The sequence below is a fragment of the Homo sapiens genome, chromosome 15 (assembly GCF_000001405.40).
Source record: "Homo sapiens chromosome 15, GRCh38.p14 Primary Assembly".
Classification (NCBI taxonomy): domain Eukaryota; kingdom Metazoa; phylum Chordata; class Mammalia; order Primates; family Hominidae; genus Homo; species Homo sapiens.
The window spans coordinates 25,666,043-25,886,753 of record NC_000015.10 but is presented as its reverse complement, the minus strand read 5'-3'; the positions used below and the strand labels follow the sequence as shown (position 1 = coordinate 25,886,753).

Sequence of the window (220,711 nt, the reverse complement as noted above, 5' to 3'; positions counted from 1 at the left end):
CTAACAAACACCCATGTGGTGAGATAACATGTTGATCTGAACCGACATGCTTATCATTCCGTCTTTCCCCATGGCCTCCTTCCATTTTGGCAGCAACTTGAGGTCTTGTCTTACCAGCTCTCGAATGTTGGCCGGGAGAGGAGAGGAGACCCAGTGTTGGAGCTCTCAGCCTTTGCATCCCAAAATAGACTTTTGAAACTTCATGTGGAGAAAGAGAGACCTCAGGGAAGCTCATGATGAAAAGGCATTTCTCTCACCCACTTCATCCCAGACTTGACAAAGACGTCAGAGTCCAGGGAAGGAGGAAAGGAGAAGACCAACACAGATAATTCTATATGGCAGGCGGCCTAGCGTCCTGTCCTGCACCCACAAGCCTGATTGAGGGAGAAGGGACAGAGGGAACCCCCTTTTCCTTTCCCTCTTACTTGGCCCAGTCCCTTCCTGGCTTCTGCCTACCCCTGTCTTTGTTGCCTTTGATTCAGTGTTTTGTTACATCCGCATTGGTTTCACTATCTTTCATCAGTCCTATAACCTCTCTTCCCAACTCCTCTGCCTCCCTTTTTCTCAAAATCTATGCCTTTTTTAGACTGACGGTTCCTGCCTTACGACGGTTTGACTTAGACTTTTCAAACTTACTGTGGTGTGAAAGCAATACACACTCAATAGAAACAGTACTTTGAGGCCAGGCATAGTGGCTCACATCTGTAATCCCACAAGTTTGGGAGGCTGAGATGGATGGATCCCTTCAGGCCAGGAGCTCGAGACCAGCCTGGGCAACGTGGTTAAACCTCGTTTCTACCAAAAATACAAAAATTAGCCAAGCATGGTGGCGGCGGGCACCTGTGGTCTCAGCTGCTGGGGAGGCTGAGGTAGGAAGACGGCTTGAGTCTGGGAGGTCAAGGCTGCCACAGAGCAAGAACCTTTCTCAAAAAAAAAAAAAAGAAAGAAAGAAAGAAAAGAAAAAAAAAGAAAAGAAATAGTAGCTGGAGAACCCACACAACTGTTCTGTTTTTCACTTTCAACCGTATTCAATAAACTATCTGAGATATTCAACACTTTATTATAAAATAAGCTTTGTGTGAGATGACTTTGCCCAACTGCAGGCAACTGCAGGCACTCTGAGCATGGGTGAGGTGGGTTAGGCTGAGCTAGGATATTCAGCAAGTCAGGTATATCACATGCACTTTCTACTTAAGATATTTTCCATTGACCACTGGTTCATTGTGACGTAATCCCGTCATAAGCCGAGGAGCATCTGTATTATTACTATTATTATTATTGTTATTATTATTATGGTGTGTGCACAACAAATGTTTATCAGCTTCTCATTCTCTTTTCCCAATTGTCTCATTTTTTCATTTTTCAAATATTTATGGACAATCTACTATGCGCCAGTCATTGTTGCAGGTACTGGAGCTACAGGAGAGGACAAAGTAAACACAATTTCTATCCTTTCCCTCTCATGGACTTTATATTCAAATAGGCTGGGGGCGATGTAGAAAATGATATCAACACATAGACTGTAACACCAGGTGGTGATGAGGGCTCTGAAGATAAGTAAGTCAGGAAGAAGGAAGCTGCCAAACACAACTGGAGTAGTGTCAAAAAGGTACATACCACTAATCTCAGCGCTTTGGGAGGCTGAGACAGGAGAATTGCTTGAGACCAGGAGTTTGAGACCAGCCTGGACAACATAATAAGACCCTGTCTCTACAAAAAAAAAAAAACTTAAAAATTAGTTCAGCATGGCGGTATGTGCTTGTAGTCCCAGCTACTCAGGAGGCGAGGCAGAAGTATTGCTTGAGCCCAGGAGTTTGAGGCTTCAGTGAGCTATGGTCATGCCACTGCACTCCAGCTGGGGTGAGAGAGAGACCCTGTCTCTAAAAAATAATAACAAAATGAAATAAAAAGGGACTGACTTGGATGTCAGTGCATTAGGAAAGGTCTTTGAGAAAGTTGACAGCCTAATGCAGTGACAGTGGCAGTTAGACAGGCATCGATTGCTCAGACTCACAGATCTGCAGATTATTATGAGGCGGAATCCAATATGCTGTGTACAGCAACCACATTAAAGTAAGGTTATGCATCACAGCCAAAGGGCGTCTCCCAATAAGGGGCCAAGAGAGGTCAGGGCAGGCTCCTCATGCTCCCTCTGAAAGCACTTGGCCAGATGCACCCTCTCTCAGATCAGGACCTAGGAGCTACAGAGGCATGCACTAAGCAGGCTGTTAAAGCTGAACCAAGAAGCAGAGCCAAACTGGGAAGGTGAGGTGCAAGGGACCACAGAGACTGAGTGCAGGGAGCAGAGGCAGGCAGCGGGTGTTTGCGTGCTTTTTGTAAGTATTTTGGTTCATCTTAGTGTGTCCACTTAATGGAGCTAGAATAAGTCAGCAATTTCCATGTGATAGTCCATAATTAAAAGAAATAATACCATGTTGTTATAAGGAAAAGAGAGTTGAATAAGAGGTTCTTGGCTTCATTAAGCCAATTAGATCAGTTTCCTTCTGGGAAAGGCACAATGATTCCTACCGCACCAGAGAATTCAAGTGAACCCTGACAGCTCTCAGGATTAGGAAGTATTTGCTCAAGCATGGAAGTCAAGCTTCAGGGGTGGCTAAAGAATGTCTGAGCCTGACTATGCAGATGCCACGCGTAACTAGACTGTGGGAGGATAGCATATATCGACAGTAAGTCATCCAAAGGGCTTCTAATTTTTGACTTATTATAAAAGCATACTGCACATTCCGGGAAGTGCACACATCATAATGTACAGTTAAAGGATTACCACAAAGTAAATACAGTCATGCCAAGAAGTAGAGCATTGCCAACACTCCAGAAGATCCCTTATGCTTTCCCCAGCCACTGACACCTTTCCTTCTTAAAGGTAACAACAAAAGTAAAAAGAAATGCAAAAACCCAGGCAACTGGCATTCTGTTCAGTTAATAGAATATTACAAAACCTCACAAAGTTCCCTTAAGACCCTTTCCAATCATTTTCCACCCCTCAATGCCAGAGGCAACCATTGTTTAGACTGTTTTCCAAGCTACATTAGTTTTGCCTATCCATGGACTTCATCTACATAGAATCAAACATTAGGGAGTCTTTCATCTCTGGCTTCTTTCACTCAGCATAATGTACTGTGATTCATCTATGTTCTTGAATGTATCCTTGATATTATTGAATAACAGTCCATCATATGGAAATAACACATTTTGTTTATCCATTCACTTGTCGATAGACATTGCAGTGGTTTCTAGTTTTTGGCTATTTTGAATAAAGCTGCAATGAACAACCATTTTATGTACATATATTTTCATTTATCTAGAGTACATGACTAGGACTAGAATTGCTGATCACAGATAAACATATTTCATTAAAACAGAAACTACCACACATAGTTCCATAGTGGTTGTGCTGATGCTGGACAGGCGAGCCCCCAAATTGGGGCTTAGCCTGGGAGGGCTCTTGGCTTCACCCAGGAAAGAATTCAAGGGTGAACCGGTGGTGTTAAACAGCAACTTTGATGGCAGCACAGTGCACAGCAGTAGCAGGGGGTACTGCTCCTTGTGAAGCGGGGCTAACCACAGGCAGTGTGCCCAGAGTAGCAGCTCAGGGGGGTTCCGCAGTCATTTCATACCCACTTTTAATCACAGGCAAATCAAGGGGTGGATTATACAGAAATTTCTAGAAAAAAGATGGTAACTTCTGGGTTGTCAGGTCATTGTCATGGAAAGGGGTGGTAACTTCTGGTGTTGCCATGGCAATGGTAAACTGACATGGCACTGGTGGGCATGTCTTATGGAGAGGTGCTTTTGCCTCTTCCCTGTTTCAGCTAGTCTTCAATCTGGTCTGGAGTCTGAGCCCCACCTCTGGAGTCAAGTCCCACCTCCCGCCTCAGTACCTGCTTTACACTTCCACCTGCAATGCCTGAGAGTTCCAGCTGCTTCACATTCTTTGCCAATATTTGGTGGTATTATTCCTTTTCACTTGAGCCATTCTAATCTGTGTGTAATTGTACCACCTGGGCCTGGAGTTTCCTTTATGGGAAGGACTTTGATTTTGTTTTTATTTCTATTTTTATTCATTTTAAATTTGAGATGGACATTTGGTCTGTTGCCCAGGCTGGAGTGCAGTGACACAATCATGATTCACTGCAACCTCGACCTCCCAGGCTCAAGCAGTCCTCCTGCCTCAGTCTCCCAGGAAGCTGGGACTAAAAGTGTTCACCACCATGCCTGGCTAATTTTTTAAATTTATTTTTAAGAGAGATGAGATCTCACTATGTTTCCCAGGCTAATCTTGAAATCCTGGGCTCAAGTGATCCTCCAGCCTAGGCCTCCCAGAGTGCTGGGATTACAGGCATGAGCTACTTACTGCACCTGGCCTAGGACTTAGATTTTGAATTTAATATCTTTAACTGATATAGAGCTATTCAAATTTTACCTTCATCTTGCACTGGTTTTGGTAAACTGTTTTTCAAAGAAATATCCTATAACATCTAATTTGTTGAATGTATTAGAAGTCCACTATGTTGACTTGTTGTTGTTTTAATAACTATATGTTGTAGTGTTGCAGTGAGAGTGCGATTTCATTTAACCTCCACTTTTTTGCTATCAGTGTCATATATTTTAAATTTGCATAAGTTAGAAACCTCACAATAGATTGGTATAATTTTTTGTTTAAACAATTGCTTGCTTTTCAAAGACATTCAGAAATTAAATATAATACAGTATCTTTTTTGGTTTATATTTACAATATCCAGTCTTCTCCACTTCTTTTCACCTGAAGAACTTTTAGCTTCTCCTCTAACTCAGGTCAGCTGGTAGTGAATTCTCTCAGCTTTTGTTTATCTTAAACTGTCCTTATTTCACACTGTCCTTATTTTTGACAGATATTTCTTCCTCGATATAGAATTATAGGTTGATGGGTTTTGATGAGAAGTAGCTGAATTTATATATAATTTCTCTCTATGTAACATGTCTGGTTTTATCTGGCTATTTTAAAGATTTTCTCCTCATCTTTGATTTTCAGCTGTTTGACTCTATTGGGCCTAGTTGTATTTTTGTTTTATTTATCCTGCCTGCAGTTTTCTGAGCTTCTTGGAGGCTTATGGAAGCTTATATTTTAAACAAATTTGGGAAATAATTGGCCATTATTTTCTCAAAACATTTTTCTGACTCATTCTCTTTCTGTTCTCCTCCTAAGACTCCATCTTTCCATATTGTAGACTATTGAATATTGTCCTACAGCTCAATGAATCTCTGCATACTTTTTCTCCCTAATATTAAGATTGGATAATTTGCATTTATCTATATGAATGTAAGCAGAGTATGCTTTGATCATCTTCAATCTACTGCTAGGGCCATCCAGTGAAATCTTCATTTCATACATTGTACTGTTCTAGAATATCCATTTAGTTCTTTTTACAGTTTCTATTTTTTCCACTGATGTCCCTTATATTAAAATTTATTATGACCATTGTGTATGCTAGGTTGCTGAGAGTCTTTTTCTTCTTGGTCTTCTTTTAGATCTGTGCGTTTTATTCTGGCAGCCAGTTAAGGTACTGGTGGTTCAGCTTGATCCAGCTAAGGCTTGCTTCTGGACTTTGATATTGACATTGTGGGTCTAAAGTAGCCCTTACTCTTTTTTTTTTTTTTTTTTTTTGAGGCAGAGTCTCACTCTGTCGCCCAGGTTGGATTGCAGTGGCGTAATCTTGACTCACTGCAACCTCTGCCTCCCAGGTTCAAGTGATTCTCCTGCCTCAGCCTTCCAAGTAGCTGGGATTACAGGCACGTGCCACTATGCCTGGCTAATTTTTGTATTTTCAGTAGAGACAGGGTTTCGTCGTGTTGGCCAGGCTGGTCTCAAACTCCTGACCTCAGGTGATCCATCCACTTTGGCCTCCCAAAGTGCTGGGATTACAGGCGTGAGCCATCGCCCCTGGCTGAATAGCCCTTACTCTGACTGATGTAGTCCTGTCCCTCAGACATGGCCTTGCTGTGGTCTCACTTGAATACTCAGAGTGTTCACCATTCTGTTTCTGGTGAGGCAGAACTCCTGTGTCTCCCAGCACTCCAAGCACTACACAGTCTCTGGAATTTCCATTCAATCTAGCAGCTGCTCACTGCCAGGCCTTGCAATTGACCAACGCAGAAGCATAGCTTAGTATCTAGCCAAAGACTTAAGCAGACACTGTGCAGACTTTTAAACTCCTTCTCTGCACAGTTCCCCATTCTTTCTGATACCCTGTCCTTCAAATTGCAGCTGCCTAAGCCACCCTGAGCTTCAAGCAAGGCCTCTATTACATGGTGAGACCATCAGTCATGCTCTGGGTGGATTCCACTTCCTCCCATCTCCAGCTGCAGTTTGGAAAATGCCCTCAGGTGGCAAACAGAGGCAATTTTGGTGCCCACCCTACACTCTCTTCCTCTTTCAGGGATCACAGTTCAATCTTGCTATTGCCTGGTGCTCAGAAACAATTACCTTGGCTGGACACCGTGGCTCATGCCTGTAATCCCAACACTTTGGGAGGCTGAGACAGGAGGATTGCTTGAGGCCAGGAGACCAGCCTGAGCAGCATAGTGAGGACTCCTCTCTATAAAGTAAATAACTAAATTAGGTGGGTATGCAGCACATACCTGTAGTCCCAGCTACTCTGGAAGCTGAGGTGGGAGGATTGCTTGAGCCCCAGAGGTCAAGGCTGCAGTGAGCTATGATCGTAACCACTGAACTCCAGCCCGAGCTACGGAGTGAAATCCTGTCTCAAAACAACAAAACTCCTCACCTATTTTGCCCATATTTATAGTTGTTGATGGTGGAAAGGTTAGTCTGGTATCAGTGACTCCATCATATGGCAAGAAATGAAAGTAAATTGCCAAGAGTTTCATTTTCTTTTTAAATTTGTACTTTAATGATTTATAAACATCATCATATACAGGTTATATTTTACAACATGTTGTCCAACCTTTAAAACAAACAAAGAAACTTCAACAAATGTAAAGTAAGGAAACAGATTTTTAAGTAGCTTGGTTTTCAAAAAATTCATTTTGAGGAAAGCGGAGCCATGGAAAGGTCTTCTGCTGACAATGCTGCTACGCTACCTTCCACCACGCCAGCAGAGTCCCTGGATGCTAGGATCTAAATGCATTTGGCAGACACAGCTGAGAAATAGATGTGTGACGTTAATAAAAGAAACAGTTTAAAAATGCATGCTTTACTCCAATCTGTACCTATATTTTTATATTTTTGTCTTCTGCAGCACTCTCATTTGCTTGGAGTTTATAAATTATTGCACTTGCCAGAGCCATCATTCTAATAATAAAAATGCTAAATTTAAACTTTCACTTTTTTGAACTAAAACTCTCAATTCTGCCTGTAATCTCAGCTACTTGGGAAGCTGAGGCAGGAGAATTGCTTGAACCCAGGAGGTGGAGATTGCAGTGAGCTGAGATCGTGCCATTGCACTCCAGCCTGGGTGAGTAAGACTCTGTCTCAAAAAACATACAAAAAAGAAAATAAACAAAAAATACCCTCTCAATTCTACTGGAAATATAACCTAAGGTTTTTTTTGTTTTTGTTTTTGTTTTGTTTGTTTGTTTGTTTTTTACTTTAAGTTCTGGGATACATGTGCAGAATGTGCAGGTTTGTTATGTAGGTATACATGTGCCATGGTGGTTTGCTGCACCTGTCAACCCATCATCTAGGTTTTAAGTCCCGCATGCATTAGGTATTCGTCCTTTTACTCTCCCTCCTCCTTCCCCCCACCCCACAACAGGCCCTGGTGTGTGACATTCCCCTCCCTGTGTCCATGTATTCTCATTGTTCAACTCCCATTCATGAGTGAGAACATGCTGTGTTTGGTTTTCTGTTCCTGTGTTAGTTTGCTGAGAATGATGGTTTCCAGCTTCATCCATGTCCCTGTGAAGGATATGAACTCATTTGTTTTTATTGCTGCATAGTATTCCATGGTGTATATGTGTCACATTTTCTTTATCCAGTCTATCATTAATGGGCATTTCAGTTGGTTCCAAGTCTTTGCTATTGTAAATAGTGCTGCAGTAAACATACGTGTGCATGTGTCTTTATGGCAGAATGATTTATGATCCTTTGTAACCCAAGTTTTATTTTAAAAAAAAGTTAAAGTTTCAACCAAGCCAGAAGATCATAACTACAGAGAAAGGAAAAGAACATGAAATATCCAGTTTTCTACATGGGTAGCTAAAGTATGTAATGTATGTGCATTACTTTTACTCAAAGTTGCTTTTTTCTTTTAGAGACAGACTCTTGCTCTGTTGCCCAGGCTGGAGTGGAGTGGAGTGGCATGATCATAGCTCACTGCAGCCTCCAACTCCTGGGCTCAAGCAATTCTCCTGCCTCAGCCTAAGTAGCTGGACTACAGATGTGTGCCACCATGCCTAGCTAATCTCTTTGCTTTTTAAAAATTTTTTTGTAGATACAGGTTCTCACTCTATTGCCCAGGCTGGTTTTGAATTCCTGGACTCAAGTGATCCTCCTGCCTCAGCCTCCCAAAATGTTGGGATTACAGGCATGAGCCACTGCACCCACGCTCAAAGTTGCCTTTGTGGTGTGGAAGCCATTTCTCTTTATTCTAACTGCCTCTAATGAGGCAAACATGTTTCATGTCTAGATTATCTGCAGCCAGATGGGGAAAGCGTTTAGGATCTAGAACTTGTCAGATAATATGTGTAAAATTATGTTTGGGTAGCTGAAGACCGAAGGAAGTTGGTAGAATCATGCAATGCCTCACCACATCTAGGATACAGAACTAACACACTGATATAACTCAAATAAGAGCCTCTTTTACCTGGCCCACTGCCTCCGTCTGTACTTATTCCTTACCACACCTAAATTCCAGACATACTGAAACTCTTGCGAAAATACTTGGTGATCTTATTCTTTGCTTCCACCACTCTCTCTGCTGCGCCTCCTTCTTGTTTCTGTGTGACAAGCTCCTACTCTCCTTTCACGACCCAGTCAAGGATGGCCTCTTGACTACCTCTCTCCAGGTAGATTTTTTTTTTTTTTTCTTTTTTGAGATGGAGTCTCGCTCTGTCGCCCAGGCCGGAGTGCAGTGGCGCCATCTTGGCTCACTGCAAGCTCCGCCTCCCAGGTTCACACCATTATCCTGTCTCAGCCTCCCTCGTAGCTGGGACTACAGGCGCCCGCCACCATGCCCGGCTAATTTTTTGTATTTTTAGTAGAGATGAGGTTTCACCATGTTAGCCAGGATGGTCTCGATCTCCTGACCTAGTGATCCACCCGCCTCGGCCTCCCAAAGTGCTGGCATTACAGGCGTGAGCCACTGCACCCAGCCCTCTCTGGGTAGTATTAACAGTTCTTTGACTTCCAGAGCCCTGCAGAGGTTTCTGTCATGGCACTTGGTGCCATGGTATCACATAGGGGCACTTGGTGTTTACAAGCGGAAGGAGGTAGGATTTAGAGAAGTTGATCTTGGTGACTGGAGCTTTCTATTAGTCATTTGGGAGAGAACGGATATAGGAGGCATAAAATGAGCAACAGCATGTTTTCAGGTTGCTTTATTTCCAAAATTTGCTCTTGGGAATCAAAAAGGAAGGGCTGAGGTGGTATATTACAGCAGAGATGGAAATGCAGTGGGAGGGAGAGTGAGACCACCGAAGACCACCCCGCGGCAGGGGGACTGGAGGAGGTGGCCTGGGCGGGGCCTCTGGCCTGTGAGCTGTTGGGGAAACCACAGCTGGCACTGAAAGCCTGCCTAGCTTCGCCCTACGTAGCTCCTGGGGGCGACACCTGACAGCCGTGGAGGCAGGCAGTGCCTGCAGACAGGCTGGAATTGGCTGGAGCCTCAAATGCTGCTCCACGTTCTGCCCTTTGCCTTGGCTTGCTACCCACAGTTGTCATCCTGAATTTTCCAACAGGGAATTCCTTTCCTGTGTTTAGATATGATGCTGAGCCTTCTCAGAACTGTCCTGGTAGACATTCTTTCCCGGGCAACGGCCCAGAACGCATCTCTGTCTTTCTAAAATGGAGATGGGCTCCTTGACACCTAGAGGAGCAACAGAGGGTGTGAAGGAAAAATTTCAGACTTAACACTTGAATGTGGCTGGGGAGGGTGATGTTTTGTCATAATACAAGTGTCTCCTCCGCTCAACATGTCTCCAGAGGGCAGAGACACAGCCCTGTTTAGCACGACTGAAGCAGCATATCCACCACTGTTTGTTGCTTGTCTGCAACAAGATAAGGAACTTCTCAGAACATAAAGCAAACACACTGCTTCCTTGCTTCCTTCCCTGAGAGTGTCTTTCCTAACAGGCAGTGCACGAGCCGTCTGCAGACCACACCTGAAGTAGCACTGACTCTGCATCCTTGCACTCCTGATTGTTACTACAGAGCATGGCACATAGTGGGTGCTTCGTGGTACTGTTTGTGAAATAGTTATTTTCATGAATGAGTTGAGCTTTAGAACAATCATTGGAGGACTCAGGCCTTTTTCGGGAGAGTGGACCTTCTCTCTCCTCAGCAGTAATCACTTTCCTCTCTTAATTCCTTCTTCAGTAAAATATAATAGCAAATTGCTCTCTCTTGCTATCGCCCTTTTTCTCTGTCTCCATCTGTCTTATACATCTAATAATATATTATTGGTCCAAATATGATTTGATTATTCTATAAGATAAAATTGAATGTCCCTTTTTTCTTCCTTGTCTTGCTATCCTCCTGTAGCTGGTCATAGCAACAGTGACTCAATGAATGACTTAATCAGTCTTGCTTCTTAGGGATTACTATGGATTCATCTATGTCCTTCTCAAATTTATATGTTGAAGTCCTAACCCCAAGTATCTTAGAATGTGACTTTATTTGGAAATAGGGCTGTTGCAGATGTAATTCATTAAGTTACAATGAGGTCATGCTGGAGCAGGTGGGCCCTAATCCAATGTGACTGGTGTCCTTACAAAAAGGGGGAACGTGGACACACACACGCACACACACACACACAGAGAGAGAATGTCATGTGACCATAGGAGAAGCTATTGCAGTGATGTCTCTGCAAGACAAGAAATGCCAAAGATGAGCAGCAAACCGCAGAAGCCAGGGGAGAGACCGAGAACAGAGTCTCCCTCCCGGTCCTCAGAACCGGCCAACTCTGCTGGCACCTGGATTTCAGACTTTCGGCCTCCAGACCTGTGAGACACCTCATTTCTGTTCATGCCATCTAGTTGGTGGTGCTTTGTACAGCAGCCCTAGTGAAAAATATAGGAGTGTATTCTACACACTTTGTTCATATCCCACAAATGGGGCCTAACACGTGACCACACCTATCCTTTTCAGTTGAACCCAGGAGGCTGAGGCTGCCGTGAGCTGAGATTATACCACCGCACCCTGGCCTGGGCAACAGAGCAGGATCCTGCCTCAAAAAAAAAAAAAAAAAAAAGAAATAAAAGCAAAAAGAATTTTAAAATGTTGTTTACCTTTAATATGATAATATGTTAGGCTTTCATGCTACAGAAATCGGAAGTTTTTATGTCGTTCATTTTGCTGTTTGTGGCTTCTGGGTTTTGTCCTTGTTTAGAAAATTCTTCCCCCTCTAACACAAATATAACACGTACTTCTCTGGTACTTCCCCTTGTTAAAATGTTTTAATAATAAACCCCCTAGGTTGTATTTTAGTTTATGATGTGAAATAAGGATTTGACTTTTCTGCCCAAATTGTCTATGTTTCCAATGCCATATACTACACAGTACTTTCCTCACTCCATTGATTTCAAACTCCACGTTTCATCACAGACTAAATTTCCACACACACAGAAATGTTGGTGAGTTCTTATTTTTGTCCCCAGTGTGCATTCCTGTGTGAAAGCCACCAGAAATAATATCTTTAATTGACAGAGTAGATCTCTCTCTCTCATGATTATATTTCAGTAGTGGAATTTACATTGTTTCTCTGTGTGTGTGTGTGTGTGTGTGTGTGTGTGTGTGTGCAGCCCACCTTTAAGATACATCATTTGGAATACAAACATTATATGTTAGACATATGCTAGTTATAAAGCATATGAATATACAAATATATTACAATGAGAAAATTAACATTAATAAAATTAATAAAATAATCTTGATTTTTTCAAGTAATATTTATACTATACTAAATGTTGATATATTTAAATAATTATAGTTAAATATATTTTATATCAAAATTTATTTAAAATATAAATATATAATTAAATAATAATTAATAATTAAAATTAATAAAATAATCAACTTTACTTAGATTTCACCATGTACTTTGTGTGTATTTATATTTGTTCTGTGCAATTTTTCCTGTGAACACCACTCTGATTCAACACAGAAAGAGTCCATCATAGGGATCTCTTCCACCACCCTTTTATAGCCACCGCCATCTCCCTCTCTCTCCCCTTTGTAAAAATTGGCACCACCAACTAATTTACCCTCCATCTCTGTTGTTTTGCTGTTTCAAGAATGCTACATTAGGCCAGGCACTGTGGCTCATGCTTGTAATCCCAGCACTTTGACAGGCCAAGGCAGGCAGATCACTTGAGCCCAGGAGTTTGAGAAAACCCTGGGCAACATGGCAAGACCCTGTCTCTACAAAAAATACAAAAATTAGCTGGGCATGGTGGTGTGTATCTGCAGTCCCAGACACTTGGGAGCCTGAGGTGGGAGGATCACTTGAGCCCAGGAAGTCCAGGCTGCAGTGAGCTGAGATCACTCCGCTGCACTCCAGCCTATACGACAGAGCGAAACCCTGTCTCAAAAAAAAAAAAACACAAAAAACAAAAAACAAAAAACAGAAAATAAAAAGAATGCTACATTAATGGAATTGTATGATATGTAGACTTTAGAGATTGGCTTTCTTCACTCAGCACAAGTCTCTCAAGATCCATCCAAGTTGTGTGCCTCAATAGACCATGTCTTTTTATTGCTGAGTAGTTAATACCACAGTGTGGATGCACTATAATTTGTTTATCCTTTCACCTTTTGGAGGCATTTAACTTGTTTCCGGTTTCTGACTATTATGAATAGAGCTGCTATAAACATTTACATACAAGTTTTGTGTGAATGAGTTTTAATTTCTCTAGGATGAATGCCTAAGAGTACAATTGCTGAGTTGTATGGTAAGCACATGTTTAGTTTCACAAGAAACTACTTTATCACATATATAAGTATGCTTAACAAGATTGTGCTTAATCTTGCTAGTAGTATTAGTGCTCTGCAAAAATAGTATTGTACTACACGTGGTCATCCGGGACTTACATCCAACATAGTGTTTCCAAGATTTCTCCATGTTGTTGTGTATAACACAACATAGTGAGACACAGTCTGTACTAAGCCCGGGAAGTCAAGACTGCAGTGAGCTGAGATCACACCACTGCACACCAGCCTGGGCGTCAGTGTGAGTCCTTGTGTCAAAAAAAAAAAAAAAAAAAGAACATGTTTGTGTGTATATATAAATATATCAAGCAAATGATATATCTGTTTTCTTTCCTCTCTCATTCCCTCATCATGTAACTATAAGATATATTGAGCCAGGTGCCTTGGCTCACGTCTGTAATCCTAACACTTTGGCAGATTGAGGCAGGAGAATAGCTTGAGGTCAGGAGTTTGAAACCAGCCTGGGCAACCTAGAGAGACCCCTATCTCTATTAAGAAAAAAAAATTTTGACTTTATATCAATATTTAAGTATTGCTAATTTTACATAATATCATTTAAATTATGGGATATTGGCTGGGCTCAATGGCTCATGCCTGTAATCCCAGCACTATAGGAGCCTGAGACAGGAAGATCTCTTGAGCCCAGGAGTTCAAGACCAGCACGGGCAACACAGTGAGTCTCTGTTTCTAGAAACATACGTACAAACATACATACATAAATGGATATAGGAGAAGAGTAAACATTACTCAAGGACTTTACCTCCTCTTCTGGAGAAGGGATGGTTTAAGGAAATGCATATGGGTGCTAAATTGACAAGGGGTAGATTTGTGAAGATTAATTTTAAATGTTAATTTGACTAGATTAAGGGATATCCACATAGCCGGAAAAGCATTATTTCTATTTTATTTTTATATGTTATGTTATGTTTTATGATTTTTGAGATAAGGTCTCACTCTGTCACTCAGGCTCGAGTGCAGTGGCGCAATCGTGGCTCACTGTGACCTCAAACTCCTGAGCTCAAGTGATCCTCCCGCCTCAGCCTCCTGATTAGTGTGGACCACAGGCGCATGCCACCACACCTGGTTAATTTTTTTACTTTTTGTGAAGATGGGTCTCGCTAAAATGTCCAGGCTGGTCTCAAACTCCTGGGCTCAAGTGATCCTCCTGCCTTGACCTCCCAAAGTGCTGGGATTACAGGCATGAACCATGACGCTCATGCAATTTCTGGGTCTGTTTAGTGAGAGTGTTTCCAGAAGAGACTAGCATTTGAATCAACGGACTGAGGAAGGAAGATCTGCCCTCATCTGATGTGGGTAGGCACCATCCAATCAACCGAGGGCCTGGATAGAACAAGAAGGCAGAGGAAAGGTGAACCACCTTCTTTTCTGGAGTGGACCATCCATCGTCTCCTGCCTTGGACATCAGCACTCCAGATTCTCTAGCCTTCACACACCAAGATTTACAGCTGTGGCCCACCGGGTTCTCAGGCCTTTGACCTTGGACTGAGAGTTAAACCTTTGGCTTCCCTGGCTCTCAGACCTCAGTATTTGGACTGAGCCACACCACCGGCTCCCTTCGTTCTCCAGCTTGCAGAGGGCACATCATGGGACTTCTCAGTCTCCATAATCCTTGTAGCCAATTCCCACAGTCAGTCCCCTCTCATCCATCCATCCATCTATCCGTCTATCTATCCATCTATCTATCATCTCTATCCATCATCATCTACCTATCTATCCCATCTATTTATCTATCATCTATCTGTCTACCTATCTATCCATCTATCTATCATCTATCTACCTATTATCTATCTAATCTATCCATCTATCATCTCTATCCATCCATCATCTATCATATCTATCTAATCTATCTATACATCTATCATCTCTATCCATCCATCTATCTACCATCTATCATATCTATCATTTCTCTATCTAATCTATCATCTATCATCTCTATCTATCCATCCATCTATCATCTATCATATCTATCTATCCATCCATCCATTTAAATATCTATCTATCTAATCTATCCCTCCATCTACCTGTCATCTCTGTCTATCCATCTATCATCTATCTATCTATCTATCTATCTATCTATCTATCTATCTATCTATCATCTATCTAGCTAGCTAGCTAATTATTTCTATCTTTCTATTAATATCTATCTTCTATTCTTGCTGTTTCTCTGGAGAATCCTGACTAATACAGCTATTTTATAGTTCATTTGTTGAGTTGAAAAAATAAATCCAGCTGGAATATTAGTTCGGAAAATGTATAAGATCAACTGGTTACTTTCAGAGTTCCAATCAGGGACATGGCATATTTTATATCTATTGAGATCTTCCTTTATCACATTCAGTAAAATTTTAAGTTGACTAGTCATGTGACAACATACTTCTCATCTATAATATTGGGATAAACATTCTCCTGTCTCAGTGAATGGCCAGGAGGGCGGAGAAAATGACTAGAAAATGAGAAGCACATGCCTGGCTGGTGTTACATGTGCTACACAGGCCAAATATTACTCCTGCTGTTGTTTGCTACAATTATTTGCAAACATCTTGAACTGGTTTTTGTTATTTTTCCTTAAATATTTTATTCTAAAAATGAGACCATTTTTGTTCATTTACTGCATTTTCTAATTGGCTATTGCTTGCATAGGAGTAACTTACTGATTTGTACATCTTTATTGTATAGTTAGCCTCATTACTAACTACTTCCCTGATAAAAACCACAGTTTATTACCTGGGCATAGTGGCATGCCTGTAGTCCCAGCTACTTGGAGGGCTGAGATGGGAGAACCACTTGAGCCCACGAGGTCGAGGCTGCAGTGAGCTGTAATTGCTCCACTGCACTCCAGCCTGGGTGACAAAGCTAGATCTTGTCTCAAAAAAAACCTCACAAAGTTGCAAATAGTGATAGATTTTGCCTTTACACCTATAAATATTACTATAGAATAAAAAAGAAAACTACAAATAAACTATTTTCCCTTGCAATTCTGCTATCCAGTTTTAATAGCAGGTTTTGCTAACCTTGCAGAATAAATTGAGAGGGTTTCAATATCTTTTTGTACTGCATTATAAATAAAATTGAGGAATAAACTATTTTGTAAACTTTGTCAAATATTCTCCATTGCGTGGTTTTGGAAGATGAGATTCTGAGGACCCGTTCAAGATCTTCCGGAGATTGTTAATCTATTCGAAATACGTGCTTATTCCTTATTAATTTATATTTTGTTTATTATATAAATACGTTAGCATGATATCAAGGTAAATACTTTTTCTTTCAGCACACAAGCACAAGTGTTGTCTCTCTGAGTCTTTGCTTGTCTGCAAATGCATTTAATTGTCAGGATCGTTGAATATCAATTTGACTAACAGAGAAGCTTATATTCAAAACCTACTTCTCAAAAAATTCTGTTGATGTTTTTCCATCACAGAATGAAGGTGAACATTCATCTACCGGATATTTAGTAAGAAGCCACCCTGCGCGGTGCTCTTCTAGGCACAGGGGCTACCTTGCAGCAGTGAAAGAGGCAGACACTGACTCCTGCCTTGTGGAGCTGAACGTCTTGCCACGAAGGAGAAGAGGCAGTCAGCTAACACGTGGGATGCCTATCGGTGCAAATTCAAATAGAGCTGGAAGGGGATGTGGAGCCCTGGGTGGGTTGTGTAGGAAGTGCCTGGAGAGTTGCAACCCAGCTGGGCTGAGCTCTCTGGTGTCTTCCTTCTGCCCGGTCTTGGTTTCATTATCTTAGTTGCCCTGTTAGTTCCCTGTGGCTTTAAAATACATTTTTTGTAAGCATTTTGTCCATCTTTCCTAGATGTCTCCTGAAGGGCTGTCCCAATTTTCTTGGTCTGCTACTGGCGCAGGCAAAAGTGAGAGGGATTTTTCTGGATCCACCCTCTCCCCAATATGACCATCTAGATTGTTAATGTTGCCACTTTGTGGGTTTTTTTTTAATGTGTTACCTGCTGTGCTTTCTACTTCCAAGAATTTTTGGCTGTTCCTCATTTACTTCCTTTCCATGGCAATTTTATAGATGGGCTGGTCTTCTGGATATCTAAGGACAATAACGGTGATTTCTAATGTTATTGTCTGTGTTCTGCATTGGCTCTTTTTCCTCAGAGAGGGGAAACTCACTTGGGTGAAGTTTGCTTTTTTTTTTTCATATTACCAGTTGTTCTAAAACAATCCAGTGACTCTTGACTGTAATATAGATTCATGCTTATCATTGCAGATATCGACCAGAGGTTCTTAAACCTGGCTGCAATTGGAATCACCCAAGAAGCTTTTAAAAAATCTGGGTGCTGGGGCCTGGTCCCCATGTGTACTGAGTCTGGAGCAAGGCTTGGGCATTGCTTGGGCATTAGTAGCTCATCAGGTAACCTTAAGGAGCAGCCGGTCTTAAGAGCAGCTACTTGAAATAACCAGCGTGGGACTTGCAGTGGCATCCTGGATGTAGCAACATGGCGGCCTCGTTATTTTCCCACCTGCGCCTCATCCTAGAATGGCCTGCTTTCTCTGATTTTGAGCCTTCTCAAGGGATCTACTGGAAAAACTCACTTTTTTAAAAAAAGTGTCCTTGCTTACTTAACTCTGTAATATGTTTTCTTTTTTCTTTTCTTTTTTTTTTGAGACTGAGTCTCGCACTGTCTCCCAGGCTGGAGTGCAGTGGCGGGATCTCAGCTCACTGCAACCTCCGCCTCCCAGGCTCAAGAGATTCTCCTGCCTCAGCCTCCCGAGTAGCTGGGATTACAGACGCGCGCCACCACGCCCTGCTAAGTTTTTGTATTTTTAGTAGAGACGGGGTTTCAACATGTTGGCCACGCTGGTCTGGAACTCCTGACCTTGTGATTCGCCCGCCTCGGCCTCCCAAAGTGCTGGGATTACAGGCATGAGCCACCGCGCGTGGACAATATGTTTTCTCATATGTGTTAGACTTTCCCGCTAATGTGTTCATCAGTTTTATGTATTCCTGACATCCCTCAATATCTTCTGAGATATCTTTTCGTCTTCTGAAGGTACTTTTTCCCAGCTCCCCAGCACAACTGTACATTTATCTTTTTGAAAAATATCATGTGTTTTGTAAAGGAAATTTAGTTTGGAAAAACGGAGAACAAATTATCTCAGGCAGGCATATCAAACTATGAATTCCTTAGAAATTATGGTATGTGGGATAAGGAAAAGCTTAAAAATAAAAAATATAAATTTTTGCTTCTCTCTCTAGAATATATTTTTTTTTTTTTGACGGAGTTCACTCTTGTTGCCCAGGCTGGAGTGCAATGGTACAACCTCGGCTCACTGCAACCTCCACCTCCCTGGTTCAAGCGATTCTCTTGCCTTAGCCTCCTGAGTAGCTGGGATTACAGGCATGTGCCACCACACCCGGCTAATTTTGTATTTTTAGTGGAGATTGGGTTTCTCTGTGTTGGTCAGGTGGGTCTCGAACTCCCGACCTCAGGTAATCCGCCTGTCTCGACCTCCCAAAGTGCTGGGATTACAGGCATGAGTCACTGTGCCCGGCCAGAATTTTGTATTTTTAGGATTATGTACATAATCATAGATTTAGCTTACTCAATCATTAGTCAATTACTTTTGTCCAAAATTTCACAGCTCTGTATTTTGGAAGTTTTTGGATGATGCTGAGGCCATATTAATTAATAGGTAGCATCTGTGCCTGGTTTTTCATATTACAAATTTCAGAATCTGGCTGGACCCAGGTGGGAGGATTGCTTGAGCCCAGGAGTTTGAGGCCACCCTGGGCAACATAGGGGGACCCTGTCTCTTTCTAAAAATTAAAAATAAAAATAGTTTATTTATTTTTGAGATGAAGTCTTGCTCTGTCACCCAGGAGTGCAGTGGCACAATCTCGGCTCACTGCAACCTCCACCTCCCAGGTTCAAGCAATTCTCCTTCCTTGACCTCCCAAGTGGCTGGAATTACAGGTGTGCATCACCATGCCCAGCTAATTTTTGCATTTTTAGTAGAGACGAGATTTCACCATGTTGTCTAGGCTGGTCTTGAACTCCTAACCTCAAGTGATCCTGCCCACCTCGTATCCTAAAGTGCTGGGATTACAGGAATGAACCACCACGCCCAGCCAAAAATTAAAAATATTTAAAATAAAAATTTTAAAAATGTCAGAATCTGTTATGCCTATTTGTAAGGGCAGTCACTAGAGTAAATATTAAACAATGCTGTCAGGTTAAAATGTTTTAGACTGTGATTCTTACTTATTCCATAATTATTTATTTCACCAGCCATTAGAGGTACTGATTCTTGGTATCTGAAAACTGGAAACAATCTTGATGATTGTCTCATTCAATTCTCTATACTTCTTAGTTGGAAAGTAACACCCAGAGTCTCTTTTTATGCCCTGTGTGCATCTCGCGCATCTAGGTGCGATCTCATCACATAGCTCTAACCCCCAGGTGTCTCCCAGCATCCCCCACAGCTGTGTCACCAGTGTGGACCTTTGCTGTCATGTCCGGTCTTCGATACGCCACTGCCCACTTGCCATCTCACACTTAACATGGCTTATGCTGAGCTTGCATTTTCTCCTTAAACCACTTCATTTATTTTTCTCACTGAAACATCCAACCTGTTGGCCAGTCACATTAGCTCTGCCTGGAAGACGTACTTCCAATTTGTCCATGTCTGTCTATCCAATGCCAGGTGTAAGCCACCTCTTAATTTACACCTCTCCTGCTCCAACTCTGCTCGGAATCAATTTTCTATCTATTAAAAGAGCATATAAGATCTTCTCATCTCACGCCTCTCTGCTTGGGGCAGCCCATGGCTCCCTATTGCAGTTGGAGCAAATCCAGAGACTTGTCCTTTCCAAAGGCTAGTGAAGCCCTAAATGCTGGCCACTCTGCTGCTCCTCATGGCTACCCTCTCCTGCATCCAGACCTGCTCTTGACCCCAGACTGACATCACCACTGCCAGCACGACTCCTGCTCCTGAGGGCTGGTGGGCACCTCCAGTTCTGCCTCATCTTCTGTCTTCCCAACTCACTAGATGAAACTTGGGTTTTTAGCTGTTGGGCCACCCTCACCTCCTCTCTTGCACATCCCACAACCATTCCAACAGCATGTCCCGCATGCTCTGAGGAGGCTATGTCCCACATCCACCATGGCCACCCAGCCTGAGCCACAGCACCTTTGCAGGATCACTGCAGTGGCCGCTCGCCACGACGTCTCCCTTCTTCTGCCCTGGCCCTCTACATTCTATTTACATTGCAGCAGGAGTGATCTCTGGAAACCTCGGTAAAGCCACTTGATGCCACTTCTCAAAATCCTCCCAAGCTTTCCCTCTCGCTCAAAAGCCAAAATCCTCACCGGGATCCACAAGGCCCCACATGACCTCACTCTCGGCCACGTCTCCAATCTCCCACTCAGCTCCAGCTACCCCGGCTTCCTTGCTGGGCCTGAAATCCCTGAACGCTCCCTATCCCGCCCCGTGCTTACCATTTCTTCCCTAGGTGCCTGCACAGCTTGTGTCCCTAGGCCTCCGCTCAGTGTTGCTTGAGAAGCCTCCTTGGACCGCCCAATTGACAGGAGCAAGAGCAGGATCCCACCCCTCCCAGCCCTGGTTTCAGGTGTCCCTTCATTTTCTGAGCCATCTTTGTTGGGATTCCCACGTGAGGACTTAGTGTTCCGGGGAGCAGAAACTTACTGTGTTTCCCAGGTGTCCCCATTGCCTAAAGCAGAAGCTGTGGGGTTGAAGGTTTTAGAATGAGTGTGAGGCAGAAGCCCCACCTGTTTCTTAAACACATTGAGATTTCTCCTTCTTTGGGACCTTTTGACAGAGCTGCCCCCTCTGTCTGGAAGCCTCTTCCACCTGATCTTGTCCCATTCAGGTTTCAACTCCAGTGCCTCTCTTCGAAAAGGCCATCCCTCATCCCTTCCAAAGCCCTCCGTGGGCTCTCATGGTTTTTCGTTCAGTTGCTGCAGCTCCATGACAACATCTTGTCCTCTCTAGCTCTCCGATGAATTCCTGTGCCTGGAACATTGCCGGGCATACAGCAGGGGATGAGTAAGTATTTGCCGAACAAGGACACTTACAGTGGTTCTCATGGCCTATAGCAGGCCCTTGTTAGAGCCCTGTGGTGCAGATGGCCAACCCAGAGTTGACCAGACCACATCAGAGCCTCATCCTCGCCCCAGCAGGCCAGGGTCTCAGAGTCCAGCTGGCAGAAGACACCTGAGCTCAAAACCCCTCCACGATTCCCCAGATCACACAGCTTGGAGACCTTTCCAGAGGTGAGCTGAGCTAGGCCTTCCTGGAAATCCTGACTTTGCACTGGGGAAGAGCAGGTGGAAAAAGATTCCAGACTTGAGGAGCATTGTGACTCACAGAATCTTGGAACCTTAGAGCGGAATGTGGATGGGATGAGTAAGGACTGTTCTGAGAAGGATAAGGAGACCTCTCACCTTGGGGCTGGGCCTGAACCAGGGAGGGGCTGAAGAAAATCAGCAAGCTGGTTCCCCTCAGGGCCTCAAGGGACCTCTGCCTGAGGAATCAGCATTTGGCTTTGTAAGCACCAGGAGTACTCCTGGAAGCTCCAGGGTAAGCAAATGGAATGAGGCGGTAATTACTTTGGCAACAGTGTGGACTGGCTGAAGCTGGGAGTCTGGTAGGCGCGGACACCCCTGGAGACTTTGGGCGAAGGGTCCACGGGGATGCCTGTGAAGACAGGAGGCCGAAGTGTAGGGAGGCCGAAGGCCTCGGGGGTCACCAGGTGGGCTGGTAGAGGAAAACACGGAGCCATGGGATGTGAGGCCTCAAGACTGCAGGCGCTGTGGGCCTTCATTTGCAGTTGATGCTCCGTTTGGGTTTCTGCTGGTTGACTGTGAGACCTGACTCCTTTCCCCAACAATGCAGACTTCAGCCAAACCTTTCCCTGATCTGGGCCTCTACATGTCAAAAGCCCACCCCTGTGACTGGGGGATGGGATTATTTTCTTCACACCTGTCACCACTCTACCTTCTAACACTGGGTTCTGGGCAACATTGTGGATGGTGGCAAAACTGGGCAGAGATGTAAGAATGTCATAACTGGAGCCGGGTAAGCCAGGGTGCTGGAGGGGAGGGCCTCCCCAAGCCAGGGTCCTGGCGAAGACGTGATTTGAGTCCATCCAGGGCAGTGCCTTGTTAGCAGGCACCCCCAGGAAGAGCCTGGGGCCACGGCCAACCGCCCAGCCACGGCCTCCTGGGCAAGAAATAACTGCTTCTCATCTCTGTACTTCTTGAGTGGGAGGCAAACAGTCACAGCCATGAAACATCTGTGGGGTCTCACTGCGGACGTGGGGGACTCCCAGCTCCTTTTTCCATGCCGTGCTTATTCTCCCACCCCTTCTCGGATGCCCCATGATGTGGAGGGGAGCCCTTCGCCCCACACTTCTGGGACACCCTCCTGACGCTCCCCTCTCCTCCCCACAACCATCCTCGCCTCCCCACAACCATCCTCGCCTCCCCCGCCGTCCGGGCCATGACAGCCACCTCAGAGCTACAGCGCACAAGGAGCGTTTCGGTCCTCATGATTTCCCAGGGAGGGAAACAGACACTCAAATACCTGCAAACCAAATTCTGTCTTTGCTATAGCGATATATTTCTCCTTTCCATGAAGAAAGAACAGAAAAAAGAAAAAGAATTTATTTAGGAGAGGAAGGAAAGGCAGTAATGATGATGGTGGAAAGGAAACGGTCTAGTTCGCCCAACAACGGAATCTGAAAGTGGTGGGGGCTGGGAAGTGGGGTAGGAAAGAAGTTCTTAGAGGCAACGCGGAATCGCCCTTCCCAGGGCTCCCCAGGAGCAGAGGTCCTGCGTAAAAAAGACTTAAAAATTGGAGCACTGGATGCCATGGATCCTTTGGATTTTGATTCCAGTTGATCCCTGGAGTAAGGTCCTAACCGGGGTCTCCCGAGGTCGTTTCGCCGTCCAGGATGGAGCAGGTCTGGCCCCTGGAAGGGCGCGCGGGCTGCTTGGGGACGGGGGCGCCTTTTCTCGCGCTTCGCGGTTTCCTCTCTCCTACTGCAGGCAGCGCGCGTTTGCAGCGTTTTGGGACCGAACTGATGCTTCTGGGAAACGAAACTAAACCTCTCTGAAGTTTCCAGCTCGGGCTTTTTTTGTTTCCCGCTATCCGGCGTGGCCCAGTCCGGGCGCGGAACGAGGGCGGGGCCGTGGCCACCGCGGCGGAAACGACCCGGGCCGGGGGCGGGCGGCGAGGACAAGGGGGCTCTGTGCGGCACCCGCCCAGCTTGCGCCCTGGGGACTGCGGCCGGGCGGCGGGGCTGGACGGGAGTGGACGGGGCTGGGCGCGGGCTGGGCGCGCTGGGCCGGCCAGGCGGCGCGCTGACCGCGGTCTCCGTGCGTCCCGCAGGCGGGGAGCTCGCACCGCCGCGCCCGGGCCGCGAGTGATGATAACCTAAGAGGCCGGCGCGGGCGGGCGTGAGCGGCGGAGGAGCCGGGCGCGGCGACACGCGGCCATGGAGCGGGAGCCGGCGGGGACCGAGGAGCCCGGGCCTCCGGGACGGCGGAGGCGCCGAGAGGGCAGGACGCGCACGGTGCGCTCCAACCTGCTGCCGCCCCCGGGCGCCGAGGACCCTGCGGCTGGCGCGGCCAAGGGCGAGCGGCGACGGCGGCGCGGGTGTGCCCAGCACCTGGCCGACAACCGGCTCAAGACTACCAAGTACACGCTGCTGTCCTTCCTGCCCAAGAACCTGTTCGAGCAGTTCCACCGCCCGGCCAACGTGTACTTTGTCTTCATCGCGCTGCTCAACTTCGTGCCGGCGGTGAACGCCTTCCAGCCCGGCCTGGCACTGGCGCCGGTGCTCTTCATCCTGGCCATCACGGCCTTCAGGGACCTGTGGGAGGACTACAGCCGCCACCGCTCCGACCACAAGATCAACCACCTGGGCTGCCTGGTCTTCAGCAGGTGAGTTGGGCGGGCGGGCGAGCGAGCGCGCGGTGGCGCAGGGCAGGGCGCCCCGGGAACTTGGTGTTGGGCACAGTGATTGGCAGGGGCTGGGTGCTTAGAAGGCAGCTCCACTCAGGGTGGAGGGCCCGGCTGCGCGGGACCCGGTGCCGACCGAAGCCACAGCGCCGCCAAGGCCTCTCTGTGCCTCCGCCGCAGCTAAAGGGGCGCCCTGGATGCGGGGACGCGTGGGGATCCCCTGTCACTCCGTGTCGGGGCCAGAATGATCCCAAGGCTAGAAACCGACGGCCGCTGGACATCCTCATCCACAGCCGCTCCCACCTGAAGTGAAAGGCAGGAAAAGCCAGCCTGGCCCCCTGGCCTGAAGTCCCTGCCTCAGTCTTCGGCCAGGCACAGTGGTCTCTGAACAGCCGGCACAGGACAGTAAAGCTCAGTCTGCTAACAGCTCGGCTCAGGACAGCAGCAAAGTGAAACTGCCGCCAAGTGCTGATATGTCTGGCACGGCCCAGGTACCAGGGCAGGGGAAATAACAGCAGTGTCCATCCTCCACTGTGAGCCATGAGCCGCGAGCCAGGCACCGCCCGGTAGCTGCCTGCCTAATTTTCTTCATCTTAACCTGCTTCCTGGGGGAAAGAGGCTGTGGGGTGTTTGTGAGCCCTGCCACGGGCAGTACCAGGGGTGACCCTGCGATGGACCACTCCTGCTCTTTTTCCCTCCCTGAGTTTTAGAGTCTCCGGCGGACCTGTCCAGAGGCCTGCGGCCTTTTCATCCTTTATGCTCTCCACCCCAGGAGAGCCCCTTGGTAGATCCATCTTGGAGCTGTGTCCAGCAGCCTGGACCACCTCAAGGCCCTGTCCCTGAGAAAGGTGGGTCGTCTTAGCTTTCCTCCAAAGCTCAGCCCATCGTTACCTCCTGCCTCACCTTGCTTGACCCCGGAACAGGGACTGAGATGGGCTTCTGAATAGAACATTAGCGGTATCTGGCTTCCATTATGCATGGGGAGACTCTAGGAAGCCCTATGCTCTCTTAGTGGCAGATTGTTCCCCTAAAAGAGGAGGGTCAGAGTGGCTCCTGCCTCTTAAACGTAGGCATTCACGAATGCCTTAGACACAGGCACTCATAGCTTGGATGAAGCCATGGATGCGTGCCTCTGTAGTTGAGTACCTTTCACCCTCCCAGCAACACTGCAGTGGTTATGCTCCATATTTTTGTAAACAGAGTAAACGGGTTCAGAGAGGTTAAGTAAACCTGCCCAGTGTCACACAGCAGCAAGGTCGTGGTACTGGGATTTGACCCAGGTCTTCCCGCCCGCACAGCTTTTTGAATATTTCTTTGCTCGTGCTTCTGAAACTTTTGTAAGAGTCACTGAAGGCGCTTGTTAAAATTACAGTTTTCCAAAGTGTCTCACTCAGCAGGCCTGGGATTGAGCCCAGGAATGTATTAGATTAGCGTGCACGTAACTCTTATATGATGGCCCACACTTTCAGAAACACCACTCTGCCTGCTCCCAAGCCTTGCTCTTTGGCCAGTCAGCAAGAGTGACTGTCATTAGACCGGGCTGTGGGATTTCCTGGCCCCTGTTCACCAGAAGCCTGAGCAGGGACAAGAGCGGCACCCCTTACACAAATGGCCTCCGTGTCCCCTGAGCGAGGCCTCCACCACATAGCCCTGGTGGGGCTCAACAGTTTTAAGCCTTTGCACAGATACCACTTCCTGTTATTACTGAGCCCGTAACTCCTGTAGCCTCCTTTTTAGAAATACTTATGCCTCAGGAGAAATACAGTTTATTTTCAGTTGGCAAAGTGCTTTGAATCCATTATGTCATTCGATCCTTATAGTAACTATCACACCCATCTTGCCGATGAGGAAACTGAGGTTGGGATCTAAAAGCTATTCTCTTGTCTCTGTGACCTTGTAAGGCTTCATGGGACTTTGAAACTTTAGCTTCCATTTGGACTACACCCATCTACGTTCCCCTCCCCTTCCACTCTGCCCTTGACTCCAGATATCTTAACTCTCCCTCAGACTCTGTCTTCTTCCTTACTGAAGGAACTGTCAGCATTTTTCATTCACTTCCCAGCTGCCTTGAGGACAGTGGGCGCAATGCCCTACTTCTGTTTATTGTTCCCTGGGAAGGCAGGTCAAATTCTTCCAGTCCCAGAAAGGCTGGAAGAGGTGGTGCCAGGCCCTGGGAATAGAAGGAGGAGGAGGCTGGTTTCACCCAGAGTTTACTGTAGGGACAGATGGCACCATAGGGCATGTCTACCAGGTGAAGTCCTGGGTGGGGCTCCCAGCCCCGGGATGCAGGCTCCATGTCTGGCGAGGCGTCCCAGTGCAGGACAAGAGTCTGGGACGGTGGTGTGAGGATCAGGAAAATGGTGCCAAGCAAGGTGGGGCAGAGAGTGGGTGCTGCAGTGAGAGATCGGGGGCGGGGGGTGGACAGGGTCATGGCACAGAGGTTGAGAACAGGTTCTAGGGTACACTGGGGTGAAGCATCGACATGAAGCCCTGGCTCTCAGGACCTGGCACCCAGACAGCACAGAGCAGCCAAGGAAATGACTTCTGTGTCAGGCCAAGGTCTGTGCAGTGCGTTTGGTTGACTGCAGAGAAGACCAGACGCACGACTGTGAACTGTCTAGGTCTGTTTTGTGTGGCGCTTCCTCCAAGTGTTGCTGCTCTAGCTGCTGTGCATAGGAGTGTCGGTCCAAGCGTGCAACACATTGTTCACGCAGAGTATGAGCAGACTTTAGCTGGAAGTCTTACCTGCTGCCACTGTCCCAGAAGTGACTTCTGGGACATTCCCTTGTATGTGGATGTGCAGCCTGTAGTGCGTCATCGTTTATGTTATTATTTATGTGCTGTTTTTCAGTGACACCATCCTTGGGCCCCTTTCTGTGAGAATCCCCTTAGAGCCTGTTAGAAATGTAGCTTCCTAGGCCAGGGTGTTTGAGAAGCAGTCCTGTTTCCTCCTTCTGAACCCATTTTCTCCTAATGGATTTCACACGCTATTTAGGAAAACCCTCTTGAGCCACGCTCAGCAGGTTGGGGGAGCACTGGGTGATTCTGGGGGGGTTAGGTCCTGCCTGTGGCGCCTGCAGGGGGGAAGGGCCACCCACCCAGCGTCACTAAGCTGTGGTCCACTGTGATGGGAGGGTGTGGGAAGCCCCTCTGATCATATGGACCTCGGTGCTGGCTAAGGCTGTTCAGAGAAGCCATCTTCCCACAGCCCCGGGTGGGAAGAAAGGGGCTGCCTGCGCTTGAGACCCTGCCACTCAGTGAGCCCTGGTGAGAGTCGAGGGGGATGTGGCCTCCGGCTTTCATTTGAGGCTTGGACTTCCCTTTAGCTGACATCGGTCTCCAACACTGAGTGTCCAGCTGGAACAGGGTGGGCATCCCTCGGGGCCGAGAGCTGAGGGGGCAGCAGAGCAACCTCAGGGGTCCTGCTGGGCAGGGCTGGAGGAGGAGAGGGGAAGAGAAGGGCAAAGGGACTCAGCCCAGGCTGGGAGAGTGGCGGGCAGTTCTGCAGGCAGGAAGCAGAGATCTCCTATCAGAAGAAGACTTTGTGCCTTGCAGAAAGCTTTCTCATCCACCTCTTCCACAGCAGGGGTGAGGGGGGAAACCTTAAATCAGCAGACCTGGAGCCCTGCTCCCAGAAATGGAGTGTGCCTTGCAAGGGTGCTGCTGGAGGAGGACCTGGGCCAGTGATTTCATCTGTCCCCCAAAGCCTGCCTAGGCTATTGTTATCTTTTTTTTTTCTCCCTTTTGCTTCTATGTACTTTGTGATGACTTGAATATAATCTTATTGACACCTTTCAGTGTCTGTCTCCAGGATGATGTAACCAGCAGTATTTCTGCAGGAAATAACCGGAGGCGACTTTTCCCTGAATCTTCTGGGCTCTGTGCTTGGGTCTGAGGGCAGCATCTCAGTGTCTTTCCGTCATCTTTTGGGAAACAGGTAGTCAGGAGGTGCTCTCTGCTTATTTTGGAATTGCCCTACTTTTGGTCTCTTCCCCTCACTTTGATTTTCGCTCCATTTTCCCAGCCCACCAGGGTTATTTCTCCAACCCGTGTCCCCTGCCCTTCATGCTTTGTTGTTTTGGAAGAGCTGAGCAGATGAGAAGGTGAGCTTCTCACTCAACAAAGTCCTCCTTTTGTTTTCTTTTCTGCCAGGGCTTTTGTTTCTCTTGTCTCCCCTCTCCTACTCCTTCTCCGTGCCTCTTTCCCTTCCCTTCCAGGTGAGCCTCATCTCTTCCTCTGTGGCACCCTTGGCTCTTTCATGGCATATTCCCTCCATCCCTCCCTCTTAATGCAACAAGACAGCAGTCAACACATCTTTCCCCTGGGAAGCACAGCATCTCTGTCATTTGGGTAAAAGGTTTGCAAAAGCAGAGACACCAGGACAAGACCCAGGAGTTAAGAATGCGCAGGGACCACGCCAGTTCTTCTTAAGCAGGGTTGACATCCCTGTAGGTAGGTTAGGGCACTGGACGCTTGCGGAATATTATTTCCACATTGCCATTCACATGTTTGTTGGAAATAATTTTTCGGTACCTGTTACATATCATATATTACTGGGCTCATGAGGTCAAGTTGCAGTGGAAAAAGAACGTTTCTTTTCCTAAAACCTTGGTTGTCATCCAAAGGCAGGCTTGTTCATGAGGCAGTTCCTTTTTTACTTGTTAATATGAGCCAAATGTTCTATATGCACAATTCCATTTTATCCTCCCAACGATCATATCATTTCCACATCCCCATTCCACAGATGAGGAAACTGAGGCTTCAAGACTCAATAGCTTGCCTAAGGTCACACTGTTAGGAGATGGCAGTACCGTGATTTGAGCCCAGATCTACCCTGCTCTGACCCCGTGTTCACAGTTATTACCTTACTTGGTATTCCCACCCCAAGAACAACAGGCCTCTTTAAAATAATTATTCTAGAAAATTTCACATACATAGAAATGTGCACATGTGACAAACTGCCATGTACCATTGTCCAGTTTCAACAATTAGCAACTCATGGCTAACATTATTTTATCTGTATTCCCACCTACTCCCTTCTCCTCTGTCATTCTGATGCAAACTCCAGACATCATGACGTTTCACCTGTAAATGTGTCAGTATTTGTCTTTAGAAAAGCATGACTCTTCTTAAAACTAAACTATAAATACCATTATCATACCTAAAAAAAATTATTATTTTTTAAGACAGAGTCTTGCCCTGTTGCCTAGGCTGGAGTACAGTGGCATGATCACGGTTCACTGCAGCTTCCATCTCTTGGCCTCAAGTGATCCTCCTGCCTCAGCCTCCTGAGTAGCTGGGACCACGGGTGCACGCCACCACACCTGGCTAATTTTTCTTAAAAATTTCATAGAGATAAGGTCTCACTATGTTGCCCAGGCTGGTCTCCAACTCCTGGGCTCCAGCTGTCTTCCTTCCTTGACCTCCCAAAGTGCTGGGATGACAAGCCTGAGCCAGTGTGCCCAGCCTAATTTCCTAATACTGTTAAATACCCAGTGTGTGTTCAGATTTCCACTTATCTCATAAATGGGATGTGTACTTTTCAATATGTATGCTTGAATTAGCTATAAATGAGGCCTACTCAGCAGGTGGCTGATAAATCTTTTAAGTCACTTTTAGTCTATAGATTTTCCCCCAGAAAACTCTATTCTCTTTCTTTTTTTCCCTTGCAATTTATTTTGAAGAAATTGGGTTATTTGTCCTATGGGGTTTTCCAGGGCCTGAATACTGCTGATTACTTCTGTGTGGTTTCAGGTAACATGTTTTTTTTCTATTGTAATTCCTGTGGATTGGTAGGAGGGTCTGCACACTTCCTCAGTGTTTCATCAGGCTCAGGTTTGAATTTTTGTTGTTGTTGTTGTTGTTGTCGTTGTTTTGGTCTCCACATTCCTAGGTGGTGTTCTGCACTTCCATTAGGAGACACGTGTGCTTACTTGTCTTTTTGTGATGTTGACAGCCATTGATGATCATTGCCTATATCCATTGATTTGTTAGAGGTTGCCAAATGGTGGTGTCCTAATTTATTATAGGAAATACTTTTATAAAGAGACACTTCCCCTCATCTACTCCCTGGTTTCCCAGTGGTCCAGCCTGTATAGTAAAAGAGAAATAAGTGCTTGATATTGGATCACTAACATCTAACGCTAACTCTATTAGTCCATTCTCAGGCTGCTATGAAGAAATACCCAAGACTGGGTAATTTATAAAGAAAACAGGTTTAATTGACTCACAGTTCTGCATGGCTGGGGAGGCCTCAGGAAACTTACAATAATGACAGAAGGCACCTCTTTACAAGGTAGCAGGAGAGAGAATGAGTGCAAGCAGGGGAAATGCCAGACGCTTGTAAAACCATCAGATCTCGTGAGACTCACTCATTAGCACGAGAACAGCATGGAGGAAACCGCCTCCATGATTCAGTTACCTCAACCTGGTCCTGCCCTTGACACGTGGGGATTATTACAATTCAAGGTGAGATTTGGGTGGGGACAGAGAGCCAACCCATATCAGTAACCAGTTAGCTTTCTAAAATTCTTAAGCTTTTTACTTTGAAATCATTTTAGACTTAACAGAGAAGTTGCAAAAATAGTACAGATGCATACCCCTTACCCACCTTCTTTTAATTTTAACATTTAACTGCACTATAATTTTCAAAAACCAAGAAAATAACATTAGTACAAAGCTATTCACTAAGTCACATTCTTTATTTAGATCTAAACAGTTTTCCATTAATGCATTAATAAGTTTTGGTCAGTATGTTTACATGTTGATCTTGTGTCCTGCCACCTGGCTGACTCACTTATTATATCTAATAATTGTTTTGTGGCTTCCTTAGTCTTTTCCATATAGAACCATTCATCAGTAAGCAGAGATAGTTTTACTTATTCCCTTTCAACTTGATACCTTACATTTCTTTTTCTTGCCTGATTGCCCTGGCTAGAAGCTCCAGTATAATGTTGAATAGAAATGGCAAAAATGGATGTCCTTCTCTTGCTCCTGATCTTAGGGGGAACGCATGCTTTTTTGCCATTAAGTATGATGCTAGCTGTTTGCATGTATGTGTGTGTGTGTGTGTGTGTGTGTGTGTGTGTTTTAACCAATACTGAGATTTCAAGCTGTGGGGTTTTATAGATGCTCTTTATCAGGTTGAGGAATTTCCCTTTTGTTCCTACTTTGTTGAGTGTTTTTGCATCAAGAAAGAATTTTGGATTTTGTCAAAGGCTTTTTCTACGTCTGTTGAAATGATCATGTAGCTTTTATGTGTAGTTCAATTAATATGACATATACTCATTAATTGATTTTCAAATGTTAAACCAATCTTGCATTCCTGGGATAAAACTTACTTGGTCATGGTGTACAATCCATTGTTATATTTTGCTGGATACCATTGACTAGAATGTGTTGGAGAATTTTGCATTTGAATTCATATGCAATATTTGGGATTGGGGGCCGTATGTGTGTCTTTGTCTGGTTTTGATATCAGAAAAGTACTATACTGGTCTCATAGAATGAGTTGGGGAGTGTTTCCATGTTTCCACTATTTTCTTTTTTTCTGTTTTTTTTTTTTTTTTGTGAGACGGAGTTTCACTCTTGTTGCCCAGGCTGGAGTGCAATGGGGCGATCTCAGCTCACTGCAACCTCCGCCTCCCAGGTTCAAGCGATTCTCCTGCCTCAGCCTCCGAATAGCTGGGATTACAGGCAGGCATCACAATGCCTGGCTAATTTTTGTATTTTTCTAGTAGAGACTGGGTTTCACCATGTTGATGAGGCTGGCCTCGAACTCCTGACTTCAGATGATCCATCCTCCTTGGCCTCCCAAAGTGCTGGGATTACAAGCGTGAGCCACTGCGCCCGGCCTGTTTTCTTTTTTGGAAGATTTTGTGAAGATTTGGTATTAATCCTTCATTAAATCCTTGGAAGAATTCAACATGGAAGACAACTTCAGTCTGAGCCTGGGCTTTTCTTTGTGCGGAGTTGTAAAGATTACTATTGCAACCCATTTACTTGTTATGACTCCTTTCAGATTTACTATTTCTTCTCAAGTCAGTTGTGATAGTTGTATCTTTCTAGGAAGTTGTCCATTTCTTTGAGTCACATAATTTGTTGTCATATGCACTTGGTATGCACTTGTAATCCTTTCTATTTCCATGAAGTCTGTAGTAATTATTGTAGTGTGGTCTAATAGGGATTTTCTTTCCCCCTATTCCTTCTCTATTGATGAACTAGAATTCTTAGAACAGCTGTTTTTCTTTCTTATTGATTTGTATACTCCATGACTGATGTCATTGTAGTCTACTGGAAATTTGTTTTATTCTGGGGATGATCAGTGGATATTAATGTAATTGATCCTTTTGCTCACACTGTTCCAGGCTGTGGCTTTTGGGAGCTCTTTCAAGCTGGCTGTCCTGTCCTTCACAGGCCCCAGGCTTTCTTCTTTCTGAACTCTCCCTTACTCTCTGACTACATGGGCTGTTCCAGGCTCATCTATTTTGGCTGGCCCAGCTCTAGAACCAACCACTTCTCCTGAGGGCTATATAACTTTTCTAAAAAATATATTATTATGAATTTGTGGATTTAAATATAATTTATTGATTTTAGTTCATTGCAGTTATTACTGTAATTGATTTCTTTGGTCAGTAGGAACCAATCAAGTTGTCTCCTGAGTCTTTTTTTTTTTTTCTTTTTTTTTCTGAGACAGGGTCTAACTCTGTTGCCCAGGCCGGAGCGCACTGGTGCAATCATAGCTCATTGGAACCACAAGTGGTCTTGTTTTTGGTTGTTTTGTTTTGTTTTGTTTTAGCTGATTCTTTTGGATTCCACCAGGTCTTGCCATTTTTAATGCAGTTCTTCTGTACCTTTCAGTGGCCTTTGAAGCCCCACCTGCCTGTTCCTGGGTGCTATGCCATGGCCTGCATGGTGCTCATTTAATGGTCATTCATTGTGGTGATTGTCAATTCTCAGGTTCCATCCTTCCTGCAAGTAAGGGGTCAGGGGTCTCATCTGGGGGGGAGTACTTCCTTCCCGACGTGTTGGTAGACATTTAACAATCACAGTGACTGGCAGTGTCCCTGGCACTGGTACTCACAACCGGGGTTACTGGCTGACATGTGATGGCCCCACCTGCCCAGGAAGGTCCTGCCCCATTGACTACCCTTTCCCAAAGGCCAGTCAGGCCTTCACTGAGAAGCATGTTTGGAAGAACCTTTTAAAGACAGGGCTTCCCCACGTTTTGGGAAGGTTGAAAAGGGGCTGGGTGACTGTTAGACTCCTGCTGGTCACAACATGGTGCTTCAGCTTCTTGTTGAACTCCTGCAGCAGGGGAGCCCACTGTGCACATTTGTACAAGACTCACCTTGCCATATTTAGCACACTGACAGAACTTACAGGAAGCATGAAGAGCTATTTTGATTTCTGCTTTTTTAGAAGACTCTTAGCCTGACTTTCTATGTTTACTTGTTTTGCATTTTCCCGGAGTGCAGTTTGTATGAATTACCCTGCACATACCTTGTGGTTATTTTTCCACTGGGGATACTGTATTTTGGAACATTTTGCCTACCAAACTATTTTTATTAGGCAATTAAGAATTTTTGTCCTCATTTTAAGTTAGAGACAATTAAAACGCCCTTGTAGGGGCTAGAGGAAAACTTCTCCTTTGCCCTCTGAAAGTTTGCTGGAAATCAACTGACAAAGGGCAGATTAACAGGAGAAAAGGCAAGCACATTTATTAACATGCATAGCACAGAAGAACTGTGGGAGAATGATTGCCCAATCTCAGTGGAGTACGCAGGGTTATATACCCTCCTTCTCAAGGGAAAGGGAGATGGGAAGTGGGGATGATTGTACAGGGGTAGTAAATGAGTTTTAGGGGAATTCACTGTGCTTGAAGAACACACCATAGTCTGGGCCACAGTCTTTGAGGCCTGCATAACAGACAGTGGTTTGTGACAAAAGCCTGTCCAGCTGTGTTGACAGACTTCAGTTTTTCTTCCCACAATATGAATTCAGTTAATAAAAACCTGTTTTCCTCTTTGGAGTGTCTGGATTTTAGGTTTAGGGAGAGAAGGGAACTTCGGAGGAGTTCATCTTGGGCTTTGGGTGAGACAGAGGATTGAGAGGTGAGGTTGGGGGGCGGTTAGAGAGACGCTGAGGGTTCTACAGTTCAGCGCATCAAAGTGCCATATTTTGCGATATTGGTTCCTGAGCCCCAACACCCTCAATGAGGTCAGACCCTTGCCAGCAGTTAGATGCTAGGCAGAATGCATTTCTCTTCATCCCAGTGTTCTTATTTAAATTGGAGGGAAGATGGCATTCAATAGGAGGGAGTATAACATTACTTTGGAGGGAGGATGGCATTTAACAGGAGGGAGGATGGCATTCAATAGGAGGGAGGATGGCACTTAACAGGAGGGAGGATAGAGGGAGGATGGCATCAAATTGGAGAGAGGATAACATTAAATTGGAAGGAGGGTGGCATTCAATAGGAGGGAGGATGGCATTAAATTGGAGGGAGGGGAAGAGAGAAGATAGCAGCTTCTGGTGTGCTGTGAGGAATACATGAAATAATGCAGAGAGGGTGGGCTACAGTGCCAGGCAGGCAGGCAGGTAAGAATTTGAAAAGTTTAGTTGCAACTCATTAGTATTCCTGTTACAACTGCTGTCATTATTGCTATTAAGATCTTTTGATCAAAATAAACTTCCTCAGTTTTTTTAAATTTCTAAAACAGTTTTATTTTTAGAGATGAGGTCTTGCAGTGTCGCCCATGCTGGTCTCGAACTCCTGGCCTCAAGCAATCATCCCACCTCAGCTCCCAAAATACTGAGACCGCACCTGGCCTGTCCACATTGCTAAGACACTGAATTGTGCCTCCAAGCCCAAAGAATTTTAGGTGTCATTTAGCTGTATACTTGTACCATGAGGAAATGGACAGCTTTTGGAAAGAATTTTGAAATATTGGGAATAGATCCGATCCCCACTGAGAATTTTGAGGACCACTAAGGATCCAGAGATACCCTCTGTTGGCTCAAATGTCTTCTGAAAAATGTACCTCACTAGAAGAAGCATTCTGGGGAAATGGTAACATGAAAGCATTCTTTGTTTAAATGGCAATGTGGCGTATATTGTAAATGAAATTGGATTTGGTAATAACCTTTTAGGGGGAAGGTTTGTTTTGAAAACATAAAATGAAGTAAATTCATTGGCCCATTTAACGATGTCTTTGATTGATTTTTGCTTATCAACAGTTATAACAATAATAATTAAAAAAAAAAACCTAAAGTAAGTCTTGGTTTTCAAAAGGAAACTCAACCTAGGCCACGAATGGAGAGCCTTGGAACAGAGCCCTCCATGCAAGTCTTCTCAGAAAGGTGCTTAGTAGGTGCTTTGGAGGCCCGTGAGCTCTTGCATAGTAGGGAACTTTAGATCCGCTCAGAGACCTGCCTTATTTCTGTTTCAGCATCAGATCTGCCTGTTGTATAGTAATCTAGGACTTTTCTAGAAAGGTCCTGGGGTGCGAACGGACCTCAGCGTGGGCCAGGCCAGACTTGACAAGGCTCCCTCCCCAAGTTCGGCGGAGTCCCCGAGATCCCCACTCACCCCTCCCCAGCCTCTGTTTGCTTTGCTTCCCCCAAGAAGTGATGTCTGGCATGGAAACCACTGCTTCTAAAAGAATCCAGTACACGAGGGGTTAACGAAATGGCAGGAAACCCAGGCTGTCACCGCACATTTGAACTGAGTCATTTGTAGAGTTTAAAGCATTTCACTACTTTTATGTCCTGCCTTTTGTTTTTGTATACTTCTAATAACAGTTTAAAAAGTCAGGGGCAGGAAAGGTAAATGTAAGTTCCAAGTTCCATCCTTTGTTCAGATGTGATCTTTGGGCCCTTAGGTGCTCTGTGCAGGAGGGGAGGTGAGCGCGGCCAGGTCTTGGGGGGTGGTGGGCGTGGTCTCGCCCTGCCCGGGCCGCGGAGTGAGTCACCGGGGCTGGGGGGGGAGGGAGGGAGGGAGAATGGAGCAGCGCTGGGTCCGCTGCCGCCGGACGCTCTACACAGTTCCAGTTCTCCAAAACTGGCCGCGTAGAATGGCGCCTGGGGACTCGCCTCGCCTGTGGGCTGGCCCCCAGGGTGTGGCCACATCCCTTTTTCTGGGCCTTTCCCTTCAGGGCTCGGCTGAGGCGGTACCAGACACAGCCGGGGCCTCTCCTGTTGCTTTTTGCCAAGTTGGAAATCAGTTTTGTTCCCCGTACAAAACGCATCCACGCTGTCTGTCTCGGTCATCTCCAGTGCTGCACCTTGGCCCAGGAGCATGGTTGACTCAGAAAACCGAGAGCATTGTGAGAGGAAAGACGAGGCAGGGAGAGAGCGAGCTGGGGAGGCCCCTGTTCCTGCTGGGTGCTCCCCACTGACTCTCTCTCTCTGAACAAGCCAACCATTTTTGAACATAAGTCAAAGCGATATTTTCCAGAATGTCTCATACACATAATGGGCTACAATTGTTCACCTCCACTGAACAGTTTCAAAATATACGTGGCATGTAATTATTTTCTCAAAAAGGGTAATCTTATCGACCTGCGTGATTTAATTATATTTAGTTATGTATGTCTTGTCCCTCATAATTAATTGGTAGAAACCTAGGTAATGGCATTTCATAGTGCCATCGTGTCATTGTCATTATTTTATTTATTCGTGTTGCCAGGACAGACTTTAGTCAAATCAGATGTGTGTGTCTTTTTTAACTCTCATTGTGACTTGCATTGTAATATTTTCCATGTACACATTTATTTTTTTTTTTGGAAAGAAAATCATTGCTTTTAAGCAGGATGGAAAGTTTGATTCATTCCATAGAAATCTGGCTGCTGCCTGTGGTCTTTCACATCCATGGGGAGCATGTCTGGGGGCCAGGAGGCCATGCTGACAGAGACCCTCAGGTTCTCTCTGGCATGGAGGTGAGAGCCAGAGTTGAGCTCAGTCCTGCAGCTGCGCCGTGCTCCTCCTTGATCACGGTTAAATTCCTCCGTTTCTGGTCTTTTCTCTTTTTCTCCTTTCAGTTTCCTATCCTGTGTTAATTCCTCTGTAAAGCGTCTGGCCAGACTTAATGGGAATTCCTTCATAATGCGCCCTTGGGACTTGGAGAAGGCGTAGAAGGAGGGAGGGTGGTGTCTGTAATTCTTGGCTCTGTTCCCAACTACTGCATGCAGTGACATCTAAACTCAGTTCCTGCTTATTCAGTCCTGTACTAAGGATGTCTTTTTATTTTCTCTTGTCTGGTGCTTTGACATCTGGAGCCTTGCTGCCTCCGGAGGGACAGGCCCTCCCAGGGCTAGATAATTCCTAGAGATAGCAAACAGCATTGCTGCAGCATGCCTTACGTGTGCAAGCCACCCAATCCAACGTCCACACCCTCGGCCCCCTCTGTGTTTCATCCACTGTGCACCTGCTCTCATCACCCCAGGTCCAGCCACCAAGCAGCTAGGGACAGCCCTTTGTCCCAGGGTCCACCGAGGTTATTCAAACTAATGGATTCTAAACCTGCTTACCCCGCCTCTCCTGTTCTTTCCCATGGAAGGCACAGAAAAGACTCTCCCTCCTCTCACCAAGGTCTCTGCCTCCTAGGACGCTGGTCTCCCCTATGTTCCCCCTCCCACAGCGGTAGGTGTGGCGAGCTCCTTCTCTGGAGGACTCTGAGTAACAAATCCTCTTTTCAATGGCAGTCCTCTCCTGACCTGTCAGCCCCATAGTGCTTGAATAATAATAGAACTTAAATTGTAAAACATCCCTGGAGCTACTGCCCTCCCTTAGGTCCCATGAGAAAGGGGAATGAAAGTTGGCTGCAGTTAAGGTGGCTAATCAGCTGATGGTGCCACCTTAACTGCAGCCAATTCTAATTCCCCTTTCTCTTGGAAAAAGATGGGGAGATTATTCTGGAGTGAATTGTGGGCCCAGTGTAATCACAAGTCTGTAAAAGTGGAAGAAAAGCGGGCAGAGAGATCCGATATGAATACTACTTAATTTGCCATTGTTGGCTTTGAAAGTGGAGGACCTAGAGTCAAGGAGTGTGGGCGGCCTCTAGGAGCTGGAAAAGGCAAGGAAACATTCTCTCCCGCCGCCCTGCCGAAACCATCGTTTTGACCCAGTAAGATCCATGTCAGATTGACCTCCAGAATTGTGAAATGACAGATTTGTTTAGCCGGTGCAGTGGCACAAGCCTGTAGTCCCAGGTCCTCAGGAGGCTGAGGCAGGAGGATCACTTGAGACCAGGAGACTGGGGTTGCACTGGGCTGTGATTATGCTACTGCACTCCAGCCTGGGCAAGACCCCATCTCTATAAAATGAAATAAATAAAATAAAACTCCCCAAATTTGTGTTACTTCAAGCCACCAAGTTGTCATAATTTGTTGCCGCAGCGGGAAGCTAATACATGTGTTCATTGCAGAGTTTAACAAACAGATACCATGTTTATTTTTTTGTTTGTTTTGCATCCTCATTTTACAGATGATTAAAAAAAAAAAACACTTTTTAGAGGCCAGGTCTTGCTGTGTTGCCAGGCTGGTCTTGAACTTCTGGGCCTCACACAGTCCTGCCTCAGCCTCCCAAGTAGCTGGAAATACAGGCTCTATCTGCCATGCCTGGCAGAAACCACCTTCTTAACTACAGCTTTTTGTGTGTTAATATTGATTAAGATGATTTCCGTTAAAAAATGGCTGTAGGCCAGGTGTGGTGGCTCACATCTGTAATCCCAGCACTTTGGGAGGCCAAGGTGGGTGGATTGCTTGAGCTCAGGAGTTGGATACCAGCCTGGAAAACATGGCAAAACCTCATCCCTACAAAAAATACGAAAAATTAGCTGGGCATGGTGGTGCATGCCTGTAGTCCCAGCTGCTTGCGGGGCTGAGATTGTTTGAGCACAGAAGGTTAAGAGTGCTGTGAGACGTGATTATGATTGCACTACTGCACTCCAGCCCAGGTGACAGAGTGAGACTCTATCTCAAAAAAAAAAAAAAAAAAAAAAAAAAAAAAAAAAAAAAAAAGGCTGTAGCTGTTTGAATTAGCTAGGAATATATGGAATAGCTCCAAATTGCTTAGTGGGATCATGAAGACCCCGTGACCCGCAAAGATCATGATACGGTGGAAAAAAGGTGCTTTTTAAAATTGTTGTTCAAATACTTAGTGATAAAACTTCACGTATTTCTCTAGCACCATATACTTGCCTGAATTTTTATGAATTTGTATGGTACCATTCTTAGCTAGCTCTGTGAAGAGCTTATAAATTCTTCATTGTTCCTGTGAGGAAATGGGAGCCCAGAGAGGGAGGTTTCAGTCCAAAAGGGGCAGAGCCTGGGAGCAGAACAGGTGGCCCTGGGGCTCTGGGGTCCCAAGAGATGTTACTCAGGGCCACTGGCTGAGTGCCTGCGCGTGCTGCTCAGTCAGAGCCTCCTGTGTCCCTTTGATCTTTGATGTGTGTGGATGAGATCAAGTTGTTTAAATATTTCTGGCTTTTGAGAAAGTGTCTAACACCAGATAGTTATCCTGATAAAAGCCAATACCCAGAATTTAACAAGGATAGCTGACAAAGATGCTCTATGGATGCTTTTTAGAAAAATGTATATGTTATTGATCCTTTTTAGTGTAGCTGGTTCATTACAGCCACAGTCTTCAGATGTTTTTGATCTCACACCTCTATCAGTAAAAAGTGGGCATGTGCACCCAAAGTGGGGGTGTGTGTATTTATTTATAAATTACCGGCATGTAATGCATAAATATCTTATATCTATTGAAACATACAAAATATAAATGAAAATAAAATAAACCACAATTACAAACAAAGGTGGTAGTGTTTTTCTGCACTCCTGTGATGGTGTATGTTTTTGTGTGTGGGCATCACTTTAGGCACCACTACCCAGAACATCTTCCAGGAGCTTTATGTTGTGATGTCATTTTAGATCACTGAAGGAACATTGCACGTGTCAGGCACGTGTCCGGCACATGTCAGGCTAGGTGATTCTCATGCTGTCTCTTTTATCCAGGGATGTTTAGGAAGGCTTGAAGAACGCTCAGCAGTGTGGGACCACCACCATGGTCTACCCTCATGCCCAGGGGTGGCCCTTCTGCGCTGAGCATGTCAGTTCTGAAGGTTGAGGCATGAGGGGTGGGGCGCTCTGACTCCTCCACTTCCTGGAAGTGGACCACGTGCTAACTTGGGGCTTGTCACTGTCACACTGAGCAGCTGAGCTGTGCTCCACTGGCACACACAGCCTTATAACCTTAAGCGTGTTCTATCTTGTGCTTTACTTTTAAAAAATTGTTTTATTATGGTGAAATATACATAACATAAAATTAGCCATTTAACCCTTTTAAGTGTGCAGTTCCGTGGAATTCAATACCTTCACATTGTTGTGAGCATCACCGCCGCCCTCCTCTCCAACACTTTTTATCCTCCCAAACGGAAACTTTGTGCCCGTGAAACACTAACTCCCCCTTCCCCCATGCCCAGCCCCTGGCAACAACCGTTCTGCATTCAGCCTCTACGAAGTGGACTGCCCTGGGTGTCTCACGTGAGCGGAATCACACAGTACTTGTCCTTTAGTGACCGGCTTATTTCACTCAGCATCGTGTCCTCAAGGCTCATCTGTGTTGGAGCATGTGCCAGAGCCTCCTTTCTGAGGCGGACACCATTCCATTGCATGAACCCACCACCACATCTTGTTTATCCATTCATCTGTTAAGGGACCCTTGGGCGCTTCCACCTTTTGGCTGTTGTAAACAGTGCTGCTGTGAACATGGGGGTACCAGTGTCTGTTTGAGTGTCTTGCCTTTTTCGTCCGTGGAGACATTCTGCATGGATTCCGGGACGGCTTTGTTGGGGTGGTGCCTAGGGCAGCATGCACCCTGGGGACCCTCCCACGGTAGCATTTGTGCTGCTCTCAGGACCTCTAGGGAGGTGGCCCCTTAACTCACTATGCTGCTGCTGCCAGTGGAGAGGTGTCGGGCCCTGGCTGGGTGTTTACTCCCCTCCCTGTAGTCCTTTGGCCAGGGAGCCCAGGAGAGTTGCTGTCAGCATGGGTGGGGTCGGGTGCCCTGTCTGTGGTCTTGTTGCCTAGATGTCATCCCACACTTTCTCTCAACCTTGACACTTCTTGTAAGGCCCTGCTCTCTGGTAACAGGGACATGACTGTGAGCTCGAGGCAGAGTATGCAAAACAGTTCCGGGGAGGCTCAGTGTGTATGTTGGTGGAGGTGGCCGGGCCTTATCACAGTTAACTTCGGCCATCACCCAGGTGGCCTGACACACACACACACACACACACACACACACACAAACACACAAACGGTCCGTGCTGATTTCCTGATTTTGAAGGCTTCACTTGGTCTTCTTGGCCTTTTGTTGAATATGTCACTGCCACCTTCGTTAATACATTCAGTCTGTGTCCCTTGTGCGTGCCCAGATTCCTGGCAGTCAGCAGTGAGAAGCTGCCTGCCAGCGCTCCCCGCAGTTCCCAAGAGGCACCAGCCAGAGGGGCTCTGTGAGAGGCGAGGTCTTGCTTGGTGAGTGTCCACCTCATCACACACTTTCTCCTGGTGTTTGGGGGGGATTTGTGGAGAACCACTTTCTCCGGGTATTTGGTAGGAGTTTATGGAAAACCTTTTCATTCATCCCTTTGCTATGGCCCTTGTTCAGGCCTGTGCCCCTTGGATAAAATCAGAAGCACACAGTGACTGGGGATGGGAGGGACAGGGAGAACAGCCATGCCTGAAACCTGTCATTTAAGACAAGCTGAAGCCACCTCATGTGCCGGTGCAGGCTGCCAGCCCCTCCTTGTCTCATTTTGCAGACAGGGGCTAAGCATGTCCCCAGACGGCAAGCCACAGGGTCCACAAGTGCTGGCTGTTTGGCAGCTCGTGCACAGCCAGGTCTGCCCTCCTCACTGCTCGCCCACCGCAGCCTCTCAGGGTGGTCCAGCCAGGAGGGGCAGGAGCCCTCTTCTTCCTTTGCCACTCAGGGTGCATGGGGCGGGCAGGAGGATCAGGTTGGGGGGCTGCACCCTGAGTAAGTGCTTGTTCTCCCTACATTTTAAAAGCTCACAGGAAAATGGAGAGTTTTTCCTGAAAGAAAACAATTTCAATTATTTGGTTTACTTTTGATTACCTGGACAATTAATATCCCTTTATTTTAAAATATGACATCATAAAATCAAATGGACTAGGAACATGGTGATAAAATAGAAAAATATCTCTTAAACTTCCTCAGTTTAGGAAGACCCATAAAATTCCCTTTTACTTGCCTCATAATTTAACTTGAGGTTGCAGTTTATGAGTCCTCCCTTTCGTAGAGGCTCCAGCTGGCAAAGACGTGCCGTGGAGAGAAACGCACCACCTGTTCCCTCAGGGTCCCTTCTACTGAATGGCAGATTCTCCCCTCGTCTTTATGAAAATGTTCAAATTGCAGTGTTGTGACACATACCCCTTGTAAATAACAAATATGCGAGCAAAGTGTATGACAGAGGTATGTTTTAATACCGTGTGCTTTGTGGCCTTGTATCATTAGTTTCTGAAATTTTGACTCCTTCATGTTCTTGGGGTGACAGTAAAATCAGGTGATCTCTCTATTCGATTTGTCTTGAACACAGGTATCCACTGTGGTGGGCGCTGTCTCAGTTTTGGCGGTGGGTGATAGTGTCATTTCAGACAAGCACTCTAAAACAGCTCCGCGAGACCATGGGAAGCAGGAAATCGGCTAAAAGGGAGACTCCAGCCCTTCCAGTGCCTGGTCCGTGTTCTTGAACTTAGTTTCTTGTGTTAACCGGAAAGTGCATCCAAAAATAGCTTCTAGAGTTAGTGGGGTCTGCGACGGGAGCTGTGGGCATGGCATGATTTTCCCAGATAGCTCAGATGGGAGTTTCCCTGTGGCAGCCGTGCGTCTGTCTTTCTACAGGGGACCAGTTTTCCTTGAATATCCCCAAAGGACCTTTTCTACTCTGGATGCCTGGATAAACTCTGAGTAGATGGAGTCTGGGAGGGATGTTTATAAGAAGCTGTATTCACTCATAGGTGTCTAAGAGGGCTCTAAGCCTCTGTGCCTGCTTTTGCTGTGATGCGGGATGCAAATGATGAATTCCTGCACAGAGAGGAGTAACTCTTTTCTGCACCAAGTCTGGGCTCTGGTTTGGGAAAATCTATCATCCTGTCTATACAGAGGCACAGTTCAGCCAGATTCTTGGTGAATTTATGATGCTCCCCACTCCCCGTTTAAATCACATCTGTCTCTCTCCACTTGCACTGAGGAGTTTCCTTCCATCTCTGAACTTTGACATATGTGGAGCTGTGCTCCTGGGAGCCTCTGCACACACTGATGTGGGTTTGGGTGGTGATAGGTGGAGTGCCGAGATCACACCCCGGGACGGTGGGGGTGGGGGGTGGGGGGTGGAGGGTGGGCCTGCGTCTCCTAGGGTTCATGGCAGCCCTCTGGTGCCAGGGAGGAGGCACATGGCGTGACTGCGCTGGACATGAGTTTAGCTTAATTTCGTGCCAACTGTTGGCACCTCCTGGCAGCCACTCAGAACAATAGGTTTTGAAATTCTGGATAATGGAGGGTGATCATTTTGATATTTAAGTAAGCCTGCTTGGCCAGGCACCATGGCTTGTGCCTGGAATCCTAGCACTTTGGGAGGCTGAGATAGGAGGATTGCTTGAGGCCAGAAGTTTGAGACCAGCTTGGGCAACATAGTGAGATTCCGTTTCTATAAAATGTATACATACATAAATAGCCAGTTGTGGTGATGTGCATCTGTAGTCCCAGCGACTTGGGAGGCTGAGGTGGGAGGACCGCTTGAGCCCAGGAGTTCAAGGTTGCAGTGAGCTATGATTGTGCCACTGAACTGTGAGTGACAGAGTGAAATTCTATCTCAAAAAAAAAAAGTCTGCTTGATTATGGAGTCAAAGACGTTTACCTATCTATACAATCAGAGATAATGTTTATGACTGAGACCTAAAAGACTGTTGACATATTCATTCTATTCATCCTAGTATGAAAATCATTTGGCTCCTATAGAAATATCCCCCAAAATACAAGGAAATGAAACCCAGTGTTTTATTTTCTAGGCAGTGCACTGAAACACGGTAGAAAACTTTAAAAACAGGGGCTTCTGGTTTTAGAACAAGATGGCGTAGATTCATTTTTCCCTGCTCCTCCCCGTGATTACAAGTAAATAATTTAACAAGAAACAGTAAAAGGACGCTGGAAACTAAAAGCAGGCAGACTGACTGGGGCCTCAGGACATGAGGGGGTAGCAACACCATGAGACCCTGGACTTCTGTTTTATCTCCTGTATCCTTCCAGTGTGGGCACAGGAAGGCCTGTAACCAGAACCGCCAACAGGTATAGAGAAAACAAAATAAAGCAAAACCAAAAGGCTCTGTCAGGCCAAAGGGGAAGCTCAGTGAGACCTAGTGGGAGCCCAAGGCCCGCTCCACACCCAAGCCACCAGTGGACAGCCTGATGCTGCTGTGTGGACCACTCCCTATCCGGTGGCTCCAGGAGACCCAGACCCAGGGGCTTTTGCCCATCCACCCACACAACAGCAACAGGTGGCCCAGGGAACTGCCTTCCACTCCTTTATACAGAGCATTTACAAAAAACCTACAACCAATTTCACAGTTGAGGATGAAAGACTGATTCTACAAAACCCAAAACAAAACCTCTTACAACTGAAAAATGAGCTCATTACAATGACAGGATACAAGATCCGTGGCTATGAATTGACTGCATTTCTGTATCCCCACAATGGACTAGTGAAAACTGAAATCACAAACATAATACCATTTACAGTTGCACCAAGAAAATAAAATACTTACATATAAGTTTCACAATGCTCATACAGGATGCAGGATGAACATTACAAAATGCTGATGAAAAATATCAAGGAACATCTGAATAAATGGAGAGACTTCCCATGTTCATGGATCGGAAAATGAACATAATAGTGAGTCAGTTTTCTCTATAATTATCTATAGATTTAACGTAACTCCTATCAAAACCTCAGCAATGTTTTTTTTTTTTGTAGACATACACAAGCTTATTCTACGTGGAAAAACACAGGTCCAAAAATGTCCACAAGATTTCTCAAAAAGAATAATAAAGTGGAAGCACTCACTTCTCCCAATATTAATGCTTACTGTGGAGCTGCAAAGTGTGGTATCAGCAAAGGGATGGCACATATGTAATGAACCAGAGTGAAGAACCCAGAAATAAGTCCCAACAGATATGCCCAATTAGTTTTTGACAATCAGTTCAGTGGAGGAAGTATATAGTTTTCCAATAAACGGTGTGGGAGCAATTAGACATCCATTAGAAAAAAAAAAAAACCCTAAACCTCACATACCTCATATAAAAATTAACTTGTTAAAGATTATAGATTTAAATGTAAAACGATAAAACTTCTAAAAGAAAACATAAAACATTTTTGGGATCTAAGACTAGACAAAGAATTCATAGACTTGACACCAAAAGCATTATCCTTTGCTGTGGGAAAGATCCAATGAAAAAGAGCAGAGAAATTCCAGACGAGAGAGAATATTTGCAAATCACATACCCAACAAAGCACTAATATCTAGAATACGTAAAGAACTCTCAAAATTGAACATTAACAAAACAATGAATCCTGTTTAAAAATGGGCAAGACATGAGACATTCACTGAAGAAGGTATGCAGATGGCAAGTAAGCACATGAAAAGATGTTCAACATCTTTACAAAACAGGGAAATGCAAATTAAAGCCACTCAGAGATACCACTGCGCATCTATCAGAATGGCACAAATAAAAAGAGTGATACCACCAAACGCTGCTGAGGGTGTGAGAAATGGGATCTCTCCTACGTTGCTGTGGGAATGTAAAACATACCCACTCTGGAAAATAGTCCCTTCACAAAACTAAAAATAGAATTGTCATATAATCCACCAGTTGCACTCCTGGGCATTTACCCCAGATAAATGAGAACTTACATTCACAGAGAAGCTTTGCAGAAATGTTCATCGCAGCATTTTTTTTTAAATAATAACCCAACACTGGAAATAACCTAGATGTTCCTCAAAAGGTAAGTGGTTAAAGAAACTGTGATCCCTCCATACGGTGGAATACTAGTCAGTAGTAAAAAGGAACAGACTGTTGATAAACACAGCAACTTGCATGGGCCTCAGGGAGATTTTGGTGAATGGAAAAAGCCTGGGAGCTAAATGATGAGAATTATGAACAGAAAGAAGGGAACAACAGACACTGGAGTCTACCTGAGGGTGGAGGGTGAGAGGAGAAAGAGAAGCAGAAAAGATAACTGTTGGGTACTAGGCTTAATACCTGGGTGATGAAATAATCTGTACACAAACCCCTATAACGTGAGTTTACCAATGTAACAAACCTTCACATGTGCATAGGTTTGTTACCTGTGTAACAAACCCCCAAACCTAAAATAAAAGTTAGGAAAACCTAATTTCAAAAGGATATATGCTGCGTGATCCCATTTATAGAACATTTGTGAAATAACATTCTTAGGGGGATGAGGGACAAGTTAGTGTTTGCCAGGGGTTAGGGATGCAGGAGGGGGTGAACGTGGCCCCAGAGAGGTAGCATGAGGGGTCTTGTCCCATTGGCGCCATCTTGATTGTGTGTGGGTACTATTTCGGTTGTGGTTGAGAAACTGCACAGATGCACATGCGCACACACACGCACACGAATGCACTTAAAGCTAGAGAAATCTGAATAAGCTTTGTCGGCTGTACCAATGCCAATTTCCCGGTTTTGATTTTGTCCTCTGGTTTTGGGGCATGGTGGCCTTAGGGGAGGCTGGGTGAAGGGTGCATGGGACCTCCCTGTACATTTCTTTGCAACTTCCTATGAATCTGTAATTATTCCGAAATAAAAAGCTTAAAATATGACCATTGAGTTATTAATGGTAAGGAGTCAGCATAAGAAGAAGACATGGAAATTTGGTGTGCCCAGTACACATGTTGCCCAGGTGGGGCTCCTGCCAACGGAGTGCCCAGTGGTGGGAATGTGAGGTTTTCAGGACCCAGCATGCTCTGCAGAGCGGGAGAGAGGACGAGCCTGCCGCCTTGCTAAGGAGGGCTAGTGTAGATTTACCCTCTTTCCAGCAGAGATGAAGATCTTGGTCAACGGCATCTCTCACGGGTACGGAGATAAGCATTAAGATTTATGAGTAACTTGAGGGAGAGTGGGAGAATGTTGCTTTTTTTCCCCCAGACCTGGCCTCTAAGGAGACTTGGCTGTCTAGTTATAAAGGGTACATAAAATGCTCTGGAAGATGAGATTACATTAACTCCTGGAAATACCAAAAGTACTTTATTTTAATGTACTTGTTCTTGTAGTTATGAGCAATTTGGATAATTACAGTTGGCAGGGATGCGCCGACGCACATACGCTGGAGTTACATATTATCCCAGCCTTGATCCTGGGAATATCACAGCCCTTCACCTGTGACACTGGAGTTTAAACTGGAGCTAAGGTGTAGCCAGTGTCTTCTAAACAGAATGGGTATTGGATACAAGCCCGCTGTTAAGTCATTGCTGTCACCTAGGTAAACACGCCTTTGTAACACAGTTATGAGAAATGGACACCAAAGAGAAATAAATACTATACTGCTATGGGATATTCCTGAATGACCCAGCTTGTGGTTAGACGCATTGCTCCACCAGACAAGTTTACAGTGAACTCGGGGCAGGTGTCTTGCAGTTATATGGGAAGACAAGGAAGCTCTCAATAGGAAATGCTTCTGCAAACACACTGCTCGCTCACCATAAAGAAAGGCTGCTTCTAACATTGCAGTAGTACCCTGGAGTAAAGCCCGTCCTTTCCCCATTTTCTCAGGGGAAATAAGTACTAAGGAAGTGCCACATGCGATATTATCATCAAGCGCCACAACTCTCAAAGGGCTGCTTCTCTTAAAAAGCCCCGAGGGACTCTGTTGCATAGTGAGTTTAAAGATGCAGAAAATCAAAACTTCATCTGCACTTGAGTAATAACACTCCGTTGCTGGATTACTAAAATATGATTCTAGGATGGAGATTAAAGGGCGACACCTCAGCTCCCAGCCAAGCCCTGAGGTTGTAATTCTATGGTGGGAGAGGCCCCTTAGGCTTTCATATTAACAGTGTGGTTAGGGAGGTTGCCAAGGGTGGCTTTGCTGGGGATGTGAAGGTGTCACTGTCACCTTGCTGGGCATAGACAAGGCACTTGGAATGGACAGCTCCAGGGCTTTCACTCCTATCTCCCTAAAGGAATCTAAGGGTTGGGCAGACACCTAGCGTGCCAGGTGCAGGCAAGTCACCTGGGTGAGATGGGCAGTATATTCCAAAGTGTTAGGCCTCTTAGGCTCTTATTTCTGAGTAATAAGCACTTTTTTGAGTGTGTTGGCTTCACATTTGATTGAAACATCAAAGCATCACAGTTTCTGTTATGTTCAAATTGGGTCAAACAAGTGCCATCCAGACAGGGTATGGACTTTCATACCTTTCATCATCATTGCTCTACACGTTGGATGCTGGTTCATGTTTAATGAAATGTATTAAAGTTGAAATCCCAGGATGCCCTAGTTTTACTAAAACAGTGAATCTTGTACATTAATCTGTGCAAACTAGCTCCATGGCCCGGAGCCCTGGCAGCTCAGCTGTCCCTCTTCCATCCTCCACACTGCCAAGGGGCAGTGAGAGGCTCCAGCATACCTTCCTTCCAAGAGCACTGTCACCAGTTCCCCCTCCCCACCCGTCTTCCCCACTGCCTGGCTCCCCTTCCACCTGAGCCTGCCACGTGCTCCTGAGCAGTTTCCCCTTCCGTTAGCCCAGAGCCTTCCCCATGCCCTCGAGCTGTTTCCCAGGACCCTGCCAGCCAGCGCAAAGCAGGAAGGTGCCTTTCGGGCAGTTTGCTGTTTGTGGACGTGCTTGCCTTCTGGTCCATTACCCAGTGGCGCTCGTTCATGTTAGATGGGAAATCCTCTGAGGGCTGAAAGACACTTTCGGCTTTGATCTTCAGGTCAGCAGGACCAGTCAGCATCAACATCTACTACATGGAAAGCCCTAGGTTTATGCGTCCTGCAGCCTTGAAACTTCCTGCCCTGTGACTACCGTCTCCGCATTTCTCCCACTCCCTGCGCCGGGAGCCTCCTTTCTACTCTGTCCGTGTGTTTGAGATTGTTTGTTAGCGTGAGATCACACAGCATCTCTGTGTCTGGCTTATTTCACTTCAGGTCCCTCAGGTTCATCCACATCGTTGCAAATGGCAGGATTTCCTTCTTTTAAAAGGCTGCATAGTATTGAATTGTGTGTATATACAATTTTCTTTATCCATTCATTCCTCAGTGGACACTTAGGTTGCTTCTGTATCCTGGTTCTTTTGAATAATGCTGTTGTGAACCCTGTTGAGGGGCAGGTAGGAAAAATAAGCCTCAAGGTCTAATGCACAGCATGAGGACTGAAGCTAATATGGTAGTTACTCTTGTATTATATACCGGAAATTGGCTAAAAGAGTAGATTTTGGGTGTTTTCACCGAAAAAAAATGAGGTAACTGTGTGAAATGATGGATATGTGAATTTGCTTGACTGTGGTGATCATTTCTCTATGTATTTCACTACGTTATATGTATATCAAAATATAATGTTTTGTACCTTATATGTATATAATAATTTTTTTTAAGAAAAGAGAGCCCCATGGCAGGTGGTGTGTGGACCTGAAGGTAAATACTGGGTCTTGCCTTCGAGAGACTTGCAGGCCAGGGAGAGGGACAGCACATGCATAGACGGTCTTGCTGGATCGGAGACTTTTGCAAGTGACTTCAGCCCTCATCTCCTACTGTGAACCGACAGTAACGATAGTGCCCACTTCCTAGGGTTGCTATGGGCACTGGTGCCCATGAGCCAATAGCTGCAAAGGATTCAGGATGGCTCCTGGCACATGGTTGGCACTGTGTGTGTGTTTGCTAGAGGTAGGGACAAAGCTGCCTGAGGGAACAGGGAGGCTGCTCAGCTCTGGCCGCGCTGCCTGGAAGACACCCTTCAGAAGGTGCTGGGCCTGTCCAGCCTTGATGTTCACTTGGGTAGACAGGAGTTTGATGAAATCGACGTGCGTGATTGCCTGGCTTTGGTGTTCAGCCTGCACCGTGAGCCTTAAATGCTTCTCATTTTGCAGCCAGTGTTGCCACTCTGTTGTTGGGTGTGTTTCTCTTGCCAAGCTGGACCTGTAGGATGGTTGGTTCAGACAACCCGCGGAAAGGAAGTTGGAAAGAGAAGAGAATTAGCAAAGAGGAAAGGTTAGAAAGAGAGAGTTGAAGTTATATAGCTGGGAAAAGAGGAGCAGGAATAGCATAGCAACTAAGAGGAAGAAAAAGTAGAATACTCCCAGGCTGGGGGCCCACACCTGTAATCCCAGTACTTTGGGAGGCCGAGGCAAGATGATCACTCGAGGTGAGGAGTTCAAGATCAGCCTGGCCAACATAGTGAGATCTTGTCTCTACTAAAAATTGAAAAATTAGGCCAGGCGCTTTGGCTCATGCCTGTAATCCCAGCACTTTGGGAGCCCGAGGTGGGCGGATCACGAGGTCAGGAGATCGAGACCATCCTGGCTAACACGGTGAAACCCCATCTCTACTAAAAATACACAAAATTAGCCGGCCGTGGTGGCAGGCACCTGTGGTCCCAGCTACTCGGGAGGCTGAGGCGGGAGAATGGCGTGAGCCCCGGAGGCAGAGCTGGCAGTGAGCCGAGATTGCACCACTGCACTCTAGCCTTGGCGACAGAGTGAGACTCCGTCTCAAAAATAAATAGATAAATAAATAAAATAAAAAATTAGCTGGGCGTGGTGGCACGAGCTTGTAATTCCAGCTACTTGGGAGGCTGAGGTGGGAGGACCGCTTGAGCCCGGGAGTTTGGGGTTCAGTGAGCAATGATAGTACCACTGCACTCCAGCCTGGGTGACAGAATATGACCCAGTCTCTTAAAGAAAATATAAAAGTGGAATACTGATTGGGAGGGAGGAGGCTGTGCCCAAGGATGAAGTTTCCTATGGCCGGCCTTGTTGTGTGCAAAGGGCCAGGCTTGGGACCCTGTTCAGGACAATTGGCAAAAACTGTGCTGACCCCATAGTCAGGAAAGCAGCTATGGTCCCTGCCCTCACTGCGACCAGGGAGGGAGCTGCTTCCGTGGGCTGCTGCTCCTGCGGGGGCTTTATTGAGACCCACTTCACGTACCATACAATTCACCCAGTTAAAGTATACAATTCAGTAGCTTTTTAATATATTTGAGTATCTGGGAGAGTTTTGCATCCATTGCCACAATCAACTTTAGAACATTTTAAATTAACTGATTAATTTTTAAGAGATAAGGTCTCACTCTATTGCTCAGGCTGGAGTGCAGGGGCATGATCATCACTTATTGGAACCTGGAACCCCTGGGTTCAAGTGATCCTCTCACCTCAGCCTCCCAGGTATAGCTGGAAGCACAAGCTCATGCCATCATGCCCAGCTAATTTTTGTTTTTAAAATTTTGGTAGAGACTGGGTCTCACTGTGTTGCCCAGGCTGGTCTCAAACTTCTGCCCTCAAGTGATCATCCTGCCTCGGCCTCCCAAAGTGCTGGGATTACAGGTGTGAGCAACTGCACCTGGCCTAGCACATTTTTAGCAGAAAAATGAGCCCCATATTCCTTAGCTGTCACCTCCTAATCCTCCACAGATTTACCTAGTCTGCGCATTTCACAAAAATGGATCATGTGTAATACATGGTCCTTTGTAACTGGTTTCGTTCACATAGCATGTTTGCAGGCTCATTCATATTGTAGCCTGTATCAGTACTTGATTTTTGTTCATTGTTAAATGGTATCCCATTGTATGGATGTACCACATCTTGTTTATCCATTTGTCATTGATGGACATTTGGGCTGTTTCTACTTTTGGCTACTATGAATAATGCTGCTGTGAACATTTGTGTACAAGTTAGTGTATAGACGTGTGTTTTCATTTCTCTTGTGTATGTCCCTAGGAGGAGACTTGCTGGAGCACACGATACCCCTGAGGTTTAACTGGAGAGCTGTTTGCATTCCCACCAGCAGTTCTCCGAGGGTTCCACTTTCTCCACATCCTCCAATGCTTACCTGTCTGTTTCAGACTCTAGCCATCTATCGGGTGTGAAGTCACATCTTATTGTGGTTTGGATTTGCATTTTCCAGATGGCTACTGATGTTAAGTACATGATGTTTGATGTGTTTATTGGCCACTTATGTATCATCTTTGGGGAATTGTCTAGTCAAATCTTTCACCCATTTTTAAATTCAGCCTTTTATTATTTAGTTGCAGTTTTTAGTAGATACAAGTTCCAGTCAGATAATAGGACTTGCAAAAACTTTTCCCCATTCTGCAGGTTGTCTCTTTGCTTCCTTGATTATGCCCTTTGAAGCACAGACTTTTTAAATTATTATTTTTAATTGACAAAAAATTGTGTATATTTATGGTGTAAAACATGATGTTTTGAAATATATATACATTGTGGAGTAATGAATAGTTAATAACACACATAGTTAGTAGTTAATAGCATATAATAGCATAATAATAAATAATGACAATGTATTGTATACTTGCTGAGAGAGTAGTTTGTTTTTTTTTTGTTTGTTCGTTTTTTTTGAGACACAGTCTCCCTCTGTTGCCCAGGCTGGAGTGCAGTGGCGCCATCTGGGCTCACTGCAAGCTCCGCCTCCCGGGTTCACTCCTTTCTCCTGCCTCAGCCTCCCAAGTAGCTGGGACCACAGGTGCCCACCACCACGCCCGGCTTATTTTTTGTATTTTTAGTAGAGATGGGGTTTCACCGTATTAGCCAGGATGGTCTCAATCTCGTGATCTGTCCGCCTCAGCCTCCCAAAGTGTTGGGATTACAGGCGTGAGCCACGGCACCCGGCTGAGAGTAGATTTTAAGTGTTCTTAGCACAAAAAAATTAAGTCCATGAAGTATGCAGGAGTAACATAGGAACTGAGAGGAAGAAAAAATGGAATACTGCCCGGCGCATGTTAATTAGCTTGATTTAGCCATTCCACTGTGATCCATTTTGTAATAATTTTTCACTCCAGAGTGAAGAGAAGTGTGGTAGGGGTACTCTACTGTCAAACTGCTCTTTAAATAAATAAAAGTGAGGGTTATCACAAGAAATTCATGGTGAGCAGGCCTCAGACCAGTCATCTTCGGCTCTGCGGGGCTGGACTTCTCTGGCTGTTTAGAGACCTCAGTGTTGCTTTTCAGTGAGGTCTTTTGGGGAGAATGGCCAGCAGGCATTCATGCTTTTTATTCTTTCAATTAAAGATAAAAATAAAAAAATATGGGCCCGGCGCAGTGGCTCACACCTGTAATCCCAGCACTTTGGGAGGTCAAGGTGGGTGGATTGCCTGAGGCCAGCAGTTCGAAACCAGCCCAGCCAACATGGTGAAAACCCGTCTTTACTAAAAATGCAAAAATCACCCACTTGTGGTAATGTCCGCCTCTAATCCCAGCTACTTGGGAGGCTGAGGCACAAGAATCACTTGAAGCCAGGAGGCGGAGGTTGCAGTGAGCCGAGATCACACCACTGCACTCCAACCTGGGCAACAGAGTGAGACTCTGTCTCAAAAAAAAAAAAAAAAAAAGAATAAAATAGATTAAAAAAATGTAATTGACACATAACAATTATACACATTTGTGGAGCACAGAGTGATATTGCCTATGTATACGGTTTGTAATGATCAAATTGTGATAATCAGCATGTCTATCACCTCAAATACTTATTTCTTTTTATTGGGAGCATTCAAAATCCTCTCTTCTAGCTATTGGAAAATACACACTAAATTACTGTTAACTATAGTCCCCCTGCAGTGCTGCGGAATGCCACAACTTATCCCTCCTCTCCAGCTGTAGTTTAGTATCCAGTAACATACTCTTTTCATTTCCTTTCTTTGGGCAGAAGGCTAGATGTTGCCTGTTTTTGTTTTATTTTTCTGCTTCACATATAGCGCACGAAAGCAGAGTGTATTCAAAAAAGGAAATGTGTTTGAAAAAAAAAAAAGGAAACGAATTTACATAGGACCTGTAAGCATAAGACAAAAAATGGAATCTGGTCATTGACAACCTTAAATATAAAGATGCCAATTTTAGACTGCGACAATGGTCCAGAACATGACAGATCTTTGTGATGACTTTGCCTTGCCCGGCACACTCACAGGCAGCTGCCTTTGCTGAAATGAGGCCTTGTGTCTGCTAGGAGAGTAGCACTCAGATTTTCCACCCATTGCTGAATGAGTTTCCTGAGGCTTCTATAACAGATTACCATACACCAGGTGGCTTAAACCAACAGAAGTGTATTCTCTTACAGTTCTGAGGCTTCAAGGCTGAGACCAGCGTGTGGGCAGGGCCGTGCTCCTGTGGAAAGCTCTAGAGAAAAATCCTTCTTTGCCTCTTCCTGCGTCTGTGGTGGCCGCCAGTCCTTACGTCCCCTGTCTTGCAGCCACGTTGATCTGATTTCTGTCTCTGTCTTCACATGGCTGTCTTCTCTGTCATGAGTCTCTGTGTCTCTGTTTTCTCTGCTTATAAGGATACCAGTCATTGGGTTAGGGCCCGCCATACTCCAGTATAACCTTATCTTAACTAACTATATCTGCAAGGATCGTATTTCCAAATAAAGTGACATTCAGAGGTTCCAGATGGACATGAATTTTGGGGGACACTATTCATTCAACACAGTGTAATCGCCAAAGTCACGTACTGGCACTGTCCTACTGGCACTGGAGGGTTTTTGTTTGCTTGTTTATTTTAAGCATTCCATTTTGCTCATGAATAATGAGTTATTAACAGCAGGAGGTTCAGAAGGTTGTGTGGCTCTTTGGAAATATATGACAATGCTATCTTCTAGATCCCCTCACCTGGGTCAGGCAGTGAGGTGTTGCCCATAGGAGCCTCTATAGGTGCAGGTTCCCCTTGGTACCATGCTTTGCACATCGTGTGAGCTCAGAGTTTGTGGACAGATAGAAACTCAGGAAACACAAAATATCGATCCATATGGTATTTAGCTGAATCTGTGAAGACTGTCATTGATTGCCAAGAATTATGAGGATATTGCTAAGTCAGTGGCAGTCATTTACACTCCACAAAAAGCCATTTTCACATCTCGACACACTGAACATGTATTTTTAGAGAATGACTAAATGCAGTTCCATCCCCTATTAGGAATTCCCTGCTCGCAGCATTCTCCAGGAAAATGTTGTCAAGGAGATTAACTGTCCACATGGGTGAGTCCAGCATTTTTCTGAGGTAGCACAAACACACAGAGCCCATTACAGTTCCAGGACTTGCCCAACAATGTGTAATTGCAGCGGGGAGAGAATCTCATACGGGGTGGAGCCCCCGAGGCCCCCGAGCCACACACAGCTTTGGAATGAGGTGGGAGAGGGTATGGGCAGCGGTCCTAGACATCCAGACACTGTGGAGGGTGCTGGGTATGCACGGGGTCCAGCCTGTCTGCTGAGGAGCGGGCAGGGCATGGTGGGGAAGGTGGGGTGAGTGGCTGGGACTTTTGTTTGCATTTCATTGCAGACTCATCATTTGCCCCAAATATAATTTTGGCTTTGAATCATGTAGCGAAGCAGCCAGATGAAGGGAGGCCCGGCACAGCCAAAGCTCTGAAGCCTGGGAAGTATTGCCGTCCCACTCTGAGAACATAGTTCAGTGAATCATTTTCCTGGCTTCCTTTCAAAGTCTGAGGAAATGAAGTCCTTAGGTTTGAAACAGTGATTCCCAGGAGCAGGTAAGTGCTGAAAGCCTCATCAGGTGGCACGTTTACTAAAGCCACTTGTTTCTTTTGAAACAGGTTTAATATAGACCATCTTAAAATGTCATGACCTCATGGGACAATGCAGGGGGACAGAAATAAGTTGTCACCTCTGAGTTTGGGACTGAAGATCCCAGAGCCACAGTGAGGGAAGACGGAAGGGGGCCGTGGCGAACTGGGCTGTTAAGAGATCATGTGGCCAGTGCAGGGACACAGGACCCCCCCGGAGAGAAAGGGTCTGGGTCTCCTCCTGAGAGCCTGTTCAGGAATCTCCAAATTCTTGAACTTGTGGCGTGGTTTTCTTTGGAAAGGAAGGAAGGTGTAAAGAAGCCCAAGTCAGTTTCTCACTTGAGAAATGCTGTTGCAAAGGGGCAGTGTGGTGGGAATTTTAACCTTTGCCACTCCCTCTAGCAGAACTGTGTGGTTTTGGACAGGCTGGCCGCTAGTTTCAGGGCACAATAGAGGGACACTTCCACCCCTTTCAGTGACTTCCCAAGGTGGCTCTGCAGAGCACCCCTTAGGAGAGTGGAGCCTGGCCTCTGAGGCCATTCTGAATGAGGGGAAGGTGGGGATGACCCAGGAAGGCCAGCGCTGCATGGCTGCACCCCCTCTCCTGCATTTACCCCCAGGTGCCTGTGCTGGCAGCGGCACATCACCAGGCCTCCTCCTCTCCGTGGCTCCATTCACAGCTCCTGCTGGCTGAGGCCTTGGACCTGGCTGCCCACCGCACTTCTCCCCGCCTGAACCACCTCCATCTCCCTCCAGATGGTGACCGAGGCCTCCTAGCTTACCCTAACCACCTCCTGCCTCCACCCCGGCCCCTAGCACACACCTGAGCATCCTCCACCCAATGGCCAAAGTGATTCCTTACAATAGAAAGCAGACTGGGGCCCTCCTCTTCTTGGAAGCCTCACTGTCTTCCCTTCCCTGGGAGTGAGATCCAAAGTCTTTGCTTGACCCACAGGGTCCTGTACCTGGTGGCCCACTGTGTCCCTCCCCCGTACCCTCACTCTCCGCCTCCCATCCCACTACGCCTTGGCCTCTTGGGACTCCAGAGCGAGCCGTGCCTTAGAGCCCTGGGCTGCTGCCCCTTCCCCCAGCTCTCTCCTGGCTCCTGCCTAGTTCAGGCACCTTTCCCAGTGTCACACTCCCAGGGAGATCCTCCCTAAATGCCTCATCTCTGTCCCTACTCTGTTTATCTTACTACAGTCTGACCCACGTATGGATTTGGGCATTTAGATGTTTCTCTACCCACCCTCCTCCGCATTAGAATGTTAACTCTTGGGAGCAAGAGCTTTGTTTTCTGTGTGGCGGCATGCTTGGTTCCTGCTCAAGAAAAAAAAATTTTTTTGAAAGAACAAATAACATCAACACTCAATACTCATTTATTCACATATTTAAGACATTTTTCCTGGGTATCCCATTTTAATTCATCCTTAAAATGGAACTGATCTTGCCTCCTTAGCCTAAGTTCAGGGGAAATGGATGCAAAGCTCTGAAAGTCACTGATCTGGGTGCTGTGAGGTGACATCATCACAGGTGACATCACCAGCCAGCCATGGAGAGGTTTGAACGAACCTTCCCCCTTTCTCCCAGACAGATGTGACCAGGCTTTATGAAAATTTGTCTGTAAAGAGGCACTTTTCACCACATTATTTTAATACACTTGTGTTATTACCAGAAAAATGGGAAAGAAGGAAATAAAATTTGCATCGACTTTCCGCCTCCTTACTCCACGTTGGTTCTTGCAAACAGACTGGAGTTGTGTGTCTGTTACCCCCTCCTTTCTCGCACATGTTCCAGCGTTATGCATGATGTGGAGCAAAGCTTTATTAATAAGGTTGCCAGGAATCACCAGCCATAGAAATGCCTACCTTTTTGAGTGAACAATTCCATTTCTATAAATCTATCCTGGGAAGATAATCTTTGATGCAGTCAAAGATCACAGTGCCCGAGGATAGTCAGTTTTTACAACAGCACATGTAAAACACAGCATGAGTGCTGCCAAATCCATATAATAATTAGATATCATGGTTCACTTACTGGAATACTGTGTATTTATTAAATTATATTTTAAGATACTTTCTGGTTACATGGAAATGCTTATGACTGGATAAAGCAATACAAATGATAACAAATACGGGATGTTAAATTTCCCTCTAAGCCCTGCTTTAGCTGCATCCCGTATGTTTTGGTGTGTTGGATTTTTGTTTGCGTTCATCTCAAAGTATTTCCTAATTTCCGTGTGATTTCCCCTGTGATCCATTGGTTATTTAAGAGTGGATTGTTTAATGTCCACGTATGTATGTCTTTCTCAAATTTGCTTCAGTTATTGATTTCATTTCTAAGTTCATTCCAAGAGCCTACTTAGTATGGTATCGATCCTTTAAACTTACTGAGTTTTGTTCTATGGCTTAGCTTATGGTCTGTACTACAGGACACGCCACGTGCACTTAAGAAGAAAGTTTATTCTACTGTTGCTGGGCAGAGTATTCTACAGTTGTCTGTCAGGTCTAGTTCATTTATAATATTTTTCAAGTCTTCTATTTCCTTGTTAATTTCTGCTAGTTCTATTTATTGTTGAAAGTGGGGCACTGGATTCTCTGTTATTGTTAAATTGTCTATTTCATCCTTCAGTTCTGTCATTTTCTGCTTCATTTGTTTTGGGAACTTACAGTTAGCTTCATTTTTGCTTATAATTGTTATGGCCTTCTGATGGATTGACCTTTTTTTCATCATAAAATGTCTTTCTTGATTTGTACTATCATTTTTTTGTTTTAAAGTCTATTTTTTGTTCTAATACTAACATAGCCAATTCAGCTCTTTTGGTTACTTTTTGCACAGTGTAACTTTTTTCATCCTTTTACTTTCAACCTATTTGTATTTTTTAATCTAAAGTGTGTCTCTTACAGATCACATATAGATGGATTGTGCTTTTTAAAAAATCTATTCTGTCAGTTCTGCCTCTTAATTGGAGAACTTGACCATTTACATTTAATGTACTTACTGAGTTGGTAGGATTTAAGTCTGCCATATTGCTATTTGCAGTCTTTATGTCTTAGGTATTTTTATTTGTCTGTTCCTCCATTACTGCCGCCTTTTTTGTCAAATAGATATTTGCTTGTGTGCCATTTTTATCTCCTTGTCATTTATTTTATCACTTTGGGGGTTATTTCCTTAGTAATCACCTTGTGGGTTTTAATTAGCATCTAAATTTCCAGCAATGTAGGTCAGATTAATACCACCTTAATTACAGTGCCATGAAAACTTTGTTCATATGTAGCCCCACCATCCTCCCTCCACTGTGCTGGTGTTGTCAAGTCCTGTCAATTACATCTTGTATACCTTGTATGCCCATCAACATAGATTTGTAAATGTTGCTTTATGTCTTTTAAATCAAGGGGAAAAAAGAGTTACAAAGAAAAACTACCTTTGCATTTTATATTTACTTAGTAGATACTTTTACTGGTGCTCTTTATTTCTTCTGATCTATTCAAGTTACAGTCTAGTGTGCTTTCATTTCAGCCTGAAGGACTCTGTTTATTGTTTCTTGTAGGAGAGGGGTCTGCTAGTGGTGACTTCTCTGTTTTTGTTTATCTGGGAATGTCCAATTTCACCTATGTATTTTGTGTAGTTTTTGCTGAATATAGAATTAGCGACTGGCAGTCTTTATTTCAGCACTTTGAAGATGTCACCTGACTCCATTTTGTCCTTCACGTCCTTCATGATTTCTGATCAGAAGTCAGCTGTTAAACTTACTGAAGGTCCCTTGTATGACTTGCATCACTTTTTTCTTTCTTTCTTCCAGATTCTTTCTGTTCATTACCGAATGTAGGGTTTTGGGCTTTTGACAGTTTGATTATGATGTGTATAAGTTTAGATCTCTTTTGAGTTTATCTAACTAGGAATTGTTTATTTAGCTTCTTACATGTGCAGATAGATGATTTTCATCAAGTTTGGGAAGTTTTCAGCCATTATCATTATCATCATTATTATTATTACTTCTTTTTCTTGAGACAGAGTCTTGTTCTGTTGCCCAGGCTGGAGTACAGTGGCACGATCTAGGCCCACTGCAGCCTCTGCCTCCTGGGTTCAAATGATTCTCGTGCTTCAGCCTCCCATGTAGCTGAGATTACAGGTGTGCACCACCACATCTGGCTAATTTTTATATTTTTGGCAGAGATGGGGTTTTACCATGTTGGCCAGGCTGGTCGTAAACTCCTGACCTCAGGTGATTCCACTTTTTGAGACAAAGTCTGGCTCTGTTGCCTAGGCTGGAGTGCGGTGGTGCAATATCGGCTCACTGCAACCTCCACCTCTTGGGTGCAAGCCATCTTCCCACCTCAGCCTCTCAAGTAGCTGGGACTACAGGTGCACCTTCGCACCTGGCTGATGTTTGTATTTTTATTTTGTAGAGATGGGATTTTGCCATGTTGCTCAGGTTGGTCTCAAACTCATGAGCTCAAGCGATCCACCCACCTAGGCCTCCCAAAGTGCTGGGATTACAGGCATGAGCCACCGTACCCAACCCAGTCATTATTTTTTCAACTGTACTTTCTTCTTTTTGTCTCTCTTTTTTCTTTCTGGGACTCCCATTATTCATACATCTGTTTGCTTGATGATGTCCTACGGGACTCTGAGACTGTTGCTATTTCTTCATTTTTTTTCTGTCTGTTTATCATACTGAGCAATCTCAATTGACCTATTCTCAAGTTTGCTGATTGTTTTTTCTGTTTGCTCAGAAATCTGCTGTTGAGATCTTCAAATTTTTATTTCATTTATTGTACTTTTCAACTCCAGAATTTGTATTTGGTTCTTTTTTGCAATATCTCTTTATTGATATTCTCTATTTCATGAGACATTATTATCATACTTTTCTGTAGACATGGTTTTCTTTAATTTTTTGGAAATATTTATTTTTTCTAGTAACTCCAACATCTGAGCTTGCTTGGGGACAATTTTTCCTGTGTGCATGGACTTTCTTTTCTTATTTGTTGGCATGTCTCATAATTTTTTTGTTGTTGAAAATGGCATTTAAAATAAAACAATGTGGAAACTTTGGAAATTGAATTCTTTTTTTCTCCCCAGGGTTTGTTGTTGCTGTTTGTTGCTATTGTTGTTTATTTATTGACTTTTATGAACCAGCTCTGTAAGGTCTGTATTCTTTGTCCTGTGGTAGCCACTGAAGACTGTGCTTGATTATCTTAGTGGTCAAATAATGATGGACAGAGTCTCCTAATCTTTGCTGATGTTATGTGTGCATGTTTTGGGCACACCTTCAACTCTGAGCCAGGTGGTTACCTCTCTGTCTTAGCCTTCATTCCTGCTTGTGCAGAACCTCATGTCTGCCAAAGCTGAGGGCTCATGGCCCTCTCATGTCCCTTCTGAGTGTATGCATAGCTCTGAGCATGTTTATATTCCTACACATGGGTGTGGTCTTAGAGATTCCCAGGAATATGCTGGAGTTTCAAAGCCCTCTGTTAATATCTCATTCCTCAGGCTTTCTTTTTAAGATTTTGATCTGCTTGTTGTTTGCCCCACCTCATAGCCACCATCTCAGATGTTCTAAACAACTGCCTCTAATTTGACAAATGTCAAGTGAAAACGCTTTTCCTAATGGGTGAGTTCCAAGTCAGGTTAAATAAACACAGACTTGTGAATGGGATTTTCCAGGGAAAAGCAGCCTGGTCAACTAATGATAGTTCTCTGGTATGGGCTTTGAAGGAGCTCCAACCTCGAATTTTGCCCTTCGGTAGCTGGTTTCTTGTTTTGTTTTGTTTTGTTTTTCCCAGAGTGAAGGTGTCGTTCTATCACCTGGGCTGGAGTGCAGTGGTGCTCACTGCAACCTCAGACTCCTGGGCTTAAGCGAACCTCCTGCCTTAGCCTTCCAAAGCACTGGGATTACAGGCATGAACCACAGCACCTGGCCTAGTGGCTGGTTTTAAAGGCTACCTTGGAGCTGCAGTGAGGAGAGTAGGAAATACGGAAACGTAAAACGCTACAAAGCTCACTGTTCTTACTGAGTTTCAGCCATTTTTCTTGAATAAATGTTTTTGGATTGTTGCTAATATTTGATTAATTTTCAGAGACCTGAAAAAAGTTGATTTTGACGGTATTTTGCCATTGTTCTCTCTCACTGCTTTTATGAAGGAGATAATTTTTGGAGGTCCTTCACTCCACCATCTTCACTGACTTCCTAAACATAGGATATTAAATGTGTTTCGTTAAAATGCAAAAAAAAAAAAAAACACACACAAAAAGTGAGAATGTTAAAAATGTAAGGAAGAGGAATGAGTTGAGAAATGTTTTTTCTTTTTTCTATTTTTTTTTTTTTGAGACAGGGTCTTGCTCCCTTGTCCAGGCTGGAGTGCAGTGGTGTGATCACAGCTCTCTGTAGCCTCAACCACCTGGGCTCAAGCAACCCTTCTGCTTCCACATCCCTAGAAGCTGGGACCACAAGTGTACACCATCACACCCAGCATTTCTTTGTATTTTTTTAATAGAGGTCTCACTGTGTTGTCCAGTCTAGTCTGGAACTCCTGGGCTCAAGTAATCCTCCTGCCATGGCCTCTGAAAGTGGTGGGATTACAGGCATGAGCCACCTTGCCAGGCTGAGAAATGTTTTTTTCAATTACTATGTTTAGTGAAATATTTTTTTTCTCTTTAATAGTAGGAAGTGTAATCTATAAATGTTATATTCATATACAAGTAAGTTTGCCTTGTAGCAAATTTTTAGTAAGTGGTGGGGGTTGGTAAACTACAGCCCCCATTTTCGTAAATCCAGTCTTAACTGGCATGTAGGCATGCTGTTCTGCTAATGCACTGCCCGTGGCTGCATCTGTGCTGTAGTTGCAGAGGTGCATAGGTGCAAAAGAACGCACATGACCTGCAGAGCCTAATATGTTTACTCTCTGGCTCCTTACAGAAATAGTTTGCCAACCCCTCGTGCATAGGAAAGTAAGTAGCTATTTTATTTTAAATATAGTAATGAATTGGGAAATGTGTTAACTTTAAGTTTGCTTATTACTACATGGTTATTTTAAAAGCTCTAATGTCAAGAATGAATTTATGAGAACATTTTGGTTGTGGGCAATGTTATGCTATGAAAATTTTTTGCTTGCCTTATAGAAATTAAAGATCAACAATAGTTGAGTTAATTCAAGTAATGCTTTTGGTGCTGTGAATAAATTGTACCGTAACTTCCTTGGAAGACTTCTATTTAGAAACAATTTGGTCCAGTCACTTAAATCTTAGCATTTGAAATACAACATAGTGGGTATCTGACTCAAAAGCAGGAGGAATGCCTGTGTAAGGGCACTGACCCCACAGAAGGGCACCTGGGGGACGTCCTCAAGTTTTCAGTTGTTATTTGAACTTGTGCAGGCCACTTTGTTTTTCTGGTCTCAATTTTATCCTCTATTAAATGGGTGTAATATAACTCTTCTGAAAACATTGTATGAATTAAATGAGGTTGTGTGTGAATATTCCTCATGATCTATAAGAGTTGAACAATTGTCTGTACTATTACTATCATCGATACTGTTGCTAATGTGTAATCAAGATGCAGAAGAGGTTTTTTTCTGTTGCTAATGCCATTAGCCATACCATTGAAGCCAGATTCTTTAAAATATTAAACCCTCCATTAATTTAAAAACACTGTGTGCTTTCCAAGCCCAAACCCCAGTTTCTGTTTCACTCTTGAGATTTTTTTCAAAAACAATAAAAGTTTAATTTAAAAAATGTTGCTTCTTTGAATAGTTAATTTCTGAAAGTTTGTACATTGCAGAAGCATCAATAGTTCTTATTTTTTTCATGTCCTTGAAAAAAAAAGAGTTGTTATTTAGATTAAATGACTCACAATTTAGTGAAGGTAGAATTTACAATCCTAGATGGAAAGTCTAAGAAAAAATATTACATAGGAATCTAGCTTGTTTTTATTTTAGGTTGAAATTAGCAATTCTATTTGGCTAAAACTTTGACTTACTGCAGTTAAACATTGATTCAACGGTGAATTGATGATATACTGCTTTGTATAAGGTATAAAAGGTGAGGGGAAATAGTTATCTCTAAGGTAATTTTCTCTAATAATTATTTTCTAAGCAGCAGGTTCTGTATGTGTGTGAGAGAGAGAGGGGTACAGAGGGTATGTGACTAGGTTTGTCCTTGGAGTGAGACAGGTCAGGGTTTTGTTTCCACTCTGCTTAGAAGCTCATTGTGTCAATTTGGGTGCGACACTTAGGCCTTGTGCTCCTCTGTAAACTGGGAGTATTACTTGCCTCATGTAGCCTTATTGTGCGATAGGCAAAGGTGTGTCAGGACCCTGGGGCCTGCCTGCCACTCTGATCATTAGGCCAGCAGAAATGGGAGGGCAAAGCATAGGTCAGATCAATAAAATTCACACCTGTCCCAAAGTTACATATCCAGTCTAGAATGTTAATGAAATGCTGAAAAAACATAGGTTATTATTTACCATTATTTGTGTTTTCAGAAGTACTACCGAACAACTTGGCATCCTACAACATATATTTGTAAATAACACACACAGCCAGCCCTCCGTATCCATGGGTTCTGCATCCCTGGATTCAGATCTAAAAGTATTAAAGACAAAAATCACTGGGTCTATACTGAACACATACAGACCTTTTTTTCTTGTCGTCATTCTCTAAACAATACAATATAATAACTATTTACGTGGCATTTCCATTGTATTAGGTATTATAAGCATCTAGAGATGATTGAAAGTCTGTGGGAGGATGTGTATAGATTATATGCAAACACTATGCCATTTTAGATCAGAAACTTCCGCATCTGTGAATTTTGGTATGGGGGACTCCTAGAACCAGTTTCCCACAGGATTCCGTACTGGAGGGTTGACTGAATTTTCATAATTCTAAAAGGTACACAGTATTTCCTGTAGATCATTTGGACCCTAGAGTAATGTGGAAGAAAACAGCCATCATTTGCAGGATTCTTTGCCATTCAGAGCTGTTACCAATTTGGCATAGCTGTAGTTTTGTGTCCCATGTTTGTCCCAACAGTATTATGTTTCCTACGCCATGAAATATTCTGCAAAAATATGATTTCTAAAGACTACAATGTTTCTGCTCTAAAGAGTGTGACCATTGACTTCATTATTTGTTTTGACCTGGGCATAGATCCTTGTAGACAAATTTGTGCACTCTTCCAGTGATTTCAAGCAAAACCCCTTCCAAAATTGGATGCCACAGTTGAAATGCTCACCCAGAGAGGCCCCTCCCCAACTCTCACTGACACTGGGCCACCCCCTTAAATTTGATCTTTCCTTTAAGGCAGGCAAAAATGACATCTTTTTGTTTCCAGTTTTTATCTATTCAATGTTGTTTCTGTAAGGTCACTAGCCATATGCTTTTTTTGTTTGTTTTTTTTTTTGTTTTTTTTGAGACAGGGTCTTACTCTGTCACCCAGGCTGGAGTGCAGTGGTGAGAACACAGCTCTCATTGCAGCCTCGATCTCCCGGGCTGCAGTGATCCTCCCACCTCAGCTTCCTGAGTAGCTGGGACCACAGGCTCATGCCATGACACCCAGGTAACTTTTTTTGTAGGGGTCTAGCTATGTAGCCCAGGCTGGTCTTGAACTCCTGGGCTCAAAGGATCCACGTGTCTTAGCTTCCAAGCACGCTGGGATTGTAGGCATGAGCCATTTGTGCCCAGTCTGCTGCTTCTTTAAATTGCCTGTTTCTTTGCCAGTTTTTCTAAAAATTAAGGTTTTTTAAATTAAAAAGTTTATAGGATATATTGATATGACTGTAATGTATGTTTATTTTTATCTGTCAAGTATTTTTCCCACTTTATCATTACTTTCAATTTTGTTTAGAGTGTTTTTGACACATAAAGTGGAAAACTTGCATACCTTCCAATATATCAACCTTTTCCCTTTTAAGTACTTTTTAACTTAAAAAGTTCTTTTGAACCCTGAAATATGCAAATATTTGCCTACATTTATTTCTGTTTGCCTTATGGTTTTATGTTTTAATTTATCTGGAACTTTTAAATATGTATTCTGTTTGGGTACAGGTGTTGTTTTTCCCCTTCATATAATAAATTTTCCCAAGCAGCATTTTTGAATTTTCTCTTCTTTACCACATAAAATTCGACCTTTATTGTACTCTTTTTAAAACATTTTTTCCCAGACCACTGCTATTATCTTGCACACTATGCCGAACATTTATAAACATTTCAACACATAGTGGTGAAAACCCACCTCTGAAATTGTTTTCTTGTGTGTTTTCACCTATTTATTTTTCCATGTAAGTTTTAGAATTATTGTCAGGTTCTCTCCTCGACTTTGGAGTTTTAGTTGGGATTGCTCTTCTGTCAGGAGAATCAACATCAGTATGGTATACTGTGTTTCTGTTTAAGACACGGTATGTCTTTGTATTAGCCCAGTTTTCCTTTTTAAGTCTTTCAGAAAGTACTGCCATTTTCTCCATAGACATTCTGTCCATTAATTTTGAAATTTACTTCTTTAACTTTTGTAATTTTTGTGTTATGGTGAATGGACCTACCTTCCGTGGACAAACCCCTTTTCCCAGATTTTTGAGCTAGTTATTGCTGATGCAGATTGTTCATGTGAAGCTGGCTTATTTATTGAAGGTTTAAAATTATGATCCTGTAGTTCTATCATATTTTTATTTATCTATATGTATTTCTATTTCTATCTATAATACAATGTATTCCTTCCTTTAGTGCTGTTTTTAATTTTTAAATGTTTAAAAATTTGTATAAATTGAAGGGGTACAAGCGTATTTTGCCTGGGGGTGAAGCCTGGGCTTTTAATGTATCTACCACATGTATATAATGCACATTAAGTAACTTCTCATCCCTCACCTCCTTCCGCCCTCCCCCCTTTTTAAGTCTCCAATATTATCATTTTACACTCTATATCCTTGTGTTCATGTTATTTAGCTCCCACTGATAAGTGAGAATATGTGGTATCTGACTTTCTGTTTCTTAGTTGTTTCACTTAAGATAACAACCTCCAGTTCCATTTATGTCACTGCAAAAGACATGATTTCATTCTTTTTATGGCTGAATAGTATTCCAGTGTATATATGCCACATTTTCTTTATCCAGTTATCCTTTGATGGACACTTAGGTTGATTCCACATCTTTGCTACTATGAATAGTGCAGTGATAACAATACAGGTGCAGGTGTGTCTTTTTGATATAATGATTTTTTTTTTCATTTGGGTACATACCCTATCGTGGGATTGCTGGGTCAAATGGCAGTTCCATTTCTAGTTCTTTGAGAAATCTCCATATTGTTTTCCATAGATTTGTACTAATTTACATTTCCACCACCAGTGTTTAAGCGTTCCCTTTTCTCTGCAGTCTCACCAGCACCTGTTATTTGTTAACTTTTTAATAATTGCCATTCTGGTTGGTGTAAGGAGGTATCGCATTGGGGTTTCAATTTGCATCTCTTTGATGATTAGTGACGTTGAGCATTTTTCACTTGCTTGTTGGCCATTTATATGTCTAGTTTTGAAAAATGTCTATTCATGTTCTTTGCCCACTTTTTAATGGAGTTACTTGGTTTTTGTAAATTTGTTTGAGTTCCTTGTAAATTCTGGATGTTAATCCCCTGTCAGCGGCATAGTTTGCAAATGTCTTCTCTTATTCTGCAGGCTGTCTATTCACTCTGTTGATTATTTCTTTTGCTGTGCAGAAGCTTTTTTAGTTTAAGTCCCATTTCTCTATTTTTGTTTTCGTTGCTTGTGCTTTTGAGGTCTTCGTCATGAATTCTTTGCCTAGACCAACGTCCAGCAGTCTTCCCTCGGGTTTCTTCTAATACTTTTATAGTTTCAGGTCTTAGAGTTAAGTCTTTAATCTATCTTGATTTGTGTATAGAGTGAGAGATAGGGGTCCCAGATCATTCTTCTGCATGTAGCAATCCAATTTCCCCAGCACCATTTATTGAAAAGGGTGTCCTTTTTCCTGGTGTTACGTTTTTGTCGACTTTGTGAGATCAGTTGAATGTATCAGTGTTCTCTTCCATTCCATTGGTCTGTGTGTCTATTTTTGTACCAATATTGTGCTGTTTTGATTACTAAAGGCTTCACATATAATTTGAAGTCAGATAATGTGATGCCCCGGCTTTGTTCTTTTTGCTTAGGACTGTTTTGGCTATTCAGGCTCACTTTTGGGTTCATATGAATTTTAGGATGGTTTTTTTCTAATTTTGTGAAAAGTGATATTAGTATTTTGATAGGGATTGCTTTGAATCTGTAGATGGCTTTGGGCAGTATGGTCATTGTAATGATACTAATTATTCTGGTCCACGAACATGGAACATGGAATGTTTTCCATGTTTGTGTCATCTACAGTTTATTTTATTAATGTTTTGTAGTTTTCTAAAAATACTTGTTTAATATGAACTTACTACCTTTCTTTAACCTTTTTTTGTATATTTGGCTTATAATATATTTTTCGTATTAAAAACTTATTCTAGATTTAACTTGCATTAGGAGTATCTCCTATAAAGAGCAAATATTTTGACTTTTACATAGTTTGCATAAAAATCAAGTTAAATTGAAAATTCAAGTTTCCTTAGAGATCACTTTAGTGGGATTTAAGTTCAAATAAATAATAGTATGAGATATTTATGTGTTTCTAGGTTTTTTTAATATATTAGTGAATTTATATCCCAGATGTTTCAAACAATTTCCATGCAAATTGCTTTTTTTAAAAATAATTTTTTAAAAGCTAGTAAAATTTAGCAGTGGGGGGATTGTATAGTGACAGCAATGTTAATAAGTTCTGATAACCCACTACCATCTGACCAGCCAAAAATTAACTAGAATACTAAAACTAATTTCTAGTGAAAACCAAAAATGAATACAACTTTGTATATTCTCTTTAAAGGAATGTACATTGCAAACAGAATTTTATCATCATCATATTATTACATGTAATCTTTCAAATTCTTTAAACCGTTTCATCTTCACAAGAGCCCCGTGTTGTATTGTTCCCATTTTAGAGACAAGAAATCTGACCCCAGGAAAGGTTAAATAATGTGTAGAGGTGGATATCCATGTATTGAGCTGAACTGACAATTGAACCTTGTTATTTCTTTTGAACCATGGTGATGATCAGTGTCCTCCCAGCTATAATCAGAGTAGACTAGAGATTTGGGGGAAAGGAAAGAATAATTTGTGTGCATTTGAGCAGTTGTTTTCTGCACTTCTGTAAATTATTTTATCAATCTTATTTAGACCCTTTCATAGGATTAAATATGCTAAGTGAAGTTGTATTTCCCCATATTGCTAATATTTGCATTTCAGTTGTCTTTATACTATCCAAATTGGAAATTGATTTATTAAACTGATCTAATTTAAATAAGAACCTCACCTTCTAGTTGGATACAAACCACATTGTTAGAGAGAGAGGCTGGGTGCGGTGGCTCACGCCTGCAATCCCAGCACTTTGGGAGGCTGAGGTGGGAGGATCACCCAAAGTTAGGAGTTTGAGACCAGCCTGACCAACATGGTGAAACCCTGTCTCTACCAAAAATACAAAAATTAGCCAGGCATGGTGGCGGGCGCCTGTAATCCCAGCTATTTGGGAGGCTGAGGCAGGAGAACTGCTTGAACCTGGGAGGCAGAGGTTGCAGTGAGCCAAGATTGCACCATTGTACTCCAGCCTGGGTGACAGAGCGAGACTCTGTCTCAAGAAAAAAACAAAAACAAAACAAAACCAAAAAACAGAGAGAGAGAAAGACAGAGAAAGTTGCATTATAGATAGTATATTATATAGACTAGCTAAATTGTAAAATTCAGGTAGGATTTTTTTTTCCTACACATTAACAAATTTTAGGTTAGAGGCCCACACCGTTTATAGCCAAGAGTGTAAGATACAACAGAATTTTTTTTGTTTGTTTTACAATTGGATTTTTAAGATCCATTTTTATGCCAGATTTTTCTTTGTAAGCCTCTTCTTTCCCTAACAAGGAGAATAATACATTAAAAGTGGAGATCTTAGATCTTTTCACTTTGCAGATAGGTCATACCTTAAAAAATAATGTGACTAAGACAAAAAAATTATGTTTTCTTCTTATTTGTTAATTCTTTACAATATCATACCGTCTCAGAATTGAATAGCATTATCACCGACATTGCAAGGTTAGGGAAAGAAGTACACAAATCTTTCGCATGGTGGATTGTTACTTTTTAAAGAGGTATGAAAGGAATGGCAGTACTTGTGAAAATATTTTTTAAAAAGCTCTCTAAAAATTGCACAGAATTCTGTATTTCATATTTTTACTGTACCCATCACTTAACACAAACTTGAATTTATATCATATGTAGAACCAATTTTATTATTTAGGGACCGTCAGAAAGGAAAAAGTTTTTCATTTGGTTTTCCATATTTTTCCACTTTTAATTTTAAAAACTGAACTAGAAAAGCAGCTGGATGTGGTGGCTTACATCTGTAATCCCAGCACTTTGGGAGGCCAAGGTGGGAAGATAGCTTGAGGCCAGAAGTTTGAGACCAGCCTGGTCAACAAAGTGAGACCCCTCATCAAAAAAAACAAAGCAAAATAAAACAAAACCCAGAGAAGCAACATAAGATCTTTCATTTCACTTATAATAATTTTTATTGTTCTCGAAGTTCTGTTTACCAACTTAAAATATTTTAAATTCTAAGTTTCAAATATTATTGATAGTAAATAAGCAAGTATATCTCACTTTAAAAAATATTCTTAATTTTCCTATAAGTCAATTATTACTGGCATTCTAGATCTTCTACCGTGGAAATCTTTGATTTAAAAATATCTAAGTAATTTCTTCTTTTCTTAAAACTTTCCACCCTACACAATTGTCAGATTAACCCTTAGATTATTAGCATAGAGTTAGGCAAAATTTCCTTACATTTGCAAGAGTTGGAACCAAAATAAGTCAATTAAAACACAAAGATACTCTATATAAAGCAAAAATGTGTTATTCTAAGCAGGCGAGCTAGTTGCTTAATAAAGTTAGCTTTTCTCCTAAAATGGCTAACAAATAGAAACAGTCTTTTAACATTTCCAACATTTTATTTTCGTGGAAAAAGCAGTTTTTCACATGTGCAGAAAATGGAATGATTAAATAAGCTTAACAAATTTTTTTGCAGAATTCATTTTTGGGTTTGGTTTTAGTCTGTGTGATGGGTAACAGTTGCGAGAGGTGAACTCTTAAGTTTCTTTGCTCTTTAGGATTCTGCAACTTGCAGAACATCTGCTAAAAAGTAGCAAAGCTGATGCATTTAAGTTTTCCATCACTGGTTGGCATCTCGACACCCCCATGAAATAGACTGCCCATGCACTGTATAGATGCTATTTTTAAAGTGTCGGGAATAGACTCTTGAGGCAGATAGGGAGCTACCGTTCATCCTTTACACAGTGAGAAGTCTGTGCACATATAAAATGAGAAAACAGGCTTAGAGTGTGTGAGCAGCCTGCCCGTGGTCACATCCCAAGAAGCCCATGCATGTTCTGAAACTGGAAGTCACGTGAAACATTTTGAGCACTGATGATCTCCCTTTATCAGTAATTTCAACTAACTGGGTTGTTTAAGTGAGTAGGCATTTATTTGTGGTTTTGTTTTTCTTATGATGGAGAATAGTAGTCGGGTTTCATGGAGCGTAACTTCTGAGTGCCTGGTGGTGTGATGTCGACCTGGTAGTAGGGGATGGAGGGAGATCCATCTAATCAAGTTGATTTTAACAACCAGCAGGACATTCTGTTGGGCATCTTTTTCCTTAAAAGGACATTCTGATTCTTTGAGAGAACCTTCCTGTGTATACATTCTTCATAAGCCAGGTGGATTTTTCGTATTTATAAGGTACACACCATACACAAAAATGCATGTGTTTGTGCATTTTCTCACTGGCTTTTCATCATTGGTGCCAGGCTGTGACAAGCTTTGCAGTACCAGACTATGTGGCTGGCTCTGCCTTTTTCTTCTGTCTGTCCTCAGATTTGGAAATAAAAGGTGTTTGCACTTTTTATACGCCAAATGACTTCCCAAATGAGACAGAACGGTTCCAAGGGCAATGCACGGTAGCTTAAGTTAACTTAAAGAAGGCTTATTCACTTGTCTTTAGAAGTAGCTGACTCCCACCTGCCCAGCTTCCCAGCTTTAGGACTGTGGGGACTCCAGGGATCACAATGAAGTGGGCATATTCCAGAGCGATTTTGAAGAAACAGAGGAAGATGAGGTTCCTGTCATCACGGATGGTACTGAGGAAAAGGGCAAATGGGATTTGGATTCCAGTCCCAATCACGTTGGTCTGCAGACATCATTGGTGGAACCAGGCAGAGGGGCATCTTTGCCATTTCTGGTGAGTTTCATTCCTTGTGTACACGCAGATTTTGTCTGGCATCATTTTCCTTCTGCCTGAAGGACTTCGTTGAACATTTGCCATGGTACAGGTCTGCCCATGATGAATGTCTTTGTTTAAGTCTGAGCAAGTCTTTATTTTTCCTACGTTTTTAAAATACATTTGCACCAGTGCAGAGTTCTAGGCGGGCAGTTTTCTTTCACTTCCTGACATATGATGCTCCTCTGTCTTTTTGCTTCATTGTTTCCAATGGGACATTTGTTATAGTTCTTACCTTTACTTCTCTGTATATATAAGGTATTAATATTTTTTTCTCAGTTTTCAAGATTTTTCCTATCATTGATTTTAAGCAATTTGAATATGGTGAGCCTGGGTGTAGTTTTCTTCTTGTTTCCTGTGCTTGGGGTTTACTGAGTGTTTTGAATCTGTGGCTGTATGGTTTTCAGTAAATGTGGAAACATTTTGATCATTATTTCTTTAAGCATGTTTCTCTGTTTCCCACCGCCCCCCAAACTTGAATTTACAGATAGATTAGGCTACTAGAAGTTGTCCCATAGATTACTGATGTACTTTTCATTTCCTTATCTTTAAAAAAAAAAGTCTGTTTCATATTGGATAGCTTCTATTGGTTTGTCTTTAAGTTCACTAACTTTTTTTTCTTTCGTGATGTCTAATCTGTCATTAATCCCATCAGTGGGTTTTTCATCTGAGACATTGTAGTTTTCAACTCTAGAAGTTCAATTTGGATCTTAAAAAATTTTATTTTTTAATCCATTCCATGTCTCTATGTAACTTAATCTTTCCTCTAGCTTCTTGGACACAGGGATATTTCACAAGTGTTTTATCTGCTGTCTATTCCTTTTATCATCACTGCCATTCCTGGATCTTTTTCTATTGATTGATGCTTTGTTGTAGGTTGTGTTTTTCTGCTTCTTTGCATGCCTGCTTTTTTTCACTGGAAATCTAACATTGTGAATTTCACCTTACAAAGTGCTGGACATTTTTATGTTCATATAAATATTCTTGAGCTTTGTTCTAGGATGCAGAGAAGTTACTCAGAACAGGTGGGCCCTGTGGAGGCTTACTTTTAACCTTTCTTAGTTGGGATCAAAGCAGCCTTTAATCCAGGCATTTTCCCCTAGCGCTGAGATAATACCCATCAGATTACTCTACCTGATGACCTGTGAATTTCTACCTTAACTGGTGAGATCAAGGACTATTCCTGGATCTTGGTGAGCTCCAGATAAACTTTCCTTTGCTTTTACCATTGGGTCTTTCCCTGAACTTGGGGAAGTCTCCTCACATGCATGTACTGATCAAGCCTCAGCCACAATCTCAAGGGTACCCTCCAGAGACAACTAGAGCTCTCCTTCTGGGGCACTGCCTTACAAACTTCATCTGCCCGTGTCTCCGTGGGGCTCCATTCAGGGCGCCTGCAGGCTCTGCCTGGCTCCTCAGATGATGAACTGGGACAGAGAGCTCACCTTGTTTTGCCTTATTATAGGATAATTGTCCTTCATTCCTGTGTCTAAAAATCATTTCTTAACATGCATTTCTTACTTATTTGATGCAGAAGAGTAAATCCTGCACTGCACTTTTATTCTATCTTAGTGAGAAGTAGAGGTTTGTAATCACTTTCAAAGTGAAATCACACTTTGTCCTTCTAACAATCCCACTCAGAGATCAATAGTGTGCTTGGCCACCCTTCCACAGCCAAGAGAGAATAATCATGCAGTGCTTCAGAATACTGTATTCCCCTGCGTTCAGAGAAAAACAGAGACAGCCCAGTAACAACAACAACAAAAATAGCTTGTTTTAATTTAAAGTAGAACAAAATGAGTATTTTTTCCTTTGTGTTTAAGTCAGGTCGATTGTAGATAAATTAAAGGGCTTTGATATCATCAGCAAAGCATTCTTACCAGCTCAGGAACAAATGCAAGTGTTCTTGGAAAAGGTTTGTGGGTGTATTTAGGGCGTCCTTGTTATTTTCCCTCGCTTTGAATGAAAAAAGAAACTTATTTATTTTTATAGTAATGTTTCCTCAAAGTGATTGTGTAGCAACCATAGAACATAACACTCTGTGTTACAAAGTAGAAACAAATAGAGCTTTGTACTTAGTACAGGTCATGATATCCAAACTACAAAAGTCTTTTTAACAGGGTGAGGATCTGAGTGAGAGGTTCCTGTTTCCTGACTTGTTATTTTGAAGTGTGATTGATACTGTGCTCTTCACCAGAGAAAAGTCAGAAACTAAGGAAACTGTTAGCAACAAAAAAACTAAACTAAAAGTCATTTTGGTTGATTTAACTCCAAGGCGTCAGTTTCTTAGAGTGCCAAACCCAAACCCTGGCTGCCATCTTTGCCGCTATAAACGTTCACTCCATTTTAGGGGAGCGTGTTTGCGCCATGTAGGGTGGAACGGGGAGCGTGCGCTGGGTGAGAGCCATAGCAGTCTCTCCGTGATGCTTCTGCACCAGCTGGGGCTGGAGCGCTTTGCCCACTGGCAGCTTCCAGCCGTGTGCCTCGGTTTCCTCTGGCATCGGGGTGGGTGTGAGCTGTGTTGGCCCTTGCAGAGTGGAGAGCAGTCCATGCAGGTGCAGCCAGCTTGGACAGGTGCGTGATGGGAGGACAAGCCCACATCCATCTGGACGAGGAAGTGCTACGAGGTCAGGCTGGGTCAAACCTTGGTCTCCTTGCCACTGATAAACCACCATGCATGGTCCCTGGACTCTTGACGCCTGTGGTGTCTCTGGGCTCCCAGCGTTTTCTCCCCACAATCTCACAAGTGGTTTTTCACTTCCTTCTTGTAAACTTTCAGATCACGTCCCACCTATGCACTGGTCTTGCTACAAACACTTACCAAATAGTAGAGGGGAGTGTGCACTCCTCTAACAAGAGCTGCGTTGGATGGGCCCATCCACAGAAAGCCGGGAGGGATGCCCGGGTGTGCAGTTTCCACATGGGGAAGTCATTGGAAGGCTTCTAGCATGTTCCATGCCATTTGTTTTGTCTCCTCATCCTTACTTCTTGTTCCTTTTTTTGTTTCCTCCTCTCCTTTCTTCTCCCAGCTCTGCCTTATGTCTTTGGGGATCCTTCACTCCCTTGATGGCCTAGAACTGGGCAGAAAGAAAAGTTTGCCTCTGTCCTCCTCTTTCCTCTCACTCACTCCAATCCCTTATCCGCAGAGAGCCTGCTGGAGTCCAGGGAAGTCCGTTTCTGCTGGGGACATCCCAGCCTCCGCCTTCTGGGTCCGGGCAGTGCCCCTGGATACTGACTTCTCCCTCCCTGTTGTGTCCCACCTCGCGCTGAATCGTCCAGGACCTGTTTTGCTATTTTGTCTGGGGACTTAAGGCTGTTCATGGGCTTTAATCAATGCAAGGAAGTAAAATTCCTGCCAAGCTGCCCTTAAGGTCATCTGGGGGAGACCCCGCCATGTAACATGATCCTCCCGCCTCCTTCCAGCCCCAGCTTCATTATATGTAAAGCTAGGCTTCTGCTGACTCTCAGATCAGACCGTCCTGGCTTTGTGTGCCTTTGTAAGGCTGTGGTTACACCTGAGGATCTCGGCTGCCCTCCTCTTAGCTGTCAGACGTAGTTGATGGTGCTTGGGTCTTGGCTGCACCTCACCTTCCTGGCTCTGAAAATGAGTCACTAACCACCTCGATTCCTCGTGTTGGAATCCCTGGCGTGCTATTTTCCGTGGGAGGCTTTTACTTTTAGAACCTGGGCAGCCCTGGGCTCCTCGTCCTGCCCAGGGCGGTGCTGGCTCGTTTTTCAGACCGTGGTACAAACAGGCCTTGTTGATCTTGTGCCTTTTGTAGGCAGGTATGAGGTAAAGCCCTGGTGGATATATAACCTGACTTTAGTTTGGCTACTGCTTTCTTTGACCGGCTTTTACCCGTGTGTGTTTTCAACTTTTGCAAAACAGTCCCCGTGCCCAGAGTCCCAGTGGCACTGCTACACTTGGAAAATAAGCAACTAAACACATGATGCCCATTCCTAGGACATCCTCAGATTTAAAGGAACCATAAGAACCTCGGGCTGGGCTGGAACTGCTGATAAGCAGTGGTGACAGCTGAGCGGTGCAGGTACCTAGGGCTTGGTCCCGGTAGGTGACTCACAGAGCTGTCCTCCCTGTGGGCTCTGCCCTCTCGGGTGACCAGGGACAGGGAACGTTAGGGGATCTTAAGCCAGGCCCTTGGGCTTTCTGACAGCAGATCTTATTAGAAGGTCTGGGGGGAAATGAGGAGCATGAGAATGGTTTTCCTGCTCTAGCCCCGCATCCATCATCTCCCCAACACGTCCCCACTGTGGGTCACTGGGAGTGATCAGGAAGTGATGTGGAAACCCTCAGCAAGGGTTCTAGTTGCTAGGTGATGAGCCTAATGTGTAAGACTAGGTTCCACTATGGACGTTCCGTCATTTTTTTTTTTTTTGTAATGACCTTCTTCCCGTTTGGATGGTTCACCATGCATGTCCCAGATTTTCTGGAAGTGCTTGTAGCTCTCCAGCTTGGGCGACTTGGAACCTGTGACTACCAGGGCAGGCCACTTCTTCATGGGTGACCCAGGCAGCAGCGGTCCAAGGTGGAACTGAAAATGAAGGTTGTGGGAAACAGGACTAGGTGTCTCCAGTCCCTTCCTCACCTGTCATGTGTTTTAGGATCTTCCCGTGCTTAAGTTACAGTATGTTGCTGGAGACGAGAGATTAAATGCAGGAGTGGGGTTGTCTTCCTGCCTTCCCAGCCCGTCTGTGGGGAACAGCACTGTTCTCAGGCACGTAGTACATATATGGAACCATGAGTGAGTTTGAGATTTTCTCAAGAAGAAAAGGAAAATGAATAAAAACGAAGGGTTTAAAGCAGAAATTGAATAATGTATTACTTTGAAGATAGGCTTTACAAAAAGAATATCATTCTTGAATAAAGTAAATTTGCCCTGTTTATTCTTAAAAGCTCACAGCAAATTTTTGATGAAGCAGATGGATTTCTTAAATTAAGGTTTGATACTCCATTTGATTTTTTCCTTCTCTGTGATTTTAAAATAAAATTTATTCCTTAGAGAAAATCAGAGTAAAATGCATGTTCTCCATTCCTCCACCATGCAGTAAGCCGTGTCTGAAGGTTTGGGGAGTGCATGCCTGGGTCATGTCTCACCCCGCCCGACGTATGCTCCTCTCTCCCATCTCATGGGCTCTTCATGTGACATCCTGCAGGGCCCACCCCACCCCACACTCAGTTGGGCTCTTTCTGGTGGTGGCTTCATCCCATCTGCGGCCACTGGGGAGCCCTGACCCACAGTGTAGACTCTTCCATCCTTCAGGAAGCATCTGCAGGGCTCAGGTTTCAGGGACACAAGAGGGACATTCTCACTTAAGCATCATGTCCCCTCTCCCAACCCTGTGGCCCCTCTTCCATTAGACCCTTACTGCCTGTACCTGGCTTCTCCACATGCCCCACCTTCATCTCGTGGCCACGCAGTGAGAGCATCACACCCTCCCAACTACGTCCAGTCTTCCCTCAAAGCCTGGGGAACCTTGCTCTAGTGTTAATGCCTGTCCACCTTCCCCACCCTCTAATCCTAAACTCAAATCCCACCTCACTCAAGGAGCTGCTCCAGGTTCCCTCAAAGAATGTATGGCATTTGGCATAAAGTTGGTATACTGGCACAAAGATAATATAGATCCAGGTCAGCCACCCAATGGGGGAAAAGAGTGGGGTAAAAATACCTGAGTTGGGAATCAGTAGTTACTTATAAAACTGTTCTCAGCCAGGCACTGTGGCTCACGCTTGTAATCCCAGAACTTGGGGAGTCCGAGGCGGGTGGATCACCTGAGGTTGGGAGTTCGAGACCATCCTGACCAACATGGAGAAACCCCATCTCTAGGAAAAATACAAAATTAGCCAGGCGTGGTGGCGCATGCCTGTAATCCCAGCTGCTCCGGAGGCTGAGGAAGCAGAATAGCTTGAACCCAGGAGGCGGAGATTGCAGTGAGCCGAGATTGTGCCATTGCACTCCAGTCTGGGAAACAAGAGCAAAACTCTTATCTCAAAAAACAAAACAAAACTGTTCTCACACCTGCAAAATGAGGTAAACTGGAGCATGTTTCTATGAGAGCTGTTGTGACTTGTGTTGAGGTAATCCTTCCTTGCTCTTCCTCATGTGACCATTAATTTATGGCCAGCTGCTTAATCTAAAATTCCCTGCAGGATAGTAAACCCATGATGAGACCTTGACAAAAGACAAATGCAACAATGAGAACAAGCCTTAGACCCAGAAAATAACCTTGAGGAACAGGGAAGATTCATGGCAATGCTGTTTTCATATTGCAAAATTAAGGACGTTTATTACGTCCAGCATGAAAACAAAGAGTTAAATCTCGAGGTGTGTTCTATCAGCCAGTGATACGTGTGTCACTTTTGAAAAGTAAATATGACAGATTTAACTTTAAATATTCTTTCATGATTGCTTATTGTTTTTTTTTTCCTACTGGTATGTTCTACTGTGGTCTTCCTCAAAGAAATCGTTCAATTGACCTTCACCTCCACTACAAAACAGCTGCAGAATTCATAAGGAAGTTATTTCAGAGCCCCGGTTGTCACCAATACATGTTGGGTTTTTTTTTTCTTTTTCTTTTTTTTGGCCGGGGGGATGGAGTTTCACTCTTGTCACCCAGGCTGGAGTGCGGTGGTGCCATCTCAGCTCACTGCAACCTCTGCCTCCCAGATTCAAGCAATTCTCCTGCCTCAGACTCCCGAGTAGCTGGGATTACAGGTGTGCACCACCATGCCCAGCTAATTTTGTATTTTTCATAGAGGCGGGGTTTCACCATGTTGGCCAGGCTGGTCTCGAACTCTTGACCTCAGGTGATCTGCCCGCCTTGGCCTCCCAAAGTGCTGGGATTACAGGTGTGAGCCACCACACCCAGCCCCATGTGTTTTTCTTTTAAAAATATTTGGTGAATGACAACTTCATTTAAAATTGTTATTTCACAGGGAGTGTTCAGCTGTCGTCACAAGAACTTTCAAAGCCTTCATTCATTGAGCTAGCGAAGCTCACTTTAATATATCTTGAGGCCCCTGTGGCTGGACACAGAGGCAGATGGCCTGAAGCCAGCCCCTAGCCGCAGAAGGGTGGGCAGGAAGGCCCCTGGGCTGGTGGGGGGCCACCCTGCTGGCTGCCCCACCTGCCTGGGGTGGGGTGCTCAGGACAGGGTCGAGCAGCCAGTGGTGCTCCAGGTAGGAGAGTGGATGACATTGGAGCAGATGCTTGAAAAACGTAAGGATGCCACCAGGGGAGAAAAGAGTGAAGGATGTTTTCCTCATCTCACAGCCATCACAGCCATTCCTTAAAAGCCATGAACTTCTCACTCCTTGCGCTTGTGCTCTGTTATTGCTCCTCCAAAGCTGCTCTTTCCAGCCCGGTGGATGCCCCTCCGTTTGATGGAAACACACGTGTGAGTGGAAGCGTAAGCTGAGGTCACAATGGTGTGATCTCCACATACTAGAGAAAAATACATTCCCTTCAGTTTCTGGAGAAAGGGAAGGAGTTATAGTTTGAAGTAAGTCAACATTTATGGTGGAGAGGAAGAGAAGTAAATGTACAGCTGACTTTTGAAAATGCTTAAGGGTGTTAACCTTTAACTCCCTGCACAGCCGAAAACCTGTGTTTGACTTTTGAGTCCCTGAAACTTAACTGCTGATAGCTTACTGTTGACCGGAAGCATTACCAATCACATAAACAGTCGATTAACTCATATTTTGTACGTTAGATGCATTATATACTGTGTTATTACAGTAAAGTAAGCTAGAGAAAAGAACATGTTATTAAGAAAATCTTGGCTGGGTGCGGTGGCTCACACCTGTAATCCCAGCACTTTGGGAGGCTGAGGCGGGCGGATCACGAGGTCAGGAGATCGAGACCATCCTGGCTAACACCGTGAAACCCCGTCTCTACTAAAAATACAAAAAATTAGCTGGGCGTGGTGGCAGGCGCCTATAGTCCCAGGTATTCGGGAGGCTGAGGCAGGAGAATGGCGTGAACCTGGGAGGCAGAGCTTGCAGTGAGCAGAGATCGTGCCACTGCACTCCAGCCTGGGCGACAGAGCAAGACTCCATCTCAAAGAAAAGAAAAGAAAATCTTAAGGCAGAGGAAATACATTTACTATGCATTAAGTGGAAGTGGATCATCATACAGATCTTCATTCTCGTCATCTTGATGTTGAGCGTGCTGAGGAGGAAGTGGAGGGCATCTTGCTGCCTCAGGGTGGCAGAGAGGTGGAGGAGGTGGAAGGGGAGGCAGGAGAGCCAGGCACACTTGGTGTAACTTTTGTTAGAAAAAAACCACATGTATATGGACCTGTGTAATTGTGGCTGTTTCATGTAGTACGTGGAATGAATGAAAAAATCACTTGTTTGATGCATGACCAAAAGGATATTTAATTTTCTGCATTAGAAAATAAAAAGTGCTAAAAATTTGGCAGTTTTCTGTTTCTTCTCAAGGTTGTAAGGGGCTGCTTATAATCATTAAGGTAAATGGCTTGGGAAAACTATTCCAAATAAATGGCAGATGTGCCTGCCATCTTTGATTTCAAAATACATTTTCCTTTAGTCTCTGTTTGGGAATTGTGGGAATTACAGGTTTACTTTTTCTTTTCTTTTTTTAAAGTAAAGGCAAGACCTTGTTTTCACAAAGCCAATTATAAAGTGTTTGGCATTCCCTAGACTTAATTTTGGGGGAAAAAAATAGCACAGCCTTTGTGTTTCACATATGGATTCAGCATTTCTTCATGTTCTTCCCATGTAAGACAGACACACCCCTCCAATCTGAGGGCCCAGGAAGTGCCAGAGAGGAATGAGACCTGCGTTTGTTTGGCTGAAGACTGTGACTTTTATCTGAGACCTACTTAGATTTTAGTGCATTCAGTTCCCCATCAAAATATATAAGTAGCCAATTCATTTCTGTTCTCACTCAGAGATAGCACAAAAATAAGGACGCGTGTAAAGTGTGCTGCAGTGAGTGGGTACATACATTGCTAAGTGCTGCCATTGAAAAAATTCATTGTGGCAAAGGACCTTTTTTCAACAATGAAGGCAGCATCTCTTTTCCTGGATCGAGACCCGTAGGCACAGTGAAGGAACTTGGAATTGTGTGGCTGGTGGCGTGGCTCCAGTCCCTTGGAGGGACCGGCTGCCACAGACCAGCGTGGGCTCCTGGCACACAGTGAGTCACCCGGATCCAGCCAGTCATTCAAAAACAAACTTGAGAAGGATCACTGGGTGCAGCTTCTCTACACGTGGCAGACAGGGGTCCCATAGGCTGCCGGGGCCCCGTGTGTGGATGCTGGACTGGCTTCTCCTGGAAGAATGCCCGTGTGATGGCCCGTCCGCTCACCATGGCTGCCACAGGTCCCATTCTGGCAATGCGCCTTTTATTTCAAAAGAATTTTTCCTTTTCCTCCACACCCGCCTTTCTGTTTTCCAAACGAAGAGCCTCCACCTACCCAGGCTTTATTATAATTTAAGTAAATCTAAAATGCCAATGTTTAAAATTTCTCACATTTCTATCATATTTTATTTTTTACTTCTAAAAGAACTTTCATATCAATTTTTTCAACTATTCAACAAACACTTATTTGAAATATGTTAAATATTCAGCAAAGGCCTACTTTGTGCTGGAAGAATTCTCATTCGATTCTTAAAGACTGTGCTGAGAGGTGACTGGCCTACTGTCGTTACCGCATTTCACAGATGAGACGCCTTGGGTTCAGCTCACAGGAGTGAGATGCTTTTCCAGGCACCTGTGTGGAGTGGGTGGCCGGGTGGACCTGGACCTGGACCTGGCCACCTGTTTAAGGCCTCAGCTCTTTCCACTCTACTCCACTGCCTGTCATTTGTCCTTTCCGTGTTTAGCCATATGTGCTCATTCATGCATGTACACACACGTCACACACACACAGACACACACCACACACATACATACACCACACACACACCATGCACACAGACACACACACCACACATACACACGCAGATGCACACACACCCCTACCCGCATATGCACTCACACACACCATGCTATGTACTCACAAACACAGCGTCACATCATAAACACCTCATATCACACACTAAGCACAATTAGACACACACGAACACTCACACACCACACACTCACATCCATAACCACACACACACCATGCACATAGACACACACATCACACATATAGACACACACACAGATGCACACACATACCAAGCTACATACAAACACAGCCTCACATCACAAACACCTCACATCACACACTAAGCACAATTACACCTCACACACACACCGCACACTCACAGGCATGCACCACACACACACACACACACACACCATGCACGTAGACACACCACACATATGGACACACACACAGATGCACACACACACCATGCTGCATACTGACAAACACAGCCTCACATCACAAACACCTCACATCACACACTAAGCACAATTACACACACACACTCATGTGAATACCTCACACACATGTGTCTTGGGGTGAAGCAATACACAGGCAGACCAGCAGCAGCACGTGCGTGCCAGGAGAGGTGATGGGAGTCTGTGCCTGGGAGGGCAGCAGCGGCTCCCGGTTACACTCAGAGAAGCCGAGGCCCACGGAGGTTTGCGAGTTGTCCATCATGGTAAAGACTGGGTGTCATTCTCAGATTTTCTGAATCCACTGTTCAGTTCCACAGGCCCTGCCGGAGTGCCCACTGTGGGCTGTCCCGGAAGTGCAAGCAGGATGACCACAGGCCTTGGATCCTGGGGAATGTATACGTGTGTAGAACAAGTGTTAGTGATGGATACTTGGGAGTAGGACAGGACTGGCCCACTTGAGGCTGCATCTGGGGATGAAGCTGCCCCTGGTTCATACGGATTCACACAGACAGAGCAACTTGGGCTCCTCATTTCAGTTCTGTCACTTTGCAAAGCTCTTGGTAGAGGGCGAGTTGTCCTAGCCATTCAGTCCTTGTACCTGAGAAGCAGGAGAGAAAATGTCCCAGCACCCAGGGGACATGTGACATGGGCAGTGCCCACCCTGTGCCCCACTGTATCCTTAGCACCTGGTGTGTGCTCAGCAGAACCAACAGATGTTTCCTGAATGAACGCATGAATGCATGAATGGAGGAGCCCAGTGGGCGAAGCATCATTCAGGTATTGGAGGGGACGGTGTGGCGGAAGTGCCCGAGACAGGGAAGGAGGCACCAGCACAGACCAGTGTCACTGGCCAGCTGTCTGCTTATTACCCGTCTCCCTCCTCGCAGGTGCCGAGATTGCTACATCCCGGGGTGAGATGTGGCTGTGTCCTCGTGACCCGGATTTGCCAGGAATTATCTCACCTCACAAAGACTCAGCCCTTGGCCATAAGAGCACCTGGAGGAAACTAGGTTCTAGGCAAAACCCCTAAAACAGCAGCCCTACTGGTGTTGGCCACACCCTCATATGTAAAATGCAGTTTCACCTAAATTCTGTTCATGATTTGTTTTAGGCAGATTAATGACCCCCACAGATGTGTACATCCGAATCCTCGGAACTGATGGATGTTTTAGGTTGTAGGGCAAAGGGGAAGTCAGGAGCTTCTCAGTGACCTCGAGATAGATTCTCCTGGATCATCTGGGTGGGCCCAGTGTAATCACAAGGTCCTTAAGGTGGAAGAAAGTGTCAGATGAGGGAACCAGAGTGCCGGTGGCCCAGTGCGCAAGACTTGCCACCATTGCTGGCTTTCAAGACAGAGAAGGCGGCCGGCCGTGAGCTGAGGCATGCAGGTAGCCTGCAGAAACCAGGAGAGGCAGGGAAGCATACTCTCCGCTGAGACTCCAGGAAGGAGCGTGGCCCTGCCGACACCTTAGCTGAGTGGGCCCTGTGTTGGAATTCTGACCTACAGAACGATAACATCATAAACGTGTGTGGTTTTCAGCCACTAGGTTTGTGGTGACCTGTTACTGCAGCCCCAGGAAGCGAGTTCATGGGCCTAGTGGTCGGAACACAACACGCAAGGTCTGGGTAGCCCCAGCCTACAACAGGGAGGCTCACGGGCCTGAGAGAACCTGCTGGACGTTTATCAACAAAAAGCCTGCAGTGGGAGGTGCTGAGGAACATGGTCCTCAAGGTTTGCAAGGACTGAAGCTGGGTGCCACAGCCTCGGGCTGAGATTCCGACGTTGAGAACAGCTCGGTCTGTGCTGCGGCGCAGGCACACGCACGTGTTTCCACGGTGCACTCTGCCCAATTTCTGTTCTGTTCTAAGAAGAAAAGCGTCCAGACGGAGAGTTCCCAAATAGAGTTTTGGCCCAAAAGCAACATTTTACCGAGTCAACACAGGAAAATTATTTTAAAAGGCTCTTGGGAGAACAAAGATGGCTTTGTATTTGGTGCTGAAACCCAAGTAGGCCACATGCCCTTGTCCTGCAGATCTCGTGTTCTCCGCGTTAACATAAAGGAGTTGATGAGATCCTCGGCTCTGGAACACAGGGAGGTGTGGAGCCTTCTGTAGGGTGCAGGTGGCCAGCTGTTCACCGCCTGGATCTGTTATCCATGTAACGAGTCAGCAACTGGGGAGGTTTAGGGACATGGGGCTTTTGTATGCTGTCAGATACATCCATTGGGGTTCAGAGACTGGCACGGGGGCCTTCCAGCAGGTGGGCTGTGATGCCATTCCTGCCCAGCAGTGCTGAGCAAAGCCAGAGCAGGCCAGGCAAGTCAGAGACACATCAGCGTCACGGGGCTTGAGAAAGCTGGAAAGTGTGTTTTTCCTGAAGCGAAGCTGTCCCACACCGGATTAAACCACTGTAACATGCTTAGCAAATTGAAGTCTCAGCGTAGTGGCCATTGGCTGCCCAAGAGTTGACCAGGAGTGAGCATCGCACCTGCCCCCAGGACTCTCGTCCGCCCTCATTCTCAGTGCTCTGCCTGACGCAGGATGCTAAGCGCTGCATGCACCTTAACATAGTCCCCCTGACTACCACCTGCCACACAGGCATTGCCAGTGTTATCCCCACATTGCAGATGGGGATGCTGAGGCTCAGAGCCGTGATTGGCTGTGAACTCTTAAGTGCTGGTGCAGTGTAACCCTGGGGGTCTGGCTCCCACCCCTCGCTCCTCTTCTCTGCTGGTCCACCTCATGCCCCGAACCCAAGTGCAGTGGAAGGGCCCCTGGACACCTGCATCAGCTCTCCCTGGGCCTCGAGGTGATGCTGGCTGAGTGGCCTTGGGCATTTGGAGCACATGTCCTCAAATTCCAGCATGCACAGGACAGCCTGTGGGTTAATACACATGGGGGCATAGACCCCACAACCAGCCTTGGGATACCCCTTGTGCACCTAACTGCTCTCCTCTGCAGAGGAGAGGCTGTCACCCCAAAGGTCTTTCTCTTTTAGTTTTGTAAAAGGAAAACATATTTTCCCTTCATCTGGAGCAGACTTACCAAACCCCATGACAGTGAGCCAGGAGCAGCGTCAGCATCTAGTACAGCGGGTTCATCAAACACCAGGAAGATGTGACAGAGACAGGCTTGACTTCTATGGGAACTCGGTTCCTGATGTCGTTGTAATATTGGTAATAAAGTTAAACCAAAAAATAATAGATGAAATGAAGTCAGAAAGACATGGTTAAAATAGTTACTGTGAGCACCAGCTTTTGAAATTAGGGTAGGTGGGAAGCCTCAGGGGCCCCCAGAGTGGGGGCTGAACAGACCTTTCCACACAAAGCTAAGCTGAGTTTGCATGAACATCTTCAAGTGTTCGTGTTTCCTCCTGGTGCTTGTACCTCCGTAAACTCACTTTGCCCCATTTGAAATTGCCGTGTCAGAATGTAGCTTCTTCCGGGAAGGTGCACGGTGGAACAGTGCCAGGGAGCAGCAGCGCCCAGCAGGCACGCGTGGAGTGAAGGAGCGTGGTCAGCTCCCAGCTGCAACCGCTGGGTCACAAGGGGAGGGCAGGTGAGAACTCAGGCAGGAGAGGAGAGGCACTTGGGAGGCAGAAATCTGTGCTGTGTCCCCTGGGGAGGCAGGAGCAGGGGACAGGCGGATATCAGAGAAGGAAGGAAATGGTTCTTGGGGTGTTCAGTTGGTGTGGGGTGGGCCAAGGAGAGCAAGGGAAGCGGCTTATCTTGTCCAGGACATAGAAAACTCACTGAAGCCCTACGGGAACCTGCAGCCAAAGAAAACTCAGCAATGCCGATTCTGTCTTTATTTTAAATGTCAATGTTTCTTCCTCAGGGATATTTGTTCACTCCTTTTGTTTTGTAAAAGATATTGCATTAAAATAGCGTTCATCCTGATCCCTGAGCTGTTGCGTGCACCCTTGCGTTTTGCACTTGATGTGAGCTCCTCTCCTGCCTCACCCTGGCCCCCAGGCGAGTTTGGTGTCTAATGACAAGGTTCTTTGTCGCTTTTCCTCCTTCTTTAGAATTCCTGAGACTGAGAAGGAGTTGGAGGTATCCATCAATAATTCCTATTAGTGAAGAATTGTTTCCACTCTGTTGGGTTTTCTGGGTTTGTTGTTGTTGTTGGCCAGGAAGAGATACATTGTATTCCAGAACTTTTACCTAATTTATAAATGTACCAGTTGATAAATACTTCATTATAAATTGATGTGTTTGGACTGGATTCCCTCACAGTGATGCCCTGAAGCTATATGTACTTTGGGTTTGTTGAATTTTACTTCTATTTATTTATTTTGAGACAGGGTCCTGCTCTGTCACTTAGGCTGGGGTGCAGTGACGTGATCACAGCTCACTGCAGCCGCGACCTCCTGGGCTCAAGCGATCCTCCACCTCAGCCTCCCGAGTAGCTGGGACCACAGGCGTGCACTTCCATGCCTGTCTTGAATTTTATTTCTTTGTGGAACATGCCAATGAATGTTATTTAGTTTAACTTTGTTTTTTTGTCTGTTTGTTTTGTTTTTATTCTTAGTGAGGAATTTTGCTGAACACCATTTTGGTTCATCTCTGAGTTTAGGGTGCTTGGGCCGGGCTGCCCACCCCTGAGTTTGTAGTGCCAGCCTTTAGAGGCTGTAAATTCCCAGAAGCTACATTTGAGCACCCAACACATCAGCGCTCAGGAGCAAGAAATGTGAGGCCGGGAGAGACGAGCTCCCAAATCCGACCTGCGTTTGGACATAACGGGGGTTTTTATGAGGAAGGCAGGGATGTGAGAGGGGAGAGCCCAGGATGAAAGCTGCTCACCTTTCTGGGCCAGTCAAACCAGACACCATCAGGGAAGTCTGTGTGACCGAAGGATCATTGTTTTTTGAAAGAAAAACAAGTTCCGTAACCATTCGGATGGCCCCCGAGTTAGGATGTGAAGTCATCGATGACTAGTGATGCCCCTGTACCAAAATAACTGCGGGCAAGCAGGCATGGGAAGAGGAAGGAAAGGCACAGAGAAAGGGAGGGGCCAAACAGGCACCTTATGGTTTGTTTTTTAAAGTCACATAGCCTCCGTTACATGAGGACGGGGGAGTTTGTTTCTTCTATAGGGGACACAGAGTAAACCACTCAAGCCAGTCGGGGGCCTCCGAGTGGGATCCCTGTACCGGGCTGGTGGATGCGGGAGGCGCACGGTGCCCTCCCGAGGAGGAGTGAAGGGACACGGGCACAGCTGTCAGGCAGCTCCAACAGAATCACAGAATCGGTTTTGCCCCACGGTCTGCAGTTTGTTCTCCCTCTCAGTGTCTGAGGATTGCCCAGTTCACTCAGCCGTGGAGACCTGGGCGCTGTTTCACCAGATGGGAGTCCGGCACAGTGCCCGCAGGAAAAGAGCGTGCCTTCTCTGTGGACTTGAATCTTTGCTGCCTTGTGCCGCCCTGGCCATTTGGTTGGACATCCACGTAGAGGCTGCAGTAGGCTGTCTAAGCCCCCAGGAGCTATTGCAGGGTCATTTAATTACACACAACATCTGTCACCCAGATGAATCTGGGCTTCGGCCCCCTTATCTATGACAAATGGACTTGCGTGGGTGTCTGCTGAGGCTTTAGGATTCCCGCCTGAGCCCTCCTGGTGGCTATGGGACTTCAGACTGCCTGGGGCAGGGGGAGGGCTGGACAGGCACTGGTTTCCCCCACGCCTCCCAGCACTGGCTTGGGGAAGGTGCGGCCTGTATGTAGAATTCAGACCTTATAGCATGAAGCGCACACTGCACCAGGTGCCTCCAGAGTGTTGATTCGCCTCCAGGAGACTTGTTTGGAGTTTTGATATTGTTGCTTTGGGGTCCATCTCACCTGCCAGGGCAGGGCTCTCATTGCTGAGACTGCCTATGTCAGTGAAGCTGAGGAGCTCCTTAACTCCAGTGATGGGAGTAGCTGGCTGAATGCAACCCAGGGCCTCCCTCCCTCTTCCAGTTAACTAGGCCGGATTCCAGATTTGTGACCCTGACGAATTTTGCAAGGGTTATATTTTTAAGAAGCTTAAAATGAAGTCTATAACAACACAGAAGTCTTACATTTAACTCTCTCCTTGGACAACTTCTTATTGTGCTCTCTGGGTAACACACTTTCAGTTTAATCCCTGTAGATGTCCCTGGAGGATATGACATAGACGAGGAGCCAGCCCAGGGTGAGATCGGGTAGCATGGCTGTGCTGGCACGTGGAGGGTAAAGGCAGAGCTGAAGGTCTCTCTCCCCACCCTCACCCCCCAGGGCGGCAGTCTCCTGGTGATGTGCCTGCCCCAAAAGAGTGGCAGCCAGAGGAGTCCCAGCTCTGACCTTGGTGACAGAGAAGGATCTGCGTGCTGTGGAGCTGGGCTGCCCTTCTTGGATGGCTGTCCCCCGAGGAGGGGCCCAAGGATCCACTGAGCCCCCTCCAGACCTGCAGCACTGGCACCTGGAGCCCAGAGCGTGTCATGTCTCCGTATGTAGAGAGTCTGTAATTTCTAAGAGAAAACCTAGCACAAAATGGAAAAGTGTGGCAGAAAGTCAGGAAGAATTGAGTTCAAGGGAGCACAGAACCTCTGAAAGGGTGGGGTGGGGGCAGGGGCCAGGGGCCAGGGCAGCCACCATGGCACTGGCCTCAGGGGACTCTCTCTGAGGGGGCTAGCCTGTCCTCAAGCCACTGAGGAGTCCTTATTCACAAAGACATGTACTTTGTGAATTCTTTTCTGAAAAAATTACATTTCCAACTTACTAGAACTTGCAACAGCACAGATGAACCTGGAGAACATTATGTTCAGTGAAATAAGCCAGCCACACAGAGACAAACACTGCATGATCTCCCGTACGCGTGGAACCTAAAAATGTTGAATTCATAGAAGCAGAGTAGAATGGGGGTTACCAGAGGTTGGAAGGGACTTGGGGGGATTTTGGTCAAAGGATACAAAGTTTCCCTTAGACAGGAGGAGTCGTTTTAGGATCTGTTGTACAGCACAGTGACCATAGTTAATAGCAATGTGTATTTCAAAATTGCTAACAAGTAGATTTTAAATGTTCTCATCAGAAAAAAAGATCGGTATGTGAGATGTTAATGGTTTGATTTAACCATACCACAGTGTATACATGTATCAAAACATGACATTGTGCCTCATACTATATACAATTATTATTTGGCAATTAAAATTTAAATTTTTTAAACATCTCCAAAGCTACGGAAGGAGGAAGGCCTCTACAAGGCCAGCTCAAATTACGGCTGTCACCACCTTCTGTCAAGTGTCACATTGTCCTGTGGCCTAGTTGACCCATCCCAGAGGGATATCCGGCAGGTTCCAGGCAGGTAGCACCTGCCCAGGACACATGTGGCTCTGACGATGTCTGCCTCACCTGTGGAGGGTCCATGACTATGGGAGAAGGTCCCCCAGTGTGGGTGGGAAGAAGCCACGTTGTGAGGTGGGCTAGCAGCTCCCCGATGACTCATGAGTACCACGTTTGTGCATGAACGGAGGCTTCTTTTCCAACTCCAGCTGCTCGGGCATTGCTGCATGCATGCACACAGGCCATAATTAGACCATGGCAGTGTGCATTAAAGAGGCCAGTGCCACACTCATATTTATAAGCTCTGAAACAAACTACTTTTTTTTTGAGACAGGGTCTCGCTCTTTTGTTCAGGCTGAAGTGTAGTGGTGCTATTGTGGCTCACTGCAGCCTCAACCTCCTGGGCTGAAGCAATCCTCCTGCCTCAGCCTCCCAAGTAGCTGGGACCACAGGGGTACACCACCACACCTGGCTAATTTTGTTTCTGTTTTTTATAGAGCTCAGGCTAGTCTCGAACTCCTCCCACCGTGGCCTCCCAAAGTGCTGGGATTACAGATGTGAACCACCACGCCTAGCCCTGAAACAAACTATTTTCACATGTTGTCCCTGTTCGTTTTGTGTTGCTATAAAGGAATATTTGAGGCTGGATAATTTACAAAGAAAAGAGATTTATTTGGCTCACGGTTCTGCAGGCTGTACAGGAAGCATGGCACCAGCATCTGCATCTGGTGAGAGCCTCAGCTGCTTCCTCTCATAGGGGAAGGGAGAGGCGAGCAGAATCACAGGGGTGAGGAGGGGGGTGCCAGGCTCTTTTTAACAACCAGCTCTCACAGGAACTAATAGAGCCAGAACTCTCGCACATCCCCTACACCCCCAGGGCAATCATCTATCCATGTGGGATCCACCCCCACGACCCAGACACCTCCCATGAGGCCCCACCTCTAACGCTGGGGATCGGTCTTCAGCAGAGGTCTGGAGGGGACAAACATCCACACTATAGCACATGTCAAAATTTTCCCAGTGTGTATTATTACACAGGACTGCAGAGTGAAGGAATAAAATGATATCTAAAGAAATACTTCCAGACAGATGTCTTAGTGCTAGTACCTGTCTGGCACACTTTGGGAAAGCAAGTACCCCTACTAGTAAGCATAAGTGTCATAACATATGACTAAAACCAAAATCAGAGCTCATTCTGTGGCATTAGGTTGTTATTCCCTTCATCAGAAATCCAAAAATGTTAAAACAGTTCTTGTTCCTATTTACAATAGGAAAGGTATTCAATCTCAAATCATTGGGCAGAGTGTAGGGAAGAGGCTGTCACTCTCTCTTCTCAGCAGGTGGCAGGGAAAGCCCAAGGTCGCCATTCATTAGATGTTAAACATCGGACTGGAGGTGCCAAGTTGGCGCAGGCCCTCCCTCCGTGGGCCTGTGTCTTAGTCACGTGGACGGTGGTGTCCTGTGGGCTGGGCTGTGTGGCTGTGGGCTGTGTGGCTGAGAAGGTGGGGATGCCCTGGCTGATTCAGTCCCTCAGAAGGGGGCGCTGCTCATTGTTGTATGCTTGCGCGGTCACATAAGATACCTGGGATATAGCCAGTTGTAACCTACACAATTTTCCCAAAGAAAAAACAATTGTTTTTCCTAAATAAAGATAGGAGAGAACCACTGTGATTTAGCAATGCCCATTTCTCAGCACTTCCTATCTCCCAAATACTCTAAAATTGGGAGGTATGAGCCAGTTGAGTTTTGGGCCTTCCTTAGAGCTGCTGTTCCGACCTCCAGCTGTGAGTCTTTGGACGTTGACTCAACCCCCTCTTCATCCTGATAATGGGAATGGCACACCTTCCAGGGACACTGCCAAGACTGACTGGTGACAATGACCCTGCAATGGCCTTTGTGGAATCCACGTGTGTGGCCTCCAGAGAAGATGACCATCTGCATGGCCCTTCTCACTGTATTTTACCCAAGGAGGAAAACTCAGTTTGTAGTTAGTTCTGCGTTTCAGCCTTGTTATCCATTCTCGGAATATTACCGGGTAAAGTCAGTTTCGCGAGGGCACTGCTGCTGTTGATGCTTGACTGGGAAAATTGACGTCGGCTTCCAAGCCGGGATTCACAAAGGTGTCTTAGGTCACTGCACACTGTGCCCAGGGAAATCATGTCTCCATGGTATATTTTGATCCATGTGTTAAAGTCCCCTCTATTCCCAGGGCTGGATCTTCCAAGACGGGGCAGTGTTTGTTTGCTTAAGGTACTTTACTGATCATACTCTGTAGCCCATTACAATTTAGGGATATTTGCAGTAAATATGTTATGGAGAAATATTGTGATATTTTTTGGAGATATTTCCAGAGATTTTTTTTTTGCTTCTTATATTTATTTATTTATTAAAGAGGTTGCTTTGTGATTTTTAATTCTGCGTGGTAGGAGAAGCCAGCCTCTGGGCAGGGTGATGTTAGTAAGGGACTGATCGGAGGGTGAGTGCTTTCAGTAAGTTGTTGCAAGAGAAGCCTCAGGGAAAGGCACATCTGAGGGCTTTGACCCAGGCTGCCACCTTCACATGAGTGAGAAAATCAATCTGCCTGTCTGGCTTTTAATCCCCTCATAATGAAAAATGAGAGAGAGGGACCTTATAATCAGTGAAGCCTTTTCATCTTCAGAATTCTGATTTAGAGGAATCAGGGGACTCTGGGGAAATGGTGTCCTGGACAAAACCCTTCTCTCCCTCCCATACACATCCTGAATGAGGTAGCTGCTGTATCCCTGGGCATCTGGGGCAGGACTTGGGTTCCCTGGGTCCCTAGACAGCACTGGTGGGGCATCGGAGAACCCTGGGGTGAGTCCCACAGAGCAGAGCATCTTGGAGGAAACTTGGGCTTGCAGAGGTCTGGGGGCCTCCAGTGGAAAAGAGGTCAACTGTGCATGCAAAGGCGACTGGATGCCCTGGTTCCCCAGGCTGATTTTCCCTTGCTTCTGAGGGAGGATTGGGGGAAGTTATGTGCCCACAACTCTTGGGAGGCCACTTCACCTTTTCTAAGAAAGGGATCTGCCATCACTTTAGAAAGCTGACCCAAGCATGCTATGCTAACCAAAATAGTAACCACTCATCCGCAGGGTCCTGGCTGCCAGGGAGCGGAAGAGGGTTTGGACAAACAGAACTCACACCCAGCGAAGTGGAGCTGCTGGGGAAGACCTGTGGCCACTTACAGAGAACTACTTATAATCACTCAGGGAGCACAATGAGCACTTAGAAGGGGAAGTGGGGAAGGTGGTCTACAAAAATAGGAACAAAAACTGCACAGTACTCAGAAACTTAACAAGAGGCTTAGGAGCTTTATGAAGAAAGTGGCGATATCTTTTTAAAGGGTGTAAGTGTGCATGAGGCACTGCAGCATCTCCCAGGGCCCTGGGTGGGATGGGAAGAGCAGGTATGATTGCAGTGCTCATTCTCCCAAGAGCTGCATGCATTTCTATCTGGAGGCTTCTCTTGGAATTGAATAAAATGGCCTTAACATTTATGATGCCTCCAAATGAGCCAAGACAGTCTTAAAAATAAGATTGAGGCCAGGTGCAGTGGCTCATGCCTGTAATCCCAGCACTTTGGGAGGCCGAGGTGGGTGGATCACCTGAGGTCGGGAGTTCGAGACCAGCCTGACCAACATGGAGAAACCCTGTCTCTACTAAAAATACAAAAATTAGCTGGGCATGGTGGCGCATGCCTGTAGTCCCAGCTACTCGGGAGGCTGAGGCAGGAGAATTGCTTGAACCTGGGAGGTGGAGGTTGCGGTGAGTCAGGATCGCACCACTGCACTCCAGCCTGGGGAACGAGAGCAAAACTCCATCTCAAAAAAAAAAAAAAGATTGAAAAGGAGCAACTTTTTGTAACAGATATTGGAACTGGGGCTGCAGGTGAAGTTGTGCAGGTAAAGATGGTCTCAGCGATGAGAGCCCTGCCCTGGCAGGGGAGATGGAACTCAAAGCAACAAAATTGACATTCCAAACAAGTCTCCTGGAGGTGAATTAACACTCTGGAGGTGCCTGGTGCAGTGCGTGCTTCGTGCTCTAAGATCTGAATTCTAAACGCGGGCCTCACCCTCACCAGGCCAGTGCTTGGGGGGTTGGGGTTGGACATCCACATAGAGGCTGCAGTAGGCCATCTAACCCCCGGGAGCATTTGCAGGGTCATTTAAATACATGCAACATCTGTCACCCACGTGGGTCTGGGGTTGGCCCCCTTTTCTATGACAAATGACCTGCATGGGTGTTTGTTGAGGCTTTGGGGCATCCCGCCTAAGCCCTCCTGGTGGCTATGGGACCTCAGACTGGCTGGGGCAGGGGGAGGGCTGGTGGCCACTGTCTTTGCAGAGAGCAGAGCAGGACCTCCCCAGTGTGCTGGCCCAGGGCCCTGTCTCTGGGCTCCACCCTGAGCAGGTACCTTTGCATGAAGACTCCTCTCAGCGCTGAAGCTAATGGTGGCACTGATCCAACATACTGTACTACCATGCCATGTGGGGTTGACATGAGAAAGGACAAGTAGATTAATGGAACCTAATAAGCCCAAATCAAATGATATTATCTGTAACAGAGTGGGTATGTAGGTTCAGTGGGAAAAGAACTAGTTAGCAATATTGACACAATTGGCTGTCTGGAAGAAGCAGCATTGGATGCTCAGGTCGTAACAGAGGAAAATGAACATCAGTTGGTTTGACCATTTAAATGTTTGTTTTAAAAAAAAAATACTCTGCACTCCTCCCACAAAAAACAAACAAGCAATACTTGGAAACAACATGTATAATACAGGGACATAGGTGACTGTCTTAGCCAGGCCTGGAGAAGTCAGATATATTTACCTATATAAACATCTGAAAGGATTATATAACAAAATTATGCTACAACTAGAAATGTTAAAACCGACAAACCATGGCTCTTAGAGAAAAATATTTCCAAAGCAAAAGACAGAAAAGGGGTTAATATTTTCAATATGAATGCTCTCACAGGTTTCGTGGTCAAGAAGAGAGGAAAGAATACAATAGAAAAAGTGAGGGAGGCCAGGCACGGTGGCTCACACCTGTAATCACAGTGCTTTGGGAGACTGAGGCGGGAGAATTGCTGGAGCCCAGGAGTTTGAGACCACCCTGGGCAACATAGCAAGACTCCGTCTCTACAACCAAGTTAAAAAACTGTTGGGCAGGTGGTGCATGTTAGCTACTCCCAGCTACTCCAGAGGCCAAGGTGGGAAGATTGCTTGAGCCCAGGAGGTCGAGGCTGCAGTGAGCTGTGATTGTGCCACTGCAGTAAGCTAGATTGTGCCACTGCACTCCAGCACGGGCAGCAGAGTGAAACCCTGACTCTAACTAAATAAATCAGAAGAAGAAGAAAAAAAGAAAGATTGAAGGGGAAACATGCAGAGTTAATTCACAGAGGAGCCTGCCAAGTGGTCTGGGTGGCAGGGAGATGCACATTAAAAGAAAAGTAGATGTCCTGCCCTAGCCAAGTGTGGTGGGGCACGCCTGTAATCCCAGCTACTGGGGAGGCTGAGGCAGGAGAATTGCTGAACCCAGAAGCCGGAGGTTGCAGTGAGTCGAGATCGTGCCACTGCACTCCAGCCTGGGCGACAGAGCAAGGGTCTTGAAAAAAAAAAAAAAAAACACTTGCAGGGAGGTTTTAAAAAGACGAAGCAGCTGGTTTTGCAGAAAAAAGGGCCTGGAGACTCTTAGATACTGACGGAGGAGTGTGAATTGTTACAGCCTCTTAGGAAAAAATATTTACAATGCAAAACTTCTCCGTAGGAATAAGGAGCGCACAACTCCGGCCCATTTCCTGGGATTGTCATACCAATGAATGAATTAATGCATAAGAAATTACCTTGAAAACTCTAGAAGTGCCCCGGAGTGTTTTACATCCATTACTAGTGGGCAGTATTATTGAGATGTCTTGAGGTCTACTAAGATACTTTGAGAATGTACCATTATATGCAGAAAAGGCCACAGTAGAAATGATTTGTCAGAAAAAAAGTTTCATGTTAAAACTTACTAAGAGGTTTGTAAGTGATACTGTGTTTAGGCATCGTTTTGCTTTCGCAAACTAGTGTTTCCTGGGGAAAATAGATTTAATCTGGGTGTTCAGTGTTGCATTGTAGTGAGTAATTATGTGATGTGAGCATAGCATGGTGTGTCACTTTCTCTGGGCTGAGAGACTCTGCATCCTTTCTTCATTCTAAAAAGAGGCCAGAGGCCCTGCCCTCTGGGGGTGAGTTCCGCTGGGACAACATTCAGCCCTTTCTGACTTACCACAGAGCGACCAGTATTTTCCATTCAGCTTGACTCATTTGAGCAGTCTGCTCCATGCACACATGTGCTTCCACACATCTGGGACATTTCTTAGAGCTCACATCACCTCGAGGAGACATACAGAATAGAAAGTAGTTCAGAAAATACATTTTGTGCATCTAGTCTACACTACTGTATTTTTGGCAATTTTGGTATCAGAAGATTCACTCCAGAAAAAGCACTCCAACTATCATTTCTCACTGCCTCTCACTTTTAGTATTAGATTCAGAATCCATTAGCATGTCTCACTGAAGGAGCAGATGTTTCAGTTTATGGTGGAAGGAAGACACATTCTGGGCGTTATGCAACATACTTGGCTCACGTTCCCACTGCGGATTTTGCCATTGCTGTTTCAGTGCTGAGTTCTCACCTTCATGATTTTAAAAATACATTGGTTCTGTAAACATTTACTTAATAATCCATTTTCCAGAATCTTTGTCCTGGGTGTTTTAAAGCAGCATTTCTCAACCGGGAGCGATTTTGCACCCCCAGGAGGCATTTGACAATGTTTGGAGCTGTTTTAGGTTGTAACAACTTGTAGGGAGGGAGCCCTACTGGCATCTATAGGAGGAGGCTGGGGATGGTGCTCAGCAAAGTGCAGAGCCCAGAGCTGTCCACCATCAAGGATATCCAGCCCCAAATCTCAACAGCGCTGATGGCGGAGAAACCTTTGAAAGCTATTGTTGCTGGCATTCTGGGCTTTCTACTTCTCTGCCTGATGTATAATGAGTGTATATGAAATCTGCGATAATTTTAGAGTCTTGTTTGGTCTTTTTTAAGTGATGTAAAATTATTTTCTCTCTGTCTCTGTCACACACACACACACACACACACACACTTCTTTATTGGTCCACCATATGAAAAATAAATTCCAAGAAGGGTTTTCTTATTCCCAAGGCATCGGCCTTGGCACTAATGATTATTCCACAAGATTCTTGGATCTCTTGTGGTGATCCTCCCATTTAGGGCTCGCCTCACTGTGTCCTGGTTTCACATTTGCTGTTTGTTTAAAGTGTTACACACTTCTCCTGTTAGTTGGCCAAAGGAGTCCCCCAGGCTGACCTCACTTGGGAGGCCTCAATCTAGTTGGTCTGCATGTTAGGTTCATTAACATGTCTTCTTTTTTCTTAAAAAATGTATTCTGGCCAGGCATGGGGGCTCACTCTTGTAATCCCAGCACTTTGGGAGGCTGAGTCAGGTGGATATTTGAGCCCAGGAGTTCGAGACCAGTCTGGGCAACATGGTGAAACCCCATCTCTACAAAAAATAAAAAACAAATTAGCTGGGTGTGGTGGTGCACACCTGTCGTCCCAGCTACTTGGTAGGCTGAGGAGGGAGGATCCCTTCAGCCCTGGGAGTTGGAGGCTGCAGTGAGCTATCATCACAGCCCTGTACTGCAGCCTGAATGACAGATCAAGACCCTGTCTCAAAAACAAACATCCCCGCAAAATAACACATTACCTGTTTCATCTATAAGGCACAAAGCATCCGGATTTTTCTAGGTTTAGTCGAATGTAACACAGATTTAATTGGAGCTTTCTCTTTGTAGGGATTAATTGTTCTCTTCCAATGAAATAATACAGAATGATACTAAACACATAATCATATTTTATATACCACCGCACCTCAAGCAGTACTGTCTGTGTTCTCCATTTCATGGAAATCCTGTAAGCAATCTTACCATCTTTCTAATAAAAAAATCAAAGTAACAGCTCTTGTTTTAATTCCAAACCACAAATCAAAGACAAGATATAACACGCTGCTCATTTGTACTATTTCTGATTGTGTTAGTCAAAATCAGACACTCACTTCAACAATAATAGTGAGGAAAAACCATGCTCAAAAAGAAAACAGGAGATGTGAAGTCAAAATAGTGGCCACGGCCTCTCACTTAATTGAACAGTCACTGTTGACAGTCTGGTGACAGCCAGAAGAGCGTGAAGCGGGTGGGACGGGAGCAGAGGGCTACGGGGAAATGGGTCAGTGTCTGCTGGGGGAGACTGTAGCGATCCTACAGACCCCCGTTCTGCAGATCAGGAACTCGGGCACTCAGAGTCCAGGCTTCTGGGCTGGCGCCCTGTCTTACTGGGGATGAGTCATCAATGCACTTGAGACTGTGTGTGCACCGTGGCTTTGTGACCCTAAATGAAAGTAGTGGCCAGATGTGAAGCACCCTCGTTAATTATTGATCATTCCAAAGCCAGCTGTTTAGTGCTGCTCCTACATGTTTCCTGCAGGAGGGATTTTGTGAGGAAGGGTGTGGCGGCTTTGTGCAGAAGGAACTTGTCAGGTGGCCAGGCTGGGGCCCCTCAAGTGTCAGGTGTGCCCTGCCCACGTTGGGAGCACCTCTCAAAGCCACCAAATCAGCCTGATTAAAGCCAGGGGAATAAACAGCTACCCTGCCCTAGCGGGAACTCTCTCAGTGGCTTGTTTAGCCCAGAGGGAAGTCCCCAAGGTGATCCTGGGGGAGGGCAGTGTCCTTCTATGGCCACACCTCAGATGGTCCCAACTGCAGGTGGTACCAGTGAGGGAGGAGTTCATCCCTCATCTATGCAGGCCGATGTAGGGGGCACTTCCCAGTTTGTAGCAAAAAAAACACAGTTTGGTGACTCCTGATCTTGGACAAGCCCCCTCCAGTTGTTTGCACATTGGAAGTGGTTTTGGCAAATGGACTGAACTGTGTTACTCCATGTCTGTGTCAAACACTGGCACAAATCTGGAACTGTCTGCCTTTCCTCCCACCTTTTTCTTTTCTTTTTCTTTTTCTTTCTTCTTTTTTTTTTTTTTTTTTTAAGAAGGAGTCCTGCCCTGTCATCCAGGCTGGACTGCAGTGGCGCAATCAGGGCTTACTGCCACCTCAACTTTCCCAGGCTCAAGTCATTCTCCCACCTCAGCTTTCTGAGTAGCTCGGACCAAGGTGTGCCAGCACACCTGGCTCATTCTTGTATTTTTTGGAGAGATGGGGTCTCACTATGTTGCCCAGGCTGGTCTTGAACTCCTGGGTTCAAATGATCCTCCTACTTCAGCCTCCCAAAGTGCTGGGATTACAGATGTGAGTCACCATGCCTGGCCTCCACCGTTTCTCAAGCTTAGTGATATTTTATCTCAGACCACATTAGTCTCTGCACTGCATAATTTTAAAGGGAAAAATGGAAGAACTTTTTTGCTTAGCACTTTATAGTCTTCATGAGATATTCCTCCTTTAGGCTACCAGATCAGATGTGCTTTCAAAACCAAATCTCTCTAAGGCTTCCCAGACCCTGGAGTCACCCAGGTTTGTGTGACTTTTGGGAGGTCAGTCTCTGCGCGTTTGGTTTCCATGTCTGTAAGTGGGAACATACTGTCAGGATCGTGGGAGGGTTCACTGAGAGAGACTGTGAAATGTTCTGTGCAGGCCTGGGTCATAATAGGATATCCAGCACAGCTTTGCTGATTTTTTAATGTTGTTATTACAATTAAGATGATAATGGGCCAGGCACGGTGGCTCACACCTGTAATCCCAGCACTTTGGGAGGCCGAGACGGGCAGATCATGAGGTCAGGAGATTGAGACCATCCTGGCTAACACGGTGAAACCCCGTCTCTACTAAAAATACAAAAAAAAAAAAAAAACTAGCTGGGCATGGTGGTGGGCGCCTGTAGTCCCAGCTACTCGGAAGGCTGAGGCAGGAGAATGGAGTGAACCCAGGAGGCGGAGCTTGCAGTGAGCCGAGATCACGCCACTGCACTCCAGCCTGAGGGATGGAGCGAGACTCCGCCTCAAAAAAAAAAAAAAAAAAAAAAAAAAGATGATAATGATGTCTCAATGCTGAGAGGAATTTAGCGTCTAGAGCTCCTGCTGGTGTGGCCTAAAGACCTGTCCCAAGCTCTTAGTCGTCCATGGCCTTTGTAGGGGAGGTCCACTTCTGAAGAACAGTTCTGTCGTTCAAAAGACTACATGGTCTTGCTACAGCTGGGCATGAAATGTGCTTGAGTGATGCGCAAGAGGACTGTCTGCCTTCATGGATGTGCCACTGGAAGTTACTGTCTCCAAAAATGGAGTAAAACTGCGGTGGTGACGGGCACACATTCGAGATGTCCTTCCAGCCGTGTTCACTCGGCCGTGGGAGGTGAAGGCCGAGGTGTGGAGGCAGACCTGTGGCTGCTGGCTGGGGTGGCAGGCACCCAGGAACCCTGTGTCCTCCGGGCCCTGTGTGGTCAGCCCTGGCCCACCCTGATGCCGTGTGCTGGCGTGGCACCTCTCTGCCCCCAGCCACAACGCCAGCTTCCCCGCCTGGGCACGACCTTGCCTGCATGGCCTGTGCTCAGCCCTCAGCTCTCCTTCTCCCCACACTTCTCCCTGGTGCTCTCAGTGATGACATCCACAGTGGGGGCTGCTGTCACCTCTGTGCTTAAGACCCCCAAATATTTCTGTCTCCATCTGCCTGTCTTCAAAGCTGGAGACACCTCCGGAGACCGGACCCCGCACAGCCCCACCAGCTTCTTGAACTCAAAGTTGGTCACTGTTGGACTCTGTCCCTTCTCCAAGCAGACCCTGCCCCTGGGCGAGGTGGGTGGTGCCCCCATTCCAGCCACCAGGGCCAGAGAACTGGATGCCCATTCAACGATGTCCTCTTCAGCAGCACAGCCAGACTTCCCCAGCCAGCCGTTCTTCCTGTCTCTAGAGGTCCGTGCTGATAAAAGCCTCAAGAAGGGCGTGGTTGAGTGGCTGGTATTAAGAGTGTTGTGCCAGTGGGCTCGATTTCTGTCTTGGGGGTATGTAGAACCTGTGCATGGGGATAAATTGCAGGGTGAGATGCCTCTCCTGCCACTCACTGCTTCTGCCTGCCCTTCAGTTTCTGTCACTACAGCCTGTGAGCTGCTCCTTCCAGCCAGAGTCACGAGAATGGACGTTATTAAGTGTATTCGTCAGCTCAGGCTGCCGTGGCAGTGGACCACAGATGGGGTGACTTCAACAGCAGGAATGTATCACCTCGCAGTTCTGGAGCCTGGAAGTCAGACACCGAGGTGTGGGCAGGATGGGTCCTCCTGAGGCCCCTCCCCTCGCCATGTTCTCCCTGTCCTTACAGCTGTGTGCGCACGCCTCTGCTGCCTTTCTCTTATAAGGACCCCAGCCACATTGCATTTGGGCCTAGCCTTATGGCCTCATTCTAACTTTAATCCTCTTTAGAGCCTCTCTCTCCAAATAGTCTCTCGGGGGACACAGTTCAGGGGACATTAGGAAAGGCTGTTAGGGAAATGCAGCCAGTGGTGACATGGCAGGGTTGATGTGGGCCCAGGCTCCTTGCCGGGTGCTCCAGCTGGAGTGGTTGCAGGATTTGGACCCCTGAGGCATCTCTTGCCTTTTTGGTCTGCTGCAGTAAGGAGGGGCCTGTCCCGCTGTTCCTTCATAAGGGGCTCCTGAATCTGAGTCTTCCAGGGTCTGTCCCTGGTAGGGATTCCCATGGACTGCAGGGCCTTTTCTTTTTCTTTTTTTTTTTTTTGACACGGGGTCTCGCTCCGTCACCCAGGCTGGAGTGCAGTGGCGCGATCTCGGCTCACTGCAGCCTCCACCTCCCGGGTTCAAGCGATTCTCCTGCCTCAGCCTCCTGAATAGCTGGGATTACAGGCACGTGCCACCACACCTGGCTAATTTTTGTATTTTTAGTGAGATGGGGTTTCTTCATGTTGGTCAGGCTGGTCTCAAACTCCTGACCTTGTGATCCGCCCGTCTTGGCCTCCCAAAGTGCTGGGATTACAGGCGTGAGCCACTGCACCTGGCCAGGGCCTTTTCTTAGAAGCCAGCGTCCTTTCTGCAGCCCATGAGGAACCCCTTCCCCCACTCCCACAAACCAGGACAGTGACCTGAGGTCTGCACGTGGCACCCCCATCTCTCCATGTGTGGAGGGTCCTCAGGGGGGAATCTCCTTCAGAGCCCAGATGCCTCCCCTGAAGTTTCTATTTTAAAAGCCTCCTGGATGGGGCAGGCAAGCTATTGTTTTATGATTACAAAGCAGATGGAAACTGACTTTATTTTGGATGAGAGTTATACATGGAATGTAGTTAACATAAACTGAACAGAGACAGTGCCTTGCGGTGTCTCTCCTCCTCCGCCCAGGGTGAGGCCCAGGACTGCCCGGTCTCCTGGGGACCCCATCGCAACAAAGCCTGCCCCGCCGATGCTTGGGCATAGGCTGCCTTCCTCTGAGAGCAAACTGTGACTGAGCATTGGGAAACTTTCTTCCAAAGGGACAGGCCCTTTCAAATGGCTTCGTGTCCTCTGCAGGAGCCCAGCAGACGCTCATGAGAAGGAAGAAGGACAAAAAAGCTTGTAATGACATGAAGTCAAGGCTTGACCTTTGGAAAAGGAAGTAGGCACATGGCTAGATATGTCAGTGTCTCAGTCATCATAGCTTCCTGTCTGTGCTCAGAAGGGGTCCGACTGGCCTTCGTAAGCTGGACGGCCTGGGGATGGGGGCCACTGCCATGCCTCCTCTCAGACCTCGGGCTGGGGCCTGAGGAACGAGCCTCTGCATGGCCAGAGGACCCCATGGTTCCCTGGACTGACCATGCTGGGACCACATGGCCTGCAGGTGACCGAGCTTGTCACAGCAGGAGAAGCAGCTCTGAGGAATGCTTGGGTAAGCTCAGGAAGAACAACTTTGGGAACACTTTCAGGGGCTTGACTCCACAGTCCCCAAAGGGCGCTCTCTAGCGGTGATAGCTTGCCTTGCATTTGTTTTCGAGGTCAGAACCGCATCATCTAATGTATCTTTGTTCCCAACGTAGTGCCCCAGAGCTATGCTTTGTACATAACTGGTTTGGTGGATCTTGAATTAGAGGATTTAAAAAAAGTAGAGGCTTAAAATGGCAGGGGACACTCCTCTCTTCAGCATCTAGGGCAGCCGATGGTTTCCTAGGAGCCTCTGGAACTTTGCCAGGGGGGGGTCCCTCAAATCCACACAGGGGAATTAAATAGAAGAGAGAAAATTGGCGTGTGGCTTCCTAGCTCTGCAAACTCTCCATACTTCTCATCCAATGCTCAGGGAGCTGATAGATGTGGCCCACACAGTCCACCTCCAGATACAAACCAAACTCCTTGCTCTCTTGGAACTCGGGTGAGAGTAGAGTTTTATGGGGGGTGTAGGATGGGAGGATTAGTAAGATGGTTATGGTAAACATGAAATGTGTTTTAGTGCTTTTTACTCTTTTACAGTATCACCCAGAGGACAGATTTTTTGTTTCTTTGTTTTTGAGATAGGGCCTCTGTCACCCAGGCTGGAGTGCAGTGGTGCCATCACGGCTCACTGCAGCCTTGATCTCCTGGGCTTAAGTGAGGCTCTTGCCTCAGCCTGTCAAGTAGCTGGGACTACAGGCTCGTGCCACCATGCCCAACTAATTTTTTTTTTAATTTTTTTTTAGAGATGGGGGTCTCACTATGTTGTCTAGGCTGGTCTGAAACTCCCAGCCTCAAGCAATCCTGCTGCCTCAGCTTCCCAAAGTGCTGGGATTACAGGTGTGAGCCATGGCACCCGGCAACCCAGAGGATTTCTCAATGAGATTTCCTCTCCAAGGTATGTTTCCAAGGTGTAACATACCTTGTTCAGATAAATTTATGTTCCTCCACTTATTTAAAAATGGCCAAAACCGCCTTCAAGGAACTCTTACAAATGACCTTTGTGACATTAGTTAGCCTGTTATTCCAGGAAAAAGAATTAAAGAAGAAATCTAAAAATTATGTTTTAATCTAAATATCTGTTGATAGTGACTCGTAGGTTCTGCAGGCTGACTGTATTGGGTGTTGTTCTAAGCAGGTGGCTTGGAATGTGTCCCTGGGAGGTAAGGGGGCCTTCCAACTGCCAAGTATCTCCCTTACCTGCTGCACTTTAAGTCCCATTTGGCTTAACGTGGCTTAACGTGTTTTAATTATTTTTTATTACGATGAAACATGCAAAATATAATATTTAATATTTTAACCATTTTACATTTTTTAAATTATAAAATGCACATAAAATCTGCCATTTCAACTATTTTTAAGTGTACCATTCAGTGACATTAGTGATACTTACGGTGTGGTACAATCATCACTACTACGTATTTCCAAAACTTTTCCATCACCCCAAACAGCAGCTCTGTGTCTATAAAATGGTAACTCTCCATTCTGCCTCTCTCAGCCACTGATGGTGCCTAATCCACTTTCTGTCTCTGAATTTTCCCCCACTGGGCACCTTATATTAAGTGGAACCGGCAAGAGTTGTCCTTTTGTGAATGGCTCATTTTACTTGGCACAATGTCTTCAGTATTATAGCACTTCTCTTCATGACTGGATAATACTCCATTTTGTTTATTATTCACCTGTTCATGGATACATGGATTATCCTACCTCCTAGCAATTCTGAGTGATGCTGCTGTGAACATTGGCTTGCTATACCTGTTCCAGTCACTGCTTTCAGCTCTTCTGAGTGTAGACCTAGGAATGGTCATTTTAACCATTTTGGAGTGAAAAATTCAAGTGCATTCAGTGTTGTGCAACTGTCACTAATTCCAGAATATTCATATCTTCCTAGAAAGAAGCCTCTTGCCGTTAAGCTGTGACTGGTACTCCCTTTTCCCCCAGCCCTTGGCAGCCACAAATCCACTTTCTGTCTCTATGCATTTGCTTGTTCAATGGAGTCATACAATATGTGGCCTTTATGAATACTCTTTTCTTCTTTTACTTTGAGTGAGCTTCAGTGGTATGAATATTCTTTTTTTTTTCCTTCTTTTTTTTTGAGACGGAATATCACTCTATAGCCCAGGCTGGAGTGCAGTAGTGTGATTTCAGCTCACTACAACCTCTGCCTCCCAGGTTCAAGTGATTCTCCTGCCTCAGCCTCCCAAGTAGCTGGGACTACAGGCACGCACCACCGCACCCGGCTAATTTTTGTATTTTTAGTAGAGACAGAGTTTCACCGTGTTGGTCAGGCTGGTCTCAAACTCCTGACCTCATAATCTGCCCGCCTCGGTCTCTCAAAGTGCTGGGATTACAGGCGTGAGCCACCACACCCGGCCAAATATTCTTTTTAAAACACCTGTTTATTATCAAAATTTTCAGCCTATGCAAATGTAGAAAGAATTGCCATATGAGCCCCACGTGCCCATCACCCAGATCCAGCCACGACCAATGTCTCGTGAGTTTTGTTAATCAAAATCTGTTTTCTAGGGAAGAAAAGAAATACGTGAACCGATTCTGGAAAGAAATCCACGTGGGAGACTTTGTGCGTCTTCGCTGCAACGAAATCTTCCCTGCGGACATTCTGCTGCTCTCCTCCAGTGACCCCGACGGGCTATGCCACATCGAGACCGCCAACCTGGATGGAGAGACCAACCTGAAGCGGCGGCAGGTGGTCCGCGGCTTCTCGGAGCTTGTAAGTGACCCACGTTTCCAGGGCCTTGCAGGCATTACAGCCACACAGTGTCCCCATGACAGCCTTCTGGGGCTCAGAGCACCTGCATTTTCCTGTCTGTCAGACCAGGCTGTTTTTCCTAGTAGACGAGTCTGAGGGTCTGAGAGGACCCCTGACCTACCTGAGCCCATGACCCGCCTGTGACTGTGGGAAGCAGGATTCAGTTTCTCTGACTCTGATTTCTTTTGTGCATGTCTAAGTTTCGCAGAATGTTATTTGTTCCTGTAAAGTTACAAGGAACATTTATGAGCAGCTGATGGTCAACACGTACCTAGCTGTTTCACTGGTTTACTAAATGGCAACGCAGCAGGAGTCATGGCCTGTTCCCACCAGGATGCTCAGGAACATTTTCTCCTCAAGGGTGTTTGGGTTCAGCGCGAGGTCTTCGTAGCTGAATCCTGCCTCTGGTGTGCCCTGGCCACCGTGCAGCAGGGTGAGGGGTGAGAGGCTGGAGGGAAGCACGTGTGACAGCTGCACACACCGACTCCATTGGGCTGCCCAACATCTGTCCCTGCTCCAGGGAGAAAGGGCCCCACCCGCCAGGTCTGTGCCGGGAGTGTGAGGTGCTAATGCCAGGTGAACTGACAGGGGCAGGAGCCCTCAGAGATCAGGAAGACCCTACAAGGAAATGGGCCTGGCCCGAGCCTTCTCCTCCCAAGCCTCCTTCTCCCAGCCCTGCTCTGGCCTAGACAGCAAGTCTGAGTCGGCCTGCCCTGAAGGGTGGGGAAGCCGGCCTCTGGTTCACAGGGAGGATGCCACTGGGCTTTTCCTCCTCTATCAGACAGTGCCCTCCCCCATCGGCCTCGGCACCAGCCCATCGGGCTTCCCTGGGGCAGTGGGCTCTGCTGTCTGTGGACCTCAGCGAGGGCACTGTAGGGAGTGGGGCGGTGAGCGATTGGCTGGGCAGGGTTGTGGGGGGCTCTAGCATCCCTGTCTCCGCTCTAGATGCCCCCGGTCACCGTCACAGGGGGAGATGCCTGACACACTTGCAGCAGGCCAGGTACTCCGCACCTCGCCCGCCCGGCCTGCCTGCGGCAGGCGTCTGCCTGACTGTTCCAACCGGGCTGATTTCCGCCATGATTTCCTCATTTACTCTGTGTGTGTGTGTGTGTGTGTGTGTGTGTGTGTGTGTGTTTTAACCTTCTTTTATGCCAAGTGTATTTTTGTGAGCTGCCTCAAATCTTTTTGGAATAAGGCAAAGCAGACATAAAAATTAAAAATAGTATTTTTTGTTGTTGTTAATGGAGTGCTCTCATTTAGATCAGGAGAGCTGGTGAAAGAGTTAGGGGCCCCTCGAGGCACAGCCTGGCGGCGCCCAGCTTCTCCATGACTGTGCTCCAGGGTTTGGTGATAGGTGTGGGCCCCATCCGATGCCACCCCCTCGCCCCAGGCCCTCGTGCCCACCCCCCACCCCCGGCTCTCTTCAGGAAGTCAGGGGCGTGAGCCCGTCTCACTCTCAGCTTCTCCCCTAGGCCTGGCCCCGTCTCCTCTGCAGGGATGTGAACTAACACTGACATCAGCCAGGGACAGCATCCCCTCTCAGTTCCCGGGGTCTCAGCTAGAGTTAGGGGCAGGCAGAGGGCTGATAGCTCGAATGTCACCTCTGAGAGGAGCAGCCTGTGCACACAGAGGGTGAGTGCCACTTAAACAAATGCAGATGAGTATCTACTGGTGAAACCTCAGACAAGGTGGAAAATACAGCAGAATTTAAGCACTGGAGGGTGGAGCATGCACACTTGGCATGGCAGGTAGGGGAACGCCGCAGATAGATCTCCTTGATCAACTCTCAAGAATAACTTCCTCTACTGGGCATGGTGGCGCATGCCTGTAATCCCAGCACTTTGGGAGGCCGAGGCGGGTGGATCACTTGAGGTCAGTAATTCGAGACCATCCTGGCCAACATGGTGAAACCCCATCTCTACTAAAAATACAAAAATTAGCTGGGCGTGGTGGCGCATGCCTGTAGTCTCAGCTACTCGGGAGGCTGAGGCAGGAGAATCGCTTGAACCCGGGAGGCAGAGGTTGTAGTGAGCCGAGATCACACCACTGCACTCCAGCCTGGGTGACAGAGCGAGACTCCATCTCAAAAAAAATAAAGAAGAACTTCCCCATTTCCTATCTTCTGATCTTCAACTTCTGAACCCAGTCGTATCTACAGTCCTCTCCCGCCCACTTTTTACCCAAACAATAACTGCAGCACTTCATAGCTCGGTGGTGCTTTATATAAATGAGCTGCTTACAAGTTAGATGTTTGAAACTCGAGGACGGCTGCAGACCAACACATCTACGTCACCCTTCTCAGGGCCCCAGGAATGCTGAGGAAGTAGCTTTGAGCCATGATCTGGTCAAAATGGCCAAACTAACAGCCTAAACAATTCTGAGGGTTTTTAAAAAATTGTTTTATTAGCACCAAAATTCTTTACCTGCATGCACATTCTGGTCCCAATTACCTTTTTCCCCCGACTTTCTGGGTTTTTTTTTTTCTCTTTCCCTAAAGGTCCAAAGACATTTTTTTGGTATCCAAATTCCCATTTATGCATTATATTCTGAAATCTATGAACCACCCCACTGAAAGTAAAGGAAGCAAGTCTCTTGACTTTTAAACCCCAGCAATTGAAAAACCACAAATGCCAAGAACATTTAAGTACTCTGTGTTTCAATTAGTTTTTTTGTAATACTGAGTTAGCTTGTCTCAGACAGGTTAAGAACTGGTAATAATCTGTACACTGACTTATGTGAAATACAATATAATATTTTACCAGTTTAATGAATGATCAGTTGGAAGTGGGAGCCCCTTTGCAAATCACTTAAATTAGAAGTGATTTGCAACGCTTAGGTTAAGGAGAAGAGCGGGCTGTGTCATTAATGCAGGAACTTAGGGTATCCAGCGGGGTCCAGTCAGGAGACAGAAACCACACATGATTCAATCAGAGAAAGTCTGATGTGAAGAATTCTTAGTTGGGGATTGGGTTATAAGAAGTAATGATATGTGAATTATATCTCAATAAAGCTGTTATCTTTAAAAAAATAAATAAAAAAGAAATAAAGAGGACCCTGAAGAATATAGGAGCCAGGAACAGTGGCTCACGCCCATAATCCCAGCACTTTGGGAGGCTGAGACAGGAGGATTGTTTGAGGCCAGGAATTCCAGACCAGCCTGGGCAACACAGAGAAACCCCATCTCAAAAAAAAAAAAAGAAAGAAAGAAAAAAAATTGCCAGATATCGTGGTGTGCAGCTGTGGTCCTAGCTGCTCAAGGGATTGAATGGGAAGGATGGTTTGAACCAGAAGTTTGAGGTTGTGGTGAGCTGTGATCATGCCACTGCACTCCAGCCTGGGGGACAGAGACCCTATCTCTGTCTCCAATATATATATATGGGAATAGCTGATGAAGGGACAGCCACTGCCCCTGGCTCTGAGACAGAGTTCTCCCACTCAGGGAAGAGTACCCTCCCAACCCCTGAACCATGGCAGGGGGCACAGCCTTAAATTTGGGGATGGCAGGAAAGGTACTTAGGGGCTGTACTGGTGGAACTTGCTAGAAGCCTTCCCTTGGGGACCGGGGAGGCTATTGCCAGGGAGGTGCCAAGCATAAGAACTTGCTAGATGCCAGGAGCAGTTGCTGGACGCTGCTGGAGCCAGGCCCTCGCTGCAGTGGATGAAGACTGGTGACAGCTCTCTAGACAGCAGCGCCGTGGAGCCCCACCTTTGAGAGGGTGCATGGAGCAGCAGCCTGGGCTTGAGAGGGCCCATGTTGCCTGCAGGAATATGTCCAGGGTACCCCGGACTGAGAGATGGGGAAAGTGTGGAGCAGGCCAAGCCCTGGAGAAACCTGGAGGGAGTGGGCAGTGCGGAACGGGTACACACACACACACACACACACGCACGTATGCACACACACGCATGCACACACACACACACCCCACCTAAAGACCAGCCATGGGACCAATACGTGGAGGACTCAGGCCTATTCACCAGTGATGCCCAGTATGGAGCAGTGAGATGAGTCCAGGGGGCTTTTGTTAGGGGTTTGGGGCCATGAGAGGTCAAGGGAGGTTCCAGAAAGAGGAGCTTGAAACTGACTCTGAAGGCCAGGATGGAGAGGTCTCAGGTGCCAGGCACTACAGGGAATGACGTCCGTCAGATGGTGCCCCAGAGGCGGAATAGGGTTGTATTTAATGAAGAGCATTTGAAAAAGTGCGCAGTGTTGAGGGGCTACAACAAAAACCGGAAGGCGGTGGGCATGGCCCACCCAGACCCCAGAATCTGAAGGCGAGGCCTAGACACCGGGCTGATGGCTCCGGGACCTTAAATCACCCAGCTATTTCACTTCTGGCAAAAGAAACAGAGATCTTGAGACGTAAAGATTTGATGTAAGAGTTGGAGTTGAATGGATGTTATCCAAGAATTGAGAGAGGCCCCCGTGTGGAGCATCACACTGTCAGGCAATGTCTCACATTTGTTCAGCCTCCTGCACGCCAGGCCTACTGTATCTCCCACAACTGTAGTAGAGCAAACATTTTTAAACACAATTTCACAGAATTTTAAGTATAAATCTTGTGAGATAATGATTATCACACCAATTTATAGATGAGAAACAGAAAAAGTGAAGTCAGGAGATTCTCCCAAGGTGCCTCCCCTCCCCCACCCCATCCGTCAGTGTGGATTCGGAGCGGGTTCCTCCACTTTGCGTGGGGTGTCTGCTGTCTCTCACCTGCACATTCGTGCAGCCCTGCCACGAAGGTGCATACGTTCAGATGTTCTGTGGGTAGCAGTTTCTAGTTCATTTGTAACATTTGTCATTTCTGCAGAACTAGGAGATCCCTAGACTGATAATTTTATATAAAACTCAGTGTTTTCAAAGACTCATTTTTGTAAGTTTTAATTCATTCAGCAGATACGTACTGAGCATTTATTATGTTTCTAACGCCATTCTAGGAGGTGCATTGATCAAAACTGGGGAACATCTTTCCTGCCATAGTGCTTACATGATCTATGTGAAAAGTTGGATAGACGGTTGAAGTCTTCGGTGCTAACTGTAGACGAGAAAGCAGAAACAGGGATATGAAATGTCAGATGAGTGTTGGAATTTCAGCCGGGGTGAGGCGGGGACAGGGCTGTCCTGCTTGAGAACAGCTGGAGAGTCCAGACCCAGAGGACACGTCAGTGTCGGGAAGAGCCGTCCCAGAGGTGACTTCTGTGTGGGTTAATTTACTGAGAAAATAGTTTCCAACAGTTTGTCTCTTGGGTGGACCTGTTTGGATGAGTGCCCACAATCCCAGCCACACCCACGTCCTCTGTGCAGCGCTGTGGGGAGTAGTCATTGTCAGGCTTGCAGGAAGATCTGCTGCTGACTCTTCCCAGGCGTGTGCACATGTGTGCACGTGTGTGTGTGCACAGTGGTGCGTGTTCCAAATAAGGAAGAAAGATAAAAGGAGTATGGAAACTTCCTAGGCTGGACAAACACTGCTCTTAAACACGTACCTTCACAGTCAGGTCAGCAGTGATGCCAAGGCGGAGACAGGGTTTCCCCTCTGTTTTGTGAATACACTGTGACCAGTCCCTGGGGGGCCTGGTGTATTCAGGCTCTGACTCAGCACGGTTTTCTTTACAAAGGAGAGTCAGTCCCACCCCAAGTTACTTGACAGAATTCAGAAGCTTAGAAAGTGACTTCAAAAGTCCAAATATGTAGAAGACAAAATATTTTTTTTAAAAAACTGCTACCTACACATGCTTCCAAAATTGTCTCTATCACAGGAAAACTAGAAGTGAAAAAGTATAATTTGCAAGGTAGTTTTTGTACCCAAGTCTCTTTTTCCCTAAGCTTTTCAAGTTGTTAGTCTTTAATGAAATTTAGCTACATTGGCCGTGGAATTGAAGGAGGCAGCATAATCTATCATCTAAGTGGAAAATAAAGACAGCTGCCTGGGTATGGTAATTAGATCGGTCAGTTTTAAGCCTTTACAAAGAGGCTTCCATGTTTTTCTCTTATACATTCAAGGATAGTCAACAAGCTCATAATTTATACTGAGACATTTTTGTTTTTAAATTTAACAATCTCATAATTTTCTTGAAGGACATTAAATCTGTAACAGGAAAGACAGAAATAAATGACTTTGACAATACAATAACTTTATTTAGATTAAATTTTTAATTCTAACAAGTGTGGATATTCATAGAAATTCAGTTCTGTAGGTAATATGATTATTTGAGACATACCATGTTTTTTCATATTAACTGTGTTTATTTCATGGCAATATAAGTTTGGCCCGAAGAAGATTTTTTTTTTAAATTCTGGTGACTTCATAATGGATTCTTTGCCTTTAATTTATAGTCTATTAAATCACCATGTACAGAGAGTGCAGCACCAGCACTCTGATCTTTTTTTTTTTTTTTTCTTTTTGAGACGGAGTTTTGCTCTTGTTGCCCAGGCTGGAGTGCAATGGCACTATCTCGGCTCACTGCAACCTCTCTGCCTCCCGGGTTCAAGTGATTCTCCTGCCTCAGCCTCCCAAGTAGCTGGGATTACAGGCATGTGCCACCACTCCCGGCTAATTTTGTATTTTTAGTAGAGACGGGGTTTCTCCGTCTTGGTCAGGCTGGTCTTGAACTCTGGACCTCAGGTGATCCACTCATCTTGGCCTCCCAAAGTGCTGGCATTACCAGTGTGAGCTACCGCACCCGAACCTCTGATCTAAATGAATAAATTAATGCCATGAAGTTGATAATAATTTGGCTAGTCTGAAATATTTATCCAAAAAGATCTTCTTATATTGTGTGGAAACTTAAAATTTTTTGTGTGGTTGGAAATGATCATTTCTTATTCCAGAAGTAAAAAGACAGCCAAAGCAGTAAGATGTTTTAATTCTGTTCAAGGTAGCGTACAATGTGAAATGCTTTTTTTCTCTTTAACTATATTTTCACTGTTTAAAAAAAAAAACGGGAATTTAATAAAATTTCCAATTTTCCTAAATGTAGTTTAATTGCATCAGCAGTTGCAAAGGGTTTGAAACTTCCTCTGTGTGTATGTGTGTTTCTGGAGCAGGGATTTCCTTACCAGTAGGAAGAGGTGACAATGTGAGATCGACGCAGTTAACACTAGGCATCTCCTCATGAGTGAGTGAATATGTGTGTGTGTGTGTGTGTGTGTGTGTGTGTGTGGATGTTTAGGTGTGTATGTTTGTGTGAGTGTGTATGCAGACAGGTGTGAGTGCAAACATTTTTGCAAGTGAGTGTGCAAGTAAGTGTATGTTCCAAAGAAGAAAGCAAAATGAAGTGATATTGCTTTATTAGGTTGTCACTTTCTATTATCTCTAAATTTAGGAGAGGATAAATGTTCCCTCCTGGGCTAAGATATAGTGTTGCAGAAGTGGATTGCTCTGCAAGAGAGTGCTCCCTAGGGGAATCTGGAGTTTCCAATCTCACTATTGAGGACCTGCTGTGAGCCCATGCATTACGTGAGGGGTGCCCACGCAATCCACTTCTGCTGATTGGACTCTGGAACCTTTGTCCCTTGGTGGAGGCCCTGTGCTGTGTGTCATTTCCCTTCTGCTTGTTTTGTGAGCACAGCTTTCAACAAGAGGGAACTTCCTTGTGTCCACAGAGCACAATGCAAGACCTGTCAGAGCACCTCCGCAGACATTGGAGTTATCTTAATTTTGTGAATTGGTAAGAGCCAGCTTCCCTCGTTCAACCTATGCAATGCTTTCGGTTTGCGAGTGCTCCTCAAGTGGAAGGCTGTATTTTGGTTCTCACTGTGGTATTAGGGCTTCCTTAGAGTTTCGCCCGTCTACAGCAGCAGAGATCCATGAACACATTTGCAGTTTCATATAGTCACATAAACCAGACCTTATAAAGGAATCGACCTTTAAGGAAAGCAAGAACTCGACTTCAGGAAACACTATTGCCTACTGGGATGTGGATGAAACTGGGCTTCCTGACATCTCAGTTGGGTTTAGTGTCGAAATTAATTCAGGGCTTTTTCACCATTGCTAATGAATAATCCGTGTGCCAAGGAAATGACTTCGTGAACCCCAGTGAGACTTTTAACCAAGCTGAGATCAGGCCTGCAAACTTCTTCAATTTGTCAGTTTTCACAAAGCCCTTTTCAGTAGTGTGTCTGTCAGAAGGCCTTATGTTCCCCGCCTCCCAAAACTGTAAAAGGACAAGAAATGTGAGTGTCATTGCTGGCCACGCTGTCTTCCCTGGGGTTCCGGAGAGTGGGGGATTGGGTGCATGCCGGGGTGTTCATAGGTTAGGAATTGTGCCAGATCTTCAGGGTCGTTCCACTCACCTGTCACAACTGACCTTTGCCGCACTGGCACCAGCCCTTGGCGAGAAACAAGCCCTTTCATTTGTGTGGTAAAGAAGGCCAACTTCAAAGCATTATGGATGTAGGTTTGTTTTGGACAAAACTTCAAATAGCTGGTTTGCTCATCCGGCCTTTATCAAGCATTCTGGATTCTTGACCACCAGACAGGAAATTCTGCGAGGACAGACTCTGAGGTTGACATCTCCATCTCGGCCCAGTGAGCCTGCGTGGGCCACGGAAACCCCTCTCGGGGATTTTGAGTGTTGTTTTAAAGCTAAAAGTGGGCAGGGAAAGGTTTTGGGTGCAAAGTCGGGTTCTGAAGCTGAGATCAGACTGCCGCAAGCATCAGAGACGTCAGGGCCTGGTGGGTGGGTGGGGGACGTTCGGAGGAGAGAGCCCTACCTTTTCTGCAAATCTCCTATGGACCAGAGATTCAGCCACAGCCCAGAACCTGGAATTGGGGTGGCTCTGAGTCAGTGTTCAGAAAGCTAGTAACCCTTGATGACTGAAATGAGTGACTGAGGCAGAAGTATCAATCAATTGAGGTTTGTTAAGCCAGCTTTAGGATGTGTCCCGGTAAAATAGGAATCACAGACTGATTTCTGAAGAGGTTTTCAGGCCGGGCGCGATGGCTCACACCTGTCATCCCAGCACTTTGGGAGGCTGAGGCAGGTGGATCACCTGAGATCAGGAGTTCAAGACCAGCCTGGCCCACATGGTGAAACCCCGTCTCTACTAAAATACAAAAATTATCCAGGCGTGGTGGTGGGCGCCTGTAATTCCAGCTCCTTGGGAGGCTGAGGCAGGAGAATAGCTTGAATCCAGGAGGCAGAGGTGGTTGCAGTGAGCCGAGATCATGCCACTGCACTCCAGCCTGGGTAACAGAGTAAGACTCTGTCTCAAAAAAAAAAAAAAGGTGGCTTTCAGGAGGTGTAGTATTCATACATTTCCTTAAAGGAGGAGGAGGCACACAGGAAGAGGGGCAGGTAGGCAGCCAGGGAATGGTCACTTTCCTGTGAGACTTCAGTTGGTGTCCAGTAAATCCACATTTTTACATCAGACAAAGTCAATGTGTGAAGAGAAAAAGCACAGAGTCAATTATGCAGACATCTCTGGGTGGGTGGAGGGAGGAGTCTTGTCTTTGTTCTGTAGCTGGGAAGATAAGCCTCTAGTGGACATTATTAATGTGGAATCCAACAGACTTTAGTTTTAGAAGCTAGACTTAGATCGCAGACCTAATGTTTTTCTTTTTATTTTTTATAGAGATAGGAAGGTCTCACTATGTTGCTCAGGTTTCTCTTGAACTCCTGGGCTCAAGCAGTCCTCCTACATTAGCCTCTCAAAGTGCTGAGATTATAGGCGTGAGCTGCCGTGCCGGGCTCTTTGTGTTATGATTGGCATGTCCTTGTTTATGGGTGGCCAGCAAACAATGTCCTCATGAGTGATCCCGGGGGGCATGTTGTGCTGCACCCCTGTTAACCTCAGTGGGGAAGGCACAAGTCCAAGAGGCCGAAGAAGAGACCCAGAGCCAGCACTTGCAACACGGGGTTTGATTAGGGGCTTACACAGAGGGGAGAGAGTCTGGTGGTGGCGGGCTGAAAAGGAAAACCACTACCGCTTATAAACAGCATGCACTTTCTACAGCATTTTCACTTAACACCCTCCCCTGAACGACCTCTACCTGGAAGCCTTCATTTAACCCAAAATTCAGGGCCTCAATCCCCTGTGCGACCCGAGTTCCACAGGACAGGTGGGAGCTCAGATGTTTATCATAGACAAAGAACAAATCTCTGGGTTGGCCACGCCCAGATGTCCTAGCTCAGCACACATACTCAGGCACATCTGCCATGCAGAGTCATCCTCAGGGCAGGCTTGAGGTATTGCTGTCAGGTGCATTTGCCCTGCAGGGCAGCCCTGCAGAGATGCTGTAGGCCTCTTGCCTGTCCCTGGGGCGTTGGATGATGAGTAATGCCAGTGAGAGCGGTTCATCTGGAACAGGGTGTTGCCTGGCTCCACCTCTGGGCCTAAGTTTGGGGGTCCTGAGATTTATTATTTTCCTTTGCAACCCTCTGGTGAGAGTGACTACCCCCACTACTCCCTTCTCCTGGCTGGGTAACAGTGCCATCTGACACTGGGCACTTGCCTGTGTGAGGCCCTCATTCATTTAGTTCTCTTGGCAGCTCTGAGAAGGTGCTGTTATTACTCCCATTTAGCAAAGGAGCCACTGAGACTCAGAGGGAGTCAGCCCCTTGGCCTGCTGGGGTCCAAGTGAGTGGTGGGCCAGGTTCTGGGCCAACAGTTGGGGCGCAGGGCCTGGCCGTGAAGCCCCTCAGGGCCATCTCTGCAGAGCAGCGTCACCATTGCTGTCGCTGCTCAGGCTGATTGGGCTGGGCTGGGCCGATCCCCAACTGTGGTCAAGTCTGGAATGGCTGAAAACATGGGTGGGGCCCCTCCCCACCTCGCCCGGGTCGTGTTGTGATGGCTGAAAACATGGGTGGGGCCCCTCCCCACCTCGCCCGGGTCGTGTTTTAAATGCTCACCTCGTAGTTGGCTTGGGCTGCCATAACAAGGTGCCATGAATTGGGCGGCTTAAACTGCAGAAATTTATTTTCTCACAGTTCCGGAGTCTGGAAGTCTGAGATCAAGGTGCCGACAGAGTTGGTTTACTTGAGGCCTCTCTCCTGGGCTTGCAGGTGGTCGTCCCTCTGTGTATGTCTGTGTTCTGATCTCTTCTTTAAGGACACCAGTCCTGTTGGATCAGGGTCCATCTCAGTCACCTCATTTAACCCTTATTACCTCTTTAAAAACTGTCTTCAAATAAGGGCACAGTCTGAGGTATCCAGGGTTAGGATTTGAACGCATGAATCTGGGGAAGGTAGAATTCAACCCCTCACAGTGCAGGTTCGGAGTGAAAGTAACCGCCATTCCTGGATGGTGGCATCACCATGCTGATCACCTCAGATCAATCCATTTCACTGCATCCCAATTCTCTCCACTGTCAGGAAGAGGAAATGCTTTCTCATGATGAACCTACAGCTAGAAACTGCAGTTCCAGAAAGTTAGCTGAAGGCTGAGGCACCCGGGTAGGATGGCCACTTCCCCGGCTGGCTGCAGTGTTCTAGGAAGCTGATGGTTATGGTTAGTATATGCATGTCTTTTTTTTTTTTTTTTTTTTTTTTTTTGAGACAGAGTCTCCCTCTGTCACCCAGGCTGGAGTGCAGTGGTGCCATCTCGGCTCACTGTAACCTCCGCCCCCCCAGGTTCAAGCAATTCTCTGCCTCAGCCTCCCGAGTAGCTGGGATTACAGACGCCCGCCACCACCCCCGGCTAATTTTTTTGTATTTTTAGTAGAGACAGGGTTTCACCATGTTGGCCAGGGTGGTCTTGAACTCCTGACCTCATGATCCATCCGCCTCAGCCTCCCAAAGTGCTGGGATTACAGGTGTAAGCCACCATGCCCAGCCTATATGCATGTAAAAGTAAAAGCTCTGTGGATAACAGTGGATCAAAAGGAATTAGGATTTTACTATGGGGCAGACTTCGAAAATCTGATTAGAGTGTGTTTCAGTATTGGAGCGCGTGTGCATGCATGTGTGTGTGAGAGTCAAGGCACTAATAAGCAATGTCAGGACAGAAATTCTATTAAACATTTCCCTTAGAAATAGTGAGGGAAAACCTTTCAACCCTTAACTAAACTCTCCTTTAAAAGTTCTTAGCATTTCCTTCAAGGAAGACATAATTTCTACGGAAGCAATACGTAGTGTTTTTCCTGTTCCCTGCTTGTTTAACATTATAAAAGTAATCCAGACTTGTTTTACACCAGTAGTGAAAAGAGGGCTCTACCAGGCATGGTGGTTTACACCTGGAATCCCAGCACTTTGGGAGGCCAAGGTGGGAGGGCCACATAAACCCAGGAGTTTGAGACCAACCTGAGCAACAAATTGAGACCCTATTGCTACCAAAAAAAAAAAAAAAAAAAAAAAAATTAGCCCAGCTACTTGGGCAGGTGAGGTGGGAGGATTGCTTGAGCCTGGGAAGTTAAGGTTGCAGTAAGCCTAGATTGTGCCATTGCACCCCAGCCTGAATGACAGAGTGATACCCTGTCTCAAAAGAAAAAAAAAAAAAAAAGAGAGAGAGAGCTCTGCTGAGAGTCAATTAGAAATTGGAAACACAAGGCGGGACCTGGACCTGGACCTGGGTCTGGGGTTGAAGCACTTGGGGTGGACAGGATGGGAGTCCAGGTGCCCAGCCAGGAGCTTTGCCTCTCAGTCCACACTTGCAAGTAGAAGGAATCAGGAAGCACTGCTTTTCTTTTAAACAGACAATGCCATTTTTTCTCAGATTACATCTTTCACAGAAAGTCCACAGTAATGACTGTGAGCCACAGTGACAGGAGCAGTGGCCCAGGAGCCCCTGCCGCTCACCAGCCCACAGCTCTGGAGGCCCAAGCCACTGACCCTCCCTCCATCGCAGCTGCTCGCGTGCTGTGTCCTGTGAAGGGTCCAGCGGTTTCCTCGTCATGCCGGCCCAGCACTTGGGGTTCCCTCTGACCTGGCTGTCCCTCATCCAGTGCAGAGAACCAGCTGCCAAGTCCTGTAGATTCTGCACGTGCAAGTCCAGGAACCAGCCTCACAGGGGTGAGGGGACTTTGGGAGCCAGCCCTGGTGCGCCCGTTGGACCCCCTTGGCCCCATGTTCACCCCAGTGTCTCCCAGGTCAGGGATGCCCAGTGCCTGCCCATGCACCCATCCAGGTTGGCATGTTAGATGCGTCTCAGACAGAGGGCCCGCAAGGGTCCCATACTCCAGTGAGCACACCTACCTCTGTCTACAGCACAGTACTTCAGCGAGGTGACAGCGGCTGGGTCCTTGCTCACTGCAGTGGCTGCAGAGAACATCTGCCAGCACTTAGCACAGGCAGCTAGCACGCATTAGTTTTTAGCCTCTTAGTGTCTCATTGGCCGAGGTGGGATTCCCCTGAGGAGCTTTAGAAGTCCCAAAGGCCTGGGCTCACCCCTGCATTCTGACTCCCCTCATGTGGGGTGGGCCAGGCACTGGGGTGCTCCAGGCTCTTCTGCACTAAGAACCACCACGCTGAGATAAGTACAGTTGCTTCCCTATTTTACAAATAAAGGGATCCAGGTCTGGACAGGTCAATGGGCTCACCCTACTATGCAGCCAGTCAGAGGAGGGGCTGTGCTGCAAACCCAACATTGGGCTCCAGATCCTGTTCTTACAGCACTCCCCAACCCCATGCCTCTCTGCCTGAGCCCTGGTTCATCCAGGTCTCCCAGCAGACTCGCTGTCCGGGATGTGGCGCAGCCTCCATCCATCCTCTGCTTCCTGGTGACAGCAGCCTTGCATGGCACCCCCTTCACCGTCTCAGGGGTGCCACAGCGTGTCCACCCATCTCCTCTCTGCAGGAAGCCCTACGTTCTGCTGCAGCACCTGCCAGAATGATGCACCAAAATTGCAGTTCTAACCTTGGCACTCTCAGGCTGAAAGGCCTGCAGCGGTGAGTGTCACCTGTGAATACCATGGTAAAGTTAGGGAATGGCTCTCTAGACCAGAACAGGCAGAAGGGAATTTGATTGCTGCCCACACATCTGACTGTAATGTGCTACGTAGCGGAGCAGCCCTCTTCAAAGAAATTGCTGATGCCAAGAAACCAGGCAGGGCAAAGTGTGTGTATGTGTATATGTCTGCCTGTGAATGTCCATGTATTAAGTTATATGGGGCCCATTAAAGTTTTTTTTTTTTTTTTTTTAGAAACAGTTCCACTAGTTTAAAGTATGGACAAAACCCCGATTAGAGTATTTTTCGGGAGTTTTTTGGGACTGGTGCCTTCTCAAGCTGCAGCTCTAGTCCCCGTGGCACCTAGCTGTGTTCTAGGATGTTTTGCTGAGGCCCGAGGAGCGCTTGCAGGCGGCACAGACACTGAGCTCAGGGTGCTGGGATGGAAGCGGCTGGGTTGGGGCCTGGAGGCAGTGTTTGAGCGTGTGGTTCCTCAGTGCATGTAAGCACCACCTGGCCCTTTCTTGTCACCGAGAACTGCCAGCAGGAAGATCCAATTACAATAGAGGCTGGTGGAGCTTCCTGCCCTCCTCACTTCTTCTGCTGGCTCAGAGGGAAGCCCTATTTCAGGAGGGGTGTGGGCTGCTGGGCTGGGCCTGGGGAGGGAGATGCTGGTGGAGCATTTGGGGGCTTGAGGATGTTGGGTCTGAGGGCCTGACCACAGCACAGTGAGACACTTGATTATACAGGCAGGCTACAGCATGGCATGGAGAGTGAGCTTTGGGGTCTGCCTCCTACATTTGCTAGCTTGTAATCCAAGAACATCATTTGACCTCTCTGGGCCTCAGTTTCAGTATCTGCTGATATGGTTTGTCCCCACCCAAATCTCAACTTGAATTGTATCTCCCGGAATTCCCACATGTTGTGGGAACCAGGGGGAGGTAACTGAATCATGGAGTCTGGTCTTTCTTGTGCTATTCTCGTGACAGTGAATAAGTCTCACTAGACCTGATGGGTTTATGAGGGGTTTCCACTTTTGTTTCTTCCTAATTTTTGTCTTGCCGCCACCATGTAAGAAGTGCCTTTCACCTTGCACCATGACTCTGAAGCCTCCCCAGCTATGTGGAACTGTAAGTCCAATTAAATCTCTTTTTGTTCCCAGTTTTGGGTATGTCTTTATTAGCAATGTGAAAACGGACTGATACATCTGCAAAATGGGAATGATGTCAGAGGTCCTTCTGGCCTGTCCTTTGCACTGCACCTGGCAGGTGGTGAGTGCTCAGAAGGGTGGCCGCCCTCAGCACTGCCCTGCTGCTGCTGTCATTGAAAGGCAGGCTACTGGAGGAAAGGTGAGACCGGCACCAGGAGTGAAGTTATAGAGAAAAGGGTTTGCGTCTCTGTGAGAAGAACTTGATCATGAATACAATACCTCTGTCTAATCCACAGAGCTGGAAGAATTAAGGTGAGGCTGGAGAGTTTGGGTATTAGATGAGAATTGGCTGTCCAGGGCTGGGAGCTTCCAGCCCGAGCTCTGGGAAGGAGGAAGCTGCGTCTCAATGATCTTTTCCTTGCCCAGGACTTCAGGAGTGACCGCTTACCTGCACATGAGAGCAGGACAGCTGTAGTGCCGCGGTGAGGGATGTGATATCATTAGAGGCTCTACACGGGCAGAATTCTGGAATGTGGGTGGGAACGCTAAGTCTCTGACTTTAACCTGAGCTTTCTTGGTGCCAGAAAACCAGAGCAAGTTGGACACGCTGAATGTTCTGGAGGGCTTCTGAGATATCAAAGACAGGAGCAGGTAGACGTGTTTCTAATGGAAAGTTCTGATGCTGAAGGGGAATTCTTTGTTCACATGTTGTCATTATTGGCAGGTATTCTATAGAGGAGTGGAGAATATTGGATTACTATGCTACTGGCTGTTAAACATTGTCTCTCCACGAAGCCACCAGGCTGTGCCAGGCAGACACAACACCCCCGCCCCGCCCCCCTGTGTTGTGCTGACTTCATCATGAGGGCTCCACAGGGCTGCTGGTGCTCCCCAGAGATCCTTCACCTGAAACATCAGGGCTGTTTAAAGTCTAGGCTTCAAGGAGAAAATCGTCTAGAAGCAAGTCTTGATGCTGTTTAATGTGTGTCCTGCATCCTCACTAGCATTCCACAGACAAACGCTTCAGCCGGGAGGTTTAATAGAATGAAGTGCATTTCCTTACCTTTCCCTGCAGTCACAGGTCCCCAGTGGCACTCATTTCCTGAACCCAGTCATGGAAGCCACAATTACCCTCTGCCATTAGCAGGCCGGAGCTTTTAGCTCATGGCACTCCTAAACCCGAAGGTAGAGCGTCTGCGGTTTCTAGCATCATAGGCTGAGTGATAACCCTTTGTATTTCAGGTGATGGGAAGAAGTGAAGGATAGCTCAGATTGTTGGAAAGGGAATATCTTGGTCTGTTCCTAATACTGTAATGAAATGACCACAGACTGGGTCACGTATAAATAATAGACATTTATTTCTGACAGTTCTGGAAGCTGGGAATACAAGATTGAGGCGCCAGTAGATCTGGCGTCTGGCAAGGGCCCTCTTCCCGGCCTGCAGACAGCCACCTTCACTCTGTGTCCTCACATGGTGGAGAGAGAGAGAGAGGCAGAACTTCGAGTGAGTGTCTCTTCTTAGAAGGGCACTAATCCCACTCGTGAGGCTCCACCCTCATGCCCTAATCACCTCCCAAGGACCCACCTTCAAATACCATCAAATTAAGGACTAGGTTTTAACATATACATGGGGGACTCAAACACATACATTCTAAGGGCTAAGTTTTAACATATACATTTTGGGGGACTCAAACCTGCCATCTGTAGCAGGGAACATCCTGAGTCCTGGAAGCCCGCGCTGCACGGTGCACCTTAGGTTGGAAAGCTCTTTGCCCAGGATTCCTCATTTTCGTAAGTCTTTGTCGGGTCAGTGGAATAACAGCATCAGCCTCACTCGGTGCCTTGAAGAAATGCAGAGTCCCAGGCCCTGCCCAGATCCACTGAGGCAAGGATCTGCATTTTGACAAGATCCTGGGGGATTCATGTGCCCATTGGAGACTGAGAAGCCCTGCATTGCATGGGTGTCACCTGGACATAATGAGGCATATTCTTCTCTAATTGTTGTCCTTGGTTTTGCATGCAAGTGGGATAATCCGCTTCTGTGATCTTGCTTTCCTGACATAGTTGATATTTTCATACTTCACTAATCAAGCACTTAAAAGAAGACACAGAGAGGTTATCTTTTACAAAAAAATGTACTTTTGAAAAGCTCTAAATAAAATAAAATGAAACGGTGTTCTCCTATAGATATAATTTTAGGGATGCTTTATTTCCATTGCTTATTGATTGATCCACAGGGGAGGAGCTTATAACTGGCCAGCTCTCATCTGCAAAGTAGTTAATTATTAACAGCACTTATTTGCACTGATCCTGTGCTTCCTGGAGTGAATCATTTTACAGCAGGTGCTGCAGAATCAGTGTCTTGCTGTGTCCTGGTCTTCATTAATCTGCAGCCTGTGTTCCTCCAGCTTTTCCAAATAATGACAGAGGACAGACATTCACAGAAACAATCTTTAATCCGGGCACCCTGTGGCCCACTCAAGTTGACACATGAAATTAACACTCATGTGCGTGGAAGCCTCTCAGAGGCATCCTTCTGGGAGCCCAGTACTGGAAGGGATGCTGGAGAGCCAACTTCACCAGGAGGAAGTGAGTCTGGATGCAGGGGGAGGAGCCTGGCCATCTGCTGTCGTTTGGGATGAGTCGGACTCACTGGTTGCTGATATTCAAGACCAACAGATGAGCGGATGTTAAATTAGTGATCTAGAATTAAAAGGATGCCCAGTCCCAGTGAAAATAATTTATTTCAAGAATTCCATGGGCAAGCAATTTAGGCACGTAAAATAACACCCTTATTCTCAGCAGGTTAATTTTGCTCGAGAATGAATTGAGTGCAGGTGGAGGAGCAATTATTTTCTTACAAAAATAAGCTTCCCTTTCCCTAAGTTGAAAATAGCCTTGGATAAGTCAGATGACAGTAGTTTCTTAAAGACAGGCAGTTCATTAACTGGTTGTTTTTAGCTGCTCAGTAAGAGTCTTTCAAAAAACCAAAAGTTTGGGAAAATGTGTGTCACTTGAAAAAAACACATTGTTAATTATCGGTTGAAAACTTTAGCTGCCCTTTCGTTTTTTAAACAGCCTTATTGAGGTCTGACTGACATAAAATAAACCACACATATTTAAAATGTATAATTTGGCCAGGCTCATGCCTGTAATCCCAAAGTTTTGGGAGGCCGAGGTGGGAGGATCACTTGAGGCCAGGAGTTGGAGACCAGCCTGGGCAACGTAGCAAAACCTTGTCTCTACAGAAAATTTACAACTTAGCTGGGCATGGTGCCACACGCCAATTCCTAGCTGGTTAGGAGGCTGAGGCTGGAGGATCCCTGGAGCCCAAGAGTTCTAGTTTGCAGTGAGCTATGATTGTGCTGCTACACACTAGCCCAGGCAATAGAGTGAGACCCTGTCTCTAAAATAATAAATAAATAGGCTTGGGCACAGTGACTCATGCCTGTAATTCTAGCACTTTGGGAGGCCAAGACGGGAGGATCACGTGAGCCCAGGAGTTTGAGACCAGCCTTAGCAACACAGTGAGACACAGTCTCTACAAACATTTTTCTTTCGAATTTGCCGGGCGTGGTGGTGCATTCCTGTAGTCCCACCTACTCGGGAGGCTGAGGCAGAAAGATTTCTTGAGGCCAGAAGATCAAGGCTGCAGTGAGCCATGATTGTGCCACTGCGTTCCTGTATTAGTCTACTCTCAGACTGCTAATAAAAACATACCCAAGACTGGGTAATTTATAAAGGAAAGAGGTTTAACTGACTCACAGTTTGGCATGGCCGGGGAGGCCTCTTGAAACTTATAATCATGGCTGAAGGGGAAGTAAACATGTCATTCTTTATATGGTTGACAGGAAGGAGAAGTGCCGAGCAAAAGGGGGAAAAGGCCCTTATAAGACCATCAGATCTCATGAGAACTCACTGTCACGAGAACAGCATGGGGGGAACCGACCCCTGAGTCATTTACCTCCCACCGGATCCCTCCCACAACATGTGGGGACTACGGGAGCCACAATTCAAGATGAGATTTTGGTAGAGACACAGCCAAACCATATCATTCCACCCTACCCAAATCTCACGTCCTCACATTTCAAAACACAGCCATGCCTTTCCAACAGTCCCCCAAAGTCTTAATTCATTCCAGCATTAACCCAAAAGTCCAAGTCCGAAGTCTCATTTGAGACAAAGCAAGTCCCTTCTGCCTATGAGACTATAAAATCAAAAGCAAATTAGTTACCTCCTAGATACAATGGGGGAACAGGCACTGGGTAAATATAGCCATTCCAAATGGGAGAGGTTGGCTAAAACAAAGGGGCTACAGGCCCCATGCAAGTCCAAAATCCATAGGGCAGTCATTAAATCTTAAAGCTCCAAAATGATCTCCTTTGACTCCATGTCTCACATCTAGGTCACACTGATGCCAGAGGTGGGCTGCCATGGCCTTGGATAGCTCCACCCTTGTGGCTTTGCTGGGTACAGCCCCACTCCTGGCTGCTTTCACAGCTGGCGTTGAGTGTCTGTGGCTTTTCCAGGCACTTAGTGCAAGCTGTCCGTGGATCGACCATTCTGGGGTCTGGAGGACGGTGGCCCTCTTCTCACAGCTCCACTAGGTGCTGCCCCTGTGGGGACTCTGTGGTAAGTGTGAGTCAATTAACTCTCTTTCCTTTATAAATTACCCAGTCTCGGGTATGTCTTTATTAGCAGTGTGAGAACAGACTCATACAGTAAATTGGTACTGAGAGTGGCCCCGGACAACCACTGATCTTCTTTCAGTCACTGCAGATTATTTTGAATTTTTAAGAGATAGAAATGGAATAATACAGTGTGTCCTTTTTTCGTCTGACTTTTTTCTCTCAGTATAAATATTTTGAGATTTATCCAAGTTGTAGGTATTCATAGTTTATTTCTTTTTATTGAGAGTAGTATTTGGTTGAGATATATAGTATAGCTCAACTATGTATCTTTTGGATTCATTCATCTGTTGATAGACATTTGGGTTGTTTACAATTTTTGGTTGTGATACATAAATGTGCTATAAAAATTCATATAAAAGTCTTTGCAAAGACTTAGTCTTTCATTCTCTTAGACACATCTCTTAGATAAATCCAGAGGTGGAATGGCTGAAACATATGGTAGGCACATGTTTTATATATGTATGCTTGTATGTATGTATGTATGTTTCAGTCACCAGGCCGGAGTGCAGTGGCACGATCATAGCTCACTGCAGCCTCAAGCTCCTGTGTTCAAGCCATCCTCCTGCCTCAGTCTCCCAAAGTGCTGACATTACATTCATGAGCCACCGTGCCCAGCTCCATGTAATTAATTCCTGCTGTGAACTTGCTTAGCACAAGCCCATCAGTTTTGTGCTATTATAGTTTTGGAAATTCAGTCCAATGCTATGAACTCAAAATTATTAGAAACTATATACTTGTCAGAGTTTTTTTCATTCTTTCCATTCTTTCCATGAACTGCCCTGAAGACATAACACTTGAAGATTGTAAGTGCTTGCAAGTAACTTTCAGAAAGGCATTGGAATAAAGCAATTGCTATGAACACCAAGGCTTAAAATGGCTATGGCAATGCAGTTGACAAGGAAATTTGGTTATTCGTGAACCATAATTATGACTGATAGCATTTATATGAAGACATAGGTTTCTAGGAACTTTATACAATTTTGGAACATCTATTAATAACACATCCATATAACTGTCACTCGAAGGCTAAACATCATTCCATGTTTTGACAGTGCTTCCCATATAATTTAAAATATTCGATAAGCCCATGTTGGCTTAATCTCTTTGTTTTACAGTTCCTTTTAGAAGTTCCAGGGCTTTCTGGAATGTCCTAAAGTTAATTTCGGTCAAAAGTTTTTTGAAAAGTTTGTCAAATATCCAAGGTTTAAATTACATAGCTACTCAGGGAGGCTGAGGCAGGAGAATTGCTTGAACCCAGGAGTTGGAGGTTGCAGTGAGCCGAGATCGCGCCACTGCACTCCAGCCTGGCGACGGAGTGAGACTTCATCTCAAAGAAAAAAAAAAAAATTACATGATCAGATAGGAACACAGATCACTGTGAAATAAAACCAAAGTGACAGAAGATTTCAAAGATACAAAGCACAAGAAATTATCTTGATTAAACATAGAATCAGTTTCCTAGGCCAGCTACCTAAAAGGTAAAGAAAAACTTTTCACTATTTTTTTTTTTTTTTGAGACAGGGTCTCCACCCAGGCTGGAGTACAGTAGTGTGATCTCAGCTCACTGCCACCTCCACCTCCCAGGCTCAAGCGATTCTCCACCTTAGCCTCCTGAATAGGTGGGACTACAGGCATGTGCCACCATGCTCGACTAATTTTCTTAAAAACTTTGTGTAGACATAGGAACTCACCATATTGCCCAGGCTGATCTCGAACTCTTGGTCTCAAGCAATCCGCCCACCTTGGCCTCCAGAAGTGCTGGGATTACAGGCCTGAGCCACCACACCTGGCCCACAGTTTTCTATTAAGGGCAGAGCAATGCTCCAAGAAAACCTTGTTCTAACACAGAGGCTCAAACTCCTCCCTCCCATCAGTGTACTTTTCATACTAATGCTCAGTTTTTTAAAAACTTAAATTTTCTAATTTTAGTCAATCTGATCACACATAAAATTATTTTCATGAGATTAATCTTGCACAAACCTACATCTTGCTTAAACCTTCCATTTTGTCCTATGCCTTCTACCTGAGGATAAAAATTTACTTGCCTTTTCCCTTTATCATTTTGTTATATATATTGTTATATATAAAGTTTTGGTGCCACAAAAGAAATAGCACTCGAATATAAAATGTTCCTTTTAATTCTCAGCAAGGCAAGTTACTTCTATATAGAAGGGTGCGCCCTTACAGATGGAACAATGGCGAGTGCACATTTGGACAAAGGAGGGGAAGGGGTTCTTATCCCTGACGCACGTGGCCCCTGGTGCTGTGTCGGTCCCCCATTGGCTAGGGTTAGATCGCACAGGCTAAACTACTTCCAATGGGCTAATTTAAAGAGACTGACAGGGTAAGTGCTTTGGCGGGAGTCAGGGGAGAGCAGATAGCAGGTGATCAGAATGAGTTAGGGTGGAGCAGGTGATCAGAATGAGTAAGGGTGGAGCAGGTGGTCGGAATGAGGGTGGAGCAGGTGATCGGAATGAGTTAGGGTGGAGCAGGTGGTCGGAATGAGTTAGGGTGGAGCAGGTGGTCGGAATGAGTTAGGGTGGAGCAGGTGATCGGAATGAGTTAGGGTGGAGCAGGTGGTCGGAATGAGGGTGGAGCAGGTGATCGGAATGAGTTAGGGTGGAGCAGGTGGTCGGAATGAGTTAGGGTGGAGCAGGTGGTCGGAATGAGTTAGGGTGGAGCAGGTGGTCGGAATGAGTTAGGGTGGAGCAGGTGATCGGAATGAGTTAGGGTGGAGCAGGTGGTCGGAATGAGTTAGGGTGGAGCAGGTGGTCGGAATGAGTTAGGGTGGAGCAGGTGATAGGAATGAGTTAGGGTGGAGCAGGTGGTCGGAATGAGTTAGGGTGGAGCAGGTGATAGGAATGAGTTAGGGTGGAGCAGGTGATCGGAATGAGTTAGGGTGGAGCAGGTGGTCGGAATGAGTTAGGGTGGAGCAGGTGATTGGAATGAGTTAGGGTGGATCAGGTGGTCGGAATGAGTTAGGGTGGAGCAGGTGGTCGGAATGAGTTAGGGTGGAGCAGGTGGTCGGAATGAGTTAGGGTGGAGCAGGTGGTCGGAATGAGTTAGGGTGGAGCAGGTGGTCGGAATGAGTTAGGGTGGAGCAGGTGGTCGGAATGAGTTAGGGTGGAGCAGGTGGTCGGAATGAGTTAGGGTGGAGCAGGTGATAGGAATGAGTTAGGGTGGAGCAGGTGGTCGGAATGAGTTAGGGTGGAGCAGGTGGTCGGAATGAGTTAGGGTGGAGCAGGTGGTCGGAATGAGTTAGGGTGGAGCAGGTGATCGGAATGAGTTAGGGTGGAGCAGGTGATAGGAATGAGTTAGGGTGGAGCAGGTGATCGGAATGAGTTAGGGTGGAGCAGGTGGTCGGAATGAGTTAGGGTGGAGCAGGTGGTCGGAATGAGTTAGGGTGGAGCAGGTGATAGGAATGAGTTAGGGTGGAGCAGGTGGTCGGAATGAGTTAGGGTGGAGCAGGTGGTCGGAATGAGTTAGGGTGGAGCAGGTGATCAAAAAAGGTTGCTTTACGAGGAAGTTAAGTTTAGAAGTAGAAGGCAAAGAATTGAACATACTGACATTAATTCTTTGAAAAGAAATTTAGAACTCATATCTAACAATTTTGACCACACAAAGTTATCTCTCATGCAAAAGAAAGAAATTACTCTTTTTCAACTTTTTAATTTTTTACCAAAAACAAATCCTCATACTTACACCTTTTTTCTCATCTCTCCTATTTACTGCTCCTTTCTGCCTTTTTTCTATTTCCTCCTTAAATCTATATTTTGAAGAAAACCTCTAAATAACCTTTGAATTAGATAGAATTGCTCTTTTTTAACATAAAATATATCCTTCTATCTTCTCAAGATTTTTCTCACCAAAAACACATCTTACTTTCTTTGTACATTTTGCATACAAAATTGTTTTCCTTTTCTCTAGTAGTTCTAATTAGCTATATTAATTAGAATTTTAACCTTTATTTTTTGTGAAAAGCTAGGAAATATGCAATTTTTATTTGTCACTTACCAATATTTTATGGATTTAAATTTTATAATTACTAGAAACATGTAACTTCCTCACAGAACAATTGTTTTATGTTTACTAACAGACCCAAATATATTTAGCTACTCTCTACCATATAAAAACAAGATGTCAAAGTATATAAACTTTTTACTTATTGTTAATGATGAATGCTTAGTATTTTAACTTATCAAGAAATGACCTAAACATTTAATGAGTATCTATTACTTAATTTCACTTGAAGGTTTTAAGTTACCAAAAAGATTTTTTGAACTATGAAGAATTCATTTATAAATGTTTATGGCCGTTTGAATGTACCTAATTTACTCATTTTAACAGTTATATTTGAGCTGTTTATGAACATTTTATTTGACATTGAGCTAAACTAGCCATCATCTCAAGTTTTCCCTGTGAACCATTTTTACAACATGCAAATGTTAGTCAGCACCTAAGCAAAAACCCTAAAGTTAAATACACAGGTATTTTGCTGATGAGAAGACCCAACTGTTTTCATTAAACCAGCAACATTAAACCAGTTTTGTTTACCAAAGATTTACCCAGGTAATGTGGATCAAAAGTCATTTGAGTTGTTCTGTTTCTTTCAGATAGAATGTTTGATTTAAGCACTCACTTTTCTTTCTTTCTTTCTTTCTTTTTTTTTATTTGAGATGGAGTCTTGCTCTGTGGCCCAGGCTGGAGTGCAGTGGTAGGATCTCGGCTGACTGCAAGCTCCGCCTCCTGGGTTCACGCCATTCTCCTGCCTCAGTCTCCCGAGTAGCTGGGACTACAGGTGCCCGCCACCACACCCAGCTAATTTTTTGTATTTTTAGCAGAGACGGGGTTTCACCGTGTTAGCCGGGATGATCTCAATCTCCTGACCTGGTGATCCGCTCGCCTCGGCCTCCCAAAGTGCTGGGATTATAGGCGTGAGCCACCGCGCCTGGCCAGCACTCACTTTTCTTTAAGCCAATTAATCCGAGCTCTCATATATTTTGGCAGAGAAATATCACATACACAGAACACATACAGACATATAGACAAACAGACACACAAATAGGAGCAGATCTGACAAGATTCTTCATTTGCCAGTGTTCTCTCCTTCCTTTGTCAATCTTCTGCTTACCTGTTCCATTGTCCTAAACAATTGCTAGCTAGGAACCCTAAATTTGCAGTCTCAAAGGGATGGCTCCCAAATGAAACAAGGTAAACAATGAACAGAACTTAGATCTAGATACTATTATTTGCCAAAACAAAGAAGGGGTAAAGGCCCAGTTAAGGCAAGATGGCCAGGAAAAGTACATTAAAGAAAGGTAAGGTTTGTTATGTGAAGGTTGAACCGATGTTTTTCCCAAAGCAAAAGTTTCTAGTGGTTTAAGTACAGAGAAGGAGACACGCTTACAAATGGAGATTTCCTTTATAGATGTAAATTTCTTTTACAAAGAGTTTCAAAATTAGCTAACTAAATTTCAGAAAATTGTATTTTAAAGACAGGTTTAGTTCCAGAGTTGGACTTTTCAGCTTTGTTTCTTCATTAGATTATTGACTTAGGGGGTAGAGGCTACTAATGAATGGGCAAAGCATATTAGGTAGAAGTCTCCTGAAGCTTCCCTCAGAGGCCCATCTGTCCTGGTGGTTAACATGGAGACCATTTTCAGAGGTTGGGCAGACTGTTTTTAAGGGATTTCTTGGAAATCTTTGAGACAGCCCCTTTTCTAGTGTCCTGGTTGTTTGCACAAGTGGCAACGATTTTTTGGAAACTGTTGTTTTCGGAGTCACCTATTAGAAAGTGCTCCAGGGCAGTCCCAAAACTGTTCTGGGTTGTTGGTTGCCATGGAGCTGAAACACTTTGGGAATGGCTTTCAAAAGCTCATTTGTGCTGTTTCAGCATTGCCTGGCCCATAAGTAGTCCACTGAGACTAGTCAGGTTCCTATCATTCTCAAAAAATAGCAGTGTGCCCCTTTCATTCATTTTTGGGCCTCCCCAGGTCCCACCAACCTGTGTATTAGTTGGTGGCAGTCAGGTATCCAGAGGTCATATGTTACAATTAAGACCTTGAATTCTTTAGAAAACTTTCGAAGGTCTTTCCTAGGTTTAGGAAATTTTCGAACTATGGCCCTGAGCTCTATTTCTGTCTAGGGAGTATCAGTCACTTGGGGATTATCTCCTGAATTTGTGGGTAGTTCTTATAAGGAAACTGTTTAACTGCTATTTCAAGGGAAAAAGGCAGTTCAGACAGAGTGTTAGCCTATGAATATTCTGGAGTAGATCATGAATATTCAGACAAAGTGGGATAGGGTATGGGGAATATCTTGCATTTTTAGATTTTCATTAGCTTTTTATAATGAATCTTTATAAAAGGCTATTTGGGAATCCTGTTGTCTCTTTGAGGATCCTGAATGCCAATAAGAATCCCATTCCCTCTGCCTAATTTGTGGAGCCCAGGACTCAAGTGCACTTCTTCAATAAACAGTTTTGTTCATCTGGAACGTTTTACATAATGGCTGCTGTAATTCCGGATTATCTTTAGTAAGATTTTTCCACTTCTGTAAATATTTGCAGGTTACAGGGCCAAATATACATGAAAAAGGCAGGTCTGCTAGAAGGCAAGTATTTAGAGCTTGAGAAATTAGGGATCCAATTTTTATGTCGGATATTGGGTTTCTCAGGGCCGGGATGACTTTACCTCTGAGATTGCCTTGACCAACTCAGCCAATGATTTTCCATTTTCTGTCTGACCCAGGCACCCAAGGCTTCTCTTACGTGTGTGTGTAAGAAAAAAGAACACAAATCCAAATCTGTGAATTCCAAAAGCTGGAGTTCACGCCCTCCTGCAGTAATAACCACTTATGGCAACTGCTGTCAGTTCCCTTTAAAACTGCAGCCCAGTGGCTCTCGCCTGTAATCCCAGAACTTTTGAGGCCAAAGCAGGCAGATCACGAGGTCAAGAAATCGAGACCATCCTGGCCAACACAGTGAAACCTCATCTCTACTAAAAATACAAACAAATTAGCTGGGCATGGTGGCACGCGCCTGTTGTCCCAGCTACTCGGGAGGCTGAGGCAGGAGAATCTCTTGAACCCAGGAGGCAGAGGTTGCAGCAAGCCGAGATCACGCCACTGCATTCCAGCCAGGTGACAGAGCGAGACTCCATCTCAAAAAACAAACAAACAACCAAAAACAAACAAACAAAATAAAAAACCGCAGCACATGAATGCACAGTGGTTCACACCTGTCATCTCATCACTTTGGGAGGCCGATGCAGGAGGATTGCTTGAGGCCAACAGTTTGAGACCAGCCTAGGCAACGTGGCAAGACTCCCATCTCTACAGCAATTTTTTATCTTGTCTCTACAAGAACAAAAAATTAGCTAAGTGTGGTGGTGTGCATTTGTAGTCATAGCTATTTGGGAGGCTAGGGTGGGAGAATCCCTTGAGCCCAGGAGGTCAAGGTTATAGTAAGCTCTGATCACGGCAGTGCACTCCAGCCTGGGTGACAGAGACCCTGTCTTTAAAATATATATATATAACATATATCATATATATAACTATATATGATATATATAACATATATGTGATTATATAGATAGAAACTGCAGCCCTTTATTTATGCTAGCCACAGGTGGGGGACAATGTACACTTCTGTCCAGCCATATTCTTGGGAGCTTGACTCAAATGTTTTATGGAACTAAGCACAAGAAGTCTTGAAAAATGGAGCAAAAATTACAGCCCTTAAGAGTGACTTGTGGGGGGGTGCAGTTAGGGGTGCCTTTTCCTGTGTTCCTCAGGGGGTCTCAGGGAATCAACCTAAGTGTCCATCAACAGATGAATGAATAAAGAAAACGTGGTATACACACACAATGAAATACTATTCAGCTTTAAAAAGAAGGAAATTCTGTCATTTGCAACAACATGGATGGAGTTAGACAACATTATGTTAAGTAAAATAAGCCAGGCACAGAAAGACAAGTATCTCATGTACTCACTTATATGTGGAATGCAAAGCAATCATACTCAGAAGCTGAGAGTGAACTGTGGTTACAGAGGCTGGGGGATGGGGGAGATAGGAAGATAGATGATGGTCAAAGGGAGCAAAATCTCAGACAGGAGGAATAAATACATATTTTTTGAGTTCTGTTGTACAGTGTGCTGAATATAGTTAGTAATGGAATATTATACATTTCAAAATTACCTAGAGGGTAAATTTCAAACGTTCTTACCACAAAATCGTCAGGTACTTGGAGTGATAGATATGTTAACTAGCTTAATTTAGTTATTCTATATTGTATTCACAAATTATACCATTACTTTATACCCCATAAATTTATACAATTATAAATGATTAGTTTACAACAAAAATCGCAAAATAAAATAAACAATTAGAGAAAACAGCATGTAGAATAATAAAATACCTGGAAGAAATTTAAGCAAGGAGGTGAAAGACACATATACTGAAAACTATAAAACGTTGCTGAAAAAAATTTTAAAGGACTTAAATAAATGAAAAGACATCCTATGTTCATGGATAGGCAAATTTCATAGTGTTAGGATGCCATACTACTCAAAGCAGTCTACTGATACAATGCGCTATCTGTCAAAACCCTAATGAATTTTTGCAGAAATAAAAAAGGCAATCCTCAAATTTATGTAGAGTTACAAGGCTCCCCATATAGCCAAAACAATCTTGAAAGAGAAGAATGAAGTTGGAAGATTCACATATCTTGACTCCAAAATGTACTACAAGACTACAGGAATCAAAACAGTGTGGTCTACCTGAGATGTTGTACCCTTTGACCATCATCTCCCCATCTCTCCCAACTCCCAGCCTCTGTAACCACAATTCCACTCTCTGCTTCTGAGTTTGGTTGCTTTAGATTCCACATATAAGTGAGTATATGAAATATTTGTCTCTGTGCCTGGCTTATTTTACTTAGCAAAATGTTGTCTAGTTCCATCCATGTTGTTGCAAATGACAGAATTTCCTTCTTTTTAAAGCTGAATAGTATTTCATTGTGTATCTATACCACATTTTCTTCATTCATCTGTTGATGGACACTTGGGTTGATTCCATTATTGTAAATAATGCTTCAATGAACATGGGAGTGCAGACATCTCTTTGGCAAACTGATTTCAAATCTTTTGCATAAATACCCAGAAGTGAGATGTTGGTTCATATGGTAATTCTATTTTTAGTTTTGGGGGAACCTCCATACAGTTTTCCATAACAGCTGCCCTAATTTATATTTCCATCAACAGCATATGAGTGTTCCCTTTGTTCACATCCTCATCAACATTTGATATCTTTTATCTTTTTGGTAATAACTATTCTGACAGGTAGGATAGCAAATCTCATTGTGGTTCTAATTTGCATTTTCCTAATGACTAGTGATGTTGAGCATTTTTTCATATGTCTTTTGGCCATTTGTATGTCTTCTTCTAAGCAATGTTTATTCAGATCCCTTGCCTATTCTTTAATTTGATTTTTTGTTTTCTTGTTATTGGGTTTTTGAGCTCCTTGTATACTTTGGATATTAATCCATTATTAATCAATAATAGCTTGCAATAATGGATATATGGCTTGCAGATATTTTCTCCCAATTCGCAGGTTGTCTCTGCACACTGTTAATTGTTCTTTTGCTGTGCAGGAGCTTTTAAGTTTGATATTACCAAACTTGTGTATTTTTGTTTTTGTTGCCTGTCCTTTCGGGGTCAAATCAAAAAAATTATTACCCAGACAAATGGGAAATATTTTTTATAATGTGAGTTATGGTAAACTTGTTGACACTTCTTTTAGGACCTAAAATATGGTCTATCTTGCTAAATGCTCTATGTGCTTTTGAGAATAACGTGCATTCTGCTGTTTTTAGGTGGAGTATTTTATAGATGTCAAACAGGTAACACTGGTTGATGATGTTATTCAAGTCTTCTGTGTTCTTGCTAATTTTATGCCATTTTTTCTAGGAATTATTGTAAAGGGCTACTGAACCTCTGAACATAATGCAGATATGTGTATTTCTCTTTGCAGATCTATCAGTTTTGCTTCATTTACTTTGAAGCTTTGTTGTCAGGGGCATTTTGGCCCTTTTATAAATCCCTGGCAATATTCTCTGCTTTGAAACTTACTTTGTCTGATAGCAATATAGCCATTTTAGCTTTCTTTTGACTAGTTACAGCATAACCTTATATAACATATTTGCATCTTGTATTTAAAGTGCATTTTTTTAGACAGCAAGAAATTGAGTCTTTTGCTAATTTTTTTAAAAACGAGTCTGCCTTTTAATTGAAATGTGTAAAGCTTTGCATTTAATGTGATTAATGACATGGTTAGATTTAAGCCTATCATCTTGCTAGTTGTTTTCCCATCTTCTCTTTGTGACCCTTTTCTTCTTTTTCTGCTTCTTTTTTCTCCCATTAGCTATACCTTTTCATTAGAGGTTACTTCAAGGTTTGTTGGATACATCTTTAATTCATCCTGATCTATCCTTTCAGTGATATTATTTCAGTTCACATATAGTAAAGGAACTTTGCAATGGTATCCTTCCATTTCTCTCCTTCCAGACTTTGTACTGTCATCATCATCATCATCATCATCATCATCATCATCATATATATATGTTGTAAACGAATGTTATTTTTATGATACATTTTGCTTATATATTACAGAGATTTATGTAATAAGAAAAAGTCTTACTTACCCATGCTCATAAAAAGAGCACTAAAATCACCTAGAGCTTAAGGATGAACTGGCTGTCAAATAACAAAACAAACAAACAAACAGTTGCCTTTTCCTGTGCTCTTCATTCTTTTGTGTAGATCCAAATTTCCAATTGATAATTTCCTTTTGCCTGAATGGCTTCCTTTATCATTTTTTTCTGGTATGGATCTGTGGGTGAGGAATTTTTTTTCAGCTTTTGTATATGTGCAAACATCTTTATTTTACACCCTCCTTTTTTATTTTGAAAAATATCTTTACTGGGTATAGAATTCTAGGTTGACAGTATTTTACACTTTGGTGCTTTAAAGATGTTGCTCCAGTGTCATCTTGCTTGCATTGTTTGTAATGAAATATCTGCTCTTATCCTTATTTGTGTTCCTTTGTACATAACACAGCTGCTTGCAAGTTTTTTTTTTAATTACTAGTTTTAAGCAAATTGATCATGATATGCTTTGTAATTTTCTTCATAATTTGGGGGTTTGAGATTCTTGGATCTGTAGGTTTATAGTTTTCATTAAGTTTGGAAACTTTTCAGTTATTATTTAATCAAATATTTCTTCATACCCTTCCCCATCTTTGGGGATTCTAAGTAATAGAATATTGGCTTCTTGAAATTGTTTTACAACTTACCAATCCTCTCTTTTGATTCTTTTTTCTCTTAGTATTTCCGTTTGGATAGTTTTGGTTACTATTTTTCAAGTTCACTATATTTTTCTTTTGTAAGTTCTAAGCAGCTGTTGATCTCTTTCAGTTTATTTTTTGTCTCAGATATTGTAGCTTTCATCTCTAGAAGTTCAATTTTGGTCTCTTTTTTACCTTCCATGTCCCTACTTAAGTTTTTGATCATTGGAAAGCCAGCATAATTACTGCTTTAATGTCATTTTCTACAAATTCTAACATCTGTGTCTCTTCTATGTTAGATTAAGCTGACTTACTTATTCTCTTTATTATGGGCCTAGTTTTCTTTCTTCTTTGCATGCCTGATAATCTTTAATAGGATGCCAGATATTGGATTTGACTATAAATATTCTTGAGTTGTGCCCAGGACTGCAGTGAATTTACTCAAAACAATTTGATTTGTTAGGAGGATCTAAAGAAGTGCTCATCTAGAGTTAATTGTTCTCCACTCCTGAGGCAAGACTTTCCTAAGTTCCCTAGCAGTGCTGATGAATGATTAGTTTTTCCAGTGTGGCTGGTGGAAGCAGGCACTGACCCCAGATCTATGTAACACAGAACACAGTTCCCTCTATTTCTCTCTTATTTGCACCATCTTTAATCTCTTAATAATACTTTATAGTTTTCAGTGTTGAGATCTTATACATTTTTTAGATGTATTCCTAGCAAAGTGATTTTGTTAGCTTATTACAAATAGTGTGCTTATGAATTCAATGTGTGTGTGTTTACATGTAGTAAATATAGTATACATGCATATGTATGTATGTTCATACAGTCTATAGAGACATAGTAGGTGATCTTGTATCCAGAAACTTTGCTAAACTCATGTATTAATTCTTTTTTTTTTTTTTTTTTTTTTTGACAGAGTCTCACTCTGTTGCCCAGGCTGAAGTACAGTGGTGCTATCTTGGCTCATTGCAACCTCTGCCTCTCAGTTTCAAGCAATTCTCCCACCTCAGCCTCCTGAGTAGCTGGGATTACAGGCACACACCACCACGCCCGGATAATTTTTTTTTTTTTGTATTTTTAGTAGCTATGGGGTGTCACCATGTTGGCCAGGCTGTTCTTGAACTCCTGACCTCAGATAATCTGCCTATCTTGGCGTCCCAAAGTGCTGGGATTACAGGCATGAGCCACTGTGCCTGGTCACTCATGTATTAATTCTAATAAGTTTCTAAGATTATTTTAGATCTTCTACACAGTCATTTTATTTTTGAATTATGATAGCATTATTTCTACCTTTTTAGTCATTATACTTTTTTTTTTCTTACCTAATTGCAGTGGCAAGGACTCCAGTACAGTTCTAAATGGAAGTGGTGATATCATACATTCTTTCCCTGATACAATGTGTAAAGGGAAAAATTTGAACATTGTACCATTATATGTGATATTTTATTAGGATATTGGTGAATAGCCCTTACAAACTAATGATTCTTTTATTCGTAGCCTGCTAAGAGAAAGTATTATGAATAAATGTTGAATCAAATGCATATTCTGCTTCAGTTGAGTTGATCATATGATTTTTCTCTTTTTGTGTTAATGTATCTAATGACATTGATTTTTCTAATGCCATACCAATCTTGAATTCTTGAGCTATATCCATCTTCCTAATGTATTATCTTTTATATATTTCTGGGATTAGTAAACTAATGTTTTATTAAGAATTTTTGGCCGCTCACACCTGTAATCCCAGCACTTTGGGAGGCCAAGGCTGGCAGATCACGAGGTCAGGAGATCAAGACCATCCTGGCTAACACAGTGAAACCCTGTCTCTACTAAAAATACAAAAAATTAGCCGGGTGTGGTGGCGGGTGCCTGTAGTCCCAGCTACTCGGGAGGCTGAGGCAGGAGAATGGCATGAACCCGGGAGGCAGAGCTTGCAGTGAGCCAAGATCGCCACTGTACTCCAGCCTCGGCGACAGAGCGAGACTCCGTCTCAAAAAAGAAAAAAAAAAAAGAATTTTTGCCTAAATAAGATAGACTTGTACTTTTGTGTTTTTTAATATGTTTATTGTGTTTTAGTATAAAGCCCATGCCAGCTTCATAAAATAAATTAAGAAGTATTTGTTCTCACTACTGGAAGAGTTTATGTAAGTGAATGTTATTTCTTCCTCACATTTTTGGCAAATTTACTGGTGAAGCCATCTGAATCTGAAGTGTTTTTTGCAGAAAGATTCAAACTACCTTTCAATTTGCTTAATGTTAAAGAACTATTGAGAATATGCTGGGTTTTTTTCTACTCTAAATTTTAGAAACTTGTATTTTTCTATTAATCTGTCCTTTTTACTTAAATTTTCAAATTTATTAGCATTCAGTTGTTCACATAACACTTTTAACCTGTTGATGTATGTAGGATTTGTACTGATGTTCCCTTTTTTATTTCTGTTATTATATAATTTATACTTTTTTCCTAGATTTGTCTTTTAATTAGTTATTTTTATTTATTTTTTCTGCTATTGTGTTTAGTATAGTCTTCTTTTTTACAAGTTGTGCCTAGCTCATTAATTTCTCCTTTTAGTATTCCTTAATATAGTCAAGTAGACTATTAATTTCCCCGAAAGCAAGCAATATCCCACAATCTTTGATACGTAGTACAAGTTGAATATTCTTTTTCTTTTTTTTTTTTTTTTTTTGAGATGGAGTTTTGCTCTTGTTGCCCAGGCTGGAGTGTTGGTGCGATCTTGGCTCACTGTAACCTCCGCCTCCCGTGTTCAAGTGTTTCTCTTGACTCAGCCTCCTTGAGTAGCTGGGATTACAGGAGCCCACAACCATGCCCAGCTAATGTTTTGTAGTTATAGTAGAGATGGGGTTTCATCATATTGGCCAGGCTGGCCTCGAACTCCTGACCTCACTTGATCCACCCGCCTTGGCCTCCCAAAGTGTAGGGATTACAGGCGTGAGCCAGCCAAGTTGAATATTCTTTATCTGAAATACTTAAGACAAGAAGTTTTTCAGATTTCTGATTTTTTTTTATTTTTGGGATATTATTTGCATTACACTTACCAGCTGAACATTCCTAATCCGAAAATCTCCAGCGAGCATTTCCTTTGGGTGTCATATGCCAACACACAAAAAGTTTTAGATCTTGAAGCATTTTGGATTTTGGAGTTTCCGAGTAGGGATACTCAACCTATATGTTTAATATCATTTACAAAAATATTTTTCTTAATTTCTCTCGTGACTTCTTTTCTTTGACTAATTGGTCATTTAGAATTGTATTACATAATTTCAAAGCAAATGGGACTTTTAGTAATTTTCTTTTTATGGTGAATTCTGATTTAAGTTAATCCTATATGAATTTAGTTTTTTGAAATTGATTGATACTTGCTTATGGCACAGAATATGGTCAGTACTTGTCAGTGTTGTGTGAGTACTTGAAAAACTGTGTTCTACAGCTCTTGTGTGCAGTGTTTTATACGTGTCCATTAGGTTAGTTTATTAATAGTGATGCTCAAATATATAACTTCCTGGTTTTTTGACTGTTTTATCAAATACTGAGAAAGGAATGTTACCAAGTTTGTGGATTTGTTTTATGTCTCCTTTGTTTCTGTCAATTTTTGTAATATATAATTTGAGTTTATGCTATTAGGATTATATAAATTTAGACATTTTTATTTTTCAAATGAGTTGAACTTTTTAATTCAAATTAATGCTTTTTATATAGAGACATGCTTTTTGATTTAATACTATATTATCTAATATTAATACAGGCACGCTAGCTTTCTTTTTGTTACTCTTTGCCATTTATATCTTTTTCAGCTTTTCACACTTTTCTAGTATCTGCATGCTTTAGGTCTTTCTTCTCGTCAATATAGTCTTGAGTTTTTAAATTCAGTCTGACATAGTTTTTGGGTTTTCATTAAAATATTTTTCTTGATCCACTTTTAAAGTTACTACTGGTATATTTGAGTGTGAAGCATCCATTTATTATTTTTATTTGTCCTGCCTGATGTATTCTTTTTTCTCTCCATTTTTGCCTTCTTTCTGATTCATTGAGTTTACCATGCTTTCTTTGGTTGGTTCGGAAATTATATGCTTCTTACTATAATATGGTGGTTACATGAGAGATTACAACATGCATCTTTGACTATCAGTATTAAACATTAATTGATTTGTATTCTCTTTCTGAATAATTCAAGGGCCCTTTTTAAGCAAAAAACATCTTTTTATTCTCTTCCAACTTACATACTCTTGTGTTTTGTAATTGTATCAGTTTATGAATTGCCAAAGACATTATTATTTAATACAGTCAACATGCTTTTATATTTACTTTCTTATTTACCGTTTTTGTTGCTTTTCATTTCTTCCTGCATCTTAGTCCTTTCATCAGGCCAATTTCCTTCTCTCTCTCTCTTTCTTATAGCAGAGATGGGGTCTTGCTCTGTTGCCCAGGCTCATCTCAAACTGCTGGCCTCAAGCAATCCTCCTGCTTTGGCCTCCCGAAGTGCTTGGATTACAGGCATGAGCCACTGTGCTTGGCCTCCTTCTCTTTTAACACTACTGTTTAGTATTTTCTTTAGTTTTTGTGTGCCAGTAACAAGTTTTATCAATTTCCCTTTTTTTTTTTTGAGACGGATTCTTGCTCTGTTGCCCAGGCTGGAATGCAGTGGTGCAATTTCTGCTTACTGCAGCCTCCGCCTCCTGGGTTCAAGCTGCAACCTCCGCCTCCTGGGTTCAAGTGATTCTCCTGCCTCAGCCTCCCAAGTAGCTGGGATTACAGACACGTGACATCACACCCAGCTAATTTTTGTATTTTTAGTAGAGTTGAGATTTCACCATGTTGGCCAGGCTGGTCTTTCAAGACCATGACGTCGTGATCTGCCTGCCTCAGCCTCCCAAAGTGCTGGGATTACAGGCGTGAGCCACCGCGCCCGGCCCCAATTTCCCTTTAAGAGTTTATTTTCTTTGGTTTTCATCATTTTAGTGTCATGTGCCTAGGTATAATCTCCCTTCACAGACCCTATTTAAAAGTTCTTGCATCTGCGGTTTGTTGCTTTTTAGTCAGATTTACTACATTCTCAGCTATTATGTATTCAATAATTGCTCCTGCATCATTCTCTCTCTCTTTTTCTTCTGGGGCCCTGATTACACACGTTAGACTTCCCTCTATCCTTTATGGTTTCTTCCCTGTCTTCTGTACTTCTCATCCTTTCATCTTCCCATGCTTAATTCAAAACCATTTTTCTCATGTTTCTTGTAGTTTGCTAGTTTTCTCTTTGTGTTTGCCAAATCTGCTAATAAGCCAGGCAGTCAGCTTTTAATTGAAAATTTCATGTGGGCTCTATATTTTCGAAATCTCTAAGGTCACATTTTATAATTTCTAGCTGTTGTAAAATTTCAGGTGCATCTTTAGCTTTATGATCACAGCAAGCATGATTTTAAACTTCCTGTGGATCTGTTCCTATTCTTGTTTTGTTGGTTCTTCCATGATGCTTTACATCCTGTTATGCCTGGTTATCCCTGAGTCTGTGTCTGACATTGTACCTGGAAATTGATTTTTTACAAATAATTTGAGGCCTTGTATTTCATATATATATACACACACTCACACACATACATGCACACACACATACATGTGCACACACAGACACACATATATAAAGAAGACTTTTGCTGGTTTTGTTTAGTATCTAGGGGTTCTAGCAATTTGGAATTATTATACTCCATTTTTCACATTGAGATTTTTCTGGGCCACTCAGTTGACTCTAAGCTGGGTAGCAGCTGCACAAAAGGAGCTCAGCAGTGTTCTGGATGTGTTTGATGCAGTGGCACCGTGTTGTATTAAGTTCCATGTTGAAGCTCTTTCCCGCAGTTCACCTCTGTGATGCCGTTCTTCCTGGTTGCGTTAGAAAGCATAGGTGTTTATCAGGCCCCTCTCTTGGTAGGTTTTATAGTAGACAGAATAGTGGTCCCCCGAAAGATGCCCACATCTTACTCACCTAAACCTGTGGATATGTTATGCTACATAGCAAGCAGAAATGGAGGTTGTAAGTGGAATTAAGGCTGTTAATCAGACCTCACTATCAAAGTGATACAGCGTGAGACAGACTCAATCCCCGCACACTGATGACTTTAAAAATGGAAGGAAGCCATAAGTCAGGGAATGTGACTTAAGAAGCTGGAACAAGCAAAGAGATGCATTCTCTTCTAGAGCCTCCAAAAGGAACACAGCCCTGCCAACTCCTTGACTGTAGCTCAGTGAGACCTGTTTCCAACTTTCGACTTCCAGGACTGCGAGACAACAAATGACTGTTGTTTTAAGCAACCACATTTGTGTTCATTTGTTACAGCAGCTACAGGCAACTAATATAGGCCCCGAGCACCAACATGTGTCTCATGAGCTCCACTCAACCTCTTAACTACATCTTGCAGAAGCTGTAGACCCTCCTCAGGGAAAAGAAACCTCAAAGCCCAGCCTCAACTCTGGATTTTTGTCTTTTTATTTCTTGGCTTGCTTATTCTTCACTTTCTTGTTAAATCCTTCATACCTCCAGGCAGCTGTCTTCAGTTTTCTGTCCAGCATCTCTGTTTGCCAGTAACTAGAGGTTTGGTCCAAATTGCCCAGTCGTCTGGTGCTGGATAACTTTTCTTTTGAATCTGATGACTGAGCAGATCTGGTTGTGCTTTAGAATTTCACATTTCTGTTGCCATTTCAGTCTTGGAATCATTCCCCAGATTAGCGCAAGAGGTTTTTTCTTAGCTGACCTCTTTTTGTATTCTCCATCCCAGTTGGCCTCTAAAATAGTAGTATGGTCTTCCTCTATGTGGCTACCAATGGCCCTGTGGTCCATGGAACTCTGCCTTTAGGGTCCCTTTTATTACAAATACACTGAGGCTCCAGACCCCTCTTACGCTGTGCACAGAGAGAGCACCTTTTCTCCAGCAAGGCTGTCTACTGAGTGAGCGCTAAAGCATGACACGTTCACACCCAAAAGCCGTGCCTCTGCTCACACCATCACCCCCACCTGTAGTGATGGAAGAGGCACTAAGTGGCCTGTGGCTGTGGAAGCAGACAGACTGATGTGGATCTCACTGTGCTAATAGCTCAGCAGAGGGGCTGCAGGCGGGTTTCATGCAGGGACACCCTGTTGGATTAAGTACAAATACGTTCAAGAGGGCAATTTTAACGAGCAGCCCTCATCTAGGTTTGAATTTGGTGTTCTGTGAAACAACTCTCGTTACCTACTGCCTGAATGCACAGCCAGTTCTTAGGGACTCTTAGGTGCATTTGACGGAGGAGAAAGCAAGGCTTTGCTGACAGCCACAGCCCACTGAAACAGCATGGAGCGTTTGGGGCCAGGAGGGAAAGAAAGGGTTTTGATTTTGAGACTTCAAACTCTAACCCCGCACTGTGAGCCTTTGAATTTTGCCACCATCTACCGAGGCTTTTTGACTGTGCGACAGTCAGGAGGCAAGGGGACAAAAGATGAAAGGCAGAAAAGGCAAGGGGAGGCTGGCGCCTGCGTTCTAAACTAGAATTTAACAAGGGAAAAGCTGCCTTTCTGCTCAGAAACTAAGGGAGGACCACTTGATCTCTAACACTGGTGCTTGCGGCAAGAAAATCTCCAGTTAGAAAAAGAAGGCAGAACCCAGACACCCCTTGATCAGTTTCTCTGAGGCGTGAGCCTCCCAGAAGCCACCTGTGGACCTGTGTGAAGCTGACTCTGAAAGAGGACTGCGGAGGCCTGGATGCCAGTTCTCATTGTCCCTGTCAGCTTGTCACCGTGGAGACGAGAACCACGTCAGGCAGGGACGCAGCACTCTCCGTCACATGCTGTGTGACGTGCAGTGGAGTGTCCCGCCATGAGCGGCTGGGCCAACCTACTTATCACTTCCATATTTGGGATACCTTAAATAATACAATCACAGCCGCTATTATAGATTACATTGCTGTCTAAATGGGTTTCATGCTCATTTCTATTCAGTATTTGTCACGGGGCATTAACCCCTAGAGTAACACTGAATCTGTGGAACTTGGAGAAATTATCACTTTGAGTTAAGTTTCCTTGTACGTTCGGTGTTTCTTGCCACCAGACGCTTTCACTTGGGTATTTATTTATTATTTATTTTTTCAATAAATAACTGATTGAGTACCCACTATGTGTCAGGAGACACGTGGTGGACAAAAACAGACTACTTTGCTGTTTCAGTTTAGCAAATTGAAAATGTTCACCTGACAATACAGTCTTGGCAGTGAAAAAGTAAATTCACTCATTCGTTCAGTATTGGGATCGGGCCATCTGCCCTCCTTTGAATTTCCACAGCACTGACCATCAAGTGGTAAATACAAATTAGATTGAAATACAAAATAATAATAATAGTAATAATAAAGAAAGTACAAAACAAAAGAGTTGGGGTAATTATTCCATTAATTTGGGTTAAAATGCTTGACTTAATTTAATGAAGGCATTCTTTACCCATGATCAATAAGTAAGGAGCTAAGGAGCCGGATTAGAGGCTATGTAGAAATCATTTTGTATTGCTGCCAGGGGAAAAGAGCCCGCACTTTAAAAAGAGGAACTATGCATTCTGGAACCACAGAGACGCCTCAGCAGGCCCTCTTGGGAGATGGTGCGGCAGGCAGGGGCTCTAGGTCCCCAAGAGCCCAGCACGGAGTTCTGGGGTGATCCAGAAGCTTGTGGCACCTGAGATCCTTCTGAAATAAGCATTCGTCACCCTCTGACCATGTGTGTGCCAGGCACTGTGATGGTCTCAAGGGCACAGAGTACCTGTGCTCAGGGAACCTGTGGTCTAGTGAAGGAGGAATGGGAGCCAGCTCCAGCCACACCCAGGAAGCACGGGGTTTGATGTCTGCATGGGGACTAAGCAAGTTCGGAGCTGTGGCACCTGCCTACCCTACCAGGGGGCCGTCAGGAAGGCTTCTCCAGAAAAGACAACATCCTGAAATGCTAAATGAAGGGCACTTCGCCTGATGCTGTAGGATGGCAAGACAGAGGAAGCCATGCAGAAAGGTTTGGGCTTCCTCAGGGTTCCCTGCGTGGCAGGAATGGGTGCTGGGAGGGATGGTAGCCGAGGAGGTCAGCGCAGTGACCCTGAGCAGAGCTTTGCTGTTGCACGGGATGAGGATTGCATTCTGTAGGGCAGCAGCTGTCTCCAAGGCTTTGTTAAGGTGGAAAACTTCTGTGATCAGACGGGGATCATTCAGTCCAGGGACAAACAGGCCCATAGCAGGTGGCGAGACCAAAGCCAGGTAGACAGAGGTGTTGTGTTTGTCACTGAGAGCCTTCGAGGACCATGTCCAGGCGTGATGTCAAGGCTGGAAGTGAACCAGGGGGACCTCACCCTCCTTGTGACCTGGGAGTATCATGAAGGGAAATGCAAAGGGCGTTTTCAGAACGGGATCCAGATGCAGAAGACGGGAGTGTGTGTGTTTTCCACGTCTTCTTGCTGGTGCAGGCGGTGGCCCTGCCTGGCTGGCAGGTGCTGGCCCCTGCTCTCTGTGCATTCTCTCACCAGGGTTCTCTCTGCCCACATCATCCAGAGACCCAGACAGGTGGCCTCACTCACAGATTTCCACCTGGAGCGTTAGGCAGGGTCCCTGCTGGCAGCAGACCTGCAGATGACCCAAGTGTGCACCTGTGCTGTGTGCTCACCCAATGGCTGAAGCAATATGAACCTCTTTACTTTAGTTTTTTTATGATAGAAAAAAAATAACAGTATCCTCTTTAATGGACTGTAAATGCCCTTTCCAACATCACTGCTGTTTCAAGATGGAGGACATCTGTATTTGCTTTTGTTGAGTACTTAGTAGCAATTCACTTAATACAAATGTGAAATACAAGGTTGGTAACAGAATCTCCCCTGTGAATCAAACCATTCATTCAAGTAGCAATCTGGGCACTGCTGAATTAGACACACGCCTCCCCCATGTGGTTGAAGAGGGGACACAGCTGTTCTACCAGGAGGAGGTCCCAGGCATCAGGAGGAAACAGAAGCATGCCGCAGGGCTCTGGGCATCCCTGGAGCACCTGCTGCTGCGGTCTCTAGCAGAAACGCAAGTTCAGGGGCAGGGCTGGAGGGCTCTCTGTTGCACCACTGTCCTGCCTCTTTCTTTCCACCTAGTCAGGTCAAATCACTTTGCCCAAAGAAGTTTCAGAAATATCTGTAAGACAACAACAGAAACTGTGAGCACTTTCTTTCTTGCCGGTGAGATATTTATTTGAACATGTTGCTCTGCAGTGGGCGAACCCTTCACGGTGTCTGCTTCCTTTTGTCTGAGATGCTGGGGTGCTGCAGCAGAGATGCAGAGGGCAGTGCTTCAGCTTGAGGCTGGCATGTGTGGGCAGCACTTTTGCAGGTGATGCTGTTTCTGCAATAGTGAGTCTGTCATCCCAAGCACAGGGATTCATTGGAACCATCTCTGCATCCTACAGGATTGTGGACTTATAGGGCAACAGAGACCCCGGAGATCCGAGTCCAAATGCCCTCTCTTCACTTGCCAAAAGTCTCATATTTATTAATCAGAAGAACTAGCACTAAGTCCCCGGGCTCGCTCCTGATTTTTTACTCTGTTTTTGAGTGGGCTCTGGTAAGCCCACATCCACAGGCATTGCTGAAGATGGAAAGAGGGTATCTATGATCAGATTAAGGTATGTTGAGCTGAAGCATGTTTTCAAAATACTAAAACTTAAATTTTGGAAACTTAGAACTTTAAAAAGCAATTAAGGCCGAGTGCAGTGGCTCACGCCTGTAATCCCAGCTACTTGGGAGGTTGAGGCAGGAGAATCGCTTGAACCCAGAAGGTGGAGGTTGCAGTGAGCCAAAATCCCGCCACTGCACTCCAGCCTGGATGACAGGAGCAGAACTCTGTCTCAAAAATAAAAAATAAAAAGCAATTTAAATTTTGGGGGACGTTTCTATAGAATCTGTTACACATTTTCTGGCTTACTTGTACAATCTTTTTCTGTTAATGCCAGATTGTCTCTGCAGGTATTGATGGTTGAGCTGATAGCTCAGAGGCCAAGAAAGCTCCAGTCTGTCACTCCAAGACCACTGTGACCTTGGGCACGATACTTAAAGATCCTAAGTTGAAGGTGGTGCAAAAACTGACTTTCTAGCAGGGTTGCCTGATAATTGTAGGGCACTTAGCACAATGCCTGGCATTTGGCAAGCCTCCCCAAACTTGTAATTATGTTGATGGTGATGACGATCAGAATGGCAGTGCCCTCACGAATTACTGGCGAGGGAGACTTTATGTACTTGTACTGAAAGGTGCCAGATTTCTGGTCTATGTTCAACTTGATGATTATTTCATTTCTTCTCAGTCAATTCTCAGAGTTGGTTTATATCCACTTAAAAATGTTTAAATTGTGTCTCCCATCCAAGTACTGACCCTGCTTAGCTTCCAAGATCAGTCAAGATTGGATGCATTCAGGGTGGCATGGCAGTAAATGAAATTTTTTATCATGGCAAAATATGCATAACACAGAGTTTACTATTGTAATCATTTGTGAGTGTACAGTTCAGTGGCATTAAGTTCATTCGCATTGTTGCGCAACCATCACCACCATCCATCTGTAGAACTGCTTCCTCTTCCCTAGCTGGATATCTGCTTTTTAAGAAGAATGGAGTTAGTGTGCCCAGAGCAGAAGGGTGGATCGGGGGCCTCTACTTTTGTCCATGCTCCAGGGGGCAGGTTGACAAGTCTGACTGATGGATAACTTGGGCATGACCTCAAAGCTGGTTTGGAATGAGTCAGGGGTAGACATGAGTGGATGGAGGGATAAATCAATGTATTTCCTAAATGGGGAGTGTTGTGTGTTGCCTGTTGTTAGAAATAAGCAATGTAAACAGGATTTTCCTCATCCAGAAGGTGTGCTCTGGATATGAAATGCTTTTTAAATGAGAAACTCAAAGATGGTCTCTGTATTCGTTTACTGGGGCCTCATTGATGAAACACCGCAGACTGGGCTGCTTAAGCAACGGAAGTTTATTTTCTCACAGGTCTGGAAGCTGGACATTCGGGAGTAAGGGGTCAGCAGGATGGTTTCTTTTGAGGCCTCTTTTTTTGGCTTCTCCCTGTGTCCTTGCATGATCTCCCCTCTGTGTGTCTTTGCGTCCTGATTTTCCCTTTGTATAAGGCCGCCAGTCATGTGGGATTAGGGTCCACCCTGATGACCTCAGTTTAATTTAGTTACCTCTTTAAAGACTTCCTCTCTAAATAAGGGTACGTTCTGAGCTACGTGGGGTTAGGACTTCAATATATGAGTTCTAGCGGCGGATGAGGGGCTCCAGTTCAGCCCATGCCAGTCTCTAGAGATCCCTCCAGTTCTAAAAATCCTCCAAATCCTCCCCAGTTCCAGAAGGATGCAGAGGAAGCCAGCCGTCCCGTGCCTGGGACCTCCCCTGCGCACACTCCCCAGGGCATGGGATTGTTGGTAGAACATTACAAACACAGCTCTGAAGTCCCAGAGACAGAATGTCCTACTGTTTCTGAGCCATGTCCATGACATTTTTCTTAGAGAGAAAGAATAATAAACAGAGACAAAATATTTTAAGTCCTACCCTCCTCGTCTGCCAAGAATAATCCTGGTGTTCTCTGGAACTCACTGCCTTCATGGCCATCCTGTACTTTGTATCTGCAAATGTCTGCCCTGGAAAAAGCCATCCACTGGTTTCAAGATAATCCACAGGCTTTAAATAAACACAAGACTCCTTGAAACAGAGCCCTGCTCTGGAAATAGAGCGAGAGGCCATTTCAGTCCAAGGAGAAGAGAGACTGATGGCTAATTACACTCCAAGAAGAGCCTTTTAAAATAGCATTTCAATTTCAGTTATTGAATCGAGCTACGATTATCTAGCACACGCCCCTTTTAATGTACGCTTTACACTGGGAAACAGTAGGAACTGAGTTTTGAGTAATTACCTTTATGGCTGTATTCTATGCAGGGAAATGTGTGGTTGCGGCAGAGCCATAGTTAACCTGGGGTGGTGTCAACAGTGTTTATGCCATTTCTATAATTTTTAACCACCTTCACTTTTTGTATGTGTCATTAAAGACAGTTCAGTTTTTTACCATGTTATGACACTTGCTAGATTAAGTAGAATGCCAGGCCTGACCAGAGAGCTGATAAAAAAGAAATCCACTAATTGTGCTCGTTTATACTGAAGGCTTATTCCCTCCATTTCTCTCCCTTCTTCCTCCTTCCCCCCACTCCTAAGCCTTTCTTATGAGCCAGGCTCTGTTTTATCTATCAATGGAAAAATTCTAAAGACATTTTTGTGGTGAGTTGTCAGGGTTTTTTTTTAATTGAGCAGAATACTAAAGAAGTTGTTGGCTCACTCATTGGCTATGTAAATCTTTTTCATCAAAGATCCATGAAGATCATGTAGTGTACGTTGAAAAAATAGAATTTATTATAAGCTCCTGTTTTCCAGGTGGAATTTGCTTCCCTAAGTCTGTAGAAATGGGCAAGTGCCGTGTGTCTTAAAAAACTCATTCATCCCTTTGCTTCATTGATGGCCTCCTTTGCTTTATCGCCTGTTCTCTCATTTTGCAATAGAGCTGCAGTCATTTCTGCTCACTTACTAACCAGTAACCAGTACCGGTCCCCCAATTGTCACTCGTTATAAAATGATTAACTGTTATTTATTATACAGTGGAGAAGGCGTTGCTTTGGCTTTCCAGAGAGATTCATAGGCAGAGTTCTTCCCCCGTGAAATGTGCCTGCCGCGGATGCGAGACAGAAAAGCGAGTGCCTTTTAGAACGGCGCAGCCTGAGCCCGGATTTCTCTAATGTCTACGTGCTGTTATTTTAGGTCTCCGAATTCAATCCTTTGACGTTCACCAGCGTGATCGAATGCGAGAAGCCAAACAACGACCTGAGTAGGTTTCGCGGCTGCATGTGAGTATCGTGTGTCTGCCTGCGCGCATCCTTCTGTTTGATAACTACATAGGCAGGTGTTTACACATTCTCAGTTATAAAGTATGCATTTAATACTCTTTGCCACATGGTGTAGCTGTTTGGGAATGTGGCCCAGCACCTGAGCCTTCTTGGCTGCTTTTGGAAGTAAGAGCCTGTTGTCAGTAGTGGGTAAGAGCCTGTTGTCAGTAGAAGCTTGCCACTACCATCTGTGAGGAGGAGGTACCGCTTTTCCTCCCGCTAGCAGGCCCCGGGTAGGTGATGGGTGTGACAAGAGATGTGTAGCTGACCACACATGGCCCCGTTAACGTGGAAGCAGGAGTAGGCCGGGTGGAGTTTCATGGATATATGCTTCCACTCAGTCACTGAACACGTATTTATTGATACCTGTTACATGCTGGGTGCATTCAAGGCACTGGATGTAATGTGGTAAACTGAATAAACAGAAGTTCCTGCCTTTGTGTTTATTTCATTCTAGTTTGGGGGAAAGAAAGACAATTAAAACAAATAAGCATAACCTAGAGTGTGTCTAGTAGGCCAGCCCCTTCCTGCTCCAAAACAGAAAGACAGGTGGATCAGGGCACAGGCCTGGCCCTGTGTTGGCACTTGCTGAAGCCACGTGATGGGGAGTAGTAGAAACCACCTTCATGTCTGTTTGAAAATTTCCATAATAATCGGAGTGTGTGTGTGTGTGTGGTCAGTGCTGTGGGCAAAAACATGGAAGAGAATAGGCAGTGTCAGAACGGAGTTGCTGAGTGGCCTGCCAGGGCCCTTGGGGATGGTCTTCTGGAGAACAAGGCTGTGACAGGGGCATGACGCACATGACCTTCCTCTGCCCTCAAGCTCTGTTCCAGCTATCATGCCTCAGCCACCTCCCGTGGGCTCAGCCCTCTCGCCTGCAGCACAAGGGGCCACCTCCTGGCACTGTCCTGCTTGGAGGCAGGGATGGACTTTTGACGCCTGCAGCCGCTGAATGGCCCAGGCAGTGGGCTCGCCTGCCCCACCCACTTCCCCCACCCCCCCACCCCCCCCCCGCTCCCACCACGCAGACATACGGAGGCGTGGGAGCGATCTGCTTCTGGAAGTGGCCCCATTTCTAAGAGCTTTCGGTGTAGGTTGAGTCTTCTGTTTTGCCAGCACCTCCAGCATTACTGCCTGTGCCCAGCACACAGTGGCAGGCGGTAGGGCTGGGGATGACCCAACGGAAGTGAACTCTGCACAGCAAAAGCTGAAATGTGTCTGCAGCCAAGTGATGGCCCCGTCACCCACTGGAATTGCCCTTATTATCTGAGAATCAGACACCGATAGCATTAAATCACCCCTTAAATAAGCCAATTAAAGCAGGGTAAAACTCAACAACAAAATGTAAGCATATAACCTCTACGATTTGGGGAGGAAATACTCAGCACAACCCGTGTGCTGTGGCTTTTCTGGTCTTTCTTGACTCCTGGGCCATCTTCCCCAGGCCTCCTTGATCCCTTGCCCCAAGAGTTTGTGTGCAGGGCACCATCCTCAGCACTGCTGGGAATCCCCAGGCACGAGTTGGCTACAGAGAGCAGGTGCTGGGTTGCTAGACATCTTGACCTGAAACAATGATTGTGAAGGGTGGGGCGAGGGCAATCTCTGGAGAATGTTCAGTGGTATCCCTGGAATAATTTTACGGTGCCAACTCCACCAAAAAACATAAATAAATAAGGGGCCGACTTTCTCTTCTGAAGACTGCACTCCTAGCTCATTGTCCTTGGTGTGACAGGGCGGTGCCTGGCAGTGGAGGCACAGCAGGGACAGATACGAAGGCCTGCAGCCTGCTGGATCCACAGAGCCTAGGAAAGGTGACGGCCCTCTGCTGGGGTGGACGAGAGGGGCGGGGTCCGGTGCAGGAGACGGGAGGAGCATTGTATTGCTCAGCCACTGTCTCTAGCAGTGTGGTGAGGACAGGAGTCTGGGTGGTGTCTCCGCCCTGCGCTCAGCCCCAGCACCTCACTGCCTCCCACATGAGGCCCTTGCCTGGCTGTGTACCCCCAGGCCTGGCTGCACTCCCCCCGGGTGCCGGGGAAGATGCCTCTTGAGTGGGTGTCATCTGCCTGCAGCCAGCCAGCCAGGCCCACCGGGGCTTCTCCAGCCTGTGCCGCCAGCAGGCGTTCCTCCTGTGGTGTCCTCACCGGCATGTTGCCCGAGAAAGGGACATGAGAAGAGCAGCTCTCCCAGCATGAAATCCTTTCCTGCTTTGCCCTCAGTCATGTCGTGTTGTCTCCTCGTGTACTCCACCCATCGTCCAACCCTGGTAGCCCCCTTGTGGCCTGGGCACAGGCACCATCTGGGCCAGTGTGCGCCCAGCCAATTCAGGCCTCTCCACACCTGACGCTCTTTAACGATAATTCGCCATCTCCACCAGCCGGGGTGTTCTGGGCTTGCCACAGGGCTGTCAGGGCCTGGATGGCCCCTCTCCCAGCCAGACAGGTCAGGAGGGGCCTCTGGGGGTGGAGCAGCAGTGTGTTAATACTTGCCCCCGTGACTGTGGGGCACGACCAAGGGGAGCAGCCCTGCCCCGGACCATCAGCCTGAAGGGGACTGGGGCAGCCTCGCAGTGAGGAATACTCCCGGGGTAGGAGTGCTCCCTGGGGCTGGAGTGCTCCCTCGGGCAGGAATCCTCCCTCCTGTAGGGCCTGGTAACGCTATCCGTCCCAAGCAAAGAGAAAGGAGGTCTTAACCCCATACCAGTCCTGATGCCCAGGGCAGGGAGCTAAGTTGGGAGGTAGATCTGCTGTCTAGGCTCAGGAAGTGGCTCAGCTGCAGAGCCACCTCCCTGGTTTGCTTCCTCCCACTGGCCTCCTTGCAGCCTCCATGAGGCAGCTGCTGCCCCGTAACCTCCTTCACACCACAGAGCCCAGGAATGCCGGCAGATTTGCTTCTTTTAGGACCTGCCATTCCAAACTTGAAACATTAACTGTTTGCACTTGGAGAACAGAACTGAGTTTGGGTTTGTAGCAAGAAGACCCAAGTCTGAATACAGGCTCTTTCTCTTCCCTGGGAGGTGGCCTTAGGAAAGTTATTCTGCCTTTCTGAGCCCCGGCCTTCTCCTAATCCTGGAGGTATCATCGACTGCCTGTCAACCTCACAGGCTGACATGAGAGTCCAGTGAAGGAATGAAAGTGAAGTACAACATGAATTAGAAGGTGTCGTGGCCGGGCGCGGTGGCTCACACCTGTAATCCCAGCACTTTGGGAGGCCGGGGCGGGCAGATCATGAGGTCAGGAGATCAAGACCATCCTGGCTAACACGGTGAAACCCCGTCTCTACTAAACATACAAAAAACTAGCCAGGTGTCATGGAGGGCGCCTGTAGTCCCAGCTACTCGGGTGGCTGAGGCAGGAGAATGGCGTGAACCCGGGAGGCGGAGCTTGCAGTGAGCCAGAATCACACCACTGCACTCCAGCCTGGGTGACAGAGCGAGACTCCATCTCAAAAAAAAAAAAAAAGAAGGTGTCGCATGTGAAATGCTCACAGTAGGAAAATCTTAGACACAGAAAGTGGATTGGCAGTTGCCAGGGTTTGGGGGTGTGGAATGAGATAGGAATGGGAAGTGACTGCCCGTGGGTCTAGGGTTTATTTTTAGGGTGATGAAAATGTTCTCGTTAGCTGGGTGTGGAGGTGCACTCCTATAGTACCAGCTACCTGGGAGGCTGATGTGGGAGGATCACTTGAGCGGGGGAGGCAGAGATTGCAGTGAACCGTGATTGTGCCATTGTACTCCATCCTGGGAGACAGAGCAAGACCCAGTCTCAAAAAAAAGAAAGAAGAAAATGTTCTCATATTAGCTGGTGGTGGTAGTTTTACAACTCTGATGATACAAATACAAACAGAAAAAAAATTAGCCTGTGCAGTGGCTCATGCCTGTAATCCTTTGGGAGGCCTAGATGGGAGGTTCACTTGAGGTTAGGAGTTTAAGAGCAGCCTGGACAATGTAGTGAGACCTTGTCTCTACAAAAATCACACACACACACAAAAATTAGCCTGGTGTGGGTGTGGTGGTGCACACCTGTAGTCACAGAAACTCAGGAGGTTGAGGTGGGAGGATGGCTTGAGCTCAGGAGGTCCAGGCTGCAGTGAGCTATGATCACACCACTGCACTCCAGCCTGGACAACAGAGCGAGACCCTATCTGAAACAAAACAAAATACAGAACTCTATGAACTTTAAATGAGTGAACATTATAGTATGTGAAATATATCTCCAGCTGGCAGAAAAATAGTGCTAGGAGCCTCATTATTCAAGTGCCCTTTAAGGCTGCATTCTTTGGAAGGATCCTCATATAGTTAAGCCCTAGCGAAATCTTCAGAGTTAGGATCTGGAAGTAACATCGTTCCCCACCTTCTCCAGCTGTTCCCAGCACTCACTCCTTAGCCCCAACCCTGAGATGTCATCTCCCAGAGAGGCCTCCTGGGAATGGAGGCCTGGCTCAGCCTGACCCTGCTGATTGTGCTCAGCCAACTTTATGGCATGTGGTCACCTCTGAAGCCACAAATCAATCAAACATTTGCACTTTCCCCTAAAGAATAAAGCAAAGAGGTTGGCTGGTTAGTTGGTCATCCAATGTAAAATTCCATTTCACATTGTAAAGCAGGTTCCCTAGTTCTCTTTTCCGATCTGTCAATGTTTGCTTTATATACTTGGGTGCTTTGATATTGGATGCATACATATTTATAATTGTTATGTCTTCCTGCATAATTGACCCTTCTTTGTCTTGTAGGATAGTTTTTGACTTAGTCTATTTTGTCGGATACAAGTATAGCCAACCCTGTTCTCCTTTGGTGACCATTCTTACCCCACAGAGCAGGCTTCTGACCTGGAGAGCCTCCTACAACCGCATAGGGCCGGCACGAGCACCAGCTGCATTTTGGAGTAGGCTCTTCGCCCTGGTGGGTGACACCCTTCAGAGACGGTGGTTAGTAAAGACAGCAGGGCTGTCACTAACAACAGAGCTGTCAGGGTCCCTGCCCCCTCCTGCCTGGTGTCTGGTTGGAGCCTTGTGTGGGCTGTATCCAAAATGTCTTTACTGCCAGTGACCAAGCATTAAATAAACTGCATCAACTAGACTCATTAAAACTGGAATGTTTTAATTTCGCCTTGCCACCTTTAGTTGACATATTTATATCTTAAAAATATTGAACATCAGCACAAAACAGTCTGGTAATTTCCACACTTACTTTTGTTAGATATGAACATCTGATGATTTTATACAGAAATATTTATTTATTTTTATTTATTATTTATACAAAAATATGAACATCTGATTATTTTAAAGCAAATTCTGCCCAGGATTTGCCAATGGAAGGAATTATCTGTCATTCCTTCCTCCCAACTTATGTCAGTCAGGACCCACTTAGGAAGCCGACTGAACACCCTGATTCATATAGATGAGGAAGGATACTTGGTAAGGGTGCATCTTTGCTAAGGTGTTTCTGCAGGAGTGGGTGGGTGTAGGGGACGCATCGGGGACAGAGCAGATGCTAGATTAGTGGCCGCTGAGCAGTCACTGCCATGAGGCCCCATGGGGAAGAGTGGCCCTGGGGGACTCATGACCAGGGAGATGCCTGGGGAGACTCATAGCCCTGGTCAGGGGACACTGCCAGCCAGTGCTGCCTCTCTAGGAGGGAGCAGGGAATAAACTCCCTGTCCTTCCTTCCTTCCTTCCTTTCTTTCTTTCTTCTTTTTTTTTTTTTTTTTTTTTTTTTTTGAGACAGAGTCTCACTCTGTTGCCCAGGCTGTAGTGCAGTGGCGCGATCTTGGCTCACTGCAACCTCCACCTCCTGGGTTCAAGTGATTCTCCTGCCTCAGCCTCCCTGAGTAGCTGGGATTACAGGTGTGTACCACCATGCCTGGCTATTTTTTTTTTTTTTTTGTATTTTTAGTAGAGACGGGGTTTCGCCATGTTAGCCAGGCTGGTCTCTAACTTCTGGCCTCAAGCAATCCTCCCGCCTCGGCCTCCCAAAGTGCTGGGATTACAGGTGTGAGCCACCGCGCCCAGCCTACTCCCTGTCTTTTCTTGCTCTCAGCCACTCCTCCAGTGTCCTTCCTGTCATCCCCCACTGGAGGGACCCAGCTCAAAGCCAAGGGCCGGGCAGCCTTCAACGTTTGCCAGGCTCTGAGGTAGGCACTGGGGTGTGCAATGGATAGGACATGAGCAGCTCCTGTTTGGAAGCAGAGACATGGAAGCAGATGGAATACTGCCGGCTGGCCTGGGTGGGGGGCCTGGGAGTGTGGCATGGAGGACTGCCCTGAAGGCGGCAGAAGCTGAGCCCAGGCCGGAAGGCCGGGCTACCTCAGGCAGAGGCTAGCACAGAGTGGACAGAACATGCTGTGTGGGGGTGGCTGGGGCAGAAAACCACAGAAGCCACCCCTTCTGTGGGCCAAGCAGGGGCTGCAGGGTCGGCTGGTTCCCACGTCAAGCTGGAGCAATGAGGAGTCCTGCAGGGGACACTCACAGGCGCACACTCGAAGATTGCTCCGGTGCCTGTGTGAGGAACCCACATGAGGAACCCAGGCCAGTGGAGCTGAGGCCAGCAAGCGTGTGTTGCCGGCTCCAGCAGAGAAATGCAGACGCCTGAATCAGAGCAGTGCTGCATGGAGATATACAGAAGAGGGCATGGATTAAAGACACAGCCAGGGAGATGAGGTTGAATGGATGTAAAAATGGGGGAGGAGTCAAGGACACCTGGTGACGGGGTTTCACCATATTGATCAGGCTGGTCTCGAACTCCTGACCTCAAGTGATCCGCCTGCCTTGGCCTCCCAAAGTGCTGGGATTACAGGCGTGAGCCACCACGCCTGTCCAAAGGACCTCATTTTAACTTAAGGATCTCTTTAAAGACTCTGTCTCCAAATACAGCCATATTCTGCAGTCCTGGGAGTTAGGGCTTCACCAGCTGAATTCTGAGGGGACACGGTTCAGCCCATGACAACGGAGCTGACGGCTCACGTTCTTGTGTGTGTCTTTGTGGAGTTGAGCCTCGTACCTGTGTGCTTCTGGGCCTGTGTCGCCCTCGGCCGGGCCTCTCTCTCTCAGAAGCCCAAGGCAGCCTCTAGCCCAGGTACCAGGCACCTGATGGTGATGTCGTTCTCCAGCCTCCCCTTTGTGTTGTGGGCTGTTCACGCAGGAGTACGTTCCCAACCCCTCGCATTCGCTCTTCCTTCTGGCATGGACCTGTATAGGTCGATGCACCTGTGTAAGGTGCCAAGTTGCCGTCTGGCTTGGACTCATCAGAAATCACAGTAGTTGCTCAAAAGTCAGTGTCACAGTGAAGAACATTTAATGTAGAACATTTTTCTTGTTTCTATAAAGTTTATCGTTTGTCCTTAATAAGCATAACCTGAACTCGGAGACGATTTGTTATTTTCTACTGTCCCAGTGCAATGGTGTCTTTGTCTGGCTTTCGCTGGAGAAGTCCACGGGAGACACGTGATAGGGGGTGTCCTCACTCCACAAGCGCAGAGCAGGGTTTTGTACCTAAGGATATCTCATACCTGCCAGGCTTTTGATGCTGTGGCTGGCAAAGTGGTTTGCCGTCTCGAATCTCTCTTTAAAGGAAAACCTTACTCCGTCTTGGCATTGCCAAGGGAGCAGTAGACACGGCGTTGGCTGAACGGCCCTTGAGTGGCCCCACTGTGTCTGCTCTGGCGAAGAACCCTTGCTGTTGGTAAATAACTGACTTGTGGAAAATATATCCTCCCAGCTTGCATTTCAGCCTTGCCTTTACTGTTTAGCTTCTCTTCTTCACTAGGACATAGGTTTATTTCCCTGGTCAGAAGGCCAATAGCTGGCAGGAGGGAAACCCCTGCAGGGGTCCCTGGTGAGACGCTAAGAGCCATACAGGAAGCATGTGGGCTTGAGAGTGTGGGGAATGCGTGCGGAGAGGGGGTGTGGGTGTGAAAAGGTAGCCTCTCGGAAGGCACTCCCTTGGTGGCCCTGCCTGGCGTGGGTTAGGCTGGGCCCCTGCTGTTGTTCTGGAAACCTGGAACCACAGCAGGCCTGGGCTACAGTTCCGGTTATGAGGCCTCCCCCTGTGACCTGTGCTCTGGCCCCTGGGGCCATATCTGTCCCAGGGCGGTCCTAGCCCAAGACTGCCCAGCCAGCCTGGGTCATCAGTGGGCCCGGAGGACAAGTTTGAAAACCAGTAGCTTAAGCTTAGACTATCCCTCTGGATCTAAATAGCAGTAAAACAGAATTTATAGAATTGTTTCATGGAATTTACCACATTTCAGACCACATATATTAATACTTCTAATAACTTTATAACTTCTTGTAAGAGAAAAGGATGTTAAAAATGAAACCAATATCGTCCCCTTTTGTAGAAAGATGTTTGTATTTTTATGACAACTTGAGACTGATTAGGAGTAACATTTCCTGTGTTGAGCAGGAGATGTACAGAGACCACGTAGCAAGGCCTTCCTTGGCCGGTTGGGAGTTTGCCCTTCCTAGTGGTGATCAGTCCCGGAGTGAAAACAAGTCTATCTGCAAAACAAATAAACACCAGGCTCTAGAGCTGCTTCTGGATGCCTAGTGACTGGTGAACAGCAGTTCTGTCTCAGCTCTTGCAGAGACCCACAGGGCGAGCCACCCACTCTCGGGGGCCCCCTGTACCCTTCCCAGTCCAGATCCCAGCGGCCCCAAGCTTTCATTGTGTCAGGGCCTTCCTTCCTCAAGGCATTGCGGCTCCAGACATGAGGCACAGGCCTGCAACCACGTGACATGTGCCAACTGTCCCTCTACAGCATACATGACAACGGGAAAAAGGCCGGGCTGTATAAAGAAAACCTGCTGCTGAGGGGCTGCACCCTTAGGAACACGGACGCAGTCGTCGGCATTGTCATCTACGCAGGTAGGCTCGGGCACCTGGCACCACCTGCCGCCAGACAGCGCTGTGTTCTCCAGCACTTCCCCTCACTGTTTTCTTTTCTTTTTTCTTTTTCATTTTTTTTTTTTGAGACGAGTCTCGCACTGTCGCCCAGGCTGGAGTGCAGTGGCGCGATCTCGGCTCACTGCAAGCTCCGCCTTCCGGGTTCACGCCATTCTCCTGCCTCAGCCTCCCGAGTAGCTGGGACTACAGGCGCCCGCCACGCCCGGCTCCTTTTTTTTTTTTTGTATTTTTTTAGTAGATACGGGATTTCACCGTATTAGCCAGGATAGTCTCAATCTCCTGATCTCGTGATCCGCCCGCCTTGGCCTCCCAAAGTGCTGGGATTACAGGCATGAGTCACCGTGCCCGGCCTCCCTCACCGTTTTCTAAGAGTAGCATGGCTGGATGTGGTGACTCACGCCTGTAATCCCAGCACTTTGGGAGGCTGAGACGGGCAGATCATGAGGTCAGGAGCTTGAGACCAGCTTGGCCAACGTAGTGAAACCCCATCTCTACTAAAAACACACAAAAAATTAGCTGGGCGTGGTGGTGCACACCTGTAGTCCCAGCTACTAGGGAGGCCGAGGCAGGAGAATCTCTTGAACCTGAGAGACGGAGGTTGCAGTGAGCCGAGTTTATACCACTGCACTCCAGCCTGGGCAACAGAGTAAGACTCCATCTCAAAAAAAAAAAAGAAAAAAAGCATAACATATCCCCATTGTAGAACATTTGGAAACTAGGAAAATGGAAAGGAGCAAAAGCAAAAATTCTTTGAATAGTACCTCAACCCAAAGCCTTCTTTCTTGGCACGGTAGTGTATTTCTTTCCATTTCGTTCTCCACAGTCATTATATATGTATAAGATTAATTTCATTTTATTTTATTTATTTTCAGACCTGTTCAACAGGAAGTAAGATTAATTTTAAACCCTGCTTTTTTGACCAAGCTTCTCACCTAAGCACCACTGAATGGCAGCATGGAATTCCCTCCACGCCATCCATGCAGCTGGTCCCTTAGCTCCAGTCTCTGACTTGCCATGTCTCTTTGTCCTCCCCGACAGGACATGAAACCAAGGCTCTGCTGAACAACAGTGGGCCCCGCTACAAGCGCAGCAAGCTGGAGAGGCAGATGAACTGCGACGTGCTCTGGTGTGTCCTGCTCCTTGTTTGCATGTCTCTGTTTTCAGCAGTCGGTAAGTCTCCTAGATGGATCGGAAATGAGTGGGGGCCAGGCGCAGTGGCTCGTGCCCGTAATCCTAGCACTTTGGGAGGCCGAGGCGGGCAGATCACTTGAGGTCAGGAGTTGGTGACCAGCTGGCCAACATGGTGAAATCCCATCTCTACTAAAAATACAAAAAAAATGTGCCTGTAGTCCCAGCTACTCGGGAGACTGAGGCAGGAGAATGGCTTGAACCCGGGAGGGGGAGGTTGCAGCGAGCTGAGATCGCACCACTGCACTCCAGCCTGGGTGAGAGAGTGAGATTCTGTTTCCAAAAAAAAAAAAAGAAAGAAAGAAATGAGTGGGCTCCAGGTGAGCTTGGTGGGCTGCCCCCAGACATGCAAACCTAGCACTCAAAAATTAAAACCCCAGTTTTTCACTGACTTGAACTCAAGGGCAGCCTGCATCAGCACAGGCCACATGGAAACGCCTGGGTGAATGGGCATGACAGAGTATAGCTGTCCTTCGGTATCCATGGGGGGTTGGTTCCAGGACTCCCCCTCTATAACAAAATCTTCAGATGCTCAAGTCCCTGACATGAAGTGGAATAGTATTGGCATATAACCTACCTATACCCTCCTCTATACTTTAAATCAGCAGTCCCCAACCTTTTTGGCACCAAGGACTGGTTTTATGAAGACATTTTTTCCACGGATGTAGGGGTAGCAGAGGATATGGTTTAGGGATGAAACTTTCACCTCAGATCATCAGGCACCAGTTAGATTCTCATCAGGAGCGTGCAACCTAGATCCCTCCCATGCACAATTCACAATAGGGTTCGTGCTCCTGTGAGAATTGAATGCTGCCGCTGATCTGACGGGAGACGGGGCTCAGGTGGGAATGCTCACTCACCTGCCACTCACCTCCAGCTGTGCTGCCCAGTTCCTAACAGGCCATGGACCAGTACCAGTCTGCAGCCTGGGGATTAGGGACCCCTGCTTTAAATCACCTCTAGGTTACTTATAATGCCTAATACGATGTAAATGTCATGTAAATAATGGTTATACTGTGTTGTTTAGGGAATACACACAGATATAATTTTTTTCTCCTAATATTTTTGGTCCATGGTTGGTTGAATCCACGGATATGGAACCCACAGATACTGAGAGCTGACTGTAATGTTATTTTCTGAACTGACGATTTCTTAGTGGAAGAATGCTTTCATCACAGCGGTGGTGGTAATTCCAGGGGAAGAAGTATCAGTAACCTGGTGCTAAACTAAGGCTAATAGCAGGAGAAGCACAGATGTTACTAATGGGAACTTCATGAAAAGAGAAACAAAAAATGGCTTTGGATCCTAAGAAGGGACTAGCAGTTAGGTTCCATGTAGGGCTACACCAAGTGGGTGTGATGTGGTCTCAGCCCAGCGGCATAAGTTACAGATGTACAGGACATGAAAAAGGCTTCTGTGACCAGACAGGTGTGGGTCCAGTGGATTAGGCAATGTGCACTACTGTTGGCTTCCCAGAGCCTCCCATATGTGAATTGTGAATCTCAGGAAAGGACAATAATGGCAGTGTCTGAGCCTACTGACTGTTTTTTTGCTGCGCATTTCATGAGACAGGTATTTCGTGAGATGCGTGTTAAGAAATTCTGTCTTGGCGCCTCACACTGTCAGCTGCCAACACGCGGGTAGCTCTGTGTTGGGACAAGTGGTGCCACTTAGCACCAACAATGGGAAACTCTCAGTGTAAGGAAGAGACCAGGTCCCACCTCCTTCCTGAAGTTGGATCGAAGGTGCTGAGAACATTGTGTTTTCGCTTTCTGACATGGCAAAGCTGAGTAAGAAAACCAAATGTGCTTGCATCAGGTAACAAATATTAAAGTTTTGCTTTAATATACGCTAGCAATATTCTTATTTTTCCATTGGATGAATGACATTTCTCTTTGAACATTACTACAGGACATGGACTGTGGATATGGCGGTATCAAGAGAAGAAGTCATTATTTTATGTCCCCAAGTCTGATGGAAGCTCCTTATCCCCAGTCACAGCTGCAGTTTACTCATTTTTAACAATGATAATAGTTCTGCAGGTAACAATACTAAGTATCGTACAATAATTGCTTTACTTTTATGAAGAGAACTTAAAATCATCATACTCTGTTCAGAATTTCCTATAAATTCTGCATCTAGGAAGATGGCAAATATATCTACCTGGAGTTCTGCCTTTTATTTTTCAGCCTAAATCACCAATGGGATCTTTCCTTGGGTGATTTTTAAGTTAAAATTCTCCTTTTCTGTTCTTAAGGTTCTTGTGCTTTGAGGGTTTGGTTTGGGTCACTGTTTTCATTTTGTTGTTTTTCCTTTCAGTTACTTTTAAAAAAAATAGATTTTATTTTGGGATAATTTTAAGGTTTACAGAAAAGTTGCAAAGTCATTGCAACTTTTCTGTAAATCTTAAAATTACTCCAAAATAAAATTTAGTTTTCTAAATAAATTTTACAGAGAGTTTCCATGCATCCCTCACCCACTTTCCCCTAATGTGAACATATTACATTGTCATGGGACATTGTGAAAACTAAGAAGCCAACTTTAGTCCTTCACTTTGTTTTTTTTTTCTCTTTTTCTTTTTTTTTTTAGACAGAGTCTTGTTTTGTCGCCAGGCTGGAGTGCAGTGACACGATCTTGGCTCACTGCAACCTCCACTTCCTGGGTTCAAGCAATTATCTTGCCTCAGCCTCCCGAGTAGCTGGGATTACAGGTGCATGCCACACACCTTGCTAATTTTTGTATTTTTGGTAGAGATGGGGTTTCACCATGTTGGCCAGGCTGGTCTTGAACTCCTGACCTCAAGTGATCCACCCACCTCGGTCTCCCAAAGTGCTAGGATGACAGGCATGAGCCACTGCACCCGGCCTAGTCCTTTGCTTTGAACAAAACTATAGCCTTCTTTCAGATCCCACTAGTCCTTCCATAAATGTGCTTTTTCTCCTCCAGGATTTAGTTGAGGTTATCCACATTGCATTTATCTGCACTTGCTATTGTTACTATTATTATTAATTCGCATGCCTCCCTGACACCTCCCAGTCAATGCCTGGCTATCTATGCCCAGAAAGGTCTGTGAAAGAGTGGGGAGGGTCCCAGAGTCCAGAGGACGAGGGGGCAGTGGGGTCACTACCAACCTTCCTGGGAACTGAGTGACCAGAGGACATTGGCTCAGCCTTTGCCTAGGAGGGAACCTTTGCTGTCTCGTATATGTGCTTCATACAACAGGAAACAGTCTTATTTAACTGTCTAAATTAGTTTTCTAAATAAATGCAAATTTTGTTCTAGCCTCGAGTTAGGACTGTAGCTGGTGTTTGATTAACGTACTTCAGTTCCCAGGAGAACCCAGTTAGTCTGTGCGTGATATTCTGAGTCTGTAAACATTAGTCCAATACTGTTACTCTACAAAAACAAATGAGTAAGCAAACATTAATATCGAGGAGAATTGTTCTTAAATTATGGAGGCATCACTGAATGTTTTTCTCAAAGCCTCTTTCCCTTTCCTCTGCATTGTACAAGAAGAGCACAGAATCACAAGGCCAGCATCTGAAAAAAGACTGTCTGTTGTGTTTGCACTGCCCCCTGAACTTGGGGTTGTATCCCTGGGAAATGGGAGCCCAGGGAAAGCCTGGGGGTCGAATGCCACCATGGAGTGTGGTGTGAGGTGACCTTGCTTATGAGGACTGACTGTGCCATGATTTTTTTTCTCTTTTCTCTCTTTCCTGTCCTAGCTTCTCTCAAGCACAACTTGCTTGCTTCTATCCAAGCCATGGGTACCATACTTCCAGACACCATAGTGGATCCCCGCCCTGCAGCTGCTCCATAAGCTGTCCTAGTTTATTCTCTTTGCCAATACTCTAATACTTTTCCAATACTGACTCTAAACCAACCTATTTAAGCTCTCTTAAAGGTACAGTATAGTCCCTACTTTCTTGCGGTTGTAGTCATTTGTTATTTAAATAGATTTGAGTAATTCCCCAGCTCCCTGGTCCTCACGGTCATTCATCCTGTGTGCCTTGTCTCTTCCAGGTTTTGATCCCAATTTCCTTATACGTTTCCATTGAAATTGTTAAAGCATGCCAAGTGTACTTCATTAACCAGGACATGCAGTTGTATGACGAAGAAACAGACTCGCAGCTGCAGTGCCGAGCTCTGAACATCACGGAAGACTTAGGACAGATACAGTACATTTTCTCAGATAAAACTGGCACTTTGACAGAGAATAAGATGGTTTTCCGAAGATGCACTGTGTCTGGTGTAGAATATTCTCATGATGCAAATGGTGAGTCTGGGGGTGCGGGGCTCCCAACCCAGGCTGAACCAGAAAGCTGCCCTATCCAGAATTGTTTGGAGACACACACACACACACACACACACACACACACACACACACACGCTTCAGGGATTACTGATTTTCAAGGGAGTATAAAGACGTGGCTGTCACAGCAGCTCAGGTGCCTGAAGCCCGGTGCTATTTATAGAACAGGCACTGGCACGGCCGCCCGCCCTGTTCCTGCAGTGTCTGGGGTGCCAGGCATCCGCCTAAGCAATCAGGCAAGCCACCCGCAAGGAGCTCACTCCCAAGGCATCCGGTCCCCTTGCTCTGCCACACCAAGGGACAGAGAGATGTCTCTGTTGTCATCCATCCATTTTCTAGTCATAAAATCCTCAGAAGGGCACTGGCTAATTCATGTTTCGTTCTCTTCCCTGGAACAGTGTTCCTGGGAACTAGAAAGATGAATCGCCTCACTCCCAATTATTGAAGCGGTCCCCACTCCCACCTCTCCCTTCCTTATCTGTGGCTGCCTCCTTCCAACCTGGTGTCTCTGGGGAGACACCAGCTTCTGAATCCCAGGGTGTGACTGCAGCCAGCGCCCCACCCCAGTCAGGAGAGGGCATGGACCAGGGTCCCCGCCACCACTGTGCCTGGGGCTGCAGCGCCCTGGGAGTGGGCACCCTGCACTGCAGCCTGGGGTCCATTTCCTGCCTGTGACAGAAACAGAGTCCATGCTACAGAAACAGCAAATTAAAACCGGACAGAGGGAACGCAAGCGGGCATGACTAGGAAGCTGCTCTTTAGAAGGATTTGGTGGGAAGCATCTGTTGTTTACTTGACACTTTTGTGAGATTTATAAAACCAAGGATTATCATGATAGCCACAGTCTTCCTCAACACAAAATGAAAGCAGTCATAGTAAACAGAAGGCAGAGGAAATTACCCACTTTGTTTAAAGTTTTATTTGCCACCCAAAATAGATAATCATGACAGTACTCCATCCACTCACCCATCCTCCCTCCCACCAGCCTCCTTCGGCCTCCCTCTCCTCTCTTTTTCCCTTCTCCTACCCTCCTCTCCTCTCCCTCCTTCCTCCCCTTCCCCTCCCATAGTTGCTAAACCTGGTACAGCACAGTGCATTGTGCTCTTCTCAAAAACAGAACTCAGCAGAGTCCTGAGGGGATCAGAGACCCGGGCAGTCGGTTCTACAGCAGCCCTTAAAGCCGAGACCCAGTTTCAGATAGACACGAGGAATAGGTTTTGAGATCTGTTGCACAGCCAGGTGACCAGAGGCAATAAAAATGTATTACACATTTCAAAACGACTCAGAGAGTAAATTTTAACTGTCTCATCATAAAAACATGATAGGCAAGCAAAGTGACAGATTTGTTAATTAGCATGATTTAATCATGCCACATTGTACACATACATCAGAACATCACATTGCACCCCATGAATGTATACAGTACTGATTTATCCATTAATAATAATAATACATTTAAAAGATAATAATAAAGTTGGAAGCTTAGGCTCCCAGGGGCAGGATCCCAACTAAGATTACAGAAAGATTCTGACAGTTGCCAAATGCTACCATAAAACCAGAGGGTTTCCTTGCCTCAAGACACAGGGAGCTTCCTGGTGATGAATGAAACCACATACATCTCAGCAGCGTGTTTTAGAGAAGTGCCTGGATCAGCTAGCTATTGACAGGCACCCAGGCAAGGAGCGTCATCAGCCAGTTATCTTATGATCTGACCTCTCCAGATGTCACTCATAAAGGAGTTCAGATGGACTCTGAGCCCCAAGCCCTGCTCACGTACCAGAACCGGCTGTGGAAGCCTTGGGTGTGCCCCCTCTGACAGCTTGGCAAGATGACCTGGAGCTAGCTGGCTGTGCATGCCCAGGAGGGGGCATTACCTGCTCCTGGGCCTCATCTTTCCTGGGGACATGGAAGGCATCCCAGGGGCCACTGCCGATCAGAAACTGCTTCAGAACACCAACATACCAGCCGTGGCCCCCACAGCCTCTGAGGGAAGGAGGGGGCCCTGAAGGATGGCTCCATGGAGCTCCGGATGTGCGGGACCACTGCTGGGGGAGGGTGGGATGGGCCAGTCCACTTTCTTGGCAGCTGAAGCCCAGCCCCTCACCTCATGCTGGACAGAGTCATGTGTCCAGGTTCTGTGCGTCCTTGCTTCCGGTGCACTGGGCTGATGCCACCCGAGAGCTGGGGAGGCATTTGCGGGGCATCTGCTCCTGGAATTAGGATCTCCCTGAGTTGGAATCCTGGCATTGGCAAGTACTCAGCCTTGTGATGGTGGGCAGGTGACTTCCCCTTTTTTATCCCCATTTTTCTCATCTCTCACAGAGGGTCTATTAAGAGATGCGCAGTGGTCCACGCGGCTGGCCGGCTCCATAAGTATCTCCTTCTCCGGCCTCTTGACAGGCCCCTGCTGCTTTGACTCAGCACCATGCCTGTGCTTGAAGTTCTGATTAAACGGTTGTTCTGATAAGTAATCCTCATGAATGGTCTCCATTTTGCTCATCCACGGTGAAACAAGCTGTCCTCCCTGGGCAAAACCCAGAAAACTGGTTCAGAGCCATGGGTTAGCAAGAAGCCACAGCGCAGGCACCTCTAAAGGGGATTTGCCCAGCGTTCACCAGGTCATGGGGAATTTGCTCAGCAGGGCAACATCACAGTCAAGATCATCTTGGATGGAGTTTCAAAGCTGAGTCCAAACCCTAGCTGTAGGGGTCCAAGCTGTGCAATCTGGGAGTGTGAGCCCCCCTGTGCCATAGCATTTCATCCAGACAGGAGCAGATGGTGGCCACCGTCCATGTGGGCAAGGAGCTCAGCACCAGGTGAGCACCGTCATCCCAGCATGACTGGAAGGCCTGCCACCCTCTGTCCTGCCTCCCTCTCCCGGCCACCTGCCACCCTACCCCATGTACACCTAGGCTCTACCTGAAGAGACCGGCTGGACGTCAACCCGTTCCCCTTCCCCTAAGTTGTGCGACCTTAGAAAGCTCCTTACGTTCTCTGAGATGAAAGTCAGTCTCTGTGAAACAGAGTTGAGAATATCAACCTCCCCAGGTTGCAGCTGACTGAGGATGTTCTCCGTGCCTTGCTATTAGAGAGCAAGGGTGGTGAATCCTGTGGGGCTGCCCTGCCGGAAGCCTCGCGGAACCTAAAACACACTGAATGGTTTCTTTCTGCTCCGCCCAGCCTTCCCCCATGATGCCTCACCCTGCGCCCTCTCCCCGCAGCGCAGCGTCTGGCCAGGTACCAAGAGGCAGACTCGGAGGAGGAGGAGGTGGTGCCCAGAGGGGGCTCGGTGTCCCAGCGCGGCAGCATCGGCAGCCACCAGAGTGTCCGGGTGGTGCACAGAACCCAGAGCACCAAGTCCCACCGGCGCACGGGCAGCCGGGCCGAGGCCAAGAGGGCCAGCATGCTGTCCAAGCACACGGCCTTCAGCAGCCCCATGGTGAGTGTACAGGGCCTCCTGCTAGGGTGCTGCCACGTCTCTTCCCCATTTTCACCATCCCCCGCTCATGGAAGGTGTCTATATTTAATCCTACAAATACACTGTCGCTGGGCGGCTTGGCTCTACTCAGCAGAAGCTTTTCTGGCCAACACTTTCTCTCCACTGTCGTCTTTTCCAAGACACTGACATGGCCCCTTTGCATGGCTTCTAAGGCTGGTTGATTGCTGGCAAGTCACCCAGAAAGGGTGACAAAGAGGAAGCCCGTGCTGCCAAATGAAGCAAATAAAACCTCAGGACAAGATGACAACCGCTAAAAAGCAAAGCCAACCCCTCCCAAGGGAGTTTTAATTAGACGAGCCCAAATCCATAAAATACTTTCTGCCTGGCCTTGTCAGCCGCCCAGACATTAATGGACCACCATCATCCAGCACGGAGAGGCGAGAAGTGAGCAATAACCTCTGAAAGAGCCTTTCACTTCTGAAATGTTTTACCAATGCAGCAGAGGGGATGAATCCCCCTTGCTTACTCTGTGGTGGCCTCATTCTCTCATGTGCTTCTAAACCCACAGAGAAGCTGCCATCTAAATAGGGCTGATTTCGAGTTTTGGACGCTGATTGGTGGGTTTCTACAGGGCCCCTGGGAGTGGGGGCTCTCACGCTTGGCAGGAGGGAGGCTGCACTGGAACAAGGTTTCCTGACAGCATTTTTCAGTATGAGTCAAGAGTATTTAAAGTATTCAAACTTTCTCGTCTAGCAATTTAGCGATTCAGCCAAGGATTGCTACATATGGAAGTTTATCAATGTGTAATTTACATCAGCAAAACTGAAAGAAATTTAAATATCCAGTGATAAAGGGATGGTCAAATAAATGATGACATATCCATTTTCAAGTTGTTAAAATGTGTTTTTAAATAATTCTTAAAAGCCTGGAAAAGTTCAGACAATTAATAATGTTTTGGAGAAAATGGAAACCACCAATATGTATATAAAATATTTTGATTATGTGAAATTTAAATGTAGAGCGAAAAGACTAGAGGGCAATGCTGAAGCATGGTTTTCACAAAGTGGATAGAAGCTCTGTATATTTTGTGCAATTAAAATTGTAAGTAATTTACAATTATAAAATGACATATATGTATATGAGAGATGAAGTTCTGTTTACAGCTTATAATAAAATCAAAGTACCTTAAATAGTCACGCCCCAAGATCCTCGGCAGGCTACTGGGTGGGACTCACTGCCAGCCTCCCTTTCTCCCAGGAGAAGGATATCACGCCCGACCCAAAGCTGCTGGAGAAGGTGAGTGAGTGTGACAAGAGCCTAGCCGTGGCGAGGCATCAGGAGCACCTGCTGGCCCACCTCTCGCCTGAGCTGTCTGACGTCTTTGATTTCTTCATCGCACTCACCATCTGCAACACAGTCGTCGTCACGTCCCCGGATCAGCCACGAACAAAGGCAAGTTCTGGAGGGTCCCTGAGCTTGACCTTGACCTTCTGCGCTGCGGGCCATGGTTGTCAGTCCTCCTGAGGGCAGGCGCCCTTCCCTTTCCTGCAGCAAGCGCTCTTGGCACATCGTGACCTAAGGGGGATGCGGTGGGGTGCTTCATACTGGGCAAAACAGTGCTTGTGGTTCTGCAGCGTTGGCCCCAGGCTATAGTGGGCAGGGGCTATGATTGGGGCCAAGTGGGAGGGGGCAGCCCACCAGAGATGACTTCTGAGCCTGGGAGGGGAGGGACACAGGGCAGCCAGATAGGCCAGCCTCAGGTAGGCAGGTGGGTGTGTGGAGGCCCTGCCTGCCTGGGTCCTTCCTTCGCTGCCTGGCCTGGGGCAGGGCCAGAGGGAGGCTACCCAGGACAACCTCCCCGAGCCTCAGGGTCCCAGATCCACACAGGAGAGAGGACAAGACAGGCCGGGGGCCCAGCTTCTGGGACGAGGAGCTTGCACATGGACCCTGACTCTACCAGCCATGCAGCTGGAGACACATTGGCCTCCTCCCTGTGCCTGGGGTGCCCGCCTGGGCCGTGGGGCCATGGGGAGGATTTATGGGGCATCGAAGATTGTTCTTCAATGAAAAGCGGTCGAGAATCGATCAGAGGCTACTTAGGACACTGGAAATATAGCAATGCTCAAATTGGTTTTGGTTCAGTCTGACATTAAGGTTTTCTCCTGAGAGAGGAAAGGTTGCACGTGTGAAAGCTCCTCTATCACCCAGTGCACCCCAGAAAGCCCTACAGTGGGCTAGGCAGTGTAGGGGGCACGGAAGCGTGATATGCATATGGAACCAGGCAGTTTTGAATGTTGAATGGGGTAGGTGTGTGTCATAGACCTCCCAGCCCCCGACTCTCCCAGGATCCCTTCCCAGCCTCCTGGGTCTGCCCTTCCAGCAGGTCCCTCCGCAGGCGATGTGGGGTGAACAAGGTGGCCTGTATTTTCTCTGCTGCAGCAGCATGTCTGGCAGTACCTGGACCCAGTGACTCCCAAGTGGACAGGCCTGCCACTCAGAGACCAGCAGGCTTGAGGCTTAGGCCGGCAGCCCTGGGCTGGAGCTGCTTCCCGAAGCTGCAGTTCATCTCCTGGCTGCCTCAGCATCTCCCATCTGGCCTCTGGGCTCTGCCCCCAGCATTAAAAACCCTTCTGGTGTATATCCCTGCAGGAAGTGCCCCTTTTCTGGGCTAGACCCTGACTGACAGATGTTAAATGAAGGGTGAGAGATGGCAGCGTCATTGAGGCTTGTGCTGAAGGTTACACGGCTTGAGTTCCACCTAGGGAACAGCCTATCAATCACCCACACTCAGGCTGCAGGTGAAGATGTCTCTGGGTGCATTTCTATTCCCACATATTGGTTGGTGAGCGCCACCTTCGAGGACATTTGGAGCCAGCAGGGATTGCTGTGCAGGTGCCTATGTCTCCCAGCTGGCTATGTAGCGTATTTAAAGTCATAACAAGACCAAAGGAAAAGCACCTGTATCAAAATCTGGCTCTATGCACCTTGCTTTACCAAACACCTGATTTTTCTGGAGGCTGTTACTGTAATTCACAACTTAGGATGCAATGGTAAAATTGCAGTTTTAAGAATTGCTAATTCAGTATTTTGGTTGTTTTGACATTTGCTCTTTCAATAAAGAGCAAGAAAAAAGCGTGGCTCTGTTGCCCTATCATTGAGCTTTTTGAAACTTTAACAATTGTGTGTGTGTGTGTGTGTGTGTGTGTGTGTGTGTGTATATGTGTCATTCATTTTGTTTCTTACTGTGGTGGTTAAAATATTGTTTCAATGTTTGGGATCCTCAATTTGTCAGTGTATTTAATGCGCTTAGAAGGATTATTTGGGGACTGGAAATGTGATTTGTATATTAAATTTTTATAGACATAATTCAAAGGAAGTATAAACTGATGGTTTGTTAAGTGACTTTTTAATTGGAAAAAAAATGCCCAGTTTTGTGCCAGGCAATGGTGAGCCTGCTCCCCTGAGCTGTTTTTTTGCAAAGCAAGGGGACACTGTAGTGCAGGGACAGCCCCAAAAGAAGCCTGCAGATGCCACCAGCTGCAACTCCCCTGCATACATCCAGGCCTCACTGATGGGCCCTCGGCAATCACGTTCTGAAAGAATCTTGCATAACCTTTGTTTAAGAGAAGTGGAAGAGGCCAGCGGACGATCTCAAGGAAGGAGTACTGTCTCTGCTTGCAATTTCTTTTTTTATTATTATTATTATACTTTAAGAAGTTTTATGATACATGTGCACAACATGTTTATTGCGACACTATTCTGCTTGCAATTTCAATGCATGCCTGAAATCTGGGAAATGGGAAATCTGTGCTCTGAGACCCCAGTGGGGAAGCGAGGTCATTGTTCCTCCAAGTGCCTGGAGCATCCTGTGGGAACCAGGGTGGGGCCTCTGGGGGACATAGCAGTTCCCTCACCTGCCTTCTGACCATTTCTCTTGCAGGTGAGGGTGAGGTTTGAGCTGAAGTCCCCGGTGAAGACGATAGAAGACTTCCTGCGGAGGTTCACACCCAGCTGCCTGACCTCAGGCTGCAGCAGCATCGGGAGCCTGGCCGCCAACAAGTCCAGCCACAAGTTGGGCTCCAGCTTCCCGTCCACCCCGTCCAGCGACGGCATGCTTCTCAGGCTGGAGGAGAGGCTGGGCCAGCCCACCTCGGCCATCGCCAGCAACGGCTACAGCAGCCAGGCGGACAACTGGGCCTCGGAGCTTGCTCAGGAGCAGGAGTCAGAGCGCGAGCTGCGGTACGAGGCGGAGAGCCCGGATGAGGCCGCACTGGTGTATGCGGCCAGAGCCTACAACTGCGTGCTTGTGGAGCGGCTGCACGACCAAGTGTCAGTGGAGCTGCCCCACCTGGGCAGGCTCACCTTCGAGCTCCTGCACACACTGGGTTTCGATTCCGTCCGCAAGAGGATGTCAGTGGTGATCCGGCACCCGCTTACCGATGAGATCAACGTCTACACCAAGGGGGCCGACTCAGTGGTCATGGATCTCCTGCAGCCCTGCTCTTCAGGTACTCCCACCCCTGCCCAGCTGCACCCCAGCTCGGGGGAGGAGGTCCTGAGAAATATCCCCACCCAATTCCTTCTCTTGAGTAAAGTGATTTTCATTAATCCTTTTCCAACAGAAATGCCCATTGGAGAATTGCATGGTTTCTTCAGATCAGTGTTTGCCTGTTTGAAGGGTTTGGACTAGGAAGTATTCAGGGGACTTCCATGCCTGCACACCCCCACCTCCAAGAACTGGGGGGTCAGAGGATACTTGAAGAGTGTCACGTTTTAAATTTGAACAATGAAGGTTGAGAATCTAGACTAGTAGCTCTAGAAAGTTCTTCCTGCCCTGTGGACCTGGTGCAGCAGAGAGATCCAGGCCACAGTTTATGGGGCTGCCTTGGGCCACAGTGGGGGCCCAGGAAGTAAGGGATGCTGGCCTCCCCCACTGCCCTCTGTTCTGGCACTTGGGAGGGGAAGGGCCGAGCCCCCCTCATAAAGGGAACCTGGCCACCCACCTCTCCCTCTGTGCTCAGAGGACGGAGGAGTGCAGCCTCACCTCCAGGGAACTGAACTGGGTGGAGGTGAGGATGCTGCAGGAGCCTAGGGGCCCTGCTGAGGCTCTACTGCCTGCCACGGGCTTCCTATTTGCTGCACCTTGGAAGTACCTCTGGGCAGCAGCTGCTGGGAAATGCTATAAGCCGGTTGCTCCCTTCTGGAGCTCCGAGTTGGAGCTAGGGAGTACTTTACCTCCCACTGGCCTTTCTTGCCAGCATCTCAGTGCCTCAGGAGAGGACCCCTGGCACAGAAGCCCAGGACCACTCATGATGGAGAATTGGATGGGAGGAAGAGCTTCATACAGGAAATCCATGTCCCCATCACAGAGCTGTGACCTCCAAAAGGCAGCTGAGCTAAATCTGCAAATGTGTCTCTGAGAGGAGTTTGGATGACCTTCCATGATGATGACCACCGCGGGGCGAGATCTTCCCTTTCTCCCACTGCAGTGGCTCTGCCTTGGAGTCAGCAAAGAATCCAATTCATGGACACAGTTTGAGTTCTAGGAAGCTTCTTCTGAAAATCGATTCTTGTTTACATCCACACAAAAGAAAAACATAAATAGGGCAATTATCTGAGTGATTTCATTCTACAGCAAAAAAAAATCTCTCTTATTCCACAGCCTTGGGTTCAAGACAACATAAGGGGTCCTGGGCTTCAGATTTCACAGCATGACGGGTGATGTCTAAGGGGAAGGCATGGAGTGGCCCTGGCATGTGGGGGCTGCCCAGCGCTGGCAGGCGAGGCCTGTCCAGTCCTGTAGAGCAGGGAGCCCTGTGAGCTGTGCAAGGAAGGCCGCAGCACTTGCCGGGCTTGTCTTTGCTGGCAACATATTTTTTTACATGAGTAAAAACCTCAAAAGCAGAACACACACAAAAAGAACTGCTGTCACTAAGTCTCACTAATACCATCAGCCATTATTTCATAAAAGAAGGACCACATTTCACACTCCACCCCGTCCCCCCCAAAAAATTACCAAGGATAACCCAGAAAACTGGATGCCTTTCAATTGAATGAATTTAGCGTCACGACCTGCTCACTCTCCTACTCCTGCTTTTCTGGTACCTTCCCAGAGTGGATAGAGCATTATCAAGAGGCAGGGCCCCCCTGCCTGTTCACTAGCAGGTGCCGAGGGCCATGGCAAAAGGAACAGTGGTGGCCTGGCCTCCAGAGGCCCCTGAGTGAGCCAGGGATTTCCTCGTTTGTCTGCAAGTTGGGAAGGCACCTGATGCCGGTTACAAGACAATCCACAATGCTCTCCTCCGACTCAAAATCAAACTCACAGTCGGGGTAGGGGAGCCCCTGCCCAGGCCGGGGAGCCTCTCAGACCTGGCATCGTCAGCGTGGCTTTGCTCTGGGTCTCAGGAAGGGAGCTTCCCATAACCAGGTAACTGCAGATAAGAAAAAGAACCTCAAATCCATGGCATCATGGAAGGGCCAGGTAATGACATTGTCTCAACTCTCACCTTATCAAAACCATGACATTGATAGGAAAAGTTAATCAAGGGCTTGTGTTGATCTCCGCCTTCCTCTGGGAATTTCCAAGCAGTGCATGAAGTCAGCTTTGGATAGGGAAGATCTACGTGTCAACACTGGGCAGGTTAAGGTTCAGGAAGTTCAGAGACCCCAGCAGTTTCCCAAGAGAACGACTACAGGAGGGCCCTGGAGTCCCCTCGAAGTTACCCACCTGTGACCGCCTGCCCTTATGCACAGATCATTCGCCTTTTACTTGGGGAGCGGTGGAGGGGTGTGGATAGGTGCAGACTCATTGCAGAGGGCTCACTGTGCCTGGGAATCGCTCTGCCTGTGTAAATCAACTTACTACCTGTGTGTAGGTGACAAACTGAGGAGGGCACAGAGGTGTCCCACTCCAGACTTAATCTGATGCCCTCTTCAGAGGGCTCGAAACACTTTCACCAGAAGAGGCCCGAGTTGGCTGAGCAGATAGTGGATGTGACTGTATGATATCAGCAGGATGGGGCCATGGCTCACCTGCCCTGGCAGGTGTGGTGTCAGGCAACAAGCAGGGACTCCACCCCAACCCATTCTCACAGATCTCTGTTCAAATCCCAGGTCTACACTTACGGCTGGGATGACCCTGGACGAGTCACTCACTCTGTGCCTCAGTTTCCCATCTACAAAGGAAATCACAGTGCCTGCCTCTCACGGGAAGTCCCCACATGAGCCCCTAGCTCAGTGCCTGCTGTTACATTGATGTCCAGCGTCCACTCGGTACCTTTCCCAAGTCTCTGGCTCCTTCTTGTTAAGATCCACTTGCTTATGCTTTGGTGGCGTTGCTACTTGGAGTGGTCTTTAAGGTGTAAACCTCAGGCCACTCTGCCTTCTCCCAGAGCAAGGACAGAGAGATGGCCGTAGCCCACTGCCTAGCGTGGGCCTCACACATTGATACCATGCAGTAATCAGTATATGTTTTTTGCATGATGAGTACATGCATGTACAAGCAGGGACTGCACGTTAGTTTGCCATTTTAATAAGATAACTCCTTATTGGGGAAATATCGCTTGTAAAGCTTAGAAGAAATGGAAATATCACTTGGAGCAATTTTAAAGCACGTGGTAAAATCATGAAGAGAGGCTACCCTCATCCCTCTGAGGGCCTCTCTGTGGGTCTGCAAGCACCACTCGCCAGCTGTCTCCTGGTGGGAACATCAGGTGCAGCCCACTGTCAGGTGCAGCTGTCTCGGCCCTGCTGTGTCTGGGGTCAGTGGGCACTGGAGTCATCTTCGCAGACTGCACCTGGAGCTGTGCCCCTTAGCCTCCTGCTCCTGCCCCGACCCAGATGCAGCCTCAGCGTCCTGCAGCACAGAGCTCTCGACTGTCCCTGCCCAGCAGGGGGCGCCGGGCAGCACTGGTCCCACTCCCTCAGGTGGTGTCACTCCTCACCCGAGGAGCTGAGTTCCAGGCACAGAATTCCTCCTGTCACCATAGGGAGACAAGACACACAGGACTTGGGTGGCTGTGGAACATCAGAAAGAAGGGGCTAATATTGCATGACCGTTGCCTAAAATGCAGTGTGAAAATTGCCATGCCTTCAGCTCGAAATCAGCCACCCCCAGCATCACTTCAGCAAGTGGAGAAGAGCAGGGCTGACTGAATGCCTCTAGGGATCCACACTCTGTTCCCCAGTACATTCTCCTTCGGAGGTTCCCCCAGCTCCTCGGTGATGGTCTCCTTGGAGCTTGAGTTCTTCCCATCCTCTCCTACCCCCCATCAGAGTGTAGACCGATTCCAGCCTCCACAAGGGCCCCACCCTCCAAAGCCCAGCCTCGGTATTCCGCAGTGACTGCCCAGTGGTAGGTGCGGCAGGACATGTAAGGGAAAAGTCACCCAAGAACGAGGGGCAGATCTCGCCAGAAGGGGCACAGGTGTGTGTCCATGTCTGCAGGAGAGGACAACGGGCTCAGCCACTTCTGCCTGGCAGGGCCAGGTGCTCCCTGTCACTAGGCTCTGTGCAGATGGCCCTGCAAAGAAACACCCCATTGTCCACCTGAGAAGCAGACACCTGTGGGGCCGTCTCCTCGTCTGGGGCACCCAGGGTCCCGAGTGGCCCATCCTCCCTCCCTGGGCTCGGTTCATTTTGTTTTGGAGAGTGGTTAATCTCAGTGTCACACCCGGTACCACCGCACGTCCCAGTGCACGCCACATGTCACCTCTCAGGACAATGGGACAGCTTTATCAAGAGTATTTCAATTCCAAAACCCCTCAGTTAGGCACGGCTTTGCTCGAGGAACAATCTGATTCTGGGAAAAGGTTATCTGCATCTTCTAAGAGTGTTACCACGATACCAGGAATACAAAGATGAGTTTGAGCATCATCCTTTCGGGAAATGTAAATACCTAAAGCAAAGGATTCTAGGGCAACTGTTTTTCTTCCCCATTATCAACTCCATAAAGAGTCTTTTCTGACTTCTTTTTCAATTGTCCCCTCCTGGCCTTTTAATAACATAGATATGCTGTGTATCTGTTTATGTTCTATATGTGTACTTAGACTTTGTTTAGAAAAGAGTAAGATTTTTCCACCTCCAAGAACCAGTGATCACTCCCTTGAGGGCTCTGTCACCCCTGTGGAGAATGCAGCACGGTCAGGCATGTAAAAGGGTCTCTTACCGGGTCCTCTTTCAGGTGGTGGACTTAGATTAGTAGATAATCCTTCCTGGGCCACGGGCCTCATGACTGGTCAGTAGTGTTGCCAGATTTCACAAACTGTATATATAGAATGTCCAGTTAAACTTGAATTTCAGACAAACAAATCCTTTTTTAAGTAAAAGTATGTCCTATGCCATATTTAGACATCGTTTGTTGTATCTGGCAATGCTACTTGTAAGGATCCTACTCTTCTGAGGATAGAAAGTGCACTTCCCATTAAGTAAGAATTTTCATTAACAGGAAGAACGTGAGCCTCCATTTAATAGGCTGGGCAAAAGGATGCCAAATGACTTTTGATGTAGTTTTTATTTTCATGAGCTTATTTCAACAAAGGATGTTAAAAACAGCCAAACATCAGCAGGGCGCAGTGGCTCACATCTGTAATCCCAGTACTTTCGGAGGCCGAGGCGGGTGGATGATTTGAGTCCAGGAGTTCGTGACCAGCCTGGGCAACGTGGCAAAACCCTGTCTCTATAAAAAAATAAAATAAAACAGTCAAACATATTGATGAGACTCTTTTTTAAAACATAACAGCTCATTTTTGCTTTGAATTCTATATGAAAATTTGTGCTCTATTCGCAAGTAACGAACAGACGTGGGGTAAATCTCGGAGTGTCTGAAGACCATTCCACAGGCGCCAGTTCTTACCCATGTTTCTGCTTATTCTCCAACCTAGTTGACGCCAGAGGGAGGCATCAAAAAAAGATTCGGAGCAAAACTCAGAATTACCTCAACGTGTATGCGGCGGAAGGCCTGCGCACCTTGTGCATCGCCAAGAGAGTGAGTGGGGGTGTCTCCGCGAGGGTGCACGTGCAGGTGGCCGCCCCACAGTGAGCAGCGCCCGGTGCAGCACTCAACAATGTATCTCCCATAGGTTCTGAGTAAAGAAGAGTATGCCTGCTGGTTGCAAAGCCACCTAGAAGCCGAATCCTCCCTGGAAAACAGCGAGGAGCTCCTCTTCCAGTCTGCCATTCGCCTGGAGACCAACCTGCACTTGTTAGGTAATTAACTTGAGAGTCGCATGCCTAAGGGCAGTGTGGAGTTTGCAGGGACGGCCCTGGAGGGGTGAGTGCTCTTGTCAGCGGCTGCTCCGCAGGCTGGCCTTGGTTAGGGAGCCACCTGGCAGGACGCTGGCACAGCCGAGGCGGGAGGGTGCTTGCCTGAATCTTCTCCTAGTCTCATTTCTGTGAGGTGCACGTGCTGCCCCCCAGGCACCCCAAGACAGCAGCTGCCACGCTTCCCCTTAACCTGGTTTCCCACCAAAAATAGAGCCAAGGAGTGAGATTTCTGACAGTTGGGAGTTGAAAGGATTTTCCCCTCGGGAAACAGGGAAACTTTTGGGACCCAGAAACTGCTGCATTTTGCATCTTAGGAATGTTTCACAGATTCGAGGTGAATGAAAAGAAAATGGGCTCATTTTTACTGAAATATGTCCACATTTCCAGCTGTGTTCATCTTGGTACTTAATAAATGCTAACTAGTATTAGTGATAAATGAAGGTATTTATTATGTTAATGCTTACTTTAATACTTAAAATATTTATTTTCCTATTTATTAAAGCATTCATTAAATAGCCAAGTCATTGTATACATGCTCTGTGTGTCCTTGAAGAGCTGGTGTTGAGGATGGTCCACCCCCACCTCCATCTCGGGTGCTGTGAGTCAGGTGGTACTTCTCGAGCACAAAGCCCTGGGCAGGTCATCTTCACTTAACACAAAAAGGCGGTGTTCACTTGCCCTCTTTTTCTGGGCAGAGGAGTTGGGATAGCTATATATTTACATCTACATTTCTAGTATAATACATAGTTAAGGTTTGCATTTAATAGCATAATGTACACTAGGCATAACATATATCTGCACACATTTTATATATTGTTTGCCCACAGAATCTTATAGGAGGCCACACATTACTTGGAAAGCCCCGGGATCCAGGGGCCCAGTGGCACCATGAGTGGCAGCCCTGGATGTGAATTAAATGGAACACCTGAGAAATGGCTGTGCCTGTTTTAGGCCCTGAAGTTTTGGCTTACTAAAGCAGGGCTGCTGTCGTCTGGACTGATTGGGCTTCCCCGGAAGACAGTATTGTGCAGGCCTGTGGGGTAGGAGGCATCTGCTGGTTGTCCCAGACGTGCCCGCCCAGCCTCATTGACCAGGCTTGTTTTTAACCCTTCACTGTGGGGCACCTTCCCCAGGGAGCAGCTTTTCCCCTGGACAGCACTAACTTCTCAAATGGAGTGAAATTGGCCCTCCGGTGCCATTTCACAGTGCTTGCTGGTTCCGCCCCCTGGAGTAATGCAGACAGAATCTCCTCCCTTTTCCACATGATGAAACCTTGACTATTTGGGGACATGGCTGTGAGTCCCAGGCTGCCCCTTCTCCATCTTCCCTGCTCTCAGAGCCCAGGAGCCCTGACTCAGTTGTCCAGCCCTGCTCTGCCACTGCAAGCTGGTCATGCGGGCTGGTCATGCAGGCTGATCGGACAGCCTGGGGCAAGTGGCTCAATCCTTTTTGCATCCAAGTTCCGCTCTGTGGTAATCCCAGTGTTTTGGGCTCTTGTGAGGGTGAAAGGAAGGGATGACGGGGGGCACTGAGCGTGGCGCAGGCACAGGGCCTGGCACTGAGCGGTTGTGTGGTGAGTCTCCTGGTTGGTGCTTCCACACCGTTTCCACCCAGCTGGCCTCTCCTCTGCAGGCTTTCTCTGGTGATCGTGCATCGGTCACCTCTCTTGGCCCGGATGCTGCAGCTCTGTTAACATATCCTAAGTTGTTAACGGCCCCTGCGGCACCCGAGGCTCATGGTTAACTTGAGTTCCAGTCATCTTCTTAGGCCTTTTTCACAGGGATTCCTTGCTTGGATTCTATAATTTTTACTTGGGCAACTGTGTGAAGATCTAAAATCAGAGTTGTCTACCGATCCCCTGTTCCACTTCCTCTGATTGGAGTCGGGATCCCGGTCATCAGCGTTTCTCCAAACTGATTCCACCACATCCCGCTGTCATCCTCAGGTGGATTCCTTCCCTCCAGGTGCACGTGAGGATGGCTCTGAGATGTGTCAGCGATGGAACTCCTGGGTTGCCCACATGGGTGCCAGCCGTGCACTGGAGCCTGCTCACGCCTCCTGGCAGAGCTCATGGATACATTTTGAAGAATTTTGCAGTAGCCCACATAAATGTTCAGGAATCTCACGTCGCCTTTTGATGCTATGTTAGTAGATTGAAGTCAGCCAAGGTGGGAGTATTTATACCACAGAAATGAGCAAATGCAGTAAATCGACCTTCCTCCCACAGACCGGTTGTTAACCACTTACCATCTCCTGCTACCTGATATGTTTATGTTTCAAATGACGAGGCCTGAGCTGGAGAGTATGGGAGCCACCCACCACCTTAGCGTTCACATGGCTCAAACGCGGGCACTGTGTTCCAGCTCCTCAGCTTCATTAAGAAAAGTGAAGCCAGCCACTTATATTTTTACTATTCCAAAGCCAAATCTTTTCATGAAGGTGATTTTTTTTGTTTTTTTTTTTTGTTTTTTTTTTTTTGCTTTGAGACAGAGTCTCACTCTGTCACCTGGGCTGGAGTGCAATGGTGCGATCACAGCACATTGTGAGCTCAAATTTCTGGGCTCTAGTGATCCTCCCGCCTCAGCCTCCTGAGTAGCTGGGACCACAGGCGTGTGCCACCAGGCCCAGATAAATTTTTACTTTTTTTTGGTAGAGACAGGGTCTCACTCAGGCTTGTCTCAAACTCCTGGTTTAACGTGATCCTCCTGCCTCAGTCTGTCTAAGTGCTGGGATTACAGGCGTGTGCCCCTGCACCAGGCCCAGGTGCTTATCTTAAATAGCATCAGAGAACCATACATAACTATCTTCAGCAGAAAGGATCTCCGTTCTCTCCATGCTCTTGAAATTTTCTTTTCCTTAATGCTCTGGGCAGGAACCTAAATTCAAAGGATACTCTTGCTCATTTTCCCCGGCGTCCTTGCTAGTTTCTCTAAATGTCTAAAACTTCCTCGTTGGTGAAATCCTTTCCCCTCCCATTCAAAGCTGTGTGGCACCAAGCACAGTGACGCTGGGCTCTGCACACCACCAACTCCTGAGTTATGATACTCAGAAATGCCAGGCCTTCCAGAGGGTCAGGTCGTAAAGACAGTGGCATTTACTCAGAGTCACATAAATTATATCACAAACAAGTACCTTGGAAAGCTGAAGAAAGCCGCTGTGCCCCAAATCATCTTGAAAGGCTGCTGCCTGCAGGTACTCTTTCCTCTGCCATGTTTCATGCCGAGGTGGGGGTCCCTCCCATAACTCCTTTTTCAGTTCAATGCTATTCTGCACCTGACTCAGGCTCACACCTTATAAAGGTGAGTGTTGGTGGGGTGACCCAGTGGGAGGCCCATGAGTTTGACCAAATAGCTCCTGAACTAAGGAGGTTCTGTTTTCAAGGTGTTAACTTTTCCCTGTGAAACAGCAGACACCCTCCGTACTGGAGTTTCCGGCAAGGCCTTCCCTGCTTTCTTTCTTGGCAGACATTTGACTGAGGGACTTTAGCTCAGCAGCTCGGATACAAAGGTGGGAGGCACAAGGTCCTTGAGGCAGGAAGTTGCCATTTAGAGAAGAGTGGGCAACTGCTTGGGTTATGTTTCAAGCACTGTAGTGGAAGCGTTATCCTGGCAAATTGTCAGTAATCCATCAAGGTTAGCCATTATTAGTCTTACTCTATAATCATTATTACTATCATTAAGTATGAATGAATTACTATGAACACACAGAGGAAGGCAAGACCATCCCTGTCTTCCCCAGACATCAAGGAACCTGTCATAGTACAAGTGACACTCAGGATGAGCCAGGGACACGGGCCACACACAGTCTGCCCCCCTACTAGAGCCCAAGGGCCAGGGTAGAGGAGCAAAGCTAAGGTCAGATGCCCTCCCGGTGCCCGGGTGGCTGGGGATGTGCTCACGGGGAGCACAGAGCGTGACCTGGCTTTCTTCCTGAGCAGGTCTTAAGCTCCACACGCTGTGTGGTCTTCCCAGGGTACTCAGGTTATAAGGTTCAGAGCAGTGTGCAGCATGGGTGCAATGTTCCCTCCTCCTTTCTGGGCCCTCCCCAAGTTCCCACATCACCTTCCAGTACATCCCCGACATGGGAGCTAGGCCCAGGCTACCTGAGCTGGAAGACAGCAGATCAGCCACTTGCCCCTGAGGGGGTCTTCTGGGGTGCTGGTGATGTTCTGCCCCCTAAGTTCAGGGCTGGTGACACTGGTATGTGACTTGTGAAAGTGTATCAAAGGAATATTTAAGAAATGTACACTTGTGTGTTTACTGTACCTCAGTTCTACCTTCCCCTCCCCATGCCTGCCATCCCATCATTCTAGAAGAAGGGGTAAGGGTGGCTTAGTTCGTTTGTTCTGCTGTCACACAATACCACAGACTGGGGACTTAAGCCACAGACATTTACTTCTTAGAGTTTTGAAGGCTAAAAGTCCAAGATCAAGGCTCTAACAGCTCACAATGTCTGGTGTGGGATCTCCTCCTGGTTTGCAGATGGCTGCCTCCTTGCAGTGTTCTCACACAATGGGGAGATTGAGAAATCACCTTTCCAATGCCTATTTATTTATTTATTTCTTGAGACAGAGTCTCGCTCTGTCACCCAGGCTGGAGTGCAGTGGCATGATCTCAGCTCACTGCAACCTCCACCTCCTGGGTTCAAGCAATTCTGCCTCAACCTCCCGAGCAGCTGGGATTACAGGCACCCACTACCACGCCCAGGTAATTTTTGTATTTTTAGTAGAAACAGGGTTTCACCACATTGACCAGGTTGGTCTGGAACTCCTGACCTCAAGTGACCCGCCCGCCACGGCCTCCCGAAGTGCTGGGATTACAGGCGTGAGCCACCGCGCCCGACCCCAGTGCCTCTTTTTATAAGGACACTGATCCCATCGAGGGAGCCCCATCCTCATGACCTCATCTGAACTTAATTACCTCCTGCAGGCCCCACATCCTAATACTACCACACTGGGGATTAGTGCTCCCTCCTATGGATCTGGGGGACACAAACGCTCAGTCCATAGCAGCATCCCAGCACAGGGCACAGCATGGTGTAGCGCAGTAAAGGAGCCTCAGTCAGGGCTCGAACCTAGGGACCAGGGCTGCAGCTCACTTCCAGAGTGGGGAAGACAGAAACCATCTCACCAAGATGTAAACAGATCTTAAAAAAAAAAAAAAAAATCTGAGGCAGGCCTAAGCACATTTCCGCAGTCAATAGTAGATTTTTCCCAACATACTGAGACCAAAAAGGCAAAACCTGCCTCTCAACTTCTTTATGTTTGTGGAAAAAGCATATTTAGGATAATCTTGGTTTCAAGAAATAATGGCCTTACCTGTGAAGTCTGTTTCTATAGTGACTAGTAATAAGCATTGTTGAGACTGGACATTCTGAATTTCATTCACCAGAAGCTTTCTATGGGATGGGCAATTTTTAAGACTATATTTTTATCCCTCCGAATATCGTCATTCCCAACACCTTCCCATACGCTTTGCCTTCAGGTTATCTGTAAAGTTACAAGTTAGAAAGAAGTTGAGGTACTTTGGTGTAAGTACACATAATTATGCTCAGTGACTCACAGTTATTCCTACGCACTCGACTGAGTCACATCGACAGAGCTGTCAAAAGCGTCCACCACTGTCCTGAAATGGTTCCACAGGGGACTTCCTGTCACTACATGGCAGACAACTGGCAGCCCAGCCCCTGGCAAGGCCCAGGCAACAGGGGCTGTACCAGTGCCTGCCTTCGGTGTATCTGGTGCATGACATTTGCACCCCAGAAGGATTGGGGGGCACGTGAGAAGCGGGTTCGCTCACACTGCTGTGCATTTGACCAGGTGCCACTGGGATTGAAGACCGCCTGCAGGACGGAGTCCCTGAAACTATTTCTAAATTGCGTCAAGCGGGCCTGCAGATTTGGGTTCTCACTGGTGACAAACAAGAAACAGCTGTCAACATTGCATATGCCTGCAAACTGCTGGACCACGACGAGGAGGTCATCACCCTGAATGCCACCTCCCAGGTAGGTGGGTTTCAAGTGGCTCCGCTTCCTTCCCCTGGGGTGGTCCATGTTTATCGTGGCCCCCTTGGCAGACACTCACATTCCTGGCAGCTGCTGTTAGAAGGACCTCACCCTCCGCATTCGGGTTTAGGATGTGCATGTTATTGCCTTGGAAGAGGTAAAGTTTGCTGGAATTTCTTAGTACCAAAGGAATGCATGTCTGGGCTTTATTGATACAAAGTTCAGCCTGGTTTCTCCTGACATACTGTCCAAGTCATCAAAGAACTTTCTCGTGAGGTCCCCTGTGCTTCCACAGTGGAGCCAGGGCAGTGGTCCATTTAGCACTGACCACCTCAGGATCATTGCAGGCACTGAGGACTTCTTTATCCAGTTGGATTTGTCTGTTTAAATCCCCAAGTCTGTGGCGAGTAGCTACTTCATATACTGCCCTGGTCTGGGCTCTGAGTCCTCGCAGAAGTTCCCACTCAAAACTTCTTGCGCCGGCTTTCAGGCTTCTTGAATGGAGCAGGGAACTGTCTTGCTGTGGCTGATCTGCTCCTCCCCAGTGTGGCCAAAGCCACCACAGCCTCTCTGGGGCTCACACTCAGACTCCCCACCCCAGCCCCTCTTAGGTCCACACCTGCACCATCAGCTATCAGGACCTTGGGACTTTGTCGCTTGGGAGTCCCCCTTTCTGAGATGGCCTTGGTGGGAGCATTCCTGCTCTGTGAGTTATTGCAGCAGCCCCCACTCATCTCCTGGCCTCTAGGACCTCTCACTCCATCTGTAAGCGTAGGAAAGGCTGCCTTTCAAGCCCCGTTGTCCACATTGTACAGACGCCATTGTGACCCTCGCACCTTGTTCCATTGGATTCTATGATCCAGATTCCCACCATTCCCAGTCCTTTCTTCACAGCCACGCTGGCCGGGGCACCCCCTTCCTCTCACATCTATGCAAGGTCACCCTGCTTCAGAGCCTGTGCCTTCACCAGGGCCTTTTTTTTTTTTAAGTGACCTCTTTCTCCAAGAAAGTTTGCGAATTTATACTAAAGGTTGACCTGATGACCTGGTCATTGCTTTTATTTATTTATCTATAATTAGCATATAGTAAAATTGGCTCTTTTTTTGGTTATACACTTACATGAATTTTAACACGTGCATAGATCTGTATATGTATATACACCACCCTATCCACGGTCCAGGAGAGTTCCATCATCCCCAGAAAGTCTGCCATGCTACCCCCGTGCAATTGTAACTTCCCTCCTTTTCTAACCTCTGGAAGCCACCAATCTGTTCTCCAGAACTACAGTTTTGTCTTTTCCAGATGTCAAGTAAACAGAATACTCCAGTGTGTAACTTTCAGAGCCTGGCTTCTGTCACTCAGCATAACACTTTTGAGATTCACCTGAGCTGTTGCATGAACCAGTAGTATATTTCTCCTTGATGCTGAGTAATATCCACTAACACCAGATTTTGCATATCCATTCAATCAGTGAAGAACATTTTAGTTGTTTCTGGTTGTTGACAATCATAAACAGCACTTCTATAAATGTGTGTATACAGGTTTTTGTGTGAACATGTTTTCATTTCTTTAAATACCTAGGTTAGATGTGAATGTGTCTAAGTTTATAAGAAGCTGCCAGACACCAGCCTGCTTTTCAAAGTGCTGTATTACTTTGCTCAGTGTCTTTTCCAGCACTTCGCATTGTCATTGATTTTTTTTCTGCTAGCCCCTCTAATGGGTGTGTAGTGGTATCTTGTTATGGTTTTAATTTGCATTTCACTAGTGTCTAATGAAGTTGAACATCTTTCCATGTGCTTATTTTCCATTCAAATATCCTCTTGGATGAATTGTCAAGTATTTTTCCATTTTCTAATTGAGTTGTTTTCTTAATGTTCAGTTTTGAGAATTCTTTATGTTTTCTGTATGTAAGTCCTTTGTGGGCTATGTGATTTGCATATATTTCATCCCTATCTTCTTTATTTTTTAATATTGTCTTTCACAAAAGCTTTTAGTTTTGATAAATTTTTATTCTTGTTAAATTTTTATTTTATTATTTTATCTTTTTGGAGATGAGGTCTCACTCTGTTATCCAGGCTGGAGTGCAGTGGTGCCATCGCAACTCATTACAGCCTCAACCTCCCAGGCTCAAGGGATCCTCCTGCCTCAGCATCCCTAGTACCTGGGACCACAGGAGCGCACAAGCATACCTGGCTAATTTTTTATTTTTTTAAGAGATGGGATGCCCCAGCGTTGCCCAGGCTGGTGTCAAAATCCTGAACTCAAGTGATTGTCCTGCCTCGGCCTCTCAAAGTGCTGAGATTATAGACTTGAGCCACTGTGCCTGGTCTGATTGGTCATTTTTTTTAAATTTTATGTATCATGCATTTGGTGTCATGTCTAAGATGTGCCTAATTATGAATATTTTCTCCTGTGTTTTATTCTAAAAGCATTACACGTTAACATCTTATCTATAGATACAGTCCATTTTGGGTCACATTTCATGAAAGGTGTGAGGGTTAGGTTAGACTTCATCTTTCCACATGTGGCTGCCCAGTTCCTCCAGTGCCATTTGTTGAAAGCGTCTTCTTTTGGTTGAAAGCGTCTTTGTCAAAAATCAGTTAGTTACATTTGTGTGGGTCTGTTTCTAGACTTTCTGTTCTGTTCCATTCATTTGTTTGTCTATCCCTTCACCAATACGACGTGTATTGATTCATTGTAGTAGTTTGATTACTGTAGTTTTTTATAAGTCTTAAAAATTGGTAGTGTTATTCCTCCAACTTTATTCTATTTCAAAATTGTTTTGGCTAGTCTTCTTATTTGTTGCCTTCGTATATGAATTTTAAATTAATTTTTCTGTTCAGAAATTCCTGCTGGAGCTTTTATTTGAATTTTGTTAAATTTATAAATCAATTTGGGAAGCATTGATATTTTTATTATGTTGATCTTCCACTCTGTAAACATGGTATATCTCTACATTTTTTAGGTCTTCTTTTATTTCTTTTATCAGCATTTTATAGTTTTCAGCATACACATCATATACATGTTTTGTTAGATACATACCCAAGCACTGATGCTCCTCAACTTATGATGGGGTTATGTCCCAATAAACCTATCATAGGTCAAAAAAATCATAAGTTGAAAATGTATTTAATACCCCAAAAGACCCATCCAAAAGTTGAAAATTTGTAAATTGAACCATTGTAAGTCAGGGACCATCTGTACAACATTTTTTGTAGGTTTTGTAAGTAGTATTTTTAAATTTTTATTTTCCATCAGTTTATAGTACAGTTGACCCTTGAACACGTAGGGGTTAGGGATACCAATCCCTCCATGTAGTCAAAAATCCACATATAACTTTTGACTCTCCAAAAACTTGACTATTCATAGCCTACTGTTGACCAGAAGCCTTACTGATAACAAATAGTCAATTACCACCTATTCTGTATATTGTATGTATTATATGCTGTATTCTTACAATAAAGTAAGCTAGAGAAAAGAAAATGTTATCAAGAAAATCTTAAGGAAGAGAAAATATATTTACTATTCATTAAGTGAAAGCGGATCTTCACTGACTCTTTCCTTGGTCGTGTCTATTCTCCCATTGGGCCCATCCAGAGAGTTTTCAAAAATAAACTTTATATATAGAATTGTTTCAAATTTAGAGAAAAACTGTGAGGATAGTACAGACTTATTTCTCATGTATGCCATACATAATTTATTGTTACTGATCTTACATTAGCCTAGTACATTTATCACATTAAGGAGCCAATGTTGATACATCATTACTTTCTGAAGTTCATACATTGCCTTAGTTTTTACCTAGTGTCCTTTTTTTGTTCTGGGATCCCATCCAGAACACTACATTACATTTTGTCATCATGCCTCCTTACACTCTTCTTGGCTGTGACACTTCGGTAAACTTTCTTTATTTTTAATCATTTTGACCATTTTGAAGAGTGCTGGCCAGGTATTTTGTAGAATGCCCTTATATTGGGATTTGTCTGATGTTTTTCTTATCACTAAAGTGGAGCTAAGGGTTTTAGGGAGGACAGCCACAGAGGTCAAGTGCCATTTTCATCATATCCTATCAAGGGTACATGCTGTCAACACCATGTCACTGTTGGGGTTGACCTTTCAGTCACTGTACTCTTTGCCTCTTCCCATACTGAATTCTTCCGAAGGAAGTCACTGTGCACAGCTCACAGTTAAGGAGTGTGGAGTTATAGTTTTCTCCTTGAGGGCAGAGTATCTACATAGATGATTTAGAATCCAGTGAGCTTTTTATTTCAGTTAATGTATTTCTGTCACAAATTTCTATTTGGTTCTCTGAAATATCTTCCTTCTTTTTGGCCAAGACTGTCTGTCTCTCTGTTCATTTCCAGCATGTTCAATCTTACTTCTTGGAACTTTTGGATAATGGCTGTTTTCGTCTTTCTTTGTCGATAATGTCAGTATCTGTGTCATCTTGACATTGGCTTCTGTGGATTGTCTTTTTCCACAGAGTTAAGATTTTCCTGGTTCTTTGTATGCTAAGAAGTTTTGGATTGTATCATGGGCATTTCGAATATTATGTTATGACACTGGCCATTTTTAATTTCTATGGAGAATGTGGATTTTTTTTAAGCAGGTGATCAACCCTGTGGGGTTTGGGCTGTGAGCTCTGGGTGTTGGTTTCAAAGGCAGATGTGTTTATAAGACCTAGTCTTGCATTTTTGCCCTCCAGAGGTCACCTTGGAACTTGGGTGGCAGTCTGTTGCAGAGTTTGCCTCTCAAAGGCTTTGTTATGGGTGAGCCCAGGAATTCATTAACAACATTATGGGGTCAGTTAGCCAAGCTTCTCTTTACAATTTTTCCAGCGCCTCTGGTTCCCCAAGAATCCCCTTTTCAGTCTTCTGGCAGGAAAGCTGGAGTGTGTCACCTTCTTCTTCCCATATTTCCTGCCCTTCTCCTGCATCCAGCGCCAAGTGGGGGCAGAATAGAAGACAGAGCACCACAGGCTCTGTTGGAAAGGAGGGTCTAGCTCCCTTGGAGTCTGCGGCAGCAGACATTTCTGCCACTGCCATTCCTGCATAGCCACGGTAGCAGAATTGCCTGGGACTGAGTTCAAAATAATAGACGAAAAAGAATAAATAAAATTGGAGACTTCCTCATCTTCTCAGAGCACTGGGAACCCCCTTTTCACTCCTCAAGCCAGAGCTAGAAGGTATCTCCTGGAGCTCTCTCTGTCATTGCCTTGGAGCCCACGTCCAGGTTCCCTGGTGCCTTGGGCTAAGCCAGGGGCTACCAGAGTGACAGTGACATACCCACCACCCATTCAGTGTCCTTAGCACACTTGTCTCCTCTCCCGGTCCATCGGCTGCTACTCCCTCTCAGAGCTCTGCAGTAATGAGCCTATGCGTCCTGCCCAAGTGCCGCCTGAAGTCAGTGGGAGCAACGGGATGAAGGAGGAGTCTCCACTGCTGTGGGAGTCCAGGGAGCTCATGGAGTTCCTGTGATGGCATCCTGCATTCTCCTCAAGGCCTTCCCCAGTTACTGCCATATCCCACCCCATGCCCTGGAAGCAAAGCTCTCCCTCTCCTATCCATCTCCACACTTTCGCACATCCTGGTTGGTGATTTGCTGCAGCCATGAGTGTGTGTGCATCAGCTGTCTGTTCCCCCTACGGCAGTAACTGTGTCTTTTCAGTCTTCTTTTCTCTAGTCTGGCTTCATTTTCTGAATACAAAGGATCCTCAGTAAGCGTGTGTTGAACACAGCTGGATTTCCGTGGTGTGTTGCAGGGCACTGGTCACTGACCCAGCAGACTCACGGTCTGCGGAGGATCAGGAGCTGCCCAGGCTCCCCGGAGCGTGTTTGTTCCTGGAGACGGTGGTCCCTCCTGTGCCTCCAGCTCCTGCCCCTGATCCCTAGTGCTGCTACCACCGTAGGTTTTCCTCCTTTCTCTGGAATCCAGATCAAGTTTTGCCTATTAAAAGCCTCCGTAATTGTGCTTTTTTTTTTTTCTTTTCCTGGCAGAATTGGAGAACTTAGGGAGGATACTGAAAATTGCATTTCTTTAGGGGCTAATCATAACAAAGCCTTTTGCAGAGCTTTGTGTCCTGCAGTTAGTCCTTGGGGGGTTAGGTAAGGGCCTCTGAGAACTATCAAGAAGTACATGGAGGGCCTTCAGTCTAACTATCCAGCAATTTCACAATAATACAGTATGGCCTCCCAAAGTGAAGATGGTCCATTCCAACCTCTGCACTGTATCATGGGTGATCAAGTAAGATCTTAGAGAAACCTAGACCAGTTCAGTCTCTTTTTTTTGAGACAGAGTCTCGCTCTGTCGCCTAGGCTGGAGTGCAGTGGCATGATCTTGGCTCACTGCAAGCTCCGCCTCCCAGGTTCATGCCATTCTCCTGCCTCAGCCTCCCGAGTAGCTGGGACTACAGGCACCCACCACCACGCCTGGCTAATTTTTTTGTATTTTTAGTAGAGACGGGGTTTCACCGTGTTAGCCAGGATGGTCTTGATCTCCTGACCTCGTGATCCACCCGCCTCGGCCTCCCAAAGTGCTGGGATTACAGGAGTGAGCCACCCACGGTGCCTGGCCACCAATTCAGTCTCTTCTCTGGGGAAAGTCATCCTCTCCGGCTGAACTTCACAGTTTCTGGAGGGTGGCCTCTGGGCAGGCGGGTACTGCAGCCTGGAGCCCGGAAGGATGTCAGCTCCAGAGGTGTTGAGCCAGGGCGGGGATGTTTGTGGCATGACTCTGAGGGAACTGCGCTGTCCTCTCATGTCCCTTTCAGGAGGCGTGTGCAGCCCTGCTAGACCAGTGCCTATGCTACGTGCAGTCCAGAGGCCTCCAGAGAGCCCCTGAGAAGACCAAGGGCAAAGTGAGCATGAGGTTCTCCTCTCTCTGCCCACCCTCCACGTCCACTGCCTCTGGCCGCAGACCCAGCCTCGTGATCGATGGGAGAAGCCTGGCCTACGCTCTCGAGAAAAACCTGGAGGACAAATTCCTCTTCCTTGCCAAGCAGTGCCGCTCCGTCCTCTGCTGTCGGTCGACGCCTCTGCAGAAGAGCATGGTGGTGAAGCTGGTGCGGAGCAAGCTCAAGGCCATGACCCTGGCCATAGGCAAGTATCCCAGCTGGCCAGACGGCCTCCTCCCAGCTGGACCCAAACTTCCTCTACCCTTCCATGCTACACCACGAGATGGGAAAACACTTCCTCACCTTTCTTTCTGTGTGTAAAATCACACCCAGTGTGATAGAGCAGGCAACATGTTCCGAAGGTAAAGTTTACATTGGAAAGCCACAAAAGAGAGTAGCAGAGTTACAGGTTCATGCTGCAAGGTCAGTAATCCGGTGCTGCTTTACGGCAACAAGATGGAGCTTACCCTGTTTCTCAGGAGACAGCACACAAGAGACCTGCCTGTCCCAGTCTGTCCTGGCCACAGCAGAGGGCACTACACACTCAGCCTTAGCCCAGGCCAACTTAGAAGGTCCTTTGCAGCTGCTTCTGGTCACCATGAGCCTCCGGGTGTCCAAGGCTTTGTAACGCCCTAAGGGCCCAGAGGCTTGGTGACCAGAATTCCCACTGCCTCCTGTCAGCTGTGCTGATGGTTCTGGGACAGGCTTCTGAGTAAATAAGTCCATCATCAGATACGCATCACTGCTCAGTTTTACACCAGTTATTTAAGGACTGTGTTTCTCATGGTGGTTTTTCCTGGCAGACACTGTTGGCCTGGAGAGCCCTGTCTGCTCCTCTCCAGGGAGGGGATGGTGGCCACTCGCCTCCTTCCAGGACATCCTCTCTGCCCACTTCTAGTGCAGGCAGAGTCTCTAGCACAGGTTCAGGGGCTCAGCAGCACCACCTCCTGGTGAGGGCCAGGAAGGAAGCAGTGGCCGTGACCCCCACATGCCAACAATTGGGCCTCCCTGTAAATAGAATCTACTCCTAGGTGAGAACTGGATCAGAAATCAAGTACCCTCGCCAATCAATCAGCCAGTGTTGGCAGTATTTTCTGCAAAAGGTCTGTGACAGCCCCTGCTTGTTGACATGGAGATTGCTGCCTGTTCACAGTGGGCACCTCACCTGGCCAGAGGAGACCGCTGTTGAGCCTGGGTTACAGTGGCAGTGAGGAGAGCGAGCACTGGCCTGAACACGGTCGTCATGGGGACCCTGCCCTACACACCCTGAGGCCAGTAACCGCTAAGGAGAGTGGGCACAGGGCACGTGTTCAGGAGGCCCGGGGAACCTAACAGCCATGGCCTGTCCTGAGGCCATCTTTGCCTTCATGTGCCTGGGGTGGCCCTCAGGTTTCCCTGAGGAGCTGGAAACGGTCTTCAGGCTGACCTGCACCACCCCTGTCCCAGCCTCCTCCTCTGAGCGTCAGCGTCCTTCCCTGGGAGCACGAGGACAACGTCAGCCCTGAAAGGCCACAGTACACAGTAAGACGTGAATGATGTTTCCCTGGCCTGGCCAGTGCCTGCCTCAGCCGCGTAGCCACTGGTGTCTGGTATTCCTGAAGAAGTGGAAGGAAATCCTTGGCAGATTAAAAAGAAAAGGAAACACAGAATGGAATCTCAAAAGAAAACGGGAAAGTAATGACCCATAAGAACATCAGCACATGGCTGGGCACGTGGTTCACACCAGTCATCTCAACAGTTTGGGAGGCCAAGGCAGGAAGATCACTTGAGCCCGGGAGTTTGAGACCAGCCTGGGCAACATAGTGAGTCCCCATCTCTACAAAAAATAAAAAAAATTAGCTGTGTGTGGTGGCACACACCTGCAGTCTCAGCTACTTGAGAGGCTGAGGTGGGAGGCTCACCTGAGCCCAGGAGGTCAAGGCTGCAGTGAACCGTGATCACACCACTACACTCCAGCCTAGGCAATAGAGTGAGAGACCCTGTCTCAAAAAAAGAAAAAAAAAACTGCTGGGGCAACATGGTGGGCGAAACCCCATCTGTACTAAAAATGCAAAACCTGGCTGGGTGTGGTGGCATGTACCTGTAGTCCTACCTACTCAGGAGGCTGAAGTGGGAGGATCACTTGAGCCCAGGAGGTTGAGGCTGCAGTGAGCCATGATCATGCCACTGCACTCCCACCTAGCCTGGGTGACAGAGTGAGACCCTGTCTCAAAAGAAAAAGAAAGAAAGAAAGAATGCGTTAAAGCATCAATGTGACCTACTCCTAGTGCCCAGTGGTTTATAATGTAGAGAGCATCGTTGCATACCATATCTCATGTTTTACCGTATCTCATTTTAAATGGGACATTCTGGGGAAAGCTGTACAGATTTTTATTGCTTCAGAGAATTCCAATTTGATATATATTAACTGATCAGTTAATATTGGTCTCAACATTATAAAGAACAGGAAAATCACAGGGAAGAGACATCCTGTAGTCACACTACAAGTCATTCTAACTTTGTGTATCTGCACCTTTTCTCATTTGTGCAACTTGGGATGTATGCCCTGATTTGGGCTCTTCTGCTGCCCAGTTCCAAGAATGGTGACCGTCACGGAGTGATAACAACTTTATGACTCTGCTGTCCTTTCCCCGAAGGTGTCCAGATATCTGACCATGCTCTGTGTTCCTAAACATTTTCTATCAACAAATTGACAGAATGAAGAGAAGTTCTCCTTTATTGCACCCCTAGAGGGCCCCAAAGTGAGCACAATGGCTAATACTGTGGCAATCCATATGCAAAAAAAAGAGCTCCACAACGTGCTGGGCTGAATTTAACCTCCTTCCCTTAGTTTAGAAACTGCCCGGGAAGTGTGGCTGGGAGTAGCCTTGGCTGCTTGGCTGGAGTGGCTCAGTAACTAATGATGATGAAGATGATGATAGCATCTTTCCTTGTGCCAGACAGCAGGATGAGGGTTTTACTGGTGTAAGAGCGGCACTGCAGAGCAGGCGCCATGTACCAGGTGGCTCAGCTCCAGCCCGCTTTCCGAAACATCTCCTGGTGTCGCTAGCTTATTCTGAATGCTTAACTCTATTCTCCCAGGGTGGATGCTCTACTCCTTTTTCCCCCATCTTCCCCAGGACGCTTTCACAGGACTGAGTTCAGCGGGGACTCCCAAGAAAATCTAGCACATTGATTTGATTCTGTGCTGTTTCTAGAATCAAACAATTCTTCTTGCCTGTGCTGTTTCTAGGTGATGGAGCCAATGATGTCAGCATGATCCAGGTGGCAGATGTGGGTGTGGGAATCTCCGGCCAGGAGGGTATGCAGGTAAAGACCAATCAGGCTATTCTGTGTGACCAATTGGCCCTACTGACCTCTTGTCCTGTCACCCTGTGGGCTGTCCCCGACTTCCTCTGGGCTCTACTGAACGAGGCTAAAGGGTTTGCCCTTAATATAGCTGATGCTCAATACAGCTGCTAAGCCACTAGTGGAAGGTAAGGAGGAATGCCATTCTTCCTGTTTATGAAGCAGTGTGCAATAAGCATGTCTTCCCATGTCACAAGTCTATTTTTGTGAAATAAGTGGTTCAGAGAGAGGCAAGGTGAGTCATCGCCTTCTGTCTGGCTTTCGATGGCTCGGTCCCAGCAGGCACTTTTTACTGTCCGTGAACACGGAGCAATACCATTTGAAAAAATGCCTTTGATGTAGGTGGAGCCTGGCGTCACTGTACAGGTGGAATGTAGCCATCCTCACTCACATGGAAGTTCACCTCTGCATCTTTCCTCTGCCACTGTGTTCACTCTCGGTCTGGGAGTCAGACATTGAACAAATGACTTAACTAAAAATGTGCTGCTTTTGGATTTAGTATTACAACAGTTTCCAACATTTGATTAAGTATGAATCACAACATTTTTGGGTTGGTGGAGATTTTAGGGAACAATTTATCCGAAGTTCTAAAAACCAGGATGTTGATACCACTTACTCGCTGGTTGATTCATTTGCTGACTCAGTGGTTCGATCAGTAATGATCTGTTGGGCATGTGCTACATGTCAGGCCTGTGCAGAGCTCATTAATAGTTTTAGCTGATGTTCCACCCTCAGATGGAGGGTCCCAAGCTAGATGCACAGTAGTTCCGTCACGGCTGGTCCTTGACACTTGCCTTACTCCCCCCGCCGTCATCTGACTGGAATCTCCGTGTTACGTTACTCGCACATTTTTTCTTCCTCCAGAAAATTGAAAATGGTGTTCATGTTTGACTCACCTTTGTGTCTTCACAGTGCCCAGTGTGGCACCTTGCACAAGGGGAAGCTCAAGAAACATTTGCTAAGTAAATGTACAAAATACAGTGGACCCTTGAACAACACGGGTCTGAACTGTTTGAGTCCACTTATATGGGGACATTTTTCAATAAATATTTGGAAAATTTTTTGGAGATTTGTGACAATTTGAAAAAACTTGCAGATGAACCACATAGCCTAGAAATATCGAAAAAATTAAAGCGGGCCAGGCATGGTGGTTCACACCTGTAATTTCAGTACTTTGGAAGGACAAGACAGGAGGATCACCAGAGGCCAGGAGTTTGAGACCAGCGGGGCAATGTGGTGAAACCCCATCTCTACTAAAAATGCAAAAACCCCAGCGTGGTGGCCCATGCCTGTAGTCCCAGCTACTTAGGGGGCTGAGGCAGGAAGATCACTTGAGCCTGGGAGGTTGAGCCTGAAGTGAACTATGATTGCACCACTGCACTCAAGCTTGGGCAATACAATGAGACCCAGTCTCTCTTTTTTTTTTTTTTTTTTTAAAAAAAAGGAAAAAAAATTAAGGAAAACGTAGGTGTGTCATGAATATGTGAAATACATGTAGATTCCATTGTGCGTGTTTATCAACTGTTTGTGTGATCAGTAAGGCTTCCCATCAACCGTAGGCTATTAGTAGTTAAGTTTTGAGGGAGTCAGAAATTGTATGTGGATTTTCGACTGTTCGGGGGAACCCCTAACTCCAGTGTTGTTCAAGGGTCAACTATAGTTCATTCATTCTGACTTTGTTGGCATTGCTTCTGTTTTCACTGTTTCCTCTACTGAAAATCTGATGGGGGCAGTGCCTATTGACCTCATATGCTTGGAAACTCGTCTAGTAAACATCTTTTGGATCAAACACTTGAATGTTGAGCATGTGGCTGGGGAGGGGCCGGAGCTGCCATGCCTGCTCTCCTCCTCAAGGTGGGAGCACCAGCCCAAGCCCTGGGGCTCTACATGCAAGGTGATGGGAACAGCTGAGCCATAGGGCAGGTGCCCAGAGATGCAGCTTTGAACAGGCGTAGCTGCTGGGGAGGAGGTTGCTGGGCACTTCTGCACATATGTAAAGCTGTGCATCCTCCCTGGGGATGTGTTAGGTGAGATGGGGACGAGGCTTGATACCTTTCCTTACCATCCTATGCACTTGGGTTTTCCAGCACTGGGACCCTGTTGCTTGCATTTTAGTCAGTCCCTGCTGAGCCCTTTGAGAGATGAGCTGTGGGTTGCTGAGGGAGAGGGATGCCAGAGATGTCAGAGCTGAGCCGTGGAGGATCAGGCAGGAGGAGCAGGCACTCCCCAGCTCAGCCAAGGTGGGGAGACTGCCCCAGGCAGGGGGCAAGAGGAACAAAGGAGATCCCACAGCTCCTGGGAAGTTCTGTCTTCGTGAGCTCTGGCTCATCTGGTTCACCCTATTTGTCCTGCACCCTCTAGAGCCAAGGCTGACTGGGAGCCAGGGATACAAGGTGACCCCAACATCTCTGATCCTGCTCTCCTAGAATTCCCAGAAAAGCTGGGAGGCTTTGGAAAGGCCACTTTGACGGAAGGACAAGCATTGTATTTGAGGCCTGGATTTAGGGGAGGAAGGAGCTGCAGAAGGCTGGCAAGCCAGGCGTCCTCAGAGGGGTTTGACTGTGGTTCTCAAGGGCGGGGGTTTCTTCTTCAAAGGCAGCCTAGAGTTTGGCCTTGTAGGCCATCAGCCTCTTTTTAACACTGGTCCCTTTTGACTGAGCTTTTCAGACTGATTCTGTGGAGGACGGGGACTGTGTCTAATGGTATCTGTTTCTCCAAGTCTGTGGCTGGCAATAGTGGAGTCTTAATAAATGATTTTTGAGAGAATGAATCATGGGGTTAATGGGTAAAGCATTACAGAACACGAAAAACCTTTTAAGCCCCTATGTGTTGACAGCAAGAGGTAGAGGGACATTTGCTTTGAAATCCTTAACTTTTGGTTCAGAAAATTGATGTTCTAAGGTTTTGTGTATCATGACACTATTCCATTTCAAGCGTACCACTTGAGGCATAACTTACTGCTTTCTACATATTATTTGAATATAGGGAAACCAGTTAGATGTTAAAGGCAGGTTGGCATTCTGTTTAGAATAACCTTCTGTTGATAAGCAGAAATCTAGCTTTTCCTGCCACTTTGTTTGATTTTTTTTTCCAAAGACATTTATTGTACAGTGGGTTTCAAATTATTCTGGGGACAAAAGGTATCATTTTGATGGTGTTTTCCAGCCTAGTTGGCTTCACTGCGTAAGCACCTTGCTTGATGATATGCAGGGGAAGCTTCCATGGCAGGCTCCTGCCTGTCCATGGAGGAAACGTCTTCTCCACTCCCTCCTGCACACGGCCACTGCCCGCACCCGGCGTCCTGGGTTGGGAGTATGTGGGAGGCCAGTGGAGCTGTGGGCCTGGCTTTGCCCATCACCAAGGCTTCTGGGGGGAACAGCCCAAAATGCACCTCCCAGGACAGGGGAATGTCTGTCTCTGATACATACGGCAGGAGCAGCTTTGGGTCATCCTTGGGTTGTGACCATGGACCGATTTAGAGGAAAATGACATCCGGGGCAAAGAAAGGCAGATAAACACCATGTATCTCTGTGTGTTTTCATTTGTTGAGAAAACAGCAGGAAAAAAGAAAACCTTTTAAACCCCATTAGTGACACATATTTGAAAGCGTAAATGAATCTTATAAGGTGACATCCCTGAACTAGCGTGTTGGGTGAGATTGCCTCTTTTGTAACGGAAGGAGATGCTGAGGGAGACGACAGCGATGGAGACCCTGGCCGGCCACGCTCGCACTGTGTTCAGAATGGGGATTTTCCTTCCCTGTTGTGTACCTTGCATTTTGAGAAGAGAAGACAAATCTGACGCCAGGTCGGCATCACCAGTAACAGGAATCCCTCTCCCTTTGAAGGCAGTGATGGCCAGCGACTTTGCAGTGCCGAAATTCCGATACCTGGAGAGGCTCTTGATTCTTCACGGGCATTGGTGCTACTCCCGACTTGCCAACATGGTGCTGTACTTCTTCTACAAAAACACAGTAGGTATTGGATACCTGTCTAGAGTTTTGGGATTGGAAGGTTCGGTTCTTAGGACCATCGCCTGAATGAGGCGAAGGAGGATGGAGCAGATGGGAGGCCATGGACAACCTGCTCCATCCTCCTTCGCCTGTGTAATTGTCCCCTGTCCTGGGCTGGCTCTGCACTCTGTAGGCTCAGAGTCTAATTCAGGGGCATGAGAGCAGCTGCATCTCTAGGGAGAGGTGGTGGAAACAGGTGGATAACACTAGCAAGTCCACTGATGGCTGCAGAGTGAGAAGGGGCATAATTATGAGGCTAGCAGTTTGCACAGGGGCACACAGCTGGTAAACCTTCAAGGCTGCGTTCACCCCAGGCCACCCAGTCCTGCTCCCAGGCTCCTAACCACTCTGTCCATAGGTTTCTCAGGAGCATGCTGCTGAAATATCCCCAAACAGGAGTCCTCTAATCAGCATTTTCTCTAGAGTAGACGGAAAATCCAATGATAAGCACAAGTGTGCTTTGTGGTCTGGGATCAGAATAAGGGAACTTAGCCTCACTCTGATTCCCATACTGAATGGCCTCTGTTGGGACACACCCACACCAGGACAGGTGACAGGCGGCAAGCCCCTAGGTCAGGGAGGCTCAGACCCAGCAGGAAGGGGGTGCCCTTCGGGCCTTCCCACCCTCTCCCACCTCCCAGGCTTGCAGAGCAGACACACCCCTCTCGGATGAGCTCATTCTGTAGCTAAAGTGACCCTGCTGTAAAGCCACACCCAGGGCAGATTGGCTGCAGACATTTCTGTCTCTCTGAGGGTTCTGCATGGTCATTTCATGTGGATCTTCACGTTGGACTCTTCGTTCCTTCTTCACTGCTTCTTTGGCAGATGGGCTCCTCCATAGCCCTGCAGGATGGACCACATGGCCGTCTCAGAGTTCTGCCCCATTTGTAAGAGATTTCTAGATATTTTACTGAGGAGTTGCTAGGCTGCTGCTGCTTTTGGCTGAATGTACAAACAAAGAGACAAAATAAACTCTTAGGGTAAGTGATCTTCCAAGGTAGTCCCATAAATCTACCTGGCTAAACACCAGAACTCCAGTGTCAAGATTATCCTATACTCTTCTGAAAATAAAATAAAATAAAAGGTGTATTCTTTTTCCAGTTCTGTATAAAAACTCTCCAGTTAGCTAGCTCTAAACTGTCAGTGGTTGTTCATGTTCATTTTATTTTTATTTTTTGAGACAGGGTGTCACTATTGTCTCCCAGGCTGGAGTGCAGTGGCACCATCATAGCTTACTGCAGCCTCAACTTCCTGGGCTCAAGTGATCTTCCAGCCTCAGCCTCCCAAGCAGCTGGGACTACAGGTGCGTGTCACCACGCACATCTAATTTTTTTTTTTTTTTAATTTTGTAGAGGCAGGGTCTCACTTTGTTGCTCAGGCTGGTTCTCCATGTTCTTAATTGTTTTTCTGGAGGCTACACCTGCCTTTCTTTTCCCAACCTCTCTTTCCCCTTCACACTCACCCCCTTCATTTTTCGGAGCGTCTTCTAGCAAATGCATACAGCTGCTCAGATCCAGTCAGGGCATGTTTAACTTGATAGGTTTGGTCCCAGACATTAATTCAGATTAGGCTGTGCCTGGGACTATCTGAGGAAGGCTGTGTCACACCACTCCTGGGCTTGCCGGCTCATACCTCCTTTCTCCCAGCCCTGGCATTAAATCCCCAGAACTTTGAGGCCTCAAGTGCACAGTTGTAAGCCTAAAGGTTCTCAGCTCCCGAAGGAGTGGAGGGATGAATGGGGGTGGGCAGGGAAGAATCCAAGCCCCCTTTCTATCACTTGTTAGCTGTGGGTTCTTGAGCAAGTTAATTCCTGCTTTGGATTTTTTTTTTTTTTTTTTTAAAGACAGGGTCTGATTCTGTTGCCCAGGTTGGAGTGCAGTGGCGCCACTCTAGCTTACTGTATCCTCAAACTCCTAGGCTCAAGCAATCCCCCTACCTCAGCCTCCTGAGTAGCTGGGACTACAGGCCACCATGCCCAGCTAATTTTTTCTATTTTGTAGAGACAGGGTGTCGCTATGTTGCCCAGGCTGGTGTCAAACTCCTGGCCTCAAGCTATCGTCCCATCTCTGCCTCCCAAAGTGTGGTATTATAGGCATGAACCACCATGTCCAGTCTTCTTTTAAATCTTAAAAAAACAAAGCAAAGCCTGTGAGTTGAGCCAGCTGATCCCTAATTCCCAGTTAAAATGTCTCAGATCGAAGGGAGGGCAAGAATGATGTAGGCCAAATCATTAAACACTTCAGATGCAAACAAAGGCCCTAGTGGTCACCTGGAACGGGCACAGCCTCCTGCCTGCTGCGATGAGTCCCTCCCCATTGAAGGGTGCAGAAAGGAGAAGAGGACGCCTGTTTTTATTCCATAAAAATGCCAGGCCTTTGTTAACAAGCATTAATCTACATGAGGAGTTCAAGGATAATCACTCTGCCTCCTGAAATGAGAAATTCATTAGTTTTAGGAATAAGGTGGCCTTTCTTTCCAATAAAAAGCAGAGAAGAAAGGTTTCCATAACAACAGTGGTTTGGGAAGAAAGCTTTTTGGTACTATAGGAAAAAAAATCTCAATTATCTGAGTACTTATCTTCTCTTTCTCTTGACTGTATTTGCTACCGATGACTCACTAGGCCAAGCCTGCGGGGGTGAGTGAGCGAGAGCCAGCCGTAGGAGTGAGGAAGGGAAGAAAGTCAATGAATAAAAACCAAATGTTCGTTTTCAGCATGTAGGGAAAGGCTGCATATTAAGACATTTAAATCATAGTCTGACACAGGACTTGGAGGCTGTGTGGCATGGTGGGTTATTTCAACATAAGCTATTATTTCTTATGATCTTCACAAGTCACTTTCAGGTCAAGAAGCCAAAAGCTCAGGGAGGTGAAGTGACTGAGTCAGGGTCAAAAGGGTAGATAGTTGCAGCTCCAGAACCAAGCCCAGGCCTTGCGGTGCCCAGCAGAAAATGTCTGTCTAGCGTCAGAGTTCCCTGCTGGGACTGTGCCTGCCCTCCAAGCCAAGACCCATCGCAGTTGAACAAGTTGGGTTCCTTACTCACACCGTGACCTCAGCCAAGTCATTTGATGTCTTGGAACTTCAAGTTCCCTCTCTGTATGTGGGATAAGAGCACTCGCCCTGCCTGAGTCCCAAACAAGGGAACTAACGATACCACTCACCACCATACACCGTAGGCGATCACCTATAGCTCTCCAGGGACTCTGGTGAGTCCTCTAAATGTACTGGGTCGCTTCACGCTCACAGCAGCTGCATTGGCTGAGTATCATTGGTATGCCCATGTCATGAGCAAGGAAAGCGAGACTGAGGAGTTCATGCTCTGTGCCCAGCTACATAGCTCATGAGTGTTAGAATGCTTTGCAATCACTAAACTGTCATGTCCACCGTATAAATGCACTCAGGCTGCTGATATTCAGGAATCTAGCAATAGTGAGAAGAGATCTGACCTTGCTCCCACCCCAGTGAGCAGGGGCCAGAGGTGGCTGTTCCACCTCCCTGAATCTCACTTTCCTGTTCTGCTGAGCTGGGTAGCTGTAGCTATGAGGATCAGAGATGATGCCTCTCCCTCTCCCCCCAGCAGAGGTCCCCGTGGACAATCAGGTCACTGCAGCGATGTTGATGAGGTCATTGGCTTTGCTATTGTGCTTTTGTGTGTCCTCCCCTCAGTGGGAGTCAGTCACTGTCCACTGCACCTCCTCAGAGAGTATGCAGGTCACTAAAGAAGAGACAGGAGCAGAGATATAGCCACAGGTAGGCTTTGTCTGGGGTCACAGACAGAGGAGGGCCACTAGGGAAGATGCCACAGCTCATACTCAACTGGCCCTCTTGAAATGTGAGCAGCCCTACACCCCTGTGAAACCTTGATTTTGTTTTATGTTAATGATCCAGAGCTTGTCAAGCACAAAAATCTCATCCCCGCAAGTGCTGCTCCTGGGAATTCCCAATTCCCACTGCCAGTTCTTCTTTCTTAAGGGAGTGAGGAGGGCGAAGGGAAAGAGGAAGAGGGAGAGGCAGAGGCCAGCAGCAGGGCTCAAGGTCATGGCTGTCTTTGGCAGAAATCGCTGCCAATACATTTAATCTTGACTGTGAAACTCTGCAGGCCTGTCAGCTCCCTCGGATGAGAATCCTCAGCAATGGCTGAAGACTCGCCTGTTCCTGTTCTTCCTTTCTTGATTTCAGATGTTCGTGGGCCTCCTGTTTTGGTTCCAGTTTTTCTGTGGCTTCTCTGCATCTACCATGATTGACCAGTGGTATCTAATCTTCTTTAATCTGCTCTTCTCGTCACTTCCCCCGCTCGTGACTGGGGTGCTGGACAGGGATGTGCCAGCCAATGTGCTGCTGACCAACCCGCAGCTCTACAAGAGTGGCCAGAACATGGAGGTAAAGCTCCCCCGAGTCTCCGCCTTCCACCTCCTGAGCTCTGCCCTCCACGTTCACTCTTCCAAAGTGCCAGTCCCCCAGCCTCCCTTCAGATGGACACCCTGGACAAACTGAAATTCTAGAATTCACCATTCTAGAGGATGGAGAAAAAGGGCTGCCCTCTGCTTGGCTGCAGTGCATCAAGTGTTGTAAGCGAAACTGTCCCCCCTCCAAGAGTCTCCAGGAGCCCAAGAAAAGCCCAGAGTCCAGTCAGTCACAGGGGATCACTGAAGCTAGAGGGGGGATTTTTCTAAAGCAAGGAAGAAAATGTGACTTATTTTGAACGGGAATTAACAAGAAGACAAACCCACAAGGAAGCCACTGAGCCACTGAAAGAGCAAATAGATTTAAATACATACTGGCATTAATATACCACATAGATTCACACACTGATGACCAGCTGTTTCTAGCCAGCCATTAAAATAGACAGCAAGTGCTTTTCTTTGCCTTGAATTATTCCATGTGGGCAAAAAGAACATGGAGTCTCATTTCTCCTGCAATAATCCCTAATTCCAGATTCATTCACTGATGAGTTAACTTCCCCTGGCCACCTCTGAGAATGTTCAGTTCCCACAGAAGCAGGCCGCATGCACGGGGTGCCAGGAGGCGAAGGGCCAGGGAGGGGAGCAGGGCCTCTGCTTGTTATCTGTTGCTTCAGGGGAGTTCCCATCCTTGGCCAGGCCTCAGCCTCCTCGGCCACCTGTGGGACAAAGACGCTGGGAGTGTGTCCTGTCCTGTGGAATTAAGTGGCCCACAGGAAGAGCCTAGCCAGCACTTTCCCTAAGTGCTCAGCCAGAGCTCCTTCCCCAGTGTGTGTTTCCTGCAGGTCCCGTGCCAGCTGCTCTGGTACTTGGCAGGGTCAAATACACATTTGGTCACCCGGGTAATAGAGACTCTATTCATCTATATCAAGGTTATTTTCATTTCTGCCCATGGGTATATAGCTGTTTGCTTTTAACATTGGGACACATCCATCGTGTAATTTTAAAAGTGAAGACTCGCTCTTAAGAAACATTCTAAGGGACCCACCACCAAGAGAGGCAAAAACTGGTCAAAGTGGAAGGAATAGAAGGGCTCAAACTGGGGGAGAATGCCCGGAATTTCAGGTGCTATTCCTACTTCCTACTTGAGAGACATGTTCCCTGGGAAGATGCAGAAAGCAGTTTCATCTTTTTTTTTTTTTTTTTTTTTTTAAGACAAGGTCTCGCTCTGTCACCCAGGCTGGAGGGCAGTGGTGTGATCTCGGCTCACTGCAAGCTCCGCCTCCCGGGTTCACGCCATTCTCCTGCCTCAGCCTCCTGAGTAGCTGGGACTACAGGCGCCCACCACCATGCCTGGCTAATTTTTCTATATGTTTAGTAGAGACGGGGTTTCACCATGTTAACCAGGATGGTCTCGATCTCCTGACCTCATGATCCGCCCACCTGGGCATCCCAAAGTGCTGGGATTACAGGCGTGAGCCACCGCACCCAGCCAGTTTCATCTTTTTACTGTGAACCTGGAGCTACTGAAGCTCGTCTTTTTGGTGCAGGTGTTCCCAGTGAGTGACGCAGCTGCAGATAGTTTTGTAGGTGTTTGGTAGTGCTTTTCATCGGGCCTCTGGGGCCTCGCGTCTCCAAAAGTCCTGAGAGAGTGAGTTTTCCTTGGGTGCTTGCCTTGTGCATTAACTTACGTGTAGCATCCTAGGAAATGTCATTCGAGGTGTCAACCTAAATAGCAAACAGAGAGAGGCTCTCTAAAAGAGAATGGTGTTTATTCGGGAATAGGGCACTGCAATGGGAATGTGTGTGCTGTAGTAAGCTATGTGCATATTTAGCGAGGTAAAGGAAGACAAATGTATTTAAAGGAAAAAATTTCATGATCGTTTTGAGATGCTCTTTCCTTGACTACAAGGATAAACGACAAAGATGGTGCCTGTTTGAGGTTGGACAGACAGTTGCTGGGCACATGTCCTTATAGATATATTTTTCTGTGGATATGATCATTTTTGTTATCAGGTATTTATGCATGAGAACCCTCCCTTCATGGCCTTTCCCAGCTCTACTCCTCAGGGTGGGTTTTTGTTGTTATTGTTGTTGTTTTTAACACAAGTGACTCCATTTTTATTCTAACTGCTTTCACAGAGGATGCCAATGCTTCACTGTAACATCACTGATTGTTTTTGTGTCCCAGGAATACCGGCCACGAACGTTCTGGTTTAACATGGCCGACGCCGCCTTCCAGAGCCTGGTTTGCTTTTCCATTCCTTACCTGGTAAGTTGGCCCCTGGGTGCAGTTTTTCTTACCAGCTGGATCCGGGGACCTACAGATCCAGGACCCCACTGTCTTTCAGGCCTACTATGACTCGAACGTGGACCTGTTTACCTGGGGGACCCCTATTGTGACAATCGCGCTGCTCACTTTCCTGCTCCACCTGGGCATTGAAACCAAAACCTGGGTAAGAGCCGCCTGCATGGCCACGTCTCAGAAGAGCACTGATGCCGTGGACCCCACACTTCCCTGCAGATTCATGAGGTCTGGGAGGTCGTTTTGAGTAGACAGGAGACTGCAAAGCTGACCTCAGTGTGATGAGAAGGACAATGACACATTCCCGAGCCCTGTGGTGTGGGGAGCCGCTGCAGCCTGATGCTCGCACTTCCCCGGCCATGCTCATCTCCCTCCCGCCTCTTTCCCGCTTCCACCACCACATTCTCTCCTTTCCCTCCTGTCTTGCCCTCTCGCCCCTGACTCCATCTCACCTCATGTGCATCTCCCAGGGCGGTCCATGGGTTCTGGAGGCCTCATTGAGCCCCACCGGTTACCCGCGTCATAGACCGCAGTGTGTCTGAAGGCCTCAGAACCTCACACCTGCTCATTGATGACTGGCACGTTTTTGTTATTGTCATTGTTGTCACTTTTAGGTGGAAATAAAAGCCCTTTCTTTCTCATTCCCCCTCAGACCTGGCTCAACTGGATAACGTGTGGCTTCAGTGTCCTTTTGTTTTTCACCGTGGCTTTGATTTACAATGCGTCTTGTGCCACGTGCTATCCTCCGTCCAACCCTTACTGGACTATGCAAGCCTTACTGGGTGACCCAGTGTTTTACTTGACTTGCCTGATGACGCCTGTCGCTGCACTGCTGCCCAGGTGGGTGTCGGAGCGGGATAGTGCCTCTGAGCCCCGAGTGAGCCCAGACGACATTGGCATTGCTTCTGCTCTATGTGGGTCTCTGGAAGCTCAAAGACACCACCGACAGGAATATCTAACTTTTTGTTTTAATGTACTTTTTCTAGATTGTTTTTCAGATCCCTCCAGGGGAGGGTTTTCCCCACACAACTTCAGCTGGCACGTCAGTTGACCAGGAAGTCCCCCAGGAGATGCAGTGCTCCCAAAGAGACCTTTGCTCAGGGACGCCTCCCGAAGGACTCGGGAACCGAGCACTCATCAGGGAGGACAGTCAAGACCTCTGTGCCCCTGTCCCAGCCTTCTTGGCACACACAGCAGCCGGTCTGCTCCCTGGAGGCCAGCGGGGAGCCCAGCACAGTGGACATGAGCATGCCAGTGAGGGAGCACACCCTGCTGGAGGGGCTGAGCGCACCGGCCCCCATGTCCTCTGCGCCAGGGGAGGCTGTCCTGAGGAGTCCAGGAGGGTGTCCTGAGGAGTCCAAGGTGAGAGCTGCCAGCACCGGCAGGGTGACCCCCCTGTCTTCCCTCTTCAGCCTGCCTACCTTCAGCTTACTCAACTGGATTTCCTCCTGGTCGCTGGTCAGCAGGCTGGGGAGTGTCTTACAGTTCTCCCGGACGGAGCAGCTTGCAGATGGACAAGCGGGACGTGGACTTCCTGTCCAGCCCCACTCAGGCCGATCAGGACTTCAAGGGCCAGACCACAGACTACTTATAGGAGCATCTTCAAGGCGGTCACAGTGAAAACCTTGAAATGGCCTTTTTTAATATATATAAATAAATGTTAATATTATTTATGTTTATTATTTGCACAGAAGAGTTCTAGGGAGATGTATTTCTAAATGTTTCCCAGGCTAATACAGGAAACAAGAGGTACCAAAAAAGAAAGTTTATTTTTTAAAATTCTAAGTAGAGTATATTGAAAAGAAAAAGAAGAGCCTTAACATATATAAAAGTTTAAAGAAGAGTAACACTTGAAAAGTGTGTTTAGATTTATTTTTTCATCTCATTTTTAAGAACAAGCAGTACGATTTGTTTTCTTCAACATGTGTGACTGCGCACTGAGTACAAATGTGTGACTGCTCATGGTTAATGCAGGCAGGTGTGAACATGGGGGAACAATGAGCAGAGATGGCAGAGGGCAGAGCACATGGCCCCCAGAGGCTTCCAGTCTCACTGACACAGGAGGGCTGGGCTCCACTTCATCCAGATGAAGGAAAGGAAGACCTCAAGAAAAATTCACAGTTGAGTGCATCCCAGCATTCTGTTCCGGGCAGGCATTTCAGGAAGACCGCCTTGTAGGTATTACATCCCTGGTGTCGTATTTTGCCTGTTAAATCGTAACAAGCAATAAACAACTTTCACTTTGCAAAGACAGTGTGTCCAGTTACCACTGGTGTATGAAATGATTAATACCTGACCTCACAGAGTATGATCTCAGGGCACTTCCGTAAGGCAAGTCCTTTTAGAGGCTATGAAGAAAACAGCTGCATGGCACATACCAAAGCTGCTGCACAGCTGGCCACCATGGCACCCTGCACCAGGCCATCAGCACCACGTGCCAAGGAGCTCAGCGGTCTTCAGGCATTTTTGTAATGAGCCATTAGTTCTGTCCCTCTAAAACTAGAAAAGGAAGGGCAGGAAATGATAACAACCCAAGGCAATGATATGGCATGTCATCTTCCGAGCCCTTCTTTCTACTTTGTCAAACAGTTCTTAGTTGCTGGCTCTGCTCGGCACCGGGACTGTGAAGGGTGTACTCCCTGCTGTGTGGGAGGGACCTAGGGCCTCTTTGGATGCTGTCTTCGAGGACAGCAATGCAGAGAGGGCATAGGATCTGAGGACAAGGAAATTCCTCAGCATGGCGTATCAGGAAAGCATGGCTCATTCTGCAATGAGCCATGAGTGTGGGCCATCGCAAGTCACAGAAAATGCACCTCATTCCAGTCAAGCAGAAAAACAGGCACAGGCTCAGTGTAGGTCCCAAGAGAGGGTGCCTGGACTCAGCAACTCAGACCTGGGCTTTTCTCCCAGCTTTCAGGGACAGCTTTGTCCTGAGTCTGCCTCTGTTCACGGGGATGCTTGGCTGGAGTCACCCCCAGGACTTATCCATGCATCACTATTCAGAAGACACAGAGGGCCCCTCTCTCCACATTCCAAACAGAGTCCTGGTTTCCTCAGCCTCACCCTGCATAGCTTGCACAACATCCTCAGAACCATTCACTGGCAAATGGAGGGGAACGTGCTGACTGGGACTCCCAGCTGGAGCTGGGAGGAGAGGTCCACTTCCCTTAGAACACCTGAGCTGCTGCATGAGTGGACGTCAGAAGAATCTCTATGCCCTGTTAAATGGGGAGACAAAGGGGTGGTGGGGGCTTCAGCCAGTGATTTCGGACCGAAGGTGACAGCCGTCCCAACCCTGCCCAGCCTGATGCCACCTCCTCTGTTCTTGGAACAACGCATAGGAAAAGAATCTCCTTTGGAAGGTGACACTGCTCCCTGAATTAAGGTAATGGTTGCGAGCACCAAGTACAAGGACTAGACGCATATTTACCTGCGTATCTGAGAGTTCCAGATTCCCAGCTTCCAGATGATCCTTGCACAGACAACCTACCTTCTTTCCAGAGGATGTCTTTCTCCTCTGGAGAGTAGATGCTTGCTCTTGGGAAACGGAATGACCTTGGCGCTGGCTTCAGGAATATGCATCCCACAGCCAGTTTAGAGAAATACATGTTGTAAATGGCATTGACAGCTGCTCTTTAGGATGGGGAGTATTATGGAAATCCACAATAACAATCTATGGCAAGCAACTAAGTTTGGTGTCAAAATGAACATAATATGGGGGCGAACTTCATGATTATCTCAAAAAAGCAGTAGGTGAAATAGGTTACCAAATCCTAATAACAAATCTAAAATAAGTAGGAAGGCTGGCTTCCTGAGGCTTGGTAACAAAATAGCTGGGTTAGTCATTTGACATTGTACAGTGTGCCCAGCTCAAAGTCAAAATCAATTAATTCTAAGTTCTCGGAGGTCAGATACTATGTCCTCTTCACTTTGGATCCCTGGCACCTTGCACAGAACCTAGCAGTTTGAATGTGCTGAGAAAATGTTTGAAGAATCAAAGAATGAGTGGTAATCCTGAAACACTGAAGGCATTCCTGTGATAATCAGAGGTAAAGGACAATTGCTTGCAGTAACCCATTATGATTTAATATTTTCTGTAATCTCTGGCTAATATGACAAGACATGCATTCTTCAAAAGAAGGCATGTGAAGTATAAAGATAGTGGGTTGAAAGTAAAAGGATGCAAAAGGATTTAATATATAAACAATATGTAAAAGAAAGGAGACATAATTATATTAATATCAGACAACATAGACTTCAGGCCATAAAGAGGGACCTGAAAATGATAAAAAGGCCTTCTCAGGACATGAGAATCGCCCAAGTGATGTACTCCTAATAACCAGAGCTTTAAAATACGTGAAACTCAAATTTACAAAAAGGAGAAATAGACAAATCACAAATATACCCAGACTGTCTTTCAGTCATTTATAGAATAGATAGAGAAAAAGTGGGTGTAGGAGTTAGAGAGACATAGGCAATGTCCTTATTTGTGACTAGAAAATGCAGGCCCCAGCTGTAAGTGTGCATGGCTGCAAGTGCTTGGATGTAACTACAAGCAGAGCTTCTCCCCTGCACATGGAAGTGGCCCAAGCCAAGCAAGGCCAGGGAGGCGCGGGGAGAGGTGCAAAGTGCAGAGAGGAGCAGGGAGAGAGACCTGGGAGAGGAGTGAGCACAGAGAGGGTCCCGGCTCCCTGACTCATTGGCCAGGAGGCACCTGCCCTCATCGTATCTGTGCCTTCGGTAAGGGGCCGGGACTCAGCTTTGCCCTCCTCCTGCTTTCCTCGCATCTCTACTGAAAATGCACCTGTTTGGACCTGTTACCTCGAAGGCATGAAGACTTTCATAAGTGTTCACCCTGCCACTGCTGCAGAGCCCATGTCCAGGGGAGCTTCCCACACTCAGGGTGAGGGCACATTTGTGGATCACAAAATCAACTTTGTCACCACCAGCTTTTTGGTCCCTTCCTTTCCCCTCCTCCTCTCCCTCCCCTTTCCCCTCCCCTTCCCCTTTCCTTTCCAACGGGGTCTCATTCTGTTGCCCAGGCTGGAGTGCAGGGGTGTGATCACAGCTCACTGCAGCCTCTACCTCCCGGGCCCACAGGGTCCTCCTGCCTTAGCCTCCCAAGTAGCTGGGACTATAGGCACCTGCCACCATGCCCGGCTAATTTTTGTATTTTTTGTATAGATGGGCTTTCGCCGTGTTGGCCAGGCTGGTCTCAAACTCCGAGGCTCAAGCAATCTGCCTGCCTTAGCGTCCCAAAGTGCTGGGGTTACAGGTGTAAGCCAGCGCCGCCTGACCTTGTTTTTCTTTAATGAAATGATGGCCTTTGGTGGTCTGAGCAAGCTCTGGGGAAGACAGCCTGGTTGCTCCCTCCCTCCCAGCCCCTGGGGTTCATCTCACTCAGAAGGGAAGCCATCTCCAGGGCCTCTCAGTGGTGTGGCTGCTGTTACACGGGCCCTGAGATCCCCACCCAGAGGATCTTCCTGTTGCAACTCCTTTTTTATCTCAACCTAGCCTGTTCTCACACAACGTCAACCTGGTGTCTTACTGAATGAATCCCTTCTCATGTTTGTATTTAAAAGCACTAAAATACTTTCGAACTACTTGACCTTAGTTTATACCTAACCTGGGGCAAGTGTTTTGGAACAACAGAAGTGACAAGAGTGCTTACAGGACGCTTAGAATGGTACTGCTGTTCTCTGGTCCTCATTAATCAAACCACAGCTGGAGGCCTTCGCTGGAAAGTGTACGACATGGCTCAGACTTGGGATGGCACAAACCAACACCTTCTGAGCCAGGCCCAGGCTCAGGCCCAACCAGTACACGATGTGCCTCCAACTTTGCCGGGAGACCATCCGCGGCTTCCAAAATTCCCCGAGCAGCGTGCGCACACCCACAGCCATCCAGCCAGGGCAGACTTCGGCCGGCTCTTAAGGTTTTCTTCCTAATGAGGAATTTTCAGCATCCTCAGTTCTTGTTTAAAATGGCACACAAAGCCCAGGTTGTTCCCTGAACTGCAAACCTGTCTGCTTTTCACCTTTTCCCAGCCTCTCTGGCTGGAGGGCGACAGCAACCCAGGTGAGACTGGGGAGGCCCCAGGCCCCGGGCTGTCCTCCCATTTCCCTTCCAGCTTTCAGCACAGCTGCCTTCTCTAATGCCACAGGCAGATTCGTGCTTTACTGCAGAAAGTGGTATTTCCTAGCTCATAATTTAATTATTTTAGAAAAGGCTATCTTTTTAGTTTTACAGATGTTAACTTTGCATCTCAAAGTTAAATGACAAAAAAATAATAAATAATGTAAGACAGACCAGCTGTCCAGCAAATAATCCAGAGAGAAATGCAAAAATGTTCTGGACAGCCAGGGCTGACCCATCTATGCCTTCAGAATGAAGCTGTGAAGTTTCTTTTTATTTATTTATTATTCCCGAAGCCGTGAATTTTAAAGAGGCCTGGCCAGGGACACAATCACTAAATAAAACAAAGAAGGGGATCCTGACTAGCTGGGCCGTCTGAGTTAACCAGACGTCATTTATTATCAACAGCAGTCCCTACGCTGGGAAGACAGCAGAGGTGTGTAGACAGGTAGTGCCAAGCGTCTTTCTCATCCTGAATCTCCTTTGTCCAAGCTCAAGGCCTGTGATGAAGACTCACTCTCAGGCCTTTGGGGTACAAGAGGCTGCCATGGTTATTCTGTTTGGAAAACACTTCCAGAGCCCTGACCCCACGGTGCATGGGTGGCTCTGCCTCATCACCCAGCAAGCCTGAGGGGACCTGGGTGAGCTTCTTCTTTGCCCTCCAACCCTGCAGGGGCGTCAGGGCACCATGCAACTCATGCCCACATGCACTTTGATGGAGAGCGTCCCAGGCTGGGGACACACACCAAGGCTTGCCATCACGTTCTTTTCATCAGTGTAACAGCGGTAACTGTCCAGGGACACGCAACCTCCTTGTCTCCCATCACACTCCGTGGCCCAAACACAGCACAGCTGGAGCCGGGAAATATCCACTAGGTGAATGCCCATCACTGCTACACACTCACAGCTGTCTCCCTCGGCACCTGCACACGCAGGACAGCTCTGGACAGGTGGGGCACTGAGGCAGCCCAGCCAGGCTGCCAAGACAGGGCTAAGAAGCCCAGTGGAAATTGTGGATTTCACCAAAGACTCCCAGAGAGAAGCATTGCCATCCCCTCCCTTCTTTAAATGCAAAGAAAAAAAAATAGTTTGTTGTTCTCAGGACTTCTGGGCATGGCAGTCTCAAAAATGAGCCAAAGCAGACAAGAAAGGGCATGCAAGGCCTTCTCTGGGTGACAGTGACGAAGGGTGAGTCCTTCAGAACGCTCTACTCTGGAAGCCCGGCCCACTGCAGAGTGACATCTCCGTCACTTGGAAGGGCAACGTCGTCCCCCAGCTGTCGGGTCCAGTTCATGCTTGTGAAAGTCCTATGTGTGTGGCCACACATGTGAGGACACATTAGAGTAGTTTGAAACTGAAGAGAGCAAATTGCAGAATGAGGACAGTTCTGACAGAAATGTACCTCTTTTGCAGCTGATGTAGCTGAAAGCCATTGGCTGCTGCACGGGAGCAGCAGTTGTATAAGACCGACACCCAGGAAGCCCCACCTCTCCTCGACGCTTGTTTGAAATTTCTGCCAAGGAGTGTCCATGACAGTGGGTAGCAGGGGCCTCCTCCGCCCCTGCCCAGCGCATAGGGGGAGTCCAGCAGGTTTTGCCTGAGCTACCTCGCTCAACCGGAGTGGGCTGCTCCTGTAAAACCCACCCTCCACGTTGGAATGAGATTCCAGTTCATCCTGACGGCTGACCACTGGAGTGGCAGCCCACCCTGCAGCCCTCAGAGCCCCTGAGGGGCCCTGGGTATGGTTTTGCATGCTGCTCACTGGCCCTGCTCATTGGCCCTTGCCCCTGTGACCCTCCTTCTCCTCGTCCCACCCCAGGATGTTACGCTTGGGATGTGGCCGTGCACACATCCGTACAAGTGTCTCAGGAGCAGTGACCACAGGTTAGTCCTTAAACTAGTAACCCTCCGCACACCTCGTCTTGCCCTAGGACCCCTTCTCCCTCCCAGGCACCATGATTTCCCTTACCCTCGGTCTACCCTCGAAAACAACCACCAAACATATCCTACAAGAGTTTTTTCCATTGTTTTGGTAATCATTCATATAAAATCTCATAACAAGGATAGTCAAGGCATACTCAACATCACTAATCAATAGAGAAAGACAAAACCACAGTGAGATAGCACCTCACCCCCATTAAGAAGGCTTTCTGGATCATTTAAACAATGAAGAAATGACAAGAGCTGGTGAAGATGTGGAAGCTCCAGAGCCCTGTGCACTGCTGGAAGGAATGCAAAATGGCACAGCTGCTGTGGGAAACAATGTGGCAATTCCTCCCAAAATTAAAGGCAGAATGACCATCTGATCCAGCAGTTACAGTTCCAGGTACCTACCCAAGCAATTCAAAGCAGGGACTCACACAGATATTTACACTGCCATATTCATAGCAGCATTCTGCACAATAGCCAACAGATAAACATAGCCCATGTCGGCCGACAGATGAATGAATAAACAAAAATATGGACTCTACATAGAAGGGGATATTATTCCGTCTTAAAAGGAGGGAATGTCTAACACATGTACAACACAGATGAACCTAGAGGACAGGAAACTGAGTGAAGGAGGGCAGTCACGAAAGGACGGGCCGGGCACGGTGGCTCACGCCTGTAATCCCAGCACTTTGGGAGGCTGAGGCTGGTGGATCACCTGAGGTCAGGAGTTCGAGACCAGCCTGGCCAACATGACGAAACCCCGTCTCTACTAAAAATACAAAAATTAGCTGGCGTGGTGGTGGACGCCTATAATCCCAGCTACTTGGGAGGCTGAGGCAGGAGAATCACTTGAACTCAGGAGGTGGAGGCTGCAGTGAGCCGAGATCGTGCCGTTGCACTCCAGCCTGGGCAACAAGAGTGAAACCCCTTCTCAAACAAACGAAAAAAATAGGACAGATGATGTGACTCCACCTACATGTGGTGCCTAGAGTAGTCAAACTTGTGCAGACAGGAAGTAGAATGGGGGTGGCCAGGAGCTGGAAGGGGAAAGGGGAGTTCGTATTTAATGGGCACAGAGTTTCCATTTAGGTTGATGAAAAAGCTCTGCGATGGATGGTGGTGCTGGTTGCACAACAGCATGAAGGTACTTCAGGCCCCGGAACCAACTATATGCTTTAAAGCGGTTAAAATGATACATTTGATGTATGTGCAAGTTACCACAACAATTTTTTAATTAAAAAAAAAAGAGGCAAGAGCACCTTAGGGAATACAATTTTAGATCAAAATATTTTCAAAGCACTCGATTCCGAGACAGAGCTCAGAGAGGCTTCCAGAGCCTCCAGCCTGAGCCTGCTTGGTGGCAGGGCTTGCCTCATCACCCTTCACTTTCAGAGCCTCTGAAAGTTCATCTCCTTGTAAAATCAACATGACAGCAAATGTGTCTGCTCTGACTGGGAAACCCTGAGTAACTTGTTGGAACCCAGGTGGCCATAAATCTCTGTCCTGAGTTATGGCCGGAGATGCAGGAAACACGTGGATGTGGAGGTCCAGTGCAAGTCATTCTGCTATTTTTAGCTCCCACTTTCTCTCAGAGAAAACTGGGGGCTGACAGCCAGGGGCTCGGAAGCCATCAGAAGAGCCACGCTGGGCAGGACAGCTCCCCTGGGGCACCCGGCCGGCCTCTGCAGACATAAACTGGGACACCTTCCCCAACCCTAAGCCAGACACTTCTGCTGTACACACACTGTATTTCCTTTGCAGGAACTACTGCCTCATGATAGCATCTTGTATACTTTATACTCGCTTCTTATTTCTCTGCCCCTTATCCCCTCCCTTCCCACTAAGATGGGGAGTTTCCATCTCAAAAATCCCATACAAGAAATGAGAGAGGAGAGAGAGGGAGAAATTATCTGATAGACGAGACAGTATTTTTCACGGTTAATTGAGGATGATTTTCATAACTGGCAAATGTCATTTTGATCTTCGCTATTAGAACATCTGCACCATCTCACAACAGGAAGCACAGCTATATTCCTTGGGATTTACCTATTCTTAGAACTAAGAGCACACATTCCACCAGCTGTCTCGTGTTGAAAATGTTAGCTTTCCAAATCCACGCAATTGGATTGAGCGTTTATAAATAGATTCAATAAAAGGAGGTTCCATTAGGTCTATACACTAAAACTGGAATTTTTTAAAGATCCTCCAAGGCCCCTTTTATTTGGTCTGTTCTTGAATCATGCCCTGAGAGCAAACCATGCAGTTTTATTGCTGAAGATAATATACATTGTTTTTTGAAAAAAGAAAGGTAATACGATATTCCTCTGTGTGAAGAAGGAGCTCAATTCTCGGCTACACCTAAGCATGCAGCCGCATAGTGATCCCTTGAAAGGAAGTGTACGTGACACATTCAGAGACTGGGAGCCCTCCTGCTGGAAGAGGCTGTGTACACAAAGCCTGGTCTCTGCAGGGGCTTGGGGAGAGGTCTTCACAGCCCCCGAACCCAGGAAATGCCCCCCCGCCCCGGCATTCCTCAATGCACATTCCAGATTTATCAGAAGGCACTGGAGTTAAAGGAAAAGCAAGCCTGCGGTGTATTCCAGTGACATATAAGAATAAGCCAATGCTTCTGGTGTGCCGCAATTTCATCAGTGCTCTCCTAACGCTGCTCTGAACCCTACAGGAAAAATCGTGCCTCCCTGAGCTGTAGAGTGTGAGGCTCTAGGCTATTTTCAGCCTGGATTTCTCACGCGGGCTGGCCACGTGGGGCTGCGGCTGCTGCTGTCTGCAGCCTCCCTGCTGGGGATCCTGCACAAGGAACCAGGATCACATGTCCCCTCCCTCTGGTGGTTCCCTCGTTCCCTCCCCCAGCCCTGACAGGGATTCCCAAATCCAGCCAGGGGTGGGAATCAAATGCAGAGACCCCAGCCCAGGGCTAAGAGTGGTCTCTTTAAATGAGGATGTTGTCTCCAAGACAACTGTCCCATGTTTTCCTAAATGCACATATATATGTAGTTACATATAATCACCTTTTTTAAAAAGCTGTTTCCATGTGCTCTTATTAAGCATAGCACAGTGTAAAGCACAGTCTAGCAAAGTGATGGTGAGTGAGTGCCCACAGGCTGAAGGTGCATGTAAGTAACCTCTGAGAGGGCTTTACCAAATGCCACCCTCAAACACACACACACACACACACACACACACACACACACACACACCATGGCTATACGTGTGCTCGGTATGCGGCTTTAACAAAAGTGTTTAAGATGGAGATGATATGAACTTGGTTCTCTCGAAGCAGAAGCACCAAGGTTTCTCTGTGTGGCAGCTTGGTTCTTACACAGTTAGGTGGAGGGAGGAGCAGCTGGATGCTAACCGTATTCTTGGATCTAAATAAATGTATTTTATACACGGTTTCATCTCTGCCTGCATCCCTATGCTTTGGAGTCAGCTGACTGCGGTGTGGGGAGGCTGGGATAGGAATTCAGGTCCTTCCCTTAGGGCCATTAGATCGGCCACCTAATGTGATGTGACACCCACACATTTCAAAACCAAATGAACCAGCACCCTCCAAGCGCCTGCCTGACGTGTCTCTCATGATGAGGCAGACATCCATCAAAGTGATTTATGCAGATGGACCGCCTCAGCCCTCACAAAAGCCTGTAAAATTTATTCTAATTTCACCCAATGTGCAGATGGGAAACATCAAGTCCCAGAAAGGGTAATTAACGTGCTCAGGTCACATGGCAGTAGCGGTGCAGCTGGGACTAGAGCCCAGGCAGGCTGGTGCATGAGTCTTCCTGACTACATTCTAGGATCTTGGTGGAGGAAAGGTTCTGCAAACAGGAATTTCCACATGTAAGTCAAAAATATGAATTCCATTTGTGCATAGACATACCGATTGTCTTTCTCAAATCCTGGCCTTTGGAGATAAATTAAAATAAACACTTTAAAGGTAATTCCTGTGGGCCCCATGTTATTTCTAAATCAGGGTTCATGTGGCACCTACTGTTTAATTCAATTCACTCATCCATTCATTCACGCATTCAACAAATGTGCACTGAGAAGCACGCCTGTGCCAGGCCTGGGTGCCCCTGCAGCACCCTCAGTGCGCTCACGGCTTCACACTTGGGCCCTGTCCTGGGTACGTTTGGTGCGTTACTGGAGACACGAGCTTTGTGTCAGGTGTGTCAACAAGCGCTGCGAAGGGGCCACATGGGGCAGAGGCTGGCATTGGTGGGGGAGGAAGGGAGGGCAGGCTGGGGTGGGGGGAGCTAAACCAGAGTGGGTGAGAATGTGATCTTGGCATCAGGAGAAGGCACTGGGCTTGGACCCAAAGCAAAGTAACAAGAAGGGGCTTAGCATAGTGGAGTTGTGTGGGAGGGAAGGAAGAAAGGAGGGATGAGGGAGGGAGGGAGGGAGGGAGGGACGGGTTTGCCCCAGGGCTCCAGACATACACAGAGATAAACACAGTGGTATGCACCATGAGGACAAAACTGGGACCAGCAAATGTGGTGGATTTTCTCTAGAATCATCTGCCCTTCCTGCCCGTCTGCTCTCACCCACTGGGTAGCAGGAACAATTTAATGTTTATCCCGTCCCCTCCAAGCAACTCTTCGGGCTGCTCCTCAGTAGGGCTGCTTCTCCTTGCTCTCATCCCCAAGTCTCCTCACCCTGCCCAGCCTTTAAGACGAACCTTGGCTCTGTGAGGGGAAGGTTTTGCAAGGATTGGGGCGGTGGGGGCTCCTGGACCCACTGGAAGGTGTGCTAGGACTGTCATCCACGTGTACAGGCTGCGAGGCTCCTGCTACCTTGACTGCCGACATCAGGGCTGTCAACATGTGGGCTCTCAGGGCCCGCACAGGATCCGGCAGCCTTCCCCCAGGGCCAGCATACTGCACAGGGAGTGTGGCCTCGGGGGCACGTGGGGGATGCCGTCAGGCCTGTGCTCATGGAGAAGGGGTGACGGGTACTGCACTGCTGGAGCTTTCCCTGTCTTCATGCCGTGGATCCCCAAGGTCGTCTGCAGAAGACCATGGACTCCTCACACTCATGCTTCTAAGTGCATGAAATTAACTATATCAGGTGACAGAGAAAACCAATGACACTGAAACAGCAAAATAAGTTTTAAAAAACCAACTTGCTATATGACAACATATGTGCATCATTAATGCATTAAATAATCTGGAAGCTGGTTTCATAGCTGCTGCAATTTTGGAATAGTGAGCACACATGTGTGTCAGGATAATTGCAACAAGCATAATGTGAATGGAAATAGCTGATTGCTGTTGGGGACAGAGTCCCCAGGACAGAGGGTTGCCAGATACAATACAGGACACCAGTTAAATTTAAATTTCAGGTAAACAATGAATAACTTTTGTAGTGTAAGTATGTGTCAAATATTGCGTGAGATATACTAAAAAATTTTGTTTATCTGAAATTTATTTAGGCATCCTGTATTTTTTATTTGCTGAATCTGTCAAACATTGCCTCCCAGTACTGTAACAGTCGTTTATTATGCACATTTATAACTGAAAGAAATGCTAACTTTTGGTTAGAGATTAGTGGCAATAAATATTTTTTTCCCACCCAGGTGTATGGACCTCCCTTGGTCAGGAAGCCCTGGACCAGCACCATCCCTCAGCAGACATTTGGGTGCAGGGCGTCAGCCCACGGCAGGCACCTGTTTTCTGTTCTCACCATCATGCTTCATGGGCTCTAGACCCTGTTTACCTGCTGGCCTGGCCTCACTTGGGGTCTTGCTAGTGTCCTGGACCCTGAGTGTCTGCGGGATGATCCAGAGACTGTTGGGCTGACTCCTCATTGGGGCCTCAAGCCCATGGTCAGTCCCTGTAAGACATCATCTCTGCCATCTCTGAGTGTGTCTCATCTGGACCACCCAACACTCTACCGGATGGAGATTCTTCTCTTATTGGGATCCTTTTCTGGATTATAAGTCCCATGAAGACTGGAGTTAGATCCACCATTGTATTCCCAGCTACTAAAACAGTGCCCTACGCACAGTAGGTGCTTAATATTTTCTGAACGAACAAATACATAAAATAACAAAGAATTACAGACTTCTTATTATGTTGCTGATTATGATTATGTTTGTCATTTGTGTGTAAAATGTGCCCAGAGAGGTAAAATGGAGCCATTTGATACAGCCTTAAAAACCACAGGGATAGGCCGGGTACAGTGGTTCACGCCTGTAATCCTAGCACTTTGAGAGACCAAGGCGGGCGGATCACGAGGTCAGGAGTTCGAGACCAGCCTGGCCAACATGGTGAAACCCCGTCTCTACTAAAAATACAAAAATTAGCCGGGCATGGTGGCATGTGCCTGTAATCCCAGCTACTCGGGAGGCTGAGGCAGGAGAATTGCTTGAACCTGGGAGGCAGAGGTTGCAGTGAGCTGAGATTGTGCCATTGCACTCCAGCTCTGGGTGACAGAGAAAGACTCTGTCTCAGAGCGGGGGAAGAAAACTATAGTGATAAATTTTAATTTCATGAACTGGGAACTTCAGAGCCATGATGAGCTTCTTGGGAGAGAGGGATATATTTGTAGTGTCAATCGAGAAGGAGTATTTTGGGCATCACTCCTGGCTTTCATGAACTGGGAACTTCAGAGCCATGATGAGCTTCTTGGGAGAGAGGGATATATTTGTAGTGTCAATCGAGAAGGAGTATTTTGGGCATCACTCCTGGCAGAGCAAGTGGGAACGAGGAAGACAGCATGGTGACTTCTCTCAAGACTACTGTGCACTAGGAAATCTGTTCCAAGCTCCCTTCCATATGGAAGTGATGTCATAGAGTCCTATTTTCTTCTCTTGGGTCTTCCTAAAATCTGCA

General features: G+C 46.3%; 1 protein-coding gene, 2 long non-coding RNA genes, 1 other non-coding gene and 1 pseudogene across 13 annotated transcripts, besides 15 other annotated features; 3 read left to right on the top strand and 2 right to left on the bottom strand.

The window, feature by feature from the left end:
• Window positions 1-9,543: 9,543 nt before the first annotated feature.
• On the bottom strand, window positions 9,544-21,484 carry ATP10A-DT (ATP10A divergent transcript). Its single transcript, NR_183988.1, has 2 exons — window positions 20,846-21,484; window positions 9,544-10,046 (listed from the first exon to the last, which is right to left on the bottom strand). It is a non-coding gene; the product is annotated as an ATP10A divergent transcript (long non-coding RNA).
• ATP10A (ATPase phospholipid transporting 10A (putative)) lies at window positions 21,666-214,517 on the top strand. 10 transcript variants are annotated; one of them, XM_005268261.5, is made up of 22 exons: window positions 21,666-21,739; window positions 23,552-24,106; window positions 105,531-105,735; window positions 150,613-150,698; window positions 159,488-159,594; window positions 160,672-160,803; window positions 162,733-162,863; window positions 164,845-165,097; window positions 168,355-168,572; window positions 169,830-170,024; window positions 172,513-173,080; window positions 178,454-178,557; window positions 178,652-178,778; window positions 184,654-184,838; window positions 191,608-191,935; window positions 194,963-195,039; window positions 198,926-199,051; window positions 203,268-203,468; window positions 205,680-205,760; window positions 205,840-205,944; window positions 206,446-206,633; window positions 206,780-208,042. In XM_005268261.5, exons 2-22 carry the CDS (start codon window positions 23,658-23,660, stop codon window positions 207,411-207,413), a joined length of 4,500 nt encoding a protein of 1,499 aa, XP_005268318.1. In that variant the 5' UTR covers window positions 21,666-21,739; window positions 23,552-23,657; the 3' UTR covers window positions 207,414-208,042. The 10 variants fall into 10 exon arrangements, 9 of the variants coding, with proteins under 9 accessions (XP_005268318.1, XP_011520128.1, XP_011520130.1 ...); XM_011521826.3 differs by lacking the exon at window positions 21,666-21,739 and adding an exon at window positions 22,781-23,123; XM_011521828.3 differs by lacking the exon at window positions 21,666-21,739 and adding an exon at window positions 213,342-214,517 and having other exon boundaries at window positions 23,427-24,106; window positions 206,780-207,155.
• Window positions 35,981-36,030: a silencer, noted in NCBI's record as "silent region_6265". NCBI's record gives its function as "represses an Ori minimal core promoter by ATAC-STARR-seq in GM12878 lymphoblastoid cells {active_cell/tissue: GM12878}" and the evidence as "EXISTENCE:reporter gene assay evidence [ECO:0000049][PMID:35858748]".
• Window positions 36,311-36,370: an enhancer, noted in NCBI's record as "active region_9165". NCBI's record gives its function as "activates an Ori minimal core promoter by ATAC-STARR-seq in GM12878 lymphoblastoid cells {active_cell/tissue: GM12878}" and the evidence as "EXISTENCE:reporter gene assay evidence [ECO:0000049][PMID:35858748]".
• Window positions 36,421-36,470: an enhancer, noted in NCBI's record as "active region_9164". NCBI's record gives its function as "activates an Ori minimal core promoter by ATAC-STARR-seq in GM12878 lymphoblastoid cells {active_cell/tissue: GM12878}" and the evidence as "EXISTENCE:reporter gene assay evidence [ECO:0000049][PMID:35858748]".
• Window positions 37,929-38,007, top strand: MIR4715 (microRNA 4715). The gene has a single exon (NR_039865.1). It is a non-coding gene; the product is annotated as a microRNA 4715 (primary transcript).
• Window positions 40,838-41,679: an enhancer, noted in NCBI's record as "H3K27ac-H3K4me1 hESC enhancer chr15:26090222-26091063 (GRCh37/hg19 assembly coordinates)". NCBI's record gives its function as "activates a minimal SCP1, AML or CMV promoter by ChIP-STARR-seq in naive H9 embryonic stem cells {active_cell/tissue: H9 hESC(naive)}" and the evidence as "EXISTENCE:reporter gene assay evidence [ECO:0000049][PMID:30033119]".
• Window positions 48,433-48,932: an enhancer, noted in NCBI's record as "H3K4me1 hESC enhancer chr15:26082969-26083468 (GRCh37/hg19 assembly coordinates)". NCBI's record gives its function as "activates a minimal SCP1, AML or CMV promoter by ChIP-STARR-seq in primed H9 embryonic stem cells {active_cell/tissue: H9 hESC(primed)}" and the evidence as "EXISTENCE:reporter gene assay evidence [ECO:0000049][PMID:30033119]".
• Window positions 48,933-49,434: an enhancer, noted in NCBI's record as "H3K4me1 hESC enhancer chr15:26082467-26082968 (GRCh37/hg19 assembly coordinates)". NCBI's record gives its function as "activates a minimal SCP1, AML or CMV promoter by ChIP-STARR-seq in primed H9 embryonic stem cells {active_cell/tissue: H9 hESC(primed)}" and the evidence as "EXISTENCE:reporter gene assay evidence [ECO:0000049][PMID:30033119]".
• On the top strand, window positions 53,781-57,667 carry LOC107984770 (uncharacterized). Its single transcript, XR_001751446.1, has 2 exons — window positions 53,781-55,407; window positions 55,712-57,667. It is a non-coding gene; the product is annotated as an uncharacterized LOC107984770 (long non-coding RNA).
• Window positions 74,829-75,329: an enhancer, noted in NCBI's record as "H3K4me1 hESC enhancer chr15:26056572-26057072 (GRCh37/hg19 assembly coordinates)". NCBI's record gives its function as "activates a minimal SCP1, AML or CMV promoter by ChIP-STARR-seq in naive H9 embryonic stem cells {active_cell/tissue: H9 hESC(naive)}" and the evidence as "EXISTENCE:reporter gene assay evidence [ECO:0000049][PMID:30033119]".
• Window positions 83,737-84,236: an enhancer, noted in NCBI's record as "H3K4me1 hESC enhancer chr15:26047665-26048164 (GRCh37/hg19 assembly coordinates)". NCBI's record gives its function as "activates a minimal SCP1, AML or CMV promoter by ChIP-STARR-seq in primed H9 embryonic stem cells {active_cell/tissue: H9 hESC(primed)}" and the evidence as "EXISTENCE:reporter gene assay evidence [ECO:0000049][PMID:30033119]".
• Window positions 84,444-84,577: a silencer, noted in NCBI's record as "fragment chr15:26047324-26047457 (GRCh37/hg19 assembly coordinates)". NCBI's record gives its function as "represses an EF-1alpha promoter that drives an FKBP-Casp9 reporter gene in an ReSE screen in phorbol 12-myristate 13-acetate-treated (for megakaryocytic differentiation) K562 erythroleukemia cells {active_cell/tissue: K562(+PMA)}" and the evidence as "EXISTENCE:reporter gene assay evidence [ECO:0000049][PMID:32094911]".
• Window positions 96,358-96,457: an enhancer, noted in NCBI's record as "active region_9163". NCBI's record gives its function as "activates an Ori minimal core promoter by ATAC-STARR-seq in GM12878 lymphoblastoid cells {active_cell/tissue: GM12878}" and the evidence as "EXISTENCE:reporter gene assay evidence [ECO:0000049][PMID:35858748]".
• Window positions 116,481-116,982: an enhancer, noted in NCBI's record as "H3K4me1 hESC enhancer chr15:26014919-26015420 (GRCh37/hg19 assembly coordinates)". NCBI's record gives its function as "activates a minimal SCP1, AML or CMV promoter by ChIP-STARR-seq in naive H9 embryonic stem cells {active_cell/tissue: H9 hESC(naive)}" and the evidence as "EXISTENCE:reporter gene assay evidence [ECO:0000049][PMID:30033119]".
• Window positions 148,134-148,246, bottom strand: RNA5SP390 (RNA, 5S ribosomal pseudogene 390; annotated as a pseudogene).
• Window positions 189,541-190,087: an enhancer, noted in NCBI's record as "H3K27ac-H3K4me1 hESC enhancer chr15:25941814-25942360 (GRCh37/hg19 assembly coordinates)". NCBI's record gives its function as "activates a minimal SCP1, AML or CMV promoter by ChIP-STARR-seq in primed H9 embryonic stem cells {active_cell/tissue: H9 hESC(primed)}" and the evidence as "EXISTENCE:reporter gene assay evidence [ECO:0000049][PMID:30033119]".
• Window positions 191,074-191,574: an enhancer, noted in NCBI's record as "H3K4me1 hESC enhancer chr15:25940327-25940827 (GRCh37/hg19 assembly coordinates)". NCBI's record gives its function as "activates a minimal SCP1, AML or CMV promoter by ChIP-STARR-seq in naive H9 embryonic stem cells {active_cell/tissue: H9 hESC(naive)}" and the evidence as "EXISTENCE:reporter gene assay evidence [ECO:0000049][PMID:30033119]".
• Window positions 212,631-213,338: an enhancer, noted in NCBI's record as "H3K4me1 hESC enhancer chr15:25918563-25919270 (GRCh37/hg19 assembly coordinates)". NCBI's record gives its function as "activates a minimal SCP1, AML or CMV promoter by ChIP-STARR-seq in primed H9 embryonic stem cells {active_cell/tissue: H9 hESC(primed)}" and the evidence as "EXISTENCE:reporter gene assay evidence [ECO:0000049][PMID:30033119]".
• Window positions 213,339-214,047: an enhancer, noted in NCBI's record as "H3K4me1 hESC enhancer chr15:25917854-25918562 (GRCh37/hg19 assembly coordinates)". NCBI's record gives its function as "activates a minimal SCP1, AML or CMV promoter by ChIP-STARR-seq in primed H9 embryonic stem cells {active_cell/tissue: H9 hESC(primed)}" and the evidence as "EXISTENCE:reporter gene assay evidence [ECO:0000049][PMID:30033119]".
• Window positions 214,518-220,711: the final 6,194 nt, after the last annotated feature.

Coding starts and splice junctions, on each gene's coding strand:
- ATP10A (XM_005268261.5), top strand. CDS start 23,658: ATGGAGCGGGAGCCGGCGGGGACCGAGGAGCCCGGGCCTCCGGGACGG. Junction 165,098..168,354: donor ATATTCTCATGATGCAAATG/GTGAGTCTGGGG, acceptor CTCTCCCCGCAG/CGCAGCGTCTGGCCAGGTAC. Junction 173,081..178,453: donor CCTGCAGCCCTGCTCTTCAG/GTACTCCCACCC, acceptor TCTCCAACCTAG/TTGACGCCAGAGGGAGGCAT.